General features: G+C 50.9%; 4 protein-coding genes across 10 annotated transcripts; 3 read left to right on the top strand and 1 right to left on the bottom strand.

Annotated features, from left to right (window-relative positions):
- The first annotated feature begins 106,254 nt into the window (after window positions 1-106,254).
- Window positions 106,255-111,462, top strand: ALDH1B1 (aldehyde dehydrogenase 1 family member B1). 2 transcript variants are annotated; one of them, XM_037140762.2, is made up of 2 exons: window positions 106,255-106,618; window positions 108,701-111,462. In XM_037140762.2, exon 2 carries the CDS (start codon window positions 108,711-108,713, stop codon window positions 110,262-110,264), a length of 1,554 nt encoding a protein of 517 aa, XP_036996657.2. In that variant the 5' UTR covers window positions 106,255-106,618; window positions 108,701-108,710; the 3' UTR covers window positions 110,265-111,462. The 2 variants fall into 2 exon arrangements, with proteins under 2 accessions (XP_036996657.2, XP_053512279.1); XM_053656304.1 differs by having other exon boundaries at window positions 108,682-111,462.
- Window positions 111,463-115,623: 4,161 nt separating this feature from the next.
- Window positions 115,624-131,599, bottom strand: IGFBPL1 (insulin like growth factor binding protein like 1). The gene is made up of 5 exons (XM_037140765.2): window positions 131,124-131,599; window positions 122,752-122,861; window positions 121,738-121,854; window positions 119,707-119,860; window positions 115,624-117,747 (listed from the first exon to the last, which is right to left on the bottom strand). The coding sequence occupies exons 1-4, from the start codon at window positions 131,569-131,571 to the stop codon at window positions 119,711-119,713; spliced, it is 825 nt and encodes a 274-aa protein (XP_036996660.2). The 5' UTR covers window positions 131,572-131,599; the 3' UTR covers window positions 115,624-117,747; window positions 119,707-119,710.
- LOC119045917 (stimulated by retinoic acid gene 6 protein-like) lies at window positions 131,487-175,933 on the top strand. Of its 2 annotated transcripts, none has more exons than XM_053656303.1 (18): window positions 131,487-131,558; window positions 148,013-148,088; window positions 149,749-149,849; window positions 152,575-152,705; window positions 154,275-154,395; window positions 155,888-155,933; window positions 156,774-156,902; window positions 159,147-159,217; window positions 160,585-160,696; window positions 163,649-163,802; window positions 164,185-164,260; window positions 166,705-166,786; window positions 167,116-167,164; window positions 167,609-167,726; window positions 168,790-168,909; window positions 170,046-170,209; window positions 170,893-171,039; window positions 171,736-172,384. In XM_053656303.1, the coding sequence occupies exons 2-18, from the start codon at window positions 148,053-148,055 to the stop codon at window positions 171,870-171,872; spliced, it is 1,794 nt and encodes a 597-aa protein (XP_053512278.1). In that variant the 5' UTR covers window positions 131,487-131,558; window positions 148,013-148,052; the 3' UTR covers window positions 171,873-172,384. The 2 variants fall into 2 exon arrangements, with proteins under 2 accessions (XP_053512278.1, XP_053512277.1); XM_053656302.1 differs by lacking the exons at window positions 131,487-131,558; window positions 171,736-172,384 and adding exons at window positions 139,685-139,833; window positions 175,740-175,933.
- A 1,430-nt stretch (window positions 175,934-177,363) lies between these two features.
- On the top strand, window positions 177,364-230,461 carry CCDC180 (coiled-coil domain containing 180). Of its 5 annotated transcripts, XM_053656095.1 has the most exons (37): window positions 177,364-178,612; window positions 179,900-180,090; window positions 182,902-182,990; window positions 186,299-186,402; window positions 187,427-187,552; window positions 187,650-187,760; window positions 187,874-187,969; window positions 189,835-189,998; window positions 191,305-191,424; window positions 193,704-193,783; window positions 194,152-194,240; window positions 195,981-196,103; window positions 197,228-197,401; window positions 198,133-198,248; window positions 199,331-199,457; window positions 201,065-201,104; window positions 201,234-201,703; window positions 202,960-203,201; window positions 206,249-206,424; window positions 207,973-208,153; window positions 208,957-209,103; window positions 209,729-209,873; window positions 210,050-210,166; window positions 211,098-211,196; window positions 213,081-213,200; window positions 214,844-215,016; window positions 215,314-215,369; window positions 215,487-215,562; window positions 217,250-217,327; window positions 220,510-220,576; window positions 221,361-221,502; window positions 223,969-224,129; window positions 224,698-224,835; window positions 225,305-225,416; window positions 227,180-227,285; window positions 228,052-228,187; window positions 229,115-230,461. In XM_053656095.1, exons 1-37 carry the CDS (start codon window positions 178,544-178,546, stop codon window positions 229,244-229,246), a joined length of 4,893 nt encoding a protein of 1,630 aa, XP_053512070.1. In that variant the 5' UTR covers window positions 177,364-178,543; the 3' UTR covers window positions 229,247-230,461. The 5 variants fall into 5 exon arrangements, 4 of the variants coding, with proteins under 4 accessions (XP_053512070.1, XP_053512069.1, XP_053512072.1 ...); XM_053656094.1 differs by having other exon boundaries at window positions 215,314-215,562; XM_053656097.1 differs by lacking the exon at window positions 229,115-230,461 and having other exon boundaries at window positions 228,036-228,160.
- The last annotated feature ends 587 nt before the right edge of the window (window positions 230,462-231,048 follow it).

The following is a 231,048-nucleotide window of genomic DNA, read 5'->3' as shown; positions in this document are numbered from 1 at the left end:
TTTGAAGGTGACTGAAGTTGAAACATATAAGAATAAATACACAATTTTTTATAAATACACTCCGTCTTTTGAGGGCCCCCTGGAATGTGAGAGTGTTTTGGAAACTGAGTACTAAATGAATGATAGTTACTGCTATTGCTTATTTACATTTTTTTAAGGCAGCCCTTCCTGAATGCTCTAAGCAGTACGGGCCGACCTACTCAAGGTCGCACATACAAGTCCCTGGTGAAGCTAAGATTGAGGGTGTAGGAAATGCAGTCAGGAGCTGGACGTTGGCTCCTCTGCGCGTGTGTGGTGTTTCCCCACCATTTGCATTAAGAGGGGCACGGCACTCTCCCCATGAGCTGCCGCAGCCAATGTCATGTCGCAACCTCTACCTGTCCCTGCGTGAGATGCCTGGTGGAGCCTCTCTGTGCTCCTCTCTTTGAGCCCTAAGTATCCCCGCCAGATGCAGGGCTGAGGGCTGGCTTGGGACGGGGTGAGGAGACCCTTTTGCTCTGTGCCTACAGAGGGAGAGGAAATTATGACTCTGTCCAGAGGTGGAGGACAGTGAGTTGTTGCTGGGACCACTCGATGATGCCGCCAGATTGGCGAGCCCACCCAGGCCAAAGGCGGAGGGAACGCTGGGCTGCAGGAGATGTGTTCCCAGGGGGCGTGCAAGGCATAGATGTGGGGCACCATCACCCCAGCCCTTGAAAAGATGTGGTAAGTGTGAACAGGGGGCGGGGGGGCATAAAACTTTGGTGCATTTGGGAGCATCTGTTCCGCCCGGGTTAGACAGTGCAGGCCCAGGACAGAGGGAAGGGGCCTTGCACAGAAAGTCGAGGCCCCTCAGTTCTGATGCTCCAGCTCCGTGAGCCTGGAGAACCACCCAGTGGCCCCAGAGAACCACCCAGTGGCCCCCCTCCCAGTATCCCTTTTCTTTTTTTTTTTTTTTTAAGAGTTATTTATTTATCTTTAGAGGGGAAGGGAAGGAGAGAGGGGGAGAAACATCAATGTATGGTTGCCTCTAGTGCATCCCCTGCAGGGAACTGGCCTGCAGGGAACCTGCCTGCAACCCAGGCATGTGCCCTGACTGGGAATCGAACTGTGATCCTCTGGTTCACAGGCCTGTGCTCAATCCACTGAGCTACACCAGCCAGGGCCCAGTATCCCTTTTCTTTATCTGTAAGATAAGAGATTTCTTCATTGAACAAATATTTATTGAGCGCACAGTGTGCCACAGAAGCCTTAGTGAACAAAACAGACACAGTGCCTGCCCTCAAGCAGGTCACATTCTAGCATGTAGCCACAGTTCCTGCCCTGCCACCCTCCCCGCGAGCTGCCGGCAGAGGGGCAAGTGCTTTGTGAACGGTGGTGTGCCTGGGAGAGGCTGCGGTTGAGAGCTGGGGCCATCAGGGCCTGCCGCTGAGGCGATCCTTCCCCATCCCGAAGCCTGCATTCCTGCAGCAGGTAGATAGCTGAGGGTAGTGTCAGGAGGGAAGAGACCTAAATTAATGAGGTTTTCCTTATGCTTCACTTGCTTTCTGAACATTGGGGTGAATAAGGTTGGTAAGGTCACAAGCTCGGAGCCAAAACTGGCTGTGAGGCCTGTTGATCTCCACTCCCTGCTGTCACTCACTCTACTTCCAGGCACAGGCTCGGTGAACACCTACTGGGGATTCAAGCTAAGTGTGCAGCGTGCCTACAGGACTATCACAGCCTAGCTGGGGCTCAGACAGACATTCAGAAAATTACAGTATCTCGTGTAAAGGACAGGAGGAGGTGGGGGAGTTCAGGCGACTTGGGAGTGGGCAGTCAGGGAAGGCTCCTCGTAGGAATAAGCTCCGAGCTGAAACCTCGTGTTTAAGGAGGTGGTAGTGGGGGGTGCAGGGAGAACAGACAACCCTGAATTATGCCAGGAAGGAGAGGCAGAGGCCCCCAATGAGGAAGGAAGGGAAGGAACTGTTGGGCAAGTCAAGGAACATGCGCACTGTATTGGAGAGAGGCCCCTAGTGGTCCAGTCTGAGTGTGCAAGATGGGAAGTTGAGGCTCGGAGGGGTCTTAAGTGTTCTCAAGAACATTGTGAGGATATGTGACCTAAATGCTAACCAAGACCCCTTTGAACTCTAATAATCACAATGAATATTTTGATCCAGGGAGGCTGTTAATATTCCCATTTTACTCTGAGGAAGTTGAGAAAGTGGCCTGGCAAAGGCCATCTGACTAGTTGGTGGCAGAGTCAGGGTTAGAGTTCATGCTGCAGATGCTAAGATGCCACGTGAGTTCCGTGTCCTGTCGCCTCCAGCACCGACTCTGAAGATCTCTGAAGCTATTGACGCCGATGACTCTTGGACTTCGTGGCCCATCAGAACCACATGGGCAGGTTTCAAAGCCCAACGCTCATGTAGGACCCAGGAGAATTACAAAGTCTCCAGGGGTGGGACCTAGGCATCGGTATGTTAAAGCAGTTCCCAGATAAGGCCGATGTTCCTGTGCCTGTGTCACTGGGGACCTGGTTAAAATGCAGATTCTGGAGTGTGTGGTTTGGGTCCCCAGACCCAGGAGGCATGCTCTTATTAGCAAGAAGTCTGCACATTGCTGTTGATGCCTGTAGAGGCCTGTCTCTGCCTCCTGTCCTCATATACACTCGAACACTGACACACACACACACACACACACACGTACGTGTGCGCAAGGCACTTCCTCCTGGTCTAGGCTTTTACATGCCATGCCTCCAACCAAAAGGACTTTCCTGTGGACACTGAGCCCTACAGAAGTCGGCTGCTCATGAAAACATGGCTGCACTGCTGACCTGCCAGGCTTGGGGCTACTGTCAGGACCCCAGGGACAGAGCTGGGACTGGGGGAAAGCAAGCCAGTGCTAGCGTACAACGTTTAAAGAGACACACTCTCTCGGGCTCTTGAAAATGCCCACCCTGCACTTGCAAGAGCCTGAGAGCAGTGTCTCCTTAAGTTTTTCTTCCTAGGCACCTTACCTCATCTAGTGTGAACCTGCCCAGGACCCCGTCTTCCCCCCACACTCCTACCCTGCCTTCCCCTGAGATCTGCTCACCATAGAATCTTTGAGGTCTTTTTTCTTTTAACTTTTTCCTATTTCACTTCAGAAGGCTATTGCCATCCCTGCCTCTTCAGCACCATGTTCTTGGGCTCCACTTCCCATTCCTAGGCACAATTCAGTTTCCTAAATCTTGGTTTCAAAGTGTGGTCCCCAGCCAGCATCATTAGCATCATCTGGGAATGTGTTAAAATGCAAACTCTCAGGCTGTTCTGATGCCTGTTCAAGTACGAGACCCCTGTGTGTGTGGCAGGGGAGAGGGTATCCACAGCTCCAGATTCCAGGCCTGCCTCTACCCTGTCACCTCAACCTCTGGCCCCCAAGAGCAGAACCTGGAGGTCAGCTCCCTTTTCTTCATACAAGCCGAAGGCAGCCGTGGCAGACATCTGCAAGCACCCCTCCAGCCCTGACTCTCTGGACTGGGCATATGCAGCCCAGCTCCACTCCAGGCGGCAGCGCCCCCGGCAAACTGCCCTCCTGGGGCTGGCTCCTGGGGCAAGGCCGTGCACGGCAGCCTCAAATGTCTCCATGGACATCATTAGCTGCTGCGTCCTGGCTGAGAAGTCCTGTCCTGACTTTGGAAACAAAGCCTTAACAGAGAGAGGGATGTCTGTGAGAAACGTAGCTCCACAGAGGCCTGGCTGCAGCTCGCCCCGCCAGGGTTCAGGGCACCCGGGAAGGGGAGCACAAGTTCCCATGGCTGCAGGCTGGCGTAGCTCTGGTATGCGTCACCCAGACTCACCTCTCCTCAAGTCCTGTGTTCACCACAGGCATGGCTCCCAATGACCTAAGTGCCTTTGTGCATTTACTCATCCAGCTAACAGTCCCTGAGCAACTTGCAGCCTTGGATCAGCTCTGGGGTGGGGTGGGGGAGGAGCTGGACATGGGGATATAGGCCCTGCCCATGGACTAAGATGGATAACTTATAATAACAGCTAACATTTATGAGACCTCTATTATGCACTGGGCATTGCTCTGTTTCACCTGTGTTCACTCATTTCATTCTCACAGTGCCTATAATGCTTTAATATAAAGTATGATAGTAATGTAATACCTTATTATTGACAATATAAGTCCTCTCAGAGTACTCATTTGCAGATGAAGACACCAAGGCATGAAGAGGTTAGGAAACCTGCCCTATTAGGTGCCAGTCAGGATCCAAAGCCAGGTGGCCTGGCTCTGATCCCAGGCTTTGGCTTCCGGCCTCTGCCCCTCCCTCTCTGCAGGTGAGAGCACAACATGAATTAATAAGTAAAACAGCTGGACAAGAACAGAGTCAGAAACCCAGGCTCCCCACCTGGGGATGTGACAGGTTGATTTCCTGCTTCCTGCCTCAATTTCCTCCAGTGTAAAGGAGGTCACTAATTCCTGTACAGCCATCCTCCCTCCTGAGGATGTGGTGAGGATTGTCTGGGTGATGGCTGTGAGTTAGGCATGAATTCAAGGACCCGGGGGCTGCCCTAGGTGGGAGAGAGTCTCCCCCAAGCTGAGTCAGCTGTAACAGTCCCACCAGCTGCCTTTCATATGGTCTACACAGAAGAGGGACCTGGGGCTCAGAGGGGTCACACCCAGGTTTGAGGCCCAAGTTGTCTCAGAGAGAAGAGGGTCAGCAGAGGCAGCCAGAGACGGCAGAAAGCGATCGTACAATCCAATGTATTCGAGATGCTCTCATTATCGAAGCAGCGAGAAATGTCTGGAGAAGGACGGAGCCAGGGCTGGAACCTGGGCTCCCGCACTCGGTGTCTGCACTCTCAGCTTTTATGCAGTGAACTCCGTAAACTCTAAGTGCTTATAAACTCAAAACACCCATCAAATCCAAGGGTTCCTGGACCGGAAGGCACAGAGACTCCAGCCCTTCCCAATGAGAATCCAAGACAATGGAAACATGTGACCTCAAAAAGAATTGTTTAAAAAAAAAATCATAGCAGCTTTCTTCACAGACAAAAAACTAGAAACATCCCAAATGTCATTATCAGGAGACTGGACGAGCAGACGGTGGTGTATCCATATAATATGTTGTATTCAGCAAAAAGAAAAAACCAACCACTATATATACAACCAGAGAGTGGATCTGGAAAATGTTGGGCCGACTGAGAGAGGTCTTCTTATACAGTATGACTCAATTTCCATGATGTTCCAGAGCAGACAAAACTAAGTTCTCGTGGAAAAAATTCAGAGCAGAGTTTGCAGGTGGAGGTGGAGGCCGGGCAAGGTCATGAGGGAAGTTTCTGGTTGAAAGTGATGTTCTGTGTGTTGATGGATGTTTGGGTCACACAGGCGGGTCCATTTGGCAAAACCCATTGAATAGCAGTGTGTTTGATTATATGAAAGTTTACCTTAAAAAAGAACTGTAAACACATATGGAACTCTGCATGAGTGATATACACGTTGAGGTGTTTCTGGGTAAAGCATATTGCTCTCTGCACCTTATTTTGAAATACATCTGAAAAATAAGATGTAAAACAGATGGATGAATGGGTAGATATATGGTAAAGCAACGAAGGCCAAATGTTCATTTTGGTAGGTGTTCGCTTTACAATTTGCTCTATTTTCCTGTGTGTCTGAGAATTTTCATTGCAGACTGTGGAGGGGAAAACAACCGGGGTGAATTCTATTTCTTTATTTCTTGACTGGCCCCGGGCCGACACAGACTGTCTGTGTGTGCTGTGATTCATTCAAGGGTTCTTCTGTTGATTGACACTTGGACCAGCATTGTTCGCTGTTACTCTCAAGTCTGCCATCCTTATCTGTGTCTCTGTGCACGTGTAAGAGTATATTCCTCTGGCAAACATGTAGAAGTGGCTTTGCTGGGCTAAAGTGTCTCAACATTTTGCAAGGGGCCAGGGGCAGCCAGGCCCAGAGAGGGTGACAATTTACTCTGGCTCACACAGGAAGCCTGCCGTGGAGCTGGACCTGCCCCCAAAGGAAGAGTCCTTTCCTTGTTCCCGTGGCTTCCCATCAGTGCCCATCTCTGCCTTAAAAGAGACAGCCCTGGCTGCTGTGGCTCAGTGGGTTGAGTGCCAGCCTGCAAACCGAAAGGTTGCCAGTTCAATTTCTGGTACGGGCACATGCCTGGGTTGTGGGCCAGGTCCCCAGTTGGGGGTGTGCGAGAGGCAGCTAATCAATGTATGTTTCACACATCATTGTTTCTTTCCCTTTCTTTCTCCCGTCTCTTCCCTCTCTCTAAAAATAAATAAATAAATCTTTTTAAAAACCCTAATTTGTTAAAAGAGAGAGAGAGCAAGAGAAATGTAATATCAGAGATAGGGCTCTGCCTTGCAAGAGTTCAGGGTTAGGTCGGTTGATCCTTGGAGAACTGTGATCCTTGGGGGCAGGCTCGGAGGTGGCTGTTGTCACCTTTAACCTCACCAGGACCTCCATGCCAAATTGGAGGCACAGCAGGAGAAGCAGATGGGCAGAGAGAGGGGGCTGCACCTTTCCTAACACGCACATCCTGGCCAGTGACCACCACCAAGGAGGTGACGGTGCCATTCGAGGCAGGAAGCTGCGGGTCTAGAAGAGGCTATCTGCTCTCCAGGGGCGAGGCGCTCAGAGGGTGTCTTTCCATAGACGCCCGGGGCTGCCAGGGGGCTGCAGCTATACAGTGGCAGCCAGAGCCAGGCAGGCTGGGGCTCCCCTCTAACCTTAGCAGCGTCTTTGCGATTCTCATAGTGGAAGAGGAAGAAGAGAGAAGACTGGAGGCAGGGAGGCCCCCACCAGGTGGATGAGTGACTGGGGTGAGGTGGGAAGCTGGCCAAAGGACGGGGGGGACAGGAGGGCAGAGCTTATGACACGAAGGGGCTGTAAGCAGGACTGTTTAGGACTCTCACCCGCACACATGCTGTGCACCTTCCAGAGCCACCGTTTGGGGGTGGAGAACAGTGATGGATTCCTACCTAGACGTGATGAGTGTTGGGAAGAGTTCTTGATGCCCGAGGGTAATTATTTTTTGGTGCAGAAAAAAGTAACAAATTAAGCCTTTCAGTTTAATTTCAAGCTTTATTATCCTAATTGTAAATCCAAATTCTCTGGAACAGTCTCCTTTACAACTTACTTTATTAGCTTCCTTTAAGCATTTTGAAGTGTATTTGTAAATTTGATGCATACTGTTTTGGTTCAGAGCACTTCCGCATGCCTGACCTAACAAGTAACACCCTTCCAAGCACTTAAATTAATCTCGTAAATTTAATAATCAAAATCGTAAATACGGTGAATCTCAAGTTCTCATAAACATTCCAATACTGTTTATAAAACTAATTAAACTCTCTTACAACTTTTAACTTAAAATCACAAGTCTAAATCAATTACTTAATTACATATTTACAATGTAATCTCAGAGATGCCAGGTTCTCTTAACACATCACACATCCCGCAAATACCAAGTATGTGCAGAGCATTTCTAAACTCGATACAAGTATATTAATAGTATGAGTTTAACTGGCTTCATTATTTCTGCATTAACGTATGCCTTCCAGGGGTTAGAAAGGCCCCTTCTCACTAAAGGGATTTCTTTCTCATCCCAAGTGCACCGAGGTCTGCGCTCATTCCGGGTGAGCAGAGGCTCTGGTTCCTCATTCACGGCCGTGCTCTGCTCACCATCACAGAGGGCAGCAGCTGCTCGTTGCTCAGAGGCTGTGGCTGGCACTGGACCCGGAAGCATAATTATCCTGGGCAGCCTCTTAAGTGCTTTTCATTGTGACATCTGGGAATCCCAAGGCCATGCTGTTCAAATGGTCTTGGACTCATAACCCAGGTCCCTCAGGAGCAAGTCCCACCACTACCTAGAGTGCGTATCTGGCACGCACGCAACATGCACGCACCTGCCCCTGCCATCCATGTTGCATCTGGCTCCATCCAATGAATCACTTTGTTCAATACCTAACTGAATTCTTATTCTTTTCCAATTTTTCTTTTCTGACGAGGAGCCCACTTGTAATAAAATTTAAAATAATGCCCATTTGGATTTCAACTGATCCCATGCCTCTGCCTGGCACTATGGTCAGCAAGCTGAATCAAGGTCCATGGCAGTTGCAGCGAAGGCGGGACAAATTGATGGCGATGCCGCGATGGCTGGGGAAGCTCCTTTAAGAAAACCTTTGAGGGGGCACAGTGGACTCACAGCAACCATTCATCTCCCCTTTGAATCCATCACAACATCACGCTGAGGCCACGCTTCTCCCAACCACAGACCGAGTGCGGGCAGGGTACTGGTGCTGGCCCCTTCCTGCCCGTCACAGACACTCTGGCCTTGGCTTGGGAACACCCCATGGCCTTGGCCGAGGCCTTCCGAGAACAGTTCTGGCTCCCAACACTTTCTGACAACCCTCCTTCCCTCCCCTCCCATAAGGGGCAGACCTGCATCACCGACGGAAGCCGCTGCGTCTTCTCAGCTCCAACCCGCCCTTTGTCCTTCACAGGTGTTTCTTCTAGTAAATCTCTGGAGCATCTCACCCTGTCTTTGTGCCTGCTTCTTGGGGGCTCTGGCAGAGATGAGATACGAGAACACAGGCTGGAAGATGTGGGGCGTGGGGCCAAGCTCACGCACTGAATGTCAACATAAATGCTCTCCCAAGTGGAATGTGGGACACTGGAGTTCTCGGTGCAAGGTGGTGGCTCTGTGGGTGAAGATTTCATGAGTGGTGACCAGTGGAAATGTCCAAGTGGAAGATAAGACTCTTGGCACCATGACACCTGCGTTCGAAGGATCAGGAGGAAATGGTGGCAACGAGGACAATGGAACTGGCTGGCTTTTACTATGGTATGACGCCGCCCTTCCCCTCAGTGGTATAATGAGAAACTGAGGGCAGTGAACACAGAGTTACAGGTACAGCGTGAGAGCCGGAACTCTCTTTGGTAGATTAAAAGGAAATTCTTATCTTTGCACTGGCAGCCCACTCATGGCTTGATGGAGTTGCCCAGGCTGTAGATATTTAAATGCACAGCAAAGATAGGTGTATTATGCTGAGGGTCCTGGCTATTTTTGTGAGAGCCTGGGACCTTAGAACATGGGGGGCAATGTCCCCAAGGATTTTGACTCTGTTGACTCATTGAACTGCCAGAGTTTACAGAGGTAGCCTGCTTCTCTGATGCAGGAGCTAGTACTTTTTTCTTTGGGGAACACTTTCTTCCATTCCCCTCAGCTCCCAATCCCCCAGGGAAACAGGAGCTCCCCCCCCCTTCCCCAGCTGGCCGCCAGGTCCATAACGAGGCTTCAGTCCTTCAATCACAGCACAGCCTGGTTGGGGACACCCTGAGTCTGATGAGGGAGGAGGTGCTTCCCAACCACAGTCAGAAGGAAAAGCAGGAGGAGAAGGAGGGCCGCCCCGGTGAAAAGGCGTGCTTGCTTCTCAGTCCACAGACCTGAATGAGCACCGTACCCAGAACCCCGACTGAAGAGGAGGCTTGTCCTTAGGAGGAAGGATCCCAAAACACAACAGCAGGTTTTTATGGGGAGGCTTCTGCTGTTCCTCCTCCAAGGGCACGAGGCCCACTGACGCAGGTGATGGGAAACTCTGAGCGCCACACGCGGGCTGTCCCGGCCGACGTTGCCGTGGTGTGTGAAAGCAGCTGTAAGTCGTATGTAAACAAATGAGTGTGGCTCTGTTCCAGGGGAACTCGTTTATGACACTGAGATTTGAATAGTGTATCATTTTTTGCATGTGCACTTTTGCATGCACAGAATATCCTTTTGATTTTTCCAACTATTTAAAAATACAAAAACCACGTTTAGCTTGCAGGCAGCACAAAAATAAGTGGTGGGCTGGACGGGACCCACAGGTTTTCCGCTGGGTGACTCCCATTCTCCTGGTTACATTTGTCAATATAACATTTTTAAACTTTTAAAAAAAATGAGCATCACCATCAGAGAAGCTATACCGTTTTGGAGTGTGACTGATTGATTGTGTCTCCTTTGGTCTGGGCGGCTCAGGTTCACTCCTGCTGGACAAAAGCCTTTTCTTGTGTCTTCTCTCCCGTGTCTTTAAGGAACTGCCCCCCCCCACCCCCACAATCTTGTTTTTGAGCTTTCAAGAAATCTGGAATCAGTTAACTTCATAAATTCTCTACCCAAGTATGACCTAATTTTGCTGAATTATGTGGAACAATTTTGTTTCCATTCATCCATCACAACCTCCATCAACGTCTCCCACTCCCCAAAACCAAGTCCCGGGCCTTGCCTTTAGATAACAAAGGTCTGTTAGTGTATTTTCCCCAAAACAAAGCAATCGCCCGCTAAGGCGAGCTTAGCTTTCATCTCTAAAACGCAAAGACTCTGGCAAGCGGCTTTCAGAATAATAAATTTAATCCTTACCATACATGGCCAACTCGATCTGTGCCACAACTGTACGTGGACGGAAAAAGAAGGAAATTGAGGCCTTGTGAAATTGCTCAGAGACTCCAGCATCAAGCCAAACACTTCAATGCATGGAAATCGGTTTGGTTAAACCGAAAGCACAAAACACGTGTGGCTCTTATTGTCTTCACTCCTATTATCCTGTCTGCAGAAAATGATTCAGTAGGCCCGGGGGTTACAAACTCAAACGCCTTCAGAGGACAGACTCGTGCCAAAAGGGACCAGGTGTAGGAAAACAGGGAGTGATGGAGACAGGGCCCAACCAAAATACGTGCTTCCCATCCAAACACATTCAAAGTAAATACATGTCCCCACAGAGCAGTGGGCTCGTTCAATAGAAACACACCCACAAGGCAGGCAACTCAAGCTTATAATCTCTCTACCTGTCCTGGTCATTTTTCTAGCTCCTTTAGGCACAAGGCGCTGCAGGTGACCTCCTGAGAAGGGGAGTTTGGGAGCGTGCCCAGACACTTCCTGCACCCCATCTCTTCCTTGTAAAGACCAGCAAACTGGGTCAAGGAAGGGACTTACCCAAAGCAGAATAGCCAAGCTGTTGAGCTAAACTGGGATTCAAACCCAATTCACCCTAAGTTCCAACCCCCTGCCTCCATTTAAGGAGTCCCAGACAGGAAGATGCTGAGGCTGGCAAGATGAAGCCCATAGCTGCTCATTCTGGCTGTATCACTCAATTCACTCACCAACAGGCTGAGTGAATGAAAAAAAAAAAAAAGAGTCAGTTGGCATGTGGAGTGAGCTCCCAGCTGCCTCCTGCCACCAGTGCTGCCCTGCGTTTGCAGGTCAGACATCAGAGCCCGAGCGCCCATGTGGAATTTAACCAGCGGGGCCCATGTGACAGCAGGCAGGCTGGCAGAGGAGGGGAGAGCGGGTACGCACAGCCTCCGGATCCCGGTGCTCTGAGCCGTGTAGCCGCCTCCCCACTCTCCCACGTGGGGCTCAGATAATTTCAATATCACAGCCACAGGAGCCAGACACACGTTTCAATGTCACCCCAATTAGGGGGCTGGCAAGGTTGGATGGGCCCTTGAGGGAAGCATGGGACGCCTGCTAGATGAGAGAATAAGAGCTCCGCAGCCACTGAGACCTGGCACCCAAACCTTCTTCTTTGGAGAAAAGTGGGAAACTCTGGGTCCCACTGAGCTGTGGGATCTTGAGCAAATCCCAGCCCTTCTGTTGGCCGCTGCTGTTAAACAGACTGATGGGATCCTTATTGTGCATGTTGGACAGTGTTCTCATGAGAAACAAAGAGCCATAACGAAGGAGAACATGCCGTAAATAGTGCAGCAGGGAAGGATTCGGTCTGTTACTACTAAGTGTCCATAAGGTAGAAGTTGAATGGGACCGGCCAAAAGAAGTCTTTTCTAAGGAGTAAGGTGCTATGAGGGTCGTGGTCACTTCGTGGCCATCCAGAGGGCTCTGTTCCAGGAGATGCTCTCCTGGGGCCCCAGAGGCAGAGTGAGGAAGTGGAGTGAAAGGCGGTTTGGCACAGCTGAGTGGGAAGACTTTTGTAACAGCTCTACAATGACAGGAGGGGCTGCCTGAGAGGCAGTGAGCTCGCTGTGGCCAGGCCCACCCAAGCTCTGGCTGGGCGAGCACTTTCCGATGGCAGGAGATTCACACTGGGTCCCTTTCAGACCTCATGCTCTGCGTTTCAGATTTGGTTGGGAGGTGGAGGGGGGACATGTGGTAAAAAAGATGAAGTTCAACGAGGAGCCAGGAGCTCTGGTCCAAGCCAGGCTCTGTCTCAGCTTACTGGGCAGTCCCATGCCCTCTGCCCCCATCCCAGACACCCCCCCCCCCTTCAGCCTAAGAGGGATGGTGTGGCTGGGCCGTTGTGTCTAGGACTCTCTTCCCTGTGCCTTCTCAGGTGGCCTCTTCTGCGGAGGCACATGCGGAGTCTGGGGCAGACCTTCCTTTCCAGGGACCTTGTTGTCCCTTCCTGCAAAGTGAGGGTAGGAGGAGCCCAGTTTGGAAGCCATGGCTTGGAGACTAAGGCCCCTTGAGTTCTGGCAATTCATGAGCTTTGCACAGCCTTAGGACTGGGCTCCTGGACCAGCTGGATCAGAGTCTCGGTTTTGTCACCTATAAGGAGCCCCCTTGGGGTCCTAGTTCTGGCCCCATCCTTACCTCCTCTGCCCCCAAACCAAAGGTGGAGTGAGGATTCGCACAGAGAATGACTTGAGTAACATCCAGGCTCTGTCTCAGCTGAGGATGAAAGGGGACGGTCAGAATTATTGGAAAAAAAAAACCAAACCCGTGTCAGTGTCCCTGGGGAAATCAGTCCATTTTGATATTCTGAGCCTGCAATTAGTCTGTGGGGAGCCAGAGTCCTGTGATTCCTGAGTTGTCTTAACCATCGGTCTGGCAACAGCACAGAAGGCAGCCACCCTTGGGGGTGGGGAGGGGGGATGCAAATGAGGCTCCACACAGCAAACTCAGTTCCTCCCATGCTTCAATTCCTAGTTTATCATTCCCTGTTTGGCAGGCCATCTTCAGAAAAGTGGACACCATAAGTTACCTCAGACCGCCTGTGAATCTGCATTAGCCTGTTGGTGTCCCTCTGTGAGCTGCTTGCATACAGGTACAGTGCCATCTCTGAGGCGAATGCTGGAGAGGCTCCGTCAGAGGCCATTTGCTGGTTCTCTGGCTCCTCCCCTCCCTGCCTCCTGGGTTCTTTTGCTTCCAGAGGCCTGCACCTGTGACTCTCCTTCCGTGGCCCGCCCCAGGCTACTGGGAACTTCCCACACTCACAGGCAGACGGCAGTGGCTGGGAGCTCAGCTGCTCTTTAGCTAATGGCTTGCAGGTGCGGAAGTGTGGAGCCCAGCTCCCCGGTCTTGGGACAGGACAACCCTGAGGCATGATTTATACTCCAGAGCATCCCATGGAATCACCTTCTTAATAAATCACTTGTACACAAATCTTTGTCTCAGGGACTCAGCCTGTGTCCCCAGCACCTAGGACAGGGCCTGATTTAAGAACTTAGTTACCATGGGCTGTAGCCAACAAGTGAAGCTATGAAAATAACTCTAGCCCTGGCTGGTGTGGTTTAGTGGGTTGAGCGCAGGCTGCAAACCAAATGGTCAGGACACATGCCTCGGTTGCAGGCCAGGTCTCCAGTAGGGAGTGCTCGAGAGGTGACCACCCATTGATGTTTCTCTTCCTCTCTTTCTCCTCCCTTTCCCTTTCTAAAAATAAATAAATACAATCTTATAAAAAAGATTTTAAAAAAGGACGCTAAAGATGAGTCCAGCTCTTCATCCCAACGCCTCCTCCCAGAGATGAAGAGACTGAGGCCTAGACACTTCCCCAGGGTCTCCCAGGGAGGCAGAGGCCTGCCCCAGCCTGAGCTAGAACCCCAGTTTGCTGGCTCCCAGGTCGGGGGCAGCCTCACTGCTGGACTGCCTCTCCCCAGCAATTCTGTTATAACTAAGGCAGAGTGTTCAGAGCCTTGGGAGGTGAAGGCAAAGCATGATGAGGGCTTAAAAATGGGAAATATCCCTCGAGGCATGGGGAGGAAAGTATAAGCTAAGGCTTCCTGAAGGAGGTAGCACTTGAGCTGGGCCTGGAAAGGTGAGCACTGACTGGGGGTCAGGTGGGAAGGTGGCATTCACGGCAGAGGGAACTGCGTGAGCCAAGGCACGGCGGCTACAGAGGGCAGATGATGTTTGGGGAGCAGAGAGAGTTAATCAGAGACGCTTAACAACTGAGATCTTATGGGACATTCCCATTGGAAGGGCTCCGTTATCAACATAGCTCACCAATGGGGTGAACGCTGGGCGCTGCAAAGGGTGGCATGTGCGGGGTGGGGGGTGGCCTTCTCCTGCCTCTCCAGTGTCCCCACAGACAAGCACTGGGTCCAATAGGAAGCCCCACCCCCTGAGGCTCCCTGTTTCCCAGGTTTCTTTCTGGGAATGTCTCTGCCATTGAACAATGTCTCTACCATTGCAAACCCTGAACAAGAAGGCTCTGGGCACCGGTGGCCTCACCAGGAGCTTGGAACATCTGACCACCCACAAACTTCTGAGCTAGACCTGAGCCTAGCGGGTAGGACTTTGCGGGGAAGACCGGCAGGGCTCCCAGAGAGAGAAGGAGCTTGGCTAAATCAATCCTCCATATCCCTGTTCTTCTCTCCACGTGAGGCTGCCTCGATCTATCAATCTGTATGATAGGAGCATGAACGAAGACCAGTTTGGGAGTCCTCTCTGGCATTCAGTTCCAGGGATCTGCTCTGTATTTTAGCTGTAGTGCTAAAGTCTGCTTTGCAAAACAGCCCAACCTTGGGCTAAATTCAGCAACACCAAGTTTCCTGGTTATAAATCCATGGGCAAGGGGCTGTTGAGCTATAGGAACCAGAGGAGAAGGGAGATCCTTGTCCTTCTTAAGGACTCTAGAAAGTAGCAAAGGACGAAAAGACATCAGTTCTGATGGAGGGTTATGGACAAATGACCCATGGGCAGAGGTAGACTGATGTGGATGGCTCAGAGAGACGCTGTCTTACCTAGTTCCTCACACCAAATTGGGGGCAGGGCTGTGGAAGGACCCAGAAATCCTCTCTCCCAGCTAGGGTTCTTTTGTTTTGCACTCAGATTATTGTAGCAGACCTTCAAGGCCTCTTTAGTTTTGGGCCCCTCCTGTCCCTCCCACCACCACCTCTATGGGGTTACATAAGTTCAGAAGCTTCCACAGCCGTATGCACTGCGCACATTCCTGGGGACTCCTGGGCTGAACATTAAAGTTTCTAATATTTCCCTAGTGAGGCAGATCGTTGCCGTCAGTCCTCTCCTTGCCTGCATGTGTGTGCTGCCCCGAACTCCAGGAGGGACTCTGCTTCCCTTCCCCCTGAGTCTGGACCGGACCTTGCAATTCACTTTGACCAAACGGGTAGGGCAGGAGTGATGTTCCCCAATCCAGGCTCGAGGACTAGAAGCTTCCTTCCACTCTCTCCCTCTTGGAATCCAGTTGTTACGTAGGAAGTCCAGTTACTTGGAGACTGGCATGCAGTGAGGAAGCCCAAGCTAACTCTGTGGAGAGGTCATGTGGGGGACCACCGAGGTACCGGACACCAGAGTGCGTCTTCTTGGAGTTCACAGCCTGCACTAGCCGTCCGCTGAGTGCAGCCAAGTGGATAACCTCCGCGGTGCCCTGGGCGGTGGAAGGATCGCCCAGCTGGGCTTAGCTAAACCCAACAGTATTTTTTAAAATATTACTACATTTTGTTTGCTTTTATGACATTAGATAAGCAAAATGCCAAGTTTAAATTTTTTTCCTCTGACCTGGAGTTGTTAGCAGCTTAGTGAAGTGGTGATAGGGACAGTTCTGTGGAGCTCAGCGTGGAGGGACCTGCCAGGTCTGTATCTTTTTCCCTGGCCCTGTCCAATTTGTTTCTGACCAAGAAGGTGCTGCTTCCACACGGTCCTGTCTCTGGACTCTTCCCTGGGCCCGGGGGTGGGGATGGTCACTGCACGGCCATGCACCTGACTTTGGGGCCAGCTGGCTGAGAGGCCAGAGCAAGTTGTAAAAGGTGGGAAATGGCTAGGAGGCGGGAGGGGACCCTCTTAACCCATCATCAGGATGAAGGTCATTGATTTTACAACATTTACCCATATGAGGCTTCATTGGGGATGCTGGGGAAGGGGCTGAGACGGAACAGGTGCCTGGAATTTGGACTCAGAGGAGGGGCCAGGTGTTCTGACCCCAGCTCCATTACCGATCACCTGTATGAGCTTGGGGACATCCCTGTGCTTCTATGAGCCTCAAATCTCAGTCAGCAAATGCTCATAAGGCCTAGTCTCAGGTCCTGTTCCAGGCTCTGGGAACCCCAAGAGGAACACGACCCAATCCCCATCTTGGCTGCTGCCAAGGAAGAGACTGACCATTTAGTGGTCCAGTTCAGAATTCCACAGCAGGGCTGGGTTCTGGGGTGAAAGGAGGGCTGGTCCGATCTGCCGTAAGGGGGACCATCGGCGGTGGGGGTGTGAGGTGGGGGAACCACCATGCTCTGGTCTCCAACGAAGCCCTGAGTTCCACTGTGGCAGCTACCTGGCCCCCCAGTGGGCTTTAGGGTGAAGAAGATAAAACATGGCTTCGAATGTGGTCCCCAGCCCAACAGTAGCAGCATTACCTAGGATTGTTAGACATGCACATTCTCAGCCCTCCCCGCCACACACACATGCTGGACCGGACTCTCTGGAGGTTGAGCCCAGCTCTGTGGGTTTTCACAAGCCTTCCATGGGACTCTCAGGCCTGGTGGAGTTTGAAAACCACTGCATTAGATGACAATTGTCTGCTGGCTCGAGGGTTTGGCAATCGGTGTTCGGCGTTTGCAGTTTGTGTCAGGCAGTTTGCTGTCAATGATTAGTTCCATGGATTTTGGAGTTTGTTGTATTTTACTATCTACTGCTGAATGTATTGGTCCAGCTACTGCTGGCTTCTGGTGCCACAGCACGGCCCTCCTCCTGGCTCCAAACAGGTGTTTGGAGGACCTAACGTCTCCTGAGGCAAGGTCCTTTAGTGACCTCAGTTTTCCCACCTGTGAAATGAGCCAGGGGCGTTGGAGTGCACGAGCTCGAATGTCTGGCCAGGTGCTGGTGGCTGTTCTCAGGTGGCTTATGAGCTAGTCAGGCCTCCTGGCTGGCAGGGGCAGAGCCCCAAGTGGAGGGCCGAGGGCAGGGGAGGAACACAAGCAGGAGAATTCGAGGCCCAAAGGCCAGCTTGGCCACAGGCCAGGGCAAGCCCTGTGCTGAGAGCATCCAGGAGAAGCAGAACTTTGTTCTAATGGGGCTGGAGATGCTTCTGTTCTCTGATGATTTCCATCCGCCCCCAAAAGCCACCCTAATAAACACACAGTCTAAGTAAAAGCAGTGAGCAAACACAGCTTCCAGAGAAGTCTGCTGGTACCACCTTCCCTCTTTCCACCAAACACAGTGTTACCCTGAAGCCTTCCTACAGGAATTCCAGAGTTGCTACTTCTGTGGGGTCATGGCAGCTCCTGGGAAGCGGCGGAGTCTTTGGGCACAGGGTGCAGTGTGAGCAAAGGTGAGGGGGCCTGAGTGGGTGGGGCACACCTAGCAGGGACGGCGAGAAGCCCCGTGGCTGGCGTGCAGGCATTTGAAGAAGTGCAAAGAAGGCTGAAAACATCAAATTCCAGGGCAAAATGTTTTATACGTATGTTCTAAGCCAGTTTTTGCCCTACCTTCCTTAGCAGCCAAACCCTTTTGGGGTTTGTGAATAAAAATATTGTACATCAATCTTACTGTAAAACAGAAAGTAATGGCGAAGAGTTATCGATTACTTTCTATGTGCCTTACGTGGATGGATTCCCTAAATTCTCACAACACCCCTCCTCAGCAGGCAGCATGGCCATACCTGGTTTACATTAGGTAAGAGGGGGAGGTGGGCTTTGAACCCAGACGTCCTGGTGTTGGAGCCCACTGTGCTCAATCGCCGTGCTCCGGCCCACTCACTGTTCTTGTCTGCAGTGGGGCTGAGGGGTGGCAGTCTGCTGGCTCAGTTTCGTCTTCCTCCCACAGTGGGCCCCAGGCTCCCCCCACGTGACACAGTGGCTCCAGGGAGAGGGGGTCGAAACCAAATTCCGATCAGCCCCAGGACCTTGAAGGAGGGAAAACTTAGTCCCCGTTTAGCACTGAGTGGAGGGGGATGGATGGGAGAGGGAGGGAGTCTGCAGGGCTCTCACTGGGACCAGGCAGAGGCAGGGGACCAAGCTGGAGGCCAGAGGACCCCGCCCTACGCCCAGCCCTGCCGCTGACTGTGGTCCTGAACCAACAAGTCTCTGTCCCTCTCCAGGGTCTGTTTCCGAATGTACCAAGCACGGGGCTGCACTAGGTCAGCGGTTTTCAACGGCGTCAGCAGTAATACTTGAACACATTTGTCAGGGGAAGTCCATTACCCAAGCCTGACAAGAGTGACATTATTATAATTGATGTCTCCATTCAAATGTATGAGCCACTACTTATTACAAAGTCAACTAATGAGAATAATGAGACTATTTCAATAACCTCAATAATTTGAAAGTAGACATGATAAATAATAGTTGTGATCAATAGCATCAATATGCAATTCATTTCAGTATTTAGATTTGGTCTCACCATGCTATTAAAATCCTGATCCACCCAGAAAAGTAGTTGCAAATGGCAATGGATTTTTAAAATACTTAACTTCCGATCTCAGCATTCTCCAATTAAACTGATCCAGGAACTTTAGGCCATTATTTTGTTTCGGGGTTGAATTATTAATAATCCCAAAGCCCTGCTCTCATTCCTTAAGCTGTGAGTATTAAATTTGGAGGAAGAGGATGAGTAGGTTTCTTAGTTTAAATATTCATTGTTTGGCAGAAAAACATGTTTCAGAAGTAGCTTGAAGGATGTTCAGGGCTGTCACTTCAGAAAATCTCACGCTCGGCACCCGCCTCTGACAGCCCTTCACTCGAACTTTCTGAACAGTCACATTTACTTTGTTTGGCACGTCAAGCCCAGGCCTTCGGGATTCAATCTTGTTCCAAACATGCTACCTGGAATTGTAAGCAGGGCCACCACAGGCCCCTGCATTGTCACACTGAGCCCCTTGGAAATCAGACGAGAAGGGCCTGCACTTATGCCAGCACTGAAAAGGGGGTTTTCTGATATGGTAGCACCAGGACTTCCAGCATCGCACCCCCCTCCCTGTCGCTGCCCAGCCCTTTCCTGGTGTGGGGGCAGGCCTCCAATGGCACCAGGCATCTGAGTGCAGCATGCGAGGGCTGGGCTCGCGGGACGATGTGGCACGTGGGCCTGGACTACCCAAGGCAGGCAGCACAGGGGAGGCAGGTGGGCGGCCCCCCTGAGCACTGGTGCGTCCGCCCAGAACCCCAAAGAGGCCCCACAGAAGCGCCACCCCGAGGTTTGTGCAGAATCGCTCTGTGCAGCGCACCGGAAGTTTGGGAGCATGCACAGCGTTTTGGCTCAAGATTTAAAATAATTAAAAATCTATATTTAGACGATGTTTGGTGAAGTTACTAAAGGTGTTCTTTGGATCCTTGGGGGCTCCCAAAATTTCATTCTGGAAACCTTAAGCCCAGGCCATCTATCAGAGACCTGCCCAGGCCGGCTTCTGGAGGGCCGTCCAGCCCTCACGTCCAGCCCTCACTGGGTACCAGCGTTGTCGATGATTGATTCTGTTTGATCCTCCCATCCCCCACCCCCAAATGTTTCCAGAAGTAGAGAACCAAGCCCTCCTGGTCCCCCACCCCCAGCCGGTGGGATTCCCTTCTAGGAAAGTCATTACCGCCTCTCTTGGTCGTCTGCCAGCTCTAAAGTGTCTTTTTAATTGCATCTAATTTGGCCTCATCTCATTAAATCCTTAATTTAAACCGGAGCAATCCCTCCAGCTCTGGCTGTGTAATGACAAAGGGCCTGCTTGCCCTTCCCCCTTCGCACGGCTCCCGGCTCCCCAGTCGGGCTGCTCTCATTTCCAGGTGGTCTCCCTGGGAGGCTTCTGACACGTGGCTGTCTCACTCGCCACGCTGCGTGCCGAGCAAACCAAGAGGGCTTCCCGGGAGCAGTAATTACTGGTAGAGTCTCAACCCTCTACCCCACCGGTGCCCCGACTCCCAGGCCCAAATTCGAGGCAGCGGCAGCATCCGATTCTAATGGGGCGGGAATGAGAGCACAGTGAGGAGGAGACACTGACATTCAACAGGAATAAACACGTGGTGATCGTACCAGTGGCCGGTGCCGAGGACAAGGCATCATGTGTTAGAATTAGATACGTCATCTCACTAGAGAAGTGTCACCGGCCGATGCCCTTCTCACCTGGCCCAGTCCAGCCTCGTCTCCCACCGGGCCTCCTTGGTCAGTCCTCTTCAGCCACCTGCTGTCTCAGTGCCCCTCACACATAGGGGGCCTCTGACCCTGGGCCCTTGCTGTCCCCTCCATGTGGAATATTCTCCCCCATGTGGAATAGGCTCCTATCTGACTCACTTCCTCTTTCCATCCGATGTCAGACCAAACCTCTCTCTAGAGAAGCTCCTCTCGACCTCCACTTCCACCCCTCCTTTGCTCTCTGTACCCTCACCCTGTTTTGTTTTGCTTGCTGTTGCTGGTAGCACTTATCACTCGGTCTTACTAAATTATACATTCATCTATAAAAAATGAAGGCCTGTGAAGAGCAGAGAATGTTTCCGTCCCTGGAACAATGCTAGGCCTTCAACTTGTATTTGATGCTTGACTCCATCACGGTAAAGTCTAACTGTTTCAGGGGGATATACTCATTCCAACATGTCCCACCCCCAGTGGTTCCCAGATTTAGTTCTTCCTGCAACTTTGTCTGAATCGATTTCACCAAGGAGAGGCCAGCAGAATATTCCTGGGGATGACCCCCAAGACTGCAGCATTGACCTCAGGGACCTCAGGGTCTGGGAGGAGGCCTGCTGCATTGACGTGGGCCTCGGGGAGCTGGTTAGTATAGAAACACCTACTGCTTCTCAGGTTCCTGCCACTGAGTGGGCTTACATGGCGAGTCTCAGCACTGCTGTTATCCCAGAGGGAGGCACCAGGGCCGAGTGAAAATAGATTGGGCTTCTGGTCAGTCTGATTTGGGCAAGACTCCTCGCCTCTCTGAGCCTCAGTTTCCCCATCTGTAAAATCATCACACTTGCCTTGTGAGCCTGTGGGGATGATTCGTACGTAAGACGGTGTATAGAAAGGGCTGATGCCTAGTAGCAGTTCAACAAATTTCACACTCATTCTTGGTTTTATAAAACTTCAAGAAAACCAGATATCAATTTTGTAAAATTCAATAATTCCTTTGGATTTAGTGCTGTCAAAAACTGTGGTGGCTCGGAGGTTTTGCCCTACTTGCAAGCTGACAAGCTAGCCTGCCACAGTTACATGGAGGCTGGCAGGAGACAGGAGACTCGGGGTCAGAGGCGCAAGTCCCGTGACCCGTGGTATGGCAAGCAGCGTGAGCTTCACGCCTGCCTCAGTTCCCTCGCTCCCAGGTCTCCTGGCTGGGTGTTGCATGCTAATGGGCACGTGATAAAACTGGGGAGCCCCAGGCTAGGTCACCCAGATCTTTCCCAATGGCCTACGAGCAACCTGTCTCTGTCCCCGAGGGAGGCATCATCTTCACTTCACTGGACAGGAGACAGGCCTGCCCCTGCCCTGGAGGGAGAAATGATCTCCAGCTTCCAAGGCTGCTCCCTATACAAACATCCATCAGAAGAAGAGTCTGGGATGATGGCCGTCGGTGTCTCTGCTCGTATAAAGAGCAGAAACATGAGAAGTCCATAGAGAATTGTCTCCTCAGAAGGCCAAGTGCAGCAGAGGTCTGAGGGGCGGGCAACTGTCAAGAAGAGGTGCGCTCTGGGTGGGAGGGGCTCCTTGCGCTTCTAGTCCTTTTCAGGCTGTTTGGGTGACTCTGCGTGGCACACGGTGCGGACCTCCTCACACCCAGACTCTCCTGCCCTGGGCACACCAGGTGCGGGAAGGTTCAAAAGGGCGGAGGGCTGAGCCTGGGAAGCCTTGAAACTGACTTGCCTGCCAAGGGGCTGGTGCGTGGCAGCGGCCAGCCAGCTCCGAGCATGAAGAATCTGCTTGCAAGCCACCGCAACCAGACTCACGGGCTCCCCATTGCCATCTGCCCATTAGCACAGGGAGCACCAGGCACTACAATGCCCCAGAGATGAGATGGCCTGTCACGCATCCCCACGACAATACTACTATCTGTGGGTGTGTGTTGGAGGGTAACTGCTTACCTCATCCCTGAGGAAGGAAGGGCCTGTGTACGAAGAGGGAAGGACCCCAGCTTCTCCACAGTTGACTGAGCAAGTGTGTAATGAGCACCGACTCAGGCCTGAGTGTGCCCAGGCCTGAGCTGGGGGCTGGGGATAGAAACTAACCAGACTCGGCCCCTGCCCTGGCACACTGAGGATGTTTGGGGACATGGAGAATGGAGACAGGCGTTACCGCTCGGGGCCCCAGGGGCCAGGGCAGAGGCAGATGAGGAAAACAGCGGCCTAGAGGAGGGTATTTCAGAGTTGACTGTTGAAGGATGAATGGCCAGGCCAGGAGAAGGGAGGTAGAGCACAGGAGGGGCATAAAGGGAGGGCAGATTCGGGGGGACAGAAAACCCTGGAAAACTATGCTACGGGTTTTGCCTTCAGCTTGCAGGTAATGAGTACCCCCTGAAGTGGGGGAGGGAACATCAGTTCTAGTTATTTTTCTTTTCTTCTTTTTAAGAGATTTTATGTATGTATTTTAGAGAGAGGAGGAGAAAGAGAGGGAGAGAAACACGGATGCACAAGACACCTCGGCTGTTTGTCTCTCACACACCCCCTGCTGGGACCTGGCCAGCAACCCAGGCATGTGCCCCGACTGGGAATCGAACCAGTGACCTTTCGGTTTGCAGGGACTCAATCCACTGAGTCCCACCAGCCAGGGCTGGTTATTTTTCTTATTACAGAAGAAACATCCCATTAGAGAACATGTATAAAAGATCCATTATTTTTAAAAAAACAGAATACCAATCACACATAATTCCTCACCCGCAGAAAACCACTGTGGATACTTAGTGAACTTCCTCCTAGTCATTTCCACCCAGGCACCCTGCTCATCCAAGCTGGGGTCCCAGGATGGCTTATTCTTTTGCTGCCCTTCACACCCTGTTTCTTCTTTCAAAAGCCTGAGTGACCAACGCAAGTCATGGTACTGTCTCTGACTTGGGCTCAGCCTGCACCCCTTCCCCATCCTGCCAGGAGGCTGGGACATTTGGGCTCAGGCATTTAGGACAATGAGGGAGCACCTCACCTCCCTGGACCCCCAAGATGCAGGGGAGCAGGAGGGTCTGGGAGAACAGCTCCTAGCCCAGTCCCTACTAGCCTGGTCACTGCCAGCTGCCCTGTGGCCTCTCATTCTGGACACGGAGGCAGAGTTCAGCTTCCTTGCGGGCACTCAGCCATTCCCCTCCGAGGCAGGTCTGGACCCCACGCCCTGCTCACAGGCTGGCTCCTGTCTCGCTTGACCCCTTGATGAATCCCTCAAGCAGCTCAGGTTTTGGGAAAACAAAGGACAAGAAGGAACTAATGCCTGCAAGGAGCTCCTCCAATGTCAAGGGAGAGCAGAGGTTGGGTTCCTTCTTGGAACCGCAGGGAAAAGACAGAAGAAAACATGGGCAAATATCTACATGCATTATCTGCCAGTACCGTGCATACGTAATTTTTACAGAATTAAAAACCGCAAGCCTCTGCCTCATTCTAGTGACAGTGCAGAGTGAGCCCCCTTCCTTCCTGTGGGTGGGTGAACACCCAGAAAACCCGTCATCTTTCCTAGGTCCTCCCCACTGGTGGGAGCAGAGACAGGGCTCTCCCGCGCTCCAGCGGATGGGAAGGCAGGTAATGAGGCTCTGGGCAGCAGCCTGGCTTTCACACTTGTTCCTGATAATTGGTCGCCTCTTTCAAGAGCAGGTGGGTCCCGATACAGTAATTGGCAGGGGGCAGGGCCAGTCCCCCAGGGAATGAAAAGGTGTTAATTGCTCTTCTCCACCCGCAGGTGGATCCCTATTAGAGAGGGAGCTTTACCTTTAAGGATGTCCAGGAGAGGCCCCAGTGATGAAAAGGGCAAAGTTTCCATGCTTCCCTCTGATCCTGTGCAGGGGAAAGCTGATGGGCAATCCCGAATAGCCTGCTGAGGTCCCCTAGCTGTTGAGTGGTGCAGCTGGGACTGAGAAACCAGGGCCGCGAGACTCCAGCGCTGGTGGCTTGGCCCCTGGTGCCCCATTTCTGGTGGAATGGAGTGAAGGGAGAGATCCAGCTCAGCTGACTCCCACAGGCCTTCCCATTGTGCTCTGCAATCCGACAGGCTGGGGAACCAGACCGGGTTTGGGATCTGAGTCCCTCTCACCCTGGGCTTCCCCCGGGGAAATGTTTGTGAGGACATTGTTTTCTCTTAATAACGTGCCATAGTCAACACATTTCTTCATTGGAAATGACCTTCAGTCCCAGATTTTATTAGCCTGATCCACAGAGTAATTGGAAACAAGCAGATTTCCCTCCAACAGCCATTCGTTCTGGGGAGTAGGAATTATGTTCCCGTCAGAGCACCCCGGGGCTTTTGTCTGCTGAGCGATGGTGCCCCACTCTTCAGGGGAGCAGCAGCCAGGTCTGGGGTGTCGCCTCCGTCCCTGCCTTGGTCACTGAGGGGACAGCAGCACGTGCATACACATGCATGCATGAGACTGTGGCCATCCTGAAGGAAGTATGAGGTGCCTCTCTTCGTTAGGGGCTCGGATCTGCTCTCCACCCAGCCACCCAAGCCAGAGTCCTGGGCGTTGTCTGAGCCGGCTCCTTCCTACACATCCTCTACCCAGGTCATCTCAGGTGCCTGCTCCAACCTCCCACCTCTGAGAGTCTATCCCCACCAGTGTCCTAGTCCAGGCCTCACTTTCTCATCAGAATTTCCACAGCAGCCTACTTGCTGGTGTCGTTCACCTTGGTTTACCCCCTGCTATCAATCTCCTCTGTGTAGCCAGAATAATCTTTATGAATTTCAGTCTGATTGGGCTGTTCCCTGTCTAAAACCCTTCTCTGGCTCCCCATCGCCAGAGTGTGGTCTTCCTCCTCCTTCCTTCTGCCTCTCATTCCTTTCTCGGCTGCTCATTTCCGGCCACGGTGTTCTCCAAAGATACGCACCAGCTCCCACCTCCAAGTCTTTGCTGCTGTCGTCCCCATTGCCTGGAATGTTCTTCTCCCTGCTTGAGAAGCCCACATCCTACGTGTGCTGCACGGGCCACTCCTCATCTCTTTATTCCAGCTTCCGGACTTCTAGGTCTGCAGTAGGACACCCCCACCCCTCAAGATGTCCAGGCCCTAGTTCCTGAAACCTGTGAATGTTACCTTAAATGGTATAAGAGACTTTGCAGGTGTGATTAAGGAGGTCGAGATGGCGAGAGTTGCTGTTTAGTAACCACTGTTATGAGTAGTTGAACCCACTGTAGTTATCCAGGTGGGTCCATTACTCACAAGGGTCCTTATAAGGAGTAGGCGGGAGTGTGAGACAGAATAGGACTGTGACCATGGGGGCAGAGGTCAAGTGATACAGGGCTATGAGCCAAGGAATGAGGCCACCTCCAGAAGCCAAACAATGCAAATAATTGAATTCTTCCCTACAACCTCCAGAAAGGACTGCAGTACTCCCAATACCTTGGTTTTAGCCCAGTGACCTGTGTTGGATTACTGACCTCCAGAACTATAAGATCGTACATTTGTATTGCTTTAAGTCACGAAGTCTGTGGAGTTCTGTTACAGCAGCCATTAGAAATTCGTACAATGCCATATTCAAGGGCATCGTTCACGTGTCTGTGAGTCCCTGGATAGCAAAGGACAAAGGACCAAGCCTGGGGCTGGTCCTTTTTTTGCATCTCTAGCTCCCAATACAAGGTCTGCCACAGAGCTGATGCTTAGCAAGCACTGGATGAGTAAATGAGCGGCACTAGCAGACCCACCGTGGATATCAGGATTTTGAGGCTTGGGCTGAATTGAAATGGAATTGATTTATTTCCCACCCAGAAAACATGGTTCTCTATGCTGCTCACCCTGTCCCCTACCCGGGAGCATTAGTTATGTGGCCTCAAAGCCATCTTCCCTTGGATATGAGATCACCGAGGCTCGTTACCTGGCTCACTTCTTGTAACTTCCATGCACATCAACCCATCACACTTCCTCATTGACAGATGGGGAGACTGAAGCTGAGAGAGGGAGGGAGCTGAAGTGGTCAAACTGTGGCACTTCAGGGCCAGGAGGAGAAGCCAGGCCAGGCCTCCTCACCTGCCCCTCCCAACACCCAGAGGCCAGTATCAACATGCCCAGTTTACAGATAAAGAAGCCAAGGCACAGAGAATTTGCATACTTGCCTGTGGTCAGCTAGTTAGTGGTGCTGATTTGAACTAATCATAGCTCCACGGTCGCTCCTGTTCATCTTTGTGCCATAATGACAGATGGGGAAACTGAGGCCCAGAGTGGGTCCACATGGTGGTGGCTGTAGAGAAAGCCCATTAAGGCCAAATTTCAAACCAGAGCCCTTTGAACCCACAAGAGGGGATGTGCCCAGGCTGAAAGGAGGCCTTGAGAGTTTGCCTTCTTCAATTAGGCCGCTTGCTTCTCCGAGTCCAAGGGATAATTTAACTAATGGCACTGGTTTTCTGACACGATCGATCGGTCAAGATTAAATATGTTTGTCACAGTCAAGTGAACTAATCACTTTATTGTATTTCAAATACTAATTTCATCAGATAGATGTTGGGGCTGAGCTGGGGAGGCACAGGGAGAGGAGCACGTGCCCCGGCGGGGTGGGCACCAGCCCTGGCCAGTCTGCCTAGCAGCACCTGGCCTGGAAGGCTCTCCGGCCGCCTGCAGCCGCGCTGATCAGACGAGAGGAATCTGCATTTCCTCGGCCTCCTCCATCACTGTTGTAGGACACTCTTGAAATTTCTCAGGAGAGGCAATTTCTCAAGCATTATTGGAAGGAGGGAGATGTTTCCAAATAGCTATCCTAAATCACCCCCTAGCCACAAAGCCCACAGCCGCTCTGACACTGCCGGATGCAAATGCTGCGTCTCTGAGACATTAGCCATTCCAGGAAACACAGACTCGCGGCAAAACCTGAAAATGAACATATCTGTCTTTCAGGCTCGGGAAGGCTTTGCCATTTCCATAGCTCAGCAAGTCAGACAAGGAGACCCGGGGCTTATTAAATCATCCCCCAGCCCCGGTGCAATTGAGCAAACCTCCCTCCTTGTGAGAGAGGGTGAGGATACATGCACACAGGTACTCACATGTCTACACGCATGCACAAACATACCCGTGTGAACACAAACACACACATACCCATAGAGCATGCACTCATGCATGTATAAACATGCACATGATCTGTAAATGCACAGCCCCACAGAGGCAAGCTCATAGACACATACATGCGTGCACACATGTACACACACATCCAAGGGACGGTATGTTTTCTCAGTACAAGAGACCACTGTGGCCCTCTGAACACAGACATGCCTGAGATGACTTGACTGGACGACTGTCAAGACGAGGTCGATTTCTCTGACTCTGGACCGGAGCTCACCAGCAAATCTCCTCCCACTTTGGAAGAGCTACTCACAGCAAACACAGGCCACCAGTGGTGGCCTCTGCAGCTGCAGAAAGTGAGGTACTTCTCCCCAACCTTGGGTTTCTGAGGCTCAGTCCTGCGGTGGTGAAACAAGGCCAAGGGCTGATTCCCAGTGTAAGTTCAGGTGCTGAGGAGGAACCTGCCATGACCTCGAGAGCGCTCGCCTACATGGCCTCAGTGAGGTGGGTCCTTCCCAGGGGTAACATGTGCTGCTGTTGGAAGAGCCCTCTGTAGCTGTCCATGGAGCCCCTCGGCCATCTGGGTGTGCTTAGCCAGGCCCCCCATCACTAAGGGGTGGGTCGGTTCTTTCGCATGGGCCGATGCCTCACCTCTGTACAGATCTCAACAGCAACTCTGGAAGCTGGGAGGGTGTTGGAATTTTTCACCCCTGTTTTATAGACGTGAGAACTGAAGCCCAGAGATGGGAAGGGGCTTGCCAAGGACATCCAGACTATCAGCAGCGAGTTGGAACTGCTATTTGGGTTCTGACTCCAGGACCAACACTTTGTAAATCTCTGGGCACACTCTGCCCAGGCTTCCAGAGCCTTGCAAAGCTCACCCCTTATCAGGCCCCTGTTCCGTGCCCCGTCTTCGACTCACCACTGGACTTCTTGACTGCAGTTAGGTCCCTGAGCAGAAGTCTCCAAGTCCTCTTCAGCATGGGTGGGGCTGCTCTTTCCAGGCCGGGGAACTTCTGGCCTGATAGCAACACCAAGGCTGCTTGTGAGGCTGGGTTGGATGGGCTAAGACCCATGTTCTCACCAGGTAATGCCTATTTTTAGAAGTATATTTCTGTGGCTTAGAATCTGTGGGATCTGGAGCTTTCCTAGGAAGTTTGGTCCCTTCCCTAGGCATCCTACTGGGTTAAACAAGACAGGGAAAAAAACCCCCAAGCAGCAGCTCTCCAGGGGAACAGTGAAAGTCAGAACAACCACAAGCAAATTTGTTGAACATTTGAATCTTCGAGCATCATTAAAACCTGGAGGGCTGTGTGTTGAATGTGTAACCTGGTCTTTAGCCTCTTTTCATGCTATGTAACTCCAGATGTTTTGCCCCCTAAAAAGATCTGTTTTTCTACACGATGGAGTACCCAATTTGCGAAAAATATCCTGGTACTAATCCCAGGCCAGCAACATGTCGGCAGCATGCCAACTTCCAACGCGTTTGTTAGGTGCCAGACCTAGGGGACATTTTTCGCACGGGTTTGAGACCTGGTGCATTTGGAACCAGAAGGTTGGACTCTAGCCTCTGCTCTGCCTTCAGCTGGTCCAGTGAATCTCCCGAGGTCTGCAGAGCATGAGGCAGAGCAGGTGTGGAACGCCCAGCTGCATGTCCTTTGAGCAAAGAGGACTCGAATCCAGTGAGACCAACCAGCGCGTGTGAGTGCAGGCTGGCAGCGGGGAGGAGGCACGTGTGCGGCGACCACGTCCGAAATGTCTCCTGGTCAGGGTGTCAGGGAAGGACATGTTCCCCTCCCACTGCGCTGTTTCCTCTGCGGGCTCTCGGGAGACACCAGCACGCCAGGTGCCCGCAGTCCTGCAGGGAGGGGCTGGAGGGCACAGTGGGGCGTCGGGCAGACTGGCATTGACATTTCAGGATAGTCATCAGGGCTGTCTCTACAGCCCTTGTCGGGGTCACCACCAAACCCCATTCTGTGGTGTGGGCCACAGGCCCTCCGTCATGTGTATTATTGACCACTCACCGCTTCCGGAGTCCCTGCCCTCCCTCGGTCCCCGGGGCCTACACTGCACAGGTGTCATCTTTCTATCTTTCTCTCTCTGACTGTCCCCTCTCTACCCTTCCCCAGCCTGTTCCTATTCCTTGAAGGTTGGTGTAGTTCCTCAGGACTATGTATCTACATATCTAGCATCTATCTATCTATCTATCTATCTATCTATCTATCTATCTATCTATCTATCTATCATTGTCTATTCTCTGAGTCTCTCACCCACCCCACGGTTTCCCCACATACATGCCCATGATGCTCCGGACTTATCCATCCCCCGTCTACCTAACTCTCCCGTCTGATGCCCTGTGGGGTTTCTTTCCTCACACGAGGAGTCCAGAAGCAGGCGGAGCGTGGCATGGAGCCGGCAGCTCAAGCATTTCAGATCTGGGGTCTCTGTGGCCCCCTTACGATGGCGTGAAGGCAGCTGGAGAGCCAGCCATCCCATCCTCCTTTTGGATGGGAAGCAAGAATAGGGGCAAAAGGAGCCCAAGAAGAGTCTTCCAGGAAACTACATCCCACCCGACAGCTTCCCTTCCACCTGCCGGGATACTCCTTTGTGAAGGGCGGCAGAGTGTCCTCTCTGTGTACAGGTTTAGTAGGGGGCTGCCATCCCCAGTGTTGGGAGCAAGAGGAGACCCCCTACCTGACTGAATCAGGCTTCTCCCCATTTGCACCCCCATTTCTGTCAGTCCTGGTGAATCCTCACCCACACCCAGAGTGATCTTTTCTGACATGATTCTCCGGTCCCAGTACACTCACCAAGGGTCTGCCCCATCCCGGGGGCCCCCAGGTAAGACTCACTGGCCTGGAGGATAAGTCTTGGTCTGGCACTCAAGATCCTGGAGTGATTAGCATTATCTCTAGACACTGAAAAGTCTTTCCTTTTGCCACGGCGTTCCCGGTGGGTCTCAGACGAGTGCAGGCCTCCTGGAGGGGAAGGTGGCTGATAGCAGAGGAATTAAAAAACAAACCCATTCGCTCTGGCCTGCCCAGATAATGAATAGAAGAGAAGGTTCTCTAGCTCCCTGATTTATATTGTTACGGTTTCTTCCACAGACCAAAGTGGGAGCCTTTCCATCTCCCGCCCTCCACATTTGCTGCGGCAAGAAAATCACATTTTTCATGAACCATGGGAATTACTGAACAGCAGTGGTTTTATTTGCTAAGGATTGAACTTGGCCATTTCTTCTCTGAGGCTGGGTCCTGCTGTTACCTATACCTTCTCATCTAGTGAGACACCATGGAGAATAAATCAGGGCCCGCACTCGGTGTGACAGTCGCTGTCTGGCAGGGCCCTGGGGCATGGGGGCTAATGGGGCCGCACAGCAGGGAGGGACGCCTGCCAGCTAGGCTGGGGGTGTGGGGGGAGCAGTGAGGTTAAGGCTTTGAAAAATGAGTGGAAGAATGTTGCCACTTCATAAAACCGATGTCAGTGGGTGAATCATCGACCATGCAGGGACTGTGGGACCGGGGAGCACTGGGGCTGTTTTATGGGGGTCCATGAACCCATGAAATTGTGTGTAATTCTTTCAGTGCACATGTGCATGTCCTCGGGGTTACAGTTCACAGCTTTCATCAGTTCTCAGAGATTAAGAACCACTGGCCTGGTTCAGCCTGCTTATCATTCAAAGGAAAAATCTATGGAGTCCTTGGAAGAGAATGGGTCTGCCAAGGTCCCCTAGTGAGTTAGGCATTCGGAGACCCAGACTCTTGGCCAGATCCTTGCTGTGTGACCTTGGGTTGGTCACCTGAAGCCTCTGAGTGTTTTCTTACACATGCAGTTAAAGGGTTGTAGAGAGGATTAAATAAAGGAATTAATGTGCATCAATACCTACCCACAGCATTCGTGTGTAATTCACTCTCAATAAATATTCTTTGAATCACCAAGTGACTTTGAAAATCATTCTTTTCAACTATTTTTCATTCATTCATGCATTCATTCATTCATTCAGAATTTATTATTTCATATACTAGGACACTGACTGATTAAGGCAGGCATAGTTCCTGCTCTCACAGAGCTGGGACTTAGGTAGGAGATATAGCTAAGAAAACAGACCACCGATCATTACTGCTGTGACTGTGACAGTACAGTGTGATGAACGTCCTACCCGGGTCAGCACGGAAACCTGGGGGAACATGGGGTGGAGGCGCCTAACCAGGGGCGAGTGGGGGAAGGGAGGCTCAGGAAAGGCTTCCCAGAGGAGGCCGCAACTGAGCTGAGCCCTGCAGGAAGAGCAAGAGCCAGTCAAGCAGAGAGGGCAGAGGCAAAAGAGAGCCAAGAGAAGTCCCGTTGAAATCACCAAGCTTCCCGGCACATCTGTACCCCTCACCTTCCATCATCCATCTAGCGTTGCATTTACCGTATTTTTTGGACTATAAGGTGCACCCCCACCCAAATTGAAAGGAATAATGGTTGTTAATGCTGCTGTTGAGTTCTGTTTACATTTACATTGGTGAAATACTATGTTATTTATGTTATTAAATATTTTACCATGTTTTTTGCTTCAAACATTTTTTTTTCCTATTCTCCTCCTCTAAAACCTAGGTGCATCTTATGATTTGAAAACCACATTCTTTATTTACTGTTGGCACCTTTATACGTGATCATCTCCTCCTTCCTGTTGATCCAAGTGGCGCAGCTTCCGTCTAACGAGCCTTGGGAACGCTCTCAGCGCCCCCTCTTTAGAGGCGAGAAAGCCGTCTGGAAAGTATACTCACATGGGCTGATGCTGCACTTGGAACCCAGGTGGGGCAGTCTGGTGAGCTCATGATATCAGAGGCAGACGATCACTGCCTGGCTTGCTGGGCTGTCCCAGACTGGCTGAGCTGCCTGGGTGGCTGTCCTGCCAGGGACAGCCTGCGTGATCACCCCAGAGATGATTAATTCCTGCCTCGCTCCCCGGCCCTCGACCTGCAGCCAAGGGCTGCTGTCATCTCTGTATTCTTCTGCTCCACCATTATTGAAAATCAATAAGCTGTCCAAGCCGAATGAAGTTCAGTGACTGGGACTGAGTCCATAAATCAAATAAAAACTAAATTATATTTTAAAAGGGAAATAGGAGGAAGAAGGATGCTTAGAAGTGGAACTGGAGTCCCAGGAGCCCCAGCTATTATGGAAGCAAAGAGATGAGCAAGAAACCAGAACCGCCTGGCCAGGGGGCAGGGTGTACGGGCTGGAAGTGCCTCGGCGACACCTCACAGGCCCCCGGTTTTCCAGACCAGGAGATTGAGGCCCAGAGAGAAATCCCCCTCGGGCCACACAGGGAGAGGCAGAGCTGGCTCCAGACCCTCGGTCTGCTGATACTCTCCCTCTGCCCACAGGCATTCAACTGGATGAGAAACAACAGCTGAAATGATGTGGGTTTAAGAGGAAGCCAGAGAGAGAGGCTTTACATTTTTGTGTTGTCAATCTTTCACTCTTTTTCTTTATGGTTTCTGCTTTTAATATTATGCTTTATAGTCCCAAGCAAAGATGTCTGTTTCCAGCCAAGGACTAGGCAGAACAGCCCCTGGAGCTCGTGTGGGGCTGGAACTCTTCATGTTCCCACCACCCCGAGCGGAAAGACCCCCTTACACACGAGCTGTCGAGCAGGGTCCTCAGGAGGGTATTGTGTTAATAGTGAGGCCGAAGTAACCCTCAACTAATGCCTGCACGCTCTGTGCCTTGAAAGAATCCACCTGGTTTGTGCTCCAGAATGAAACCCAATAGTGTCTAAAGGAACGCAACAAAATCTAGCAATCGACAATCTAAAATTTCCCATGTTCGGCATCCCATAAAAAATTTCGAAGCAGGCAGAGTAGGAAAATATGGCCTATCACCAGACAGACAACTGGTCACTAGAAACAAACCAAGAAATGACAGAGTTGATGGATTGCGCAAAGAACATTAAAACAGCTCTTGATCCATGGATCCATGATCCATGTGTTTGAGAAGGTAGAGGAACATGTAAGCACCCAGGGAGAGAGAGGGAAGGTTTTAGAGTTTTAGATCCAAATGGAGTTTCTACAAATGGGAAATATGATATCAGAAATGAAAAGAGATATCGGATGGTATTAACACCAGATTAGACTTTGAAGAAGGAAAGATCAGTGAATTTGGAGCTATAGCTTTAGAAACTATCCAAAATGGAACACAGGCTTGCCATAGGACCCAGCCATCACAGTCTCAGGCACCCGCCGGAGAGAAACGAAAATGTACTCACACGAAAACTCAAATATTCAGAGCTTTGTTCACCGTCATGGAGAACCGGAAACAACTGAGGTGTCTCCAGGCTGAAGAACATGTCATGTATTCCTACAACGGGATACTGCCCAGCAAATAAGAGGAATGGGCCTCTGATACTTGTGGTGACGTGGGTAATCTCGAAAACGTCATGTGGATTACATGTGTATGAAGTTCTTAAAAAAGGAAAACTACACTGAAAGCAGCTCAGTGGTTGCTTAGGGTAAGGAGTGGGAACTGACCACAAAGAGGCATGAGAGAACTTTTTGGGGTGATGGAAATGTTTTCTGTCAAAAGTTTTGAGATGATTCCAGGATTGCGTACATTTGTCAAAATTTAGCAAATGTGGTGGGCGTGTGTGACCGTATGCGTGTGTTGATGTGGGTGTGCAACGTGAGGGACCTTTGTGCTGATAGAACCGCTCAGTGTCTTGCTGGTGGTGGACACACCAGCCTACACATGGCATAACCTTTACAAAACTAAACACATATCTACAACCAGGTACAAGTTAAAACGGGGAATCCAAACTAGTGGGCATCACCAGGGTCAGTATCTGGATTGTGGTGTTGTGCTGAAGTGCTACGAGAAGCTGGGTGAAGGGCACGGGTTGATTTGCCTGTAGTCTTTTTTACAACTAGATGTGAATCTATAATGTCATCATAAAAACTTCAATTAAAAACACAGCAATAACATTGCTAAGTTTTATTGAACATACAATATTCCTCAATGAAACAGATGTTTGAAAAGTTCTACATGAGCCTCTAAAACAAAGTTATGCTTCCCTTTGTAACATGCTCATTTGTGAGAGCTTCGATAAGACTTATAAATTAGGAATATTTAGGAATTTTGTATGTTTTTTCTTAACAGAAGCAAAAATGACTGATGATTTTTCCATGTCTAAACCAATAAAGATATTGTCTTGAATAAAAGTTGTAAAATGCCCCGGAAAATATAACTCTTCACCTATATTTTCACATTTTTCACTTAGATCTTGTCTATAAATGCAATGGTTTTGGTCTATGCTATTTTAAAATTTTTTCCCTAAATGATTAGCTAATAGTCCTGACATCACTTGTAATGCAATCCATTTCCCCTAACATATATGTTTGAAAAATTACCTTTATCACATACTAAATTTGCACCTAGATTTTTGTCTATTTATGGACTTTCTGTTTCATTGAGTTGAATGTACTGAATTTCTTTACCTGTACATCGCTTTTTTTTTTTTTTTAGATTTTATTTATTTATCTTTAGAGAGGAAGGGAAGGAGAGGAGAGAAATATCAATGTGTGGTTGCCTCTCATGAGTTTCCTGCTGGGAACTGGCCTGCAGCCCAGGCATGTGCCCTGACTGGGAATCAAACCGCGATTGTGTGGTTCGCAGGCCTGCGCTCAATCCACTGAGCTACACCAGCCAGAGCCCTAATTTCTTTACTGTGGCCATATAATATGTTTTAATGCCTGCTAAGTGTAAGTTTTTTTAATTTACTGTTTCTTTTCGAAATGTTCTTGGCTATCTGTGTGCATTTACTAACTTCAAAGTAATTTTTCCAAACTCAAATGTCCTGCTAGATTTCAACTGATATTTTATTAAATTGACAAATTCATTTGAGGAAAATTGATCACCTCACATTACTAACCAGGAACATGATACGCCGAAGGCCCCCACCTTGCACAACTCCAGGGGGCGCCATTCTCATTGGAGTTCTGATGTCTTCAGCCTGCTTGGCTATAAATGGGGGTGGTAGCTTTATTTTTCCATTCATTCAAATTGCCTTTACACCTTTCAGTTAAAGCATTATAGCTTTTGTCATATAAAACTATACATTTCTTGTTATATTAATGTCTGGGTCATTTATATTTCTGCTACTATTGTGAATACTCCCGTGCTGTTGCTACTGTGTTGAGAGTGATCAATTTTTTTTTTAATTTGGTAACTAACCACCTTCCTGATAATTCTCATTCATCCTAGCATAGTTTTTTAGTTGATGCCTTTGGATTTTCAAACTAGAAGATGATATCATCTACTAATAATAGCTTTGACTCCTTCTTGGTGCTGCTCATAGTCTTTGTTTAACAATCAATCAGCTGTCCTCGGTGAAGTGAGGGTGTGATCACAGGCGTTCACGCCTTCTTCTTGCCCACACTGGGGCGCTTCACACCAGGCGTGGTGTGGCTATCGGTAGTAGATAGATACTCATTTCAGTGAAGGAAACCTCTTTCTACCCCAAGTTTACTGAGAATATTTCAAATTTGGAATAGAGGTCGAACTGCATTCTTTTGTTGCACTTTCAAGATAATCATTTCCCACTTGACCTATTAATGCAATGGATCAAATCAATACAGTTGCATCAAACTGTTCTAGCCTTTCTTTCTTTTTTAATTCCATGGAGCATTAAGATGTTTTGAGGAAAAAAATCATATCTTAGTCTTATGTCTCTATTCAAAGACACTCGAAACTAGCTTTTCCCTGCCCACCCCTTCTAAATGTAACTTTATTTGTGACCAGGTAACAAAGACCAGTTTAGAGATTAAAAAAAAAAAATGTAAGCCTTTTTAAGGAAAGTTCAATAACCAGGCTAGCAAAAAGGTACTCAACACATACTTATATCAAACAAGCTAATACGTATTTCAGTATAATGTAATTATATAGAAAATACACAATACACGTATGTTCCCAAAGCAAACACCATAGTCTCGGAAAAGGTTTGAAAAAACATGATTTTCACACTGATTACAGTAACTCTAAAAATGATTGTAATGTTCAAATGGCACTTAGTTTACAAAAACATCACTCACACACACACACACCAAATGTGCATATACCTGTGCAGGCACCAAGAACCAAGCACTATGATTCCTGTAAAACACTAACAGCCAGATGCTGGTGCACAACATATTGTAACCTTGAAATAAACCTAACTTGGCATATGATTCTAATGTACTTCTGTGTTGTGTTTGCTATTACTTTATTTGGGATTTTTCAAAGTCTGTAGGCAAGCACGTTCTGTCTTACAGCTCTGTTATCTCTGTTACATCTCTGTCTTACATCTCCGTCAGGCTTGGTTGGTGATCAGGGATGTGCCAGGTTTATAGAAAGACCTGAGGAGATTTCCATGTTTTCCTTTGGTCTGGAACTGGGTAGATAGCATAGGAATTCTTTGTTTCTTACAGGTTTAGAGAAATTTGCTCATAAAGCAGTGTGATCTTTTAGCTTTATTTGGGAATGGCTCTTCAATAATTGTGTTGTTTTCTTTGGGTTTCTTATTTTCTTTATTCAGTTAATTTCATCAATTTGTATTTTCTATTAAGACTGTCAATTTTCCCCAATTTTTAGAGAGATTTAGTATAGAGATAAACATAGTATCCTTTTATAACTATAAAATTTCATTGGTACCTTTGGTTCTATCACCCTTCTCAAATTTAATGCTGTATTTTCTATTTTGATTACTTTTTTTCCTGAAGTATGTACAATCTATTGGATTTTTTGAAGAAACTGCTCTTGGCTTTATTAATTACTCTACTAAGATTTTGCTATTGAATGTGTTCATTTTTCTTTTACTCTTTATTACTTTCTTCTTTTCCCCACAGATTTATTTTGACTTTTTTCCTCACTTTTAGAGTTTAATGCTTATGTGACCAATGTTGATAGTTTCTTTTAAAAATAAACTACAAATGTTTTTTCCAAGGATAGCACTAACTGTGTTAATATATAGTATTTTCATTTTCTTATTACTGAACTAAATCCTTTGGAATAGGGACTCCCTGTTGGTTTGGCCGAAGCCCCAAAGTTTGGACATAAAACCCTCAGGTTCCGAGGTGAGAAGCCAGACCATCTTCGTAGGTCCTGCAAAGGAAGCACCTGGAAACCCAGTTTTGCCCCCTTAGCCCAGCGTGAACCTCAAGTACATAAAAGGGTTGAGAGTAAAGAGTCTGGGAGAAAAGGTTTCTCTGAGAAAGCCATGGGAGGCTTTCACCCTTCCTTCACTGGCACAACTGCTTCCCCTGGTCCCCTCATGTGTCTGTCCCCCAGAGTCTGAGGCCGGGACACTGGGAATGACTGTCTCCTGGGAGATTCAAAGGCACCAGGCCGAGGCTGAGCACCTGAGAGGCACAGAGAAAGCACTACACAGGGATGAGTCGTGCTGCTGCCGACAGAAGGGGGCACACATTTTCTAGGGGTCATGACGGGGAGACTTGGCCTGGGGCTATCTTAATAAGGACTTTACCCAAAAGCCCCCTGGGAGGTGTGATGAACCCAACGAAGATAATGTGGGGGCAATGGACCACTAGCTAGCCCAGGGCTCAGGACTGTCAGCTGCAGTCACTTGGAGATGTAGGCTACCATTCGGAGATGAGATTTGTTTGGAGATAGTAACTGTGGGGTCCTGGTTGGGGACGTCACTGTGAAACCCACAGAAGTGCCACCAAGCCCAACAGAACACCAACGCCAGCACCCGCCACATCAGACTGTGCAATTGCCCCAACGCTGGTTGCCTCTGGCCCCGACGTGTCAGGAGTCAGGGCACACAGGCTGTGAGGCCAGGGGAGCAGAGTAAGGAGGGGAAGTGTGACAGAGGCACCCATGTCACCTCCCCCACGACAGGCTTCCCAGGCCCCGCTGGCCCGAGCAAGGGCGGAGAGAAGCTTTAACTGGAATCAGGGTACATTTTAATTACTGAGAAAGACAAGACAATTTTTGTAACTAATGGTGGAGGTGGTCCAGGTTTGTTTGTTTTATCCAGAGATGACAGGAAATGCTGTGGGACATGCCTGGGATTTAATGCAAGGGTTGGAACAGGAGTAATTTATCCAGAACCAATGTGATGGACATCAGGAATAAACTTCTGCCTGTATCCTGTTGAATTTGCTATGCTCAACAGAACAGCTCTGGTTCATTAGGTTACGATAAGAGGAGATGGCCTGTACAATTCCAACTTTATGGAACTTTTGGGCTTCCTTCGTGACTGAATACACCCCAGTGAGGTAGACATTTTTCTTTGTCTGCTCAGTGTCTGAACCCTCTTTCTGTGCTTGGCGCTGAGTGTGCCTAACACCTGCTTTCCAGCCTCCCTTGCCGCTAGGGCCTGGGCTCAGTCAAGCTGATGCAGCTGCCTTGGACAGAGTCTGTTGACACAAAGAAGCAGGAGCCTTGAACAACCCACTTCTGGCCCTGAATAGTGGCAACACAGAGTTTCCAGGGTCATCGGGGACAGCAGCAGTAGCCAAGGCCTGATGCCAACTGTGTAAGTGGTGCATCTGGGGTTTAATGGTGGTGGCCGTGGGGTCTTTACCAGGCTGGTCTTTTAAAAAAAATAATTCTATTGATTATGCTATAACAGTTGTCCCAATCCCGCCCCCATCCCTTTATTCCCCTCTGCCCTGCACCCCACCCTGCCACCAGCATCCCCCCTCCTTAGTTCACGTCCATGGGTCATAAATATAAATTCTTTGGCCTCTACATTTCCTATACTATTCTTAAACCAGGCTGGTCTTATGGCTGAAATTCTGGCTGATGTTTTGTTTTCTTTTCCATTGCCTGCTTTTCCTCTTGATTGAAATTCTTCCTGGCAATGTCAATGGAGAGAGACAGACAATAAACATGATAAATAAATAAATTACGTAGCACATTTAAAAGTGAGAAAGGCTTTAAAGGAAAATAAGGCAAATTAAGCAGAGTGGGAAGCTGAGGTGGGGTGGTCAGGACCCCACAGAGAAGGTGATGTCGAGCAGGGACTTGAAGGGAGGCAGGGAGGGTGCCACATGGATGTCTGGGTCCTGAGATGGGAGTGCCCAGAGGGTTCAGAGGACAGCAGAGACCCCAGTGCGGTTAGAGCGGAGTGAGGCGGTAAGTAGGTTAGTGAGTAACAGAGCCAAGTTGCAGTGACCCTGTGGGTGGCTATGAAGAACCTGACTTTCACTCTGAATGGAATATAGGCGTGGATGGTTTTGAGCAACTAAGTGTCATGATCTGATTTATGCTTTAAGAGGATCACTCCGGTGTGGATAACAAGCTGTAAGAGACTAGACTAGAAGGAGGGAGGCTAGATCACAGCTCTGGAGATGTCCCAAGGCAGAGAAGGTGGTAGGTCGGACTTGAATGGTAGCAGTGAATGTGGTGAGAAGTCAGATCCGGGATATACGTGGAAAGGAGAGCCAACAGAATTTGCTTCAAGGAGTTCAGGTTGAATCCAAGGCCTCTGGCCAGAGCCACTGGAAGAATATACAGTTACCATTTCCTGAGGGGGAGGAGTGTGTGCAGGAGTGTTGTGTGGGCGGTGATTGGGACATGGGTTTGGGACATTAGAAGTTAGAGACAGTTCTGGAGACGTTGAGTTGGTGGTTTGAAATCCAAGCCTGGGGCCCAGGTGGAAGTTTGGGTGTGGATGTACATTTTGGAATAGTTAACAACTAGAGGGCCTCAAGTCTGTGAGATGCAAGATGTCATCTCTGCGTGGAGAGTGAAGAGAAAAGGCCCAGTGACTGGGTGGGGACACATCGATGGTGCCAAGCAGTGGAGGAAGAGGAACCAGGTAAGAAGACGGAGCAGCAGCACCCGGCAGGGGCAAAGGTGGGGAGTGCGGTTTCCGGAAGCCACATGAAGGACGTCTTTCCGAGAGGAGGGAACGTTTGGCTGTGTCGAGTGCGGTTGACAGGCCGTGGAGGCGGTTGGTGAGGTCAGGTCCTCTCCAGTTCTCGGTGTTGTCAGGCTTAGTCTGGTGGCTGCGAACGGCATCTCATCGCTGCTTCACTTTCCCCAGTGGCTGATAGGCTTTCTTTGAGATTCTGGGCAAAAATTAAGTAGGGAGATGGTGTTTTCAGGGTACACACTGAAGCTGCGTCCACCCCCAAAAGCAGCCTTTGCTGTTCTCGGTGACTCTGGGGTCCGACGGTGGAAGGGGGAGGGAAGGAGCATTCCACATGTTGTGGGCAATTCCGCCTCCGGAAATGAATGTGGAAGGGTTTCCTCCACCTGCTTCCCCCATCTCATCATTACCGAGGGCCCCTCACATACAGGAGTCACTCTCCGTCCACCTTAGTCTTCTGTGCACGTGTGACACCCTGTCTTCGTCACTGCACTCATGACGGTGTGCAGGGTAGGGCTCGGAGGGGCGCACTGACCCAGCAGCGTTTTAAACTGCACAGCTCACTTAGAAATATTTAAATAAAAGAAAAGTCCAAGCCCGTTCTCTCCAAATTCCTTTGTGTTTTAAATATCCACTTCATAGGCATGCCCCGGCTTGTTTAACTCCTAAAAGACTTTGGACTTTCATGAATATGTTGATGGTTAATTTAATGCATCTTGTCTGGGCCATGGGACGCCCAGCTATTTGGCCAAACATTGCTCTGGATGTTTCTGAGAAGGTGTTGTTCAATGAGGTTAGAATTTCAGTCTCTAGACTGAGGAAAGCGGGCAGCCCCGCCCGTGCGGTGGGCCTTACCCATTCCGTCGAAGGCCGGACTAGAACGAAAGGCTGACTGCCCCGACCGGTGTGGCTCCACGGGTTGGGCATCATCCCACAGAATGAACGGTCAGTGGTTCGATTCCAGGTCAGGGCATGTACCTGGGCTGTGGGTTTGGTCCCTGGTCGGGGTATGTGTGAGAGGCAGCTGATCAATATTTCTCACATTGTTCTCTCTCCCTTCTTTCCTCTCTCTCTAAAAATAAATAAAATCTTTTTTTCTTAAAAAAGAATAAAAGGCTGACCACCTTCTAGGTAAGAAAGAATTCTCCCTCCTGAGGGCTTTCAAATGGAACGTGGGCTCTTCCTGGTTCTACAGCAACACGCTGGTCTTGGAATTCGAACTTGGACATTGGCTCTGCAGATTTGGGATTTGCCAGTCTCCAGAACACCCACCCTAATGGTTCTGTTTTTCTGGAGAACACTGACTAACACAATGCAGAAAACAGAAGAGGCCCGAGAACGTGGCCAGTGCGGGCACTGCCAAGTGGCCCGGGTGCCACAGGGCTCCTCCGCGCCCCTGCTGGGGGCCCGGCACCTTGGCCCCTCAGGACTGAGTGATCCCCGAGGGCCTTTCAGTGCGAACGTTCCCTGTGTCTGAGGCCGAGTTGCAAGACCAGTGAACAGAATCTCGCCTCCACACCGCTCTCCCCCCACCAAATCAGCAACATCCACTCAGCCCCCACCCCTCAAAAAGGACAACAGCAGATGTCGGCAAGGATGTGGGGAACCGGGCAGGAGAAGGCGTTCCAAGCGGAGGGGACACATGGACAAAGGCACAACAGGGGGAAATTACCCTCTGTATTCGAGGGCAGGCAAGGTGGCTTGGGCGATAGGATCACCAGGTTTCTAGAGGGGGGATCTCAACGTGTGCACTCATGGTTCCTGAAGCCCTTTCACACCTTCCTCATCGCCACACTGGGAGATCAACATTTTTAATGCTTACTTTGCAGGAAAGAAACCGAGGCTCAGAGGGCACAAGCAACTCTGTAGGGTCAGACAGCTGGAAATCGGCAGGACTAAGATTAGAGCCCACATCCATCTGGGCCCCTCCCCTGACACCCCAGAGCCTTTGAGGCTGTATGACTGAGCACACCTCGTCACTGATGCTGCACTAGCCTATGACAGATGAATGTGCGATGCATTAGACCAGCCGTAGAGTCGTTCTGATCCCGCTGTCAGAGTGGGGAAAAAGCAAATCCATCATTTCCACATCCGAGGTGTTTTCATTTTGACTCCCTCTCCCACCTGCCCCCTGCGGAGCCTGGGGAGGAGGCAGGTTTTGATTCTAACAGCCTGTGTACATCCATGCCCGCCTGTGTAGGCAGAAGGTGAAGGAGAGATTATAACTTTATTCCCATTTGGGGGCAACTGGTTATGTCTGGAAACATTTGAACATCCCATAAAGCTCATTTCTTTTGCAAATGAGTCAGATGACACAGAACACTTCAAAGTGAAATTCCGTTGGTCTTTCCATCTGGCTGGCCTCTGGGGGCATGCGTCCAGCACTGCCTTTGTTAACCAGGTCCCCGGAGTTAGAATTTTATGCTGAAATACAAATAACTGCGCATTCGTGGGGAATAGAGCCAAGATATGATCTCAACTGCATTTGGAGTGAAATTCCCCATTCGCCTCTAATGATCTCCACCTTCCACACGAAGAGCAAAGAACATTTTCTTGCTCCAGGCAAGCTGGGCTTTTTCACGCCCTGCACCTAGGAGGGCAGGCCTGGCTGAGTCATGGCGTCTTCACCCCGTCCGTCTCTGACTGCTGCGTGCTCTTAGGCCTCTAGTCCTCATGGCCTCACTCCTCTGTGTGTGGACCCCTAGAGCTTTCCATGTCTCCCAAACCATTCCCGGAGCATCCTGTGGAGTAGCTCACTCAACTCCATCCAACCCCCTCCTAGTCAGAGAGATTGGATATCTAAGACCCCACCTCCCAGACCCTCTTATGCCAAGAGCTGTGGATATAAAGTGGGTGCTGTCCGTTCCATGCACTCATATACAATGTGGACGATTCATTTTCCTGTCCTCTGCTTGCTGTTCCCCATGGCCTCCCTGCAGCGTCTCTGCTCTAAGTCCTCCTTGAGTCTCCCCAAGCAAGAGAGGGCAGCCCCTGCGGCTGCTGTTGGCCCACCCCTCCTCCTGCTGCATCCCCAGTTGTCTCTGTGGGGCCCAGGACATGGATATGCACAAAGGAGTCCTCCCAAAGCCCCTCCGGAGAGTCCCAGGTGGGTACTGGGCCTGGGCACTGCTCAGCCCTCCTTCTGGAGCCTTCCTGGTCTCTGGAGTGCCCTCGAGGAGCAGGAAGTGCCAGGCCGGCTGAGTTATTCTGCTCAGAGATCGCTCACTTCTGCCTCTCCTTCCTGTTTACTGTAGCTTCCACATCACCAAGGTGTCCCAAGAAATGACCATCTTCCCCACAATCAAAACCTCTTCTGTTCCATCCTGTCCTTTCTGCCCCTTCCCTCCCCTCCTGCTGCACCAGCTTCCTCATGAGCCCTGTCACCCAGCTTGGGCACTGCCCCTCCCTGGGCTGAGAGTGTCCATACCAGTAGCTCACCAGGTCCAGAGGTACTACTCCTGGTTGCATGGGGATTCTTCAGTCTGCCCCACCAATCCGTACATTCTGGGTGAGCCACAGCCACCCTCTGGACTTCTTCTTTTGCCCCCACTCCTGCAACAGAATAGTGGGTACAGTCAGGCACCCACCAGGAGCCCGGGGCTTTTCAGAGGACCCTTACTTGGGACCCTGTGAACTCTCCAGAACCTTGAATGCCAGAGAACAACTTCAAAGGGAGGAGTTGTGACCTGCTAAAGCCCTCCTTCATGAGGCCCCCGGGCTCCCACAGCCAGTTCTGCAGTCTTCTAACACCTCCCTGTCCTCCTCCTCCTGTCCAGGTCACATGAGAGTCGCTGGCTCCTGTGAGCAGCCCGAGCTCTTTGCAGGGCTCCAGTAGCCCCCACTCTGAGGCAGCAGCCTCAGGACTAACCCCTGGAAGCCCCTCTCTACCTCCCATTTGCTGAGGTGGCTTCCTCCTTTGCAGTGTTGGGCAGGGGTCTGGCCACACTCCATCCCTGGTGGGAGTGAGGGACAGTCAGGCTGGTGTGGGATACAGCTCCAGGAGAGGACCCACATGGGGCCCCAGCGACAGCGGGTTGTGCCATCGCGGGGAGGACACTTGGAGGTGAGCCGGGCCTCTAGAGGGCTGCTCTTCCACCTCTCTCGATGCCTTGCAGTCCTGCATTCACTCTTATTTCCTCTTGCATCTTGTCATTCTAGTCTCGACAGCTATCACAGCAGCACAATGACTTAAGCTCAGGGTGACTACTTGGTTCCGATGGGGCAGTGCCCAGCAGGCAGCCTGACCGTGCCTGCACCTGCCACACTTCACTCCGCACCTTGCACAGGACTCCCTGAGGGTGCGAAGGGCCCTGCTCCGCCCCCAGTGCCCTGGGGGTCTTCCAAGGGTCTCCTTCTTCTGCACTGCTCCCACCCCCATCTTCCTTTTTCCTTGGACAGCTCTGAGCTGGTCTCTACCCTGCTCATCCTCTGTCATCAAAGCCACAAATGCTGTTGAGTGCTCTCAGTGACAGAATGAACAGGAAGAAGAGGCCTGACCTCCTGGTGCTTTCTCCTTGAGAGGCAGGGTGCTGGGGTTAAGGGACGTGGGTGCTCAGTCTGACAGACCCGGCCAAGCCCTGGTTGCAGGACATGGCGTGTGTGCGGTTACAGCCTCTGGACTTTATTATTATTTTTTTACTTATTTATTTACTTTAAAAGATTTTATTTATTTATTTTTAGAGAGAGAGGGGAAGGGAGGGAGAGAGAAGGAGAGAAACATCAGTGTGTGGTTGCCCCTCATGTGGCCCCCCCACTGGGGGTCCTGGCCTGCAACCCAGGCCTGTGCCCTGACTGGGAATAGAACTGGCGACCCTTTGGTTCACAGGCTGTGCTCAATCTACTGAGCCACACCAGTCAGGCTATTAATCTTATGTTTTAAAGATTTTATTTATTTATTTAATTTTAGAGAGCAAGAAAGGGTTGGAGAGAAACATCCATGTGAGAGAGAAAGATTGGTTAGTTGTCTTTTACACCCAAACTGGGGATCAAACCTGCAACCCAAGCAGGTGCCTTGACCAGGAGTCGAACTGACAATGTTTTGCTTTGTCAGATGTTGCCCAACCGACTGAGCCACACCGGTCAGGACCATTCTCTGAGCTTGAGTTGCCCAATATCAAAGTGGGTAGCTGACCCCTACCTGACAGGGTTGTTCTGTGGATATGTAATGAGACGCAACATAAGAGAGCTGTTCAGCACATAGTAGGTACTCAACACCAGCTGGGCTGAGCAGAGAGGGAACCACGTTGGGCACCCAGGCCCCCACCTCCCAGGCCAGAGCTCATTCCCCTGCCTGACCCCGTGTGCCTTGACAGTGTGAGTCTTTACCAAGTGGTGGGCTGCAGAGATCATGGGGAATGTGCACATGACCCAAGATCTGTGGTATCCCCACCCCCTAGTCCCCATGGACGAGGGTCTGCTTGATGAGCTTCTGAGCCCGAGGTGTCTCCTTATTCCTTAGCTCCTCCTGAAAGGCCCAAGAGTCCAGGCCTCCACATTGCCTCCACTTCACAAGCTCTGTGGTCTTGCAAGCCCGGGTCTGCTGTGAGGCTCGAAGAGAAAGCCTCAGGAGGCCCTGTGGTTGGGGCAGGGAGAGAAGCAGGCCAGGCCAAACCCTTGGCTGCCACCTGCACTTTGCCTCTCATCAGCTATGGGATCTCAGGCAAGTGACAATTCAAGCCTTAGTGTCCTGTCTGCCACCCAACAGGTTACAGGTCTCAAATGCCAGCCTCTGAGATATTTGGTGCACTCCCCTTCTGAGAACAAATGACGAGGAAACTCAGCTGAGTCCTGCTTATATTTATACACCAAGCATATCCAGATGTTGGTCTTGTGAAAGCTCCCCTGACCATGGCCTTAGCTTCACGGCCCCTCTGTTTGTCACAGTGCCGTTTAGCATGCCTAGTCCAAACTCTCTCGCAAAGACCTAATGCCCAGGACAGGGGAGGTGTAAGTGAGCAGAAATTCATGTAAGATACTGAGGGGTGTGGCTCAGCCACGGGCTGTGGATGCAGTGAAGGTCTGAGCTCAGGTCTGTAAGTCCTGGCTCGTCGGTCCATTGGTTTGACTATTCCCATACTCATGCTGAAGCATCCTTGCCTTTTCCAGCTGTGCTACAATGTGAATCCTGGACTCCCATCCACCTTTACCCACGTTGCTTCAGAGACACTATTAAGCTACTTTATAACTAGGAATAATAAAGACCTGCAGAGACATTGTAATGTAACCCGCAAAAGGAGTTGCGTGCATTTCCTGGGGCTCCAGCATTTAGATCAGTAACTCCTCCCAGTTGCTTAGGTCCAGCCATTTCACTTTCCAACGGCTGTTTTCAGATGTGAGGAACGTGCTGACGGGTCAGAGATGAGCTGGACAATTTCTGGGCACGGAGGAAAAAAAGGATCTGAAATGTGGGAGGGGTATCGGGGGTGCTGGGAGCTGGCCAAATTATCTGGCTTTGAGGAAGCTATAGGAAAGCAAAAGGTGTCCCCTAAAAAGCTCAGGCACTGGAACGCTCTCTGGCCCTAATGTCATGTATTTGCTTTTTCACAATCAGCCTGCCAGAGGCAGGTTCACAGACTGTGGAAGTGGCAAGTGAGCTTAGACTTATGAGGTCCAACACCTTCACTTTGGAAACCAAGGCTCAGAGGAGGAAGAGGCTGGGCTCCAAAGGTCAGTGCCCAGAGGCTTCAGAGCAGACTGGCATCCAAGGCCCTTCTAGGACATTCTCCTTGTTCCAGGTTTCTCTCAGTACTGACAGCCTCATGTTACTTCTAAAAGAGAAAGTTTTCTCTCCAACTGCCGGTCCAGGGTAATTGAAAGGTAACTCAGTGATCCTTCGCCGACACCCGGGATTTCTCTCATTACAGCATCCGGCTCTAGCTTTTGACGAAGGAGCTGAGACACGGAGAAGTGGCATCATTTGTCCCAATGGTATAATGAGCATGGTGAGCCCATGAAGGAAATCCAAGGGCCATTTCTGGCAAACTTTTCCTTCCTCTCTCCCTCCCTCCTCACTTTCTGCTTTCTTCCTCTCTTCCTTCTCTTCTCTCTTTCTTTCGCTCTCTCTCTCTTTGAAAAAAAAAAGATGAACAAATTTCAAAAATATTCATGTTCAAGAATTGCCTAAGGCATCTGGACCTTTTTAAAAAGTTATTACAATCTCAATAAATAGGATGTACTTAAAATGTTTAAAAATGAGATTCCATTTTAAGATCAGTGACTCATTAAATAGTCTTTAAGATCATTTCTATATTATGATATGTTAAACCAAGGTAAATGTTTAAGTTTAGTTGTATTATTCCCATATGTTTCTCCATAATTACATACCTTTGAGGCTTACAAAAGCCTTAGTAAATCTCACGGAAGATATTTGCCCCTTTTCTGAGTGCAGCCCATACTCAGCAAACATTTAACAAAACACCAAGTGCCTGACCTTGCACAGGTGTGCAGACATGAAGTTTAATAACGCGTGGCCGCCACTTTTAAAAGGCTCACTCGCCAACGGGTAGGTAGGCAGGTGAATAAAGAGAGGAGCCAGGTATCTGGGTCCTGAAAAGGGGGTGAGGAGGTGCAAAAGGAGGCAGGTGAGCCCCACTGGCAGCGACAGGACTCAGTGAGACAGGGAGGGAGGGGGCCGAGATGCATGCAGAGCTCGGTCCGAACGCTGGCACAGGCAGGAGCCGGGCAAGAGCAGCTCCGGCAGCAGGAGCCGCATGGAAGGCTCGGTGGGGTGGAAGAACGTCGTATGCCCAGGAAACAGCATGTGGCTCCTTCACGGGCCTCGAGCACAGGGCGCAGGGACAGGGAAGGGGGTGAGGGTGAGGAAACCCAGGCACCGATGTCACACAACTGGTCTGGCACTTGGTTTCAGAACCCAGACTCTCCAGCCATTCTGCCTCTTTAGCAAATCCAAAAGCCTCAATGGACCTGCACCCTAATCCCCTGTGACCTGTACCCACGGGAGCCCCCAGGAAGCAGACTGTCAGGGTGTTTGGTACTAAACCCCTGCTGGACCTGGCAGGCCCAACGCCAGCCCCGGGCCTGCAGGTGATGAGCACAGCCCTCTCTGGGCTTCAGTGACCGTCTGGACAGGGCAGGGCTGGACTAGCCTCTCCCCAAAACCTCTCAGCTCTGAGTCTCAGGCCCAGGATTCAAAAGGCAAAGCAAAACAAAAACTTGACACTCCGTGAGCTGAGCAGGTGGCCAGTTTGCCAGCCAGCTGCCTGACCTGGCATCAGTGGCTGGTCCCCCTCTAGTAGTTGGCACTGGGCAGGAGGAGGGCTTGGGAAGAGGCTGTGGCAGACTGGCGTGCCTGGCCTCCCAGCTGACTTCCAAGCCCATGTGCCAATCGAAAACCAACAGAGGCGGGTGGCCCCGGGTGGGCAGCCCAGGAGGCAGAGCAGGTGGCCCTGGAACAGCAGTTTTGGGCAAGTCATGTCTAGCGCCATTCTGGGGGCTATCGGGCTGCTGGAGCGAGAAAAGGAAAGATGGGCAGGAATGTGTTCAGTGCACAAAGGCTGGTCGGGGTTGGGGATGCTGGGGTGGTCAGGCAGGCTCTGCAGAAGCCTGGACTGTGGTCTGCAGACTGGACATGCATGGGCATCTGAGTCCATAGTCAAGATCCAAGCCCCATGCCGTGGAGGGGAGATGGGCCCACCACATAGGAGAGAAGGGGGACCGAAAGTTCACCCTCCCGTGGGTGGCGAAGGGGGGGCAGTTGTAGAAAAGGTAAACCCTAAATGAGAAGGGAGGGAATTCAGAATCACAACCGTCACTGATTCCCTGCGTGATGCCAGATTTGGTGCCCCTCCTCCCTGGGCCTCAGTTTCCATAGCAACACAATGGGGCTGTTACCTGCTCCACCTTACCCACCGTGAGCCCTTCCAGCCCTTGACCTCACTGAATCCCTGCCTGGACCCACTCCACAATCTCTAGGTGACAGGATTTGGTGGTGGCAATTCTTGGGTGAGGGAAGTGGCAGCGATGACCTATCTTGAAGCTTCATTTCCACTTACAAGGAAAAATTTCGAGTGTCTTTTAAACTGGGCAATAAAGATTACTAGAAGTCCTTCTAGTCACTTCTAGATAATTCTTATCTGGTCCTTTTAAACAACATTTTTTACAGGTTATCCGCTCCTTTCATTGTGCTAGAGCTATCTTGTAGCTTTAAAAATTGTAGAAAACTGATAATGCATTTGTTCCCACCCATAGAAATTCAAATGAATTTTGACCTTTGGAATGGCCATGGGCATTGCTCTGCGGATATTGACTGTTTTTGTATCTATTTCAACATTCCTAAATGCCTACGTGTGCAGCCCTGTGGCTCCTCCTTCTAATGGTAGTTACTCAGCTTACGGATCCCCGTTAATTAATGAACTAAATACAGTAATTGACACGTTCTTTTTATATTTGTATGAGAATCATTGTCTTAGTTTTCTAAGGCTGCGTAATAAATGGCAACAGATTTATCAGCTCTAAGCAGGACCCTTTTATCAGCACACCGTTCTGTAGGTCAGCGTACGTACACAGCAAGGCTGGATTCCCTGCTCAGGGTCAGCCGGGCTGCATTTCCTTCTAAAGGCTCTGGGGGAAGAATTCATTTATCAAGCTCATTCAGGTTGTTGGCCAAATTCGACCCTTTGAAGTTGTAAGATGCAATCCCTGTTTTATCGCGAGCTGTCCGCTGGGGACCCCTGGCCGCAACCAAAGGCCGTCTCTGGGTGCTGGCGGTTCACAGCGCAGAGATCTGCTTTCCTCCGGGCCAGCGGGAGCAGGTCTCCCTTGGTTTCTTCCTCCGCCACCACCCAGAACAAATGCTCTGCTTTTAAAGGGATGATAACCGGATGAATCAAGACCACCCGGCAAAATCTCCTTTTTGCTGTATCCCAGAATCCCAGGAGTGATACCATATTTATAGGTCTACCCACTCTGAAAGAAGAGAGGATTTACAAGGGTGGGGTCACTGAGGGCCATCCTAGAATTCTGGCTACCACAAAAGATTTTACCTAACCAAAAACACTTGGACTCAATTTATAAAAAGCTGAACCACCACCAGAGAGTGGGAATAAGCTGGTGGGGACGATGAGGGTGCTAACCCCCCTCTGCTCCTTGGTTCTGCCCGTGACAGAAGCCCTGACCCACGTTAAGGTCAGCTTGACCAGAATGCTGAATTTGTCTGTCTGTCTCCCGGTCGGGCTAGGAACTCTTTCCAATCCAGAACCTGGCTCTGCTCAGATCTTCCCTAATCTGGAGGCCCTACAGCAAGTTCTGGGGGATGGTTTGAGGTCAGGGTGTGAGGGGTTTTCCTCTTTATCTGGATTCTCTCTTCTGTTGGTGTGAAACCCAAATGCCCACTCACGTGCACAAAATCTCGGATCTGGGAGTAGGGCACAGTGGAGAAAGAAAACTCAGAGAGGCTTCAGGAATGAACATAATATTGGTCAGACAGGAACCAGGGACTCACAGGCCAGTCCCTAGAACATGGGACAGCGGGGGCTCTGATACCTGCTTGTTATGAGCGTTCAGCTTCCGGGTGGGCAGAGAACTAGACGGAACCCCTGAGTCCTCCATCTGGTCTCTCTTCGTGGCCTCTGCCTCACCCTCCTCTATGGAAGGACACGTCAGAAGCCCAGGGCACCACAAGCTTCCCCCTCCACCCAACCCCGGGCAGCTCATTCCATCTCTGTCCCTGTGCCTGGCGTTGTCATGCGCCTAACCTCCACTAAGGAACTTCTTTCCATTCTTTACCACTCAACTCACACAGCAGGTTTTCTGGGAGACTTCCTTCAGAGGCATCACAGCAGTGGAAAGAAGATGGGCTTTGACTTTAGTTAGAACATTGCTTCTGCCCCTTCCACGCCTTGTGGCCTTGGGGAAATGACAAGAGCTCTCCGAGCCTGTGTTTCCTCTAGAAGGAAAAGCCCGTGTCCACATTCATTGCGCAATAACTGTAACAGTGACCGTGTAATGTGTGCTCGCCACGGGCTGGGCATCGTGCTCGGCGCTTTCTCTGCATCCTTCATTGAATCTCCCCGACAACTCAGTAAAGAAAGTTCTGCTACCCACTTTGCCTATGAGGAAGCCGAGGTTGGCAGAGGTTGGACCCCGTCTGGTCAGCGTCCAACGCCTGCGCTCTTACTCACTACCACACGCTGCCTCCTGGAAGGCACTGGAGATTGCCGTTCCCTTCGCCCTCTCCCTCTGCCCCACCAGGCTCCCTTCTGGACCATCAAAGCTGCTCGCCCCTCCCTCTGCCTACACCCAGTGCCTTTAGAATGCCACCGAAGACAGGATTCCTGTTATCTCAGGTGTTTTCATCTCCACCGTGGGGTCTGGCGCGGGGCCGGCAGAGAGTACCTGTTATCCAAGTGAATTAATAAATCATCTTGAGTCTTTTTCGGAAGTGACCAGGGTATGATTTATATGGTAAAAGGGTTCTAAGCCCTACATAAATAAAGAGCGAAGACTACCCCTTCCACTCCATCCCCCTTCCCTCCTGCAAGCTCAGCTGAGCGATAGGCCCCGCAGGGACCCAGCCGCACTCGCACGCGGAGAGATAAAGACATCCAGGCCCATTCTGGCTTCACACCAGACCCTGGAATTTAATTTAACTCACAGAGACATTGGTGTTGTCACTCTCGGGGGCTCCCAGAGCAGCCTTGCCGACCAGCTGGTAACAGCTGTGATGGGTTTGCCTTCACACCTTCCATGGGATGATGGGATCGCAGGGGAATCCCTCAGAGGCAGGGCCCTGGAAGTCATTTCACGGGAAGACTCTGACTCTGGGACCTTTGTCGGTTTAGAAGCAGCTGCCAAAATCACCCAGTGACCCCTTCGTTTTTTAAGTAGCTAAACTGAGGCCAAGGGATTTTCTCAAAGTCATGCAGCTTTCCCAAGTTTTCTGAAGCAGCAGGAAGGATGTAAACAACCGGAGCATTTTAGAGCTTGGCTGTGTAAGCCTCGCGCTGAAGGGAGTGCCTTCCTCCTTCCCCTGGAGTCGGGCGATGCGCCCACACGCCACCTGCCAGGGGCAGACCCAGGGCAGGTACCACGGTTAAAGTAGTTCAGGGGACACTCCATGTACGTGAGATCCAGATTGTCATCTGACCTCCCCACATCGTTAGTTTTATATTAAATTCTGACTTTTTGTATTAGGCCATGACTATTTTTGTATTAAACTACAACTCTTCCGTACTGAACTCTGATTCTGAAAGCAGCTAATTTGGTGACGACATCTTTTAAAATGAAACACGTACAGAACACATTTCTTGTGATCTTTTTTTAGAATCAAATTTTCTGTGTTTGCTTATTTTACAGCACTCTGAATGCTGACAATCTAATAAAATTTTAAAGTATGTTTATTTACTGAGCACTTACCGTGGCCAAGGCTGGGGACATGCCGCCATGTTTCTGGCATCAGGATCGTAGATATGCAAAAAAGGCAGCCTCTGCCCTCCAGGAAGTCATGATTAACCAGAGTAAAATCATTAACAGATCATTAAAATCAATGTGGTGAAATAAAAATAAGGCCAGAAGTCATGAGGGAAAACGTTTACCTGCATAAATATTTAAAATTTCTGTGAGGCAAAAGACATCACAAATAAAACTAAGGTACCAATGACAAATGGAGGAAAAAAACATTTTCAGTATTTATTACATAATAAAGATTAATAGGGTTAATGGATAAAGAACTTTTTAAGTTCTTTAGAAAGAACTAAAAAAAAAAAAAAACCCAATTGTGAATGTGCAGAAGACTTGAACTAGGAATTTATTTTTTTTAAATAGAGAAACACAGTGCTCAAACTAACAAAATATAGATTAAAACAACAAGAATGTATTTTCCCCTGTCAGCTTGGCAAAACATATTTGAAGACAGATAATGTTTAATGCTGGTGGGACTGGCACCGGAAAAGCCGGCGTCCCTGCTGCCTGTCACCTACCAGACTCGATAAGCAGAGACAGGGGTTGAATCTTTACGGGCGCTTCATTCAGATGGTTTCAACCGATGGTTTTTACACGGAGAAGAAAAGTGTAGGTGCGGGAATTGAAATCTGGGGGAAAAGTGAATCAGATAAAAGCTGCAGTATTCTTTCCTCTGTGTCCTGGGCGTCTGGCCCTGGGCACCGGTGGCTCAGATACTATCTTCATTGCTTGAGACTTCCTGAGTCACAAAGGAGGGACTGCTTACATCTCCTTGGAGTCCAGGTGGTTCATACCTGCAGTTCCTGAAACAATAGCTTTTTACGTTCATTGATTACTAAGTTTATTAGCAATGACCTGAAACCAAAATTTTTCCAACATTCGAGCCCCCCCAATCAAGCTGGCAGGAAAATTCATACTCAGCTGGGGAAGGGGCAAATTCAGGGAACATTTTTAAAGGCAATCTGGTGGTATCCATCAAAGATTAAAATGTGAATATTTCTTGACCCAGATGTTCCACCTCTAGAAATTTATTCTGCAGATTTTTTCACTCAAATGCACAGAGACGAACATCCAGAGTTGCTTCCCTGCTGCTGTTTCCTCAAGTGGGAAGTTTAAAACATTTTATACGTCCATTAGATTTGTTAAATAAATTACGGTACAGTCATAAAATGGAATACAGGGGCCGGCACTAATAATACCCTCTTTTTTTATTACAAAATCATAAGCATGTAATTCTGTAACATAATAATATCACACTGAAGCACACCATATGACATTATAAATGAAATGTTCAAATTAAAACTATAAATTATTACACCCAGGTTATTACCATCAAACAGGCATTACTTCTGCCAGACTCTGTATTATACACGTTAAAAAAGAATTACTATGAAAGTTTTTATATATTAAGTGATATATATCAAAATATATTAAGTGATAAAAGCAAGAGACTGGACAATATATATAATACATTCTGAATTGTGTAAAAATCTAAAATAGGAATATACATATACCTATAGCTTATGCATTTATTTTTTTACACAAATGTCTATGGCAGCTTTATTCATATCCAAGAACAAATTGTGATGTATCTTTGCAACATAATCCTACTCAGCAATGAAAAGAACCTGTTACTGATGTATACAACAACATAGATTGATCTCAGAAATAATCTGCTTAGTAAAAGAAGCCAGACCCAAAGAATGTATATTGTGTGATTCCATTTTTATGGAGCTCGGATGAAGGGAAATGTAATCTACAGCAACAGAAAACAGGTCTGCCGTGCCTGGGGCCAGGGGTGGTAGGTGAGGGGCTGACGGGCAGGACACAAGGGACCTTTGGAGTGATGAAATGTTCTCTATCTTGACTATAGTGGTGGTTTCCCGGATGCACACATTGTCAATAGTTACCAACTTAAAACGTGTGCATAAAAACGCTGCAGCAATGAAAATGCCACAAGTAGCACAGATACAGTCAACACATCAGTCCTCTTGTAGTACAAGTATGAGCACTGTTTCTTACAGCTTTGTTGAGGTGTAATTTACCTACCATAGAATTCTCCCATTCTGACTGTGTAGTTAGATGACTTTCAGATGCAACCATTTCTACAGTTCAGTCAAGAACATTCCCATCACTCCAAAAAGTTCCCATGTGCCCCTTGCCCAGTTGATCTCCTCTCCAAACCTCAGCCTGAGGCAACCACCAAACTACTCTCTGTCTCAAAGCTTTTACCTTTTCTAGAAATTGTACATGCCATATTTTGCCAGTTATAATGTGCTCCCATGCAAAATGCACACCCATGTTTTTGGCCCGAACTTTCAGGAAAAAAATCTTTCAATTTTTAAATTCAATTTATTATGTGTTTACATTTAGAAACAAAACTGATGATTGTATTCCAGGGTATTATTTTGTATACAGATATCATTATTGCTTTCAGAGTTAAACTTTTAATGCAAAATCATAAATAAAGTAATTAAAAACTGTTATATAGATGCAGAATTAGTAGTACCCATGTATAATGCACATCCTTATTTTTCCTTCAAAAATTTGGGCAAAAAAGTGAGCATTATAGATGGCAAAATACAGCAAAAGGAGTTTTATATAATACAAAACGTAGTTTTCAACAAATAACTTTCTTTACATGTTCCTTCATGTAGTTTTTTTCTTTTCTTAAAAAATTATATTTTATTGATTATACTATTACAGTTGTCCCAGTTTTTTGCCCTTAGCCCCTCTCCCCACCCAGCACCCTCACTCCCTCAGACCATCCCCACACTTTTGTTCGTGTCCATGGGTAATGCCTATACATTCTTTGGCTACTCCATTTCCTATACTGTACTTTACATTCCCATGGCTCTTCTGTGACTAACATTTTGTACTTCTTAATCCCCTCACCTTTCCCCCCATTCCCCCAAACCCGTCTCTCATCTGGAAACCATCAAAACACTCTCCATATCCATGATTCTGTGTCTGTTCTTGTTTGCTTAGTTTGTTCCTTACATTCAATTGTTGATAAGTATGTGTTTATTGCCATTTTATTGTTCATAGTTTTGATCTTCTTTTTCTTGAATAAGTCCTTTTAACATGGTTTGGCGATGATGAACTTCTTTAGTTTTTGTTGTCTGAGAAGCTCTTTTTCTGCCCTTCAATTCTAAATGATATCTTTGCTGGGTAGAGCAATCTTGGCTGCAGGTTCCTCCTTTTCATGACTTTAAATATTTCTTGCCAATTCCTTTAACCCTGAAAATTTTCTTCTGAGAAATCAGCTGACAGTCTTATTGAGTCAAATTGAGTCTTACTGAGTCAGTCTTATTGAGTCAAAAATTTCTTATTGAGAAATCAACTGCCCTGTAGGTAACTAGCTGCTTTTCTCTTGCTGCTTTTAAGATTCTCTCTTAATCTTTGGCATTATAATTATGTTGTGTCTTAGAGTGGGCCTCTTTGCATCCATCTTGTTTGGGACTCTGTGCTTCCTGGATTTTCATGTCTATTTGTTTCACCAAATTAGGGAAATTTTCTTTTATTATTTTTTCAAATAGATTTCCAATTTCTTGCTCTCTCTCTTTTCCTTCTGGCACTGCTATGATGCAAATGTTGGTATGCTTGAAGTTGTCCCAAAGGCTCCTTTCACTATCCTCATTTTGGGGGGATTCTTTTTTCTTCTTGTTCTAATGGGCTGGTTTTGGTTTTCTTATGATTCATATCATTGATTTGATTCTTGGATTTATCCACTTTACCTTTGATTTCCTGCAAATTGTTCTTTATTTCAATTAGTGTATCCTTCATTTCTAACTGGATTTTTTTATGCTACTGAGGTCCTCACTAAGTTCCTTGAGCATCCTAATGATCAGTGTTTTGAACTCTGCATCTGATAGATTGCTTTTCTCCATTTTGTTTACCTCTTTTTCTTGAGTTTTGATCTGTTCTTTCACTGGGGCCATGTTTCTTTGTCTCTTCATTTTGGCAGCCTCCCTGTGCTTGTTTCTATGTATTACATAGAGCTGTTATGACTCCCTGTTTTGGTAGTGTGGTCTAATGTAGTAGGTATCCTATAGGGTCCAGTGGCATAGCCTCCCTTATCATCTGAGCTAGGCACTTGAGATGTGTCCTTCCTGTGAGCTGTGTACACCCTTCTCTCACAGTTAAGTCTTGATTGCTGTTGGCAGGCCAATGGGAGGGTTTACCCAGGCCAGTTAGTTGCAAGGACTAGCTATGGCCACTGACTACTAACCTCTACTTCCCATGGAGTATCAGCTCTGCCGGGACAGGGTTGTAGTGCTCTGATGTGGTCTGTAGCTGTCCACTGGATGCTCAGGCTCTGGGTTTCCCAGTGGTGAAGGCCAGGGTCAGCTACCACCTGTGTTCCACCCAGGGCTACCCTGCATGAGCTACAAAGCAATCTGTCTGCTACTTGTGCTAGGTTTGGAGTTTCCTAGGCAAAGCCAAACTGTTATCCAAAATTGGCTGCTGCTAGTGACAGGTCTGGGGCCACATAGACATAAGTACAGGGTTTAGGGACTTTTGTAGGTGGCTGTTGCTTGTTTGAAAGGGTTTAGGAGGACACAAAACCTGACCTGAGACTAGCCATTTATATGGAAAAGCCACTGTTAACAGCTTGGGTGCACCCTTAAGTTGTGTGGTGTGTGGGGCAGGGCCTCAGGGATTCACCAGGGTGCAGCAAACCATGTGGGCCAGACTGATGGAATCTCAAATATGGCCCCTGTTTGCTGACTCTATAGTTCTGTTGGCAGGGCTGGGGAGAGAGGCTCAGAAAAGGAACGATGGCCTCTGCCCACCTTTCTGTCTGGGAGAAAGCTGTCACCTGACTCTAGCTTTGATGCCAGACACTTCAGTTCATCCCCATATACCACTGGTGTCTTTCAAGCTGCTATTGTGGTGCTGGAGCTTAGAGGGACTGAGTCTAAGTAAATCCATGTGCAGGCCGTTTAAGAGGAACTGCTTGAGACTCCAGTAGTTTCTTTCACTGACTCAAATCCTGCTGGCTTTTACAGCCAGAAGTTATGGGGACTTATCTTCCTGGCACTAGAACCCTGGGCTGGGAAGCATGGTGTGGGGCTGGGACCACTTGCTCCTGGATATTCCTTCCGCATATGGGTGTGGGACTAGCCTGTTCCTCGTCTCTGTGTCTCCATGTCTCTATATCTCCTACCAGTCTGGATGGATGTGGTTTCTTTAGTTCCATAGTTGTCAGACTTCCATTCACCTTGATTTCCAATGGTTCTGAGTGATGAGTGTTCTGTTGTTTAGTTGTAATTTTGATGTGGTTGTGTGAGGAGGCAAGCCATGTTTACCTATGCCTCCATCTTGACCTGAAGTCTCCAAGCTTATGCATTTCAAAGGTCAGAAAGGATGTACACTATTACAGTGATAGCCTTTGAGGAAATGGGACCTTGAGGAACTTTTAAGATTTAGTATACATACTTCTTTTTGTTTGGATTATTTATAATTAGAAAAATTACAAAAATGTAACTAATTCTTCTTGCTGATTCTTGTCATTCAAGAGTCTTCCCAAATACTTTTTGGCTTGCCATCCAGAGATCCGTGGTTCACTTGAAGGTGCCTAGTTTTCTGGCCTGTGTGATAAGTTGACTATCACAGCCTCACAAAGACAAGGACCACAGGGAGAAGGTTTATTTGTGGAGGAGGTGAGGATAAGGAGCATAGCTTTGGACATGTTGGGTGTGGGGTGCCTGGTACCCTGATGGGAATGGTCAGCAGACTGTCTGAAGTCTGGGGAAGAGCTCTTGGAAGTCCTTGCTTGTAGGTGACATTGGATAGGTGACATAGAGAGAGATTATAGGGTGAGAGGAGAAGATGCCCCTTCATGGGGCAGTTTAGAGCCACATGGGTCATCTTTCTGTCCCTTCAGTTGACCAAACTTACTCCCGCCTTATAGATTTTATATAAGTTGAAACTTTATATATTTCTTTCTTTCTTTCTTTCTTTCTTTCTTTCTTTCTTTCTTTCTTTCTTTCTTTCTTTCTGATTCCATCTACTCATGTTTAGAGAGAGGGAAAGAGAAGGAGACAAATATCAATGTGTGGTTGCCTCTCAAATGCCCCCCACTGGGGGACATGGCCCGCAACCCAGGCATGTGCCCTGATTGGGAATCGAACCTACGACCCTTCGGTTTCCAGCCCTCGCTCAGTCCACTGAGCCACACCAGCCAGGGCAAGACTTTACATATTTCTTGTCAGTTGTTCCTTATATCATGCAATGACCATCTTTATCCCTAATAATCCTTTTGGCACTAACATCTATTTATTCAATATCTATACCACTTTTGTTTTGGTCAATATTTGCTTATAATATATAGCATAGAACTTTTGATAAGAATTTTAATCTGAGAATTTTTATTCTTTCATCAAAGACTTTAGTCTTTTTACATAGCTGTTACTATCAATTTTCTGGGATTTATTTATCTATTGAATGCTTTCTATTGACCATATTTTCTTTTCTTTTTTTTTTTTTGCCTTCTATCAGTGTAATCAAATCTTTATTACATATTTCCCCTCCGCTCATTAAGAGATGATACCTACTGTTTCTGTTTACTGCTTACTTTTGATTTTTTAATATACATGTTGGATGGCATGAAGTTAACTACTATCTACATTTTCTTCCCCCCAAATTCAAAGACTTTAGCACACCTTGAATTTTATCATACCTCTCCTATCTTATTATTGTCCAGTGTTTTAGTTCACACCTTACTTTTATGTCTTTCAGATAATTATTAGTATTTTGTATATTCAATGCATATTTGGATTTAGTCATGTGTATTATTTCTTTCTTCCACATAGCTTCTTACATTGTACTTTCCCTTTCTGAGCTTGAATCTCTTTTCCCTAAAGTATATCCTGCCGTATTTCTTTCAGAAAGTATCTGTTGGTGGTAATGGTCTCAGCCTTAGTCTGAAAATGATTTTATTTCAACCACTCTTAAAGTTTAATTAGTTTTAATGAAATTTTTTTTGAGTGAAGGAGTAAGTTACAGAATTCTAGGGTGTTCATTATTTTTCATTATCTTGTGTATTTTATTATTGTTGCCGAGGAGTCTGCTGTCTTCTATTTGTCATTTCCAGGAAGTCTTTTTAAAGGTCTTCTCTTTGTCTTTGGTCTTCTACAGTTTCACGCTGATGTATTTAGGATCATAAAGAATCTTTTTGGGACTGGTGGTGTTTGCTTAATCTGACAACTCTTGCATTTCATCAGTTCTGGAATATTCTCAGTCATTACTCTTAGATTTCATCTCTTTGATCACTTGTCAGACATTCGCAGCCACTCTCCTCAGACATACATTGGAGCGCCTCATTGATCTTCCCAACTTCCGGTCCAGTTCCTGTCTCTTTAACTGACAGGACTGTGTTTGGGGCAGTAGACTCAGACTTACCCACCATTCCATTAATCCTCCTCATCCTGTCCCATAGTCCATCTCCTGAGTTTTAAATTTGCAGTGATTATATTTTCATGTCTAAAAGTTCCACTTGATTCTTTTGAAAATCGGCCTCCTCTTTATTGTTTTGTTTTGTCTTCAGTCCTTTAAATGTTTTTTATTATTATAATATATTTTATGAGCTTGATCAGATTTTCAGTGATCTGAAATCCTTGCTGGTCCAGTTCTGCTTTTTGTTGTGCTGCCTGCCTCTCCTTTGTTGAGGTTTATTTATTTATTTATTTTTATGCAATTCGCACTATAAGCTTATCTGTGGAGTTTCTCTGTGGGAATTAAGAGCACAGGCCGAGACAGACAGGCGGACTTCTTTCTTGTCCTCTTTCATCAAGGTTTTGACCCTTTTGGGTGGGACGGGAGGACTTACGGCTCTAATTCTCCAACTCATCCAGTTTGTAGCCCTGATTTCCCAACTCTAAGTGCAACAATAGGGTCACCTGAGTCCCCAGGTAGACTTCCCCCTCCTTTCCTCATCCTGCAAATCCTTATTACATTCGCCACGGGAATATAAAATGAAGAAGAGTCTGTGTGAGGGAGGACCATCCACAGAGGCTGACACTTGCCAGAAGTGTGTGACATTTGTGTGAGAGCAAGTGCAACGAGGGAAGGCTTACACTGGATTGGGCATCTGAAGGGCAAGGGCCCTGTAGGTTTGACATCAAATGTAAAGTGACAAGCTCTCAACGAGAGGAAATGCTATGTCAAAAGAGATGAGTTCAAATCTCAATCCCGTGAGCACCTCTGGTGGTGGCCTGGTGCCAGGACTTCGAGCGCTGGGCCATGGCACTCAATGCCCTCATTCTGCCCAGCTGGCTCAACAAGCAAAGGGGGCGTGCCCTGTACCTCACCTCTGAGGAGGGCAAGTGCACAGGTTAGGAAGCCTGTGTTTCAGGCTCCACCACAAATTGTAAAAGACTTGTGTTCATTTGGCTGCTTTAAAAAAATGATTAATTGATTGACTCAGGAGAGAGAAAAAAGAGGGAGAGAGAGAGAAACGTCAATTTGTTGTTCCACTCGTTGAAGCATTCATTGGTTGATTCTTTTTTTTTTTTTTAGTTGATTGATTTTTAGACCAAGAGGAAGGGAGAGAGAAAGAAACATGGATTTGTTGTTCCACATATTTATGCATTTATTGGTTGCTTTTTGTATGTGCACTGACCAGGGGTCAAACCCACAACCTTGGCACATGAGGATGACTCTGACTCTCTAACCCACTGAGCTACCTGGCCAGGGTGCCACATGGCTCCTTTAGAATGTTCCTCTCAAATCCCAGGGAAACTCTACCCTGGACAAGTAAAAAGACAGCAAATCTAATTTTTTGTTTCCTTTTTAGCTTAGAACTTTAAGATTGAACAAATATTCACAAGATCTGTGATCAAACCCATCTCCACTCCCAATTCTGAACAAAACTTACTTCCCCATCTGTTAGAGAAAAATCATCAGATATGGAAAGAGATGCAATAGTTTAAAAAAGAGAGATTATATCTGAGGAATTAAAAGAAAACATCTCTCTCAAATTAGATTTGCAAGAAATTGAAGGAAACTTTGATAAAGTTCTAATTTGCATTTTCAGGTATATTCAGGAAGACATCGCACTTATAAAAAAAATTGGTCTGAAATAATACAAGCTTGTTTTCAAATCAAAAGCATAATTGCTGAATAAAAAGGTAAGAGAGTCAGTGAAAGTCAGATTGGACATTCTAGAAAATCAAGTGAACAGATGGTATATAATATGTTCTTGATACAGTCCCCTCGAACCCAGAGAATATAAATAAAGACACAAATAAAATATAGTAAACAGATAAGAACTGTGGAAGAAAGACTTAGGGTCTGTTATACTTGCACAGACAATAGAAATTCTCAAAGTAGAGCGTGATAGATTCTTGAAGTGGGCCCCAATCAGACCTGCTGCTCTGTGACCTCACCCCTTGCAATGTGGCCTTGACACTCCCATCAAGAGATGGAGTCTGTTTCCCCAGTCCTTGAATCGACACTGGCCTTGTGATTTGCTTTGACCAACTGAATGCAGTGGAAGTGCCATTCTGTGAGTCTAAGCCTAGGCTATGTAGCTGCCTTGGCGAGCATGTGAATGGGCTGAGTCCCCCCACCAGCTACTGCACAGGGCGGACCACCTGTGGCCTTCCACTTTCTAGCTTTATTGGCACCAACTACGGGAGCAGCAACCAGGGTGGGAAGGGCTCAAGGTGAATGCTCCAGTCTTGATAACCCTCCTGCCTTCAGACATGAAGGCCTGCACCCTCCCAGGAGGGAGATTACAATGTTTTGGTGGCATTGGGAGGGGGCTTTGGCACGAAGAATTGCCCTACCTTGAAAAGAAGTCAAGCTTCTGAGGGTGACAGAGGTAACACTGTGCCACCTCTCTCTCAAATTAGAGGGGAAAAGGTTTCATTTCGACACTGATACCTGCTGCACTAGATAAAAACTGGATCCCTGATAACATGACTCTGCCCTGGCCACCTTGAACTGTCCCCTCTTTGTATTTTTTTAATATCATTTTTAAAAGACTTTTAATTTATTTACCTTTAGAGGGGAAGGGGAGAGAGGGAGAGAAATATCAATGTATGGTTGCCTCTCACACGTCCCCTGCTGGGAACTGGCCCACAACCCAGGCATGTGCACTGACTGGTAATCGAACTGTGGTCCTTTGGTTCGCAGGCCTGTGCTCAGTCCACTGAGCTACAGCAGCCAGGGCCCCTCCTTGTATTTTAATGTGAGAGCAAAACAGACGGTGGGGCAGGTTTACAGTTGTGAGTACACGAAACACAGAATTTATTCTTGTGTTATTATTATTGTATTATTTTCCATGCTAACCATTGTAAACCTGCTTTTGCCCCACCCTGTATACACTATTGGGAGGTCTTTGTTATTTGAAGTCAAATCTAACCCTAAATACACGATTCAGGTTGCGGGGAGCACATCCATCTAGAGAAGAAGGGGGCGGTGAGACAACATCCCAGGAGACTCCAGCAACAGCTGTCGGAGGAACCCAGTGTCTCCCTTCCTGTCCTGGACAGTAGGCACCTCAGCAGCCCGGGGGTGTCCACCCTCCATGCTCCCCTCACCTCATTCTGTGATTTCCTTCTTCAGTCTTTCTCTTAAAGAAACCTAGTTAATTTCCTTTAATTCAGCTTTTGCCCAACTTTATCTTACTCCAGAAACCCCCTTTCTCCCCACATAATACCTATGCGTGTCCCACAGGGAAAGATGTTTGGAGGAATGTCAGGTTAGACAAACAATTGCAAAAGCAGTAGCCGTGCCCTTGGAAACTGCACGGGCCAACACAGGAGTACATGCTTGGTGCTGGCTGTACCTGGATCCCGATGCCCCAGCGTGACCAAGGTGGGACCCTAACCTTCCTCGTTTTAGACTCGATATTCTGATTTCTACAGAGATGACCCGTTTCCTTTGTCTCTTTCATGGGAAGGTTGGGGACAGCTCTGAGTCTATTTCTGGTGGAATTCACATCCTTTAAACCCCTTTAAAGATGAGAAAGACTTCCTGTCGGAGGCCCCCCGTGGGTCCAAACCTGCCTTCCACCCACAGACCAGAGGCAGGATGAGAAGGAAAGCAGGAGACATCCACAAAATCTCAGGAAGACCCCTCTCTGCAGCCTTGCAGGTGGAAGCCAGAGTGCCCATGGATTATAACCTCCTCCAACTGCTCTGGGCCCACAAGGCCCAGCAGGCTGGTGACCAGCGCACAGCGCGTTCCCGGGGGGCCCACTGAAGTCGTTGACAGGCAGGCTCCAGTTTTGTTTTTCCTGGTCTGAGAGCAGCACTCTGGATCGCTGGCTGACGTGTCCCCTCCAGATTGACAGGCCAGGGGCTGCCAAGGAGAGGGACTGGGGACAAAGTAAAGAAAAGAGATCCGGCAGAGGCCGTCTGCGGGGAGAACCCTGTTCCTTCTGTCACGAAGACAGGCAGCAGCAGGCACCTCCTGCTGTTCCCTCAAAGTAAACCTTTTTCCTGCTCCCTCCCCTCTGAATACCAGATCCTCTGAGGTCCATCCCAGCACAGAACAAACAGGCCTTGAAATCAGTAAATTTGCACCCTAAGGCTGCCTTTCATTGCCCATGTGACCCTGGGAGAGTTCCTTCGGCTCCCGGGACTGCAGACAACAAGGGTTATGCAATGAGTGACAACCACATGGGGGCACAAGCCCTGCTGAGCGGTGGGTGTGTGTCAAGTGACACGTGTGTGTGTGCTTATTTATTTTGGGTGCCTCCCCTTCCTTACTTCCAGCTTTTTCTGATTCTTCCAAAGTAAACTTTCCTACCTCCAAGTCTTTTTCTTACATAAGACTTGACTTGGCAAGAAAGTGGGATTTTCTCACCCTTTCTGCCGTGGGCACAAGACGTTGTACCCAAAACTGAGAGGACATAAAGGCAGTCACAACGGACACTTCGGATGCAATTTTAGAATCAATTTTAATTGAATCAAGAAGTTAATTCTTGGAGATAATCTTCATGAAGTACGTTTTCAAAGGAAATCGAGGCTTTTGTTTGTTTTATTTGCGTTCTTCCAGGAACATGCTTCCATTTTAATTGTGGGAAGGATTATCCTGGACCTAGTGCAATTCATTCCACCTTCACTATGGAGATTTCTAGAGCAAAGAGGTATCAAGTCCCAAACTGAACTGCAAATGGAGGGAGAGAATGAGGAGAGGAGGGAGGAAGGAAGGGAAGGAGGGAGGAGGAGAAAGAGAGAGAAGTGAGAATGCTATGGATAACGAGCTTGGTTTTCAGGTCTGTCCTGAACCTCTCCGTTTTCTGCTCAGCAGTCAGAGCTAGCCTTGGTTAAAACTGAAAGGAGGCCCTCATTACCTGCAAGTGATGTAATTGTAGGCTCTGTCCAAGGCCTCCTTGTACTGGTGGGCAGTGCAGTGGCTACGCTGCTGGCAATGAAACCCAGACACCAACATGGGTCGGCTTGCGCCTTCCTGGGCACAGGACACCGGTTACCCTCCTGGCAGAGTCATTTTCCTGAAATGCAAATGGGACCCAGGACCCCCGGGTTCACCCCTCCAAGGCTCTCAGGCTGCCACAGAAAGTGAACCACACCCCTTGAGGACTGTGGAACCCCTCAGCACTTCAGAACCTGGAAGGGAATGGGTGTATCCTCAGCCCACCCTCATCAGGAGGCCCCCGCAAGCCTAAGTGTAGCCAAGCCATGCCTTCTGGTGGGGGGGTGCATCTGCTCACTCACCTGGCCCCAGTGCAGGCTGGGAGGTCCAGGTGCATCTGGGACCCCAGACGGGTGGGTGCAGGCCATTTGACGTACAGTGCACAATGGCGCAGCAAGGCTCTGAGCGGTCCTACAGCGACGTAATGTGTTCGACTTGTTTAACTCAGAGCTTTCCGTGCTTCCGGGACCCTGGACCGCTTTTCTCATGGAGTGCCCATCATTTCCTTGAGCAGAGCTCCACAGGGTGCTGGGAGGCTGTGCCTCGGAGGCTCCCACAGCCACGCCCAGCCCCCGGGGGGGACAGAGATCTTCTCCGATTCAGCTTCAGGTCCATAGAACCTGGCACAGGACCTAGGAAAGTGTGTTTGTGGAATGAATAAGTGAGTGAATTAATGAAACCATGCCATTTTTAGCCCAAGCTGAACTGGGATGTAGCTGTGCGCCAAATACTGTTTTTTTTTGGGGGGGGGGCAATTAAGCTGTGGCCAATTGCTCGGTTAAGACCAAGTCGTCCCCCCACCCAACATTTACACCATTTACAAGCTTGTAGGTCTTGAACCAGACCAGCCTCGCATATGTGTTTCATTTGGCCCACACAGGGCTTTATTATTTTTAATGCCTCAGGTAGGGTCTGAACTCTGCGGCAAAGCCCGGCTCTGCCTGCGGCTGCTGTGCCCAACCCCTTCCCCATCCGCACCACCTGCCTAGCTCCTGAAGGCTTTGAGTTTGCCATCTCAGGTTTAAATCTCCCTAGGAAGTTGCTTTTTCGGTGTGACTGTGCGCATCATGTGTTTATTTTGATGTGGATTTGCCTGGATGAACAATCAGGAAGCTCTTTAAACCTTAGACCATTTGCAGTGAAATACCTATACAACCCGATGTGGCACAGACCCCAGAGCACTTAAGGTGAGTCCCGAACCAGCTGAGGAGGTCGGGGCTTTGAGATCCAGTTTGCAAAACTGTCTGACATCTGTCCTCTTATCAGACCCCAGTGACCAAGTGTGACATGAACAGGACAGGAATCACTACTTGCAGGTCACAAATGAGGAAAGGGGGACTGAGCGAGGCCTTGTGATGATCCAGGGTCACACAGCTTGGCATCCAGGGGGGACTTCCCATGCCAAGTCAAGCTGCCTGCAGGCAAGAACGTGGTTTAAAGAGGCCTCCCAACACCATTCTGCTCTAGGGCAGGGGGCTGGACTTCTGAGTGACAGGGCTCACCTTTCAGGAAGCTCCTTTCCTGCGGACGCAAGCTCTGCCTCCAAAGCAGAAATGGAGAGCCTCCTCCAGCCCCTCCCAGTTCTAGGACCCCACAGCCCCGCTCTGTGTGGACATGATGTGAGAGGGCCCAAAGGAGCCCGGCCTCCACCCCACTTTTCAGCTCCAGCTCCGTAGCTGTCACAGAGGAGCGCAGATGCCCCAGCCACTGGAGCCGAGACACCCCTCTCTGAATTTTCTGTGGAGCAGCCAATGTGGAGTGAGAGACGGGTGCAGACTGCAGCTCCTGGGAGGGGAGATGGGGGAACGCAGACCATATGGAGCAAGAGTGACAGAATTTGGCAGTGCGGGCTCTGCAGATGGGCCTGCTTATGTCCAGACACAATCTACAGCCAAAGACTGAATCATCTCTCTAGCAATTTCTTGTTTCCAAACACGTCTTTTGAAGAATGTGGGGATGCTCTGCGCACATCTCTGAACCATTGCTGGGAAAGGATATGCAGACATCCACACAGTTGCTTTTGTGGGGGTGTCGGAGGTGCAGAGCATCCCATCCTCGAATGGGGTGGAAGTCCCTGGATAAAGAGAAGGGAGCCTGGTGGTTTGGGTAGCATTTAGGGAGTCTGCATCTACTATTTTACGTGTTTTCTTGTGTGACCCTTATAACAACACTTTAAAGGGATTCACATTACCAGGCTCATTTCCATTTTACCAGAGGAAAGACTAAGATTTTTAGCAGCGAGTGCTTTGTCAAGATCAACCAGCTGGCGAGGGCAGAGTTGTGGGTGAGAAACAGCAAACGGGGCATGCACGCATGTCCAAGGACCTCTGCCACACCCCACCACCAAGAGCCAAGATTCTTACATCAGTCTCCTGGGTGGGCCTGAGCCCCAGCTCCGATGTGGACTTCCAATAAGTCGCTGGGCCCCCACTCAGCTCTCCAGAGTCTGTCTTCAGAATAAAGTCTGGGCTGTTTTGCCTGGTGTGTGACACCCTGCGAGGCTGGGCTCCAGCCTGCCTCTCCAGCCTCACGTCCATCCCTCCCCCACGTGGCTCCCCGGCATGGATCCAGCCCAGCAACTCCCGGTTCCCTGAGCTGTTAGTGCTGCAACCCCCAGGCTCAGCTTTGGTGCCTTCCAGGCACATGGCTCTGTTGCTTTTCCATTTTATGTTACCATTACTTGTGCCTGTGTCTTTTCTCTCCTCGTTTGAATGTCTGGTCCTCTAGGACTGCCAGCTCCTCTCCTTGCCTCTCATCCTTGTACTATACTGGACATCCTTTATGCAAGTGCACCCAGCTTATGGTTTGCAGAGCAATGCCCACCTGCAGGGTGATGTCAGGGTGTGGGAATTCACTCCAGACCAGAGAAGGGAAGGGACCTGCACACTGTTTCACACCTAGTTGACAAAAGCCCAGGTGTCCAGCCTCTTTCCACTGCACCCCAGTTTAGGGAAGGTGACTTTAATTAATTTCCTGCAGGACCTTGGAGAGCTCACAGCTGGGTGCCATGGATTCTGACAGTCCCAACCCTTTAAAATCTGGAGCAAGTTCCCCATAGCCAAGCTGCCCAGGGAAACTGAGGCTGCCCTCTTCAAAGGCACTTGGCACTTGCCAAGCGGTGTCCCTCAACTGATTCACCTCTTCATTCACCTCCCAGACCCACGGCTCATCAAGTCTCAGGACATGGCTCCATCTCCAGCCAAACCCTCACAGCCACTCCCTCTGCTCCCACATACCCAGAGGCCTTGCCTGTTTATAATGTGAATGAACAATCAGAATGAAATCGAAACTTTTTATCCAGGCTTCTGAGCTACTATCCCCTTGTTCCCTGAACTCCAAGCAGACGGGCCTCTGTTCTGTCACCGGAGCACACTGTGCACCTTCTTGACTGAAGGCCTTTGCACAAGACGTCCCCTCTTCCCGTGACTCTCTTCACTCTGTCCCTGGTTGATTCCTGCTTTAGATCTTACTCCTTTGCAGAGAAGCCTTCTCTGATGCCTCTCGCGCATCCTCATTAGGTCTCCCCTGTCATCGTCTCTCTCTAAGAACCTAACTCATTTCCCAAATAGCATCTGTGTCATCGTCCCTGCCATTGTGCAGGACAGTGTACACTCAGACTCCGACGGTGCAGGAAAGTTATCCTTCGGACCCAAATCTTCAGGATTAAAATGTGCTAAACTCTGCAGTTTTGTCCTCTCTCTTCAAGGACCAGGAATGAATCTAGCCTGAGCACCTTACCTCCTGCAGAATGATATTCCCCCCCATGCACCTTGAGGTTAGGCAGATCCACTTCCTGTTTTCTGTTCCTGCACCAAGTTGCTGTGTGACCCTCAGCAAGTAAGTCTCTGTGTCTCTCTGGGCCAGTGGCTCCACTCTGCCCAGTTAACTCTGGCTCATGGGAGGGCCCAGAAGTCGGACTTTCTCACTGAGGACAACCTCAGAATGCCCTGGGGCTGGTCTCGGGAAACCAGACTAAACAGGGGCCAGCCCACTGTGGCATGGGCTGCAGGCCCAGGCTGCACTTCAGTCTCCTGCGTCTCAGCTGCCTCTCCGCCAGCTGAGCTCTTGGTAAGGCAGCTTTAACGTGCCGAGGGTGGTCCCCAGGGCAGAGCACTTTGCCCTCTGCCCTCTGTTCCCCCAGAGACGCATGCTGTGAAGTCAGATGAGATGGGGCTGGTGGCCCAGGGCTCTTAGGGACAACAGGCCCTGGCGTCTCTGAAGAAGGCTAAGCCAGTGTTCCCAGTGCCCGTCTTACTCATGACATCCAGATTCACACTAATGAATCAGAACCATGTTTTTTTTTCTGACTGCTTACTGTGTGCCAGGCATCGGCTGGGTGTTGCACCTTCATTTGTCTTCAATCCTGTCAACAACCCCATTACACAGATGAGGGAACAGAGGACAGAAAGGTTAACTGACTTACACAAGGTCACCTGACCTACAAGTTGAGAGGCTGAAATGAGAGCATGTTCTCTCTAACCCCTCACTGAGATCAACAGAGTCACAAAAACGCATCCCTACACAGCCTTTCACAGTCTCCAGAGCCCTTTGTCATCTGCCATTGTCTCTGGTCCTCACAGCCAGCCCTGTGCTGAGTGTTACTATCCCATTTAGTAAAATAAAGAGATTTAGAGCATTGAGATTTAGAGCAAGGGATTGACTGGCTCAAATCAATAGGTATACGAGCTATTTATTGCTGTGTAACAAATAACCCCAAAAGTTTGCCATTTAAAACAATGCACATGCACGATCTCACTGTTTCTGTGGGTCAGGGCCCCTGGGGTGACTCCACTGCCTCCTGGTCTCTCACGAGGCTGAGATCCAGGTGTTGGCCCCAGGGCTGTGGTCTCATCTGATGGCTCAACTGGGGAAGGCTCTGCGTCCACACTGATTCATGGGATTGCTGGCAAGAGTTGATGCTTGTGTTTTGTTGGACTGAGGGCCCACCTTCCTCACTGGCTGTGGATCTGAGACAGCCCTCAGTTCCTGGTCATGGGGGCCTCTCCAATGTGGCAGCTTGCTTTCTCAAAATGTGCAAGCCAAGAAGACAGTAGAGTCTGTAAGCAAAAAGGACGACTTGTAACCTAATTGTGGAAGTGCCACTCCACACATTTGCTGCATTCCGTCATAAGTCACCAGGTCCACTCTGGACTCCTACCCCTGGCAAGTTAAGTACACCAAGGCACGATGACTAGGTGGGGATCTGGAGGCAAGCTGTCACACAGCAGGGGTCTGGGCTGGAGCCCGGGGGTCTGCAGCTCTGAGTTTGGCCTTCCTCCTGGACCTGAGAACGTGCTGGCCTGTGGACAGAGGGGAGAGGCGGCGATCTCCCCTCGTCTGTGCTCTATTCTAGGAAAGCTCTCCGGACCACACAGAGCCTGGGCCAGACTTCTCCATCCCAGGAAAAGAGCCGGCCCCACTTTAATTACATTGTCGCCCCCGGGGAAGCCTGTACTCTTCTTCAGATAGTTTTGCTCCCCCTTTACTGCCATTCCTGCCTTTAAATCAAAGCAGCTCTCTGTTCAAGGGCTCCTGGCCCCAGGCAGGAGGGGAATTTATGAGTGGGTGATCCGGAAATGTAATATAAAGGAGCCAGGACCCAGACAATAATGGAAGCTGAGAGGTCCTGGGGAGACGGGCGGCCAGGGCCTTAGGTCACTGGGCCCTGGCGGCCCGCCTCCCCAGGACCTCTCAGGCCAAGCCGCCATCACAGCCTCTGCCTTTATGAAACTTCTCCATCATCCATCCCTTCACCTACCCGCACCAACCCTTCTGGCTGCCTGCAGCGCAGTCTCTCACCCATAGCCAGAATCTGGGCCACAAGCATATGCCTGACCCTGCCTTTCCAGAGCTGCTTCCCTGTCCTCCCGTCTCCTGCCTCCCTTTGCAAAGCCTCCTGGGCTCCAGTCTGTGTGAACAGACTCCTACCTCCCTGCCTTTGCTCAGGCTATTCCCCTCCCAGGAACTGCTCACTCTCCCATGTCCCAGGAATGAAACCTCCTCAAGGACTCCTTCCCTGACCTGTCACTCTCGGTCCCTCTCTCCTGGCGCCGCGCAGGGTAAGCCTTCATGTTGGAGTCCACTGTGCCCACGATACCCTCCCCGAATTAGACTGGGACTTCCTTAAGGGTAAGGGCTGAGGCTGGGACCCACCATGGTTCTACCTCCACCTGGAGCACAGGAGGTGCTTGGCCAACAGTGCAATGACAGAAAAAGTCGGGGTCAGAGTCACCTTCGAGTGGAAAGAAAATTAGTCTTCTCCCTCTGACCATTGCACGTGTGGCCCATGGCCGGCCACCCCCCGGGTCCTCTGTCTTCCCAGAGATGCCTCTCCTGCATCAGGCCTGCATGGGTGCAGCACCCTGGCCCTGCCTCAAACCACGTGTCCCACCCAAGCACCTGCTCTGAGCCTCCCACGTGCATCTGGGAGATGGTGGGTGGAGCAGAAGGCCACAGTGTCCTGCCCAGAGCAAATATGTGGGGCCACATGTCCAGAGAGGACACAGACATTTGAGCTCAGAAGATGCCACCCCACTCTACCCCACTCCTGACCTGACTCAGTTTCTCTGAAGTCATCCCCAATCCCTTTTTAAAATACATTTTATTGATTATGCTATTACAGTTGTCCCATTTCCCCCCTTCATTCCCCTCCACCCTGCATACACTCTCCCACCCACATTCCCTCCCTTTAGTTCATGTCCATGTGTCACAAGTTCTTTAGCTTCTATATTTACCATACTCTTTTTGCCCTCCCCCTGTCTATTTTCTACCTACCGTCTATGCTACTTATTCTCTGTACCTTCTCCCCCCTTCTCCTCCTCCCACTCCCCTGTTGCTAACCCTCCATGTGATCTCCATTTCTGTGGTTCTGTTCCTGTTCTAGTGTTTGCTTAGTTTGTTTTTGTTTTAGGTGTGGCTGTTAATAACTGTGAGTTTGCTGTCTTTTTACTGTTCATATTTTACATATTATTTTTCTTAGATAAGTTCCTTTAACATTTCATATAGTAAGGGCTTGGTGATGATGAACTCCTTGAACTTGACCTTATCTGAGAAGTGCTTTATCTTCCCTCCCATTCTAAATGAAAGCTTTGCTGGATAGAGCAATCTTAAATGTAGGTCTTTGGATTTCATGACTTGGAATACTTCTTTCTAGCCCCTTCTTGCCTGTAAGGTCTCTTTCGAGAAATCAGCTGACAGTCTGATGGGAACTCCTTTGTAGGTGACTGTCCCCTTATCTCTTGCTGCTTCTAGGATTCTCTCCCTAATTTAATGTTGGCTAATGTAATTATAATATGCCCTGATGTGTTCCTCCTTGGGTCCAACTTGTTTGGGACTCTCTGAGCTTCCTGGACTTCCTGGAAGTCTATTTCCTTTGCCAGATTGGGGAACTTCTTCTTTGTTATTTGTTCAAATAACTTTTCCACTTGTTGGTCTTCCTCTTCCCCTTCTGGTACTCCTATAATTCAGATGTTGGAACGTTTAAAGATGTCCTGGAGGTTCTTAAGCCTCTCCTCATTTTTTTGAATTCTTGTTTCTCCATTCTTTTCTGTTTGGTTGTTTCTTTCTTCTTTCTGGTCCAATCCATTGATTTGAGTCCCAGTTTTCTTCACATCACTTGGTTCCCTGTGCATTTTTCTTCATTTCACTTAGTTTAGCCTTTATTTTTTTTCATCTAATTTGCAACCAAAATCACCCAATTCTGTGAGCATCCTGATCAGCAGTGCTTTGAACTGTGCATCTGATAGGTTGGCTATCTCTTGGTCGCTTAGATGTATTGGCTCTGGAGCTTTGATCTGGTCTTCAGTTTGGGCCTTTGTTTTGTTTTTGTTTTTTGGTCTTGATGCACCTGTTATGTATGAGGGGCAGAGCCTTAGGTGTTCACTAGGGCAGGGCAACCCCCGTCACTGGGTTGTGACACTGTATGTGGGGGCAGGGTCAGAGAGGGAGCAATGGTGCTTGTTCTGCTCTCTCTCAGATTTCAGTCTCTTCTGCCACTTCCCACAAGCAAATTGGGCCCTTCTGGTGCTGGTTCCTGGGTGGGCGGGCTTGTGTATGGTCTAGGATCCTATGGGTTTCTCCGACAAATTCTTTTGTGAGGCTTGGAGCCTCTTCCGGCACCTCAACCCCCACAAGTGTTTACAATGCTTTAGGTGCTTTTAGACTTTATTTCCTGACACTGGGGCCCTGGGTTGCATAGTCTGTCCTGTTCCCTGTCTTCACCTGGTTTATCGGTCTGGGTGAATGGTTGTCGGAGTTCCATACAGTTCAATTTTCTGTTAAATCTGGTTGTTTATTTTGTTTCTAAATTTTTGTTGTTCTTAATTTTGGTTGTGTGAGGAGGCACAGTGTGTCTTCCTACGCCTCCATCTTGGCCGGAAGTCCCCAATCCCTTCTTCTTCATCACTTTCCTCCAATCAGCCCTATGTTCCCTCAGTTCTACCTTCTGTCAAAAGCAGTCTCTGCATGTGCCCCGCTTTCTCCACCCCCATGGCCATTGCTTGTCCAGGTCACTAAGGGTCCCCTCCTGATTGCTCTCCCTCTCCTCCCCTCATCCTACTCATTTCTTCTCCACTCAAGTGACTTACCAAGTCACTCCCTCGCTCAAAAACTGTCACTGGCTCCCCATTGCCTGAGAAACACATTCCACAGTCTGGTTGGCTCTGGGGGCTTCTCTGGCCTCCTTTCTCATTTCTCCTTCATCTCTACCCACACTCTCGAGGGCCACTCACATTGGACCACCTCCTCTTCCCAGTACCCCTGGCACTTGCCCACCTCTGCCCGGATGCTCTTCCTCCCTGTTTTTGCTCATCTAGCCCTGCCATCCCCCTGGGACAGCCCAGGCAGTGACCGCTGTCCTCAGTGCTCACGGAGGTTTTTACATTAAAGGTGGGAAAGGCACCCCTCCCTGTCTGTCAGCCGTCACGCCCAGTGAGCTCCCTGGGGCAAGGACCAGCCTCGTTTCTCTCTCTTCCAACCCCTGCCCCCAGCAGGTGCCTCTTTGGTGGAGACAAAGACAAAGGGGGAGGGGAGCAGTCCTGAAGTCTCAGAGGCGCCAGACGGCTCAGTCCCTGTGAAGAAAGCAGAAAGCCCAGAAGGCTGCGCTCCCAGGAGGAGCTTCACCAGAAGGCCCAGTGCTGGGCTGCAGCCAGGGAGTTTGCAAGAGCCCAGGGGCATGTGGACAGGGAGGGGAGCTTGGCAGCTGCGGGAGATGGTTGAAGATCCTTCTGCTCTTGTTCCAGGTTCCTGATGCCTTTGTTCAGACTCCCCTGGTGCTCCCCAGCGGGCAAGGGGGTGGAGGTGAGGACAACTCAGAAAAGGGTATCAGCCTCCTTTGCCTCACCTCAGGAGGAGCCCACTCCCCTGCCCTCCCTGAATTGCCAGCACCTCTCTGGGCCAGGCCCACTTTCCTAGGGCTTACTTTACAGAGGATGCCGCCTGCCCACTGGGGTTCCTGGTCAGGGCATGTGCCTGGGTTACAGGTTCTGTCCCAAACGGGGCACCTACGAAAAGCAACCGATAAATGCTTCTCACATCAATGTTTCTTTCCCCTCTTTCTCCCTCTCTTCCCCTCTCCCTAAAAATAAATAAATAAAATCTTAAAGCAAAATAAAAGCAAAAAACCCATGCCCATCTCCTGGGCACCCCAGCCCCTGTGCTTGTCGGAGCTGGTCCTTCCTATCCATTGTCTCCTGTCCTCGGCCTCTGACCCTGAAGTCGGAGGCTGAACACACGATCCACGAAGCTGAAGCCCAGGGAACAGCCCACGGTCCAATCCCATCCCAGCCCCTCCACCAGGTACCCTTCACCACGCGGAGCTTCAGCTTCTCACCCACAACAGAGGGAAGGAACAGTAGCTGTTGCAGAGAGACCGGCTGAGAAACGCTTGGAGCAGGCCAGCCACTCGGGATGTGCCTGTCATAAGGTGGCCATTGTCCAGAGTGCCCTGTCCTCCTTATTCAGTGTCACAGACCGTGGTGTCTGCCCCACAGGTCTTTCTTTGTGATGATCTTGGTCCTCAGTTCCTTCCCCAGAATCTTTCTTCTCTACTGACCCTCTGCCTATTTCCAGCCCTTTTTGGGCAAGCACAGTCACCCCTTGGCTTCTGCAGCCGTGGGGACACCACCAGCTCCCTAGCCTGCATGACCAGCACAATGTCTCTCCTGAGCCTCTTGGCCTTCCTTCGGGGATCTCAAACTCATCACTCCCGAGCAGCGCCTTGCCGTCCCCGCCACACCCGCTCCTCATCTGGGGAATAACCCTTCCATCCACTCAGCCCACAAATCCTGATGTGACCCTTCCCTTCAGACAGTCCAGGTTCAGTGACAGCTCTGTCACTTTCCAGCTGCTTGACTCAGGGCCTCAGTTTCCCCATCTACAAAATGGGATGATAATAGCCGCAAGATTGAAAGAGGACGAAATTATCATTCACCCAGGATGGCAGCACAGAGCACGATATGTCCTAAAAGCTGTTATTAGCTAGTGTTATTATTAAGGTTATGAAGGGTCCCTTCTTCTTAACTTAATAGTCACTGTCACTCTGGGCTGGCTTAGGAGAAAGGCAAAACGATGCTCTCGGAGGCGTGGAAGAAGACAGGGAAGGATGGAATGGAATGGGGCAGAGGAGGGGTTCATGGGGCAGGGGACTCCTGGCATAGGCCTGCCGTGGGCCACAAGGGGCAAGGCTCCTGGGGAGAAAGGGCTGGCACTGGACACGGGGACGTCCAGGACATGCCATGAGGGCCCAGGTTAGTGCCCAGATGACTGTCTCTTAGGACCCTTTCCAGCTGAAAGTGCTTTCATTCTGGGGGGTTCTCTGGGTCTGACACCACCCCCTTCCTAGCACATTAAAGTCAGAGAGACACCTTGCTGAGAACTGCCATAGAGCTGTACCACTGTGTGTTCAATAACAGGCCGCCTCAGCAGGTCGTGAGCAGCTGGTCAGAGAAGGTGTGCAAGTAGAGACTAGCGGGCTCCTGACAGGCAAGCATCTCATATGGTGATAAGGAGGATGGGATGATCTTTAAGTTTCCTTCTTACTTCTTGCCCCTAGAGATGATTATCAAAATATCCCTAATTAGATGTCGAAATAAAGATACTACTATATAGCTCTAGCTGGTGTGGCTCAGTGGATTGAGTGCCAGCCTGTGGACCAAAAGGTAGCAAGTTTGATTCCCAGTCAGGGTACATGTACGGGTTGTGGGTCAGGTCCCCAGTTGGGGGTGTGCAGAAGCCACTGATTGATGTGTCTCTCATACTTTGATGTTTTTCTCACTCTCTTTACCCCTTTCTTCCCCTTGCTCTAAAAATAAATAAATATTTTTTAAAAGATAAAATATACAGACATTATAAAGTGCTAGGCCTACATCCTTACCATGGCATACTACTCAGCAATAAAAGGGAATGAACTTTTAAAAAAAATTATTGACTTCAGAGAGAGAAGGGAAGGAGGGAAGAGAGAGAGAAACATCAATTTGTTGTTCCACTTAGATACACCTTCGCTGGTTGCTTTTTGTATGTGCCCTGACTTGGAATCAAACATGCAACCTTGGGGTGTCAGGACAATGCTCTTACCAGCTGAGGTGCTCGGCCAGTGGCAGGGAATGAACTGTTTTTTACTGACACGTGCAACCCAGACGCACCTCCGAGGAACTAGGCTGAGCAGAGGAGGTTCAGGGTGGGGGACCAATTCCAAAAGGTTACATACATATGATTCCATATATACATAAGTTTATTTTATTTTATTTTATTTTATTTTATTTTATTTTATTTTATTTTATTTTAATCTTTAGAAGGGAAGGGAGGAGAGAAGGAGAGGAATATCAATGTGTGGTTGCTTCTTGTGCATCCCCTGCTGGGAACTGGCCCCTGCTGGGGACTGGCCTGCAACCCAGGCATGTGCCCTGATGGGGAATCGAACCACAATCTTTTGGTTCGAAGGCCCGTGCTCAATCCACTGAGCTACACCAGCCAGGGCCATATACACAAAGTTTTTAAATGACAGTACTTTAGAAGTGGAGGACAGATTAGTGGTTGCTGGTGGGGTGGGGGTGCTGGAACAGAGTGTGGGGTAGTTACAAAAGAGTATATTTGTTTCCCACTGCTGCTGTAATAAGTTACCAAAGGTAAAACAACACAAATTTAATCTCTCACAGTTCTGGAGATCGGAAGTCCAAAATCAGCTTCACTGAGCCAACGTCAGGATGTCGCGGGGCTGCGTTCCTTTTAGAGGCTCCGGGGAGACTCTGCTCCCGGGCCTTTTCCGGCGTCTGGAGGCTGCTGCGTGCTCTGTTTGATGCATGACCCTGGCCTTGCATCACATCAGCCTCTCGTATCCATCATCACCTCTTGTACTTCTTCCTTTCACTGGCTTGCCTTTCTCTTATAAGAACTCAGGTGCCCACATTCAGGGCCCACCTAGATAATCCAGGATAGTCTCCCCACATCAAGATTTTTAATAATATTTGCAAAGTCCCTTTTGCCATAGAAGCAATATTCACAGGGCCCAGGGATTAGAATTCGGCGTGATTTAGACTACCGCAAAGGGACCCTTGCGGCATGGGACATAGGGATCTACAGGGAAAAAGCTTAGGGAACTTAACACACACAGAATTGGGTACAAGTACAAACTGGTGATGTCTGAATAAGATCAGTAGGTTGTATCAATGCCAGTATCCCAGATGAGACAGTATATTGAATGTTTATTATAGTTTTGCAAACTGAGCAAAGTGTAAGAGCTCTCTCTGTATTATTTCTTCCAGTTGCAAGTGAATCTGCAATTAGTTTAATGAAAATTTTATATAATAAAAAGGCACTGGACTGAGGGTATGGCAGAAGCCAATTTAGCTGTCTTCTCAGTGCCACTTCCCTGGCATCTCCCTGTCCTGCCCACAAGGTGAGCTCTCAGCAGCCATGAGTCGGGAGGCGAATGTACCTGCTTGCCTGCAGGTGACTGGGCTAGGAGTGGGCGTCTGGCCCAAGCTGGGCTGCTTAGAGCCATTCCTGAGTTTGGGGGATGATTTAGAATTGGGACCCCAGAGAGAGCCCTTTTGGGTAGCTGGACTTGTCACTCATCATCACCAAGCCCTTATTATATGAAATGTTAAAGGGACTTATTTAAGAAATAGAAGAAGATAAAAAAATATGAACAGTAAAATGATAGAAAACTCACAACTATCAACAACTGAACCTAAAAAAAACAAAAATAAATACAAAAATAAACTAAGCAAACAAGTAGAATAAGAACAGAATCACAGAAATGGAGATCACATGGAGGGCTATCATTAGAGAGGGGAAGAGAGAAGAACGGGCAGAAATGTACAGGAAATAAACAGTATAGATGGTAGGTACAAAATAGGGGGAGGTCATGAATAGTGTGGGAAATGGAGAAGCCAAAGAACTTACATGTACGACCCATGGACGTGAGCCACGGTGGGGGATGCTGGTGGGAGTGCGATACAGGGCAGAGGGGAATTAAGGGGAGAAAAAATGGGACAACTGTAGTAGCACAATGAATAAAATATATATTAAAAGATAAATTACAAAAAGAAAAAAAACCCACCCTGTAGCTCCCCACCCCCTATCCTCCAGCTAGCCAAAGAGGATTTCTACTATTTCCAGTTAGGGGGCCTGAACTACTCAACATGGAGACTGCCTGGACTCAGGGACCGTGACCTGCCTGTCCCTACCTGGATGCCACGGGAAGATCCATGTACCACGCCTCCGGGGTGCAGGACAGAAGATACAGGGGGTCTTTTTTTTTTTAAATCTTGGACTTTAACTGCCATGACTCCTGTCTCTTACCCTCTTACTGGTCCTCCACCTGTACGACAAGGGAGAGGGCCTGCCCCGAGAGCACTGTCACGCACAGGGGACCCCGACGAGAGTGTGTGGGTTGGGTAGAAGCCATCCTGAGAGTCCTTAGTCTTGTGATGGAGGATAGTCGGGGGAGAGAAAAGGAGGCGAGAAGAGCCCAAGTCAGCTCCCCCAGGAAACTGGTAAACAATTTGCAAGATGGAATTCAACAAGCAGTGCCAACAAGACCGTAATGACCGTATTTATGGGAGAATGTGGAGGCCCGAGCCTGGGTTTTCATTATCGTGAGTACAAATGGGATCACGCAGCCAGCCTCCCACTCCAGGCGGCAGCTGTTGGCTGGTGCATGGTAATTTGATGTAAATTGCCCCAAATATGGTAATTCTCTTCCCTGCCAGGGGAGTTCGAAGTCACAAACCTGGAGTTGTTGGCAGCAGATGTTTTTTTTCTTTTTACTTCTCCGCAGGCTTCTGGTATTGTGGAAAAGGGCAAAGCGACCCAGAGATAAGCCTTGCTTTTCCCCCCACGTGCCTGCTGTGTGACCTAGAATGGGCCACTTCCCCTCTCTGAGCCTCCGTTCCTCATCTGTATGACAGGCATGGTTTCTGCCTCAGTGGCTTTGAGGTCTGGAGAAGATACACTCAAAGTGCTCAGTACAAAGCTTTTCTTATTTCGGGGGCCCTCAGAGGTGCCAGTGTGGGGGGTGGGCAGTCAGTGCCCAGGGTGGTGTCCTGGCCCCCAGTAGTGAGCTCCCTCAGGCAGAAAACAAGAACTGCATGGTTAAAGTTCAAGTGAGAATGCTGTGGGAAATGTCTGATCAAGGACAGCCTCTGGGTGAATGTCTTTGCAGTCTAAGAGCTCACTGGAGTTTGAAAGAAAAAACATCAATATCCCAATATGGAAATGAGCAGATGGTATGCATAGAACATCGCCACCAGAGAAAGACCAATAGCAATCACACCTAAGGAAAGATGTCTCTTCCTCCTGCTTCTTCTTGAATTGTTAGGGAAAGTTCTCAAATTAAAACAACCTCAGGAAGGCTTTGGTCCCATAAAATTGGAAAAAATGTAAAAAAGAGGTGAAGTTTCTCATGCAAGAGAAGCCCCCAGCTGGTGTGGTGGCAACTTGCGCTGGAGAGCGCATCCTAGAAGCCACCTGCGATGAGTGGCAAAAGTCAAAGCAAGACAAATGACCCAGGAATCTCATTACTGTGTATTTCCCCCGAGGAAATTATTCAATGGGAGTAAAAAGGCAAACGAACAAATATGCTGTGGAAAACTTAAAAAGCAGGGTAGACGGCGAAGCTTCCCGTGAAATACTCTGAAGTGCCTGAGAGGAGAAGTGCGTTTTGGAGAGAGGGCATGCCATGTGGAATAATGTTCATGGTGTATTTTTAATTTAAGAAAGGGGAACAAAAGGCTATTTACAGCTTCACTGAAACTATCTGCACGTGTGCCGTGCTGGGCGCGGCCTGCCTCTGCGCAAAGGAGGCGGCATTGAGAGAGGAAGTGTGTTGGCACCAACGGAGGCTGCCCTTCAGCGTGAGGTGTCTGTCTCTTGGTCACAAAAGGTCATCTCAGAGCAGCAACAGCAGCAGGGCTTTGACAGGCCCCTCTTTGGAGGGCCAGCTCAGCTCCAAAAAGAGTCTTCTTGTGATCGGGGCCTTCGAACAGTGACATGGGCTGGCTCTTGAGGTAGTGAGCTCCCAGAGGCTGGAGGTGTGCAGGCAAAGGATGGAGTAAAGTCAAGCCCAGATGGGTAGCCGGGTTAGATGTTACCTAGGGTGGTTAAATGATACTAGTCACATGCCTACTCATACCAGGACATCTGGCCAACTATCCCCCAGAGAGAAGAAGGATATACCCTTTTTTTCATAGAACACACAGACAGAAAGAGAAAAAAGGGAGGGAGGTAGGAAAGAAGAAGGGAAGAAAAGGAGGGACGTAGGGAGGAAGGAAGGAAGGAAGGAAGGAAGGAAGGAAGGAAGGAAGGAAGGAAGGAAGGGAAGACAAAGCCTGAAACACATGCTAAGTAGGGCTCTAATCCCTTTGTAAACACTGTCAGAAACTTGTCTTCCTAATTGAAAAGCCCATGCTGGCTGCTTAATCCAGTCCATGTTAATGAGACCAAAACACATTAGAGCAGACATTGACTCTAGTTGTCATAGCGCCAGCGCAGAGGACACCGGGGGAAGTGCATTGACAGAAGTGAGGGCGGGGTCAGTCTCAGCCTCTGTGGACACCGCCGTGTGGCTCCCTCGCCCAGGCCACCCCACGGAGGAACTCCGTCACACAAAAGGCTGCAAGACTTTCGTGACAGACAGCACATCCCCACTGATGACCTGGACGGTTGACCCCTTAAGTGGAAGAGAGTGGCCTTTGAAAGTCAAGGCTAATAATGTCAGGGCTAAAAAAATAACACTACTTTCCCTTCCACCTTCTAGATTCTTTAGGCTGCTTGAATAACCAAATGAACACCATAGAGGAACAGGAGAAAATCAAAATGTACTGCCTGGGCACGAGGAATTCACATAAGAAAATTCCAAAGAGAGTGAGGTAATTATGTGTCATTTTGGACAAAGAAGTAAGCTGGGAACAACATCTTAGATTTCAAAAGTGAGAATGATTTACAAGTAGCTGAGAAGAGTGGAACAGAGCAGGTAAATTGTTGCTAGGCCCCCCAGAAAGGAGACATGAGGTGGGGCAAAGGGGGGGACGGTAATCGAGTAAACAGGTCCCCGCTCGGAGTTGTAGAGTTGTCGTCCAGACCAATGCTGAGGGGGTTGGGTTCAGTTTCCCTTCCTAAAGCAGGTTCTTTCCCTGGGATTTCTTAGGTGGGAAAGAGGGGAGGGGCAGAGGTTTTTGGAGTCTTTTGTTTCTTAGTAATCAACTAAAACTCAATATCCCAAAAGGCACAGGTTACGGGACAGCAAAACTTTGGTTCCCTTCAATACAAACATTCACGCAAACATGTGCAGCAACGTTCAAATCTGTTCATGCCCCTCCCCTTTGTCTCCTGTTTAATGACTTCATAGAAATCAAAGAAATCGTTAGCGAGCTAAAGCTGGGCCATTTGGGAGGCTTGGAGAGGGGCGGGAAGGGGGAAATGCTATGTTCAACCAGTTCTCACCTCCTGCTTCTGACATTTAACCCCTTCTGTGAAAGGTTAATGCTCTTATCTTGAGCCTTGCTCTTAGCAAAAATCTCTCATCATGTTTTCAATGAATTCGTGAGGCCCCAGCATGTTGTCCCCGGGGGCCTAGACCTGGGAGCCGCACAGGCCCTGTTCTTCCGGCTTCGCCACCCTCGCTGGGGTCTCCGGACCACCGTGCCTCAGTCTCCCTGCCCCAGCTTCACCTCCCCAAGCCAGCCCCCGCACAGCTGACCAGATGTTCTTTCTAATTTACAGTTCTGATCCTAATTTACAGTCTTACTCCTAACTTATGGTCGCTGCTCCTCATCGCCTCCTGGGTAAAAGCTGAAATCACCAGATTCACCATTTCCCCAGCATCGGCTCCGTCGCTGTCATGTACCTTACTCTCCACGTGTCAGCTTGCTAGGAGAAAGTGACCCGACTCACGGGGCTGGACTCGAACCACAATACCTGAGGCCATATAGCCCTTCACATTTGGGAGAACACATAGTCATCTGGTTTGAAGACTTTTTAAAAATCCAAAAAACAGAATGCTAGCCTCATTGCATTGCATGACACTTCTCAGTTGATGGACGTTTTCATAGAAGTTTTCTCATTGAACCCTCCCCGAAGCTCTGTGAGGTGGACACTATTACACCTGTTCTACGGGTGATCAGTCCGGGGCTCAGCAGAGGAGGCTCAGAGACTGGAGGCAGAGATGAAACCCAAAGACAGGAACCAACTTCCCTGAGAACATCTCGCGGTCTGGGCTGACAGCTCCCAGGATCCCACGTATCGTTTCCCTTACCTTACAGAAGGGGAAACTGAGGCAGGAGGTGTGTCAAGAGAACCTTTGCATCACAAACTACTGAGGGGTGGGGCTGGAGAAGCCCAAATCCTTCCAGCTTGGTTCTCCCTCTCCCACACTCCAGCGGCCTTTCCGAGGCAGCCGGAAGGGGCGGGGTAAATGCTGCCTCCGACTGCGGCAGTCATTCTCAGTCGGGTCCCGGGAGCAGGGTCCAGATCATTATTTAGAATGTGATGGGAAGGGGCCACTGAACCAGACAACAGCTGTCGTGTGAATTGAGTGACTCAATTGTCCTTGAGAAATGTGGGCCCCCTGGGAGCGACTCCCCAGCCCTTTCTGTCCCCAGATCCGAAGTGACTGATGGAAAATCCATGTTCCACCAGAAACCTGGTGGCAAAGAGAAGAAGAGCCTTAAAACCTGAAGCAGCCACCCAATTTTAGCCCTCATGAAGTCAAGGGCTTTCTGAAAGCAGATTAATGTTTCATGGATGGCTTGAAATCCTAAGACAACACAGCATGAAGGCACCCTCCCTTGTTCGCTCATTCATTCATTCATTCATTCATTCATTCATTCATCCCACAAATGTTTCTCGGGAACCGTACCAGCTGTTCCCCTCCCCCCCACCCTCAGGAGCTCCGGGCTAGTGAGGAGATAAACTAGTAAACAGACAAATAAGAGACTTTCTGAGCCAGCTCCTGCCTTTGCGGCAAGAAGGAGCCGAGGCCCAGAGAGGGGGGAGGTGCGCCTCTGCTTTCAAAGGAGAGATTTGCACAGTTTTGCATTTGAGCCAGAGCCCTCACAATGGCATTTTTTTTTCCAGGAGGCTGAAGGTTGAAATTTCTGTTTTCCCCAAGGCAAGCTGTAAGAGCATTCCTTTGACAAGACAGTAAAACATCTGTGTTTACAAGGGCGATAAGGTGGAATCTGGCAGCGGCGGGCCTCTGAGGCGGCCTCGAGAAGGTGTTGCTTCAAAAGCCCCAGTCTGAGGTGAAGACACCGGGAGGGGACGGCCCCGAGGCCGGCCCCCAGTCCTGGGGGCGGGGGGAGTTCTTCCTTCTGGTCTCCAATCTTGGGGTGGGGGCGGGGTGGGGGCGGGGCGGCTGACGCTGCTGCAGGATCAAGTGTGGACTCGCTGCCTCCTTAGTGGCTGTTGAATGGGCGGATTTCACCTCATCTCTGTTCTGTTCCATCCAGTGCGAGATCGGAACGTTTCGTAATGCAGCTGTTTGCCGTCTCCTAGACACAAAAAGCTCCTTAAACTCATGGTCAACCCCTTCACTAGGCCTGCCTCACCGTTCCAACTGAACCCAGATCAAGCATCTTATTCTCAAACACGGGTGCATCCTTTCCTCCAGGCATTCGCCCATGCTGTTCCCTGTGGTTAGCATGCCCTTCCCCACTGTCCGCTGCCTGTCCTTTAAGATCCTCCCTCCCTGCCTAGGAAGGTAAAATGGGTGCCCCCTCTTTGAGTGTCCTTGGAGGCCAGCGCTACCGTAGTGGACTACACCAGTGACTTCATAGGGTCATGTGGGCTTTCAGAACCCTGCGGGTAGAGGATGGCGTCTGGTCCTGTGGACATTCCAAGAACCTGGCACAGTTCTCTGCTGCAGTGAGGGGGGTGACCGGGGCACCCTGGGGGAACTCTGAACCCATGCAGGGGACTTTGAACGTGGGCACCCTCTTTCTTCCATTTCCAAGTGTGTTGCACGGCTCCCAAGCAAGCCTGGCAGACCGCGTGGCTGTTTTCCCGACAGCGAACCTGGGCGCCTTCAGCCAGCCTTTCTTTCTCTCTGGAGGGATGATGGGGAGGGAGAAGAAGAAGAGCTCACTGTCTTGAGTGTTTCCCTTTTCCACAACGGTTCCCAGTGCTTTCAGGTAAAGCCAGTGCTGAGCAGTGCGGAAAGGCCACTGCACAGGGCTCATCAGGGTTGGAGGCTCGGCCCCAGCGGCAGCCACAGGGCACAGGGCACAGCCCTCATCAGCTGGTGAGCCTGCCTGGCTCTCCCTCCCTCCCTCGTCTCTCACACTGGTTCTCCAGGGCTGCACTCCTTTTGCTCTGCTTTCTGGAAAACTCAGGCTAAGATGCCCCGTTCTCCATCTATCAAAAAGTCCTCCTTGAGTCATTCATCTCGCACTGTCATTCCCCAGTCATGTAAGCTGAGCGATCGGGAGCAGGGCTCAGGGCCCAGGCTCATGGGTTTGAATCCCAGCCCAGCCCTGGCTGGCTCCATGGACTCGAGGTGGCTGAGGTGGACACTCTGGAGCAGCTGGCTCAGCACCACGCTGCCCTCCTTCTACCTGGAGAGGCTGGAGAGCAAAACATCCTACCCTGTCTCGTCTGCACACCCCCACACGCCCAGGCGGCTGGATGAACCGCGCAGACGCACTCTTGTGAGGCCTGGAGACAGCAGGCGAGTTGGAGATCCTCCTCTTGTCCGCCTCCTTTGGCGTGGCCGTGCTGCGGGAGCACGTGGTCTCTGCAGCCAGGTCTGTGGACCCATTCCCACTTTCCTGGGGGTCGAGGCAGCCCCAGAGGCAGGATGGACTGAGTGCTTCCCCTGCATGTCCCTGGTCAGTGCACAGTGAACAAGGAGATATCCGGGGACAGCATCAGGCCGCACACTGTCCGTGAAGGAAGGAGGGTGCAGGTGGAGTTTTGCTGAGTCCCTGTGATGCCTGGGTGACTATAACACACCTACAACCTCTCTGTTGTAGATGCAACGCTCCTCCTACATGGAGGGCTGACCTGGAGCCAAATCTCAACTCTCCACCTCTGTCACCGAGGGTGCCCTCGGGTGAGACACCGTGCTCTCGGAGCCTCGGTTTCCCCATCTATAGAACAGGACAGGTAAGTCCATCCATTTGGGCCTGAGGTGTGTTTTGTAGACTGGGAAGGGAAGTAAACCCAGAAAAGGGCCCCGAGTACCAGTGGAATCTGACTTCTGACCTTTCAGGCAGCCCCCCAAATTTTACTCGGAGTAGCCGGGGGCAATCCCACAGCAGATTTGGCTGAACTCCTCCCAAGGAGGAGGGGGGCCACAGGCCGGTGGGGGCAAGGTCTCCACGCAACTGCACTCAGGAGCCTTGGCCACCCCAGACTATTTCAGGGTCTGGGCCTGGGGCTCCAGCAGCAGGGAGGGAGGCTGGGCAGGTGGGCCCATTCCCAGTCCCCCGGTGGTCGTTGGTGACACAGTGAGACAAAAGGAGGGGCAGAGGGACGCAGAACCTCTGGGACCCAGGCCCAGCCCTGCCTCAGGGTCGCTGCGTGCTTTCGGGCAGGTGTCTGCCCCTCTCTGGGCCTCAGTTTTCTCACTTGTTAAACAAGAACTGGGTGGTCTCCGAGTCCCCCTCCAGCCCTGAAATTCCGTGGGTCAACCAGTTATCACTCCTGGTCAGCATTCTGCTCCTGCACAAACCTGCAGTGTGAAGACGCCAAAGCAGATTGTTCTACATTCACTTGGAAATGACTTCCCCGAATCAGTCTTTTCTTCTCCAGATGCTCACTTGCCAGTCCTGACCTGTACACCAGAGCCCCGAGTTCCAGGTATCTCAGTCTTTGGTAACATTTCTCATCTGGCTACAGAAATCCCTCCTCTCAGACTGCCGCCAAATGGGGCCACCGCAACATGGGGCTGAAAACAGAGTAGCAGACAGGCTTTGGTGTTATCTGAGGAAGAGGTCAGCCCCTCAGCCCTGGGAGGCAGAGGTGACGTTGGAATGCCAGGCCTTGACCACCAGGCAAGCCCAAGGGAGGGACGGGCTGTGTACTAATGAAACTGATCCTCCTCACCACCGCCTCAGGACTCTGGGGCCATTTCCCTCATTTTAGAGGTGAGGGAAGCACAGCTCAGAGACGTGAAGTCACCTGCCCAAGGTCACACAGCCAGTGGCCGAATCAGGCTTTCCAATGTAGTCTGTCTGGCTTTGCCCTGTGCTACATGACCTCCTTCCTACAGATGCTGATCTGTTTAGAAACATGTCCCCATTAGTGGAGTGTCCCTTCAAGGACAAGTGCTGGGTAGATTCAGCCCTTATCACAGGCTCACAGACTCAGAAAAGAAGCTCAGTAAATGCCGGTGGATTTGAATGAACTGAATTTCCACCAGAGCCCATCTGACACTTGAAATTGGTGGACAGGTGATACCCCGTTGGGGCTGTGCTGTGTTTAGTGTCTGTGATGGCTCCCTCGGAGTCGGGCCTAGCCCCAGCAGGGGACACAAGGTCAGGCTCTCAGGAAGAATGAATAATATCCAAGGAATTCTTAGGGAACAGTAGGGGGGAATAAAGATTCTTCAAAGAAGGCCTAATGGCAAATTTTCTGGATTTTCCAGCTAATTTGAAGGTACCTACTTGGAACATTTTCTTGTCAGAAAAGATTTTAAAACGCATTCACTCGGTGTGACATGATAATTGGGCCTGGCTGCCTTTTATCTGTTCCTGAGCTATTGTTCTGGGGATCGAGCTGATGGGCTGGAACGGGCACTTTGTTAAACGCACAAACAGCTGCTTGCAAGGATTCTGACCACCGAGGCAATGGGGTCTCAGAAAGATTCTTTTGGGGTCCTGTAATGATAAGGCGTCAGAACAGAAAGGAACTTCAGCGATCAGAGGAGGCAACTTCCTCACTGTTGGCCCGGGAGACTGAGGCCCAGGGAGGATCAGGGCGCACCGGGACCCCAAGCTGGGGAAGCAGCAGAGGCGCAGCTTGGCCCAGAGGCCGAGCCTCTCTCCCCTGCCTGCCAGGCCTCCGTGGAAAGAGGCACGGAAATGGACAGTGTGTGTTCGTGCAAACCACTCACATGCCCTTCCGATGCTCCGCCCATCGCCCGGAGAACACTCACTCGTTTTGTGCTAGGGCTTGGCTGCCAGTGGGGGTTGCATTTCCGACCATGGCTTGTCTCAGCTATACAACGCTGTTATCAAATTAGCTATTTTTAAAGGCCTCCCTTTCCCTTTCTCCTTCTTTGATCATTTCCTTTATTTGAGTGCCTTTGTCTTCTCCAAGGCCAGTTTCCAGGCCTGGCCATCTGACAACCATTTGCAAAGGCCCCACGCTCTTTTGTCACTCTTTTTAAGAAGGAAGGACGTCTTTGGACTTATTATTTATTTATCTTTACATAATAGTTTGGTTTATCTCGATTTTTTTCTGTCGCAATTCCTTTAGTATTCAAAAAAAAAAAAAACCACCCTGGTAGTATCTGTTTGGGGTACTGCAGAGCCCTCCATATGCTAACAAATCGTTTACAAAACTGTAGCTTGGGTTTTGGACTTCGCCAAGGCAGAGCCACTGTTTTTCTCTTTAAAAACTTAGTGCATTATCTGATCTGCCTTTCATTAACATTTAATGACTAAAACAGTTCCATCGGGAGTACGAGGTTGACATTTCCGTTGTTTTTCTTTAAAAGCGCCCCAGCATTAATCATCCCTCCAAAGGTTTCCTTTCCTACACAGGTGAGATAACAAAGGTCCAGCCTAGGTGTGCACGTGTGTTGATGTTTAGGTGTGCTGGTGCTCACGTGTCTGTGTTTTCATGCCTGTGCCTGTGAGGCTGTGCACGACTTTGTTCGCCTGCCCAGGTGTAGCTGGCTACGTGTGTGTGTAGGTTGATGGTGTGTGAGTGTGAGTTTGTGTTGTGTGCACATGAATCTGTATGGACCTAGAGGTATGCGTATTGTCTGTCTCGGTGTGTTGTATGGCCATGCAACTGTCTGTGTTCATGCGTGTGTGTTTTCAGGTACATGTGCTGGTGTGTATATACGTGCCTAGCTGTGTGTGGGTGGATGCTATGTGCGGGATGGGTTGTGGGTTTGTGTGTGTCCACGTGTCTTACTGCAGGCACACTCGCGGGGATGTCTTTGTCTGTGTTGTTACTAGCGTGTTTGCAAAAGGCGAAGCTCAGATTCGTGTTCAGGGCCTCCTATGTACATGTACACAGTACCCTCTAGTGGATGGGAGAAGAAAGCACCCCAAACAAAAACAAAAAAAGAAAAAGAAAAAGAAAAAAAAAAAAAGCAGGAATGGAATCGCCTCCAATTCCAGACTGACACATGGCCACATAGAGGGGAAAGTTTCCAGGATGGACCTTGAGAGGGCAGAGGGGGTCAGGCTCCCACTTCACAGGGGACTCTGTGCAGGGTCCTGCCCTCAGGGTGGGGATCCAGCTTCCCAGCGTGGGGAGAAAGGGCTTGTCCTCTGGTATGGAAGCAAAATCACTGAGCTTGGTTGGGAGGGGGCCCGTGGCCAGCAGGCACACAGTCAGACCACAGTTGGGAGGAGCCTTACCCAGAGCTCCAGCAGTCACTGGGGCCCTGCCTGTCTCTTGGCCAAGTCAGGCCCATGTAAAAGGACTGGTCAGCTCCATGCCCTTCCTGTGCCACACCAAGTCCCAGCAGTCTGGACATGGGATCCTTTTACCTGAGATGCTGTATGAGTCTCCTCCTCCTGTTGTAACAAATCACTACAAACTTAGTGACTTAAAACCACACATGTATTATTGCAGTTCTGGAGGACAGAATACTAAATGGGCTGCTGGGACTGCACCCTTCTGCAGGCTCCAGGGGGAATCTTTTTCTTGCCTTTCTCAGTTTCTGGAGGCTCTGCATGCCCTGGCTCATGGTCCTACCTCATTGCATCAGCTGCTGTGATCACACTCCTGCCTCTGCCTCTGACTCCCTCGTCGTCCTCTTTCCTGGGCACTCGTGACTACGCTGGCCCACTGACATAACCCAGGATGACCTCTTTATCTCAAAACGCCTAACTTAATCATATCTGCCATGTCCCTTTGGCCATATAAGGTAACACTCACAGGTTCTGGGTGTTAGGACACGAATGTCTTTGGGGCCTGCTCTTTGACCCACCGCAGGTGCCTGTCCCAGGATCTTTTACCTTCCCGTACAGGTCTGTGTGGGGTCAGGACGGGTGGGACTCAAGCTCACATTGGCAACCAAGGACCATTGGCCCTGTGTCTGACATCACACCAGATGCTTTATGGACCATCTCCTGTGGTCCTTCCAACATTTCTTTCTTTCTTTTTTTTTAATCCTCACCTGAGGATATGTCTTTTTTAAAACATATTTTATTGATTATGCTATTACAATTGTCCCATTTTCCCCCCTTCACTCCCCTTCACCCTGCCCACCCCCTCCCACCCACATTCCCCCTCTTTAGTTCATGTCCATGTGTCATAAGTCCTTCAGCTTCTACATTTCTTTTTTTAATTAATTTATTTTTTTATTGATTATGTCATTACAGTTGTTCTATTCCCCCCTTCATTCCCCTCCACCCTACCTCCCCATCCCCATTACCCCCCTTTAGTTTATGTCCATGTGTCTCAAGTCCTTTAGGTTCTATATTTCCCATGCTATTCTTGCCTCCCCATCTATTTTCTATCTACCGTCCATGCTACTTATTTTCTGTACCTTCTCCCCCCTTCTCCTCCTCCCACTCCCCTGTTGCTAACCCTCCTTGAGATCTTCATTTCTATGTTTCCACTCCTGATCTAGCTGTCCTTTTAGTTTGCTTTTATTTTAGGTGTGGTTGTTAATAACTGTGAGTTTGCTGTCTTTTCACTGTTCATGTTTTTTAACTTCTTTTTCTTAGATAAGTCCCTTTAACATTTCATATAATACGGGCTTGATGATGATGAACTCCTTGAATTTGATCTTATCTGAGAAGCACCTTATCTGTCCTTCCATTCTAAATGAAAGTTTTGCTGGATAGAGCAATCTTGGTTGTAGGTCTTTAGATTTCATGACTTGGAATACCTCTTTCCAGCCCCTTCTTGCCTGTAAGGTCTCTTTTGAGAAATCTGCTGACAGTCTGATGGGAACTCCTTTGTAGGTGACTGTCCCCTTAGCTCTTGTTGCTTCTAGGATTCTCTCCTTCATTTTCATCTTGGCTAATGTAATTATGATGTGCCTTGGTGTGTTTCTTCTTGAGTCCAACTTCTTTGGGACTCTCTGAACTTCCTGGATTTCCTAGAATTCTATTTCCTTTGCCAGATTGGAGAAATTCTCCTTTATTATTTGTTCAAATAAGTTTTCCACTGGTGGCTGTGCCTTTCCCCCTCCTGGTACCCCTATAATTCGGATGTTGGAGCATTTAAAGACGTCCTGGAGGTTCCTAAGACTCTCATTTTTTTGAATTCTTGCTTCTTGACTCTTTTCTGTTTGGCCATTATTTGCTTTCTTCTGGTCCACTCCATTGATTTGAGTCCCAGTTTTCTTTTCATCGCTATTGGTTTCCTGTGCAATTCCATTCATTTCAATTAGTTTCGCCTTCATACATATGTTTGTCTAATTTGTGGCTATAATCAACCAGTTCTGTGAGGATCCTGATCACCAGTGTTTTAAACTGTGCGTCTGAGAGTTTTGCTATTTCTTCATCGCTTAGATTTATAGGCTCTGGGACTTTGAGATCTTCCTGCGCCATTTTTGGTCTGTTCTGGCCCTTTAAGTGTGAGAAGCGGTGCCTTGGACTCCCAGGTCGCTGGGTTGTGACGCTGTATGTGGGGGCGTGGTCAGAGTGGGGAAATGGCGACCCCCTCTGCTGTTTCTTACAGCTGGGTGAGGAGCAGAGCCTTCAGAGGTTCCCCAGGGTCGGGCCACTCAGAGTCGCTGGGTTATGACGCTGTATGTGGAGGTGGGGTCAGAGCGGGGAAATGGCGGTGCCCACCGCTGCCACTTGCTGTGGGGACCTGCTGGGTCCCGGTCCAATCGCCCACTTTCTCGCTTGTCTATCCGCTCACAAATGCACGACCACGGTCAACCCGCAGCCCTGCTCCCTCGCTGTTTCCCCGAGGTCGCTCGCTCGGTAGAGACCGAGTTCAAGTAAGTTTTCCACTTATTAGTCTTCCTCTTCCCCTTCTGGTACCCCTATAATTCGGATGTTGGAATGTTTAAAGATGTCCTAGAGGTTCCTAAGCCTCTCCTCATTGTCTTGAATTCTTGTTTCTTTATTCTTTTCCGATTGGATGTTTCTTTCTTCCTTCTGGTCCATTCCATTGATTTGAGTCCCAGTTTCCTTCTCATCACTGTTGGTTCCCTGTACATAGTCTTTTATTCCACTTAGCATAGCCTTCATTTTTTCATCTAATTTGCAACCAAAATCACCCAATTCTGTGAGCATTCTGATCAGCAGTGTTTTGAACTGTGCATCTGATAGGTCGGCTACCTCTTTGTCACTCAGTTGTATTTGTTCTGGAGCTTTGATCTGTTCTCTTGTTTGGGCTGTGTTTTTTTTTGGTCTTGACATGCCTGCTACATAGTGAGGGGCGGAGCCTTAGGTGCTCACCAGGGCAGGACAGCCCAGTGGCTGGGGGAGGGGTCCTAGAGGAAACAGTGGTGCTTGCTCTGCTCTCTCTCGGGTTTCAGTCCCTTCTGCCACTTCCCACAAGCAAACTGGGCCCTTCAGGTGCTGATTCTCTTGTGGGTGGGCTCATGTACGTTCTAGGACCCTGTAGGTCTCTCCAACAAACTCCTGTGAAGCTGGGAGTCTCTCCCGGCACCTCAACCCCCACAGGTGTTTTCACTTGGTGTTTTGAGGCTTTATTTCTCCACGCTGGGCCCTGGGTTGCGCAGTCTTGTCTTGCTCCCGTTTTGCCTGGTTTATCTGTGTGCAAATGTGGGACCACTCTGTCCATCAGCCGCATGGTGCGCCAAGCCCCACCACAATCCACCACCTCGTTGGGTCCATAGCCTCCTCTTTGCATGCCTGGTGTCAGTGGGTTTTTTTTTTTTGCCACTACCCCTCTCCTCTGGCCACCCAACTCCGCCCCTCCGACCGGTCTGGATGAATGTGTCTACTTTAACTCCTTGGTTGTTGGAATTCCATACAGTTCACTTTTCTTTCAGTTCTGGTTGTTTTTTGTTTCTAAATTGTTGTTGTCCTTATTCTGGTTGTGCGAGGAGGCACAGTGTGTCTACCTACACCTTCATCTTGGCCGGAAGTTCTGGATATGCCCCAACACTTCTCCAAGGTAAGCACGGCTATTACAACTACAGCTGAGATGGGCAAGGCTAAAGAATGCACCCAAGTTACACAGCTGGAACATGCATACATTTTGAACTCAGAATTGTTCAACTTCACAACCATGAATAGACATTACAAGGGTCAAACTTACACTTTATTGATGAGAAAACTGAAACTGGAGGAAGAGTAATAATTTGTGAGTAATTAGAGTAATAATCTGGTCACAATCTGACATAAATCACCACCTTAAGAAAAACATACACCTGTGTCTCTTTAAGGACTGTGCCATCGGTGAGCCAAGCAGTCTGGGTGACCCAGGGCATGAAGATGTATTAAAGGCAAGGGCATTGGGGTATAATAAATACACATCAAACTCACCCACTGGAAGTGTAAAGGTCTAGGGGTTTTGACAGAGGGATGTAGTCTCACAACCGCCAAGACAACCAGGAGCAGCCTCCCCCTGTGGCCTCCAAATGCTGCCTCATGTCCCTCTGGAGTCAAACCCTCCTCCCTCCCAGCTCTCAGACCACTGCTCTGTTTTGTGTCTCTAGCTGTTGCCCTTTCTAGAATGTCATACATAGAAAATGGATGGCCTTTTCATTCTTCTTCGTAATTGAGGTATTCACGTATAATCGAATGCATGCTTTTGGGGACGGAGTCTGTGAGTCTCGACAAACACGCACAGTCGTGTTGACCACCACAGTGCAGACAGAACTCTTCTGTCACCCCGACCCCCACAGCTCCCTGGGCTGTGCTTCTGTGGCCACCCCTTCTCCCCACTCTGGCAATCGACGACCTGCTTCCTGTCCCTGTAACTCTGTCCTTTCTGGCACATTGTTTAGATGGGGTCATACAGATGTTGCCTTTGAGTATATCTTTTTCCACCACCGTACATGTGGGATTTACCCACGGTGTGTGTACCCCTGGCCCATTTCTTCTCATTGCTGAGCAGTATTCCACTGTATGAATGTACCACAGTATGTATACCCATGAATGCCATGTAGGTTACTACCCAATGAGGCAATTATAAATTATCCTCTGTGTGTTCTGCTGGATTTGCGTGGCTAATGTTTTGCTGAAGCGAAATCTATATTCGTGAGGCATGGTGGACTGCAGTCTTTTTGGGGAATGTCTTTGTCTGCTTTTGGTGTCAGGGAAATGTTGGCCCTGTAAAAATGATCGTGCAGTGTGTTCTCCTCTTCTATTTTCTCTAAGAGTCTGTGTAGAATTGGTATTATTTCTTCCTGAAATAACTTGGTATTAGAATTCACCAGTGAAGCCATTTGAGTCTGGAGTTTCCTTTGTTGAGAGATTTTCCATTATGAATTCAATTTGTTTAAGAGATAGAGGGCTGTTCTTGTTATCTGTTTCCTACTGAGTGAAGCTTTGGTAGTTTGTGTCTTCCAAGGGGTTTTTCCATTTCATCAGTTATTACATTTATTGTTATAAAGCTGAGGAAAAGCCAGTGCTGAGACACCCAAACATGTGAGTGATTCACCAAAGGAGAGACCATTGAGAACAAATAACAAAAATTCACGTTAGGGAATAAACTGAAATTCATGAAAAGCTATGTTTTTTTGAAATGAGTCAGTTTATTATATTAAAAAGTATATTTATGCACAAAGATGTAAAGCAAAGTCTTATCAAAAATTTGGAAACCACATAAATGTCAAAGAAAGTTAATGTGGTATATTCCCTAAGTAGAATATATATTAAGAATAAATATATATTAAGAATATATATATAGTAAAATATATATTATATTTTACTTTAACCTGGTGAAAATATGCATAGCAAAGTCTATGAAGAAGTACACCAAGATGTTAATACTAGTTATTCATTGAGGTTTTGAGCCCATGGAGTCCTTTTCTCCTTCTTTTCTATATTCTCCAAATTGGCTACATACAATTTTTTAATGGGATGGACAACTGTTAAGAGAAATACCACTTCCTCCGCCCTCCAGCAGGGGCGCAATGGAGCTCCTGTCCCACACTGGGCCTGCCACAGAGCAGCAGTCCTCAGGAAATGCAGTGAAGGACCAGCACCTGAGATTTGAAGGTCCCTCTGTCCTGGGGCTTTGGCTGCTGCCAGCACCGCCACTGCTCCTGCTGCTGTCGCCACCACTGCCATCAATCTGGGCCTGGGACCTGTCCCTGGCTGCCCGCTCAGGTCCTACGGCATGCTGGACTGCCTGCCCTAAATGTTGTGCGTGTCATGCACACCACCCGCCACCCTTGCAGGGCTGAGCCCGGGCGTGCAGGCCCTGCCACCAACACGGCCGCTCTGCTCACACGCACGCTCCATCATCTTATTAGATTCACTTACAAAACACAAAGTAAGTGAAACAAAGTTCAAAGGTGAAATTATTAAGCATTTCAAAGCGGCGACGGTAGAACATACTTGTTTTGCATACCCGGAAAACTAGCTTGGTAACAACAGGGTGGCCAGGGCAGCAACAGGGCAGCAGAGGCTGGACATGGAGTGGTGTCCCTTAGAAGTCAGAATGGGTGACAGGGCAGACCCAGCAGTTAACATGTACACACACCTCGGCGTCCACATGCTCCCCCTGTTACTGCAGTGGAGTGACATGCACGGTGGATAGTAGCGGGAAACAAGGCGCCATGAGGACAGAGACCATTTCCTGATTTTGTTCACAGGTGTATCTCCAGAGCCCAGTCTAGGGACTGGCACTTAGTAGGTAACCAATAAATATTTATTAAATGTAATTAGAGAGTAAGTATTATTTGTGCTGTTTCTTATTAGCACAGTAACTCCTACACACCCTTCAAGATCCTCTTCAAAATGCCCTCTCTCCTAGGGGGCTTTCTGCAACTCTTCCAGAGTTGGTGGTTTCTCCTACGCTTTTACTGCATCTGTGCAGCCCTCCACCCCAGCACCAAGCTGACACATGAGGTCACATGGCGGCACCTTACACAGGTCCTCAGAGTCCAGCTTGGTTTTCAGTTTTTTCCTTGGAAATTTTGTTAATAAAAAATCCTACTATCAACTAGGACAAAACAAACTTTTCTATGTCATTTTCTAGGAAGTATTTTGTCTATTGATCATCCTTCCCTCCCTTTTTGCCAAATGCTTTTATTGTAGTACTAAGATGTTTGTGCTTCCTTTCTGAAAAATAAATGTCAATTTTGGAATAAGTCTGGGTGTGCAGAAAGTCCCACGGGCAGTGTGGAGTTCACAAGCACCGCCCCCCCCCGTCTCCCCCACTGCCAATGTCTCCCGTTCCCACGGCCCATGGGCCAAAACAAAGAAACCTGACATTGGTGCATCATGATTAAGCAAACTCCAGACCTTATTCGGATTTCAGGAGTGTTTCCATCAGTGCCCTTTCACTGCTTTAGGGGCACCCTGCAGACTACCCTCCAGGCTGGGTGTGTCTACTGTCTTTCAGATGCTCAGACTGGCACTGTGGGTCCATGGAGAGAATTGTGCAGAGGTGAAGTGCCCTTCTTGTCACATCCTGCCAGGTGACTTCTGACACCCCTGCTGAGGTTCTCCTTGATCAGCCAGTGGAGGTGGCGCTTGCCAGGTGGCTCCCTGGAAAGTGGTTTTCCCTTCCCACACTGTATTCCTTGGGAGCAAAGATGGGATGTAGAATCCTATCTCATGCGTCTCAGAACCTATCACCATATTATAATTGTTCTTTTTTAAAAAAAATTAAGTGAACTATGATCACTTTAAAATATGTTTAGTATCAAGCTTCAAAAGGAAATTAACCTGTTAGCCCCAGAGCTCCTGGAATTACTATACACATGCTATGCTTTGTTCCTCAGATTACAAAATGACCCTGATTATGAACAGTAAGATGAGAGTGTTAGTGGCATGATTAGTGCTGTTTGTCATAAGCCCTAATCAAGTCCCCAACCCTGTTGCATGTGGACCCCTATGACAAATGACACAACCATTCCCAGGCCCCTGCTGTGTCCCAGACCTTTTCCCAGGCTCTGTGGCTTGGACCGTGGCGTTGAGCTGATCCAATCCTTTCTTCGACAGTGGGGAGAACTGAAGACCAGAGACAGAGTGGCTTCCCCGAGGTCACACAGCCTGTGAGTGGTAGAATCAGGGCTGGAACCTGAGACTCTGGCTTCCCCAGAGCTCACAGCGATACCAATGCTACTTGGGGCCCTCCTTCCCCAAATCCCTCTTCAGGCAAAAAGGACTCTGCTTTTCTGCATGGCTTTCCATTCCAGTCCCAGCAGCCGAGTCCCTGCTGAGTAATCAAGCTCAGGTCTGGTGTGGATGGCCCAGAGGAGAACCGTCACAGCTCAGCAAAGCCCCAGGGAGCTCCTGGGGGTCAGGGTGACAATTCCATGGAGGGCTTAACACAGAACAGGTGTGAATAATTGTGGGGTGACTGGATCAGCACAGACACTTAAATCTGCTACCTCTTCCACCTGGTGGCGGCACAGTCCTGTCCTTGAGAACACTCATTGGCCCGGCCCTCTGCACCAGCTCATGTGCTTCCTTGGTCTAATGACAAGCTGACGGCCCCTCCCCTATGAGAACCCACACCCAGAGGGCAGGCACCGTGTTGCTCACCACTTGGACTCCAGCATTTAGCTCAGATCCTGGCAGTTAGTTAACACCTAGTACATGTGCGATGGCCGAGTGAGCGAGGTCCCAGGTGGAGAGGAACAAGCTGCCCCACATGCACGCAGCCAAGCCTTCTCGTGGCCCAGATACAGTTTCCCACATTTCTCACCAGCTGCCAGGCTGTCTCATCAGATGTGGGTTTTCACATAGAAGTGAGGAGTTGAGTGTTCCAGCTAAACAAAGCAGCGGGCTGAGCCAGCTTGTCTCCCACTGCACCCTGCCTGGCAGCCCGGAGCCCCACAGCCAGGCCTGTCCTGCAGCCAACTCTCATTTTCCAAAATCTGTACTCTGTCTGGAAATGGGGCACAGGGGACTTTGGGAGGGAGGTCACCCATCCCCTCCCATTTTGGATGGCCAGGGGACATGGCTTTTCTCCTGAAGTCCACCCCACGTATGGCCAACACACCCTGATCCTGGGGGCACAGCGGGCAGGGGGGTCTACATTCAGCAGTGGAAAGAAGAAAAGAAGCAAGATCTTGCACCTGAGCACGAATTGGGAGCTCTATTGGGAGCTGGGTGCCTCACCTGTGCTGGCCTGTTCGCAGCACGTTACCAGTAGACACGGGGCACTACACCCTTTTACAGCAGTGGAAACTGAGTCTCAGGTTGCTGATTTGCCAAGGCCACAAACCCCCTTCATCTAACCCCAGAGCCTGAGGACTTGTTGCTTCAGGCTGTGGAGAAAGGGCTTCTGGTCCCAGACTCTCTTACTTTCCTCACTGCCAGAGTAGTCATTTTCTTCTCCTGTCCACATAAAACACCACCAGCACGGTTTGATTCGCTCCTGTGTTTGTTTTTAAGGCTAATATCAGTCATGGGAGGGAGGTAGGCCATTCACTCCCTGGTGGGAATTACTCCAATCCTTTGCTTTCTTCTGACTCCAGCTGAGAACATTAAAAAAAGGAAAGAAAAAAAAAAAAAGGTCAAGAGGGCTACTCGCTCCTGGAAACAATGGAAGACAATTCTCACTTGTCGGAGAGGAGATGGCCCTCTGTACATCTGATGCACAAACCCACCTCACTTGAGCCAGATCGTCCGCCTGGCCCTGCGTGCATTTACTGCATTCTGCAGCATTCTATAATATTCCTGCCAAGGCTTGTCTGACCTCTGCTTGTGCACCCTGATGACAAGGAACTCATTCCCTCCCGGGCAGTGCCTTCTATCGTGGGGGTCTTCTGCTGGTTAGAAGGCGCTTTGTCAAGCGGCCCTAAATGTGGGAGACTCACAGGCTACTACAGCTGAGTGAGAACTTGGAGGTTTCCCAGCCAGAAGTCCTTGATCTTTTCACACCTTGAAACCCCTCCCTATCATTATCCCTCCCCTCTGGCTCTCTGCTGGGATCTATTGTGCCTCCCGGGCAGCAGTTATTAAGTTCTCCTCTGAGAGAGGACCCTTTTCCAGGTGACAGTGTCCTCTGGGACGCTTTAACTGCAAAAGACCTTGGATTGGAAACCACCAGCCTACTCTAACCCCTGGGCTGTGCAGACGAACAGCTGCTGCCCAGAGAGGACAAGCAGCATGTCCAAGGACCCCTGGTGAGAAGGCCACTGTCTGACCGGACACCCTGATTGATCTCCCGTTGTTCCCTGACCGTCGCAGAGAGCAGAGAAAACAGGGGACAAAGAAAAAGCAGGGATAAACTTTGATGGAGAGAAGAGACATGAAGCGGACCCAGGGCAGTCGGTGCCTCCCGGAGGGCACTAGGGGGAGGTGCCGAGTGAGGACACTGGGCACAGGGCGGTGGGCCTGGGGCAGAGGCCGGATATGGGCTGCACAGGCCTGCAGATGGAGGGCGGGTCCCCTTGCTGCTTAAAAAACCCCTGCAGATGCTGTCCAGGCCGCATTGACCCCAACTTCATACTTGCACACACATCTGAGCTCTTGACACCATCTTCTTCCCCTTTTTAAAAAGATTTTACTTATTTGTAGAGATAGGTGAAGGAAGGGAGAAACAGAGTGAGAGAAAGAGTGTGAGAGAAACATCCATGTGTGAAAGCAACATGATCGGTTGCCTCTCACACGTCCCCAGCCGGGCACCTGGCCTGCAACCCAGGCATGGGTCCGGACCAGGAATTGAAACAGTGACTTTTTGGTTTGTGGGACAGCGCCCAGCCCACTGAGCCACACCAGTCAGGACCTGCCGCCGTCTTCTGCCCTCCCTCCTCCTCCAGGTCTTTTACTCCAGCTGGTCCTTGAGCCATTTCCTCTTCTCTCCTTGGCTGCTCAGATGGATCAGCAACCAACACAGCTGCGGCTTGGTTGTGCCCGCGGATGTGCTGCTCACCCCGATGCCTTGGCCCTCTTAGTCTTCACGATGTCTCCACACACTGACTATGAGTATTCCTAATTTACAGACACAAAGACTGAGGCTCAGAAAAGGGAGATTGTTTCATTTTACAATCACAAACTATTACATGGAGAAATGAGACTAGGACCCTCGGTCTTTAGGTTTCAAACTTAGTGTTCTTCTGAATACACTTCACCATTCTATTTTTCGTGTGGAAAATATTTCAAACCTTAGGATCTCATGTAAATGCCCAGAAAAGAAAACTGGGTGATTTTTATTTTCTTCTTCATTCCAATGCCTTCATTTCAATTTAATTTTTTTCTGATTATTTCTATAATTAGAGGCAAAATTGTTCTTATCCCCCAAAGCCCAGCTCCAAGGCTACCTGGAACCTAAAAGGAGAGCTCCCTGGGGATGGACAGCTCTGTCCCCCAAACCTCAGCTGCTGTGTCCTTCACCGCCTTCCTATGGACTGAACTGTGTCCCCCTAATATTTGTATGTTGAAGCCCTAACTTCAACCATATTTGGAGAGGGGGTCTGAAAGAAGGCAATTAAGGTTAAATGAGGTCATACAGGTGAGGCCCTGATTCAGTAGGATTAGTGTCCTTATAAGAGACACCAGAGAGAAGTCACTGTCTCCCCTTCTCCATGTGTGGACACAGTGAGAAGGCTTGCAAGCCAGGGAGAGAGTCTTGACCAGAAACCGACTCATCCAGACCTTGATGTTGGCCTTCTAGCCTCCAGAAAAGTGAAGAAACCAATTTCTTTACATCAGCCGTCCTTCCCGTGGGGCTTTGTTACGATAGCCTGAGCACTTGGAGATACCTCTTTAACTACAGAGGAGAGTGAGCCTGGGGTCAGGGTCGGGGTCAGGGTTGGGACACTCATGAGAACCCCAGGGGCACTTGTGGGAGAGGCAGACTCCCAGATGTGCCCCCAACCCCAACCAATTCCAAGCAGGCGTATCTGAAGTTGAGACTGCAGGCTGCCTTTTATCAAGGCCTCCAGGGTTTTGAGAGAGGAGGTTGCTCACAGCTTCTAAAATTCATGGCCCAGGGGACCACACGGTCCCTTCCAAACCCCACCTTCTGCTTTCATGTCAGTGAAGCCCCAGTGCTGAGCCCCTGCCCTGTCCCACCCAGTCAACCCCCATTTTTAGACATCGGGTCATTCCAAATCATCCTCTTTTGCCCGTTTTCATATTAAAGCATGAGAATGCAGAGGCCAATGGAGGAAAACAAGCTAAAAATTTATTAAACAGAAAAGTGAACCCATGTACCCTCCTGGAAAATGGACAAAAGTGCTTCGAGTTACCCAAAAGATCTCAAAATGCCCCACTAGAGGAACTAAAATTACCAAATACAGTCAGCTCTTCATATCTATGGGTTTCATATCCACAGAGTCAACGAATGATGGATTTAAAAATATTCAGGAAAAAATCCCAGAAAGTTCCAAAAAGCACAACTCGAATTTGCCACGTGCTGAGCATGACAAAGACTCCGCGTGATCGAGGTGATGTGTGCGCAGGCTCTGCTGTGTCCTACACCCAAGTACTGCGCCGTCGTACATGACAGACGTGAGCGTCTTTGGAGCGTCCTCAGGGTCCTGGAACCAATCCCCCATGGGCACCGAGGCAACCGCTATTCTAGAGAAAACAGAGACGGACCATATCCATTGTCTGCATTACCTATTGCTGCATAACAGACTGCCCCGAAATTTAGCACTTTCAAACAAGTTTCCAAGGGTGGGAACTCTGTGAAGGGTTTAGCTGGCTGGTTCTGGCTCAGAGTCTCTCGTGGGGTCATCAAGCTGCAGCCCCCTGAAGGCTTGCCTGGGGCTGGGGGAATCCAATTCCAAGTGCACTGCTCATGGGCGTGTCAGCAGCTTGGAGAAATGCCTTGATTCCTAGCGCCTGGACCCCGCCAAAGCTCGATTGGCAGCTTCCTTTCCAGAACAAGAGACCAGAGAGAAAGGCCCAAGACCAGGCCTCAGTCTTTCATAAACTAATGTCAATGTGACGTACCACTGTCACTTCTACCATCTGCCGTCAGTCACACAGACCAGCCTCCTGGTACAATGTGGAATGAGACCACAGAAGTGGCTGTGACTACTAGGAGTCAGGGTGCTGGGGGCCATCTTGGAGTCTGGTTAGAACATTTTTTAAAAAACCAAATTGCCATTTGGACTGAATTAACATCAACCAACATGTTTTTAGCCCAGTTGCCTCCAGCCAGATGACAGATGGCTCTGGAACATAAACGGGAGCATGAGTGAGGGTATCGCCTCCTTTCCTGTGTGTGGTGAGCTGAACAATGGTCCCTAAAGTCATTCGGGTCCTGATTCCTAGGACCTGTATAACCTCAGATGGGAAAAGCATCTCTGCCTCTCCAGTCTGTGAGCAGCCCGAGGGCACGGATGGGGCCCAGTTCGTCTCCGCACTGCCAGGCCCCTGGTGCAGGGTCATCAGTGACAGGAACTGAGTGGAGGGGTCATCAGTGACAGGAACTGAGTGGAGGGAGGAATGGTGGACGGCAGATGCTTGCTAATGTGGAAACTGCTGGGCCTTGGCAAAGGGCTGTGCCTAGGAAATAGTCTTTGAACCAAAACAAGAATTGACTAGAGGCAGAGGTGAAAGACATGGGCATGCTGAGCCCCCGTTCCCCTACTCTGCTCACTGAGGAGTCAGATGCTGCTGACCCAAGAGGCCCGTGGGCGTTCCCTGGCAGCTCTGCATGGTGTGTCATTAGCAGTGGGCAGCATTTCAGCCTTGCTCAATCCGCAAGTGTGTGACGATGCACTTGGCTGCTACAAACGCTTTGTACTTCAGCCTTTGCCTCCTCAAAGCCTATAACCAGAGATGATAGCAGTGTAGGAAAAGCAGCTAACTGGGTTTCTCACAGAGGATGCACTTGGGGTCCAAAGTTTATGGCCAAGGACTCTGCTCACAAACATTACTACACAGCTTCACTACAACCTTTGCTGGCCCTGATCCTCTGCTGGCCCTTGTGTCTGTCTTTATCCCCTCCTTGTACGGAGGGGAAGACAAAGGCCCAGAGGGAGGAAGTCGCCCAAGGCCACACACCGTGAGGCTGGAGCAGGGCCCAGGCCCCAGACTCTGACTCCCAGCCCTGTGCCCTTCTCACCATCCCTGCCTGCTGCTGTGATTGCTGCCCAGTAATTAACTGTGGATTTAGATTAAAGCCACAGAGCCCAATCCTGAAGGTTACAAAGGGGCAGACCTGTGACAGAGCCTTTGAACCAGGAAGACATAACCTCTTGATTTGGCAACGTAATCTTTTCTTAGGTTTTTAACTTTTTATTATGAGCAAGCTTAAGTGTAATGGAAGACTAGAAAGGATGTAATGAGTCGCCCGTGCCCGGCAGCAGCCAGCTGAAGTATTATACACACCTGCTGCTCTCCGTAGCAGAAGCGCCTTTCCCCTGGGAAACCAGAGGGGACACACGCCACAACCAGAGAGAGGTTTTCAAATTGCACACTGGACCGTGTCAACCTTGCCTCCTCCTCATTCTTTCTGAAACTCTAATAGTAGCCTCTGCAGTGGGAAGTTAAGACAGAGCAGAGGCCCCACCCAGCCCCAGACAACCGGTCTCTGGGCTACTTTTTTAAGTGAGGGAAAAAATAGACTTCTCTCTTGTTGAAGCCACTTTTATTTGGAGTTTTTTCTCTTACATCAGAAGTTCAAAAGCCTGGCTACCTCTTGGAGCCGATTAAGGGGCTTCAAAACAAAGCAATGATGAAACGGGATAAGCAGCCAGAACCCGGGGCATTCCCATTCAGCTAGTCTGGAGCTCAGCGGAGCAGGCAGTGGTGTTTCTGAAAGCTCTCAGGGCAGTGCTAACAGCAGAGACCCACTGCGTAAGGCCATGAGTCTGAACTCGTTCTGATGCACGGCTCAGCTGAAAGGGCTTCTCCCAAAAGTCCCAGGTGGGAGGCACTCAGGGCTCCCTCCTGAGCTTCCGCGGAGTCTCGCACTGGTTTCTGTTAGTGGTATGTGGTGGTTTGTTGCATTCGTTTTGTTGGGGTCAGTCTCCTCGCTTTCTCTGAGCTCCTCCAGGGAGGGACCGCATTGGGTCTGAGGTTTTCAACTGGTGTGCTCCAAGAATTTTTCCCAACATTCATTATCCATTTGGTCAGGGACACTGACCTCTTTTCCCTTAGATTGTCAAACGATAAAAATGACAACTGCCAACACAACAATAGCCATCTGGTGGGGAAATATCAAGATTGTACCTATTTTTTGTCAGATTGGCGAAAAATCCATTTTTTGGCGTGTCAGAATTTTAGTAATTAGTTTGTGTGTGCCGTGAGATGAGAAAGGTCGAACACCGCTGTGTGAGATGCATCCCGTGTGCTGGCTCAGGAGTCAGGGTTCTTACCTGGGCCTCCAAGCCCGGCACGGTCTGGTCCCTGCCCACACCCCAGCCTCCTCCAGAGCCAGCCATGCCTTCGTGATCCCTGCTCCTGCCCTGCTTGTGAATTCCCCGTAAGGCTGTAAATTAATGGCTCAGAAGTCTGGCAGGTGTCGCACTGGGCTGAAATTGCGGTGTTGGCAGAGACGTATCCCTTCTGGAATGCTGGGGGCAGTTTTGCACCTGTGCCTTTTCCAGCTGCTTGCATCACCTGGTATTACCCCAGTGATGAGGGTCTCACTGCCTTTCGAGGGATCCTCCAGGATCCTGCAGACCACATCTGCTTTCACCCTTCAGAGATTTGGAGGGTGTGGCCTTGAACCTTGAGTTCTAGGGAGCAGACACCCCCAGATTCTTCAGCTTCTTCTTATCGGACTCAGCCTGCAACCTCTCCTACCTGTCACAGCTTTCCAGTTGGGTGTGGCCAAGTGAAGACTGAGATTTGCTTAGTCATCGACTCACTGTTAATGATTGAGCAAATAATCGTTAAGTCCATCCACCATGGGGTACCTTGCCAAGTGCCCGAGGAAAAATACTAGGCTGGCTGTGTGCCGTGGTGGGAGTTGAGGGGGGCGCAGAAGAGGCTTTGCAAGGGGTAACACAGTTGCTGGGAAAACAGGAGCACTGATGTGGCAGGAGGCAGGACGTAGTGCCTTCAGTAAAGGACGACTTTTTGCAGCAAGGACTGTGAGCGAGCTAAGGATGACAGGTAACAAAAGACCCCAGGGAGATGTTGCTTAAGGAGAGACCTATGTGAAGCAGTCAGGTTCAAGCAAGAGAATGTGAACGGTACGGGGAGAAGTAGGGGTTTACTGTATTTTGCTGTGTATAATCCACACTTTTTTACCCAAATTTTTTAGGAAGAAATAAGGATGTGTGTTATACATGGGAAGTACTAATTCCAGATCTATATAAATGTTTTTAATTCTTTTATTTATGCTTATGCATTAAAAGTGTAGCTCTAGAAAGCAATAATGATATCGGTCTGCAAAATAATACCCTGGAACATGATCATTGGTTTCATTTTTAAATATAAATAAATAATTGACTTAAAAGAAAATCAAGACAAAAATATTTTTTTATTCCTGAAAGTTTGGGCCAAAACTGTGGGTGCGCCTCACGCACAGAAAATGTGGGTAATACAGAGAACCAGGGACCGACAGAACGGGTGTGGGCCAGAGGGACAGCAGGCCCTGGGGAGCACTCAGGATTAAACCCAGAACAAGGCGGACTCGGCCCTCTGGCACCGCTGCTGTCTGAGGCCACCTCTGGAGCTGTGTAGGTCAAGACATACCCCTGCAGCCACAATTCAGACAGTGGGTAGCTGGAGTCGGGCTGCAGCCACAGAAGCCACCCCATACCCAGGAAGCTGGGCGAAGGACAAGGAACGCGAATGCAGAAAACGCTCACATTTCTGCCGCCATGCCAGTCACGTCCCAAGGGGGCGGGACTATACCCTCCACCTTGCACATCTGGCAGGGCTACTGCTGATGGGCAGCGCCGAGAACACGTCCAGAACTCTAGCTGCAAACAAGGCCTGGGAACTCAGCTCTTAGCTTCCCAGCCTCTCCCTCACCACCCGGGAGGAGGGTGCTGTAGACAGGGAGCGAGTGAGAGGCGCATGAGGACGTCCATCTCGGCACCCTTCATGACGACAACAAGGTGGAGACAAGCCGAAGCTTCCCTCCCCAGCCCTCCTGACCACGGAATTGTACGCCACCTTGGAGAGAATGATGCAATGTCAGCGAAAAGAGAAAAATTCATAAGGAATCCCTAAGGAAAAACAAAACAAAACAAGACAAAAGGCAGGTAGCAAAATAGAAGTCACCATATCATTTTACTTCAACTAAAAGAATTTTTGAAAAATGCAGAAGAAAAAAAATACCAGCAAGACAAATGGCAACTTTCTGGATGAAAGGATGGAAGGTATTATTTTCATCCTCTTCTGGTTTTCAAGCTTTATACAGGGTGCATATATTCTTTTTATCCTGAGGACAAAATGTGTATTTTGCAAATGCACTTATAAAATCTTCACGGAACTGGGAAAAAGCAGTGAAGGTGGAGCAAATTGGTGACCCAAGGTAGAAAACACCTGGGAGGGGACGGGGACAAAAGAGTGCAAGGAGAGGTTCATGGATGGCTACCTAACTAGGGGCGTTGTGCAAGAGGGGAAAATGCAAACTATTGTGTAATTGGGGTCCAGTCTCACAAGGCCCTGAAAAAGGCGTGGTCCTCTCTGGGTATTTGTTCCCACATCCAAACAAGAGCCTTAGGACATCGGATCTGAGCTGCTTAGCGGAGGAGAGCGCGCCTCCGCCGTTGAGCGGTTCCCCTGGGGGCATGAGTTGGAACTGAGCCAGCCCACCGGAAACCCAGACATTTCCACGCCTCAAGGGAGGAGGGGCCTTGACCTCCAGGCCAAAATTCCGCAGGGCCCACAGTAGAAACAGAGCCTCATTGGCTGCTGAGCCATTCGATTGTGCAGAGGCGGGATCTGCAGCGAACGCCGGAGGGAAAGCTGGACTAACTCCAGAGTCTGAACCTGCAACCCAGCGTGAGCCAGAAACTGCGCCCGTACCTGGTTCCCGAGCGAGAGCCCGAGCCTGCACCTGAGCGTGAGCCTGTGCTTGCAGCAGGTAATGACTGCCCTTCTCTCCAACCGCCGCGGCAGCCCGCAGCTCGCGTCCGTACATTGGAGGCTTCCTCTCTGAGCCTCGGCTTACCCATGTGGGGGCGGGTCTTTTTGCCTGGCGGAAACTGTAGGACCTCGCCCCTCTCCCCACACCCAAGTTCCGAGGTGGCACCTGAGGGCCTTAGGGATGCCGTCCTCCCCTCCCCCGCACAACTTTCGGATTAGCTGGACCTCAGTGCTGGAGCCCACCAGGCCCACGTAAGCGGCCGGGCCGGTGACGGTAGCTGGTGGTTGAAAGGCCAGGATGTGCAACCCTCCGTCCAGAAAGGGTGAGGGTGGGCACCTCCTGGTCCTGGCTCGATGGCCCAGAAGGTCTGGCTCGGCACAGGGGTCACTAATACAGGGAACCAAATAAATTGCCCATAGTCAGGAGGAAATACAGAGCTAGGACTGTGGGAACCTGGGCTGAGGGTCCTCTTCTGACTTGCTGTGGTGAGTCCCTGAACAGATTTGATTCCCAGCCTTCTTCTAGAGGGGGGCTTGTCACCTGCTCCAATCGCCCCAGGGCTGCTAGGAGTTTCTCTGAGTTAACTGCCCAGAAAATGGCCTGCAAGCTGTAAAGCCTGGTGCCCCGGTGAGCAGTGGTCTTCCTCCATGCACATGGCGGTGCCGGGACAGACCCCAGAGAGGGCACTAGCGTGGGAACAGCCTTGGCATGAAAGATTTCCCAGCCGTGGTCTGTGAGCACTTCTCCCACCTGTTTAGCCTTTCCACACACCCCCACCCCCTGCCCAGGCCTGGTGACTCCTCCTTACACCCATTCCAGCAGACTCCACCTCCCTCCTCAGATCCAGGTCTGCTGGTTCCAAGGCTGCTTCTGCCTGGCATGTGGCAGAGCCCTGAGCAGAGTGGAACCCTAGTGCACCCCTGATAGGTGTGCTGGCTCAACTTCCCGGCAAGGGAGGGCTTCCCTGGGCAGCACTGATTTGTGTAGAGCTGAGGACCTGGTTGGGGTGTTTTTCTGGATGAGTTCTTTGCTCCTCTCCATGCCCAATGGCAGAGGGTAGGGAGGTGGGGGGTGGGGGAGAGCCAAGCAGGTTTAGTTCCCTTTTGCTATATGGTGGGGCAAGACTCCAGTGAGAGAGTAAAGGTGAAGGGCTTGCTGTCTGGGCTGGGCACTGACTACGGCAGTGAATCTAGGGACTTTATACACCATTTACATTTCACTGAATACCTTTTATATACTGTTTAAATTTTACAGCTGCTGTTTAATCAGGTCTACATTGTTTTCAGAGTGGTGGGCAAGCAATGACAGGCCCTTCTTTCCAGCTGCTGCTGGACTTGCTGCACCCCAGGGGAGCTGGGGGGGGGTCAGGGCTAGGCCGTTTTCTGAGGGTGCCGCCAGCACAGATGCCCTGGGTGGAGGGCGGAGGGCTGTATTACACACAGCCCCATCCCACATGGCCCCATGAGGCCTTTTGCCTGTGAGGCACCTGAGGCACAGAGGCGATGAGAAGCAAGCCCCTCTCTAAGAGAACAAATTGTCTGGGAGTCTTTTTGGTTTCTACTTCATTCTTAGGTCAGTCGAACAGCCTTTGTGGATATTTTTGTAGCAAGCATGATTCTGGGCAGCAGGGCCATGGTGATGAACAGAGCAGGGGAAAACATTGCATTCTTCATGGAGCTGATGTTTTACTGGGGAGAGGCAACGGTAAACATACAGGCTTGTAAAGATGGATGCTGTTTGGTATGTCAGCTGGGGAAAAGTATAGCATGGTGCAGGGAATGGAGCGTGCTATGAGTGAAGAAAGTTGCAATTTTATCAAGCGTGGCCAGGGAAGGCCTTGCCAAGAAGGTGGCATTGGGCCAAGGACCCAGAAGAGGTGAGGGCGTGAGCTGGAGGGTAGATGGGACGCGATGGAGTTAGGCCGGAGGGTTCTTCAGGGCCTTCGTGCCCCTTACAACCCATGTTTTTTGAGGTGTCACCCGTTAGGCTTGGATCTTGGGACATCTGAGCTGGTGGGCCTTTGGGGGCCGGCCTGAGCCCCTCTCACCTGTTCACCCCAGTTCCCCCGTCCCTCTCCAGAGCAGTCGGCATGCAGCGCTTCCTGGTGCCCCGGCTGCTTCGCCTTTGGGGTAGGACCGCCCCGTACTCCTCGGCAGCAGCCCTTCCGAGCCCCATCCAGAACCCGGACATCCGCTACAACCAGCTCTTCATCAACAATGAGTGGCAAGATGCAGTCAGCAAGAAGACCTTTCCAACAGTCAACCCCACCACGGGAGAGGTCATCGGCCATGTGGCCGAAGGGGACCAGGCTGACGTTGACCGGGCGGTGAGAGCAGCCCGCGAGGCCTTCCGCCTGGGGTCTCCATGGCGCCGGATGGACGCCTCCGAGCGGGGCCGCCTGTTGAACCGCCTGGCCGACCTTGTGGAGCGGGATCGCGTCTACTTGGCCTCACTGGAGACGTTGGATAATGGGAAGCCTTTCCAGGAGTCTTATGGTATGGACCTGGATGAGGTCATCAAGGTGTACCGGTACTTTGCGGGCTGGGCCGACAAGTGGCACGGCAAGACCATCCCCATGGACGGCGAGCATTTCTGCTTCACCCGCCATGAGCCCGTGGGTGTCTGTGGCCAGATTATCCCGTGGAACTTCCCCTTGGTCATGCAGGGCTGGAAGCTCGCACCGGCCCTTGCCACCGGCAACACCGTGGTCATGAAGGTGGCAGAGCAGACCCCTCTTTCTGCCCTGTACTTGGCCTCCCTCATCAAGGAGGCGGGCTTCCCCCCTGGGGTGGTGAACATCATCACGGGCTACGGTCCCACGGCCGGAGCGGCCATTGCCCGGCACATGGATGTCGACAAAGTTGCTTTCACCGGCTCCACTGAGGTAGGCCACCTGATCCAGAAGGCTGCCGGAGACTCCAACCTCAAGAGAGTCACCTTGGAGCTGGGCGGCAAGAGCCCCAGCATCGTGCTGGCGGACGCCGACATGGAGCATGCCGTGGAGCAGTGCCACGAAGCCCTGTTCTTCAACATGGGCCAGTGCTGCTGTGCTGGGTCTCGCACCTTCGTCGAAGAGTCTATCTACAATGAGTTTCTCGAGAGGACAGTGGAGAAAGCTAAGCAGCGAAAAGTGGGGAACCCCTTTGAGCTGGACACCCAGCAGGGGCCCCAGGTGGACAAGGAGCAGTTTGAACGAATCCTGGGCTACATCCAGCTTGGCCAGAAGGAGGGGGCCAAACTTCTCTGTGGTGGGCAGCGTTTTGGGGAGCGTGGTTTCTTCATCAAGCCCACGGTCTTTGGGGACGTGCAAGATGACATGAGGATCGCCAAGGAGGAGATCTTCGGCCCTGTGCAGCCCCTGTTCAAGTTTAAGAACATCGAGGAGGCGATCGAGAGGGCCAACAGCACCAGGTACGGCCTGGCCGCCGCCGTGTTCACCCGGGACCTGGACAGGGCCCTGTACTTCACGCAGGCACTGCAGGCCGGGACAGTGTGGGTGAACACCTACAACATCGTCACCTGTCACACGCCCTTTGGAGGCTTCAAGGAGTCCGGCGTTGGGAGAGAGCTGGGGGAGGACGGGCTGAAGGCCTACACGGAGGTGAAGACGGTCACCATCAAGGTCCCGCAGAAGAACTCGTGAGGACGTCCGCTGAGGGGATCTGATGTCAGTTCACGGGTCCCACAACCATTGACTGGTGGTCACCAGACTTTTTTTTAGCCATGGACTCCCTTTATTCATTCCAAACAAACTCTTAGAACCTCAGCTAATGAAACCAAATCAGAGTTCCCCTAGTTAAAGGCAGGATGAGGGCTGGGCTCAGCCCTGTCCCTCTGTGCTCCAATCCCAGCGCCCTTGGAGGTCCTGAGTTACTTCCAGGAAACCTTAAGGGTCACTGGATGGCGGATTAAGAACCACCGATGTGGACTTCTCGTTCTTCGTGCTGATCCAAGGGCGTTCTGATGGATGCACCTGCTGGCGTAGCAGATGCGCTCACCTCAGACCTGTGTGTAGAAGGCGGTGGGAGTTCTGATGGACGTCAGATCTCGTCTCCATTCTCGTTGACTTAACCTAAAGGTCAAGCGTGCTTTTCCTTTTCTAAGTACCAGTTGTTGGCTATTTTGCTTGCTTGCCCTTCATTATGCTAATGATTTACTTTAATTTGAGGGAAGGAATTGGCCAGGAATGAATTTACGTGTCCAACCCTTTACAATACACTCAACCGAAATATCCATCAACTACCGAGTAGATAAGCAAAATGTTTCCCTGGAATGTTCCATGTACTTTTCAGCCATAAAGGGGGATGAAGTGCCACCATGTGCCGCGGCATGGGTGGTCCTGGAAGATGCTGTGCTGAGTGAAGGGAGACAGATGCACAAGGCCACATACTGTGTGACTCCATTTATGTGACATACCAGAACAGGCAAACCCACAGGGACAGAGAGTGGTGTAGTGGTTGCCAGGGTGTAGAGGAGAAGGGGGGATGGGGAGTAACTGCTAATGGGTACGGGATTGTTGGCGGGGGAGGTTTTAAGATGCTCTGGATTTCGATAGTGGTGATGGCTGCGCAGCTTTGCAAACACACTAAAAAGTGCTGAATTGTGTACTGCATTTTCCGTGTATAACGAGCACCCACATTTCTGTGCATATCATACATGGGATTATTATACCCAAGGTGTGTAATCATCCTACCCATGTGTAATGCACATCCTTATTTTTCCCCCAAAGGTTTAGGTGAAAAATTGTGCATTGTACATGAAATAGGACAGGATGAATTTTATAACATGTGAATTGATTTTGATTAAAGATTAAAATAAGTAAACTCACACATTCTGTTTGCAAATCCACTTGTGTCAATATTCTCTTGGTGCTGAATGTTTTGTAGAGTCCTGGAGATGGAGGGGACCCAGGTAGTCATCTGGTCAACCCCCAGCCAGGTGCAAAAATATGCCCCCCCCCCCCAGTATTTCTAGTTTTGTTTTTGTTTTCTCTTGGCAGACTGGGTGGCAAGGGGCCACTTTAGGGCCCACAGAGAAAAGTCTGGTTCCTGTGTCAGATCTCATTCCAAGACTTCTGCTGGCATTATCCCCTAGCCTCTCTATCAAAACACTGTCCGAGAAGCCACACCCAGTATCGGGGCCCTCCTGACATGCTGGGATTCCCAGGGGTTCAAACCTGAGAGTTCAGTATAGTTACTGTTAGTCTCAATTTCCCAATAGGTGGGAGTAACTCCAAGCCAGCAGGCCACGACACCTAAACAGGTGCTGAGGCCCTTTCTCCCTGTCTTTCACCTTTCTGTCCTGTTAATAACGAATCACCTGCTTTCAGGGCCACTCGGTCTAGTAGGTGCACACCCCCGGCATCTCTTTGGCAGCCTGCTGTCTGCCCTAGGCTTCAAAATGATTTTGTTCAGTATTTGACCTTGCAGTTGACCTGAAACTGCTTTCTGGGGATTATGAGTCTGTTTGGTCCCCTCATCTCTCCTTCCCAAGACCTCCTTTCTATGCCATTTGTCTAAGGCTGGGACCCTGACTGTCCCTGAAGTGCACCTTTTGTCTGCTTCTCTTAGAGCAGAGGCTGTTGGCACTTTGTGTAGTCATGAGAGTTTCTCTTGAAACAGGGAAACAGGAGTGAGTAGGTGGGCGAAAAGGGTCTCTAATGACCATCAAGTGTCTTAACATCCCAGTGTTTTAACAAATGCATTGCTCATTAACTTCTCAATACTTCTAAACTAAGTGACACTTGCTACAAGGTGTCCCAGTATATGTTGGGACAGGGAACAGACACTCTTCTGGGTCTCTTATTTTGATCCCTGACATTCTGTGACTGAGGGGACACACAGGTCAGATTCCCAGTCAGCTCAGCCCCCCTGGGCCTCCTCTACTGCAGACACTGCCCGCAGGATTTCACTTGCACACGGATGTCGCACCTCTGGGCACCCACGCACGCCAGCGAACCCACTCCAAGCTCTCCTCTGCCAGATGCTGTCTGCCAGGCACCTTCGCACGCCGCTGAAGCCACACACAAACCAATAGAACAGGCAGCGGGTGACCTTTTTGTTTTAGATGAAGAAATGGAGGCTGAGAGGTTTTGCATGAAGTTCATTTGGACCGTTTCCCGTGTGCGTACACTGTGGGCCAGACAGGGGTCAAACTGCGAGCACGTCTGTCCCAATCTCGACTCCTGAAGAGCCCAAGGACCCAGCTTTGCTGCATCCACTGGGGCTGCTGCGCCGACCCAGCGACACTGCTTCTCTTGACTGCTTCCCAGAGGCCAGTCCCTTTAAGAACTTCGGTTTGGTTTGGCTCCGTTCTGGGTGGGAGGCTGACCTCTGGTGGCCACCTGGTTAATTAATTTCCTCATATCATCCGTTGGTTTAAAAATAAAAGGGGGACTTCAAGGTTCTGTCTGGCTCTAGGCAGGGTGCGGGGACAGAGCATTGAATGAGGCAGTCCCCGCCCTCCGACTTACTTCACTTAGCACCGTACCCTCCGGGTCCATCTGTGCTGTCACCAGCGGCAAGACTTCATTCTTTTTTGTGGGTAATAGCGCATCGTTTGTGTGTGTGTGTGTGTGTGTGTGCCACATGTTCCTCATCCACTCGTCTGTCTGTGGGCACTCAAGTTTGTTCCACATCTTGGTGATAAGTACTGCTGTGATGAACGTAGGGGTGCACAGGTGTTTTTGAATTAGTGTTTTGGATTTCTTTGGATAAATGCCTACGGGAGAGATTGCTGGGTCACACGGTGGTTCTGTTTTTAATCTTTTGAGGAACTTCCATATTCCTTTCCCTAATGGCTGCCCCGGCTTACAGTCCCACCGAGACTGCACGAGGTTTCCCTCCTCCGCATCCTCACCAGGCGCTTCTTAATATTACTCCACTTGATGAAAAATCACAGCGGCCCACAGATGTCCAGGCCCTAAGTGGAGCCAGGGCGCGCACTCAGGTCTGTCTGCCACACCCAGCTCAGCCCAAGGGAAAGGGCCCGGAGGGAGGGACACGGGACCCTTCTGGGTGAGCAGGAGGTAGCCAGGCGGAGAGAAGCAGGAAGGGCGTTCCTGGGAGAGCGGATGGCATGAAGTTTGTCAAAAATCTTGCAGGGTATGAAGAAATGATGGAGGAAGGGAGGGGCGGGGAGGAAAGGCTGGAGGGGGCAGGGGCCGGGTGTGGGGGGGAGGGCTGTATACCCTGCCAGGACGTCCACACTTTGTCCACGGGTGGGAAACCGAGAGTTTCGGAAGGGTCATATTTTGGTTTCTAATAGAGCTGGCTTCTTTTCAGTGGGAGGGTAGGCTCGGGCGGGGGGCGCCCTGAAGCTGGAGACCACTCAGGACACCACTCGCTGCCCATGCCCGTGATGCTAACCTGAACCGGGGGTGAGGACGGGTGGGAGATCGCGGGTGCCAGGAGGTGACCCCACCAGGCTGGCCGGGGTAATCCAGTGGGTGCCAGCACCATGAAAGGGCAGCTAGCTGGAGGAGCGGGTTTGGGGACAAGGTGGCAAGTTTATTCATTTATTCGACGCTTTTTTATTGAGTGCAGACCCCTCAGCACCCCGTGAAGCCTAGTGCCTACGTAGTAGGTGCTCCGCAGATGTGTGTGGTGGGTGGAAACAGAAACAGAGATGAGAGGCTTCTCTCCCCCAACTCCCACCCCACCGCCTGACAGTCATGATTTTTACTCTTCTTGGTGGGAATGGGGGCAGGTTCGGCAGCAGGAAGAAGAGACGCAGGTGACTCCTCAGACCCTGGGTGCATTGGAGGCCGACCTCAGAGGCGGTCCTGGCCGAGGGGAGTTCTCACTGCAGGGAGACTCAGCCCCACGGAGCCGAGGGAACGCAAGTACTGGTGTCCAGTTCTGCCCCGGGTGAGGGGTTCCCACGTTCTGAATTCATTATTGAACCGCAGACACCAGGTCACTTTAGTTTCCCTTAATTAATTAAAGTATCACATAATCATCTCTCTGATTTAATGTTCAAGAGGCCCTGGCGAAGGCAGGGAGGGAGGAAATTCATTAGAGGAGATTGTTCACTGTCGACTGATTTGCTCATTCTTATTAATTTTCCCTGCGTCATCCATCCCTGAGGGGACAAGGAGGGCAATGTTTTTTTAGAAACATAGAATTAAATTCACCATAAAACTTGACAAAAAAATACAATTCCACTAAAAATCAGCCATTTTTAGTTAAGGTGGGAAGTGGGTCCATTTGGGCTTGGATACTGGCTTTTGGATGACCTCTCTCGAGTCTAGTTATAACTCAGCTGACGACAGAAAACTGAGATTCAGGCTGCCTACTGCTTACGGCATCAAGTCCAGACTCTTCCAGTGGCATTCGGGGACGTGGCCAACCCCCCTCCAACACAGGTGCCCCTACAGCTCCTGAAACCACAGTAGTTCCTATGCCCTGTTCACAAATGAAGCCGCACTTCTCCACTCCTGCTGCTTTTGTGTGCTGCTTCCCTAGCCCGGAATCCCCATCCCCATGCCAATCCCAGCTCAGATGCCTCCTCTTCCAGGAAGTCTTCCCTGATCTTCCCCTTCTCTGGTCACAAGGCAGACATTTTGTGCTTCCTTGGAAGGACAGTGACATCACCCCACTCATCCCCACTCAGGTCTCACCAGAGTGCAGGGCCCAGGTCCCACCCACGTTCACATTGCCAGTGTCTGCACCCCTCTGTCCTCTGGAGAAGGCTACTTATGTGCATGTGGAAGATGACAGAGGGCAAGTCTAGTGAGTGAATTCAACCCTAGGATGCTCGTACCGTGGGAGACCCAAGTTCAGGGAGAGTGAGGGGAACCGTGCCAGCAGCAGACAATCAGGACCGGTTAATAACCACACGCAGGGTGACTGGGCGGTGCTGTGACTGCAGTGCCGGCGGGAGGTGAGGAGCGCGTGGGCGAGCAAAAGGGGGCAAGAGGCACAGGGGTGGCAAAGTACCAGTGGGACCCGGGCTGCCCGAGGCAGCATCCCAACGACAGAGACCAAAAGACCGTCCTTAAAAACATTTATTGTGGGAGGGGGGGCAGGGTCATGGGACGTCATCTCCTCTGTGAAAGCAGGGTGGCACACAGGTTCTCTGGGGAATCGTGTTTCCAGACGGTACCAGCCACAGCACACGTTCCTTCAGCCTGCGCAGAGGCCCGGGGACTCTCACCGCTGAGACGTCGTTAAGGTGGGGCAATCACGTTTTTGGTTTTGGTGAACATGTCAGACAGTAACATTTATGTTATTTTTGCACGTAATTACGACGGTAAACCCAGCCTCGAGCTGTCTTCATGCTCGGCTCCGTCCACTCTGCTCTCTGGGTCTGCACCCAGCTCTCCAATTTTGAGCAGGCAGATCTGAGGGGATGCAACTGATTTTGTTAAGTGTCTTCGCAGATGCACGCTGTTCTGCTACCTTCCCTGGGGCCTCAGCGTCCCTAGTTCTCCTGAGTGTCTGCCCACCCGTGAGAGAGGTAGGGGGTGCTGAGTGGAGAGGGGCTGTGAGCAGGACCCCCAGCAGCTCCAGCCTCCAAACAGAAAGAGCTTCCACCTGGATCAGTTTTAATTCTAATTGTATTCAAAGAAGGGGCTCCAACGTTTTTAAGTCTGAAAACCACCCACCTAGTTTCATTCCTCGCTTATTGAAATGAGGAAGCTGGGGTGCACAAAACAAAGGGAACTTGGGCAAAGTCGCACAGCAAGCCAGGACTGAGGTCCCAAATGGGCCTTGTGGCTCTAGAGTCCTAGGCCATTCTCCTGCTGTGCAGTGTGTGTCAGGGTGACATTGCCCGATTTTCCAGAGGTGGGACCGCCAGCCTTAAAGGCGGAGAATGCAGTTCCAAAATGGACCCCAAAATGGCATGCCGGCTCCGGGCAGCATGAGCTTGTGCTTCAGAAGCAGAGATGGGCCTGGGCAGGAACCCTTGAACCCGTGGGACGGGCCGCATCTTCCTTTATGTGGTTACGAGATGGTCCCGAGAAGCTGCACCACGCAGCGGGAAGAGCTCTGCGGGTCCTTCTCAGAGGCCTGCAGACCTTGGGCAGGCGCTTCACTCTCGGGGCCTAGTTTCTTCACCTGCGGAGGGGGGGTGCACCAGTACGCGCCCTCCCTGCTCCCCAGGAGCGGGGAGTGACCACGGATGGCTTAAGGACTATCCGCACGTGCGATCCCAATTTTAAAAATGTTAATTCCCTAGGATATCTATTTTTTTAAATCCCAGATATCAAATATTTTCCTTCTTTCTTTCCTCATTAAAAAAGAAAGAAAGCCTCATTCCTGGTTGAGGTCAAAACATTTCTACACAGAACATGTTCTGCCACACTCTGTTGCATCCCCCAGAGGGAGCGCGGCCGGGTCTCCACTGCCTACTGGGTGAGGGAATGCTGGGCTTGTTCGCAAGTGGACATCTTGGTCCCCAGACGCCCAGCCACGGGGCCCCTGAGTCGGGTAAAGTGTTCCTTTAAGACGAGAAACCAGCAGAGAGAGAGGAGCTACGGCCAGCTGTCTGTACCCAAGTATGAAGCAATAGCCTTTGTTTTCGAGGAAGCACCAGTTTAAAAAGGACGCTCAGACCACACTTCCCGCATTTCGTCCACAAGGCCATCCTACTCCAGCATGCAAGGTTGGAAGGGCCACAGGTAACCTCCAGTCCAAATGCCACATTCACAGGTGACGAGACCAAGACCCAGCGAGGGAAAGGACCTGTCCAGGTCACACAGCAAGTCAGAGGTCAGGTGGGGGACAGCAGGGCCCCCTCCTCCCTGCTACAACACACAGTCACTCAGTCACAGAGCCCCACCGATCAGCCGCAGACGAATGAGGTAGAGTCGCAGCTGCCGCGTGCCCCGTGCAGCCCTTCCGAGTTCCCAGTGTGCCACGCCGTGATCTTCCCCGGGGAGCAGTCAGAAAAAGAGTTCTGATGGAGCAATTCATTTCTAAAGTATAAAAAACCACATGCAGGCCATTTCCCCAGCGTTTGCCCTGCTAAAAACCATATCTGTATGTGAATCTAGTTTGCATCTAACTTTGAAAAACATACAAAAGGGGTCTTCTACAAACACGGTTTCTCTAACTTGCCCTGGAGCAAAACGACGCAGGACTTGACTTCGTCGTCGTCCTGCGATCTGCGTTTCTGAGACCCTGGGAGGGAAGAGGGAACAGAGTTAGGGGAAAGGCGCCTGCTCCGTCACGGTCAGCTGCGTGGTGAGTGGAAGGCACAGGAAAGGACCCTTAACTTTAAATCTCCACCCGGCGAGGAGCGTGGTGGCCACGAGCCGGGCCCTGGGGGCCCAAGGAGCATGTACACAGCCAGCGGGCAGACGTTTCAGGGACCCTAACTTACTATGAGGAAAAACTTCCGGACACTGGAAAACCCAGGGACGGCTCTCTTGTGGTAGTGAGCACTGCATCTCTGGAGGTATGCAAGCAGGGGCTGGCCTGTAGTGTACCTCGCAGAGGGAACTCGGGAACTGGGAGGTGCCCATGCTCTTAAAACTCCATGGCTCCCTTTTGAAAACTCATCTATGATGGGCTGTATTCATAGCCAGGTAAAATTTCTGTTTTTTAAAGTATAATATATACATATTTATACTTAAAAACTACATATACTTAAAACACGGAACATATAGTCACACACATACATGTATGCACGTACACATGTGTACACACATACAGGCACACAGAACGAAAAGTCCCAACACTGGATTTTTTGTTCTATATTTATCAGAATAAAACAGAAAGGCGAGCATCCAGGCGCTGTAAAAGCCGTCCCCTAACTCATTTCTATTGGGTGAGTTTGGCATTTTCCCCGCGGCTCCTGGCCCCGAGGGAACCACAGCACAGTCTTCCTCTGTCTCCTCAGCTCTGAGCTGCTTGACTCGCCCCACACTCACTGCTGCCCCGTGTTTCCTTGGCTTTGCGTTCCTTGTAGTTTAACGGCGTTCACTTTTCTGTTCTCCCTGCATCCCCTAGACCTGATGTAAGGCCTTGGGCGCAGAAAGTGCCCAGTAGTAGTGGCTGCAGACGGAATAACACACATGACAACCACAGCAACATCCTTCTGCTTTTCACAAACTATCGAGCCTGCTTCTCGTTTTCCCTGCCCTGTGAAGTCCTTGCCGGCAGGCCTTGGCACGGGTGCCTGTTCAGGACAGTTCTCCTGCCCTGGGCCTCCGGGGAGAGGAGCAGGCTCCCACCAGCCCCAGCGCAGCAGGGTGTGGCCACGGGACTTGCTTTGGCCAATGGACGTAAGCGGCTGACAGAAACTTTAAATGAGATTGTGTGCTTGGCATGGCCTCCTGCTTGTCCCCTCTGCCATGAGAGTGGACACATTCCATACCAGGGCTGCTCCTCTGGCTGCATCCCTGTCATAGAAGACGACACGTGGGATGGAGCCCCAGCTAACCCGCCACCTTGAGAAGAAATGTGAGCAAGCAAGAGATAAATGTTGGTGGCCGTGAACCAGCGAGGTTTGGGGGTTGTTAGGCAGCAGAAGCTGGCCAATAAGGGGCTGTTTCCTAAGTTCATGGCCCACCTGTCAGCAGGGGACAGCTGCCTCCCTGCTGTCTCCCAGCTGACTCTGAGGACCAGGCCCAGCTGGCCCAGGGAGGTGCAGATTCTCTGCGGATGTGCTGCTAAGAGGCATCGTGTTGAGGACAGGGAGGCACAGCCTGGGGATGGCAGAGCTGCGGACAAGGGGAACCAGACAGAGACAAACAGCTCCCGCTCTCTTCTCAGTGGGCATGTTTTCGCACAGGTGCTGACGCCATGACAGCTTCTGCTCACTCCAGGAGGTTCTGGAGGAAATATTTGGTGCCGCCTCAGAAACAGACACAATGGGCCCTTTTCACCTTCTGGATGCCCATACGTTCGCAGCTCTTGCCGTGCATGCCGGGCGGGAAGCCCAGAGTGACACGCGTGTGGAACATGCTAGAGATGCCACCTGCTAATCGCAGTAGGTTCCTACTCTTGTTTTGTGCCCTTCTGGTTTCTCTGGGCCTACACGTTTTTCTTTCTTTTTATTATACATCTTATAAACCATCTCAATTTCTTGTGACGCAGGTGTATAAACACCCAAAATGACTTAGAAGGCATACTTACTCTGTCACATGCGGTCATCCGGAGCTGGGCCACGAAGGAGTTTGTACATATGCGGGTCACTAACTGTCACCGTGCCACGGGACTGGGCCTCCCCCAGCGCGTTGGCCGAGTGGCACTGGTACACCCCCTCGTCCTCCTTCCTCAGAGGGCTGATCTGGAAACACAGGGAGCATGTTCGTGTAGTTCCCTGCGGCACGACGCGACCACTCCGGTACGTGGCCTTGACAAGACCTCTGGCCACTTGCTCCTCTTCAGAGTAAGCAAGAGCGCACTGTCTCTCTTCTCACCTTCTCAGTGCCTCTGTCCTGGCTCTCATGTAGTGTTTCCTCTGCATTCCTGCCTTTTACTGTGAGCTACCTAGTCCTCTTTTTTTAAAAAGATTTTATTTATTTACTTTTAGGGAGGAAGGGAGGGAGAAAGAGGGAGAGAAACATTAATCAGCTCATCCCCAACTAGGGACCTGGCCCGCCATCAGGCATGTGCCCTGACTGGGAATTGGACAGTGAGTGACCTTTTGGTTTGCAGGCTGGTGCTCAGTCCACTGAGCCATACCAGCCAGGGCTGGTCCTCTTATTGAAGGTATAGGTATAGCTTATAAGGAAAATATTGCAAATTAAAAAAAATAATAATCTATTGCCCATGAAATGGCCCACAAGGGCTCCCAGTGGAGGCAGCCTTCACAAATTAACACCAGAGAAAATGTTTTCCTCCATACTTTCTCCTAATAAAGCATGGGAAGGTTAAGGTCATGGGGCCCTTGGATGCTGTCCAGTCTAAAGCTCTCTTTTTACAACTGTGGACACAGAGGCTCGGATTTGAAAAAGCCACAGACCCAACCGCATTCTGAGGTTCTGAGCTGGGTGCAGAAGAGTCACCAAACCTCGGAGAGGTGGTGGGGCAGTGGGAAGAACCCCCAGGGCAGCCCGCCCTGCTGCCCCTGCAGAGCAGATAGATCACGCAGGCCCTCTCCTCTCCTGCTCCCTCTTGCTAGAATGGCTTCTGTCAATCACGGGTCGATCTACAGACCAGGAGGGTTTATGTGCCCCATCTCGTTTTGAATTTGCACCAGTGGTGGACGCAGGGGAGCATGGTCATTAGCCTCACGCTCCAGGGGACTAGCAGGTAAGTCACAGACTATTAGAGTCAAGTGGCCCTTGGACGCTGTCCAGTCCAAAGCCCTCTTTTTAAAACTGTGGGCATGGAAGCTCAGAGAGGTAGTTACTTGGCCAACACGGACCCTTGTCTCGTCACTCCAGGGCTCCTTCAAATACACGGCATTCCTTCTTCTTAGCAAACCCGCAGCAGGTGGCATGGAGGAGCCATGAGAGGACCCAGAGGTGCCATCCTCCCTCCTTACTGGCCGTGTGGCCTTGGGCAAGTTTCCTATGGCAGCCGTAACAAAGCACCACACACCCAGTGGCTTGAAACGACATGCACACCATCTGCCCTTGCTGAGGCCGGAAGTCCAGGTGGGTCTCAGTGGGCCAAAGTCATGATGTCAGCAGGGCTGCCGTCTTTCCAGAGGCCCTAGGGGAGTATCTGCTCTTGCCTTTTCTGGTCCAGAGGCAGTCTGCACTCCTTGGCTTGCGGCCCCTTTCCTTCATCTTCAAAGCCAGCAATGGTGGTCGTGTCTCTCTCACACTCCCATCTCTCTCTCCTGTCTCCCTCTTTCACATCTAAAGAACTCTGTGATGGCCTTGGCCCCACCCAGATAATCTGGGGTAACTTCCTTATGAAAGTCACCTGATTAGTAACCTTAATTCCAGCTACAACCTTAACCCCCTCTTGCCATATAACAGAAAACATCCACAGGTTCCGGGCCTAGGACATGGACATCTTTCTGAGGCCGTAACTGCTACCACTGAAGGTCACTTATGCTCTCAGGGGTTACACACCTTCCCTGCTTTCCTGACAGTCCTCACAGGGTCCAGTGAGAAGTGGATAAGAAACGTGTGACATGTTACAGAAATATCGAGGGTGCTTTGTACAGGCCAATCATAGCCAGTAGTCCTAAATGAACGGGATGCTCACCAAAATCCAGGCTGTGGCCTCGTGGTCAGAGGGCCCCCCTCGCACCTGGACAGCTATGTTCACATGGTCCCCAGGCAGGTCCTCTAGCACCTGGGTGCCCTCGGGAGACTGTGTGACCTGCAGAGGACAAGAACACCAGGAGGGGTTTAGTGGGAGCATTTCCAGGTACACGCCACCCCACAGACACCCTCTGTCTTCATCTTCCTGCTGACCTGAAGGCCGAAACCCTAGTAGCTCTTGCTCCTACTGAAATGTCCGTTGCTTTTAAACCCTGAATTATGCACAGACAGCACATCCTGATGGACAGCAAAGATGTGGACGCCCCCACTGTCTCATGGAAGCAGTTCAGAATGCCACGGCCCTGTCAGGGCTGTTGTGACAAGGGGACAACTTCTCTGTGACCCATGCTGGTCTCTCAAATACTGATTGATCTGCAGGAGGATCTATTTTGGAACAGGACTGGGTTACCTGCCACCACCCAAGTCTTTCTAAAACCCAAACCCAGTGAGGCAGCCTCTAACTTCATCCCAGCTGGTCCAGGCTAAATAACCAGCAGAACTTTCCCGACAGCTAAGTGGCCAAGAGAGCAAATGCCACAGGAAGGATGGCAACTGCCCTTCTCTGGGGACAGCTTTGGGAGAAAAGTTTTGTGGCATAAACCTGGAGGCAGAGGAATGGTATATAACGGGGTGTCCAACTGGCTGCCCAACACAAAATCGTAAGTTTTTCTTAAAACATGAGATGTTTTTGTGATTATGTGTCACAGTGTATTTAATGTGTGGTCCAAGACAGCTCTTCTTCTTCCAATGTCACCCAGAGACACCCCAACCAAAAGGTTGGACACCCCTGTAAGATATCCTCTGGTCCACACAAAAAAATATACACAGAAACACTTAGAATAAAAGAAAACATTTACACCCTCCCTCCCTCCCTTCCCGTCTCCCTCTCTCTCTCTCCCACACACACACACACACACACACACACACACACTCTCGAGTGTTTGGCTGTAAGTACCTTCCTCCACGTGATGACTGGGGGCGGTGCAGCCCTCACCTCACAGGACAGGTGCGCCTGTGCCCCGGTGACGTTGTGAACACTTCGTGGTGGGATGACGACCACAGGAGCTGGGCGACAAGACAAGGAAGCACAACCATTACCCGGCCAGGTCCCAAGGGCCCCACTTCTAGAATTTTCCTCCTGGGAAGAGCCTGCTGGGACAGAGCATGATGGGAGAGCAGTGGCCGACAAAAGCTCTCCACCCACAGAGAACAAAGTCTCAGGCAAGGAATCGTGGGAACGAGTTTGCCTTAGACCCGAAAGGGTGCCTATGTGCTTCCTCACCCATCGCCTTTGTTCTACCAACAAGAAAACAGGGCCCCAGAGAGAAAAGGCAGCCACCTAAAATCACACAGCATGTCTGCAGTGGGGCTCCCGTCTCGTCGCACTCCTCCCCTGGCCCAGCTGCCATCTGCTTTCAGCTCAACGACAGGACAGGGCTCCGGGAGGGGCTGGTGTCACTTCACCAACGGCAGTCTTCTAACAGATGGGCCTTTCTCCTTTCCAGAGGCGGGCATTTCACAGAATAACACCACGTAGAACCCAGCATCCACCCCAGAGCGGAGACCCCCTGCGGCCCTTTCAAGACGCTCATTTGCACATCACAGACTCATGAGCTCCACACTTGGCCTCCCCCACTCCACACCCCTCCCACTCCACACCCCCCCACGCCCCAGTGGCAAAACTGTTGGGCTGGAAGCTGGGTAGAGACTGGGCATCAGGCGATGTGGATGTGGGCTGCCAGAGCACTGCAGAAAGGAGAAGGAGCGCGTGGGCATCTGAGTTAGAAATTCTTAGCTGACACTCCACTCTCCTCCCTCCTCTCTGTGCCTGGCATCTGCTCTGCCCACACTGGGACTAAAAGCATCAAGTCTGGCGGCCCTTCAATGTATCTGCCTCTGCATGGAATGCACCCCCAGCCCACAGGTAGCTGGCTCCCCAGGTGCAGGGCTGACAGGGTGTGTTCTAGTCCAGGACCAGGGGTTCTGTGCCGCTTTCACCTGCTGAATCGGAGCCTGCCTTGCAGCCCAGGTGCTTCCACCTGGTCTCACCTGCACAAGAAGGCAAGCTTGGCCCACCCTTGCACCTGACCCCACGGTGTCTTGGGCAAGGTGAAAATGTGGTCTTTGGGGAGGAAAATGCTCTCTATTCAGGTCTGCTTGTCTGTAAGATGCGAACAATACCCTCAGCTTCAGAGGGTCACTGAGCTGGTCTTACCGCGTGATGAGTGGGAGTGATGGTTTCAGTTAGCATGATATGCAAGTGGGGGTCAGGAGCAGGTCTGGTACACAGATGGCTGGGTGAGGAAACACATGACAAATAAAAGAGCAAACACATCCATTCTCCAGCCATCTGACTGCAGAGAGTGTGGACTCCTGGGGCTTCCCTGGTGACTCAAGGACAGCCCAGCAAGCTGGCCTCGAAGAAGAAAAGGAGAACAAAGAGAAGGAGACAAAAGGCTGGAGGGAAAGGGGAGGGAACAGGAGTGAAAGGACACAGAAATGAGGCTGGTCTGGCTCCTTCGCACAGACTGGGAAGCAGACTCTGTCAAGCTGGTGCCAAAAACAAAAAACAAAACCCAACTTTGGGAAACCGTCTTAGAGCTGCAAAATCTCAGAGAAGCCTAACTCCCCAAGATCCTGAGCCTGTGTCTATGATGTGTTCATTGAGCCTCCACTTGCACGCCTCTAATGACAGACAGCTCACTACCTATGGAGCCAGGCCCTTCTATTCTTGGAGGGCTCTGCAGGTAAGAAAGCTTGCTCTCATGGGACCTAAAACTCACCTCCCTGTGTCTCCCACCTGTTTATACCAATGCTGCCCTCTAAAGTCCTACAGCGCTCTGGGTGTCCCAAGGGCCACCAGTGAGGTGAATAGAGACACTGCCCTTTCCCCCTACAGGCTTTCTTCCCCCTCAGCCCGGGCAGCTCACTCCTTCAGCTGTGCCCATCTCACTGCCCTCTAAGCCACACAACCCCAAGTAGAGCCAACGTCCCCTCAGTGAACCAAGGTCCTGGGCTTCCAACATTGCCCGATGTGCCCTGGCCACCTGCCTGGCTGCCGCAAAGAACCACAAGAGCCCTGCTCTCTGGCAGGAGCCCCGCCTGCACAGACAAAAAAGAGAGTCTGATTTATTCACGTCCTCTGTCCTGCCAGCGTCGCCTCCCCGGAGCCCATGCCCATTCTCAAAGGGCTCGCTGTGCGGACAGTCAGAACCACGTCTTATTCCAGGGCCTGCCGCGGGGGTTCCAAAGGGACGCCCAATCCATGTGTTTTACTTCCATTCATGTAAAGTCATAAATTTTAAATGAGATTTCATCAATCCTTTTCAGGCCTAAATGAATAAACCAGTAAATCACATGTCACCTTTCTCTCCTTGTACTTCCCTCTCCCTTTCTTGCAATAACTACACTTGAGAAAGCCTGTCTCGGAAATACTGTCTTTGCCACTGATTTCCTGGCAGAAAAATGCCATTTGTCTTACAAAAGAGCCCCCTACGCTAGATGACAGAGTGGCATTCAAATTTTTATCTTTAAATTTACATACGGTACGTTCGCTCTCTGGTGCACAGTTCTGGTTTTGACAGATGCCCACAGTCATGCAAATGCCGCCACAACCGAGACACAGAGCAGTTACCTCGAACGGTTTCCTCCTGTGTCTCTGTCACAGTCATCTGTCTTTAATGTTGACACATCTGATTTTAAACTGACAATATTTTTATCCGTAACAGCTCTTCACAATCAGCCATCATCATCATTGCAATACTGGTAGTGATGCCGCTGACTGACACCGAGGGCTGGCTGCGTGCTGGGCGCGCTTCTGTCCCAGGGGTTGTGACCCCGTCCGGTCCCTCCAGCAGTCCCGCCAGCCAGGCAGGTGAGCCAGGGCCCCCCGGCCTTAAATGGTGGGGCGACGCCATGGGCCTGGGCTCTGGCCCCAGGCTCTGTCCACACCATTTTGCCCTCTCCTCCTGTGACACCTCCACAGCCAGTGCTCTCTTCATCCTCACACCAGCCCTGCATTTGTACCCATTTCACAAATGAGAAAACCAAGGCTCTGAGAGCTGACGTGTGTGGAGGGACAGGGACTCAAACCCAGGGCCCTGAGTCCATTAACGCCACACTGATTTTTAAAGTGAAACATCTGTTATTCCGTGTGGACGCCTTTCTCGTGTGAGAAAGCCTTCCTTGGGGATTGTGTTGGGGGCCGCAGGACAACCCCTGGGTTGCAGGATTTGCTGGGGGGACCACAGGACCCAGCCCAGCTTTACTCTCAGCTGTGATTTATCGCAGCGGAAGGAGACAAAGCAGATCAGCAGAGGGAAGAGGCACGCGGGGCCGGGACTGGGGAAACCAGACGCAGGCTTCTGAGAGCCTCTCCCGGCGAAGTCACACAGGACACACTTAGTTCCCCAGCCTTGGACTGTGACAACCCGTGCAAAATGCCACCTGCCAGGGAAGCTCTGGGCCTGACGGTTGTGCTGGGGCTGGTCACCGAGGCTCCCTCTGCCTGCTGTAGATGCAGATCCAGGCTCCCAGCAAGGGAGCAGCTGTCCAGCTGTCCTTTGTTCAGTGCAGGCAGTGAGCCACCACTATCAGTCCTAAAACCCTTGTCCCCAGACACCAGCCACGGGCCACCCTTGCCCCCAGGCTTGTGGGAAGATACACAGCTACACTGACCCTTTTCTGCCCAGGAATAAACCGGCACCCCCACCCCAGGCTTCACCCCAAGCAAATGGCTCTTGTGAAGACACCATTAAATGCACCCCGTGTCCTCAACACCAGCAGGACACTCCCAGCCCTACTGTTCCCAAGGGCTCATTCAAGTGCAGCACTGGGATGCTCAACGCCATGACCACCCCAGGCAGGAAGAACCCATGGTCCAATCCTGTCTCTGCCACACCCCAGGGCTGCAACATGGCCTCAGCATCTTCTTTAAAGTGAGCCTGGCAGTCCATTCTCCCTCCCCTGTGCTCCCCATATGCTGCAGTGAGGAAGTTACCAGGCCCCTTGCCAACTGTCAAGGCTTCCACGGAGGGGCCTGAGGACTTGGCTGGTTGCTGCACCCTGAGGGTAGTGTCCTCGAAGAGGCCTCTGGTGGGCGGGCTCGCAGCCCTTCCTCGGGCGAGCCCGGAGCGAGGCCTTACAGTTGCCAGGGCAGCCACGCTTCTGGAAGAGCCACGGCCTCCCTTCCCACCTGCCTCTGACAGGAGTCACGCGGCTCTCAAGAGAGAGGATGGTACCCGGTCGGCTGGGTCTGTGAATGTGCCAGCTTTGTCTGTCTAGCCCTTCCTTGCTCAATACTTGTTTCCTCTGTTCATGGCAGCCACAGCCCTGGCAACGCTGGGCCAGCACAGCTCTGCCCACTGGGTAACAGACAACAGTCACCAGGTGTGTCCGGACAAAGGCGGTGCTGTGGGTGGGCAAAATGTACCCAGGGACTCTCCTACCCATAGGAGCCTGCTTGGGCAGCTTGCTCACCACCTCCTCCTGATCTGCGAATGAAGGCGACTTCACTCCCCCCAGGGTGCAGGGAGAGAATGGGTGTGGCTGCATTATTAAACTGGCGGGTCTGTACAAATGAAGGGGATCGATGTCATTATTATAGTGTGTGGGGATCTGTCCCCCTGCCCCGTCAGCTACGTCCTTGATGGCTGGAACGAACAATCTTTGCATGTGCCTCAGATTTCTTTAGAGTTAATGGCGCTAGGGAAGGAAAGAATATTAAAAGTCATCCCCCAGGACCCCATCTACCTGTAGGAGAGGGCGCACCACCGGAGGGTTTACTGATCAACGCACTGCACAGCCCTGGTAATTTATGCTAATAGTCATGTTACGGCGCAGGAGAAACGGCTCAGTCCCTCTCCCTGCAGCCTGCGCCTCACTCAAACCCCTCCCTCGGCATGAAAGGCTTTTGAGCAGGAGACCCCCCCTCCTTTGTCCCTCTCACAAAGTGGCATTCACTGCCTCTCCTGGTTACCTGGTAACACATGCTTCACAAAGACCCATTTCTAAGTGGAGCTGGAATTTCAACCGAGGTAAATTTTCTAAGATTTAGGATCTCAAGAGCTCACAGAAGCCTTGGGGGCTCAGTGGCCCAGTGGGCACTGACATGGGACCCTGATCCTATGTAATTTCACACTCGGAACAGGACATCAACCTGCTGTTTGCAGGATCCCAACGTCGGCAAGCAGTCACAATGCACAGACAGAACAACGCAGCCTTTTAAAGTAATGACAGCAGTAACAACTTAATGCCAGGCTAGCTGACAGTTGAGAAAGCAAACCAAGAGTTTAGGACAGAATGGAGCTTCGCCCCTGAGCCTGGCACTAAACTGCTCTGGGCTTAGCTCCGGTGGCTGCCCAGCAGGCCCACAGCCCACATGCACTGCAGGACCTCTTTGCTCTGTGTCTCGGTTCACACTGTGCCTCCCCCCAACCCCCTCCGCCCAGGAACGTTCCCCTCGCCCTTCAAGGCTCCTCTCATGTGCCTCCCCTTCTGTGATGCTACCCTGTTCCTCTCAGGAGCCATCACCCAGAGCTAAACAGAGGAACCAGCAACCTGCCTTGGGGGGAAAACCGGAAGGCAGATCTGCCCTGAAAAACTCTCAAGACTCAAGAGCAGCCAATTGGCGGCACCTTCTGAATGAGGTTGCCAGAGGGCTAGAGGTGTGAGGCCCCACCTGAGAAGCCAGGAAAACCCAGGCTAGAGCCCCAGCTCTGCTGGGGAATAGCCAGGTGGCTCCAGGGAGACTGCTCCTGCCCCTGCCCCACATGCCTCAGCTTTCCCTTCTATGTAATGGGACTGAGACCTGCCCAGGGCAGTTGTAAATGTCGAGCAAGAAGATGGGATGCAAACGCAATTTCCAACAGTAAAGAATGAATTATTCATATGTGGGAACATAGTGGGTCTTCCATAAATGTGTGTGCATTAGGCGTTTTGGGTCTTTTCTGAGCACAGGAGGAAATTTAAGCCTGAAAACTGCTTCCAAATGCTCCTGAGAGGCATGCGTGAGAACACCTCCCACACTGGGTGGAACTTCGCACACATTTACAGACGCCTCGCTCCGCTCAAGTCGGGAGTTCGCACGTTGAAGGAGCAGGTGAGGTGCAAGGAGGGGTGGTTTTGTCACCAGTATTGAAGCAGAACAGCTGCTGCGGGGACTTGGTCTGCTTCCCTTCAACTGGGGTCCCCAGGGGCGTTGTTAAAAACTGCTTCTGCTGTGTCCTCTGAATAGAGGATGGCTTTAGGGCAGCACAGAGCGAGGTGCCGATTTTGCCTTAGTCACTAGCTAGGAAAGATCCCCTGTCCACAACTTCTTGATTGACCAGGACACAGGGGCAGGGGCCAGACAGACATTTCAGGACAAAAAGCAACGGGAAAAACAGTGCCCGACTGACAGGAGATTCCAGGAAGGCCTGATGCCTGTCACTAATGGGATCATTAAAAGCAGCTTCCGTGTGGCCTCCATTTGGCTCCCTGAACATCTTTACGCCCGGGGCCTGTGCCTGAGGTGCGCCTCAGGGCCCATAGATCAGAGTGGAGGGGCTGTCACATTTACTTGTCATTTGGTAATTTTCAGTGAATTAGGGGTATGGGGTTTCCATCTGCCATCTGGCTGCACTCTAGTAACCATGGCAACCACCACCTGCCTGACTTAACTCTATCAAGTCCTGTCCCCAAAGAGCACAAAATAGGGTATAGGGGACTTGGGAGCTGGTCAGGCTGCAATGGTCACCACGATCAATCCCCTGCACTGCTCCCTCACTGGAGTCTGTCTGCTCCCCATAATGGCAGATTTGGCTTAAATGTCTTAAACATCTTCAAGGCATCTCTCTTGGGAACAGAACACCACTCCAGGGAAGTATCATTTGAGACCATCTACGCCGGCAGATTCTGGGGCCCTGGTCTGCACTTATGTCTCCTGTGTGTGGAGTGAAAGTATTACCTGTCTGCAGACAAAGAGAACCGCCTGTGAATGAACTGCTGAGGAAAGCAGATTGTAAAATCGAGTGACAGGAACTAGAAAAAGGAAGGAGACAGGACTGTTTACGTGCCACAGGGTAGAAACAAAGGGGCCTCAACAGGGGCTCCACAGGGACTAACACAGCCCAGGGGATGGGCCAGCCCAAGGTCACTCAGGGAAACAGCAGCACAGGGAAGTGCCAGCCGGCTCTCTCCTCCATGGGAGCCCCCACTAGGAACAGCCACTGGCGATATTCCTGCACTCCAGGGAGGCCGCAGCGCGGATGGGCTGCACACTGTTTCCATGTTTCTGGGACAGGAGGGTCCGGGCCCCATTTCTGACAACACAACAATGCGTGTCTCCTGGACACACATCCACCCGGAATGCCTGGGCGAAGATAATCATAGAAACTTCCCAATGCCTGTTAAGGCCTTCCCCACCCCCAAGTCTTCCTTGTTGGAGCTGAAGTCACTACCCTGACTTAGGCAGTTGGGTCGGACTTGGTCTCCAGCAGTGGGCCAGAACCCCAAGCTGGACTTCTTGGGACTCACACTACACTCTCCCCTGCCCCCTCCAGGCAGCATAGAAAGGGACAGTTCTTCAAAACATAATGGTTTTTCTGGGCATCCCTTTATTAAGGTTTTGGATTATTTCTGTTTGATTTTTTAAAAAGTACACATAGAGGGTAGGAAGCAATAACACCGACAGACAACTTTACTGTGATGTTAATGAAGTGTAAGTTTCTAGGTCCCAAGCAATGATTAATTTTCTATTCCTTTACTTCAAGTGGGACCTTTCAAATTGTATAAGCCTTAGCCCCACAAAACCTGGGTCTGCCCCTGAATCTTTTCAGAGCCTAGGTCTGCAAATGACTTACCTGTCCTAAGTGGGAGCTCCCTCAGGAATCCCCAGCAGGGTCCCAGCCCTGGTGCTCAGCTCCGAATCCCGAGTTCTGGTTGGGAGCTCCTTCTCTGGCTTCTTCAAGGTTCCTCCCTCTCCATTCAAACAACCCACGCCGGGGACTTGAACCTGTTGAGGACCTCCCACTCTCAAACTCCCAGTCTTGTGGAGGCAAACTACCAGGCCTGCGAATAACTGCATCAGCAAGTATTTAAGTACCAAAAGGGACAGCAGGCTCCCCAAATTCCCACCAGCTCACTAGCTGGTGTACCCATGAACTTGGTAAGGGAAGGTGCAGCATGTGAATTCCTGCCCCAGCCTCCTTGCGCTCCCTGCCAAATAAGAAAAACTACATAGGCAGCGTTGGTGCTGGGAGGTGAGGAGAGACATTCTTTCGCCAATACCCCAGAGATCTAGGGTGTCCCCCCGCCTCTGCAGCACTGCCAGGCGGAAGCCCGACTTACCAAATACACAGGGGCCGTCGTGCACCTTGTGCAGGTGGCTTGGGTGCGCGCGCGGCGCGTGCCGGGCGCGCAGGCGCAGTGCGCAGACGCTGGGATAAGAGCGGCCGTCGGAACCGCAGACGGCGCCGCGCTGCGCGCACACGCAGAGCCCGGTGCCCTCGGGCGCCGCCCCAGCGGCTCGGCTGGCGCACACGAGCTCGGGGCCACAGCGCGCGCCAGCTGGGCCTCCGCAGCTCGCACCCTCCCCGCCCAGGCAGCGCGCGCAGCAGCCGCACTCATCGCGCGCCGGAATGCCGGGCGCCGGGCAGCGCGCGGGCGCGGGACAGTGCTCTGGCCGGCACGGACCGCACTCTGGGCGCCGGCCGCCCGCGCGGAGGAGCCCGAGGCCTGGGGCTACCGGCGGCAGCAGCAGAAGCAGCAGCGGGAAGAGCACGGGTGAGCGTGTCATGGTCCGCTCCAGGACGGTAGTAGCGCCTCTGCTTAGCTCTCCGTTCTTCACGCGCGGCGCCGCCACCCAACCCGCCCCGCCGCCGCTGATTGGCCGGGGCTGCACCGCGGGGTGCCCGCAGACGGCTGCCCGGTCCGGGACCGGAGCGGCGGGGTGGGCTCCCACCTGACCCGGTTCGGAGCAGGAGGAATGTTCGTAGACCCGCAGTCGGACACCCAAGGGTAGCAGGGGCGGGAACTTGCCTTAAGTCGCTATGGTAGAGCCAATATTGTATAAAAGGCTGGCTCCAAATATTATGCCCTTTAATCCTCTCAGAAGGACGCGCCATTTTATTTTGCATTTTGTAGTTTTCCAAGTTGTATTTTAGAAAAGGAATATATGGTTTAAAATTTTAGAATGTACAAATGGATGTAACGATATAAAGAGGGTTTTCCTTCTCTCGTGTCGCAATTCCCCAGCCCGGTCTCAAGAGGGCACTCGTTATCAGGTTCTTGGTGTACCTTTAAGGAATTTTGCTTGCCTATAAAAAGCACATAATTATATAGCTCCTCTCTTTAAACATATACGCACACACAGTAACGTGCCGTATACATTACTCTGTGCTTGGTTTTCTCACCTATGGTATTCCCCACAGTTTCCCTACCTCTTACGCCTGACATTGGCCCCTTTTACAATCAGTGGAGAATTAATTAGTTCCCCCCACTCCTTAATGCTGCATGAAGTGTGGTTCATCTTATGGTTAGGAGTGATTTGGGTGAGATATGGTGATCTATTTATGATTGGCTTCAGAATTTTAATCTTTGCGCGGTATTTAATTGCACAAAAACTGCATTTATTCAACCAGTTGTTTTTGGTCCTTTTGTTACTACAAGTAATGTTGTATTGGATGTCTTGGCACACAGTGTCAGCATATCTGTGACTTAATGGAGAATGCATGTTGGAAAGACACCGTGGGACAGGTTCTTGCAGTCCCTTATTTATTCATGCAGTCTCCATGCCTGCCCAGAGCCAGGTTCTGTGTGCCCGGTCTGGCAGAGCACTCAGATGAAAAACACAAGGGAGTCTCCATTGCTGGAGTTTGATGTTTGTTTGGCCAGGTGAAGACAATAGACGGAGGGAGGGATGTGCTGACCAGGCTTCATGGATGGCTTTTCTTGCCTTCACTCCCTCACCCTCATTTGTCCCATGTTGCTTGCTTTCTTTTTCTGAACTCCTAGAGATGGAGAAAGCCTCTTGGAGTCTAGGACGACCAGCCACAGCACTCTTGGGTGGTGTCTAGGTTGCTTTTCAAGCCCAGGCCCTTCCCAGTTTGCACTCTTTTAGGGGATGCCCTTATCCCCAAAAGGAGCCCCAGCAGAGGCCACTCTATGTGGTGGTCAGAGCAGGGCCAGATGCCTGGCCCACTCCAGTTCTTCCCTTACAAGCAAATGCAGGGGATGGGTATGGTCGGGCTTCGTGGGGTGGAGGTAGGGGGTGATGAGGACTATAATAATGTCGGTATAGCACTCAACATGGTTCTCAGTGCTTATTAACGCTTGGTTTCATCCAGAGACTGCTGCCTTGAACCTGGCATGACCTTTTAAAGTACTTAACACTCTGTGCCCTTCTGCGAATCTCTCCTAAGGACATATCACTATGTGTGAAGACTTCATTCTGGAGTTGGTCACTACAGTGATGACTTGGAAACAGCCAGTGATAGGCAATGGTTCCGTTAAGTGATGGCACATTGAACGACAGAGGATTAGGTGGACAGTGAACAGGAGGAAGGAGAGTAGGTTAACTGTAGGAAAAAGATGTTTGTAATATACTGTTCAGTGAAATAGCAATTATAACTTACATGTCATGTTTGATGGCATGTTTGTAAGCATGTGGTTGTATATATATGAAGAAATTCAAGATTGTGCCCTGGTTGGTGTGGCTCAGTGGATTGAGTGCTGGCCTGTGTACCAAAGGGTTGCTAGTTCGATTCCTAGTCAGGGCACATGCCTGGGTTGCAGGCCGGGTCCCCAGTAGGAGGCACACAAGAGGCAACCACACCTTGATGTTTCCCTCCCTCTCTTTCTCCTTCCCTTCCCTTCTCTCTAAAAAAATAAATAAATAAAATCTACAAAAAAAGAAATTCAAGATTGTTTAATGTGAAGGAAGTACTTTAATGTTAGAGAATAAAGCAGGACTGGAAAAAAAAGAGAGATAAACTCCATGCTGCATTTCAGGGACATCCTTCCTGGTAAATTCAAACTTTCAAATGACTGTAGCTGTCCAAAAAGAGAATGGACTACTCCACAGGTAGTGAGCTCCCTGTCAGTGGGGGAGTTCAAGGATGAGTCTTGGCAAGGAGTATGGAGGGGATAAAAGAATAAGGAATTAGGTGAGAGGATCTTTACATTTCTCACTCTGGGCCACCACTCTCGCCGCACAGTGTCTGACCCTGAGATCTGGGCTGTGCGAAATGTGGTCATGATTAGCAAATAAATGTATACAGGAATGATTTGCCTGCTTTATATGCAAACATTGGTCTATTAAGTGGTGTGAGAATTATGAACTTAATGAGTGCTTCACGCAGGTTGGGACACACAATCGAAGAGACACATCAGATTACACCTGATCCATGTGCCTTTTAAGTAGTAGGGAGAGCATTATACAAACAGACTCTGAGAAGATGATTAGGAGACTCGCTTTTCAACCCTGAGCCTGTGGCATCTGAGTAGAGAAAACATTGCAAAACTTTGAAGCTGATTGGCACCTATTTCCTTTTCAAAACTGCTGCGAGGCCCAGAGCCCAGTGTACTCTGGTTCCCAGAGCGCCAATGAACACTGCAGGCCCATGGAATTCTGGGGGAAGTAAGAGAGTCGAGGCCCGTGTATTGTCTGGCAGCGGTTAAGGAGGTTATTTGGAAAAGATGCTTCCTAAACCAAGTCCCGTGGAGACCAAAGGTGTTGTCCGGAAGGTGGGCAGAGAGAGGGAACCGGGTGTCCACATGCGTGAAGACCAGAGAGAACACGGTACAGTCAGAAGCAAGGAGAAAGCTCAGCCAGGCAGCAGAGCTACACGGGTGTGTGGAAGCTCAGGAGGTGGGAGGTGAGGCTGGAGAGGTCAGGGAGGGCCAGATCATTGGCCTCACCTGGCCTGCTGGATACGGTCAGACCCAGGCTTGGCGCTGGTAGCTCAGGCATGTGTTCCTGTTTGACAGGCAGATACTTTAAATGTAGAGGGGGAGGGGAGAGTATATTTCCACCGGGGAGCCAGGGAATGAGTCTGCAGAGTCTTTCCTGGTTCTCCATTCCTCCCTTCAGCATTCCCCCCCCAGGGCTTCAACCAAAATGCAAGGTTTGTGTTGTGGCCACACGTGCAAATCGCCACCTTGTGGACAACACAGGGATTGCAGATCTAGAAGTTCCTTATTTATTAAATACATATTTTCCAATAATTGTAATAGGTCAAAGTGCTTGGTAAGGCGCTTTGGGTCCAGAGGGGAGGAGACATGAGTACAGATAATCACCGAATGCTCAAAGGTGTGAGTCTGCCAGAAGCAATGGGGCAAGTGAGGGAAGTTGGGGAGGCTGCCCAGAGGTGACATGAGCTGCGTCACAGAGGAAAAAGGGTCTTCAGAAATCACCTCTGACGTCCTCACTTTACACAGAGGGTGACTGCAGCCGAGGATAGGATGGGCCTCAGTCAAAGCCACAACATAGCTTTTCAGGGCAGCACTAGGGCAGGGTTCAGGGTGCCCCGACCCAGGAACCACCTGGCCCTCCTTGTGGCTGGCCTTCGGTTTCAGTGGGTCCCCCTCCTGGTGCCCTAGAAGTGGCCTCCGCGGGGTCTGGTCTGCTGCTCTGTCTCTGCCCAGCTGTCCCACCTCAGCCGTTTGTCCAGCCTGCCTTCTGCCACACCGATCTCGCCCCTCGCTCTCTGTATTTCATCAGAGATCGATTGAGAAGCACAGAACCCCTCTCTAGGGCGGGCTCTGTGCCCTAGCCCAGATCTCGGCCAGCCTGGGAAGAGGGCTCAAGATGGGTCCCTGGAGTGTCTTCCTCAGGGACCAGCATACTTCTTGGCCCCTGGGTATGTGGTAAATGTCTGTGACATAAATAAACGAGCCAGGACAGTGGAGGTGGGCGGCGCCTGAGAGGTCAGCCCAGCCTTCCTGTGCACTGATCCAGAGCTGAGTCCGGTCCAGGAAGATGACCTGGGGCCACATCACAAAGGTCACTGAATGCCTGGCTCAGGAGCTTGTCTTTGTTCTGCCTGCAGGAGGAGCCAGCTCTGCACACAACAGGATCGGAATGCAGGTCAGTTTCAATCTTTTTCAAAGGGAGAGAAAAGGTTCATAGTCAAGGGTCATACCCACCCCAGAAAGCCGCCAATATGACTTAATGGAGAAATTGCACTAGGTCTTCCATATACCTGGGTTCCTTTGTTTCTAAGTTTAATAATTAAGCCGTATGTCTGTAGAGTAAAGAGAGGTTGTCCAGTGATAAGTTCCCAACTGCCTGGGAGACAGGCACAGCCTTTGGGATGAACTGCTGGATTTCCTTCTGCCACGTCACCAGAACTGAACCCTGCTGAATTCAGGGCTCGAACACAGGAGCCCTTTCTAAGCTGGGTCCTGGAGTGGTCAGGCATCTCTGTTTCTTCGCTCCTCGCCAGCCGGCTGCAGCGTCATCTCCTGGGTCCTGGGAAGAGGTCTCCAGGGGAGAGCTATAGGGCTCTGCTCAGTAACCTGGACGAGTGCAGGACAAGCATTCAAATGCCCCAAAGCTTCAGAAAGGAATTAAGGTGCAGTGGGTAGGAGGAGTGATGTTTAGAAATGCTCCAGTAGGCAAGACGGGTGGAGATAAAGCGAATGCTGACCTGTTCTCCAGATCATAGTAAGTTCTACCTTTGGGTTCGATTCCAAACAGAGAGTATGAGAGTGGGAAAATGAAATCTGTCACACAGGTTTGACCTCAGGTTCCAAAGGGGTCATTCTGGAGCATGGTAGCCCTGAGAGGTGAGTCTTGGTTCATGTGGGTGAAATGTTGCTGACCTTGAGCCCTTTGTAACAAGCGCCGTCCTGTTTCTCCCCCTGTTTCTCCCTCAGCTGCCTTCCCCACCTCCCCCGGGTGGTCTGTGGCAGTTCGCAGGGACTCTTCCTTAACGGTGTGAAGAGAGGAATTGTGGGATTGTGAGGAACACCACCACGATAATTCAAGAATCTAGAGCATCCATTTGAAGTCTGGGCGGTGGAGCCAGAAAGCGCCTGGCAGATGGGCACTCCCGGGAGAGAGAGCATCTCCGTGTGCCGGGAAGAAGCAGTGCTTTGCAAGTCTTTCCCCGAGTGGTATGGCGTGGCTGTACCGACAGCTGCCGCTTCCGGGCGAGGATAAGGCCTGAATCCAGAGAAAACACATTGACCGTGTTTCTTTGTTTCTAGGCATCCAAGAATAGAGTTATGTTTTACCCGACCTCTATATTTCTGTCATTTCATTATTTTCAATTTTGAAAAGAAGCATTTCTGGGCCCCCCTGCATCCCAGATGTCGTGCTGAATCAGATCTCGTTGTGGCATCCAAACCCCTGGTATCTGTTGGAGGAGCTGAGACTTGGGGACAGTTAGCTGTGATGTGACTGCGTAGTGGCGTGCCAGCCAGTGCCCGGCAGAGAGCAGGCGCCCAAGTAGTGATGCTCGCCGAGTGCTGCTGAGTGCCGGGCGCCCTCCTGAGCGTTCGTGTGTACTAGGTCACTGCAAACGCACATGTCCGTGAAGTGGGGGCAGCTCATCTCAGACAAAACCAGGGGTCGGAGAGGTTAACCATGTGCCTGGCCCAGAGTCACACAGCTAGTAAATTGTGGCAGTGGCCCCAAGGTCCACAGTCTGAACCATGGCACCAGACTCCTTCTCCATGAATGAGTTAAATAAAAAAAATAAAGGCGGCCCGAACACATGCTATAAAACAGATGCAGACCAAGCCGAGAGAGAAGATTATACCAGGGCCATCAGGAGACCCGTGGTGCCTGACGTAGGAGCTAATGAGCCAAAACGAGGGTGGTGAGCAGCAGTGGGAGAGCAGGTCCTGGGCGGGAGAAAGGGGTCAAAGTGGGCAAACACAGACGGCCTGAGTCTGTCGGTGACGGTGCCTGCTCACCGCCCCCGAGACCCTCTCCCCTCCCCAGGGCGGCTTAGACCACCGGCATCATGGACTGAACAGCATCCGCACAAACTCATGTATCGAAGCCTTAACCCTGTACCTTAAGATGTGGAGACAGGGCCTTTGAAGAGGTGATTAAGTTAAAATGAGGCTGTTGGGGTGGGCCCTAATTAGTCTGATTGGCGGCTTTGAAGAAGAGATGATTAGGACAGACACAGCCACCAGGGATATACGTGACAGAGGCTACGTACGTGAGGACACAGTGACAAGGTGGCCTTCTGCAAGCCAGGGGAGAGGCCTTAGTGGAAATCAAACCTGCTGACTCCTTGGTTTTGGACTTCCAGCTTCCAGGACTGTGAAATAATGAACGTCTGTTGGGTAGGCCTCCCGGTACGTGGTGTTTTGTTGTGGCAGCCCCACGGGGACCAGTGTAAGGGGGATGTGATTGAGCCAAAGACAGAAAGGCATAGACTGGCCTGCGCCCCACCTGAGGGCAAAGATGAACTGGGGCAGATCTTTCCTCTTGGCAGTGGGAACTGGGGGCAGCCCTGGAAAGGACCCCATGAATCTGGGGTGTAGAAATGTAAAGAATGCCACGAACTAGAGTCAGGACAGTGCTGAGCAGAAGCCATGGGAGAGTGGAAATCATAAGGAAACAAAGGGACTGAGCTATGGAGGGAAGAGATTGAACCAAAAATGGCAAGAGGGAGAAATGCAAGAGAGAGAGACCCGTGGGCCATGGGAGGGGAGCAGCCGTTCCCAAGAGCGACTCCAGGTCCCAACACTTCCCGGGATGGGTCCCAGCCCTTGCCAGGGAGCGGTAGGGAGCCCCTGGAACTCAGGGCAACTTCAGTGGCTTTCTGTTCCTTGCTTTCTAAAGATCCACGGTAGCATGGAGGGCCATGTTTAAGGATGAACAAGCAACTTTAGAATACCTGTCAGTGTGTGCAGGAAACCAGTGGAAGTTAGGCTGGAAAAGAGGGCTGAGGCAACTTCTTGGATGGCTTGGATTGGAATGCTCGGGTCGGGGGTGTAGAGCATGGGAGGTGCTTGGCAGGACGGTGACAGGTCTGAGAGGGCTTGGGGGGGAAGTGTGTGTGGACTGAGCCTGGAGGCTGCAGGACCACCAGAGAGCTCCCATGATAGTCCAGGCAGGAAGCGAAGAGGGCAGGATCTGGGGCAGGAGCAGTGTGAATGGAAAGTCTGGTGTATCGGTTAGGGTGAGGACTAGCTGCTATAGCAACCTGCAGAGTGTTCAGTGGCTCTGATCTAGTAGAAGTTTATTGCTTATTCATGTAACATCTCAAACAGCTACTCCTGGTCTCCTCCCATTTTGATTCAGGGATCCAGGCTCCTTCCAGGTCGTGGCTGCACCAGTGTGAACCCGAGCTCCACACGGCAGAAGGGTGATGAGGACGCGAACAAGACATACCCACACCCCGAACCCTCCGACACATGTGGGTGGACGAGAGCCACTGGGAGGCGTAATGAGTACAGTGAGGGAAGGGAGCTGATGGATGGGGTGAACTGACAGACAAGGACACCTCGGGCCTGTTCCCATCTGGTCCCAGAAGATCATTTGGCAACAGGGTGTGGCCATTTAAAATTCAGGGGCAGTTTTGATCGCTGGGAGATCTCATCACATTCTCCTCTGCATTGGCGGGGTTCAGTTCTGAACTGTCTCCTGCCCCTTCTCCCAGCAGACCAGCAGCCTTGTTTCCCTGGAGAACCTTGAAGCCATTGGTTCCAGCTTCCTGGTTTATTGCCTGGAGGCACAGTCCTGCTTAATTGCTGGTAATATTTTTTACAGCTGGGCAAAGCTAGCTCAGGGGGCCAGTGCTCACAGCAGGGGCCAGAAGAGCCAATAGGAGCCCAGGACATGGGCAATAGGGGGGAGGCTCCTGCTTCTGCAGCGGGAGAAGGCGGGGAAGAGCAGAGGAATGGCCAGCAGTGTTCTGAAACAAGCCGCCCACTCGCCTTCATTCCTCTGGTAAATATTTGACTGGATGTTTGCCTTGTCTGTGAGTTCAGAGGCAGGCATAACCAGGAGGTTGGAGAAGCTCACAAACAACCCAGAGAAGTGCAGGGGCTGCGGGCGGCGCTTTTCCACCGGGATGACCTCCACAGGCGAGATGTGAGTTCTCCGACAAGGCTTAGGACTGGTCGTGCTGGCCAACCACACACTCTGGCACTGTCGCCTGTGACCTTGGTGACTCAGGAAATGGAAGTCTGGAGGCAGGCAGGGTTTAGCTGACATGCAGGCAGGCTGGTGGGGAGGAAGGTGCCGTGGGTAGGGTTCCCGGTGGTGAGCAGATTTCTGTTCGTCTTCAGTGTGGAGCACAGAGCGCAGGGGGAAGAGCCGGGTGTGCCGTTGCAGGGCCTAGGTCTAGATCCTGGCTCAGCAGTTTCTGGTAAACGTCAAAGCCTCAGTTCCCTGATCTGTAAATTGGAAGCAATAACCCCCGTCCTACCCAGCCTGCACCTGTGTGGAGATCATATGAGAGCGAGAATGTGGAAGGGGTTTGGGAGCTGTGACGTCTGGTTCAGATGTCAGGCATGAAGACTTCTCACTCAAACATCTGAATGTCTGAGAGCTAAGGACCGTGAAGACCACTCCAAACATTCACGAAATAGAGCCTGTGCTTTTGGGGTTACAGTGGATGTGTTCAGATCATCAGGGGTCACAGTGAAAAACAGGAGCGAGGGAGGGGCCATGAACACTCGGACAGGCACCCTGAGAACCACTTGGAAAAGGGGATCCCTGGACTCTGGCATGGGGCAGGAGGGGGGCAGCCCGAGAGCAGTGTGTGGAGAGGGGCATGTGACAGCAGACAGACCAGAAGTTGGCTTGCAGGACAGGTGGACAGTGTGTGGGGCGTGAACTAGAAAAGCCCGAGGGATTTGGTCTCTTCCTCCCCTGTCTTCAGCTGGGCTCCTTGGGCTCAGAGGGACCAGGGCAGGATGTGGACTTTCAGGAAGGTCAGTCATGGGGTGGAGAATGGATTGGAGGGGGGCAATGCTGGATGTAGGAGACCTGGCAGGAGGCTGTTGCAAAGGCTGGACTCAGGTGGTGGCTCTAGGGACCGAGATGCATGTGAGTTTGGTCACGATTGGAGAGGTCGAACCAACGAGGCTTGAGGTGGGCGTGACCTGGAGGGGAGGGAGTTGAGGATGACGCTGGACCTCTGGCTCAGACTAAAGGGTGGATGTTGCGGCCATTCCTGAGGGGAGGACCCCCAGGGGGGAGCAGATTGGAGGGGTGTTCCGTTGGGACATGTTGGGCTGGAGGGCGGTGGGACATCCAAAAGGAGATGACCAGGAGGGAAGCAGTCGGCTTCACGGTCCGGACTCAAAGAAACGCCTGGGCCGGACCCAAGAACGCGGCTCCCTGCGATGCCTGGTGTGGCCTCCGAGCCCCTGACGTTTATGTGAGGTCAGCACTCGCCCCCTCGCCCGGTCCTCCATCCCTCCCTCCCTCCAGGACTTCCTCTCCACCATGCTCATCTCCCTGGACGTGGGCCAGCAGCTGGCCGGGGCCCTTCTCACAGGGCAGGGCTTGGGCCTCAACCTCTCGTTCAGATTTGTCTGACCAGTGGGGAGGAGCGGTCGTTATCTTCTCCAGGGACCACAGACGTGGAACCTTTTTCAGTGTCTGAATGTAATTTTTGTGTGTGAATATGTGTGTAATTTTTATGTGAGAATACATTCCTCAGAAATATATTCCTGAGGAATATACCAAGGTTCAAATTCTCATTCTGCGGGTCTCTAGCTGAGCGACTCTGGGCATTTACGTGTCCTCTCTTGGCCCCCGTTTTCTCATCCATGAAGTGGGAATGATAGTCCTGCTGTCCAGGCCGTGAAAGGGTTAAGTGACGACGTGGTAACTATGAAGACCTTCGTTTAACGTCCAACACGTGGCAAACCTTCAGTAAATGGTAGTTGCTATTATTGGTGTTAAGTGAAAAGAAATGGAAACAAATGTTGCTTTATTGGACAGTGAAGCATGGCAGTCCCCATTGTATCTTGGTCCAGCCCTCTCCGGGCTTTTCAGACGTGTGCCCTCTCACAGAGGGTGCCCCCTGGGAGCTGGTGGTGCCTCTCTGTACAGAAAGCTGGGCACGAGTGAGCGAGGTCAAGGTGAAGGAGGGTCAGCAGACACGCGGGCAGCCGGAGGCTGTGGGAGAACATGGAATAAAGACAGGCCAGACCTGAAAGGCCAGTTAGTGCCTCATCCGATCCTCAAAGCGTAAGCTAGCACCTGTGTTTGAGTCACGCTGTGGGCTGGCGGCAGCCTGTCGGTGAACCTTTTCTGAGGACCCAGCGAGCCCCGGGGAATGAGAACGCCATGGAAACTGGGAAGCACTGTTCTTTCCCCGCAGCGTGGCCAGAGCTCAGCGCAGGGGACGGTCCCACGGCTCGGCCCCGGTGGACAGCTCTGTTCCCAACCTGGCCAAGCTGTTTCTGTCTCACTCAGACGGTTAACCAGCTGTTCAGTGGTGGAGCCAGGGCGCCCAGCCAGGGTGCCCAGCTCCTCAGAACGGAGACTCCCCAGGGTCTGCTGGGGGCCAGACTGCCGCTCCCACCTGGGGCAGCAGTGTGTGTGGGAGGCAGGGGTAGGGGAGGTGGGAGCCGGCTGAGAACCAGTACACGGGGCACCTGTCAGTTAACAGTGCACCATTCTGCAATGATCACACCCATTCTACAGACGAAGCAGCCAGGGCTTCAGGAGGAGAATCAACTGCCCAAGGCCTCTGACTCCAAATGCCAGGCTTTTCCCTCCAGGCAGATCTGAGGCCCGCACAAGCATGAAAACACCCTACGAACGCCCTCCAGAGGAGGGTCCGACCAGAGCTGACCTTTCCTGGCTGTGCAGCAAGGTCCAAATGAGCAGGAGAGGTTGAGGCAAAGGAGAAAACAGACATTTGGACCCAGAGAAAAGAGAGTCTGTAGAAGAAAACGGAATAAAATCAGGGTGTCTGTGTGTCTTTCATCGTAGGACTTTCGCCTGATTCTCAGAGTCACAGAGGGTAACAGGCAGAGACAGACCGGCAGGCAGAGGGCACAGACGACGCCCTGGAGGCTGTCAGAGGCGGGCCCGAGGGCGAGAGGGGAGCTGGGAGAAAACAGAAGAGACCATCAGCAAGGTGGCAGGCAGCCTGCGTGGGTGTTATAACCACCATGGACTTGATTTCATTTTATTTTTAAAGTGTCAGCTTTGTATTAAGGAAGTGCACGAGCTCATACAAAAGAAGAGAGACTAGTGGGAGGAGCCCCGCGTTCCGTCACCCAGCTCCAGCAGCTGCCCACACGGCAGCCGTGTCCTGGTGATGTTCCCCCTGCTCCCTCCCCTCCCCCGGGCTGCCTGTCGTTTCCTCGTGAGTTTCACGTGTGGAAAGAGGTTCACTTCCCCCCGTGGAATCCCCATGCTGTGCACAAGTGACCTGGCACACAGATTCACTCCTAAACCTTCACAAGTCCCTGCAGGCCTGGAGTCTTTGTTCCAGGAGAGCGCGGGCTGCCCTGGCCACAGGAACGGGAAATTAGGTTGACGAGCAGAGAATGTGGCAATCAGGAATGACATGTGATCTTCCACTTGGCCAGAGTCTGAGCCTCGGCTCCCACTCACTAGCTGGGTAAGCTTGGACACGTGTCCCGATCGTCTTGTGCCTCGGTTTTCTCACTTGTGAAATGGGATGATAATAGCGCCTCTCCAACAGGACTCCTGCAAGGATGAACTTAGCTAACAAGAGTACAGCGCTTGAAGGACAGCTGGGTGCACAGCAGGCCCTCGGGAGATGTCAGTTTCCCACCCGTCCACCTGGGGAATAGTAGGGAGCACCTGGTATTGCCGCATGTTAGGCCAGGAGCTGGGCACAGGGAGATGCAGGCCCCCAAGGAGCCACCCATCCAGTGGGGACACAGATCCGTAAAAAGACATTGCTAAACAGTGGGCGGGCTGCTGTGATGGTGGGCTAGTCCCAAGCAGTCCAACCTTCTCAATTCTCAAGTGGCTGAACCGAGACCCATGGGTCCCCTGAGCCTGAGGAATCATGGCACGTAGCCACAGAGACGAGGTGGACTCAGCTGTTTTATCCGGCTAGGCCTCTTTTCACGAGGGCCTCCGGGGAGGCCAGCAGCATGAGGGCCACAGTGCACGTCTGGGCTGGGGCGCCGTGCTGTGGGCCACCCTGCCAGCAGCAGGGCAGTGGGAGCCTGGTCACGAGGCAGCTGCTCTGGCTGCTGGATAACCAGGAGAAGGACTTCTGTCATGGTGTGGCCAGGGGTACCAAGGTAGGGGAGCCCCTGGCACCTCCACACCTAGCAGGAGGCCAGCGATTCAGGCCAGGCCTGCTGCCCATGGAGTGTGCTTGAGAGAGGCTGGAGAACGGCTGGCTGACCCTGGGCACCCCCGGGACAGTGGAGCAAACAGGGCCTGGGGCCTGAGGAGGTCGAGGTCCAGCCTGTTGGAGTTCCCTTTCCGTCCAACAAAAGGGAAATCCTCTTTCGATCAGAGCTATCCCAAAGCAGGTCGGGGATAGGGAAGAAGATCAGTACTCCCTGATTAAGGAGTCTGATTTTCAGGGAAAAAGTAAGTAAAATGACCACTATGTAGTTCCACCACTGTTTATAACCTGGAGTCATACTGTTCTATACCTTTTTTCACTTAACAGCATATCAAACACATGTGCAAGGCACCACCATTGGAAAGGGGACCTTCCACATTTGGGGGTGTTGGTTTGCTGCTGCCTGCAGGTGTTGCCACCCTTCAACAGCCCTGCCCCACCAGGAGGCAGTCGGGGTCTCAGAGACCCCGAACGTGGCCTCAGCAGCTTTGTGACAGGCTGACTCCTGCATAGGCCTGGTCTGTTCCCCGCAGTGGCTGCTGGAGTGGAAGCAGAGCCCCGAGGCACTAGCTACCCCCAAATGTGGTAGCCCCCCCTTCAGGCCCCTTGAGCTCACCTCCTTCCAGGGGCTACCAGACCCCAGCTCTGGCTCCACCCCTCCAAGCAGCAGACTGGCTGAGCAGCAAATGGATGAAGGTCAGGGCCACCCATCCAAAAGTCTGATGCTGATGTGAGAAATTGCCTTTCCTTTTTAAAATGAGTTTCCTTTCCTTTATTGATTAAATGAAGAAATTAAGCTTAATCTGATCCTATGATTGCCTAAAATTCTAAGTTATAAGCAGACTTGCTTAAAACTATATAGATTATAATTATGGGAGGAGAAAGAGCTTTTTTTATTGCTTTATACATTTGTAAATATTTTTGAATGTTTTACAATGAGCACATATTATATTTAAAATGTTATACACCCATGTGAGGAAGAGATTGTGCGAGAAAGAATCTTGGCATTCGAGTATCAATACATATTCTCATGTACCACTCTGATTTCCTCAACTTACATTTTTTAGAAGTAGAATTTCTGGAAATGAAATGGCTGTATTTTAAAAGCTCCTGGTGTATATATTACAAAAGCAATCCTCAGAATAACTATACCAGTTTTTACTCTGGCGATCAGTAAATGAATACCACTTGTCTTAACCTTCAGTAATGCTAGGGAGTACTTTAAAGAATTCCTCATTTGATAGATAAGACAACAGTTCATTTTAATTTATACTTTTATTACTGCTTGAGAATTTAAGAATTTATTGGATATTTATATTTATATATCCAATAAGAATTTATTGGATAGTCTTTGTGGTTTATTCTTTGGACGCTTTTGTTCCTGTGGTGCTTCTCCTTCAATCTTTACATCCTTTATCTCCCTTTCTGTACTTTGTTGAGCAGTTGAACCTTCTTTCACACACACTGTATAGTTTTAAATATACTTGTTCACAGCCTATTTCTATTCTTACAGTAGTTAACTGTGGATTTTTAATACAGTTACTTAGAATTACATTTTTCTTGCAGAGTCCACAGAGAGAACGAGCTCTGCACCCACCCTAAACACGAGGCGAACTTGGCCCCTCCTCCCTCCCTCCGCGCCCACCCCCGTCCTCCACACCACACCACGTGGGGCATCACCTGGGATTTTGCCTCTCACTTGGCATTGCAAACATTCCGTTTCATCATAATTTCTTATCTAGATATTTCACAACGTGTTTTATTAATTTCTCTGATCATTGTTGCTTTGAAATTCTTCTGTGTCTAGGCTTATTTTTCTCATTCCTTGAAAATTTCTTCCTACATTTGTTTCAGAGAAGGTCTTCTGAGGACTTGTGTTTCTAAGAATGGTTTATATATATGTAAATTATTCATAGAATAAATTTATTCTATGAAAAAATTTATGTCTTTATATTATAAATAATTAAATAAATGTAACTATGTTATAAATACTTATATATAATTATTTCTCTATTATATAATTTATACAGATGTAAGGTCCTATGGTATATTACATATAAATATGTGAATAAATATATTGCTCAGTATTAACAATAAGTTTTGCTAATTTCTTCGCCTGCTGTTGCTTTTTGTACCCCCTACTTCCTCCTAGATTTATCCTTCTTACAGAGACTTTCCTCTATTTTGCGTTAGTCTTACTTCCTCGGGAGTGCGTTCCCCAGGCTGTTGAGTCTTCGCCCCCTCCTATGGGGTTGAGTCTCTGCCCCCTCCTATGGGGTTGAGTCTCCGCCCCCTCCTATGGGGTGCTCTTCCCAGCTGCTCCGTGGCTCCTGGCTGTGTGCTCGTCTCTGTGGTGTTTTTTCCCAGGACTTTAGCTTTGGGAGGGGTGGTGGCTGCTGCCAGTACTAAGGCCTCTTTCCAGGCGGTGGGGTGGGGGTGGGAGGTACCCCTGGGTGGGGCTGGCCTCTGGACATCGGGACTCCTGGTCCCTCCCAGGTGCCGCCGGTGGTCTGGGCACTGCCTCTCTCTGAGTGACCCACCAGACTGCTCCCGGAGATATCAACACCACTGGCCCAGCTGGTCGGCAGGGCTGGGAGGACACCTGGGTACCTGAGAAACCCTGGTTCGTCACTCTGGGCTGCCGGCTGCCCATCCTGCTTCAGCCCCTGCACTCCGGGTGCAGAGCACTTCTTGAGTCGCCACGCAGTCTACTGTAGCCGTGTTGGCTGATGCTTCTTCTCTTTGATCTAGTCCCAGTCTCTCTCCCTTGTTCAGGGTCTTCTAGTAGTTTCTGTGTCCCCGATAGAGTTCCACCTTACTTTCAGATATGGCCATATTTTCTTTCTTTTTAAAAAATAACATCTGCTGCTCTTGTATGGGATGGGGGGACTGATGTGTGTACTCACCTGCCCTTCCCAAGAGCCAAAGTCTGAGTTTTACAGTCCGTCACATTTCTGAGAGCTTAGGCTCCCCCCACGCCCTCTGCTTCCAGGATGTTTCAGAATCAATGTTAGACGTAACTGGGGAGCACTGGAATGTTAAAGAATTACAGGGGAATGTGTCAGGCTCCTGGGCCCCCCGCAGAGGGCTCTCTCCTGAGACTTCTGAGGGAAAAGGAGGAGGAGCTGGCCAGGAAAGGAAGCACAGGATACAGACACGGCTGCCTGGACGCTGCTGCTGGGGTCGGGAACCGAGTGGGCAAGGCCCCCGAGGTGTGAGAGTGTGCAGAGGTGGCGTACTGGGGTCAGCGCAGCAGGAACGGAGTGTGGAGGGAGCCCCAGAGAGGAGCAGGTCCTGCAAAGAGGAGTCGTAAAACTGCTGGCACGTGTCTCAGCCGCGAGACCCCAGCAGCCCTGCGCTGCCCACGGTGAAGCCTGGGGAGGGCGAAGTCCACGTGCTGTCGCCCAGATGACTGCTCTCATGCCCCAGGGGCCCAGCAGTGGATCCGCAGCCAACAGTTTTTGACCTCTGGTTACAGAAAACCGAATTCAAAGGCTGATTTCCTGCGGAGTTACTGTAACTTAAGCCTCAGGGCTTCTCAGTTGCACAGGACCCTTCCAAGGCTCTGGGAGGGTGCACCTTAGTTAAGTGTTCACATGGTGGTATGTTTTTCTTGATATGAGAAAAGTTTGTAGTTTCATTTGAAAAGGATGTCCAGATTTTTAAGCCGTGGGCCCCCAGAACCTGAATCTCTCTCCCTGACTGTGTCATCAAGAAAGGAAGGCGTTAGATCCAGGGAGCAGGGCAGTTTGGGCAGACAGTCAGACTGGGGAAGAAATCGGAAAGATTCGTCTGCTCAGGGGAGGGTCATCACAGATGGGCAGCACTGGCTCTGCGAGAGCAAACTGAAAAGACCGGGCGGCCGCAGGGGGCTACAGGCCAAACCCCTGATGGCGATGGTCAGGACCAAAGGCTCAGCGACTGCAGCAGCGGGCGATCATGTGACTGCGTGTTCTGGTCATTTTCCAGGGCAAGGCAGCTAAATGACACCTGTGCTGGCTCAGTGGACATGGAACTCTTCCTCCACTACTCCCTCATCCCATCGGTAAGTGAGGGCAGGGATGGGAGGCGGGCCGGGCTGCTCCCAGGCACGGGCTCCCAAAGGGGCCTGGATCGGTCAGCAGAGAGAAATCAGCTAAATTTCCTTGACTTGCTCTCCTACGTTATGCACTAAAAACACAGGCAGAAGAAGTCTTTTAAGGGCCGTAGACTCAGGGACACCAGCTTTTAGGGGACGCAACGATGAGCTTTCTGTCGGAAGATGCAATAAAGAGCATTTCAGGCAGAGGGCAGAGCACGTGCAAAGGCTGTGTGTATGTGAGTGTAGGGCAGGGATTGGAGAGTGTGAGTAACTGAGAGGGCCCGTTTGGCTGGAGTGAATTGGGTGGAGCTATCCGGGGAGGGGCCAGGCCATGCCAGGAGGATCACTGTGAGGCTCTGTGCAAAGGAGTTTTTATTCCAAGCACAGTGGGAAGTAACGGAGTGTTTCTAGAGTGAGGGTGGTGTGGTCAGATTCGTGTTTCGAAATGATCACTGTGGTTGCAGTGCTGGGATTAGGTTGGAGGCGAGCAAGAGACGGGGCAGGAAGACCAGTTAGGAGATGGCTGTAGAGGTCCAGGTGAGTGAGAGGCAGGTCAGCTCATCCCGGATGACGGTGGTCAGCTCAAGGCGTTTGGGAGGAAGGCAACAGGACGTGGCAGTGGGTTGGATAGAGAGGTGAAGGGGAGGGAGACGTTGAGGATGACTCTGGTTTCTGACTTGCACAGCTGGGAGGATGGTGGTATCTGCCATTCCCTAGTTAAGTTAGAAGAGACCCAGGTTTGGGGTGGAGGAAGGAATAAGGCAGGGAGCAAAACCATGAGTTTCATTTAAGAAACGCTGAATTCAAGAAGCTTTCAATACATCCAAAAGAAATGCACACTATGTATTCGGATGAATGGTTATGAAGCTCAAGGACAAGGTCTGGGTTCAAGGTCAAGCGCATGAGTTGTCTATGCATTGGTGGCCATTGAAAGCATGGACATGGATCAGACTGCAGAGGAGAGGATCAGGTAATGAGATGAGTGTCCTTGGACTGAACTAGGAGGAACTGCAGATCTCGTGGTTGGATAAAGAATGGTGTAACAAAAGAGACTGAGAAGTCATGGGGAAAACCCAGAAAAGCATGGAAGGCTAGGGAAGAGAGTTTCTAGGAGAAGGGCATGGCCAACACTGAGAAATGCTGCTGGGCCTGGAGTGATGGGGAGCCAGGTTAGAGACTTGAAGAGCAAGTGAGAAGTAAGGAAACTGAGTCAGCAAGGGTAGACAGGTCTCCAGAAGTCTCCAGTAAAGGTGGAGAGAAAAGGACCTCAAGAATGTGAGAAAATGACTGAATCCACAGAAAAAAGCAAAAAGGATGTACAGCCTGACAGTTACTATTTCCTTTTTACAGATGAGGAAACTGAGAGTCAAACAAGTCCCCTCCCAGCCAGTCTGTGGGAGGCTAGATTTGAACTCATGTGTGTTCTGAGCAACCCAAAGGAAAGCTCATCACAAAACATTCTGGAAGCCCTGGGGTGCCTGCAGCCAGCTCTGTGCCTCTGGCGTTTGAGGCGTATACGCATTCTGAGTGCTCTGCTCACCCACACGTTCTCTTTCGGGGCAGGGACCAAGTCTGTGCCGAGGACCAATATTCCCAGTGACCCTCTCATCTTTTCTTCCCATAGCTGTGCATCATTTTGGTCTTGTCCTTTCTCCAAAGACGGGAGCGCTGTAGACAGAGAGATGACACTTCTTACCTCCTGGGCGACCACTTTGGAATCATCGTGTGAGTCGAGCCAGAGCTGACTGCTACAGCTCGTGGTGCCCAGCGACTGGGGCCAACCCCAATTGTCAGGCCAGGGTAACTCCGGGTTACCTCCCCAACCCCGCCTCTGCCTCACTGTGGACAGCCCTTCCCCTCCCTGCCCCAACCCAAACCGAGCTCTGAGAGTTCAGAATTGGTCTCTAAGCCATTGCACCCCAGGTACCTAAGGCTGCTCACATGTGCATAAAACATCTCAAGGAGGCTCCGATCACTATGGGAAAGGCCTTCCCACATCAGACCTCTGGCTGCCTTGGGATGCAGGAGGGCGAGAGTTCCCTGCCCCTGACGACAGTGAGCCTTCTCATTGGGGTGGCACCGTGCGGCATGCGCCAGGGAAGCCTGCTGGACCAGGGGGCTGTCGGGGGCTTTCTGGCTCTGCCATTGTGAGGCTGTGCGCCCCTTACCATATTTTCCCTTAAGATCTAATTGTTCATAGATCTTAATCATTCATTAGATCTTACTCTTCATCATTATTGTTAATATTTATTAATATTACTCATAATTATAATAAAGCAGTTCGCATTTATTGCACAGCAATTACGAGCCAGGCACTGAACCATTTGCTTTGCCTACTTTACTTCGATGAACCCTCTTGCCAGCCCAGCGTGGTGGAGGTTGTTATCCTCATGTAGTGGATGAGCAGACTTAGGCTCAGAAAGGGTAAGTGACTTGCCCAAGGCCACACAGCTCACTGAGTGACAGGAGCTTTAACCCAGGTTTTGTCGATACTTCCTCTGATTCCCCCAGTGTCGAAACCTAAGCTCAAGCATGTGGGAGACCTCAGCTCTCAAGCAAAGCTGAGACCTCAGCTTTGGCCTCTGGAGAAGGGAGAGGAGCACAGGAAGTCAGGACCAAGGCTAGAGGTGACCTGGGCTTCCGAGAGAGAGAAATCCAACTGCAGTGTAGAAGGATTGTGATGCCAGCACCGAGTATCAGACTCATTCCTGTTACCACCCACTGGATCAGCCGGCCCCTCCCAGGGTGCCTAGTCTAAGCCACATTGGCTGGGGCATGGAGAAAAACTGAGGCCAGTGGGTAAAGAAGATCTGCAGACCCCGCCCTGAACATTTGGCATGTGGGGCCTAGTGCCTGATGTTTTAAGAAGTAGGAACTCTATATGGGCCGCGTTAAACAGCTTTGAATTAAATTGTCAGTGGTGCAATTCCCTTACTCCATGGCCATCAAAACCTCTGATTTTCTGAGTAGTCCTGGCTCACCATCTTCACTCATTAATCAACCTTCACATGTTGGGGGGGGGGCGGGGGAAAGAGCTGCATTCCACAGTTTATAAAGTGGCTCTTCAGTTGCAGTCAAGAATGGCTCTGTGGTTTGGCAGAGCAGGGGTTTCCATTCCTGCTTTAAATATAGGGAAACTGAGTCTTAGAGAACGCTTAAGTAGTACAGGTGAGACTGATTGGAATCCAACTCAGCTTAACAAAGTGCGTGTCTATGAATGTGCAGTGAGCACCCAATCTCTTCAAGCTCCTGTGCTAGGTCCCTACCCCAGAGCAGTTTATGGTTTATGGAACAAGTGCTAACACTAAGGAAGGTGTGGGAAACACGGACATGAGCTTCCTACTGCAGGGACACTGACGAGGCAGTCTCGAGGTGTGCCTGACTGGGAGTGGGTGCTCAGGGGGGCTTCCGACGAGAGATGCTCCTGGAGCTGGTCCTTAAGTGACAAGGAGAGAGGCAAATGGCTCAGGAAAGTGGGATTGCTCTTAACCCACCCCGAGTCTTCACCGAGGCCTGCTTCGGGTGACACTGCGGGGCAAGCCATTCTAATCCTTCCCGGGTGCAATTGCCTGTGCCCATATAGACAAATTTCTTTTGATTAGAAGAAACAGTAAAGCTTTTTACATAAAAGGAAAAGGTAGATTTTTAAATAAAGTTATAGAGATATCACAGAAACTGCAAGGACAGACTTAAGGGAATTGGGGCATTTGAGATGGGCCAATCTGGGAGACTGAGTCTCTCTATTTCTGCCTCTGTGTCACTGGGGCACCCTCTGCACCATTTTACATTTTCCTCTCTGCCACCTGACTTAGGATCTCCACTTCCCAAAGCCCCAGATTGCCTCTAGCACTGATTCTGATCCCAACTTGGCATGACCTTCTAGAACAGAATATTAACAGCTGATTGGCTCATGTCCTCAGGGTCACAAATCCAAAATATAAGACCAGACATCTGATTGGCTCATCTAAAGTCAGGTGGTCACCCATAGTCCAGTCAGCTGTGGCTAGGAAGGTGTGATGGCATGAACCAGCGCAGCCAATGATACTAACCAAACCTTCCCATGAATATTGGAAATAACTCTCACAGACCTTGGCTGGTGCAGGGCAAGTTCTCCCACACCTGTCTGGGACATACTCCTTGTTTCGGTCTCTCAAGTCATACTACGTGTGTCTCTCATAGATAAAAGTCATCCTCTTCTGCTCATTGGCATGGCTACTGGTGTCCTTGTTTGCATCCTTTTAGACTTGCAGCATCTCAATGGAAAGAATTTTGTCTTCCTCACTTCAGTATCCTGCATCCATGACTACCTCTAGCAGAGGGCCTAAGAAAGTGTCAGTTGAAATGAATAGTTCACAGCCCAGTCATGCATCCTCAAAGTGGGACTGATACTCTGGGGGTGTCTCAGAGCTACTGTCTGTCTGGCCTCATGAGCTGTTTCTCTTGTTCACAGACCTCTGGACTTCGTGGGAGCTTTTAGTAACCGATGGTCCTATGGCATCGCCTTTGGGGCCACAGCCAATAAGGTCATGTTCTTGTTCTTAGAAGGCTACCAGCCCCTGCAGGTTCCGCAGTGGGCCCAAGGTACCAGGGCTGACTCATTATGTTGGGAATTTAATGGTGAAAATTCTTGCTCTCGGAGAAGGTGTGACAGGTGTGCTGGGATTGGGGAAAGCTTGGTGACCTCAGTGTTCTTCCTAGTCTGTTACTGGTCTAACATCAAAGCTTGTTTGTGGGGGCTTTCTCCCAGTTTGGTTCAGGGATCCTTTAGACGTAGCAGGGCAAAGGCTCAAAGTAGGTTCACCACCACCCACCCCAAAAATCTCTCATGAGTGATAGCCATGGCTGATACTCCCTCAAAGAACACATCTTCTTTGGCCGCTGGTCTGGGGCCTCTGTGTTCTGCATGCCCCATGCTTTCCCTTGACGTGTGCACTGGCCTGCATTGGCTGCAGTGTTATGGATGGAGAATCAAGACAAATTCACACAGACTACCCACTCCTGTGGAGAGAAAGGGTCAGGGCACTCTCTCTGGGGTAGAGCACTGCGTACCCTTGCCTAGACAGGCTTTTATTGTTTTTTTTGCACAAGAGTTCAGGTACAACTTATTAATTATTGTTAGGCAGTAAGAATCAAACAGTAGATAGCATAAAAAGAACTATTAGGGCTTCTTCTAAGTCATGGTCTATCAGCTAAAAGGCTACAAAACTTTGGGAAACAAACTTATTTCCTGCTGGGGCCTTTACCATTTAACTAAAAACATTCTTAGCAAAGCAGGCTTCACAAGATTTTATATATCCTTTCTCAGGCCTGATTGCCCAGGGACCCCACCCTTTCTAGCACAAGGCTGCACCACCCTCTGTCATTGGTTCAGGCTTAAGTCAGGCAGAGGAGGCAGATAGCCAAGGAATTCTCAGAGACTTCTCGCAGACAGACTGAGGATTCAGGCTTCATCAAAGCCAGGGAGAGAGGGTCCATCACCCCCTCTTTGCTGCAGCCCTGAGTCCTTCCTTGAGGGCCTCCCAAGTGATCGTGTCTGGCTTAGGTCGCCCCTCCTCCTCTGAGGGGTCGTACCCATTACTGACTAACCGACCAAGCGTTGGGGGTCAGAGATGGATGAAGCAGAAGCAGCGCTCCTGCCAGGGAGATAAGCTTTCTCTCCTTAGTGGCTTATGGTCCAAAGGTCGCTCAGCCTTATCTGCAGCGGGCAGTTATAGCTCCTGAAACCAGGCAGGGCAGTTCCCAACATTCCCTAAAGTAGCAACTTTAATCTACAGGTTCAACCATCCTTAATATGACAACTTCCAAATGTCTCTGTCCAACCAGTTTTCTTTTAGTAATTCTTGTTTGTTCTTTTATGTTGTCTGTTTCCACCCATTATATCATGAGACAGTCAAGGGTAGGGAACAGGTCTTCATCTCCATAGTCAGCCCAGTGCCTGGCATGGAAGAGGTACCAGGAAGGGTCTGTTGCATGAATGAATGAAAGACATTCCTGCATTCCTCCCTGTGCTAAGCTGGGGCTTGTCCACTCATTTCCTTGGGTCCTGAGGTCCATGTCTGCAAGCCAGCTCAAAGCCCCATAGCTTCCCTCAGACTCACCTGAGCCTGTGAGAAGAGGCACTCACAGCATTTCTGGCCCTGTCTCTCCCAGCCTTTGTGCTTCTGGTTGGAGGCTTCGAAGTCGGCCTGTCTCACTTCCCCTTCTTTGCCTGCCTCTCATCGGAGTTCCGGTTGGTCAGCTCCATCCTGGGCTTCAGCTACTCTCTGATCTGGTAAGACAGACTCTGCCTGCCTGCCCTCCTGAAATGCTTTTGGCCATTGCTGAACTCTGGACAAAGGGCTGGAGGTGACCTGAGGGCTGTCCTTGGGAGGGCACCTTTGCTCAGAACTGAGGCCTGGGGCAGGCGGAGTGACCACTCCACGATCTCTTGGGGCCCCTCCTTGGGACTGTACTCGAGGATCCAGAAGGTCAGGCCAGCGTTCTGTCTGCTTCACAAGGGGCCATTCATGATTCGAATAGTCCCAGTACTCAACAATGTGGAAACGTTCATTTCTGTAAACTGCCGAGAAAGTCCCACGGGTGGAAGTGGGAGTCCCACGTGGCTTCCCCGGAGCCCAGAAGAGAGTGCATGTGTCTCGGCTGGGCCTTCAGGGCCATCCTAGTCTCTCAACTCTCTCTCCCCACCCCTTGACCTGTCTCTGGTGCACATACAAGTCATATAAAACTCCTATGTTCCTTCATCCATCCACTTATTCCTTCAGCAAACAACTGTGACACCCCCACACCAGCCAGGGAATGTACTGGAAAATGAGACAAACCCTCTTTATCATGTGTTCTGGCCACTTTGTCTGTATGTTGCTCTTCCCCATGAGATCATCTTCCCCTGCCTGACCCAGTGACAAATATTTGCTCCCCTCTGTGCACTGTCACCCTCACAGGTGGGTGCTCCCCGGCCCTTCTGTTGAGTTCCGTGCCCTGAGCACTGGTGCCGAACCCCCGCACAGACCTGGCCCAGGGAGTCTGTGCTGACTGGGTGAGCCCAGGGCAGGTCCGCTCTCCAGTCCTGATGGGCCCATTTCCTCACCCGCATCTCCTTTCTGGGCAGGGGTCCCAGGGTATGAGCCACATAGTAACTGGCATACGAATGGCTGCAATTCCAGAGTGTGCAAGTGGCTGCCTTTTAACAAATTAAAAGAGGGTTTTCAGTGTTGGATATGGAGTAATATCTTAGCCTGCGACAGACTTTCTGACCAGGAGAGGACACGGTGGCAGGACTCATGCAGCAGCTTGGTCACCATGGGAGTAGGACCCAAGCTTGAACGCCACCAGGAATGTGTGCTCAGCAGGAGTACAGCCTCGAGGCTCATTCCTCAGGGCAGTGTTTACAGACGAGGGCGTGTCTCGGCAGAAAGAACCTCAGCCCAGAGCCCTGGGTCTTGGTCCTGGCTCTGGGTGTGACTCCGGACAAATCCCTTCCCATCTCTGGGCTTCAATCTCCCCACCTGAGTGATGGGAGAGGGGGATGAAATCTCTCAGGGTCTTCCTGCTCTGCCATTGTGGATCTGGGATTGTGTCTGAATCAAGGGCATCGAGTGCATTTTGTCACATGTGCTCAGGCACGAGCAGGGTGCCTGGTCCGTGTGGTAAATACGCAGAGGCCCAGGGACCAGCCCCGTCAAGGAAGTTACTCCAGGCTGGTGGGATCGGGCTGTCGTCCCAGGGGCTGTGCTGGCAGTACCCCAAGCCCTGCTTCTCTCCTGCAGGTTTGTCGTCACCGTCCTTCACATCACACAGTGTCCCCACGGGCGGGTGAGTCCCCACTGCGCTATGTTTAGGGCGTTCTGTCCTATCACTGTGGCCATCTTGCCGTGTGACCTTGGACAAGCCTCTGCTACTCTGTGGGCCTCAGCTTCCTCCTGAGTACACAAGGGAGTTGGAGCCATTCACGATTCTTCCATTGTACAGTGTCTTACGTTCATCAGGGCACTGATTCACAGACGGACATTCTCTCAGTTAATGCTCACAGCAGCCCCTCAAGGTGGGGAAGCTCTCAGCAAACCTACTTTATTGGTGAGGGAACTGAGGCCTAAGGATGTGAAGTAACTCTGAAGAAACAGCAGAACTGGGCATTGAGACAGGTCTGGCTGATTCCAGAGCTCACTCCCACTTCACGTAGCCTCAGTTTCTCTGTCTACTAGTGGGAGGCTCGGGCCAGATGAACCCGTTCCAGCTTTTCCATGCATTGCCCCTCTCAGAGGGATACAGACTGGCTCATCTGTTTAGCCCTATACCCCAGGAAAGAAAGCAAGATGGGTCTCTCTTCCTCTCCCCCTTTCTCTCTTTCTCCTCTCCCCCCTGCTGTCCCGATCTCTGTATTTTCTAAAAGGAGCATTTAAATATTGAATTAAAAAAAGCCATGAAAGCCCTTTGTATAAGATAAAATGGGGGCACTAGGACTCAGATCCAGGGCTGCTGGACTCCAAGGCCCCAGCTTATTGCTATGGGGCTGGGGGAGCAGGGATCCGGGCTCTGAGAGAGTGGGCCTTGGTGGGAACAGCCTGGGGCAGGCAGGCTCCTGTCCACAGCTTCCCCAGGGGCCTGGCCCTGGCCTGTCTAGACCCAGTGCCCAGTGGTCTGCTTCTGTTGCAGTTTTTGGGGAGATTCGAGACCGTCATGTTCTACTGGCCCTCACTGCTGTGCCTGTCCTTCCTGCTGGGCCGATTCCTGCACATGGCCGTCAAGTCTCTGAGGGTCCACCTGGGCTGGGCGCTGCAGATGGTGAGTAATAAGCAAGCGCCCTACATGTCCTGACAGGGGTGGTCTTCACAACAATCCTGTGCGCTGGGCACTAGGATTACTCCTCCCACTCTGTAGCAGGAAACCTGGGCCCAAAGAGGTGCATTGTGCTGCCCAAGGTCACGTACCTCGTCGGCAGCAGAGCCAGAACAGCAGCACAGACAGTTTGCTTGTTGAGGCTCTTTCCTGACCACTGTTCTTTTCCTGATTCCTTGAGGGATAAAGTTTGGTTGTTTATTTGAGGTCTTTTGGTTAATATAGGTGTTTACCACTATAAACTCACCTCTTTAGAACTGCTTTGGCTGCATTCTATAAGTTTTGGTATGTTGTATTTCTATTTTGACTTATTTTAAGATAATTTTTAATTTCCCTTTTGTTTTTTTTTCTCTGACTCATTGGTTGCTCAGGAGTGTGTTGTTTAGCTTCCACGCATTTGTGAATTTCCCAGTTTTCTTCCTGTTATTGATTTCCAGCTTTATGCCATTGTGGTCAGAAGAGATACTTAATACTTAAATTTGTTAAGACCTGTTTTGTGGTGTAACATGTGCTCTGTCCTGGAGAATGGTCCCTGTGCCCTTAAGAAGAATATATATTTTGCTACTGTTGGATGGGATGTTCTGTATACGTTTATTTGTGCTATTTGATCTATAGTGCTGTTCAAGTCTGCTGCTTCCATACTGATTTTCTTACTGGATTATCTATTCATTGTGAAGGTGTGGTGTTTAAATTCTACTGTTATTGTGTTGCATATTTATCCCTTCATTTTCATTACTAATTACTCTGTATATTTAGGGGCTGGGGTCTTGAGTGCACATATATTTGCAATTGTTACATTTTCTCGAGCAGTTGACCCCTTTATCATTGCATAATGATTTTTCTTGTCTCTTGTGACACTTTTTGACTGAAAGTCTATAATAGAGCCATCCTTGCTCTATTTTGGTTACCACTTGTATGAAATACCTTTTTTCAATCCACTTTGCTCCCCATGTGTGTCCTTAAAGCTAAAGTGAGTCCCCTATAGGTAGCCTATATTTGTAGTTTTTAAAATCCATTCAGCTACTCTGAATGGATTGGAGAATTTTATCCATTTACATTTAAAGAAACCGATAGGTAAGGACTTAAAAATCACCATTTTGTTAACTTTCTGATGGTTTTGTAATTCTTACTTTCTTTGTGAGATGATGATTTCTTTTTTTTTTGTAGTGGTATTATTCTTCGATTCCATTTTCTTTACCTTTTATTTAATATAAAACAGGTTTTCCTTTGTCATTACTATGTGGCTTATATAAAACATTTTACAGTGTTAACAGTCTACTTTAAGTTGATAACAACTTACTTTAATTGTGTAGAAAACCCCTACACTTCACTCTCACTTCCCTCACGGGAGGATCTGCAGGCCAGGGAGGGGCCTCTCTGTGCACTGAGCCCTGCCGCCTTGGAGGACAGGTGACATTGGTAAGCTGGGACCGCTCTTCCTACTCTCTTCAATGCTTCTAGTCTCAGAGTTTTCACTTTCACTGGCGTCCCGAGACCTCCCAGGTGCATCGTTGAATGCCCACAGAGGTGCTGTCATCTGTGCATGGCTGTGAAAATTGGTGCATCATAGTGGGCCTGAGGGGTGGAAGCCCCTATTCCTCTACCCTGTTGGCATCACTTACCGCTCAGGGTTCTAACCAGATCCTTCATACTCTTCTCAACATCTGCAACATATAAGGTTTCATGTCATAGCATGTAATGTTTTCATATTCAACAGATGCAGCAAAATCATAACTATTAGGAAATCTCATGACACCTGGAGAAAACATTTTAAAATGCACCATTAAAGTTTGTTTTCTTAAATATTGCAAAATAAAAAATGAGCAAAAGAAACTCCTCCAATTCATAAGAGGTGAAAAAACTGGGCTTTGGGGTGTTTCGTTCCTGAAACGATGTTTTCAGTATGATGGGAACTCACCAAATCTCAGAGACGAAGGACCTCACAGAGCAGTGGCTGGTGCAGTCAGCAAGCAGAAGAGTCAAGGCAGGCCAGACCGCAAGGCAGGAAATCGAGTGCTTGGTAAACGGGGGCCCTTCTCTTCGTTAAATGACAGGTGTCTGGGAACGCCGGACTCCAAAGGAGCAAGTTCTGCCCAAATGCCTGCCCTCTGTGGCCGTAGCCCCTTAGAGGGACCAAAGCCCTAACAAGAGTCTGTGAGCCAAAGCATGTACCTCTCTCTTTTCTCACAGAAAGAGAAGCCTTTCCTGGAAATTCACCAGGCAGAGCATGTCAAGCAGCTCCTGCGGAAGCCGCCCCTGCAGTAAGCCTGGGTCCGAGTCGGCTGCACTGGTGTTTGCGCCAGCGCTGAGGCGGCCCGCAGCGTGGGGCCCAAGGATGACTGTGGTGCTCTGTACTAGTCGGGACTCAAGTTTGTTAACTACAGAAAGTCAGCTCAAACGGGATTGGAGAGAAAAAGGAAACTGATGGCCTTACGTCATTTAAAAGTCCCGTGGCAGTCAGTTTCAAACCTAGATGGATCCAGGGCTTTATTCCCTCATCAGAACTGGGTCTCTCTCCCTCCTCCTCTCTGGGCTCTGCACTTACCCGGGTTAGCCTTCGGGTTAGATGGGCTGCCTCCCACCGATGGACCCCAGAATCTCTAATCTTCCACCCTCCTGGTTTAAGCTCACAGGAAAGATCAATTTTCCTAACTCATGATTCAAGCCGAAGTCCCGTTGGATCAAACTGGTCTAATGCGCCTCCAGAACCAGTTACCGCAGCCAGGGAACTGGAGTAAAGTGGTTGTTAAGACTGGGTCTGGTGTTTACCCCTGGAACCAGGAAGCAGTTCAGCCTCGCTTGACCGCTAGGACTGCTGATGGGAAAGGAGCCCATTCTGAGAAAAACTCACATGCCCTTACCGATAAAAGGGGACGTAGCTCTTGGCCAGGAAAGTCTGTGATCTTCAGGGATGGTGGTCGTCACCCTACCCCTGCCACTGCCACCGTGTACAAGAGAATACACCCCCAAGAAGGCACTTGTCTAATCCAAAGTGACAGTGGCAAAGCTAGTACCTTCATTAGAATTACACTGGACCCCATGTAGCAAAAAACACCAGTAGTAGTGGTGCAGATGAGAGGGATGTGTTCCTCTCGTGAAAGAATTCTGGAGGCCACAGTCCATACTGACCCTGGACAGCTCACCCTGGCAGTTTAGTGACCCACCTGTCTTTCTGCTTCTGTACTTTAGTGGTTTCTATCATGAGGGCTGCCCATGGTCCCAGGTAGATTCCGGGGCTCCCGTCTGGACCAGCCAGTATGTCAGCATTTCAGATGGCAGGCAGGAGGAAAGAAGGAAGGTCCCTCCTGGCTGTGTCAGTTCCATCTAAGCCTCCTCCCGAAGTCCCACACTGTCCCTCTGGTCACATCTAATTGCCTGTATTTAGCCTTGGTCACTCTTAGCTGTAAGAGAGGTCTGAAATGATAGCCTTTCAGTTCGGTGAATTGCTGCACTAGATAAAACTGAATCTCTGTTCTTAAGAATAAGGGGAGAATGAAAACTCGGAATCAACTAGTGTTCTTTCTCTTCACTAAAATCTAAGATGAAGAGGAGGAGATGAAGTTATTTTCAGAAGAACTAGGCATTTGTTTACCAACCACAACCTGTCTTGTTGTTTACTCATTAACAGAGAGGAACAAAAGTCTTGGTTCCAAACCAGGGTATACGAGTGGGACCCCTGCTTTCAGTTCCCCAGCAGAATGATTGGAACCGTGGTGTTGGCTTTCATCTGCCTGTACCTTGTAAGTAGATCTGGGCAAATCCTTTTCTGTTTTATAAATGGGGTGGGACTAGGGGAGGGGTTGTTCTTAAAAAGCTGGCTCAAAATTTAACCTTCGTAAGTCAAAGAAGTATAGTTCTTTGACCAAACAATTCTGGCTAAAAGCACACTCTCACCCACATGGTGAATATTACTAATAAATATAATCAGATTATTTATGGAGACTTCTGGTTGCCAATTCCACATGTGAAGAGCTTGCAAAAAAGCCATTCCATTCCTAATAACAATTGAAAATCAAAACAAACTGAAAGAAATCAACAACCTTAGATCCGTAAGAGAAGCTGGGTTACAGGGCAAAGCATTGCCCCTGAGCTGAAGAGACAGACAGGTGGATATAGAGAATCACGACAGAACGGAGCAGAAACCCTGTGGGACTCAGCGCCAAGGGGGGAAAATCTGAACTGTAACAGACACAGTAAATCAACTGGAATTTGGGACATTCATAGACTACTTAATCAACAAGAGCAGAATACATGTTTTTTCTCAAGAAGACATGGAAATTTCACCAAGACAGATGAAATCCTGGACCATAAAACACACTGTAACAAATTTAAAAGAATAGAAATCATGCAATGTCTGCTTTTAGAACACAGTAGAATTAAACTAGAAATAAATAACAGAAAGATAACTGGAAAATTCCAAAATAGTGGAAATTCAACAACACACTTCTTAAGTAACTATGGGTGATAAAAAAAATCTCAAGAGAAATTAAAAATAAACAAAAATGAAATTAACTAAGTGAAAATGAAAACACACTTATCAGAAATTACGTGAGACAGCAAAAGCAGTGCTTAGAGGGAAATTTGTAGCATTGAATGTATAAATTAGAAATAAAGAAAGATCCACATCAATGTCTTAGCTCCCACCTCAGGAACTAAACAAGAAGAGCAAGGTAAATACAAAGTAAGCAGCAGAATAGATATAATAAACTTAAAGCAGAAACCTACGAAATTAAAAACAGGAAATTAATAAAGGAAATCAATGAAATCAAAAGCTGGGTCTTTGAAATAATAAAATCAATAAGCCTCTAGTGAAACTAAGAAAAAAGGAGAGGAGACACAAATTACTCATGTCAGAAATGGAAGGGGGAACATCGTTATAGACTCCATGGGCATTGAAAGAATAGTAAAGAAATAGAATGAACAACTCTATGCCCCCAAATTTGATAACCTAGATAAAAGATACAATCTGCCACAACTCACACAAGAAGAAAGAGACAATCTGAATAGGCTTAAAGCTATTAAAGAAGTTAAATCATTGAATATTGATTTTTTAAATAGAAAGCACCAGGCCCAGATGGGTTCACTGGTGAGTTCTACAAAACATTTATTTCAGCAGAGCTAAGGACAATATTATGTTATACTTGTTACTTAGCCAAATAAAATCATGTCATTTAAATATAGAATAATCAATCTTGATAAATAATTGCAGTGAATTCAAAATAAAAATGGATATACTTACTATACTATATTTCAAAAAAGGATAAAAATTAAAATGTCTTATTTCATTTTGCTGCTATTTAAGTTTTCCTCCTCATCAAGACATTGTAAATGTCATAATTGAGGCTTTAATGATCAGTATATTTTTTATTAAGCATAGAATCAAAACATTTCATGTGGTCAGACTTATGCAAGGTGAACCATCAGGGTTGAAAGCAGGATCAAAATGGAGGAATAAAAATGGGGAGACCAAACTGGCACCTGCTTATTTTAAATGTGCAAGGATGATACCCATATATAATCCTACAATTACATTTTAAGTGACTATATCAGTTAGGTTGTGCTGAAGTACCACGTAAATCCCTACATCTTAGTGACTTAACACTATGTCTTGTTTCACCCACATAACCGTGTTGAGTGGGTAGTGTTCAGGTTTGGGAGGTAGCAACCCTTCATGTATTGTTCCGTTACCCAGATTCTTCCATCCTGTGCCTCATCATTCCTGAAAACCCTCACCATCTACGTGCAGTCAGCGGAAGGGGAAAGTGCGTGGAGAAATGCAAGTGGGAGGTTTTCAAAGGCCGTTTTCCATTGGCAAAAACATTGTCATGTGGGAGGCTGGGAAATGTAGTCTATTTTTCTGCCCAGAGAAGGGGAGACTAGATTTTAATGGACTACCAGAGTCGTCTGCAACAGTGGGTAATTTGCTCGGAGTTATGTTTCTTAAGACTTTATTGGTTAGTCATCTACAATGCCAGGCACTATGCTAACCCCTGGAAGAGAGGGGAGCTGATCTAGCAGAGTCTTGGCCTGGGAGAAGGCCCTGGTTTAAGAGAAGGAGGTAAGATGTGGTAGAAATTACCCACCATCTAAAGTGAGACAAACGAAAGGCGAATGTGCTCTGGAAGTTGAATGAATGATTCTAGATTCAGAAGCTGCCTGCAGATGGTAGCATTTGAGCTCCACATTCAGAGATAAACAAGGTTCAGTTGGTGAAGTAAATGGTGGCAGGAACTCTAGAAGTAATGGTGCGATAGTGGGGAGCATGATGACAGGATGATAGGGACGAGCAAGCATGACATGTGTACAGGATACGCTACCTTCTTCACTTTGGTTGTCACTGAGAAGTAGAACAGTGAGAGAGATGACTGGCATGGTCCCCAAGGTGACCCCTTACTTAACACTGGACATTCACCTCACCCTGATGTAACTAACGTTTAAAGAGTTCCCTGACCCCTCAGGGGCCTCATCTTGTATGCTGGAGGGAGAAGAACAGAGTTTGGGGTGTCTCCCAGCCACAGAGAAGCCAGGATCCCATTCATCTCAGTATAGCCAGTGTGCAGAGTCTAGTTCAGATGAGTGTTGAACTTCAAAGAGTTTTAACCTCAAAACCAAAGAGGCCCATCTGTGATTCACATGCTGGGCAAAAAGATGGACTCGGATGAGACTTTGAAATGTTTGCCCTGTGTCCCCAGTTCATTGTCATTGAGTTCTGCATGTTCGTGTATGTGAGAGAGAAGCTGGACGTGTTTGAAGGCAAGTTGGAGAGCTACATTGCCTCCGTGAACCAGACCGGGCCCCTGGCCCCGGTCATTCTGCAGGTGAAGGAGCTGATGAACATCTCCAAAGGTAAACACATCCTTGCACGTAGTTGCTGTCTAACTGCAGGCGGGTCACCACCCCCCAAAACTGGCAATTAAAAGTCCAGTGAAGTTTTACAAGGATGGAAACTACTACAACATATATATGCCACAATTTTCTCTTCCCATTACTCACAGGATTGAAAATATTAAGACCAAAGGAGAGGATTGTACAGGAAATAAAGTATTTCAAGGGTTTGTGTGGCTAAAATGAAACAGAAATATAGAAGCAAAACTGCATTTACACAAGAGATGTGTTAAAGAAAGTGTGATATATTTTTCCAGCCCTTTCTGATGTGAGTTTCTGCATTCGGAAAATACTGTTCCGGGCTCATCTTCAGAGGCCCCTCCTGTCACCCTTTCTGTTTCAGGGGTCTGGCTGGTCACCATCCTGCCTGCCGCCCTCACGTGTGTGAGCTACCTCTTCCACATCTTGGCTTGTTACAGGTAACGGGCTTGGGGTGTCGTCTGTGCGTCATCACCAGGAAAGCATCTAACAGTTTTCTGAGAGTTCCCAAGCAGTGCCAGCAGGGCCCATGCCAGAGCCGGGGGTGCGTGCAGGGTCCAGGGACAGCCTCATCTGTTGTCAGTAAACAACACGCAAACACACAAACAAACAGCTATGGACTTGAGCTTCCACCTAATCTAGACATTGTGTAGGACCTTTAGATTTTCACCACAGCTCCAAGGAGTACTCTCAACTCCCATGTTTATAGCCCAGAAAGTTGAGACTCAACAAAATAACTTGCCCACGCAATTAGTCACTGACCACGCCTTCAGCCCCAGACCTTGGCATTTCTTCTACATTCTGGCCTCTCTGCTGGCTGTCCGACCTGCTCTCCTGGCCTCATCACACTGGGCCATCAGCGGATGAATGCGGCTCAAGGGCACATCAGGGGGACCAGGTGCCTGAATCTCAACAACAGCAGTCAGTGCTGCTCAATACATAGTGAGCATATATTTTCAAATAATTTCATTCATTCATTCATTCATTTATAGAGGGGAAGAGAGGGACAAAGAGGGGGAGAGAAATATTGATGTGAAAAAGAAACATCAATCAGTTGTCTCTCGTACACATTCCGACCATGGCCTGAACCCACAGCCCAGCCATGTGCCCTGACCGGGAATTGAACGGGCAACCTTTTGCTTTACAGGGTGACGCCCAAGTAACCGAGCCTCACCAGTCAGGTCCATAGGGAACATTTGCATGCAGAGAGCAGTGGAAGTCTAGGTATCTCGTGCTCCCCTCCCTCTGTGTCTCTCTGCCTTTGCCTTTACCTCTCGTGGTCGCTCTGTCTCGGCCTCTAATCCATGCTCACTGACTCAAAGGAGGCTCAGGGCCAATCTCCCACCACCCCCAGAACATCCTGCTTTTGCATCCTCGCCATCTGACTGCCCGCAGGGTGAGTCTCTTGCCAGTGGCATCCAAGAGAAAAACTGTCCTGGCACGAAGAGGCCCCAGCTCTCCATCCCCGCCCTGCCTTGCTCCCTCTCTCCACATTCGTCTCCCGGACGCTGTGGGTGGGCCGGACACTGAGGCTGTCCCCTGCCCTGTCTGATGAAGGGAAATGTCGGTTCCTTTCTTGATTAGTCTGCAAGTGGCTGGGAGATTTTCACTGAGGCATTTGATCTCAACTAGGGACAACCACTGTGCAGAGCGGGCTGCATGGATATGGCCAGAGGGCAGCTGAGGGCACTGGGAAGACAGGTTCCCCCCTGTGCTGGGGGGAACTCATTCCTGTCCGGGCCGGCTCCTCCCACCAACACCTGTCACCCAGGTGTGATGGTCCCTGCCTGCCTCCTTTAGAGAACAAGGGGGCAGAGGAAACAATGGGTGAGAAAGCACCCTACAAACCGGGAAGTGTTAGCACTGTGCCAGCATTTTTATTTTCCTTAGAATTACTCCAACTTACATATAAGCTCTTTTTTAAAAAATGGTACAAAAATATTTAGTGTAAAGCAGGTCTTCCATTTAGAGCCCAATTTGTTACCCCTGAGCTAAGCACGGTTATTCATGCTTCTGAGCATCCTTGCAGAAGTTTCCTGTGCTGATATATCGGTGTGTCTGTGTATCCCTGGTTGCACACGCCACTCCGGTGCTGCAAACAAAAACACAGTGAAGGCCACAGATGCAGCCTTTAGTTTTCTCGTAGACACTATTGAAAAAGTAAAAAGGGAGGTGAAAATAATTTAATAATATAGTTACCCTCACATGACCTAAATACCATCACTTCCACATGTAATAAATATACAAACTATTAATGAGACATTTCTACTCTTTATTTCATAGCAAGTCTTCCCAATTCAGTGGTCACAAAATTACAAAAAACCTGGAAAATGCTGCAGATAGAATATTGAAGGAAGAAGCTGGGCCCAGCTGTGAATTTGGACTGTGAACTTGACTACACCAACCTAATATTTACAAAAAGGTTCAGCCCGAGACTAGCAGGGGGAAAACACGCAGTGATTTCTTGGGTGCTGGCATTGTGAGGGGTCATGCCCCCCTTTCACTTCCCTTTGTGTTGTTCTAAGGTGGGGGATATCATTAAAAATGGTTTTCTGTTCTTACCTGTTTTAAAGTATTATTACACAAATAATTTATATTCACTATAGAAAAAAATAGAGCAAAATAAAGAAAATAAAAGCCATGTACATAGTCTTAAATATCGCAGTCGCCATTAAGACTAGGTAACTATATATTATTTTTATAAAATGTATTAAAAATGTAAGATTTTTAAGGCTAATCAGAACCATCCCATGAGCCGTGACCAGTGCCAGGGGCTAAGCTGCCCGCCATCTCTCCCCCCAGGCCTTCCTGCATATGTCCTTGAGTCTCAAGTGCATGCGGAGCTGTGGTTATGAACATTGCTTACTTCTCCTCTTTTTTCTAGAAAGCACATGAAGAGGTTGTGGGCAGGAAATAAACACTTTCTCCCTGTGAAGTTCCATAGCCCTTCCTCGTCAGGGAGTGTGGTAAGTCTGCAGACGCCCCTCTCTGCCCTGAGACTCAGTGGCTTACCAACGCCTGCGCTCTGGCACCTCAGACGGGCTGGTGTGATGGGAAGAACCCCGGCTGGCAATGCAGAGTCCTCGGCTCTGGGATGCTCAGCTGCTGGGTGACTCGGGACAGCCACTCTCCACATGTAGCCCTCGGTTGGTTTCCTCACCTGTGAAATGAGGACAGTCACCTGCCACAGTGGGTTGGTGGGTGAATGTCCAACGAGACAGGGATGCGGGACAGGTGGGTCAGAGGTAATCAAGGTTTTCTCCCCTCCGGGGCTCTTTTTCTTTTTGAATCGCAGGTGGCCATTGCAAGGTACTCTGGCTGGCAGATAGCCTACATTCTGTGGGGTAAGTGCCATCACGCGGCCCACTCAGTTCAGCGCACACCACCAGGGCCCCTGCGAAGTGCTGGCCTGGGTGGGCAGAGGCAGGTGAGGCGAGAGCGGCCTTCAGGAAGGAGGGAGAATCACATGCTCACACAGATTTGTCATCACCGCCTGTCCTGAGCCCATAGGGTGGACGTGCCAAGGGCGGTGGTGACCCAGAGGAGGAAGTGACCATCCACAGCCAGGGCAGGGCTGGAACACATTCTAGTGGCGTTGACATTTGAGTCACACCTGGCAGGGCGCGCAGAAGGTCAGCACGAAGAAAGGCACACCAGGCAGAAGAAACCGCATGAGCAGAAGTGCTCGCACCTTTGCTGGGAGGAGAATAGGTCAGGGCTCCAGACAGGGACGTGGGCGACTGGATCACGAAGGGCCTCGAGTGACCAGCGGCTCCCTTGGCCCACAGGCTACTTCATTATCCACGTGGTGCAGAGCCTACTGGGCATGGTGATCACGTACGGCCTGGTGTTGCCCGTCATCCACGACCAGGGCCTGGAGATGCTCCACGGACTGGGCATCGGGATGTAAGTGCGCGGTGGGCTTCCCACCATTGCCCAGGGCCTGGGAGCGGTGGGCCCTCGCAGCTGCTCTTCAGATTGTCCCACTGCTAAGCTCTCACCAGTCCCTGGACCCACGCTCTTAGCTCCAATCTAAACCTGGGCCAAGAGAGCAACTCGTTGTGATAGGGATCTTACAATTTACAAAGTACTTCCACTCTCATTGTTCACTGCGGTCCTCACATTCGTGTCTGTGGTAGATGCACTTAAGTCCACTTTGTAGCTGGGATTGGGAGGGTTGGGAGGTGAAGTGAGGAGATGGTCTAGTGGAAGGAGAGAGGGGACCTGAGCTTCGGTTTTAGATCAGCTGTATGACTTGAGTAGGTTGCTTCTCTGTGCCTCAGTTTACCCAGATGGAAGGTAAAAGTGATTGCTGACAGTGAGAATTCACTGTGTGATTCTTCTCGTAAGAACCCTCTGAGGTTGGGACTTACATTATCTCCCTCTTTTTCAAACGAGGAAACAGGGGCACAGAGATGCAAAGCAACTTGTCCAAGGACGGGGGAGAGGTGGGACCGGCAGGCAGGCAGTCTGCACCCAGAGGCCTCACTTAACCTCTGCTCCACACTGCCACCAGGGGGCGCAAACACAGGCTGTGGTGCTCTCCGAGACCTCCCTGCCCCGGGCTCCTGGCTTCCATGCTCACCTGCAGACACCAGCAAAGTCTGGTGCAGGCCTGTCTGGTCGACTCACTCTCCTGTGACCCCAATGAGCTCTGCTAAAACCCCACTTCTTTGTTCGATTCCCGTGCTGTTAAACTACTCATCCCCTTTGCTGCCCCTGTATCCTGGAGATCTGGTCTAGAGCTAGCAGACCCGACCTTGCGGCTTTGAGAAAGTTCCCTCCCCTCTGGGAGCCACAGTTTTCTCATCTGCACAACAGGCATACGAAGGACCTGTCGCACAGAGCTCAGCGCTGCTGTTGGACTGGTGGGCCATGGGCATCTCGCTCCTCTCTGTCACCGGCACTTCAGAGGGGCTTGAGAGGAGTGGACAAGGCCCCCTCGGCATGGTCTCCTTGTGTGTTTCAGCCTCACAGTCTCCATCGTCCTGGGTCTCATGATCGTGCAGGTACAGATCGCCTCCAGCTTCTTCCTACAACCCAGGATGGCTGCAGCTGACAAGCAGAAGCCCTTGGCGCTCAACAACAGGTGAGGGCAGAGGCGCCGATGGTGAGTGTAGGACTTCGGCCTCAGCAGCCTCTCATTCTTTCCTCTTCACCGCTGGCAGGTGCCTGGGCAGGCTCTGCACTCAGAGGGTGAGGGGCAGTGGCTGAGGAGTGGGCTCTGGGGACAAACTCCCTGGCTCCACCCCTTGTGAGCTTCCTTATCTTGTGTGACTTGATAAACATCGATGAGTGTCAGTTTCCTCATATCACAAATAATCGTGGCTACCTCGAGGAGGTGTCCTGATGACGACAGGTGTGCAAATATCGACTTGGAACAACAGCCCTCGCCTGTGGCAGTCCTTTCTGAGGCACCAGCTCAGCCACGTGCTGATGGAGGAAACAGCAGGGGCCCTAAGGATGAAGGCAGGTCCCCCAAGGACCTGCCTGTGAGACGCTTGTGGTCCACGGGGGCCAACAGACACAGACATGGAGGGACAGGAGACACCAGGGCGTGCCAGGGGACCACAAGAGAAACACAAGTAACGGAGGAGAGGCAGAGGCAGGAGTGGTTTGCTCCCTGTAGGTGGGACGTTTGAGCTGAAGTCAGTGAGACGGAGGGACTTCTACAGGTAGGGCCGAGGCGAGGGCACGGCTGGCATCGCCCACTGCACAGGTGAAGGCAGGAAGCCAGGAAAGGGCAGGGCGTGGAAGGAGAACAGCAGGAATCAAATACGGTGGCCAGGAAGTGGCCTTAGATGGGGAAGGTGGGGAGGGGGTGCAAAGCGCCCCTGCCGGGAAGGCCCCTTTCAAGGAGGGCCCGGAAGTTCACTGTGCAAAGTTTGGGCTGTATCCCATAGGCAGTGGGAAACCACACAGTCAAGCGGGGATTTGGGAAATCTCATCTGGAGGGCTTGGAGCAGTTCCAGCGGGGGCAGGTCCCCGTGATGACAGACAGTGGGAAAGCCACAACCTCTGCTGTAACCACAGTACCAGCTGTGGCCACGGGAGATTTCTTACCACTCAGGAAATCTCATAACCCACAGCTCCCATCAAACGTGACAGTCACTACTAACATTCACCCTGCCCTGTGACCAGTGTTCTGGGGGACCCCTGAGCCTGTCTGCCCGGCCACATTCTCGTACTGAAAGGGCGGCACCCCTCCACCCGCTTCCGTTGCAGGAGGGCATTCCACAATTTCAACTACTTTCTGTTCTTCTACAACGTGCTGCTGGGCCTGGGCGCCTGCCTTTCCAGGCTGCTCATCAGCTGCATCCTGGGCACGTGGCTCATTGCCCGCATTGACAGGACCATCATGCAGCGTGGCTACGAGAGAGCAGACATGGGTAAGTGGCCGGCCCCCGAAGGCCACATATCCGGGGAGGGCTGGGCCTGCACCTTTGTAAAAGCTGCCGGAAGTCATGTGCCAGAGACCTAGACAGAGTTCACTCTTCATTTCTGCTCAGAGCTTATCTTCCCAGGAGGCCATAAAGCTGAGTAGGAAAACACACTCGCGCTCAGCCCGACAGTCAGAAGGGAATTCAGGCTGGGAGCACCTGCGTATCTGGCAGACCCTTGGGGTAGGATGGCAGGCAGTAAGAGGCAGCACGGTTCCACCTGAATGCTCAGGAGGTGATTCAGGAATGCAAGGCAGTTTTGAGAAGGGACACATCTCAGCATTACTGGTGCTGTCAGTTGGAAACTTACTTAGGTAAGTTCAGTTGAAATACTCCAAAGTCAAAGCCGTCTCTGCAGAGCAGAAAGAGTTCGTGCTGTTTCTGGCCCGTTCCATCCCTTCACTCACCTGTTCGTCAGAGGAGCTCCTCTGAGCTTCAAGCCCTACAGAAAATGCATGGATTAGAATGTGACCTGTGGGGACCCTGCTGGGTCTTTACAGCTAACCTCCCGGATTCCCAGCAAACACACGGGCACTGTTTATTGACAAAGTGATGCTGCAGCTGCCTCGTGAAGAGCACGCCCCGGCCGCCCGGGGTGTGCTGCGTGGCCTCACTTGCCTCCTGGGTTTCAGGGTTCGGCGCGTGGGTCGGCATGCTCTACGTGGACCACTGCCACACCAACCCCGTGCTCGTCAGCTTCTGTCACATCCTGATCGCAGGCCACAGGGAGAGGACGCTGCGGCCGGTCATCAAATACGGGCACCTAAATCAGTCGGCAGGTAAGTCTCCTGTCGGCACCTTCCCTGTGGTTGGGCACCAGGAAACGAGGACCCTGAAGGTCCCTGGGACCCGAGGTGCCCCCGGTTCCCCCTCCCCTGCCTCCCTGCCTCCACAGTCCATGCCTGGGAAATCTACCCAGGGGATCAGGAAAGTAAGCACCCCCCCAGCCTGGCTAGGGGACCCCCGAGGCCCTGTGTCCTTGTCCTTCTAGCTGGCTCCCCTCTTGTTCCCCAATACGAGCTTTCCTTCCATCCGAGTCCTCCATTCCCCATCCGTTTGAGGCCCCACGCCTGTCCCAGCCTTCAGCCAGACGCCCTTCAAGAGGGCACGCAGTTGTACGTCCCACAGCTCTCCTGGCCACCAACTCCCGTCCCCTCGAGGCTCTATACTGTCTACTCCCAACCCTCCCACCCGTATTCCTTGGCCCTGCCTTCTGCCGGGAAGCCCCCAGTTAGTCCTGTCTTGTCAGCGCCAATCTGGATTGTGCTCCTCACTGTTCCCAACCCTGCACACACCCAGTTCTGTGGGGCAAACACATCCGTCCACTGCCCTCGTGTCCCCAGGAGACCTGGTCCGGCTCCTTCTCCCACTTTTCCCCCACGCCTCACAGCCCCTGGGCAGTGCTCCTTACAGCCTCTGAGAAGGACACAGACAGCGGGCCCCGCCCCTTTCTCCTGGCTCTGATTCTCTCCTAGGTGCCCGCCTCTCACCTAGGGCCAGGACAAGGTGGCTCCTGCTGCAGACCCTGATCAACAACCCCAGACTGGTCATGCTCAGAAAATCAAAACCGGGCCATGGCTCCCGGGAGTTCATGGCTCCCAGATTCTGCTGACGTGCTCAGAGAGCTGACACTGACCCCCGACACTGCCCTAAGGCCATTCCGGATGGCCGGCCCCGAGAGGAGGCCCAGGCTATGCTGCAGCTGCCCTGAGTGGTGAGACGTACAGCCACTGTCCGAGTACATGGCACACTGCATCCGCCACTCAGGGGATGGCACCGGGGCTGAACAGTGACATCTCAGGTCTAAGTCACTCCCCTGGTAAAAAGACCAAGAACTAAAGAGAAGTTCTATCACACAAACTTTGCCCGTGATTTCTATTCTCCGTGGTTAGGAGGCAGCCATGTTGACCAGCACAGGGCAGAACTTCGTGTCACTGAAGAAGGTGGTGATGTTTCTGTATCAGGAAGGTTTAGCCCCGACACAGGTTTTTCTCTGGAAGGAAGTGTGTCCCTATTTCAACAGGGTCTTGATCGCCTCCTCCTTCCCAGGCACCGTGGTGGCGAGAAAGAAGCAAATCCTCGACCCAGCCTCCAGCAGGGTAGGGGGAGCCAGCAAACCCTGCCCTGGCCACTGGGATGAGAAACAGATCAGAACCGGCCTGGGTCATGGTCACAAAGAAAGATGTACACCTTGTCTGTGGCGGGGTGGGTGGGGGTCCCGGGAAAGCTGCCTGTCAGAGGAGGCAGAGACTGGGAGAGTGTGCGAAGGCACGGGAGCAAGAAAGGCCCAGGCAAGTTTGAGGAGGGGGGGCCCTCTGGTGTCTGCAACGCAGGGCGTGGGGGGCTGGGTAGACCACCCAAGGTTTCTCTTTGTGCAGAGGGCCCAGTACTTACCCAGATTCTTCACACCCAGGCATACGTCTCTGATGGCTTGGGATCTGTAGAAAGTCTCGCCACTCAAAGGCACTCATGAAGCCTGTGCAAGTGCCAGGAGGGCCCTCCGACAGATTCCCACGCCACCTCTTCCTGGCTGTGTGACATTCACTAGATGACTTTGCCTCTCTGTGCTTCTTTCCCTCTCATATAAAAAGGGGTAACACCTACAACATCCACTATTATTTTGAGGATAAAATACACTAATGCATAAAACACTCCTAAGCTAGGGCCTGGTATATCCTGAACTCTCAATAAATGTCAGTTATTGTTATCTGTAACGTCACACTTCATGGTGATCTGATTAAGGTGCGTCCACCTCACCGTGCTCAACTCCCTGAAGAAAGGCGTCCGCAGTGGTCTCCCCTGCGGTGGTTGTCTAGCAGTTGATTGCTGATTCTCCTCAGAGTCTATACCCACCAGCCCTGGTAGCTTCTAGACCTATTCATAGACTTGGCCCCAGAAGTCACTGTGGCCAGCAGGGGAGACTGGTGTGGGGCAGTCTTTCCATGGCCAGGTGTATAGACCCTTATCCCAGCAAAGCAGAATTCGTTTGTGATCTGTCAGGTACCAGCCAGGGTGGGGTGGCCACAGCGTCCCAGACAGAGAGGCTGGGGGCTTCTAGGGAATCTCTGTCTTTGAGAGAATTGTATAGGGGAGCGCAGGGGTACCAGACGTCTTGGCTCCCAGACAGCGTGAGTGTTCGTGGAACGAGGCCCTGCCGGAGCCTTCAAAGGGGTGTCACATGTCGTCCCCCGGCCGTGAAATAAGCAGGAAAAGGAATTGAGAGATCATGGACAAGGTTCCCAGAAGGATTCAAATCTAGGTAAAGACTGACCGTAGGTTCCCAGGGGGGGACTCGGGATAGAGAGTCCTGCCTGCCCTTAGACCATGTGCCAATTATCTTGCTCTGGCCTTGTCCTTCCCACCTGCAACGTTTAATCTACATTCACCCCGCCCCTACTTAGTGTTGGCGCAGTTCCAGAGGGTGAACTAGAAAACTACAAGTTCCTAATAGTTGGCCAAAAGAAACCTCAACAAGAGAAGCAGAACATGTTCCCTCTCCCCTAAAAGCTGTAGAAAGGAAGCCACTCTCCTGGGGCAGGAAATGGCTAATTTTAAAGTTGCCTAAATGTCAAGGGGTTGTTGCTATGCTGCTGGTGTACAACAACCACTGTATAGTCCCTCCAACCTCTGCATCTCAAGCCTTCTCAGGGGCTGTGTCTGCTCATTGCCGAGGTTCGAGATAATGAAATGAACGTGTCCTCTGAGGAAGGGGGACTTGTGGGTCTCTTTCACAGCCAGGGAAAGGGCTGGCCCCTCTCCCTTCTTCCACATACAATAGGCTGCAAGATTTTTTAGTTTAAGGAGGACTATGAGAGTCTGCATCTCATTTAAATTAGCCCAGAAGCGAAGGAACTAAATCTCAACTCAGGCTGCAAAAGAAAATGGATTTTAATAATATTCAAATCTAGCATTTACTATTTTCAACAAATAAATATTGCTCCTCCCCAGGAAGTAAAGAGGCCTTGGGGTTAAGCAGGCAGGGAGATGGGGCACGGTCACCCCTCTCCTGGCCTTCATGGAAACTCCAGGAAAAGGCTCACAATGTCCACCTTCACCCTAGAGTGGGAGAAGCTGGTCCAGTGTCCCCTGAGTGCCTCAGCTTTCCCCACACTGCTGAAGAAGGGGTGCCCTTGAGCTGGCCTTAGGGGTACAAAATAGCCCTAACTTTAGGAGTGTGATCCGGACTCTGTGTTGGGGGCCTGGTGGCTGGACAGAAGAGAGGGGTCACCTCGGGAGGCCTCCCCCAGGGTCATGGCCCCGCCACTGCACTCGGATCCAGGCACTGGGCTGAGCGCTTGGTCAGTCAATATGCCATTTGTCCCCGCATCACCCATTTCACAGAGGAGAAAACTGAGTCCCGGAAAGCAGAGGGGAATCACCTCCAGCACAGGATTGGTCAGTGGTGGAGCTGGGTTCTGACTCTCCAAAATCACATTTGGCTCAAGCTTAATGGAGCCCTTGGGATTCAGCCACTGCCAGCCTGGACACTCACCCTTGAGCTCCATGATGGCCAGATCCTCTTGGCCTTCAGTGTTCTGTTGGCCAATCAGGACTGGGGCTCCGGCCCGCAGGGTAGGTTCTAGCTATCGTACCTGTGAACCTACCAGGAGCCACACCTCACGTGTTGCTCCAGGTGCCCGCCCAGTAGCAGGAGCCTGGGTGCCTTGGGGGTGGCCACGCAGCAAGGTCTGATAAGGGAGCCAAGGCCGCAGACTCTGGAGTCAGCCGCCAGGGAGACTCTGTACCTGCCCCCACTCAACTCCTGCCCAGCCTTACCTCGAACTCTGGCTGAGCTACTCCATATCCTGAAAAGAAGCCCCAGACTGCTCCTCGGGTTCAAGGTCGTGATGATTTGCAGTTCCCTGTGCAGCAGCAGATAGGGCCTGGGTGGGAGATACTGCAGGGGCTTATGAGGGGTGAGGAGTGAGGCAGGGGGCTTTGCACACAGGGGAACCCCCCCCCCCCGTCTCTCCAATTTCATCCAGCCCCTAACTGCTCTCAGAGATGGGTGTGAATAGCCCCTCCCTCAGCAGTTGTCCTCAATGCCAGCCCCTACGCCTGTGTTATCAAACTCTCCCAATAAATGTGAGACACAGGGGATGCAGCAAGGAGTGTCCTGCCTGCGGCCATCTCTGATGTCCACTCCACTGCCCTCGCCCCCTGAGTGCCACAGCTAGCTGTTCACCTTATTCCTTTTCTGGTGGTTGATCTGGTTCCCCTGGGAGGCAGACAGCCTAAGTCCCTCAGAAAGAGCCCCTTAACTAGCCCTTAACTAGTGCCTCTTCACCCTTTCTCATGTTGCACTACCACCAGAGACCTCGAGGGGGCAGGGCACACACAGAAAACAGGCCTGGGACCTGAGCCAGACTCTGGGCTCCAGACTCTGGGCAGTGGACTTGGAATTGAAGCACAGTGTTCAGGCACTGTGGCAACAGGAGGTGGGGCTGGACCCGCTGAAGGACTTTTCTGGGCTCTCTAGGGGTCACGTCCAGGACAGCAAACTTAGAAGGCTGCTCCTGCCAGGATCCAGGACAGAGTCATTGAGGCCGTACTCCATCCAGAACCGCTCATCTTAGATCCTGGACATCTGCCCCAAGCTACTTGGTACCAGTGCCACCCCATTTGCCAGCGTGCTCCGATTCTGAAACAATCTCAGCTTGAACGCTCACCCAGCGAGTGGCCTCCCTGAGCCTGCCTCCCTCTCCAGAAAGTGTGAGAACTCCGCCTACCTCACAGGGTCTCCTGAGGGCTTAATGTCAAACAACCGTCATCATTGTCCTCCCCTCACACCTCCAGGCAGAGTGGGGCACAAAGCTCCAGCACATTCTTTTGCTTCCTTGAACCTCACTCCCACCCTGGGAGGCCTGCACCACAGGACCCTCCCAGGAGGGTCCCCTGCATTTTCAGGTGAGGAGCCAGAGGCCCACAGAGGGGCAGTGACTTTCTCAGAGGCTGACCTAGAAGAAGCTGCCCCGCCGTCCAGCAGGAGGCCCTGCCTCAGCCATCTTCACCCCACCCCGGCCCCACCACTGACCCAAGTGCTGTCCTCTGGGCTCTCAGTGTGTGTGCCGAGGCCCCCAGTGGGGCTGAGCCATGAATGGGGAGGGGTGGGTGTCTCAGGACCCTGGCTGAGCCCCACTGGGGGCTATGACCCCCAAGCTGGGCCTGAGGCTATGCCGAAGGCATCACCTCCTGCGGATGCTGCCCTGCCCAGCAGTCTTTCTTATCCACTCAGGAGGCGGACTTGGGAGGGGCCATCTCTGACCAACAGGGTAGGGAATGACCAGGGCACAGAGCGGTAACACTTTATTTCCTCTTTTCCATGCAGTTTCTGACTTCCATCCAGAAAGAGCCCACTATGAATCCCATCAGCTCCTCCTGCTCCCCAAAGCCATCTGGAGAGCATGTCATCGCCAACGAGACACCCAGGCGAAAATCCTGTGATCGATCGCAGTGACTGCTGTGGGGGCCGAGGGGGGAGTCAGAGAATGCACGTACATCTTTCCCTGGTCCAGCCACTGAGACCCAAGGGCTAGGCAGCCCATTTGCTCACCCGGCCTGTGGGACGCCCCTGCAGCACCCACCCCTGGTGCAGGCAGGTGCCCTTCCGCGTGGAGACGCTGTGAAGACAGGAGGGGGAGCGGAGGCACCCTTCCTGGGGGCAGGGTTCTGCTGGGGGCGATCCTACTGAATACAACTTAGTAAGGCGCACCTGCCCTTCAGGGAACACCTTCAACAGGTGCTCTGAACTCCTGCATTTGGCAGCAGCCAATGTGCAAGCGCCCCCAGAGAGAGGAGAAGTGACAGGGTGAGGAGGGTGACGCGGGGGGTCAGGCAGAGTGGACGGTGCACTCGTCACTGGAAGTGGACTGGCAGTAGGGGGGGTTGAGTGTGAGGAGGAAGGCAGAGGAGCAGAATGAGGAGGGCGGGGCACAGGGGGAGAGCGAGGAGTGGGCTGGAGCAGGGACAGTCAGGGTGGGAGCCAGAGGGGTGGCCTCTGGGGTCTCCCAGGGGCTGGGGTGGGATTTCATAGGGGCTGCAGAGCTGGGGAGGGCCTGTGAGCAGGACAGTGGGTAGGTGGGAGCTGTGTTCAGGGGGTTAGGTGGCAGTGGCGGGCTGGGTGAATGGACCTCAAAGAATCCCCGCAATTAGCCTTTTTCTTATAAATCCATTCAAGCCCTGAGGCCCAAATGTTGAGCCTGTCTCCTCTTCTAAACAGAGGAGTTGATGTCTTTTAGAGGTGCTTTCCTCTTCTCACTTACAGCCAAGCACTGCTCCATGCTACTTCCCAGCAAAGGCTGGCTTTCACCAAGGTGAAGATGGGATGAATTTTGACCATAGTTAAGGGCTCAGAGCTACATCTCCGGGTTCAGAGCTAGTTTTGAGAACATTTAGTGTGCTGCTCTGGGTCCTCCAGACAGCCTTGGGGTACCCCCTGTGGAGAGTAGAAATTGGCTTGGAGAGAAGGGGTTGGCTAAATTTCGATACTCCACACCGGGTGCTTCCGTTACTAAGGGCAACCCCCTCCCTTGGAAGAGAGGAAGTGAGGGCGTGGCCGGCGGGGCCGCCCCTCCGTGTTGCCTTGGAGACGCAGTGTGTCCTGTGGGCAGAGGTTGGGCAGGCCCTAGCTGACTTGAGTGGTGCTTTCTGAAGTTGAGGTGAGGCGGCCCCCCTGGGCTCTGGGCGCCCCTCCACTTGGCCGGGCCCAGAAGGTGTGGATGTCCAGGGCCTGCTCCCGCTCCTCGGTGGGCTGGGGGAGGGGTGGGTGGGATGGGGCCTGAGAGGCCTGCTGGATCCTCCCCAGCACACAGTAGGCGCCTAATTAGCCTGGCTGGAGTCCGGCAGCTCCCTCGCTTAACCCCCTCCCTGTGTCCACTGGGGTGGGGGTTCAAGGTCGGTTTGAAATCCCAGCTGACACCTTTCGGGCAAAGACTTTCCTCAAAAGAGCTTGGGAGAGAAGAGCATGAAACAATAATCACTTCTTGTTCTTAACCCCGAAGTCCCTCTGGGATTTTCATCCTGCGCGCCAGGGAGAGAGCCCGCTTTCCCTGCGAGTTCAGCGGTTGCCTGACGTTTATCTGCCCGCTTCTTCGCCCCCTCCCTTCCGTTTGTTTAAAAAACGCGGCGGACGGAGAAGGGCCCAGGCTGTCTCCAAGGGCGGAGTGGGGGAGGCTCCGTCCCGCCCCACAGGTCCCCTGGAGGGACTCGCCCCCTCTCTCAAGGTCTGGTCTTAACGAGAGCAAATCCCATAACTGCTTCCTGGCAGGGACGTCCAGGGCCAAGATGTCCACAGTGGGGAAGGTGACCCGGGTTCCCGGCGGGACAGTCTACCAGCAGATCTTCCAGGCTGAGGTAGACCTGCCCTTTTGTCTCCCTTTTTCCTGCTCCCCAAATTTCCCTGTGTTCCCCAAACTTCCCTCTCCTCCCCTGCAAACTTCCCTCCATCTGAATGAAGTCTTCCTTGCCTGGGAATCTAATGAAATAAGGACTTGGAAAATAGCTTTCCTTTTAAAAATAACTCTTACGTGTTCTTAAAATGCAGGAATATAAAATTAGAATGTCTATTGTTGGACATGAGAAAATTTAAATTAAAAGCTTTAAAGTTCTCAGAAATTGCCAGAATTAACCACTGGATGTTCCGGGTCTTTTTCCTCTGCATGAAAGCGTTCCTAATTTTTCCCTTCAGAACCTGGATTTGATTCTAGCCTCCCGTTTTGAAACCTGCTTTTCCCTATTAACAGCATCCCAGAGACCCTCCCGGTGTCAGGGGCCATTTGTGTCCTTCAGGACATTCAGCGCCCGCTGAGTTGATGTAGGACTTCCTGTAATGTATTCAAGGGACACCCATTTGACAGCCACATAGGTGCGGGAATTCTCTTGTCATCCGCAGAAAACTACACAGAGAAAATGGTATTTTAAAAGAAATACACAGATTGGAACATGCCCTTTGAATTTCCATACCGCTTATTTGAAAGGGATTTGCAGGCCTACTGTGAACCCTAGATAACGCTGTCTGTAGACGCCCGGGAGATGAGAAGAGGATAGAGAGACGCAAGGAGGGAATCACTCACGACCCTGCTGCGCGCCCTTGGTGCCCGGCCCTTTTCTGTGTGTTTCTGAGCGCTCTCCTCACTCCCGCCAGAATGTTTGGGACTTTTCTCTGCATTTAAAATGTTGAGATTGCACTGCATACTTTTTAAATAATTTTTAAAACAAGTTAAATAAGTTTTAATGTATGCTTTTCATTGATATATTTTATGGAATATTATAAGCATTTTCCCATGTCACAAACAATTCTTTCTAAGTCTCACTTTCAACAAAAGCCTGATATTCCACTGAAGGGACCTGTGATGTCCCCTCAACCAATCCCCTATTAATGGACAGGTCCATTTTTCCAGGTCCTTGTGATTATACAAAATGCTGGGATGAACATCTTGGTCTTCATTAAAACCTCTTCAAAGATGTCTTCCTAGATGTGGTTGAATGGCTGCAACGGGGAGTGGAGAGCCCTCCTGTATGAGGTGTGCTCTGCAAAGCACCTTCCTGCTGGCAGGCTTCCACTTGACCTTCTGAGACTACACAGTCAGCCTGAGGGTGCTGGGGAGTCTGTGCTCTGACCCCTCCCCCCAACTGGATCAGGTGCAGCTGGTCCACTCCCTGGCGGCCTCCAGGAAGCAGAATGCAGAGCTTTCCCTGACCCCGAAGGAGGGCAGCAAGCCCTTGATGAAGAAGGGGGATATTCCTAAAGGGGAGATGATGTCTTCTCGGCAGCAGAAGTGGGTGCACAGCCTGCCCAATGACTGGGTCACAGAAAACCCTGTACTCTACAGGTAGGTCCTGCCATCCAGGCCACACCGCCACACATGGGGGGGGGCATCAGAGCCTTTGAAACCTCAAAAAGAGCTCACACAAGATGAGAGCTTGGTAGGAATAAAGTCCCAGGGAGTTAATAACACCTGCTTTGGGGAGTAGTTTGCTTCTCCTTCCCTTCTTTCAAGGGCCAGCACTGGGATCCCACCCTCCTGGAATTTCAGGCCTCTACAGTAAATGAATAAATAAGCCGTTCTCCCCAAGGATGGGAAGGCCCTGGCACAGAGGATGGGGTGGTGGGACAGGTGTCAGGAAAGCTCTCTGAGGAGGGGCCTCAGCTGAGACGGGAGGATAAGGGAAAGGAAGCGTGGGGCACGACTCTGAGGCAGGACGGGCTGGGTCCACTCCAGACGGCTGAAGAAGCCGGCAGGCCTGGGGAGAGGGAGCTGAGGTTAGGAGAGGCTTTCAGGCCACAGTCGGTACTTTGGGCATTACTAAAGTGAGCAGCTGATTTGCATTTTTAAGGTTTTCAGGGTGCCGTGTGCAGGATCTGCGGAGCTGCACGAAGAGGCAGAGGGGAGCCCACCAGCGGTCCATGTTAGCTTGGTGGGGCTGGGAGAGGGAGAACAGGGCAACTTCAGATAGACTTCGGAGGCAGAGCCCTTGGACCAGGTGATGGACTGGATTGGAGGAGAGATGCCCTGTGAGTCCTAGGTCTCTGGTCTGAGCGCTTGGATGGGTGGCAGAGATGCCATTTCCTGAGATGGAAACAGATGGAGTTGGAGCAGGGAGTTCCTTCTGAACTTCCAAGTTTGGAAGCTGAACTTGAGAATCCTGAGCATGCCACTTTACCTCCCTGAGCTCTGACCCCTCAAGTTGGAAAAAAGGAAAGAAAAGGAAAGCCAAGGTTTCATCTTCCTCATTGGGCGTTTGGAGAATGTAGCAGAAGCTGGGCTTCCCTTCTGCCCTTCAAGCTCTGCAAACCCTAAAGCCTCTCTGGCCTGGGACGCTGGGGCAGGAACTCAGTCCTTCTCTACCAGCCATTGTTTGCCCTTTCACCTGCTTTGGTGCAGGGGTTGACCAAGTTCTGGGTGAAGATCTCAGCTCTGATCTGACCTTCAACTTTTCTCAGGGAAAGCTCCCCTGAGGCTTCTGACCCTCAGCACCCTTAACTACCTACAGATGGGTAAACCCACTGGGGACTGGAACCCACACTGGAGATCAGCATTCTCCAGCCCATGAGCTGATGCCTGATGCAGAGGTCCCCCTGAGGGCAGGGGGACCCTCAAGAGGCACAGATGGCTGGGGCCTGTCCATGCTCCCCTTTCCTCACCCCACCCTGGAGGTCAGCCTTGCAGCCTGCCTGTGACTCTGGCTCCCTGCAAGGATCCCAGGCCCCTCTCAGCTGACCTGTTTTCATCGAGGTCCGGGATCTGTGAATATCTCCCTGTGCCTCTTGGGGGTCCCCCTACCCCCAGGGTTTAGCTTAGGACCACCTGTCATCCTGATAACCAGATCCAGCATCAATCAGGAGGTCTTGGCACCCACAGGATAGCGTTTTGGGAGGCACTTCTCATGCAGGTCCCGGGCGTTGTGCTGTGCTGTGCCGGCTTCCTGAGACAGACAGACAAAGCCGCCTCTGCCCTGATCACGGACCCAGGGCACACCCACCTGTGGCCTGTGGCAGGAACAGAGATATGGTTGTAACCTGTTAGATTGTGCCAGCCTCAAAATAACTGGGGTCACTGCTTGCTGGCAGCACTGGCATCTCTCTGGGGTGCCTTATCCCCTTTCTGAAAATGTGGCCAGTCAAACCCAGGCGCCTTGTGTGTTCATTTTGGCAGGGTGGAGCCTCTGGGTGGGTAGAGAGCAACTCAAGGGAAGGAGAGACCACCACCAGTGTAAACCAAGTCCCCAAGTCCCCTGGCAAGTGGCAGAGAAGCCAGAGCCATCAGCAGCTGCCAGAGTCAGGGCCCTCGGACTCCTGTGAAGCCACCTTAGTCCAGAGGCCTTTGGTTGACAAGACCGAAAGACCTGCCTCCGGAGGGCCAGGCGGGGCCCTGTGCCCTGCAGCCCAGGCCCTGCAGTCTCCCTCACTGGGCGATGTGGGAAAGGCCCAGTACCTGCTACACCCATTGGTGCCCTGAGGAACAGCAGGCATCTCTGAGAACTGCTGCACGTCTGCGGTACTTGCATGGCGGACAGTGTGTTCAGGATATGTAATCCTAAGCTAAGGTCATACCCAACTACCCTGGTCCTCCCTGCTGAGATAGTTTGTCCTGGGATCCCAACTCTCTTCTCCTTCACCCACCCAAACCCCAAGCACCATGGACTTCAGTGTTGTGTGCATGGGTCTGGGAGTCCCAGCTCTAATTCACACAGTGACTTCCCTAAGACCCTTCCCCCATCCTGGACACTGGGGTTGCCCCCACTGCCTCATAGGATCGGCTGCTAAAGGAGCCAGTGAGGAATGTGCTAAATGCTTAGCACGGGTCTGGCTTTCCCGGGCAGGTCATGCCCCTTCTGGTCTTCAGTCTCCGCATGTGGACAGTGATTCCTGCCTGCCACTCATGTGGTTGACAGGCAGACCAGAAGCAGGCTCTGCCGGCCAGGCCCCAAACCCTCATCCCGGGATGCCCGGCATGCACTGGCAGCACATGCCCAGGCAGGTTGTAGGGAGACTGGCCCAGTCTTGGGACACTCCAAAATCAGTGGGCCCAGGCTGTGGGCAGTGGACAAAGTCCAGGGACCACCTATAGACTCCCCAGTGTCAAGCTTCTCTATGACTAAGGGGGTTGGGGTTTTATTGTTCTTATCTGCTACCGCCTCAGGGAAAAGAAAATTAGCAAGAAGGAAAAAACTCAAGACAGTGAGAGTGCCATCGCTGCCCTGGAAGTCCGGAGCCTCATGGACACCATCGGTGACCCCCCTATACCCTGTCCCTGGGTGCTCTCTCTCCCCTGACCCCTCCCCAGGCCCTCTCCCTGTGGCCTTCTCCCCTGCTTTCTCTCCAGTTGGCTCTCTCCAGTAGATCTGTTCCTCGGGGCCTTCTCCCCCACTCCCTCTCCTCTACTCGCTCTCACTTGGGGTCCCTCCCCGGGGCCTCTCCTCTTGGTCTTCTCACCAGGGCCCTCTCCCCTGGGTCCTCTCTCCTGAGCCTCCTCCCCTGACTCCTAGTCCCTGGGCTTTCGTACCTAGGCCTTCTCTCCTGGCTCTTTCTTTTTTTTTAATATATATTTTTTATTTTATTGATTATGCCATTACATTTGTTCTATTTCCCCCCCTTCATTCCCCTCCACCCTGCACACCCCTCCCCCACCATCCCCCCTTTAGTTCATGACCACGTGTCTCAAGTTCTTTAGATTCTGTATTTCCCCTACTATTCTTACCCTCCCCCCTATCTATTTTCTACCTACCATCTATGCTACTTATTTTCTGTACCTTCTCCCCCCTTCTCCTCTCCCACTCCCCTGTTGCTAACCCTCCATGTGATCTTCATTTCTATGGTTCTGCTCCTGATCTAGCTATCCTCTTAGTTTGCTTTCGTTTTAGGTGTGGTTGTTGATAACTGTGAGTTTGCTGTCTTTTCACTGTTCATCTTTTTTATCTTCTTTTTCTTAGGTAAGTCCCTTTAACATTTCATATAATAAGGGCTTGGTGATGATGAACTCCTTGAACTTGGTCTTATCTGAGAAGCACTTTAACTGTCCTTCCATTCTAAATGAAAGCTTTGCTGGATAGAGCAATCTTGGATGTAGGTCTTTGGATTTCATGACTTGGAATACCTCTTTCCAGCCCCTTCTTGCCTGCAAGGTCTCTTTTGAGAAACCCGCTGACAGTCTGATGGGAACTCCTTTGTAGGTGACTGTCCCCTTATCTCTTGCTGCTTCTAGGATTCTCTCCTTCATTTTAATCTTGGCTAATGTAATTATGATGTGCCTTGGTGTGTTCCTTCTTGGGTCCAACTTCTTTGGGACTCTGAGCTTCCTGGATTTCCTGGAAGTCTATTTCCTTTGCCAGAATGGGGAAGTTCTCTTTTATTATTTGTTCAAATAAGATTTCCACTCGCGGCTGTTCCTCTTCCCCTTCTGGTACCCCTATAATTCGGATGTTGGAGCATTTAAAGATGTCCTGGAGGTTCCTAAGCCTGTCCTTATTTTTTTTGAATTCTTGTTTCTTCATATTTTTCTGTTCAGTCATTTTTTTCCTTCCTTCTGGTCTGCTCCCTTGATTTGAGTCCCAGTTTCCTTTCCATTACTACTGGTTTCCTGTGCATTTCCATTCATTTCAATTAGTTTAGCCTTCATATGTTCCTCTAATTTGTGACTAAAATAAACTAGTTCTGTGAGCATCCTGATCACCAGTGTTTTGAACTGTGCATCTGAAAGTTTGGCTATTTCTTGGTGGCTTAGATTTATTGGCTCCGGGGCTCTGAGTTGTTCTTGAGCCATGTTTTGATCTGTTCCTGCCTGTTACTTATGAGGAGAGGCGCCTTAGGTGTTCACCAGGGTGGGGCCACCCAGGTCGCTGGTTTGTGATGCTGTATGTGGGGGTGGGGTCAGACAGGGAGCAATGGCGGTCCTCTCCACTCGCCCAGTCCGTCCCACTGCTCGCCCCCCGCCTGTTTATCTGAGTGCAAATGTGCGAGCCCGAAGCCCTGCGCTGGGACCTGCACAGTCTGTCTCAAAGCACGTCTCTTCACTGGTTTATCCGCACGCAAATATGCGACCTCAGACAGCCAGCTGCGCCGCGCCTTCCCGTAGCTGCCCCGCACCTGGGATCCGTGTCCTCGGCTGCTTGTGTGCTGCCCGGGTCAGGGGATTGTTTTGCCCAACCCGCTCTGCTGCTGGCTTCGCCCCTCTTACTGGTTTAGCTGAGCGGTTCTTTATTTTTAGACTCCGTGTTGTTCGATTTTCTGTGGTTTGGTTGCGTTTATTGTTAAAACTTTGTTGTTTTTAGATTTGGTTGTGCGAGGAAGCAAAGTGTTTTCACCTGCGCCTCCATCTTGGTGGAAGTCCTCCCCCTGCTCTTTCGTTATGATCTCTCCCCCGGGCCTCTCCTCTGAGCCCTCTCCCCAAAGCCTTCTCCCCTGCTCCCTCTCCCCTGGGTCTTCTCCCCTGAGTTCTCGCTCCAGGGTCCCCTCTCCTTCCCTGGGCCTTCTCCCAGTACAGGGATCTGGCAGAGGAGGGAGTGACTGCCGCACTCTAAATATTTTCTGATAAAAACTGTTCATAAAGGATGTTGCTGGCTTTACTGCGATTCCCTAACAGAATTTCTGAATCCACCTTTTCTTCCTTCATACCACAGTGTCTTAGTTGACTTTTCCCCATTATGGCAGCTTGTTTTCTTTATGATTGAACGAGTAATACACGCTCACTATAGGAAAACGAAGGAGTAGTCATGCAGTAAGAACTCCCCTCTACAATAGCGCCCATTCTCCTCTCTAGAGTGCCTGCTCCCCCATGAAATCACACCTGTGGTGTCCTGCTTCCCTCCTGGGTTCTGGGGACAGCAGAGCTGAGGGAGATGTCCAACACTAGAGCCCGGGGGCACCCATCCAAGTCCCTGCTCAGCCACCGACAGCCTTTGTTCTTTAACCACCATGCCCGAGCCTCCCCACTTGCAAAACAAGACCAATGAGTAACTGAGAACAATGCCTGATACTTGTGAAGTGCTGTGCAAATGTTGCTTATTCTTATTTGTGTATGCATTTCCTTCTATAAACATTTTTAAAAAACATAAATGGTCCCATTAAATACATACCATTAGGAACTTTGTTATTTTAAAGCTTTATTCATTTTTAGAGAGAGGGAAGCGGGGGAGGGCAATATCCCTGTGTGGGAGAGAGACATCCATCTGTTGCCTCTTGCATGCCTCCAACCCAGGACCTGGCCCTCAGCCAGGCACGGGCCCTGACCCCAGGAATGGAACTGGTGACCTTTTGGCTTGTGGGATGACACCCAACCCACTGAGCCACACCAGCCAAAGAGTTCCACTTGGGAACTCTTTGCCAGCGTTTAACTGGATGGGTGAGACGTCATGTCCTACAGTACTTACGGCTCGCCCTTGTCTCTCCTCTCCTTTTCCATGAGACTGACTCTGCTGGTGGGGCATCGGGACCCATCTCCTGAACCAGGGCACTCTCTGCCCTGCTGCCTTTTCTTGGGTGCCCTCCCCCAGCCCTGGGGCTCCAAGTGCAGCCTCATCACCTCTGTCATTCTCCCCCAGTTCCTGAGCGGGCCAGCACTGTCAGCCTTCAGGGAGACTACAAGAGGAAGGCCTTCGAGAGCGCTCTGCAGAGTTTTAAGGAGGAGATTGCTGAGATCGGGATGGTGAGAACCCTTGCTTTTGCTCTCCTGTCCCTGGGCCATTCCAAAGGCAGGTTTGTCACTGCCCCGCCCGAGCTTCCCCCCAGGTCTCAGAGGTTCTCAGTGGCTCAACTTGCTGCTGACGGAAGCAGCATCGTGTTTCACTGGCTTGTGACAAGCGCTCATTATGACGGCCTTGTAAGTCAGGCTCTGTTATTACTCCCGTTTTACAGGGAAGCCAAGGGCTCCCTGTATCTGACTTGGCACATAAGGGGCCAAGTGGGAACTGCACTCTAAGTCTGACATCACAGCCCAGCCTCCGGTGTCTCTGCTCATTCCCACGCATGAGGGGCCACACGGCCTGACCCTCCATGGACACCTTGATGCTGCCTGGCCCTTAGGTGCTGCCCTCACTTGGCTCCCTGTTCTTCTCCAGAGACCTCATCCCTAGCCACACAGGTCCCAGAAGAGTCCCTAGACAACACCCTTCTTGGCCCCTCCTGGACCTCTCCGAGCCGCAGGCTCACCACTTTCTCCCCGAGGCCTCTCTGAGTGAGGTCGTTCCCCTAGAGCAGTGGAGCTGGCTCGGGACCCAGAGTATCAATAATGTGGACAGGAGCTCTGTCTCACCCATGAGCTCTATGGCTTTGGTCAGCTTCGGCCACACAACACAACCAAGCCTTAGCTGCCTCGTCTGCAGTCAGGATTTCTTATCAGCCACTTCTTTAATGAATATTTGTTGAGCCCCAACTGTGGGCCTCGCCAAATGCCAGCACCCACCTTACAGACTGGGACGAGGACCCAGTGCATCCAAGGACAAGGGCTCGGCTCAGCAGAGCAGAGCGCCTGGCGCACGGCATGTGCCCTGCATCGCGGCTGCCCCTGAGCTCTAGCCGTGAGCTGATTGGAAAATCTTAACTCTCAGGTCTAGGGAATGATTATGATTGTCGAGGCAGGACCTCGGCTGACACTTCTGCATTATGGGGGAGGGGCTTCCTGCGCCCGAGGCTGTGGACACCACCCCCATCGCCCTCCTGGCCTGTTTTAGGAAATGGAAACTTTCGTCTTAGAGTCAGGAGCGCTTCTTTTAAAAAAGCTGACTGAGTTCAAGGAAGACATCAACTGTCTCTTCAAAAAGATGGAGAACGGCAACCTTGAGGACTACAGTATCCAAGTAGGGGTCCCCTCGTGGGTCGGCCCGCCCCCCCCAGTCCTGCTCCATCCCGCCCTGCCCTCTGTTCCCCCAGCCTGACCCAAAATCCTCGGCACAGACTCTGTTGGACCTGTGGGACCAGGTGGCTGAGAAGTTCCTGCTCCAGAAGCAGGGGATTAAGGAGCTGGACGAGAGGCTCTACTCGGTCGAGTTCTCCCGGGTAGACAGAGTGAGTCGGCCCCCGACAGGCTCTCGGGGGTCCCCTCCTGTGAGGAGCCATCTGTCCCCTTTCAGTTGTCTGGGGGGAAAGAGTCGCTAACTATGGCATCTGGTCCTTTCCAGCTGAAAAGCATGTTGAAGAAGTATGTGGAAATCATACAGAAAACGTCCTACCTCATGCAGCCTGACGTGTACAGGCTGATAAACAAAGAAGCCATGGTGAGTGGGTTTTGTGTGCAGGGGGCCAGCCCACGGAAGAGGGGGCCAGGCCTCCGGGGACCCCAGAGCCTGGCGTCTCAGGAATGAAGGGCTTCTCACAGGTGGCATTTCCAAGTGACTCAGGTTGGCCAGTTAGGTTCAGAACCAGAGCCTTAGTTGAGTGTTTTCAGTAACCGTCTGTCTAAAGTTCATTGCATACTTCCCTGCCGCCTTAGCCTTGGTGCACCTAATGCAGCGTCATCGTTTTGAGCACTGGCGATTATGCCAGCGCCTACTGGGCTCTGACTCAGCCACCATGCGGGGTGCAACAGATGCTGCACAGGGTGGCACTACCTGGAAGCTGTCGCTGTCCCAGAGTGGTCTGCGCCCTCGTGGGTGACCCCAGCCTGCTTTGTTGGTCTAGTTTTTCTACCGGTTCTTGCCTTTTCTCCTGCCGGCCATTAGAGCCTGCAGCTGAACCGTGCCTGCCCTGAGCTCTGTCCCCAGTGCTTCCCTGGCCACACCCAGGCCTCCCCCAGCTGCTGTTCTTGACCTCTCCCAGGTCAGTAAAGTCTGACGTCTCCACTGCATGAAAGGGCGCTTCTTTTGGCTACTCAGAGGTGCATTTTGCTTTCATGAGTTTCCAGCTCCTGAGCAGAAAGCTGGGCAGCCAGATAGTGCTGAAGGGGTACGGCGTTCAGCATCACACGGGCTCCAGCCCAGGTCTTGCCTCAGGGTCCCGGCCAAAGCACAGACAGGGAGCAAGCACAGCCACCCCTCTCCCCTGCCCAGACATGGAAGCTCCTGAAACAACTCAGGCCCTCCCCCTGGAACTCCCTGTCCATAAAATGGGGACAATGGCACTAAACCCCCAGTACTTGTTGGAAAGATGATAAAATAGGGCCCCAGCAACAGTGGCTCTCGTTTTGAGACAAGCAAGGGTTCCTAACTTGTATCTGTTTGATCCATGAGGGGAGTTGGAATTAGCAGTGTCCCTGTTTTATTCCACTGACTCATTTTCTGATGTTTATTTCACTCATTATAACAACTGGCAAATTCTGCTTGCTGTAGGCACATGTAGCTCATTTAATTTCACAAATCCCCTATGCTGTCAGTATCTTCATATTACGGCTGCAGGATGGGAGGTTCAGGAGGCACTTACCAGTGCCAGGAAGGACAGCAGCGTCAAACCTCAGGTTCTGACAAGGGTCACAGGAGGTTCTGGTTCTGCCCACTGTGCTTGGCAGGTCCTCACCCCTGCCCCAGGGAAGTGCCTCGAGGGCTTTAGGACGTGTAGAGAGACATTTTTAGGTGCCATAGTCCCTGGGGAATGGGAGAGGCTGCTCTCACTGAAGGCAGCTGGGTACTGAGTGGCACAGCGGTGACACACAATGAGGAATCCCCCCGCTGCCATGCCGGGGGTGCTCAGGAGAGAGCCCCTGGGAGGGCTGCCCAGAAGTGTCCCAGCTCCAGCCTCCTCTGGTTCTCATCTCTACCATGTGCGGCTTGTCCCTGATGGTGTGAGCACTCTGCTTTGGGACAAATTTATTTAAAACAACACAAAAAAACAAACACTGAGAGCCTACTGGAATGCTTAACTCCACTGAACCAAAATTAGTGTCTGTGACGAACAGCCTGAGGTGCCTTTGGAGCGCGGTTTAAGCTCACACAGTTGCCGTCCATGGCTATGGAGCCCCAGGCACTTTCTCTGAGTGCACAGTGGCTCTCAGTACTCCTCAGACACCGCACCACCTGCTTGGCCACGGCCACACTGGGCCCCAGGACCTCCTCCCTCTCCAGCCTCCCACCACTCCTAACCAACTGGGCGTTGTTCTTTCCTTCGAGAGCCCCCAACCCATCTAGAGCCTGCCTGCCTGTCACCGCAGGTCATGAACCACGCCCTGCTGGGCAACCGGAGGGCTATCGCGCAGCTGTCCGTCAACCTGATGGAGGCCACGCTGAAGCAGGAGCTTGAGAGCCGCCGCCGCTGGCAGGACCTGATCGATACCTGGAAGGCTCTCAAGAAGGGCGCCCTGGTGCAGACCTTCAGGTCCGTGGCCACCCGCACCGCCCGCAGCCCTTGCCCCAGCTCCCCTGGCCGGCCGGTGGGCAGTGGGGTGGCATTCTCCCTCCCTCCGTGACGTCACTTGAAAGTGCTGTTGTTTTGCTGGTGGTAAAAGTAAAAGTAAGAATAGAGCAAAAAATACAGATGCAATGTAAGATCACCACTAACCCTTCATCACAGCGAGGAGGACCGCTGGTATTTTGGTGTATTTCCTCACGGGCTTTTTAGAGCCACAGGCACGTGCAGGTTTCTGAGCAGTGCGGACTGTTTGGAAACACCGGTCTGGCCGTCTGCCCCGTTATCTCTCTTACCATTACATGTGGCCCTGCGTCACTGGGCCCAAAACGAAGGCTGTTCCTTGGCTTCGATACCTCCCTCCCTGTACTGGGGAATTTCCCCCGTGGGAGGGCAGGGAAGGGAGGGCCCATCTCCCTGCTTCTCTGCCAGGTGGCACTCTGTTAATGCTGACAGGAGGGTCCTGGAGCTTTTGGCCAACACGCAAGGCTTTCTTTTGCAAAGAAAATAACACCTTGGGCCAAGATGCCTGAGGACACCCAAGTGTGTCTGTCCGTCTGTGTTGTGGGTCTGGGGGTGGGAGGCCCGTCTGTCCGTCTGCATTTCCAGATGGAGAGCACCAGTCTGACACTGAGGGTGAAGGAAAGTGTACTGAGACCTGGCTCCACCTCTACTTTTCTTGTGCCCTTGATCTAGCACTTGAACATATGGAGCCTTTCTCTCCTTGTGCAAAGCTGGCACCATGGTGGACCAGTGATAGGGTTTCAGCGGTGGTCAGTATGATGCTGTGCATGACAAGTGTCAGATCTGGGCCTGGGAGGTTGTTACAAATGCCGATAGTCACCAATAGTGATGGCAGGAGCTGACATTTCCTGGGCATTTCCCATGGGCCAGGCATAGTGCTGGGGGTGCTTAGCTTGCAACACCTTGCTGGGTCTCTGTCAAGCAGGTAGAGGAAGAGGAAGCAGATTCAGGGCGCGGGGAGTGACTTGCCTAAGGCCCCAGAGCTGGCAGGTGGCAGTCAGGACCCTCATCTGGATCTGCGCCTGCTGGCCCCACTCTCAGTGCCGGAGCCTCGCTGTGGGTCCCTGGGCTCTTCTCCCCCACACCTTCCCTTCATTTCTCTGTGTCCCAGAGATCCAAGGTGGGAGGAGGGGCTGGGACTGTGTAAGCATGCTGGGCTTCTGGATGTTCTTACCACAGGCCTCATCTCCTCTCTCCCGCCCACCTTGCTTCCCCTCTTTTCTCCATGGTACCAACACGTCTGTACACCCAGTGAGTTCATGGCCAGTGAGAGGATCCAGGCTCCTCCAGCCGTGAAGAAAGAGCTGGAGAGCCTGCTGAAGAACCAGAAAGCCCTGCAGAAAAAGCGGCTGAAGCATGTCTGCACCATCTGGTACAGCGGGACGGGTCCCCAGGGAGGGGTGCCTCTGGGCGGCCTCAGGAGAGGCAGGCAGGGTCCCCATCCCCAGCACGGACATTTCCCCTGCAGCATCCTCCAGACCAGGCCATCGTCTCCTGGTTCTCTGGCCCTGGGCTGGCTGCCTGGGCCCACGAGATGGGCTGTTCCAGCCCCCAGGGCAACAAGAAAGTTTAGCCTGACTGTGCCAGAGAGTTTGGAAGGGGTCAGTGGCAAGGCGTGAGGTGGGAGGACAGCGGTGGGGAGAAAGGGGCAGGCTAAGCAGGCGGACTTGTCCTGAGGGCAGTGGGGGCAGCGTGGCCCTGTCAGCTCAGTGGTTTGGAGGGTGCACTGGAGGACTGAGGCTGGGGGCCTCGAGGTCAGTGAGGAGACTGCTGCCATCAGACGGGAGCCCTTGAGATGCTGTGCACACGCACCCCCACCCCGACCTGGGTCTGGCCAGTCCCAACCCCACAATAAGCTGTGTGGTGGGAGGTGCACTGAGTGTTCTAGACCCTGGAAGCCCACTCACTGCCCGGCGAGCCTGTAGCATCCATGTTTACCAGCAGGATGGAGCCTGTGTGGGCCTGCAGCCTGGAGACACTTGAAGTCTTCCCTGGCCCCTCCCACCCCGGTGTTCCTGGGACTCCCCGCATAGAGCCTAGGGCCTGCTAGGAAGTGAATGACAGATCCTCACGTGGCCACCCCTGTGGCCGGTGCCTCCCCCTCCACGTGCAGCTACATTTTCATGCAGGTGTAACATGAACAAAGTGGATAAAAACCTCAGTGCAAGGAAAAGTGCTTCTACTGTTTTCCATAGCTGCACTCATTTCTGCCCCCAAGCCCGTTTGTTAAACTGAGTGAAAGCCAGTACTAGGCATCCACCACCCTGCTCTGTCTGCACCTCCCGGTCCCTGTGCTCCGGCAGCCCCTCTGCAGGCCAGGTGGGGCCCCAAGAGGGAGTTCTCCCAAGTCCAGGAGGAAGCCCCAGGGATTTTCTCGGACCCAATAAGCATATGGGCATGTAATTTAAAAACAATTTTTCAGTTACATTTGCACTTCGGAGTAGTGTGAGATTTACAGAACAGTTACAAAGACAGCCCACGGCATTCCCGTGGGCCCCTCACCAGTCCCCTGCTGTGTCGTCTCAGGCCACCCCCCTCTGGGGCTGTGTGTGTCACAGCTAAGGAGTCACCATGATGCCTTCCTCCCGTTAGCTGATCCCGACTTCTCCAGGTTTACGTTCTTCCCCTGATGCCCGTTTTCCGTTCCAGGACCCAACCCCGGGGCACCTCGCAGCACACGGTGTGATGTGTGGGCCTGAGGTGGTGCAGGGTAAACTCCCGAGCCTTCCTTTTGCTCTTTACTGCCCACGACCATCCTGTCCTGGCATCATCATTAATAGCATCCCCCACTTTCACTGTCAGAAGTGTCCTGGTTTGGACAATAAGTCATATGGTCCCTTTAGTCATCGGCACCTTTTCGTATTATTAAACACCACCCCAAATTTAGTGGCTGAAAACGACAGCCATTTCTCGCCTCTCACGATTCTGTGGGTCTGTTAGGCAGTTCCTCTGGTCTGGGCTGGCTGGGCTGGGGGACCATCGTCAAGGACGGCCTCCCTCCCACGTCCAGAGCCTCAGCTGTCCCTCTCTGCACGTGCTCTCCTGGCCTCCAGGAGGCTGAGCCGGCTCACAGGCGGGTGAGGGTGGCACAAGATCTCCCTGCCGGAAGTGCTGAAGCCTTTCCCAGCCTCAGCTGTGATCCCTGTGCTAATGTCTCATTGGCTGAGCCCAGTGGAGTAGCAGACCCCACCTCCTCATGGGGGGCCAATGATATGTGGCCACTTCTGCATCTGCCACACTTTTTAAAAGACTTCACGAGAGGATTCACTGTACTTTACTCAGACAATTCTCTGTTGGTGGATAAGGTGGTTGGCTTTTTTTTTTCTGCTTATAAACAGCAATGTTAAGCGACCATCTTAATGTGTAACTTTGTATACATTTTATACTGTTAGATCAGGTTCCTAGAAGTGGCTTCTTTGGTCAAGAGATGCAAGCTGTTTGTCTTTTCCCATTAGGAAAATTCGCTTTTACTGTCTAAGTGATGGGCTCGTTCATGTGAATAGGCCTTGTCATGGGGTGTGTGCTCGGGCTGTTTCTTTGGTGTTTGCACTGAGAGTTCTACCTCGAGCACGTTCCCGGAACGCGGAACCGACTGTGACGAGGGCACGTTTTATTCCAGCGTGGCTTACTTGTCACACCTTCCTTCCCCAGCGACCTTCTGCCCCCCAATTACACCCAAGATCAGCTGGCTGAATGGCATTCTGCTTTCAACTCCCTGAATAAGCAGCTTGGTGAGTGAGGTTTAGGGGATTTCACTCGGGTCTCCCCAGAACTCTGTTCCAGTGGCAGCTTTGTAGCATTTTCAGCTTGCAGGTCCATCGTCCGAGAGTTGGAAACTCAGGAGTGGGTGGCACGTCCCTCCTGGGGGAGACGGGTGCGAGGGTGGAGGGAAGCGTAAGTTCCAAGGGCTTGTACTGGCTCTCTGAGACCTGGCCTGCAGAGCCAGGAGAGCGAGGAGAATTTGGGGGAGCTCAGCAGCCCTGACTCAGGCGCTTGATTGGGCAGCAGACGCTTCCCTTTGTGAAGGGGAAACTCCCATTTCTAATCTCCCCTCTTCCTCTGGAAGAGCAGCTGACATGTTTTGTTTCTGCCCATGGAGACACCTACCACACCAACTGCATGACACAGCTCCGCTCCCAGTACGAGAAGATCTGGCAGGAGTGCCTGGCCTACGTGCAGAAGTGCAAGGTGGGCGTCCCGCTGGCAAGCCTGAGGAGGGGGGCACAGGGCTCGGCCTGATGGCCCCTCCCTGGCCCGCCCCTGCCTTTCTCTAGCCTGGATCCCCTGCCTTCCTTTCTCACGTGCCCCTGGCACGTGGGTATTCTTCACTGGCTGTGGGTATTCTGCAGCTCTTCCCTCTGCCTGTCCCCGTCCCCACCGGTAATTCCCTCCTCCGGGAAGCCGTCCTGATCGCACAGAGTTCTGTACTCTGGCTGCCTCCGACTTCACCCTTGACACGCGCCACGTGCAACACTTGGCATTGCTCATTCAGCGAGGCCGGTCGTATCCAGGGGTTATTTCCAATGCTCCGCCTCTGTGACTGGTGCTGCCACAGCTGCCACCCCCAGCTTTTCTCTTCTCCCCGCACCCCTCCGTTAGAAGGGCAGCCAGGGGGTTTGCCCACAGAACCCCTCAATGACAATGCCTGGCTTTCTGGGGCAGAGGATATATTCTGTCAAAATGCCCTCTCTCCCTGCTTCTGTAGTCAAACTGTTCAGATGAAAACAAACAAACAAACAAACAAACAAGCCCAATCATTCTGAGGGTGGTCTCCCTTGCTGGCTGTGGCAGTAGGAGCCCCCAAGCACCCCTCCTGCCACCCTGAGAGGGTCCTGCTCTGCCAGCCCTCGTGTGGCTGCCCAGCTTTGCTCAGCTGCGAGGCTCAAGGTGAGCAGAGTGCCTCACTGCGCGATGCACAGTCCAGGTGCCGTCGCTGTTGCGGGCTGTGCCGCCCCCTGCAGACACCGTCCTTGGAGCCCCACAAGGTTCTGTACAGTGGGTGTCGCCAGCTCCATCTGGAGATGAGAAGACACAAGTTTGCAAAAAGCCGAGGCAATACCCAAGCCCATGGGGCCCTGCCCATTTGCTCTGCGGCTGTAGGGATGGCCACGTGCCTCTCAGCCGGCTCTTTAGGGGCATCAGACCTCAGAAGTAAAGCCTGGGGAGGGGTAAGAGGGAGATAAACCTGTGCGCTCTGAGATTCCTCCCCCCAGCCCACCGGCACTCACCTCCTCTCCCCTGCTGCTGCCTGGGACTCCCCCTGGAGCCCCACAGGCCCTTTGGCCCTGAGGGCTGATGCCTCGAGCCCATTCTCACTGCCCTTTGTCTGGCACCCTCAGGGGCTGTGTGCGTGCAGAAGTCCTCATGTACCCCAAGGGTGCATTAAGCCCGACGGAGGACACTTGGTATTCCCCTTTGTCAACACTGGAAATACACAATTACAGACAAATTTTTAATTCAGGGGAGGCTTGTTATTTTAGATTTTATGCATAAACCAAGGCTTTATTAATATAGCGAGCCACTTGCAAGCAAGCACAGCTCAGTTACAGGAAGCGGGCGCCTGTCCGACCTGCAGCAGTGCCAAGACCGCACACGCAGGGCGGCGGGCTGTGTCTGGGGGTCTGCAGTAGGGCAGGTCTCAGTTCTGGCCCCCTCACGTGCCAGGGGTGTGGCCGCCAGCAAGTCCCTTCACTTTGTTGAGACTTCGTTACCTCCTCTCTCAAAATTGGGCTGATGAGAACACCTGGGGGGAGGGGTTGCATTCAGTGAGACAGGGAGGCACACACAGCACCGGCCACAGCGACAACCATCTCCACTGCCGTGAGGGTTTCCCCGAGGTTCTCGGGAGGGTGGGGCAGATCTCGGGGCAGGACCAGGCAAGTGAGGCCCCCACCAGCCCTCAGCCAGGCTCTGCCTTGACCCCTGCAGACGCAGCTGCTGGACTGGAAAGCCTTCACTGAGGAGGAAGCGGAGAGCGTGGTGAGCCCATCCTTCTTCCAGATGGTGGCAGCGCTCCAGAGCAAGGCAGAGGCGGAGCTGGAGTCCTTGGACGTGTGTAGATGGGGACCCATGTGACCGGGGAGCAGGGAGGGACCACCCGGGGTGCTGGGCTGTGAGAAGAACCGGATTCCAAGGGCCTCCAACTCTCCCGTCATGAGGGAGTCCTTTTCCCTCGCCGTGGCCAACCCCTCAGAGCAGCCCTGGTGTGCCGGGCACTCCAGGCTCTGCCCCTGACTCCCAGCCACCCCCCAACCCTGGCACCAACACCCGACTCCACGGGACCAGTCTCCGGCAGTAAGTGTGCCCCGGCCCCTGCTCCGTGTGGGTGCAGAAGGGCCACGGGAGCAGTGGGCCCCTGGACTGAGGTCCGCTAATGTTTCTGCAAGGGACCAGAGAGTGAGTAGTTCAGGCTCTGTGGGTGGTCATGTGTCTGTAACAACGTCTTACTCTGCTACCATCACACACAGCAGCCCAAGACAACAAAACAAATGGGTGTGGCTGCATTTCAAGAAAACTTTCTTTGTAAACACTGATGTTTGGATTGTATATAATTTTCACATCATTAAATATCCTCTTCTTTAAAAAATTATTTTTTGCCCCAGCCATTTAACAACATAAACTCTGTGCTTAGCTCCCAGGGCCAAACTGAAAGGGATGGAGGACCACTTTAGCCCACAGGCCAAGTTTGCTGACCCCTAACACTGATGAGAGCATAAGGCAGATGTTATTTAAAGGGGGAGGGGTGCGGATTTAGCAGAGTGTGGGTCAGACCCAGATGTTGAGGGTCAGGGAGCTCCACAGAAGGAAAGATGCCCCATGACCCAGACGGGTGCAGCCACCTGAAGGCCCGGGCGCTTTCTAGGGCGGTTCCTCTTTCGTTTAAACCCAAACTCCGTCTTATTCCTGTCAGGGACTTCAGTGCACATGAGACTTCAGGGAAAGCCAGACCAAGGGTATGACCTTGGGCTGACTGGCAATGCTGTCCCAGAGGAGGGAGGGCCATGAGCCAAGGTGAGGCCCAGATGATCTTGAGTGATGGTGTCTAGTCAGTAATGGCCAGTCCTTGGAGACACGAGTCCTCCACTGTTCAGTAAGGGAGCCTGGTAAGTGGGGCCTTGCCCTCGCCCTGGGGTACTTGGCACTCAGGGCCCCTTCTCTGGGCTCTGCCACTGCAGAAATCCTTTGAGGCCCTCTCAAAGCGGGCAGAAGGGCAGAGCTCGGACCTCTTCAGCTACTTCCAGGAGGCCGTGCAGCTGTGGGAGGCCCACCGGGGGGTGCTGTCCGTGCAGGAGCTGGAGCTGCAGAAGCGGATGGAGCAGCAGCGCCAGAAGCACAGCCTGGAGAACCAGGTGTGGCTCCCAGCCCCCAGGGCAGCCCCCACAGAGAGGAGGGAAGGGCCACACCCCAATTGTCAGCTGCCCAAAGGCTCTGCTTGGTGACCTATGACCTCAGCCAGGATTCAAGTGCAAAAAAGAAAAAAACAACTGGACCCATGCTTCATGCCATTAACAAAAATTATTCTCAAATGTAAAACCTCAAGCTAGCTATAAAACGTGAGCAGATGCGGAAATTGAAGCTCAGGCTGGTCATGGGACTTGATGGGAATGGAAGAAATTTCCCTGAGTCAGGTCTGGGCTGTACAATGGGTCCCTGGATCCAAACATGTCTGCAGGGGAGCGTGTACAAGACAGACAGGCCGAGGGCATAGAGCGTCTGCCTTTGGCAGTGAGCTGGCTCCACCCCAGCTGCATTTATACCGTCTAGGAAGTAGAGGGTGTGTGCTCAGCATCTGATGTCAGTGCGACTGGTGAGAGTGAGGGGCAGGTGGCTGGGCCAGGCGGGTGTGAGGGACGTGTCCCCAAGGAATCCCATCTGAGCTGGGTCTCCAGGAATGTAAGGTAGACAGAGAAGAACCTTCCGGGCAGAAACAGGAGCCCAGAGGCCTGGAGGAATGCCCTTGTTGTAGGAAAATAAAAAGCCCTAGGCGCCTGGGCCCCAGTTCCAGGGGCAGGATATCTGCGTGTCACTGGGGACCTGGTAGCTCCCAACTGCTTTGTCCTGTTTTGGGGTTGGCCGCCAGGCCCAGGAGGCCCTCCTTGATGAGCTGTTGGACCAACTGAGACAGCAGAGCAGTGAGGCAGCCCTGAAGTCTCACCTGGAAAAGGCCAAGGATTTTCTGAAGAATATAAAATGCAGGTAGGCAGACCAGAGCCCAGAAGACAGAGGGGGGTGACCTGGGATTCATCATATTCAAGGTCAGAGGCTGCCTGCTGGGGAGCCCAGGGGCGTTCCCAGCAAACTAAAGATGAAATGTCGACTCCAGCTTGAGAATGCCGTGGTCCTTCATGGCTCTGCTGTCAGTCAACACAGAAGCTTCCAGGGAGAACTTTCATCAGAAAAGCTTATGGAGGGAGGTTTCAAGGCCCTGTAGTTTAAAGGTCAAGAGCATGGGCCCTCCTCTACCTTTAAAATACATGCTCTTTGTTAAAGAAGAAAAAGTTAACCGATACAAACATGTAGAAAATTTCCCCTCATTCCTGCCCAACTCCTTTTTATGGGCATGTACCATATGCATGGGTATATAGATATAGTGTTTTTTAAACAGGTTGGATCGTACTCTGCAAATTGTTTTATAACTGCAAATATGTTTCCATTTTAAATCACCATGTGGAATGTATTATTAACATGGTTGCTTCATAATGATTTAACCATCCCCCCCAGTGGATTAGCTTTTTAAGGTTGGTTCCAGTTTTTCAGTGTTGAAAACAGTCCTCTGTGAACCGGCTTGCATCTCTGCGCCTCTGTGCACCCTGTTCTGTGGGGACCACTCACAGGACAGAAATGGTGTTGCCGATTGTTTGTAGCACTTAGAGTCAGAGTTATGTCTCGAGGCAGATAAGTAGCCCCCTGAGCCTTGGTCTGCTGACCTGGGAAACAGATAGAAGTCTGGGTCTTGAGGCATTAGAGGGTTTGATGGGATAATATCGGTGAAGTTCAAGAACAGGGTTAGGCCTGTGGGCAGGAAGCGGGAACCCACGTTAAAACAAGCAAAGACTCTCGTGCGCTTTCTAAATGTTCTACAAAGTATCAGTCCTTGTATGGTCAGAAAAACAAACCAAGGACTATTATTGTAAAAAGAAACACATGCAGCATCTCTGTACAGAGGTAAATGCCAAAATGCAGTCCAGCTCTGGGGTCAGGGGCTGGACTTTGGGCTGGGGTCTCCCACGCTCAGCCGAGCCCTTCTTAGATGATGGTCTCCTGTTCCTACCTTCCAGTTACAAATCCTTTCATGCCCTCTTGACACAAGAAGTGATGGAGTACTCAGCAATCATACTGAAAGAACTCAACTCCTACAGCTCCAGCCTCAGCCGACACTTCTATGTTCGTGAAGTCTTTGAACAGGTATGGAGAGGGAGGGACACAAGAAGCCCAGCCTCTCACTGAGAAGTAAAGGGTGACTTCTAGTTCTCATTTGCTTCGACTTTGAACTCCTCCCCTGACCCGTGTGGAATTAGGGTCTATGTCAGGACATCAAGGGGTTAAAAGCAGAAAGCATTTCTGAAAGAGATCACCTCTTTCTCAGATTAAAAGAGGTTGAAGGGCTCTGAACCCAGGCCTCTCGTTAGAATGGAGTTCTAATAAAAAGATTAATTAAGATGATTACTTGAAGTCCATTCACCCAGCCCACCACTGCCACCTAACCCCCTGAACACAGCTCCCACCTACCCACTGTCCTGCTCACAGGCCCTCCCCAGCTCTGCAGCCCCTATGAAATCCCACCCCAGCCCCTGGGAGACCCCAGAGGCCACCCCTCTGGCTCCCACCCTGACTGTCCCTGCTCCAGCCCACTCCTCGCTCTCCCCCTGTGCCCCGCCCTCCTTATTCTGCTCCTCTGCCTTCCTCCTCACACTCAACCCCCCCTACTGCCAGTCCACTTCCAGTGACGAGTGCACCGTCCACTCAGCCTGACCCCCCGCGTCACCCTCCTCACCCCGTCACTTCTCCTCTCTCGGGGAACTTCCACACTAGCTGCTGCCGAATGCAGAAGTTCAGAGCACCTGTTGAAGGTGTTCCCTGAAGGGCAGGTGTGCCTTACTAACTTATATTCCGCTTGGATTGCCCTCAGCACAGTGTCTTACACAAAATTCAGATGTAGTACATGGCCCCGGGTAAAGCATGAGTACCCGGCATGTCCTGGCCTGACTCTGCCAGAGGCGGACGCTCTCCCACACACCCAGCCAGAGTCCTGAAAAGACTGGTGGTTGACACCGAGCCTGGCCAAAGCTTTCTCATATCCATGGGCTCCCCGCCTCCTCAGAGAATCCCTCCTCTAGGCAGGGGCCTCTGTTCCGATTGCTAGTGGATGAATGTTCCGCGTGGCACCTGCAAGTGAGGTGCAGCCCAAGCTCCAGGAGGGTGAGCTCACCATCCACCCCGCGAGACCAGTCTGGCCGCCTGGCTGAAAGGATAGGACTGTCACGGTCCCCACAGCACAAGGTGGGTGCTGAGCCCCACAGGGTTTAAGGGTGACCCGACTTACGAGGAGCTGGGATTCGAATCCACACCTGCAAACTGCACAGCAGTACTGTTGTCTGTGGCGCACTGTGCCAATAGCTTCATCCAGGGGGTGGGGAGCGTCAACTAGAGGGCTCCCAGTCTCGTTGATCATGTTCACTCTGTGTGCTTGTGAACCCAGAATGAGCTGGGCGCAGCAGATTCGGCCCCGTTTATGCTTTCTAGCTCTTTGCCCCACATCATGACTGAAAATGTGTCAGAGTGAGATTCGATTCAATGAAATCCCACTGTGTGCTGATGCCCACTGTGTGATGAAAGGCCTTGTTCATGTGCCTGGGCTTAGGGAAGACAGTCCCCTGGATTGAGAACACCCCGCACTGGATATTGGGGGGAAGTAGGTCCTTTTACATCGAAAGAAAAGAGGTGCCCTTGGAAGTGGCGCCCAGGAGGACAGCAGCACTGCTCGCTCAGGGTCCTGTGTTCTTCCCTTGCAGAACCTGAGTGGGGATGTCATCCTCAAACTCCGAGAACCAGGTAAACCTGTCACACATTAAGTCCGATCCTCCCTGACTCCACCCCTGGGTACTCTGGGGCTGGGGACACCCACTTCAGGCTACATCGGTGACCCATCTCTTCTCTTGCTTTGGGGTCGGTCCTCCACAGAAGCATGTGAAAAGCATTTCCAGAACCGAATGAGAAAACTGAGGAGGAAGCAAAGGGCTGATGCGGAAATGAGCAAAAGTGAGGAAACCATCAGTGGAAGCCCAGGTTCCCCTGGGCCAGCAGAAGAGATGCAGGAAGGAGAATCTCAAGACACCGAGTTCTTCACGACGGGGGAGGTGGGAGGGAGCCAGCAGGAGAAGTCCGCCCTGAGCGAAGAGATGAATGAGTCTGGAGAGGACTCTGTTCAGGAATCAGAAGAAGCGCAGGTTGAAAGAGACAGCTCCTTAAAACCATCCCTGAACCAGGAAGGTGTCGCGGCTCAAGAAGAGGAGGAGGAAGAGAGGAAGGAGGAGGAGGAGAAGGAGGAGAGGAAGGGGAAGAAAGAAGAGGAGGAGATAGAGGAAGAGAGGGTGGAGGAAGAAGACGAGGAGGGGGAGGAGGAAGAACATGCGAGTTTGTCTACGGCTGAGGTAGGTCGGGCAAGGGGAAAGTGCGTTATATTCACTCTGTGTACCGTTAATACGAGCTTGAGTCCCCAGTGGCTCAGTCTCCCTGGGGGTACATGTGAAGCACGACAACAGTATGCACACCTTTTATTCGTGTCAACAGCGACCCAGTTCTTGCCGCACAGCAATGCTTTTTAAAACTCACCTCCCTCTCCCCACATCCCCCCCTACAGCCTTCTCGGAAGTCCCATGGCTTTCCTTGTTCTTTCCTCATCTTCTCTTTCCTGTTCCTCTTCATTGTATATATCAACTTAGCCTCTCCAGCCCTTCTCTCTTCCAGTGCTCTGGTCGTGTAAAATGAGTGATCTGCTCCTACTTGGCAGGCAGGGCTCTCCTTAGAGTGCAGGGAAGTCACTCTCGTGTTACTAAATCTTGTCTGACACATTCAGACTCACAGAACAGCAACTTGAATTTCATAATCATGAAATTGCAGAAGACTCTTTTCCTGTGTTGTGGTGGAAGAGTTGTCACACGAGACTTCTTTTTGAGCAAGGAGCTCACACTCCAATGCCCACAGGCAGGTAACAGGAAAGAGAGCTGGAGACCAAGTGTAGCATGGCGACAATGAGTATCAGTGGTAATGAGTTTTGTCTTAGTCCCTCTGGGCTGCCATACGAGAACGGTGTAGACTGGGCAGCTTATGAACAACAGAGATTTTTTTTCCTCACAGTTCTGGAGACTGGGAAGTCCAAGATCAAGGCAGCAGACTTGGTGTCTGGTGAGGGCCAGACAATGTCTATGAACATTTCCTGGTTCATAGACAGCCTTCTCCTCACTGTGACCTCACATGGTGGAAGGGGCAGGGGAGCTCTCTAGGGACTGTTTTATAAGGACACTAGTCCCATTCACGAGGGCTCTGCCTTTGTGACCTAATTACCTCCTAAAGGGCCACCTCCAAATACCAGCACAGTGATGATATGAATTTTGGAGAGATACCCAACATTCAGTCTGTGGCAGCTGTGCAATCATTACTCAGCTCTAGCTAACAATACCATGAAGGAATGGAGGCTCAGAATGGCCAGATTTTCTGATTTTTAAGAGAAATCTAAAATCCAGATTCTATGTGGAATTTCCTGATTTTAAAAGCGCCAAGTGAGCACAGAAACAAGTGCAGGCAAGATCCGGCTCTCAGCGTTACAGCCACAGGCATCCAGGAGCCTGTGGCCGGGCCCCCAAGTCTGTTTAATGCTATCAAGTCTAAGGTCTTGTTTTCTGCTTAGTCCGAAGCCCAGGAGGAGAATCTGGATGCTGTGTCCCTTGAGGACATGGACGTGGACATGGAGTCCTTCACAGTCTCCAGTGGGAACACATACTTTGTCTTCCTGCCCCTGGAACCAGATGAGGAGGACGGCGAGAGGCCCCATTCCAGCCTCTCTGTCACTCTCGCCGACGACACTTCCAATGCCAGTTTCCTGGAACAAGTAATAATTCCGTCTGCGCTGGTTTCAGAAATTAAGAGACAGTGAGTAGGAAACCCTTTTAGTCTCATTCTCTTGTCCTAAATTTTATTAACAAGGTGAAATATTTTAACAAAAAGTGGACTCATTTCAGCAGGTAAAAGGAAATGTATAGCCCAGGCTGGTGTGGCTCAGTTGGTTAGAGCATTGTCTCATAACTGAAGGGTTGTGGGTTCGATCCCTGGGCTGGGTGAACAATCTGTGGTCTGGGTGTGTCCAGGACACAGGCAATTGATGCTTCTGTTTCACATCAATGTGTCTCTTTCCTCTCTCTCTTAAAAAAAAAGTAATGAAAAAAATTGGTGTGTCCTCAAGGATAAAATTCTTTTTAAAAAAGGAAATGTTTAACTGAGGGTAGAGATGAGACATGGGATAAAAAATAGTAACTGTCCAGAAACTATTTGCAGTCCCAGATGTTCTCTGTGAAGACAACCTCCCGGCCTCTCCCAGGATGCCGTCCTTCCCTGGGCCTGGTACTTACACCATAGTGTTTTCTCTGCAAGATGCTCTGGGTTCTAGATCATGCCCCATCAGTAATCTTATCACTTCTAACTCTAAAATTTTTTTATAGATTAGACCATAGGTGTGAGTACATCAGTATGATATTTGGCTCTGATTATATGACACATTTATTGCAAGAAATGGGAATGTTGAAAAAAGTGCAATGAGGAATATAGAAATGACCCACAATTCTACCACCGAGAATTTGCCTCCCCTAACTCCCAAGTTCCTCGGCTCCCCTGTTTGAATTTGGGCCGAATGTGGAAATTTGCCTTTGGCTATAGGACAGCACGTCCGCTGCCCTCCTGACTCTGAGGTGTCATAGCTAAGACTGAGCAGCTAGCGATCACCCGGCTAGTCTGCCTCCCTCGTTTACACATGCGCAGGGAATGGAGTAAAGTCAGGCCTCTGTTCTCTCTCCTCCTTCACCTCACCGTCTTCTTACCTTGGAAATGTCTCTTGATTTGAACCTCACCCTCACCTTTCTCCATCACAGGACTTGGTCCTCTCCATAGTCCATAGAACAAAGGAAAGCAAGGACCACTGCAAGAGCTAATATTTATTGAGAGGATTTAATACTTTCAATAACTGTAAGAGGGGTACAACAACTAGCCCGTGTTACACATCAGGAAACCGAACCTCAGAGGGTTAGATATTACTAAGAGTTTTCAAAGGTGGTTTAACAGCTCACGACAGTGTGTGAGGAAGTTCCACTTGCTCCGTAGCCTCACTGGTGCCCGGCGTGGTCCGCTGTTTCATTTTAGCCATTCTGGTATCTGTGTGGTGGTGTTTCATTGTGACTTTATTTTGAAATTTTCTGATAGTGATGTTGTGAACCTTTTTATGTACTTATTGGCCATTTGGTTATTTTCTCTTCAAATTTTTTGCCCACTTTTTTCTGGTGGATTGTCTGTCTTTTTTTTTCTCATTGATTCATATGAGTTAGTTATCTCCTCTAGATATGAGGTGGGGGTTTTTTTCAGGTAAATACTTGGCAAATGTTCATTCATTCCCTCTCTGTACTTACCTTTTTAACTCTCTTGAAGGAGTGTTTTGATTAACAGAAATTCTAATTTGTAATGAGGTTCTAATGATCATTTTTTTCATAAGGGTTAGTGTCATTTGTGTTCTAAGAAATCTTTGCTTGCCTCAAAGTCGTGAAAATATTGTCCTACATTATCTGCTACAAATATTGTTTTGAACTTTCACATTTAGAAGTAAAACCCACGTGGAATTGATTTTGTTTATGGTGTAGGGCAGGAGTCCACATTCATTTCTTCCCCACACAGACAACTGGTGGACCCCAGGCTGTTTGAGAAGACGCCCCTCCCCCCGATGGCTCTGCTGTGCCCCTTCCCGCTGCTCTGTGTCTGTCCTTGTGCCACCACCTCACCTTGCTTGATGACTGTGTCTTTACACTGAGCTCTAATATCTCAAAGAGTAACTCTTCCAAATCTGGTCTTCTCCAAGATCGTCTTGACTATCCTTGACCATTGGTGTTTCTATATAAATTTGAAATCAGCTCATCAGTTTCTATAAGACGATATCTGCCGAAATTGTTTTGTTATCTCATTGAATCTAGAGACAAATTTGGGGAGGGCTGACATCTTGATAATACAAAAACTTTAAAAGGGAAGAAATGAGAAGCTGAGAAAAATATTTGCCAATTCACGTCACAGTCAAAGGACTTCCTGTCCCCAGTATGTCAAGAGAGCTTCTGTGTAAAGAGATTGCTAAGAAAAAAGCAGCTACATAGAAGAGAAATGGGCAAAAGACATGAAAGGATAGTATGAAGAAAGATTAAATAATCTTGAACAAATGGAAACAGACTCAATCTCAGGCATAGCATGACAAAGTTGTCAAATTTAAAAGCTTAATAAGTGTGCTCGCTCTGGCAGCACATATACTAAAAACTTAACACTCTGAGGCTGCGGAGAAGTAGGAAGCGGTCCTCACTGCTGATGGGAATTCAGGTTCCTTGCAATGGAAGCACTTTGGACACATCTTCAAGAATCACACATGCATTTTAGCCTTTGATCTGACACTTCCAGTTCAGGGAACTTATCCTATAGAAATGCTTCTACACTTGACCTGTGTACAAGGTTATTCATTATAGCCTTCTTTGTTTTTTTAAAAAATATTTTATTTATTTTTCGAGAGAGGGGAAGGGAAGGAGAAAGAGTGGGAGAGAAATATCAATGTATGGTTGCCTCTCATGCGTCCCCTCCTGGGAACTGACCTGCAACCCAGGCATGTGCCCTGACTGGGAATCGAACTGCGATACTCTGGTTCGCAGGCCCGCGCTCAATCCACTGAGCTACGCCAGCCAGGGCTATAGCCTTCTTTGTAAGAACAAATGGTGGAAAACCACCCAGGGTCTTCCAGCAGGGGTATGGTCAGAGAATAGTGGTCCACTCATATCAAAAACTACAGTAGAGACGGCAAGTAAAATAGGGAAGAAGGAGTGAAAGAGCGAAGTACTTTATCAACTGGAAGGATCTCTTCCCGGCACAACTGCTGGCAGGCTGACCCTCACTGGTCTCTCCCCCAGACTTCGAGCTGGCTTTTTCGAGCACTTAGAGGAGTGGTTTGACCAATGTTCTCTCAGTGCCCAGGACGTGGTGGCCAACAAGATTGATGAGCTGGAGTCAGAGCTGGAGCTGCGTCTGCACCTGCATGAGCCAAGAGCCCAGCACATTGAAAAGGACATCCACAATGTCAGGGCAGGTACAGACCCTGCCTGGGGAGGCTGCTCCGCTCCAGACCCTGGGGTCCACACCCCCACAACTCCGCACTCGTTAGCTGCCCCTGCGTGCATCACATGACATTTGTCTTGTTGTTACCGCACCTCGGAAGATGTGAGCGCGGGCTTGCACCACCCAGGCTGGCAGGGAAGGTGGTGCTCAGAATACTTGTTCAAGGTTTTTTAAATTGTTTTTTTTAAAGGGCATTAGATACTGAGATGACAAGTAGTATTCTTTTGTAGTTGTGTGGACCCCAGCTCTGTTCACATACCTGTCAGATACACACCTGCATGGCAGATGCTTCAGAGGCAAACCTGTTGCTCAGAAATCAGAGCTATCAGGCTTGGCCACTGTAGCTGCGTGACTCTGGGCAGATTACCCAACTTCTCTGGTGCATCTCTCATCTGCAGAAGGGGACATTGTTGGTGGCAGGGGTACAGTCAGGAGTCATGATCACCTCGTATCAGACAACAGCCTCCAAAAGTGGTAGCCATTAATTTCAGCATATGATTTATAACACTTAAAAAAGGTGCCTTTCCTTTCTTAGGCAGAGGGCTCTATTGATGGGTGGGGGCACACTTTCAGTTGGATCCTTCACTCGTGTTGCACTTAAAGCTCCATCATAGACCTTCAGAGCTCGCAGACAGTCCCCACATGATCCCACCCAACCTCCTGTTGCCAGGGGCTTGAAATGGTTGTGGAGTCAGGCAACCTGGCCTAGAGTCCCCGGGTCTGTGGCCTAAGGAGACCTGGTTGACTTTTGGAACTTCATTGTCTGCATCTGAAAAATGCGCATTAACTATAAATATAAATAAAGTTGCTTTCTGAAGCCTGGTCTCCCTCCCCTGCCCTGGCTTCATGGCCCAAAGCACAGTGTGGAAGTCAAGGCCAGAGAAGCCATGTCCCAGAGTCACAGTGTTCCATTTGGATGGAGCTGAGACCACACAGCACTTTTACCACGCCAGCGGTGGGAGGCCAGTCAGGGTGGTCTGGGGCTGTCCACTGGCTCTAAAGGCCCATGATGGAGCTTTTGAAGCCAAATCCTGGTTCTTTTTACTATACCTTAGAAGCCCGTTGGAATTCAGGCTCATTGGAGATGAGTAGTCACTGACATAGAGAAACAACCCCCAGCCACCCAGCTGTGGGCCGAGTGTTTTTTCCCAGACCCTCTATGGAGACCCCTGCCCTCCCCAACACCTTGCCCCCATCCTACCTGCTCCCAGGTTGCTCCCCTGGGACTGTCCCTCTCTCGGACCTTGTTCCCTTTGGCTGCAGGCAGGGTGTCTCCACCAGCAGAGACCTCCCTGCCCACTGCTGGAAAGAGCCTCCTCTCCAGTTAGAGACTCTGGAGCAGACTCAGGATGGCCTCCTTGAGATCGGCGCCCATCCCTAGGCAAAGCCCTTGTGAGGGCCGCAGAACAGAATGAGGAGCCTTGGCCTGAGCGGTCCCTCTTCTGCAGCTGGCCCAGGAAGGGAATGTCCTGAGGTGACTCTGCATCCAGAGCACCTCAGCTCCCCTTGTCCTTTGCAGCCGAGCTCTTGCTTCATCAAGAGCGTTTGGCCAGCCACTGTGCTGGGGTGATGGAGGCGCTGAAGAAGGAGAAGCTGATGTTCTCCCAGTTCCAAGAGGAGCAAAACACAAAATCGGAAAACTTCCGGCGCAAGATTCATGACATGGAACACATCTTCCTGAAAGCCACCAAGAGCCACAAGTAAGGGCCCTGGCCTTGTGCACCTAGAACCCAGCCAGGTGGCTGCTCTCAAAGGAGCAGTCCCTCCCCAGTGGATAAAAGAGCCAGTTTTCCAGACCTGGAGCGACCTTCCCTTCAGTTCACCTCTTCACAAGTCTCAGAGTCCACCTGTGTGAAACACATCCCTGGGGGCTGGGGGTAGGGGAACAGCCAGAGAGAAAAAAGGATGCTGGTGGTCAGAGTGCAGGGATGCCAGTGACGTGCCCCAAAACGTCCATAGTGGGAAGGACCACTTCCATCCGGGGTGATCAGGAAGAGTTTTCCTGCAGGACGTCCCTGGGCCTGGGGTGGAAGAAGTTGGGGGCAGGGGACAGAATTCTCCCATCAGGAAAGGGCAGTGGCCCATCTTGGGGTAAGGATGTGCACAGGGCAGAGCAAGGGGGTTCCAGGAAGGTCATTCAGGGATTTGTGAGGGAGGCTCTTATGTGCTCAGAGAGGCCTCAGGTAATGGGAGGAGCTCTTTGAGGAGAGCACCAGGGAGCAGGAGCCACATCCTGGGAGTTAGAGCGGGCATGCTGGAGGGAGGATGAGGTCCAGGAGGGCCTGGGGTGTCTCCTACCAATTTGGGGGCAGGGGCCTGAGGGAAGTGCCCTCTGATCCAGTACCTCAAGAGCTCCACACTGTGTCCTGCACACGCCAGGATGGTACACTTCCTTCTAATGCCTCTTTTTCTACCCAGCTGGGCATGGCAGTGGAGCTGAAACAGCCTTCCAGGCTGCCCTGCCATGCCCAGGTCACCACCCTGCCCCTCCCGTGCTCCCCAGGCTGGTCATTCTCAGCAGCACAGTGCACCAGGAGCTGCTTAGCTATGTTGACGTCATCCAGGTGTCCCTGCGCAGCTTCCGCCAGTACCTGGAGGAGAGCCTGGGCAAGCTCCGCTTCACCAACATCGAGTACATCAAGCACTGCAGGTGGGACCCAGCACCAGGGGCTCCTGTGGGATACTGGGCGTTCTCTGGTGAGAGTTGGTCCCACCCCCCTTAATTCGTTGTTGTGACAAACTGTACAGAACGTAAAATCCATTTGAACCATTGTAAGTGGCAGTAAGTAACTCACAGTGTTGGGCTATCCTCACCACCATCCACCTTCAGGACGCTTTCATCTGTGCAAACTGAAACTCAGAACCCATTAAACATGATCTCCCCTCCCCCCACCCCTGGAGACCCCCATTCTATTCTCTGCCACGAATCTGACCAGTCCAGGCACCTCACTGTAAGTGGAATCACGCGTTTGTCCTTTTGCGTGTCTGGCTTATTTCACTTAGCAGGATGTCATCAACCTGCACCCATGTGTCAGAGTTCATTCCTCCTTAAGTCTGGATGTGATCCCATCATGCACACACACTACGCTTTGTTTCTCCATTCATCCCTCTATGGACATCTGGGTGGCTTTCCTACTTCTGTCCTTGACCTACCTGCACTCATTTTACCTTGATCTTGTGCTTTTCATCTAAAGCCTTATCAACCAGAGTGTTCGGGATGAATGGAAACTTTCCCATCTGATCAGTGGCTTCTATTTCTCCCAAATTATGTCCAGACTGTTTTCAGAGGGAGGCAACTTTTCTCGTGAAGAGATTGAGTCACTATGTAATCGACTAGAGAAGGAAGCTGCCCGGATAGAGTTTGTCGAAAGCTCGATCATGATCAACATGGAGAAGATGGAGAGCGAGTACCTGGACCAGGTGGGTGAGCTGCATCTCTGACCTTTAGCCAGGCTCCCAGGACACCTCGTTACAAGGTCAACAGGGCCAGTCTAGCCCCCCTTTCCAACCACTAGCTAAGCCTGTACCTCTCTGCTTCCGAAGCTCAACAGTTCCCAGTGAAGTCCCCCTCTTTTACTTTTTATGTCTCTTTCTAGGCCAATGATTTCATCAACAAGTTTGAAAGTAAATTCCATAACCTGTCTGTGGATCTTATCTTCATAGAGAAAATCCAGCGGCTGCTGACAAATCTGCAAGTGAAAATCAAGTGTGAGGTAGGTCAGATGAATTCTCCATCTGGCACGTATGTATCACACACAGATGCGTGCCGGCACTTCCTAGAAGTTGGGAACACCAGTGTGGTCCCCGCCCAGTGGGACTCACTCCAGCCAGGAAGACAGAGTAAATTGTCGTGGCTTCTTCACTGTGTTCTTAGGCACCGTGCACTAACTGACTTACTCTGATTAGCTGTGTTAGTCCTCGTGGGAACTGTATAAAGCAAGTACGTCTTTTAATCCACATTTTAGAGAGACCCACGCAGAGAGTGACTTAGCCAAGAACACAGAGCTCTTAAATGGCGTAGCTGAAACATGAATCCAAGTCAAAGAGGTCAAATAAACACCCTAGTTGTACACCTCAAAGAGCTCGAAAAAGGACAACAAACTATACCCAAAGTTAGTAGAATGAAGGAAATAAAGGTCAGATCAGAAATAAAATAGAGACTAGAAAAAAACAATAGAAAAGATCAGCGATGCTCAGAGCTGATGTTTAAAGACAAACAAAATTGACAAACCTTTAGCTAGACTAAGGAAAAAAAAGAGACAATACTAAAATAAAATCAGATAAAAGAGAAGACATTCCAACTGATACCACATAAATGCGGAGGGTCCTGGTTGCTCTGACCAGTTATAGCCGACAAGCTGAATAACCCACAAGAAATGGACAAATTCCTAGAAACACACCTGCACCCTCAACTGGTTCTGTGAGTCACCTATTCTATTTTGAACCCTTATCTATTTGACAGTTTCAAAAAGTCTCTTAGATTTACACTGACCAGGTTTTTGATAAGATTATGCATTTTCCTATCCTGGTTTCATTTTTTCCAGCACTTAATTCATTTCTCAGACAATACGTTAGGCTGAACATTTTCTTGATTTTCGAAATAGGTATTCTAGAGACAAATCTTGGAACCTCTGGTTTTTCTAGGTGGCAAAGTCCAATTCACAAGCAGATGGATTAAACTCTTGTCTGGAACAGCTTCAAAGCAAAGTAGAAATGTATCGAAACTCAAAGGGAGATAAAAAGGTACGTGCTCAGGAGGCGCTAAGCTATGACTGGTAAAGATGCTTCAGGCTAGAATCATAAACTGGGAATAAACTCACATCGTGGTCAAGATTTCTCCGGCACCGGAGCGGCCTCTGAACCTTCCTACTTAACCTGTGTTTTATTCTGTGGGATTAAGGAAAAGAAGAGAAACCAGCCACCTCCCCCAGCCCTCAGTGCCTCCCTGGCAGGCAGCTAAAGTCCAGTGAGAAAGTCTTTTCCGTTTCAGATTGAGTTAAGGTTTCATTGTTATTTGCAATAGACGACATTTACTTTTCTATTCTTACTGTTTTTTCTGTCATAGCAACACGTGCTTCTTGGTAAAAGTCCCAACAGCCACAAAGCGCAGAGTGGAGAACACACATCACTCAGGTTGTCCTCACTTCCTGCAGAGCCCCTCATGGCCTGTGTGTTTTTGTGCAGATGTTTCTACGCATCCCTTGCAGAGCAGGGAACACTGGTCCATCTGCTGTGACCCCTTCGATGGGCCCTTTAGGGACAGCTCTGCCTCCCCAGGGCAGAGACATTCGCTCTCCCACACTTCCTCACCTCCCAACCTCCCCTCTCCTCGTGGTGTCATGGTGTTGGGCAGGGTGCCAGGGCTTCGCACAGCCTCCTGGCCACGTTGGGGGAGCGCGAGCTCGGGTGGTCAGACGGTCCTGTGTTGGTGGGAAACGCCGGATGGACACTTGTGCAGAGCAGGGATCAGGAGACGGGAGAGAGGCGTCAGATGCATAGTGAAGGCCATGGGGACCAGGCTGGTACGGCCTGGGACGTGCGCTCACAGCCGCTTTGAGGAGGGCTGTCTGGCTGCTGGGTACAGAAAGGCAGGGAGGAAGGTCAGAGAGGGGCAGGGTACCAGGACTGAGGCAGAGAGAATAGTGGCCTGGACAAGGTGCCAGCAGAGACATGTTCCAATTCCAGAGCTGAGTGGAGGGGAGAATGGGCAGGACTCAGAGTGCGTTGGAGATGAAGGAAGTGGAAGAGGCCAAGGCGCCTCCCGGCCTGGGCCAGCTAATAGGTCAGTGGACGATTCAGGGAGCCATGTGTGAGCACTGCTGAATGAGGCACGGGAAGTGTGGTAACGGTGAACATCCTCACGGTGCTTTCCTGCACCCCTGTGGGCGTGGTCAGCGGGATCGCTGCTCCAGGCGTGTGGGTCCTTGACGTCGTCATCAGGACCCCTCCAGAAAAGCTCTGGTCGTTGCACTCCTGCACACCCGTGCCACCTTGGGCCGAACATTTCCTCCTGGATGTAGAGTGTTAGAGCTAGAAGAAATCCTAGGGGGCATTCTTTGTCCCCATCGCACAGATGAGGAGACTGAGTCAAGTATGTTTATATTTTTAAAGCTTTTAAAAAAAGGTTTATTTACTTTTAGAGAGAGGGAAGGGGAGGGAAAAAGAGAGAGAGAGAGAGAGAGAGAGAGAAACATTAATGGGCTAGAGATACATCTATTGGTTGCCTCTTGCAAGCCCTGAACCAGGGACCTGGCCCACAACCCAGGCTTGTGCCCAGGCTGGGAATTGAACTGGTGACCTTTTAGTTAGCAGACCGGTGCTCAATCCACTGAACCACACCAGCCAGAGCGAGTCATACATGCTTAAATCATTTGCCTAGAACACACCCGTAGAACCAGGAATTGAACTCGAGATGCCCCATCAGTTGAAGGATCTGCTGTCCCAGTGGCGCGGCCAACAGTCAGTCCGGTGTCCCCACCCCACCAGGTCCCTTCCTGCAGGCGAGGGGCGCCCATCACACCAGGAGGCACCCTTCCCAGCCAGCGCCCACTCCTGAGGTTCCGATGGAACTGGCTCGCCCTTCTGTAGCCTGCGTCCTGTGGTTTTCTTCTTCCATGTTCTCACCAGGTAGTGACCACAGAGGACGTCCGTGCCTCTGTCCAAGCTTGGAAAGAAAAACTGAACCAGAGGATTCACTACCTCAACTGCGGGCTGGACAGAGTGTCCACCACTCACGTGGATTTTGCTGTAAGGAACAGAATGGGGTGGCGGCAAGGGGTGAGGGACACCTGCAGGGCGCAGCAGACCCAAGGGAAGGGGCGCCCAGGTCCCTGCCGGCAGCAGGCCGACTGGGGAGCCTTGGAAAGACCACGGGCTGTGGGTCGGATCTGGGTTCAAATCCAAAATGGCCACTTTCCTACTTTGGCCTCTTAGGAGATCCCTCACCTGAAGGCCCCACCTCTTCTCCCCCGTCAGGGCCCTCGGCCCACCCCACCCACCAGCTCTCAGGGCAGCCTCACCTCTCAGCCTCTCCCTTCCCACCCTCACCCGTGTGCACCCACCAGCTTCTTTCTCCTCACCTACCCCCACCACCTCATCCAAGCCCCGGTCTCTCGCCCACCTGGTTGCCCTTATCCTCCTACCACCTTCCACGATCCGCTCCCTGAGCCACAGCCAGACCAAACCCTAGAAAAGGCCGGTCTGACCTTGTCACTCTCCTGCCCTCTGGGCAAAACCCAGACCCTTTCATCAGACCTGCGCAGCAGCCTCTGCAGTCCACCCTGCACGGCCTCCTCATTTCTCTGGTCTCCCTAAGCTGTCACTTTGCCCTGAGCCATCCCCCACCCCTGGACTGGTTGGCGTGTCCTGGCCCCAGAGGCACCTTGGCTTTCCCCAGGATCGCACAGATCATGCAGTGAGGTCTCATGTTAGGGACCATCTCCCCTTGACCATGTGCCCCAAGAGGACTTAAGAGCCTTGTCCCCCTGACCCCACACTCAGCCCCCCACACCTGGGTTCAAACACCAGAGGCTCTCAACCAACTTCAGGTGGTGGAGGGAGGGGGGCTCACAGAACCGATGGCGACATAAAGGGGCAGCCCTCGAGTGCCGCTCTGGTCCCCCTCGGGCCCTGCCTCCTCCCACTGCCATGTTCCGAACCAGCCCTTCCTTCTGTGGGCAGGCTCTTCCCACTGTGCCACCAGGACGTACCTCCATTGCACCACCCCTTCCATGCCTGACAAGATGGGGTTCAGGGGCCCAGCCAGGGTCTTTCCCTCTTACAGTCCAGTGCTGAGTCACAATGCAGAGTAAAATAGTGAACTGCTGGAGCAAGTGCTCACTGTGGGCCGCCACTCTGGCCCCTTCTCTAAGGTCCAGCTGGAGGAGGAATTGGCCACTCACTTATTCATGCATTCATTCATTCACTTGTCCATTGGTCACAGGCCAGTCGTACAGGTCTGTGACCCTCAGTCTCATAGAGGACACTGGAACTTTTCCTTTACAGTACTGGTCCCCATTGTGACCAAGGATTTATCTGTAGATGTGCATGTTAAATGTCTGTCTCTCTGACTGGGCTTTAAGGTCCATGAGGGCAAGGCTTATATGTGGATTCTTCACCCCATGTCCCGGGACCAGGCAGAGCCTTGCAGAGAACAGGAATGCAGGAAACATTTTTGAAGGTTGCATGCATGCATGCACGAACGAATGGCCCTCTAAAAGAGATAGGAGCATTACCGTTTCACAGAAGGGAAAGAGGCTCGAAGAGGTCAGGCAGCTGGCCTCCAGCCCCAGCACCTGAGCAAAGTGGTGCTGGAATGCAGACCCACCCTGTCTGACTCCCTGGCACCTAGGCCGGGCCCACACACTTGGGCCCTTCTCCCTGGCTTGCAGGACAATGTGCTCATTGACGCGGAGATAGGGAGTGACATCCTGGTGTCTTCAGAAGCCCTCGAAGAGGACAGCAAGACACGTGGGGTCACCCCCGAGTCCCTTGCCCATCCGAGCCGCATGGGGAAGCCCATGATCGAAGACCCAGCTATAGACGTGGTGAAGAAGATCCTGCAGTGAGTGGTCTGGCGGTGCACGCTGGGGCCCCGCCACCACAGCCCAGGCCCTGAGCCTTCAGCAGCTGGCCTTGGGGCCCCATGCCCTGCGTTCCCGTGGGAGCCTGCTTCTGAAAGCCTGTGGTCTTGAGCAAGGGGCCTCCCCTCTCAGAGCCTCAGTTTCCCCCTCTAAAATGGGGCTCAGGATAGGGTGGAGTTGCCTGGCGTTGTGTGCTAACTGGGGGTGGTGCCCGGCGCCTGGCCTGAGCTGTCCTCACCATCCCCGGGTAAGCCTCACATCCCTTCCTCTGGTTTCAGACTTCAGGACTCAAAATTCTCAGTTCCCTCCTCTGAGAAAATTCGATCGCAGACAGGTAGAGGCAAACAGGCCTGGGGTCTCGGGGCACTGGCGGTGGGGAAGCCAGCGGGGCCGCCCGGCCCGTCCTCACCTCGGGTCCTCTGCTTTTGTTCTGTGCACTCGTCACCCAAAGGCTTGAAGCGACAGCGGAATCAGGGAGAACACTCTGGGAAGGCCTCGCCCAGTGGCAATGTCACTTCTTCAGGGAGGTAGGGACGCTGGGCTGCCCAGGATCTCCCCTTCCCTGACCTCTACCCTGTCTCCCTAAAGGGAGGCTGGAGATCACCCTGCTGCTCTGCCAGAGTCTGTCATCAGAATGTGCTGCCTGTGCCTGCAGCTCTGAGACTCCGAGGGGCCCAGTGAGGGCCCGGCTCTGCCGCTGGCTTTGGTCACAGCTGCACTCATTCCTGCAGAGTGCTGGGCTCACACTGGCCTCCCACCAGAGAACCCATCTGGGATTGCAGAGGTTTCCATGGAGATGGTGGGTGGATCCAAGCCCTGGTACCTTTCTGCACACACAGTGTTGATCTGACTGAGGAACCCTAGAGATGACTCTCCTTGGTTGGCATCACAGAGCCATAGGAGGAATCCTGGGCATCTGCATTCTAGCTACGTGTGCTGCCCACTGTGCCCCGCTAAGGTGGTTAGACTCGTGGCTCAGTGAGCATGAGCCTTAGCTACCACTTAGTGTGGATTTTGATGACAGAAGCCACATGGCTAAGCCAGCTTTCTTGGGCTTCTGTGAGCCTTTGTTGATGTGCTTTAATTCTTGGGTTTGAGGAAGTAGCAGTGAGGAAGCTACTGCTTTGCATCCCTCTTCAGGTCATATGCAATGTGGAAATAAGCAAAGACCAACCAAATGAGAAAAGCAAAGACTATTCAGAGCTCACTCCAGCATGGGGGTCAACCACATCACTTGCGTTGTAGCGGAGACTCAAAAGCATGCGGAGGAATAGGAGAGCTTTACAGTGGAGAAGAGGAAGGGCTTTGGGCCTCCTGATTGGAAGCTGTTGGCACAGGAAGGGGGCGGGGCGGAGCATCCTATGTGATTGGTCAGGGGAACATACTTGGTTTTCTCTGGTCGGTTCTAAGTGGGAAGCAGGGACAAAACTTGGGAAAGCTGTCACCTGTTAATCAATTCCTGGTCGTTTGGGGGCCCGTTATGATAGACATTATTGTTTAGCTTTCTGAATTGTCACTAGGACAACCACTGGCTTCCTGCGAGTCAGATGCTGGGCTGGCTTCCCGAGTTGTTTGTTGTAATGAGGAGCTGGTTCTCCTGCAGGTCGCGGGTCAGACTTTTGTGTTTGTATGTGGTCCAGCCATTGTCCATCTGCATATTCAGTCTCTCAGAGGCTGCAAAACGAAATCCATGTTGCTAGGGCTGCCAGACTAACATTCAGGATGCCCAGTTAAATTTGAATTAGATACACTAGTATCTTAGTATACGTACGTACCAAATATGGCATGAGACATACTTACATTAAAGAAATTACTCGTTGATTATATGAAATTCAAGTTTCAATGGGCATGTTGTATTTTTACTTAAAAATCTGGCTACCCTACATGTGGCTCAACCTATTTTTTTGGCGGGGCGGGGGGAGCTTACCAGAGGGTAGCAAGGATACAAATGTTTAGGCCTGAGCCCCGATTCCCCACTCCCCCTTCTCAGTGGCCCTGGGGTGGGGGTAGCGGAAGAGGTTCATCCCCCCAGTCCAGTGACCTCCAGAACTGATGAGGAGTCGGGAGGCAGCTGAAGGATTCAGCCCCAAAGGGGGAATCACGCTGCCCGCAGGCAGGGTGAGGCCTCTGACAACTCGGTGGGACTCCCTCGGGCTCAGGCAGGCCTGTGTCCACCCCCAGCCTCCAGAGCACTGACCCACCTTTGTCCCACAGCGGCACACGGTTCGCCAAATCCAACAAAATCGACAGAAAGTACCAGGTGCTCTGGGACAAGCCACCTCCTCAGGCCGAGTAAGTGACCGTGCCTTTTCCTCGAACTCCATTGTAACCTGCCGTCTCCATGTGGGGGCACTGAGCCTGGTTCAGTTGAGGGGCAAATAAGGAGGGGTTGGTGAAGGGGCAGATAACGGTCAAGGGCGGTTTACCTCAACTCATCTCACCTGGATTTGTGGAGAGATTTTTTTTTTTTTCACCAAAATTTCACATTTTTCAAATGAAGTATTTTGTGGTAGCAGGGTAGCAATGCCTGTCTGAGGTTTGGGTTTTGTTTTATTTTTAAGTGCTTCTCTTTCCTGCATTCTTTTTTTCCATTTATTCTAATGCCAATGATTGAAACAAAATATGCTGCACTTAGCTACATTTCGAGCAAACTTGTAAAATTTCTACTTCAGAAAATCAAAAGCACTCAGAGAAAGTTCAAGTCCACAAGTGCTCCCCCTGCCCCTGAGTCAGAGGCCCCGGCATCGCAGCGCCCCACCTGTCTCTCAGCCCCACCGGCCTCACCACTTGGGTTTTGGGAACATGCGAAGAAGGGCGGCTTTTACATCAGGTGGCCCCTTGTCCCGTGTACCCAAAGACATTCCAGGTCGTTAAAACCTTCACTCTCTCCCAGTTTCCTGTAGTTCTGTCATTTTATCAGGTATGTAGATGCATGTAACCATCACCACAGTGCAAAAACAGGACCGTTCCATTGTCACCAAGGCTCCCCACCCCTGCTCCTTACGGCCATGCCCACCGCCCTCCCTCGCTGTCCCTACCCCTGAGCGGCAGCTACTCTGTTGTCCATCCCTACAGTGTTGCCACTTTGGGAATGTCATATAAATGTTCTCATACAGTGTGTGACTTTTCAGAGTGGCTCTTTGCAGTCACCACAGTGCTCTCGAGACCCACTCAAGTTGTCATGAGTGTCAGTGGCTCACTCTTTTGTGTGACCAGGTGGGACGGATGATGTCTGTGGTGCAGAGGTACAATGGCTCTTTGGTGATTAAAACAACCACAGGCTACACAGAAAAAAAATAAGTTGAGAATTTATTGAATCTCTGAGAGGTAGGGACTCCCCTGGTGTAACACAGTGGTTAATGGCTCAGAAAATACAATCAGACTGACCATGCTTTTACCTCCGAAGCTGGGACTCAGCCGACTGACGTCTCCCCAATCTCGGCCTTCCCCTCGGCACAGCGGGTAGGAGGGAGCCCTCCTCTCGGAGCCGTGGAGGAGAGCCAGGGAGCTCCTGAGCGCCTGCCGCGGGCCTCCCTTTAGTGATACAGGACTGTCCCACCGGGAAGCACTAGAGGAAATCATGACAAAAACAGATGGAAAATTTTGGCAAATAAATTTTGAAATTCCTGTAAGTTAAAATGCAGCGAAGTGTTATCAATAATAGCCACCAGCCAAGACACCATGACGGTAAACGAGGACAACAAAGAAAAAGACGTTTAAAAATTGGGCCCCTCTGCCCGCCGCCACGCAAACTGCTAGGGAAACCTTGAGAACTTAGTAGGGTAAGAGAATCTGAAGAGACCACTCCGAAAGGAGGAATAAAACCAGGAACAAATACATGGAGAAAACACGCTCCCTAGATTGCAAAGGAGTGAGAGGGGAAGAGGTTCGCTCCGTATTTTGCCTGAGATGAACCAATATAGAAATGGATTTCAGCGACATGCCCAGTTTATGTGGGGAGAGCGACGGAGGTGGTCCCTCTGGGCACTGCAGGTGGGAGGTGTTACAGAAAAAATTATTCTGATGATTTTATCCCAGACTATTGCTTGAGGTGTTGAGACTCACACTAGGGGAGAGATGGGGCTCAACTCAGAAGACAGCGAGGACAGCGGGGATGGACGGCCGATGTGCAGAGCGGGGGGTGGGGGTCCGTGGATGGAAAATTCCAGAGTGTTGGTATTCTTGCCAAACCTACTTAACAGGATTCTTGCTGATGGCAGGCCAGGCTGATCGAGCATAAGGGGCTGTCTCTCGACCAATGTAGCAGGATTCTTGTTAAAACAGAACCCAGCAGGCCAACGACCGAGCCCAGGGGTGAGGCCTAGTTGAAGAAAGAGTTCGGAAGAGCCGAGCCCGACCACAGTTTGATCAAGGAGAGAGTCTTTGTCAGTCCCTCTTCTGGTTCAAGGGAAGAAGAGCAGCATGGAAAATACACGTGAACCTAATTCCAAACCCATTTTAAAATCAGCGAAAGGAAATGCAGTCACACATCGGCACTCATTCTTCCTTCTTGTTTTTCAGTATATTTTCAGTTCAACTTAACAATGACAAAAGAATTATAAAATGAAGGATCAAGTGACCTGTATACATATGTTTCAGGAACTGGCCAACAATGGCGTGTTTATGACAGTCACTGTGACGTTTTATAGAAATTATAAGGATACTAAGTGTCCTGCAGGTGTATGTGGCTCTAACTCATCTGCCTTCACTTCACTCTGTTGAGGTGCTGGCGTAGCTGGGCAGGAGCGTCCATGGAGTCTGTGCAGATCCGTCTAATAAAGCCCTGGTGTGTTCAGCCACCTAAAGGCCAGAGGTATTAGAAGGAAAATGTTTGGTCCTACAAGAAGTCTTGCTCGTGTGATTAATATTTATAAGAAAGCATCATTTCTTCTTTCAACCAATGCCGAGGCACGGGTCGGTGCAGACTCTGCACTGGGGCCAGGGATTCCATGGTGAAGAAAAATAGACACACTCTGAAGTTTCCATCGGCTGCAAGAGATGGAGGTTAATCAGCCAGTCGCATTAATCAATCCCAGATCCCTCTCTGAGGAGTGCTGTACGGTCGAGGGCCACGCTGGGAGCTTTGGAAGGAGGCAGTCGGGAATTGCCACGGAGCCGGGATGTGAGGAAGAGCAGGAACAGGTGTGACCGAGAGGAAATTAGCAGTGCTCTCAGGGGATGAATCAGTCTGTACGAAGGTCCTGGGGCAGAGAGAGTAATTATAAGGAGTGACGAGGCCAAAAGAAAGCAGAGACCCTTGGAAAGGGCCAAACCCAGCTTGTCATACACAAGAGGCAATGAACTTGACAAACAGAAATATTAGGTGGGCATGTGCTTGGGCATCATATGAATGTCCAACTGCAGTTTTGGCCGGGCTGCTGAATCCTTGGAAGGTTCTGTCCATTTGGTTTTGTCCACATTGTTTGGTGCGATTCGGCCAGGCCTCTCAGGGCTCCATCTCGTGTGTGTTGCAGGGATTTTAAAGGGGTCGTCATGACCCTCCTCTGGGAGAACAGCGAGCATCTGGTGAACATCATGGAGGTGAGAGCTGCAGCCCAAGCCCTCTGCCTGCCCCTCCATCAGCCGCTGGCCAGTGTCCCTAAAGGCCTCTGCCTCCTGCCTCCTGCAGAGAATGGCTGTGTGGGCGAAACTGAGGAAAAGGGATTCCAGCCCCCACAGCCCCCATGGCTACCCAGCTAAACCTCATTCATTCATTTATTCAGTTGTGCAGCACCAAACATTTCTTGGGTATCACTGCTGTATGTCAGATACTGCATGTGCCCAAAGGAACAAGCCCATCTCTGTCCCTGAGGCCAGTGGCCAGCAGGAGGGTGACAGGCATGGCGGCACCATGGGAGGCAGGTGGGAGATGTGAACAGGTACCCGGGGAGTTCTTCAATAGGAGCTGCTCAGTACCCTGTTCAGCACACGCCACACAGAGGTGTCTGCGCATTTTTCTGCTTGCCTCCTACGGAGCAGCAAATCCTTTAGAACAGGAGCCTCGGATCATTCATACTGGCGGCCCCCAGCCTAGTAACCAGCTTGGCAACTTCATAGCAAGTTCTCAACCTGGTCATTGAAAGGAGGTTCCATTTGGCATTGAAGGATAAATAGAATTTTGCTGTTCACTCACTTGTGTCTTGCAAAGCCCTGTGACGCTGGAAGTGGTGAAAAGGACTGACAAGCAAGAAGAGGGTCACTGGTTTAGGGGACAGCAGGAGAGAAGGCCAGGGTGTGTGGAGGGCAGGGTGGAGGATGCCAGGAGCCTGGTCCAGCGTCCCATGGTGAGGGTCCTTGCCCAGACACTGTCAACCCTCTCTCGCAGGAGTTTAACCGCAAAGAGAAACGCCCCGTCACCAGGCCTGACTGCATGTGTGACACCTTCGAACAGTGTGTGGAGAACGTCAGCAAGAAGATGCTGGAGTACCAGGCACAGATGGACGAGTACCACAACTCCTGCCTCATCGGTGGGTGCTAGCAGCCGGGGCAGGCTCCAGCAGTGGCACAGGGCCACTGACTGAGCTAGGCTCAGGCCTCACGACCTGGATGTGACCCTTCGGGCCCAAAGGCTGCCAGGTGAGGCAGAGGAGCCTCTTAAGAAACAGTCAACATCTTAGAATTGGGAGAAAACCTTATTCAGATTTAACTGGGGGAAATAACAAAATGCCCCCTTCAGAAGGTCTCTTTTTCATGAGAAATGTGGTGATTTGTATAACTAAAAATGTTTTGTTTGTTGCACAGATATCTTTGACAGCTTTATTGAGATGGTCACATACATGCAATTCACTCACTTAGAGTGAGCAATTCAGTGAATTCCTTATATTCACAGAGCTGCACGACCATCCACGGTCAGGTTTAGAACGTCCCGTCCCCCATCACCTCCCCAGCCCCGCACAGCCACAAATCAGCTTTCCGTCTCTACAGAGCTGCCTCTCCTGGATTTCCGTATGAATGGATCATTTAGTATGTGGTATTCTGTCACCGGCTCTTCCATTTTGCATAGTTTTTAATGGTTCATCCATGTTGTACTGTGTATCTGCACTTCATTCCTTTTCATGGCTGACTTATATTCCATTGTCTGCACATACCTCATTTTGTTTATCTCTTCGTTCATTGCTGAACATTTGACTACTTCAAATGCTGTGAATACTTCTGCTAAGAACATTCACGGACATGTTTTTGTGTGGATACATTTTAATTTCTCCGGGGTGTGTAACTAGGAATGGAATTTCTGTGTCATATGGTAACTCTACTGCCTGCTGTGCGCCTGGCTTGTGCTGGGGTGATGAACTTGGCAGACACAGCCTCCTGGAGAACAGGAACCTGAGAACAGGCGGGGAGAACACATCTTGCCATTTACATTCATTATTATGACATTAAAGGAGTTGCGGAAACATGAGCCTTGCCCTGCTTTTGTCCATTTCTCCATGTTCCTCTTCACCCGTGTCCACAGCCACGTGTGTCTCATGCTGAGGTAAGCCCTATCTATTCCTCCTGTAAGTCAGGGACCCTGAGGGCCCATTGTCAGCCTGCCGTGTTGGTGCAGAGGCAGTGTGGATAGAAGAGGGAGCGGAGGAGGGGCAGTCAGACCTGGGCTCAAGACCCAGTGCTGCCATCTCCCTGCTGCATGACCTTGACCAAGTCCCCTCACCTCTGTGAGCCTCAGTTTCCTTGTCTGCTAGAGATAAAGACAAAGCCCACCCTGCAAGGCTTTTTTGAGGACTAAACCCCTCACACAGACCTGTCTGGTGCAGGGTAAGCAGTCTGCCGCGCCTCTTGCTACTGTGGTTGCGCAATGACTGGGATTGAAACTACAGACGCATCTTGTTCCTCTAGCTCGGTATCTCCCCCGGTGCATTAGAGTTAGGAGAGGAAACTGGAAAAATGAGCAAGGAGTGAGAGACTGTTAAAATGACCAAGTACATATGAAAGAGAACCAAATAGAACTAGACTGGAAAAGTAAATATATGAAATTTTAAAATTATAGAATGGCTTGACCTGGCTGGTGTGGCTCAGTTGGTTGGAGTGTCATCCTGTGCACTGAAAGGTTGAGGGTTCTACTCCTGGTCAGGGCACATACTTAGGTCGTGGGTTTGGTCCCTGGTCCCGCCCATACGGGAGGCACCTGATTGGTGTTTCTCTCACATGGATGTTTCTCTCTCTCTGTCTCTGTCCGTCTCTCTGCCCCTTCCTCTCTCTCTCTTGAATCAATAAATATATCCTTGGATGGGGATTTTAAAAAATTATAAATGGCTTTACAACTAGATGATTCACTGGTGGAGGTGAAATCCGTGAACTACAAGATAGATCCAAAGAAAATATCCAAAATGCAACACAGAAAAACAGATGAGGGTCGGGAAGGAAGGTGAAGACACCTGGAGGAAAGAGCAGGTCTGACATGCAGCCAGTTAGTGGCCCAAAGGGACAGGCAGGATGAGACAGCGGCTGAAAGGCATGATGTATTTTAAATGAGCTGAGCCCTGACCCAGTGACTCAGTTGGCTGGCCATTGTCCCACACACACACACACACACACACACACGATCGCAGGTTTGATTCCTGGTCAGGGCACGCACCGAGGTTGTGGGTTCCATGTGCGGTCAGGGTGCTTATGGGAGGCGGCTGATCGATGTTTGTCTCACACTGATGTCTCTGTCTCTCTCTCTCTCCAAAATCCACAAACGTATTCTACGGTGAGGATTAAATGAGCTGAAAGGTCCTACGGAGTACAGAAGAGAAGTCCTTTGAACTTGTTTAGTTCAGTATTTTCTATACTAGTTTGACCACATGAGCCCTTTTGATGAAACAGCTATTACCACATTGAAGACCAAGTCTTTCTCTTTCTCTTCTGGAAACTGCTTTGGACCTTTCTCGGAGAGACTGCCACAGCCATTTGGCTCTGCTTGATCTTCTCCCCCAACCCTGTGTCTACAGAATTACGAGGCCAGATGAGGAGATTTGAGGAACTGCTGCCCCAAGTGTGTTGGCTGGTGATGGAAAATTTCAAGGAGCAAAACTGGAAAAAATTTTGCACCTCTACCACAGAGATCCGGGAGCACTTCTGGGAACGTATGGAGCAACTGGAGAAAAAGAAGGTGGGGCCCTAGGATCAGCCCTTCCTCCCCAGGACCAGGGGCCTTGGGAGTTCAGAAATGGATGTGGGGCATAAACTGAGTCCTGGGAAGGGCAATGGGCCAGGCTTGGGAGCATCGGTTGGGGACTAAGGGACACAAGGCAGTGTAGAAATGGGGGTGGAGCCAACATCTTCTTCACAGGAGTCATTCAGTAAAATCCTCATTGGGTTTAATGGGGGGGGGGGGGGGTTAGTTGGGTTTCACATGGCCATCGTCATTGAGATCGACAGTGATTGCCTACCGGGTCCTTACAGCCGTGGGATGTGGATGCTGTTTATTTCCTTGGACTAAAGCCCTGATTGTGCTGGACAGATGCTCAGCTCACCCTCTCCCTATCCTCAGTCAGCTCCAGCCATGCCCCTCGCTGGCCTTCTCTGCCCACCCATGGCTTGTCACACACCTGAGTCAGCACACACCAGTCTGGCCAGTGCTGTGATTTGCAGAAGACATAGGCCAGTGACTTCTTTGTCCTGGCCTCAAGACAGTGTGGTCAAAACTCCTGCTCATTTCTGGATGTTTTTGATTGAAGGATAAAAATGCCCAGAGTCTCCATCCTAATCTTGGACACCCCGCACGTTTCCAAGAAGTGGAGTCTCTATGTCTGGCAGAAGACAGACGGCAGGAGGATGTGGACACCATGATTAGGACAACCAAGGACAAGCTGGAGGTCAGTGGTGCCATCAGCTCCCCAGTCCAGCGTTGAGGGCTGCCGAGCTCCCCAGAGAGGTTCCCCCAGCTGATAGCCCACCACCACCAGTGCTGAGCACAGCTTTTTGCTGACACTCGGGCCAGATTGGGGGATGAAAGCGGGCAGGTTTTACAGGTGGAGATGGTCATCGTTGGCTGTATTAACCTACATTTTTTGATTTCTAAATTAATTACAAAATGACTAATGAGAACTTTCTTTCAAGATCCACGTGTGGTTGCATTTCTTCTCTTGTGAGTTGTCCCTTGGCCATTTCTGAATCACTTCCTCTCTTCAAGCCAAGTCACCTGTTGGGAGAGGCCTCCTGGCCGAGGACCAGGTGCCCGTGCACTCGGATACAGAGGGTACATGGCTCCCCAAGTCCTCTCTCAGCCTCTTTGAGAGGCAAGAGCCTTTGCTGCCAGCCCTGTGCTCCCCATATCTCCTCCAGGACTGTGCCAGGAAGTGTGGCCGGTTATTCATAGCCAGCTTGGCCACCTTTGCCGAGAAGTTCCTGCTGCAGTTGGATGAAGTGATCACCATGGATGACATCCAGGTTGCAAGTAAGGGGCACTGCTGCCTGGCGTCCCGGCCCCGGGGGGTTGGCCAGGCAAAGGCTGATGGGCCTGGGGGGTCTGCTCCCCCACAATTGCACCAGAATGAAAACAGATTCTGCCCTTGAAGGGGCTGATGAATTTTTGTTTGTTTTCATGAAAAGTAACTTGTTTTCATTAAAAAAGCAAATCCCAAATGGGCCAGAGATTACGTGTTGAAAATGAATGATATTTTTATCATTTTGGGGCAGGGACAGTTTTTCTAAATATGAGAGGACAGTCAGAAACCATAATGGAAATGGCTGGCACATCTCTGTGGCCAAAGCGAAAACAAGGAAACATGTCAAAGGCTGGAAAGACAAATCACAAACTGGAGAAATATTCCTAATCTCCTAAAGGTCAGGGAAAGGCCTAACATCCCTGTGGTACAAAAAACTTCACCAGGTCAAATTTGTAAAGAGAGACCAGGGCAAACACGTGTAGTTCAAAAAAGAAGTAATTCCTGTGGCCACGAAGTTTGACCTGCTGGAGGATGAAAAATGCAAATACGGACATTATTAACATATCAGTCTTCCCTGACAGCTTTGCAAGGCTTTTAAGTTTAGTGGCAACCAGCCCTGGTGAGAACGTGAGGAAGCCCAATGCCACAGAGACCCTTGAAATGTGACATCGATGGCACTCTCTTGGAGAACCCTTGTTGCTACCCGTCCAAATTCTTTTTTTAAAATATTTTATTTATTTTTTTAGACAGAGGGGATGGGAAGGAGAAAGAGTGGGAGAGAAACATCAGTGTGTGATTGCCTGTCATGTGTCCCCTAACAGAGACCTGGCCCGCAACCCAGGCATGTGCCCCGACCGGGAACTGAACCGGCAACCATCCAAATTCTTAATGTGCACACCTTTGACCTTGTGATTTTTACCTTAGGAATTTATCCAACGGAAGCAGTTGCATGATTTTTCAAGGATATATTTTAAAACATATTCATCCCAGCATTAAAATTACAGAGAATTGGAAATGATACTAATATCTAAGTATAGAGGAATGGATGACTAAATTATGGCTGAAATGTGCAGTGAATACTGTTCAGCTGTTGAAGTGGGTTTAGTGGGCCTGCAGGTACTAACGTGGAACGGCAGGAAGGAATGCCGTTGTGTGAAAATGCACACTGACAGTACTTACCTACGGCACCGTGAAAAGACCCACATACATAACACACACACACACACGCATGCTCACGTCTATGTAAATGAGTCTGTGGGAGAGAGACAGAGCGGAAGACAGGCAGAGCCTGGGGACGGGTACCAGACCGCTGATGGCGACCACCGCTGGCGGCTGCGGTTATGAGAGACCTATCAAACCTTTTCTCTTTCCAGGTTATGTGATGTTTCAAGTTTTTATAGTGGCCATATTACTTTTATAGCTATGGAAAGACTCAAGTCATATCTTAAATGTTATCCATTTATCACTAACCTATTACGTCATTAAATATATTACTTTTACTCAAAATTTTTTATTACGAAGACAATAAGTATTTATTATAGTGAAATAAGGAATTCAATGTGAATTACAAAGAAAGTTAAGACCCCAGCCTGCATGTCTGGTGCGTTCTGTCAGCTTTTCCGTGGGAGGGGGCTCTGCCTCCCCCGGGAGACTCCAAGTGGGGAGGAGGGGAGTGAGCCCTTGTTTCTCTAAACGTGAGGTCGGGAGGTGGGCCCCTCGGTCTCAGGCTGTGGGTGAGGCCACAGCCAGCAACCCGTTTTTTGCCCACCAGGGATGGAACCCCCCAAACAGAAAACATCAATCCTCATACGGAGGAAACTCGCCGGGCTCTCCCTGGAAGAAGAGAGTGAGAAGCCCCTGGTTGAACGGGGGAGCAGGTGAGAGCCACGAACAGGAGGAATACCACGGATGGCCGTGTTTGCTGCGGGTGGTGCAGTGGGAAAACAGACCCGGTTCCCTGGGAAAAGCATTCTGTCCTGTGCCTCAGTTTCCTCGTCTGTGACATGGGCATAGGAGCCCCCTTACGTGGTATCATGAGCAGAGAGTTAACGGGGTCGGAGTGCCCCTGGCATGTACTGAGAACTCAGTGGCGGTAGGGCCCACGGAGGGGCCACAAAGAAAAGGCTGCCTGTCTAGTGTGAGGCATGTTCTTGGGTTGCTGGCGGCACCGTGAACATGTGACGAGAGCTATCAAAGTGCTTGTCCCTGTGTCCCAAGAATGTGACTCTGGGAGAAGTGAGGCAGGGATTTGCCCAGCTGTGTTCTTAGCAGTGGCTCTGACAGCTCGGCAGAAACAGTGGGCTGGGAGCCGGTGAGCACACCCGGCTGGCGACCGAGGAGGAAGCCAGGCCCAGGACAGGGAAGAGCGAGAGGTGCCACATCCCCCTTCCCCACACGGAACCCCGGACTGTCTGTTTGCGTGGGTTTAAACAGTAGGGAAATGCAAAAAAGAACTCGAAGAAATGCTTTTTCTTTTCATTAAGATATTTAAAGAAATACTAACCTCATAAAGACAAATGAATTTTACGGTGACACCCAACCAAAAAAAAAGGGAATGCCAGCCCTTCTCACCAGGGTGAGTGGTGCACTGTGAATGGGAAAGCTGAGCCTGGGGGCTGTGATTCCAGGCCACGTTGTTTACAGGAAGTGGCCTGGGATCAAACCCACTGAAGTCACCATCCAAAACAAGATTCTGCTCCGGAAAACAGCGTCGATCACCACCACCAAGACAAACCTGGGCCACCTGGCAGCCGTGGAAGCCCGAAATGCCGTCTACCTGGTGAGCGCAAAGATAGGTCTGGAGAGGCGTGTGGGGGGGGGCAGAGCAGCTCAGTGTGGCTGGCCTGGGAAAGGGGGGCTTCCCGTCACAGGGGCCTGGCATCTGGCCACGGAGCAGACGACACAGGTAAGGGTGCCCCAGAGCGCAGGGTCGACACTCAGAACAGTCGATGTTCCCATTCACAAGGACGTGAGCCACTGGTTAGGTCCGGTCCCACTGATAGCGTGGGCCCCAGTGCTGCTGTGGGAGCCCAGCGGAGGGACACCCACACAGGCAGGGGAGCCGTGGAAAGGAAGGCTTTCCAGAGGAACAGTGAGTCCGAGCGAGGGGACAGGGTCAGTCAGGGGCAGCAGCGGGTGGACTGGTCGGCAGTTTCTGTTCTCGACGAGAGCATCGCATCGAATCCTTGAAACAAGCCCGCGAGGAAGGTAGAGTTGTCCCCGTGTTACTCTTGAAGACACTGAGACTTAAAGCAAGTGCGCCCCCATAGGCCACTACAGAGTGGCAGAGGCAGGGTGAGAAGCCAAGTGCCTCGGAGACACCCATCGGGGCCTGTGTGAAGAAGAGGCTACACCCAGTGGCCACCTGGGGGGCCTGTCAGCTCTACAGATGCGTGGTCCTTTGGTCCAGGTGCCCAGAGAGAAACCTTTTTCTGCCTGGAGGTAGGCTGACCCTGGTATTGGTAAGGCTCAGTCTGAGCCGCAGTTTCCCCACCTATAAAACAAGCAAAACAGTCAGACCTGCCTGACTGGCTGTTGAGCAAATATGTAAGAAATGACTTCTGAAATCTTGCCAGGGCCTGGGGACGGCGGGCGGGAGGTGGCGGTGCCGGTTAAGAGGCGCCTGCCTCAGTGTATAGTGTTCCCCTAGTGCACAGGATCCAGAAGCGCCTTCTCACGGGGCCGCCTCCTGCTGCCTTGCTCCTAGAAATACCTCGCGTTATTCGAAGGGGAGTTGAAGAGGATCCAGGACGAGCACTGGACGCAGGTGCGGGAGGCTGGGCGCTGGAAGGACAGCTGGAAGAGCTCCGTGCACACCATCCGCAGCCTGTACTCGTGACGCGCTCAGTTCACCCCGAGTAAAGGCTCCTTTTCTATGGACTCCTCCTCTGTCTCTCCGCCTGTCTCTCCGTCCATCTATCCATCCATCCATATGTCTGCCCACCTCTGCACTATGCCCAGCACCGTAGCTTCATGACTGGGGACATCTCGTGGGCAGCAGTTCCAGTGAGGAAGACTGAGGTAGGAGGAGGAGTCCTCGTGGTTCGCAGGGACGGTGGGTAACGGGAATAGGTCACTTAAAACAGAAGTACTTCGAAGGAAATAACTTCCAAAAGCCACACTTGGTGCTTGCTCTTGGAAAATGAAACAATTAGATCTTCTGGAAAAGGCTCTCTTTTACATGTAACAAAAATGTGGGTTATAATTGCAACCATGCACTGATTCCTAGAACCAACAAAAAATGCATCCAGTGCCACTTGGGCATTTACCTGGCAACTCGCCTCAGCAAATGACAGCATTTTGGGGGAAAAAAATCCTCTAGGACTCCTTAATTCTCCCAAGGGCCTCTTTGATCCCATGGGACTCAGATCATCCTCCCCGAACACCTCCGCCCTGCTGTCTTCCTGGTCAACGTTCTCCTCTTTGATTGCTACTCGGCCCCGCCACGCCAGGTCCCCTTTGTCAGTAGCTTTCCATGTCACTTGGACGGGTTGCTCAAATTCCTTCCTGGACACCACACACCCCTGTTTCTTTTACATGGTTGCCATTTTGACTGCAACCATTGACATTTTCACGTGCTTTCTCTATCGTAATGACTCATGAGGCAAGCCCCTATATATCTACCTAATGTGGTTTCTTCCCACTGCCTTTGCCTTTCCTCACCCCAGCATCTAGTGCAGTATAAACTTTGTACCAGCCGGTTGATGACTATTACGGAATCAGTAATACTGCAGCTGGTTGCTTTGCTTAAAGTATTAGTTACCCCACAACTGAGTCCTTAACCAGCTGACAACGAAGTATCTGCATCCTTGGAGTCATCCAAATATCTGGGCCCTGTTCAAGGCTGAGCTGTGTGGATGACCTACAACTTGGCAGGGGGCAGGGGGGCCTCTTAGACAGCCACGCCCCTCCCCTGTTGCTTCTGTGACCTCTCTCCAAACAATATCACTTTGAGCTTTCACGATCCTCTGTTTTCCAGTGTTCTTCAGCTGTGTAGCCTCTGCAGCTTTAGGGATCAGTCTCTCCCGGGGATTAGCCCCTTTCAGCTGACTCACCTTGGAGGGCTTTGTGGGCAGATTAGGGAGTTTTGCCCGATCAGCACATCCTCAGCTGTACCACAGCCTGCATTGCGGCAGGGCTCTGGCAGTCTCTCCCTTTTGATTGTTTTGTTTTGTTTTTCTCCTTACTCAGTTAAAACACATGCAATTGTCTAGAAACTTCTCTGCATTTGTTTGTGAGGCAATAGCTGATTGGAGAGGGGGTGCTCACGATGTCAATGATTAACCAAAAGCAGGTCTGTCCAAAGATCGCTTTTGTCATGGATCTGTTTTTTCTGACCTTATGTAAGCAACAAGTTCCAGTGAGGCTGGGTTTTATCCACAGACACAACTTCAAACATGTTGTTTAGCTTCAAAAAAATTTCCATTGCTAAAATTCTTTGCCATTAAGTAACTCAGAGGGAAAAAAAGATGAATAAAATCTAAATTCTTTTCAAGTTTGTTCACAAGGGAGATAGACATGGCCTCGCCTCCACCATCAACATGTTTGAGGAACAAGTCGGGTGCTGGAAGAGCTCAGCTAAAGGAGGAATCACTTTCAGGTGGGGTGTCAGGGAAGGCTTCCTGGGAGAGGAATTACCCT

Source organism: Artibeus jamaicensis, unplaced genomic scaffold (assembly GCF_021234435.1).
Source record: "Artibeus jamaicensis isolate MK-2021 breed Jamaican fruit bat unplaced genomic scaffold, CSHL_Jam_final scaffold_1964, whole genome shotgun sequence".
In the NCBI taxonomy this organism is placed as follows: Eukaryota; Metazoa; Chordata; class Mammalia; order Chiroptera; family Phyllostomidae; genus Artibeus; species Artibeus jamaicensis.
Note: the sequence above shows the minus strand (reverse complement) of the source record. Positions and strands in the feature narration are given on the sequence as shown.

Coding starts and splice junctions, on each gene's coding strand:
- CCDC180 (XM_053656094.1), top strand. CDS start 178,544: ATGTCCACAGTGGGGAAGGTGACCCGGGTTCCCGGCGGGACAGTCTAC. Junction 210,167..211,097: donor AAGTGAAAATCAAGTGTGAG/GTAGGTCAGATG, acceptor TGGTTTTTCTAG/GTGGCAAAGTCCAATTCACA. Junction 221,503..223,968: donor CCACAACTCCTGCCTCATCG/GTGGGTGCTAGC, acceptor CTGTGTCTACAG/AATTACGAGGCCAGATGAGG.
- ALDH1B1 (XM_037140762.2), top strand. CDS start 108,711: ATGCAGCGCTTCCTGGTGCCCCGGCTGCTTCGCCTTTGGGGTAGGACC.
- IGFBPL1 (XM_037140765.2), bottom strand. CDS start 131,571: ATGACACGCTCACCCGTGCTCTTCCCGCTGCTGCTTCTGCTGCTGCCG. Junction 122,862..131,123: donor CGACGGCCCCTGTGTATTTG/GTAAGTCGGGCT, acceptor CTTGTCGCCCAG/CTCCTGTGGTCGTCATCCCA. Junction 121,855..122,751: donor CAGTCATCACGTGGAGGAAG/GTACTTACAGCC, acceptor TGTCCTCTGCAG/GTCACACAGTCTCCCGAGGG.
- LOC119045917 (XM_053656302.1), top strand. CDS start 139,706: ATGTTTGCCTTGTCTGTGAGTTCAGAGGCAGGCATAACCAGGAGGTTG. Junction 155,934..156,773: donor CACAGTGTCCCCACGGGCGG/GTGAGTCCCCAC, acceptor CTTCTGTTGCAG/TTTTTGGGGAGATTCGAGAC. Junction 167,727..168,789: donor CACGGACTGGGCATCGGGAT/GTAAGTGCGCGG, acceptor TGTGTGTTTCAG/CCTCACAGTCTCCATCGTCC.